This window comes from Pelobates fuscus, chromosome 2, assembly GCF_036172605.1.
Source record: "Pelobates fuscus isolate aPelFus1 chromosome 2, aPelFus1.pri, whole genome shotgun sequence".
NCBI lineage: Eukaryota > Metazoa > Chordata > Amphibia > Anura > Pelobatidae > Pelobates > Pelobates fuscus.
The window spans coordinates 29493178-29771638 of record NC_086318.1 but is presented as its reverse complement, the minus strand read 5'-3'; the positions used below and the strand labels follow the sequence as shown (position 1 = coordinate 29771638).

At 44.9% G+C, this 278461-nt stretch overlaps 1 protein-coding gene and 1 long non-coding RNA gene across 3 annotated transcripts; one reads left to right on the top strand and one right to left on the bottom strand.

Moving 5' to 3' along the window:
* Window positions 1-59209: 59209 nt before the first annotated feature.
* Window positions 59210-278184, bottom strand: LOC134586499 (hatching enzyme 1.2-like). 2 transcript variants are annotated; one of them, XM_063442043.1, is made up of 13 exons: window positions 278082-278184; window positions 277906-277927; window positions 277453-277494; window positions 262538-262678; window positions 262314-262431; window positions 245309-245487; window positions 120698-120779; window positions 120471-120598; window positions 104027-104142; window positions 102934-103159; window positions 100953-101071; window positions 61260-61491; window positions 59210-59333 (listed from the first exon to the last, which is right to left on the bottom strand). In XM_063442043.1, exons 1-13 carry the CDS (start codon window positions 278148-278150, stop codon window positions 59326-59328), a joined length of 1482 nt encoding a protein of 493 aa, XP_063298113.1. In that variant the 5' UTR covers window positions 278151-278184; the 3' UTR covers window positions 59210-59325. The 2 variants fall into 2 exon arrangements, with proteins under 2 accessions (XP_063298113.1, XP_063298115.1); XM_063442045.1 differs by lacking the exons at window positions 59210-59333; window positions 100953-101071 and having other exon boundaries at window positions 61392-61491.
* LOC134586500 (uncharacterized) lies at window positions 170536-171004 on the top strand. The gene is made up of 3 exons (XR_010086578.1): window positions 170536-170574; window positions 170720-170760; window positions 170968-171004. It is a non-coding gene; the product is annotated as an uncharacterized LOC134586500 (long non-coding RNA).
* Window positions 278185-278461: the final 277 nt, after the last annotated feature.

Here is a 278461-nt window from a genome sequence, read left to right as displayed (position 1 = left end):
TACACCGACGGCAGTAGTTATGTGAAAGAAGGGATCCGCTATGCAGGATATGCAGTAACAACAATAGACAAGGTGATCGAAGCTCGGCCACTGGCAAAAGGAACATCAGCACAAAAGGCAGAATTGATAGCACTGACACGAGCGTTACAATTGGCTGAAGGTTTAAGAGTGAACATCTACACGGACTCAAAGTATGCGTTTTTAACCACTCATGCCCACGGAGCTTTGTATAAAGAAAGAGGACTATTGAATTCAGAAGGCAAAGAAATCAAGTACGCAGCCGAAATCCTACAACTATTGGAAGCAGTGTGGGAGCCGAGAGAAGTCGGTATTATACATTGTCGAGCGCATCTGAGAGGAGATGGTGATGTAACCAAAGGAAATCGGATGGCAGATAGTGCAGCTAAGCGTGCCGCTGAATCGGGAAGACAGGAGTATGTGGGGCATATAGCTGCTCTTATACCAACTCCACTGTCTCAATGGACTCCAGTTTATACAGCTCAAGAAGAGGAGTGGTTAAAGACTGAACCTGGAAAGTATTTGGAGAACAAATGGTATCAGTTAGAAGATGGAAGAATAGTCATTCCAGCATCACTAGCGGTAGAAATTGTCCAAAACTATCACAACGGGACACATTCTGGGAGAGACAGCACAGAAGAATCTCTCAGAAAACATTTCTACATACCAAGATTGTCCAACTTGACTCAGGCCATTGTACGAAGATGTGTAACATGTGCTAAAAATAATGCAAGGCAAGGACCAGTAAAGCCACCAGGAGTTCAGTTTATGGGGGGACTCCCCGTGTCCGATTTACAAATTGACTATACAGTGATGCCTAAATCTGGTGGACATCGCTACCTGCTGGTGGTTGTGTGTACCTATTCAGGCTGGGTAGAAGCATGTCCTACTCGTACAGAGAAAGCAGGGGAAGTTGTGAGATTCCTGCTACGAGAAATAATACCCCGATATGGACTACCCTGCTCTATAGGATCGGACAATGGTCCAGCTTTTGTTCATCAGTGCCTACAACAACTGACTCATATGCTTGGTATAAAGTGGAGGCTTCATACGGCATATAGACCCCAGAGTTCTGGTAAGGTAGAGAGAATGAATAGAACTATTAAGAATCAGTTGGCTAAAATGTGTCAGGAAACCCAACTTAAGTGGAACGTTCTTTTGCCCATAGCTCTATTGCGAATCCGCAGTACACCTACCAGAAGGATGGGCCTCTCTCCTTTTGAAATCATGTATGGGCGACCACCTCCCGTACTTGGTGTCAGGGTACCTGAGGTCTCTACCTCTAAAAGAGGTAGAGACTTAGTAGTTTATCCGTCCAAACGAGCTGTTTCCTTCGTTCCTCGCGGTTCATCCAGTCACTTAAACACCGACCGCGAGGAATCCACGTCCTTTTCTAGCGGTACGCTCAATATGTGACGTCATGACGCTATCACGAGCGACCTGCCACTCAAGTGTCCGATATCCAATCGGTACTTGTCAGAGGCGTGTCTACCATCCGGAGCCAGGGTATTTAAGCTTACTTCTCACTTCAGCTCATTGCCCTGTTGTGGTTCTAGCTTGTCTAGTCACTCAGTGCTCTGGTATTCTAGTTTGCTCTATTGGTTTTGACTCGGCTTGTTGTACTACCCTGCTTATCTCTGTTATCCCTTGACCCGGCTTGTCTCTCGCTTATCTGTCTTCTCGTTCCCTCGACCTCGGCTTGTCTCTGACTATTCTCTATTACTCTCGGTACGTTAGTCCGGCCATTCTAAGGCCCGGTATACGTACCTTTCCACTCTTTGTACTCTGCGTGTTGGATCCCTGTCCCGATCCTGACATTACGACAGGGCCAATGGATCCTGCAGGTACAAACAGTCAGCTTGGTTCTTCTGATCCCAGGTTTGACGCCATGGAGCATAGGATGGATCAGATGGCTCTAGCACTACAGGCACTTTTGTCTCGTGCTAGTAACCCACCTGAGGAGACACGTACTCCTTCTATTTCTCCTGCAGTCTCAGGTCTAGAGGTAGCCACTGTAGGTGCTTCTTCCCGTATTACCCCACCAGTACGTTATGGCGGGTCACCGGAGAAGTGTCGTGGCTTTCTGAACCAGATTAGCATCCATTTCGAATTACAACCCCGCTCTTATCCTACAGATAGAGCGAAGGTGGGATTTGTTATTACTTTACTCATTGAGAAAGCTCTGAGATGGGCCAATCCTTTATGGGAGAATGATAATCCACTAGTCTATAATTATAATGCCTTTGTAGCTGCGTTTAGAAGAACTTTTGACCCTCCTGGTAGAAAGGTCAATGCAGCTAGATTACTGTTGCGCCTTAGACAGGACGATCGAACACTAGTGGATTATGCACTAGAGTTCAGGTCCTTGGCGGCAGAAGTTAAGTGGAACGAACAGGCTTATATAGATGTGTTTCTGAATGGGTTATCAGATGTAATTCTTGACGAGGTTGCTACTAGAGAACTCCCTGAGAATTTGGAGGATTTAATTTCCTTTATATCTCGTATTGATGAACGCCTAAGAGAGAGGCAGAACACTCGAGATAGGACCCGTAGACCCTCCTTTAAACTAGCGCCTACCTTTCAAAATTCTGAGTTCGAGGACTTACGTACTTCTGAACCTATGCAGATAGGCAGTACTCATCTCACAGAGAGGGAGAGACAGTACAGAAGAAGGGAGGGTTTATGTATGTATTGTGGAGTCAGAGGTCATTTACGCCTAAATTGTCCTAATCGTTCGGGAAACGCTCGCACCTAAGTTTCTCTAGAGGACAGGCCTTGGGTGTTTCTACTTTGTCCTCTATTCACAACTACAAAGAGTTCAGGCTTCTGTTACCCGTTTCTTTAAAATGGGAAAAGGGAGTAGTCAAGACTATGGCACTAATCGATTCTGGAGCTGCTGAGAGCTTTATAGATCAGGGTTTTGCTGCCAAGCATGCTATTCCATCCCAGTTAAAAGAGACACCACTGGCTGTTGAGGCCATCGATGGTAGACCGTTACTTGAGCCTGTCATTTTCCGTGAGACCATACCGATTAACTTAACTGCTGGCATCCTACATAGAGAGGACATATCCTTACTGCTCATTTCTTCTCCGTCTATTCCCATAGTCCTGGGGTACTCCTGGTTGAGGAGACATAACCCTATTATTAATTGGGAGTCAGGGGAGATAGTTTCATGGGGACAGAATTGTCAAGAGAAATGCTTGCGGAAGGTCTCACCTCTCTGCTTAACCAACACCTCGACTAACTCTGACAATCCTACAGAGACACAAATTCCGTCTCAGTATCTAGATTTAAAGGCAGTGTTTGACAAAAAGAAAGCCGATACCTTACCCCCACACAGGTCCTTTGATTGCAAAATTAACCTACTCCCTGGTACCATGCCGCCCAGAGGTCATGTATACCCGTTATCTACGAAAGAGAACTCAGTTCTAGAGGAGTATATTCACGAAAATTTAGACAAGGGATTCATTAGGAGGTCCTCCTCTCCTGCCGGGGCTGGATTTTTTTTTGTTAAAAAGAAGGATGGTTCTTTAAGACCTTGTATTGATTATCGAGGCCTAAATAAGATAACCATTAAAAATGCCTACCCGATTCCCTTGATCACCGAACTCTTCGATCGTTTGAAGGGCTCTACAATTTTCACCAAATTGGATCTCAGAGGGGCATATAACTTGGTGAGAATCCAGCAGGGACATGAGTGGATGACGGCATTCAATACTCGATATGGCCACTATGAATATACAGTCATGCCTTTTGGGTTATGCAATGCACCAGCTGTATTCCAGGATCTGATAAATGAGGTTCTTAGGGAATTTCAGCAAGATTGCGTCATTGTATACCTAGATGATATACTCATACATTCTAGTGAGATTGAGACTCATCACAAGCAAGTCAGGAGGGTTTTGCACAAGCTTCTTCAACATGGCTTGTACTGCAAGTTGGAGAAATGTAGCTTTGATCAAAACCAGGTAACCTTTCTCGGCTATGTGATCTCGGGGGAGGGATTTAAGATGGATCCGGATAAGCTCCAGTCCATTCTAGAGTGGCCTTTACCCAAAGGTCTTAAAGCCATACAGAGATTTATTGGTTTTTCTAATTATTATAGGCGCTTTATTAAGGGTTATTCTTCAATTATCGCACCTATCACCAATATGACCAAACAGGGGGCTGATACTAAGAATTGGACTACTGAAGCCCTTCTTGCGTTCAAAACTCTCAAGGAGCTTTTCGCTTCCGCTCCAATTTTAGTTCACCCCGACACTTCCCTGCCTTTTCTACTTGAGGTAGACGCATCAGAGACTGGTTTAGGTGCTGTCCTATCTCAAAGGTTGGGTGTTGATAAACCATTACATCCATGTGGATTTTTCTCTAAAAAATTGTCTGGTACAGAGAGCAGATATGACATTGGTGACAGAGAATTACTAGCGGTTATCAAGGCTTTGAAAGAGTGGAGACATTTATTGGAAGGTACATTACATCCTGTTACCATTCTAACGGACCACAAAAATTTGTCTTATATCGGAGAGGCCAAGCGTTTGTCCTCCAGGCAGGCTCGTTGGTCGTTATTTCTTACCCATTTCAATTACGTTCTGACTTACAGACCTGGGTCAAAAAATTCTAAAGCCGATGCGCTATCTCGCCAATTTGAGCCGTCTGCTTCAGTTGAACCACTTTTGTCCTCCATTGTACCCAAAGGCAATATTATTGCTAATACCAGTCTCAAGATCCATTCTCCGCTACTTGACCAGATCTTGAAGTCACAACATCTGGCACCCGCAAACACTCCTGAGGGAAGAAACTTTGTCCCTCCTGAACTCCAACTGGAACTCTTACAATGTTTTCACGAAAGTAAAGTAGTTGGACATCCTGGTATTCGCAAGACATACTCTCTGATATCCAAAGATTTCTGGTGGTCTTCACTACGAAAAGATATTGAGGAGTTCGTCGCAGCTTGTGAGACTTGTGCCAAGACTAAGCAACCTCATACATCCCCTTGTGGCCTGTTACACCCCTTGGACATTCCTGAGAAACCTTGGTCCTGTTTGTCCATAGACTTTATCGTAGATTTACCTGCTTCCAAGAGACAGACTGTTATTCTCACGGTGGTGGATAGATTTACAAAGATGGCCCATTTCGTGCCATTACCTAAACTTCCGACTTCTCCTGAATTGGCAGAGATTTTTGCGAGAGAAGTTTTTCGCCTACATGGGATTCCTTCGGAGATTGTTTCTGATAGAGGTTCTCAATTTATCTCACGTTTCTGGAGATCCTTTTGTTCTCAAATGGGAATCAAATTGAACTTCTCCTCTGCCTATCACCCTCAGTCTAACGGAGCTGCTGAACGCACCAATCAAAAGATCGAGCAGTATCTACGTTGCTTTGTTTCCGAACACCAGGACGATTGGGTCGGTTTGATCCCTTGGGCGGAGTTCGCACACAATAACCTTGTTTGTGATTCAACTCGCTCTAGCCCTTTCTTCATGAACTATGGCTTTCATCCTTCAATTTTTCCTTCGGTTTCCTCTTCTCAGGGGATACCGTCGGTTGATGATCATGTCGCCAACCTGAAGAAATTATGGGATCAGACTCGGCAAATTCTGTTACATAATTCCTCGTTGTTCAAGAGACACGCTGACAAGCATAGAAGAGCGGCTCCGGTCTTCGTTCCTGGGGATAGGGTGTGGCTGAGCACTAAGAATATTCGCCTAAAAGTTCCATCTATGAAATTTGCTCCTCGCTACATAGGTCCTTACAGGGTTCTCACTCGTATCAACCCGGTTGCGTATCGCCTTGCTCTGCCACCTGCCTTACGCATTCCTAACTCTTTTCATGTCTCCTTGTTGAAACCTCTTATTTGCAACAAATTCTCCTCTAAGGTTTCCTCACCTCGTCCTGTTCAGGTGGAGGGTCGGGAGGAGTACGAGGTCAGCTCCATCATTGATTCCAGAATTTCAAGGGGAAAATTGCAATATCTGGTCAACTGGAGGGGATATGGCCCTGAGGAGAGGAGTTGGGTACCTCAGGAGGACGTTCATGCTTCTCGCCTTCGCAGAGCATTTCACCTCCGCTTTCCATCTCGTCCCGGTTCCTTCCGCCCGGTGGGCGTATCTGAGAGGGGGGGGTACTGTCAGGGTACCTGAGGTCTCTACCTCTAAAAGAGGTAGAGACTTAGTAGTTTATCCGTCCAAACGAGCTGTTTCCTTCGTTCCTCGCGGTTCATCCAGTCACTTAAACACCGACCGCGAGGAATCCACGTCCTTTTCTAGCGGTACGCTCAATACGTGACGTCATGACGCTATCACGAGCGACCTGCCACTCAAGTGTCCGATATCCAATCGGTACTTGTCAGAGGCGTGTCTACCATCCGGAGCCAGGGTATTTAAGCTTACTTCTCACTTCAGCTCATTGCCCTGTCGTGGTTCTAGCTTGTCTAGTCACTCAGTGCTCTGGTATTCTAGTTTGCTCTATTGGTTTTGACTCGGCTTGTTGTACTACCCTGCTTATCTCTGTTATCCCTTGACCCGGCTTGTCTCTCGCTTATCTGTCTTCTCGTTCCCTCGACCTCGGCTTGTCTCTGACTATTCTCTATTACTCTCGGTACGTTAGTCCGGCCATTCTAAGGCCCGGTATACGTACCTTTCCACTCTTTGTACTCTGCGTGTTGGATCCCTGTCCCGATCCTGACACTTGGTAACTTAAGGGGGGACTTGAGTCAGTTGGGAGAAGGAATTACCCGGCAGCAGGTTGTAGAGTTGGGTAAGATTATGGAGGAGGTACAGAAATGGGTACAAGATAGATTACCTGTGAATATTTATCCCCCAGTTCATAGTTACCACCCAGGAGACCAAGTGTGGATTAAAGAGTGGAATAATGTACCGTTAGAGCCCAAGTGGAGAGGTCCTTATGTTGTTCTTTTGTCTACCCCTACAGCGATAAAAGTAGCCGAAGTGACTCCGTGGATACATCACTCCAGGGTTAAACCAGCAGCAGTCGATTCTTGGCAAGTTACAGCAGATCCAGAGAATCCCTGCAAGATCCGGTTAAAGCGCACGACTCAGTCGGAGTGACGAGGAACTTTGTGGATTACAAATTTTATTGTTTCAGAGATTTGGTAAGTGAGTGAGAAGGCCATAATAAAGCCTGTCCGCTCACCGACGTATAGTATATAAGCCAGGAAAAGTCCTGGAAGCTGAGGTGCCTTCGCACGGACGAAGACTGAGGATGACGATGAAAGATGTGTTTATGATAATGTTTTTATATGTGTATTTTTATATTCAGGAAGGTAGAGGTACCGACACTCCTAGCTGTGAGGTATGCAAGACTACAAGAACAGGTAACCATATTTCCCAAACCCTAATTTGGCATTAACAATACGAGTGTAAAGGAGATGTATCAAGATGTAGATACCTAAATATAGAATATAGTGTGTGCCATTTAGGAGTAGGAGAACCTAAGTGCTTCAGTCCAGAGTATCAACCCCGTACAATTTGGTTGACTCTCAGGAATGGAGATCCTCAGGGGACCCTAATTAATAAGACGGTATTAGAATCCGTACATTCTTCAGGTGTTCTGCTATTTGATGCGTGTAAGGCGATATCAAGTGGTAGAAAGCCGTGGAATGTATGTGGGGATCTTAGATGGGAGAGGACGTATGGGTCTAATGATAAATATATTTGTCCCAGTAGTAAAAATAAATATGTGAGTCCTAGATGCCCAAATAGAGATTATAACTTTTGCCAATATTGGTCTTGTGTGGGGTGGGCAACTTGGGGACAGACAGTAGACAAGGACATGATTGTGACTAAGTTGCCTACCAGCCCATATTGTAAGTCTATGGAATGCAATCCAGTCCATATACTTATAAATAACCCCGACAAGTTCTTAGATAAATATGGTAATTTATTTGGGTTTCAAATATATGGGACGGGTTTAGATCCTGGGACAGTATTGTTTATAGGGATAGAGACTGATACGGTATCCTCCCAAACTCATCAAGTATACCATTCCTTTTATGAAGAGATGAGCATAGATAAAAAGATCCCCCATAATGCTAAAAATCTGTTCATTGATTTAGCCGAAAGTATTGCCGGTAGTCTTAATGTTACCAACTGCTATGTGTGTGGAGGTACTAACATGGGAGACCAATGGCCTTGGGAAGCAAAGGAGGTAATGTCCGGTTCTGAGGCAGTTGACCAATTAATATCTACACAAGCCGATTATCATATGAGTGTTAGAGGTAAATCTGAGTGGAGATTAAAGACCTCCATCATAGGTTATGTTTGCATAGCAAGGAAAGGAATGATGTATAATACTTCTGTAGGAGAATTAACTTGTCTAGGGCAAAAAGCTTATGATGATGATACGAAGAATACAACTTGGTGGTCGGCTTCAAATGTCTCAGAACCATCTAACCCGTTTGCTAGATACGCCAATTTAAAGGATGTGTGGTTTGACCTATCCATCACATCTAACTGGAGAGCCCCAGCAAATTTGTACTGGATCTGTGGTAAGAAAGCCTATTCGGAGTTGCCACAGGACTGGGAAGGGGCATGTGTGTTGGGTATGCTCAAACCATCCTTCTTCTTGTTACCTATTGAAACAGGTGAGACTTTAGGTGTTAAAGTGTATGATGTGAATCATAGGAAGAAAAGGGGACCCATAGAGATAGGCGCCTGGGAAGATAATGAATGGCCTCCCCAGCGTATTATAGATTATTATGGGCCAGCCACGTGGGCAGAGGATGGTACCTTTGGTTATAGAACCCCAATTTATATGCTCAACTGTATTATAAGATTACAGGCAGTGGTTGAGATTATTACTAACGAGACATCACAAGCGCTCAATCTTCTAGCGAAGCATAATACCAGGATGAGGACAGCAGTATACCAAAATAGATTAGCCTTGGATTACCTTTTGGCAGTAGAGGGAGGTGTATGTGGGAAGTTTAACCTGAGCAATTGCTGTCTTCAAATAGATGACGAAGGGCAAGCAATAGCTGAGCTTACTAGCCATATGGTTAAACTAGCGCATGTGCCTACTCAGGTATGGAAAGGGTATAATCCAAGTAGTTGGTTTGGTAGCTGGTATGAGTGGTTTGGAGGGCTTAAGGCAGTGGTAGGTGGAGTCCTACTGATTTTATTGTTGTGTCTACTCCTGCCGTGTCTTATACTTATTAGTAGTTAGGTCTGTGCAAAGCCTGATAGAAAATATAGCAGAGAGGAAGGCTGCTGCACAGATAATGGCAATTTATAAATATAAGGCTCTAGATCAGGGAGAACCAATGCAGGAAGATGAGTGTTGAAGATTCACATCATAGATAAGTCTGGTCTGGTTCAAGGTAACTTGCGGTGTATGCAAACTAAGGTTAAGTGATGCCTCAAGTAATTGTGAAATATCAAGAGGCATCAAAGGGGGGAATGTGGTGGAATCTCGGTAAAAATAAATTTAGTAGGCCGAGATTACCACATGGCATGTGTACGTGCATATGCTGACGTATCGATCAGTTGGTTGCACGAGGCAAGATACGATCAGTAGTGTACGGAGCATGTGCAAGAATACAGGATGTAGTATTCCCCTCCTCCATTGTGCTGGACAAGCCATGCGGTCAAGCAGGAAGTTAATTCTTATTTGTATTGATTGGTCAAGAGAATGTGCGGGTGGAGCTTAATATGGGAGGAGTTATGTGCCTATATAAGGAGCCTGCACTATTGTCCGGGGCTCAGAACTTGCTGTATTTTGGTGACATTAGTCCCTCTGAGTCCTGATCGGTGATCCAATAAAGAATCTCTTCCTTCCTGAAGAAACCTGTGTCCATCTCTCTGTGCTTGGCTTCCGTCAGTTTCTCCGGTATCACTATATACTCATACCCTCAGTGCAACTAGCCATGATATACGCACGTTCAGCCTAGCATGCTCAAATACAACACACTTCTGTCTAAAAAAAGAAAGAAAAAAATAATGCAGCTTCTGAATGAATCTAAAATGGATGCTGTCCAGGAGGTGGGAGGGTCTGGGAGGGAGGGTCTGCTGCTGATTGGCTGGAATGTGTTTGCTGACTGTGAGGTACAGGGTCAAAGTTTACTCAATGATGACGAATAGGGGGCGGACCGAACATCGCATATGTTCGCCATCCGTGGCGACCGCGAACAAGCTATGTTCGCCAGGAACTATTCGCTGGCGAACTATTCGGGACATCTCTACTTGTTAACCATTTTCAAACATACTATATAATAAAATACTTTTATTCTATATTGAAGAACACTTAAGCACTGACGTCTATCTACAAAAATTATATATGTTTTAATAGGTATATGTATAGAAACAGTAAGGACTCCTTGCATAGGCAATCACGGGTGCAGTTCACAGGTGCTGAGCAAATATATTTTCCTGGTAAGATTAGGTGAAAGTAAAATTACTCGCTTGTAAGCAGATATCATTATATCTTTATTGAAATATTTTTATATAGCTATACCTATATCATATTGAAACTTAACACATACGGATAGATGTCATCAGGTTTTTGTAAAGCTATAAGTTGAAATTGAAGCGGTTCCACTGTCATTCTACACTATTACCTATCTTTTTGGCAAAGTTGACATAAATGTAAGTTGAGTACAAAAGGTCAGTAAAAGTTGGTCAGACCATCTGGGTCTGGAGATTTACCAGCCAGTAGTGAAAATGTTACCTGGACATTTTCTGTTTCTTAAACGGGAGCAATTGATAATTTTTTTTCTCCCAATATCTCATTTTTATTAGGTTTTTGTATTGCAGGGTGATAACAAAAACAGTAAATACTGTTAGCAAAGCATCCAAGTACAGAGCATTTACTACAGACATCTCATTAATAATACGCAAGGCAAGGTCCATTTGATTACATTGTAGTGCCATCTGAACAACAATTCGGGCGAACTGCATTTCACATGAGGCATCATCTCAATATGGTTAGGCTTTTTTGCGTTAAATACTTTAGCATCAGACATCACAGCAATGCATATGATATACAATTGGAAGAAATACCAACAAAAACAGAGGAACAGAAAACATTGATCATTAATGAATAACAAAGAAAAAAGTTACCTGCGCTCTCTCCTAAATCCCTATGTTTATTTAAACAAATGGAGGTAATTTAGTTACTCCAATGGCAGTTGGAGGCCAGCATTCCCTCCAATGGCCATTGGAGTAACTAAATAAACTCCATTAGTTGAAATATACATAGGGATTAAGGAGAGAGCACAGGTAACTTTCTTTGGTTTTTACTGTATTGGGGCTGATGTGTGCTGTGGTCGTTGCTACCGTCCAGGACTGATGGGAGTGAGTGCAGGACTTGTTTTTTTGTATTTATATTCACTTTTCTTATCACACAGCTATGTTACAATGCTGCGGCCCATCCCATGTGTTCTCTATTAAGGGTTAATAAATATATAGGAGTGCATATAAAAATATACCCCTCTGTCTCATTAGAGATATCTTTGCCAGAAGCTCAAGGAAGCAGGCTGAAGGGTCAGTGTAGAACCCACCTGAGGGGGTTTGCCTTGACGTGGCAGGTGGGCATTCTCTCCAATGGCCATTGGAGTAACTAAATAACCTCCATTTGTTTGAATATACATAGGGATTTAGGAGAGAGCACATGTAACTTTTTTTCTTTGGTTTTTACTGTATGTTTTGGGGCTGATGTTTGCTGTGGTCGTTGCTGCCACCCAGGAGTTATGGGAGTGAGTGCAGGACTTTTTTTTGTATTAATGAATAACAGTCAGAGACTATTAAGGACTGCCCGGAGGAAGGATGTAATACCAATTTGTTAGCCTTAATGATGTGGTGGTTTTGCCCTTTCTATTTTCTATTGTAGATGTGTGCGGGTTCACTGGGTGTGGAGTGGAGGTTTGAAGTTGCACTCAGCTTCTGGGAGTATGTGTGTCCTTAGGTAAGGTTATGTATGTATTGGTTGCGTTTGCTTTTTACCAGCATTCCCATATTCTGGAATAAGCTGCTTCTTTCCCTCTTACCTTACTCTGAAGGCTGTGACTTCCATTAGGGTAGCTGGGGCGGTCCCCCTCCAGTGACATGCAATGTTTATCTTAGCGGGCAACAAGAGGGGAATAAGCACTACCTTGTTATGCATGGAGTCTAAATTTGGGATGATGTGGAGCAGGTAGCATGCTGGTTGAAAGGGCATAGTTTTCTTAGTAGTGTTTTTAATGGTTTCCTCAACCTTTCACCAGTATGTTGATAGTTTGGGGCATTCCCAGAATATGTGAGTGAAAGATCCCGTTCCCTCACCGCACTTCAACACAGAGGGGATGCAGTACTGTAGATCTTGGCGAGCTTTTGGGGTACCATATACCATCGCATTAAGATCTTCAAGTAGGACTCCCAATGGTAAAGACTACTCGAAGACAATTTTTTTGACATCACATATTGTAGCCAATCAGACATAAGTATTTCTATACCCAGTTATTTTTCCATTGTGTCATGTAAGGCAACTTCTTGGGTGTGTTTATGGTATGGAATGCATTATAGCAATGTGAGGGTCTCTTCTTGAGGGTGCAAGAAGTTGTGCAACTGTGGCCTATTGGTCTTAGTTGCGATATCATCCCTGGTGTAATTTTATGTGTTTCAATGATATGTTTAATGTGGAGATACGTGAATATTTCTCCAGATGGAAGTTTGAGTTGCGTTTGCAGGGTTGGGAACAGTTTGATCTCTTCTGCACTGCAGAGTGAGCCCACTCTCAGCTGACTATCTTTTGACCAATTGTTCAGCCCAATATCCTGTGATAAGGTGCCTAAGGCACTGAGCGGAGCCAGGGAAGGAAGGCTGTCCATCCCCATTAGGGGTCGTGCCCACCTCTGCCAACCGGTGGTCAGAAATGTTGTGCTCGGTAAGCAGTTGGATTCCCTATTGCTGTGTGTGGAGAAGGACCACAATATTGAGCTACCACTGTGGCTTTGTAATATGTTGCAATGTGTGGAATTCCCAATCCACCCTCGTAATGTGGCAACTAGTGATGTACCGAACTGTTCGCTGGCAAATAGTTCCTGGCGAACATAGCGTGTTCGTGTTCGCCGCCGCGGGCGAACACATGCGCGGTTCGATCCGCCCCCTATTTGTCATCATTAAGCAAACTTTGACCCTGTGCCTCACGGTCAGCAGACACATTCCAGCAAATTAGCAGCAGACCCTCCCACCTCCTGGACAGCATCCATTTTAGATTCATTATGAAGCTGCATTCTTAGTGAGAGGAGGGAAAGTGTAGCTGCTGCTCATTAGATAGGGAAATTGATAGCTAGGCTAGGGTATTCAGTGTCCACTACAGTCCTGAAGGACTCATCTGATCTCTGTTGTAAGGACAGCACCCCAAAAAGCCCTTTTTAGGGCTAGAACATCTAGTCTGCTTTTTTTTTTTCTGTGTAATGTAATTGCAGTTGCCTGCCTGCCAGCTTCTGTGTCAGGCTCACAGTGGATACTGTGCCCACTTGCCCAGTGCCACCACTCATATCTGGTGTCACAATAGCTTAAGCTTGCATTTAAAAACAAAAAAATATTTTTCACTGTAATAGATTGAAGAGCAGTTAGTTGCCTGCCAGCTTCTGTTTCAGGCTCACAGTGGATACTGTGCCCACTTGCCCAGTGCCACCACTCATATCTGGTGTGACTATAGCGTGCCTTTAAAAAGAAAAAAAGTGTTTCACTGTAAGCTAATAGCAGTCAGTGTCCTTTAAAGCGGGTGTCAGGCCTTCAGCGTGTGCTTTGCCACTCATATCTGGGCCATTTGTAATAGTCTGATTTTTAAACATACCCAGCCCAGCATAGAACTCAGAGCTCCATCAGCTGTTCCATGGCCATTTGAAACAGTCTGATTTTTAAACATACCCAGCCCAGCATAGAACTCAGAGCTCCATCAGCTGTTCCATGGCCATTTGAAACAGTCTGATTTTTAAACATACCCAGCCCAGCATAGAACTCAGAGCTCCATCAGCTGTTCCATGGCCATTTGAAACAGGTAGCCTTCTGGAAGACTCACATTTCATTCTATTTCTACATAACCTGTTAATTTTGTTGTATGTGTAATGTTTTTATATTTAGTGACTATTATTTAGTTTTATTATTTTCCATGTATACATTGTCATGTCTTTGTAACTATAGCCTGTGCTAATCATGCAAAGTATTTTATCACCTTTGTCTTTGTCCATCATGTTAAAAGTTAGTTTAACCAGCTCAGGCCCATATATCTTTCTTGTCCCTTGTTTAATGGTTTTATTTCCCTACTTAAATACCTCTGTCTTATCTCTGTAATTCTCAATCTCCCACACAACTTTCAACCTCTTGAAATTGACAGGTGCAAACACTGATCATCACACCCTTCCAATCTTTTAACTCTATAGAACACATACCCTCTCTCCCTACAAATAGATATCTCACACACCAATACCATATACTTTTTGTTTAATTTTTGTTTTTCACAATTTCTGTTTGTTTCATTTTCAACTACACACCTCATACCACTAACATGAATCCAAATATAACCATACTGATATTCTTAATAACCCTTTTTTCAATTCAATTTAGTTCACACCATCTACCAACATAAGCACACACCTCAAACTGGAAAACAAATTATCATACACCATGGCATGCTTTGTTCCTGTAACTTATCTGCTGAGTGCTGGTGGAGAGTTCTAAAAAATAGCCCTCCTACCCCCACCTCACAAAATTATAAAGTATCCCATTCACTATGTGCCCAAACAAAAATGATGTCCAAATTCCTATTCCTTATGTTACTTGCCCTTGCAAATGATGTGGAGTCTAACCCAGGTCCCCCAGCTAATTATAGTCCTAATCTCCCCACTAAAAAAGGCCTCTCTTTTGTGCACTGCAACATCCGTAGTTTACTCCCTAAACTGGATGCACTGCAAGCCTGGTGTTCCCATTACAAACCAAAAATCATTGTGCTCTCAGAATCTTGGTTAACAACTAAAATACCAGACACCGCCATTGCCATACAGGGGTATTCATGTTTTAGAAATGACAGAGCAAAGAGAGGAGGAGGCATTGTTATTTATGTTGACAATTCCATAAAGTTTACCCCTTTACAAAACTTTAGTCCTCCTGCCACCTTTGATTTCCTCTCTGGCACAATTGAGATCCCGTGCAGTAATTCAATCATTGTTGCAGGAATCTACCGCCCACCTAGCTCCCCTGTGCATACTCTTTCTGACATAGCCCATCTCCTTAGTGAAACCATTGCTCAAAACCCTAAAAGTGAACTGTTGGTCTTTGGAGATTTTAATATTGATTGGCTGAATCCGAAAAATAATAGTTCTTGCACGCTTTTTAAGACTTTACAGCTAACGCAATTAATCTCCTCCCCAACTCGCATAAACATTAAAAGCCTTAACCATACCCTGCTAGATTGGATTCTCTCCACTTCTCCTGATAGAATCCAGGAGGCCGGTGTTCTCCCACTTTCAGTGATCACTGTTTAGTGTACTGTGTGCGCAAAATAAAGGCTATTAAATCCTCTCCCAAGGTTAAAATAACTAGGTCCTTCAAAAAATTTAATATTGAATCCTTTCTAAAGGACATCAAGAACCTCCCACGGCACAGATTAAACAATATCCCGGATCTAGACTGTGCTGTTGAATTCTTTCAGTCTGAACTCCTACAAATTTGGAATCTGCATGCCCCGCTGCGTAAGGTGAGGGTAAAAGGAGCACATATGAACTGGATCACAGCTGACCTCATCCAAATGTACCAGTTTCGTGATTCTTTGTGGTCAAAGTTTAAGCGTACTGGCTCTATGAATGATCACTGTGCGTATAGACAATGGCGAAATATATGCACAAAACAAACAAAATTGGCCAAGGCCCAATATTTCTATGACAATCTGAACAATAACATCTCAAACCCCAGAAACTTTTGGAAAGTCATAAATAAACTACAAACTCCCCCAATCCACTCCCAACCCTCCACTGTCAAAGTGGATAACCAAACCCTGCAACTTCCCTTAGATGTAGCAAATGCCTTTAACAATTATTTTGTCGGATACTCTACTGCCCTGATTGCCAAGCTAATAAATGGCACACATCCTGAAACTACAAATGTGGATCAGGTCTCACTAAATTTGCAAACGCCCAATATAGACAAGTTCACTTTTAGACCTGTACCTGTTAGTGTCATTGAAAAACATCTTAATAATCTAAAAATGAAAAACCAGTCCGGACCTGACCAAATCCCAGCAATGCTGTTGAAGCTCAGTGCACCGGCAATTGCTAAACCCGTCGCAACTCTAATTAATGAATCCTTGGTGTCTGGATACTTACCCAAACTTTGGAAGACTGCAAGAGTAGTGCCTATCCATAAAAGTGGATCTAACTATCGCCCTATATCATTGCTCCCGGTATTGTCAAAAATCTTAGAAAAATGTGTCCATACGCAACTATGTGAGTATTACCAACAATCAAACTATCTGACCCCTGATCAATCGGGCTTTCGCCAGAATCACTCCACTACAACTGCCCTCTTAAAAGTTTGCAATGACATCCAAACTGGCATGGAACAAGGAGACCTAACTGGAGCTATTTTCCTTGATTTTGCTAAGGCCTTTGACACAGTAGACCACGACATTCTACTGCACAAACTCAAAAACTCAGGTATTGGTGATCATTCGCTAAACTGGTTTCAATCGTATGTAACGGAACGCTCACAATATGTGTCCATTTCTGACAGCGACTCCCTCCCTCTCCCAGTCACGTGTGGTGTTCCCCAAGGTTCCATTCTCGGCCCCCTACTATTTTCATTATTTATAAATGATCTGCCTAATGTCTGCAAATCCTCAAATGTACACATGTACGCAGATGACACAGCAATCTATGAGAGCAGTTCCAATCTACCGCAGCTTGAGGCTGTGCTCCAAGACCAGTTTACAGAGGTAGAAAAGTGGATCGCAAAAAAACAAACTGTTCCTGAACACTGACAAAACTGTCACAATGATCTTTGGAACAGTACCTAAATTACACAAATTACACAATTCTCACCTATCCATCAAAACAATTTCAAATGGCACACTGACCGCAGTCCACTCTTTCAAATACTTGGGTATGATGTTAGACCCCAATCTATCTTTTGGCCTGCACATAGAAAACCTTGCATCTAAACTTTATCCAAAACTAGGTGCCCTGTACAGAAACAAATCCTGCCTAAGCCCTTCAGTAAAGGAAAAGATTGTACAGCAAATGCTGATGCCAATCATTGATTATGGGGATGTAGTATATGCATCTGCATCGCAATCCCACATTAATAAACTCAACACATTGTATAACTCGTTCTGACGATTTGTGCTACAATGTAATTACAGGACCCACCATTGTGACATGCTAAAAGAACTAAACTGGCTGTCGCTGGAATCCAGACGCACCCTTCATCTTTCCAGCCTTGTGTTTAAGAGCTTTTCTGGAAAACTCCCACCCTACCTGAACGCAATGCTTTCCCCAGCTGTTCCCACTTCCTACAACCTCCGATCCAGTACCAACACTTTACTTAGTCTACCTCAATATAAAAAGAAAGCAGCCCGATCCTCCTTCTCCTACAGAGCACCGCATTTGTGGAACGACCTCCCGCACAAATTAAAATCTTCCCTAAGCTTAAAGTCCTTTAAGAGATCCTTCTCTACATACCTCAAAACAGAATGTACCTGTCATGGTTGATTATATATTTCCTACCTGTTCTATGTTAAATGTTGTATATATTGTATATTTTGTATTTTATTGTACACTAACTGTAACAATGCAATGATTTGTGGACCCAGGACATACTTGAAAACGAGAGAAATCTCAATGTATCTTTCCTGGTAAAATATTTTATAAATAAAATAAAATAAAATAATATCTGGTGTCTCTATAGCGTGCTTTTACAAAGAAAAAAAGTGTTTCACTGTAAGCTAATAGCAGTTAGTTGTCTGCATGCGTCTGGATGTCAGGCCTTCAGCGTGTGCTCTGCCAACCTCAGCAAGTGAACTTTGCCACTCATATCTGGTGTCTCTATAGCGTGCTTTTACAAAGAAAATTTTTTTTTCAGTGTAAGCTAATAGCAGTCAGTGTCCTTAAAGCGGGTGTCAGGCCTTCAGCGTGTGCTCTGCCAACCTCAGCAAGTGTACTTTGCCACTCATATCTGGTGTCTCTATAGCGTGCTTTTACAAAGAAAAAAAGGTACCCGGCCAAAATTTCTTTGCACAAAAGGCAATCCCCATCCTGTACTCGACTGTGCAAAAGGAAGTAATGGCATGTCTGGCACACAGTGTTGGGGCAAGGGTCCATCTGACCACTGATACCTGGTCTGCAAAGCATGGTCAGGGCAGGTATATCACCTACACTGCACATTGGGTAAACCTGCTGACGGCTGCCAAGCATGGAATGCGTGGCTTTGCAGAGGAGTTGGTGACATCGCCACGACTTGCAGACAGGCCTGCTGCCACCTCCTCCTACTCCATCCTCTTCCATGACCTCCTCGGCTGAGTCCTCTTCTGCTGCTGCGTCTTGCTCCACATCAACGGCACCCCCCCAGTTTTCCAGGTACTATTCCACATCCCAGATACGGCAGTGTCACGCCGTCTTGGAGTTGACTTGCCTGAAAGCAGAGAGTCACACCGGACCAGCACTCCTGTCCGCCCTGAATGCACAGGTGGAAAAATGGCTGACTCCGCACCAACTGGAAATCGGCAAAGTGGTTTGTGACAACGGAATTAATTTGTTGGTGGCATTGAATTTGGGCAAGTTGACACATGTGCCGTGCATGGCACATGTGTGTAATCTGATCGTACAACGCTTTGTGCATAAGTACCCAGGCTTACAGGACATCCTGAAGCAGGCCAGGATCGGCTTGGGGATGTCCGTAGGAGTACTCACAGATCACTGTTCAAGGTCTGTTTGTCTGGATAACCCGTCAGCATTGCCATTTAGCTTCCCAGGGCGATAGTGAATTGTAAAGTCAAAAGGCTGTAGCGCCAAACTCCAGCGCAACAGCCTGGCATTGTCTCCTGACACCCTGTTCAGCCACACCAACGGGTTGTGATCTGTAAGGTAAACGGTTGTCCATACAAGTAAGGTTGCAGCTTTTTGAGGGCACACACCACCGCCAGGCACTCCTTTGCAATGGCAGTGTATCTACTTCCCTGGGTAAAAGTTTCTGGCTTAGATAAGCCCCGGGTTGCTCACCGCCATTTGCTCCGACTTGGCTCAGTACTGCTCCCAATCCAAACATAGAAGCGTCTGTATGGACGAGAAAGCGTTTAGTTGGATCAGGAGCAGAAAGTACAGGTGATTTAATGAGCGCCGTCTTGAGCTGTTGGAAGGTCTGTTCACACATTTGGGAGGTTTTTATGTGTTAGATCCGTGAGAGGTTTAGCTAGGGTGCTGTAATTAGCTACGAATTTCCTGTAGTAACCTGCGGTACCCAGGAATGCGAGGACCTGGGTTTTAGTGCGGGGGGTTGGCCACTTGGCGACTGCCTCTATTTTAGCGGGTTCTGGTTTCTGTAGCAGGTTCCCGACTCTGTGCCCTAAGTATTGAACTTCTGCCATTCCTATATGGCACTTACTGGGCTTTAGGGTCAGTCCGGCCTCCCTAATCCGGTCTAGTCCTATGTGGGTCAGGTGTTCGGTCCAGCAGCATCCAAGTAGGAGCAGGCATCCTCCTGAAACCCATCCAGTAGCCGATCTACCATCCTCTGAAAGTTAGCCGGGACATTCTTCATCCCGAATGGCATGACCTTAAACTGATACAGGCCAAACGGGGTGACAAATGCCGACTTGGGGATGGCGTCCTCGGCTAATGGAATTTGCCAGTACCCCTTGCACAGATCTATTGTGGTGAGGTACTGGCCTCTGGCCATTTTGTCTAGGATCTCGTCTATCCGGGGCATAGGGTAGGCGTCTGAGGTTGTTTTATCATTTAGCCTCCGGTAGTCCACACAGAAACGGGTCGTGCCATCCCGTTTCGGTACTAGTATTACCGGGGAGGCCCAGGGGCTGTCAGCATTTCCTCAATTTCTTTCCGCATATTTTCTTTAACTGCTTCGGGTAGGCGGTTTGGCGAAGGGGGGTCTGGTCTAGGGTTTCAACTTTGTGAGTGGTTAACGGAGTGTACCCAGGTAGGTTGGGAAACGTGGTCCCCTTGTCCTGGATTAGTCTTTGGACCTGGGTTCGCTCCTGGGGGTCTAACCGTTCTCCTAACTGTTATTCTCCCAGGTCTCCGCTCTGGCCCTCTTGGTCTAGGAGATCTGGGAGTGGCAAATTATCATAATCTTCAGTGGCAGGTGCACAGATCGCAGTTACCTCTTCACATGGAGCATGCGCTTGCTTCCCGTGCCTGTGACCGGACCGATCACAAAGGTGGTATCACAAACCTGCTCTACCACCTTGTATGGGCCCTGCCAGGAAGCCTGCAGCTTGTCCTTGTGGACGGGTCGCCAAATTAGCACCTTTTGCCCCACCTTAAAGCTGCGGTCCCTGGCTCCCTTATCGTACCATCTGCGCTTCCTGTGTTGGGCCGCCTGGAGGTTGTCGCGTACGTTCTGGGTCAGCATCTCCAGACGGTCCCTAAACTCTAGCACATAGGGTCTGATGGGGGTGCCGCTAACAGTCTCGTCTCCCTCCCAGTGTTCCCTAATTTAATCTAGGGGGCCCCTCACTCTCCTCCCAAATAATAGTTTGAAAGGAGAGAACCCAGTGTATTCCTGAGGTACTTCCCTATAGGCAAACATCAAGTGGGGTAGGAACCTTTCCAAGTCTGAGTGTCTATGAACGTACGGATCATCTGTTTAAGTGTTCCATTAAACCGTTCACAGAGCCCATTGGACTGGGGGTGATAAGCGGAGTTCAGTATTTGCTGAACCCCACATATCTTCCAGAGTTGTTGTGCTACTTCGGCGGTAAACTGGGTGCCCCTATCCAAAATAATTTCCTTGGGAAATCACACCCGGGAAAATATTCGCATCAGGGCATCCGCTACCGTCTCTGCGTGCACATTAGTCAAAGCTATTGCTTCTGGGTACCTGGATAGGGCTGGGCTTGGATAGGGGTCCTATAATATCTACCGCTACCCTACTGAACAGTTCCTCAATTATGGGAAGAGAACGGAGCCGGGCTTTGTATCAGTCTCCCCTCTTCCCTACCCTCTGGCAGGTATCACAGGTCTGGCAGTATCGTCTGACGTGCTGTGAGATACCTAGCCAGAAGAAGTTCTGGGTCAGCCTGTGCTTAGTACGGCTGATCCTTAAGTGCCCAGACAGGGGAATGTCATGGGCGATGCATAATAACTCCAGTCTATATTTTCTCGGCACTATCAATTGCTTTATGGGTAAGGGAATGGATCCGGACACTATTTTTTCTACAGCAGCCCCTTGTCCCAGGTGTACCTTTCCCCTTCTAATCCTGCCTGGTCTTTATTAATACGATCTTTGTAGATCTGCAGGGAGGGATCTAGGGCCACTTCAGAACCAAATTCTAGGGGGGATGTCCAGGGCGTGACATTGGGCATGGGGGGTACATTGCTTACCTGAGCCTCAGAGTGGTTAGGCGGAGCTGTGGTGCGGGCCTGCTGCCAGGTCACAACCGGATACGCCTCTTGTACTGCGGTTTGAGGAACAAAAGCTGAAGTCAGCTCCCCCAGGTCGTTGCCCAAAATAACGTCAGCGGGTAGGTCCTGCCTGCCCCACCTCCACGTTTACGTGCCCCGCTCCACAATTCAAATGTACCTTGGCAGTGGGTAATTATAAATGGCTCCAGTTAGGAGGACCGACCAAGCATCTTTTTCTATCTCACGGTTCCTAAAATCTCTGCCATATACACGTCCACTGATAGGGGACGCAACAGGGATTCAACTGATAAGAATAGTACTACTTAACACACCCTATAATAACGCAGAGAGAGGCAACGCAGAGAGAGGAGTCTGAAGAAGAGGAGTCAGAGGAGGAAGGTGGCTTTGAGGAGGTGGAAGACCAAACACAGCAGGCTTCCCAGGGGGCTTGTTGTCACCTTTCGGGGACCCTTGGTGTTGTATGTGGCTGGGTGGAGGAAGAGACCTTCAATGACATCAGTGAGGACAAGGAACGGGACATGGCTAGCTTGGTATCCAACCTTGTGCAAATGGGGAGTTTGCGGTTGTGGAAATGGACTGTTTGCGTTTTTTTGCGGTGCGTTAAACGGGGAGTTTGGTCTGTCACTGTGAAGCGGGCGCAACCCTTACACTACCTGATCGATACAACATCATACAGAAGGTCCCCCCCTCATTATTTTTATGGCCCCCACCCACCGTTTACGGGTGGGGGCGGGCGGGAGGACAGTAGGTTTCCCCCCCACCCCCCTTATCCTTATTTACTGAATATTCCCCTGTATAACAATGTTTCACATTTAGTGAATATTCCCTATTCTGCTCTGTGTCAGTGTGTATCAGGGATCCTTAGGATAGGTGTCAATCCATATTTGCCAAGTGACCCTATGTAGGAGGAACAGTCTCTATTCTGCTCTGTGTCAGTGTGTATCAGGGATCCTTAGGATAGGTGTCAATCCATATCTGCCAAGTGACCCTATGTAGGGTGAACAGTCCCTATTCTGCTCTGTGTCAGTGTGTATCAGGGATCCTTAGGACAGGTGTCAATCCATACCTGCCAAGTGACCCTATGTAGGGGGAACAGTCCCTATTCTGCTCTGTGTCAGTGTGTATCATGGATCCTTAGGATAGGTGTCAATCCATATCTGCCAAGTGACCCTATGTAGGGGGAACAGTCCCTATTCTGCTCTGTGTCAGTGTGTATCAGGAGTTTTGAGGACAGGTGTCAATCCATATCTGCCAAGTGACCCTATGTAGGGGGAACAGTCTCTATTCTGCTCTGTGTGAGGAGGAGGAACGGGAAATGAGTAGCTCGGCATCCAACCTTGTGCAAATGGGGTCTTTCATGCTGTCGTGCCTGTTGAGGGACCCTCGTATAAAAAGGCTGAAGGAGAACGACCTGTGCTGGGTGTCCGCGCTACTAGACCCCCGGTCTCTATTCTGCTCTGTGTCAGTGTGTATCATGGTCTCTGAGGACGGGGAACAGTCTCTATTCTGCTTTGTGTCAGTGTGTATCAGGGGTTTTGAGGACAGGTGTCAATCCATATCTGCCAAGTGACCCTATGTAGGGTGAACAGTCCCTATTCTGCTCTGTGTCAGTGTGTGTCAGGGATCCTTAGGATAGGTGTCAATCCATATCTGCCAAGTGACCCTACGTAGGGGGAACAGTCTCTATTCTGCTTTGTGTGAGTGTGTATCAGGGATCCTTAGGACAGGTGTCAATCCATATCTGCCAAGTGACCCTATGTAGGGGGAAAAGCCCCTATTCTGCTCTGTGTGAGGAGGAGGAACGGGAAATGAGTAGCTCAGCATACAACCTTTTGCAAATGGGGTCTTTCATGCTGTCATGCCCGTTGAGGGACCCTCGTATAAAAAGGCTGAAGGAGAACGACCTGTACTGGGTGTCCACGCTACTAGACCCCCGGTATAAGCAGACAGTGGCGGAAATGTTACAGAATTACAAGTCGAAAAGGATGCAGCATTTGCAAAATAAATTAAAAAGTATGCTTTACACAGCGTATAAGGGTGATGTCACAGCACAACGGGAATCTAACAGGGGAAGAAGTGAAAGTCATCCTCCTCCTCCAACGACCACGCCATATCTTCCAAGTTACCCTATGTAAAGGGAGCAGTCCCTATTCTGCTCTGTGTCAGTGTGTATCAGGGATCCTTAGGATAGGTGTCAATCCATATCTGCCAAGTGACCCTATGTAGGGGGAACAGTCTCTATTCTGCTCTGTGTCAGTGTGTTTCAGGGATCCTTAGGACAGGTGTCAATCCATATCTGCCAAGTGACCCTATGTAGGCGGAACAGTCCCTATTCTGCTCTGTGTGAGGAGGAGGAACGGGAAATGAGTAGCTCGGCATCCAACCTTGTGCAAATGGGGTCTTTCATGCTGTCGTGCCTGTTGAGGGACCCTCGTATAAAAAGGCTGAAGGAGAACGACCTGTACTGGGTGTCCACGCTACTAGACCCCGTTATAAGCAGACAGTGGCGGTGATACCGGAGAAACTGACGGAAGCCAAGCACAGAGAGATGGACACAGGTTTCTTCAGGAAGGAAGAGATTCTTTATTCGGATCACCGATCGGGACTCAGAGGGACTAATGTCACCAAAATACAACAAGTTCTGAGCCCCAGACAATAGTGCAGGCTCCTTATATAGGCACATAACTCCTCCCATATTAAGCTCCACCCGCACATTCTCTTAACCAATCAAAACAAATAAGAATTAACTTCCTGCTTGACCGCATGGCTTGTCCAGCACAATGGAGGAGGGGAATACTACATCCTGTATTCTCGCACATGCTCCGTACACTACTGATCGTATCTTGCCACGTGCAACCAACTGATCGATACGTCAGCATATGCACGTACACATGCCACGTGGTAATCTCGGCCTACTAAATTTATTTTTACCGAGATTCCACCACAAAAGCACACTACAGAGACACCAGATATGAGTGGCAACTGTCAAAGTACGCTGGCAGGTTTCTGTAGGGCACACGCTGAAGGCCTGAAACACCCGCTTTAAGGACACTGACTGCTATTAGCTTACACTGGAAACCTTTTTTTCTTTGTAAAAGCACACTACAGAGACACCAGATATGAGTGGCAACTGTCAAAGTACGCTGGCAGGGTTCTGCAGGGCAGATGCTGAAGGAAGGCCTGACAAACCCGCTTTAAGGACACTGACTGCTATTAGCTTACACTGGAAAACTGTTTTTCTTTGTAAAAGCACACTACAGAGACACCAGATATGAGTGGCAACTGTCAAAGTACGCTGGCAGGTTTCTGCAGGGCACACGCTGAAGGCCTGAAACACCCACTTTAAGGACACTGACTGCTATTAGCTTACACTGGAAACCTTTTTTTCTTTGTAAAAGCACACTACAGAGACACCAGATATGAGTGGCAACTGTCAAAGTACGCTGGCAGGGTTCTGCAGGGCACACGCTGAAGGAAGGCCTGACACACCCACTTTAAGGACACTGACTACTATTAGCTTACTCTGGAAAACTGATTTTCTTTGTAAAAGCACGCTACAGAGACACCAGATATGAGTGGTGGCACTGGGCAAATGGGAACAGTATCCACTGAGCCTGACACAGAAGCTGTCAGACAACTAACTGCTCTTCTTCAATCTATTACAGTGAAACACTTTTTTTGGTTTTAAATGCAAGCTTAAGCTATTGTGACACCAGCAGTGAGTGAGTGGTGGCACTGGGCAAATGGGCACAGTATCCACTGAGCCTGACACAGAAGCTGGCAGGCAACTAACTGCTCTTCAATCTATTACAGTGAAAAAAGTTTTTTTCTTTTTAAATGTCAAGCTTAAGCTATTGTGACACCAGATATGAGTGGTGGCACTGGGCAAATGGGCACAGTATCCACTGAGCCTGACACAGAAGCTGGCAGACAACTAACTGCTCTTCAATCTATTACAGTGAAAAAAAATGTTTTCTTTTTAAATGTCAAGCATAAGCTATTGTGAAGACAGATATGAGTGGTGGCACCGGGCAAATGGGCACAGTATCCACTGAGCCTGACACAGAAGCTGGTAGACAACTAACTGCTCTTCTTCAATCTATTACAGTGAAAAACTTTTTTTGGTTTTAAATGCAAGCTTAAGCTATTGTGACACCAGATATCAGTGGTGGCACTGGGCACATGGGCACAGTATCCACTGAGACTGACACAGAAGCTGGCAGGCAGGCAACTGCAATTACATTACACAGAAAAAAAAAAAAAGCAGACTGATGTTCTAGCCCTAAAAAGGGCTTTTTTGGGGTGCTGTTCTTACAGCAGAGATCCGATGAGTCCTTCAGGATTGTAGTGGACACTGAATACCCTAGCCTAGCTATCAATTTCCCTATCTAATGAACAGCAGCTACACTTTCCCTCCTCTCAGTAAGCATGCAGCTTCAGAATGAATCTAAAATGGATGCTGGGAGGGAGGTGGGAGGGTGTGGAAGGGAGGGTCTGCTGCTGATTTGCTGGAATGTGTCTGCTGACCGTGAGGCACTGGGTCAAAGTTTGCTCAATGATGACGAATAGGGGGCGGATCGAACCGCCCATGTGTTCGCCCACGGCGGCGAACGCGAACACGCTATGTTCGCCGGGAACTATTCGCCAGCGAACAGTTCGGTACATCACTACTGTTCAAGTGCTAGGTGGAAGTCTCAGTCTGTTGGTATGGTGCTGTGTGTTTTATATATGCCAGACACTGTTGTGTGGCAAAGTGGTTGTTTAGTTTCCAGCTATAGGGGGGCTATAGGTTAGGGAGCAGAAATATGGTTTTCTATAGCAAGTGATGTCTAGTAGGGTGTCAGGTGTGTCTGTGGTCATTGTGCTACAAGAGGGCTCCAATGCAAGCAGTGCCTCTGTACCCCGAAGCTGTGGGGGTGTTTGTGTTTGTCACTGGTGAGTGGGTTAGTGGTCAGGACCAGCTGGTTTTCAGCCTGTGAGTGCTCTAACATTGCATTTCAGTATGTGAAATAAACAGATAACAATTATAAACAGTTAACAATCGGTAGGCTTTAGAATAAACATAAACTTAAAAAGTGTGAAAGAGCAGTGTTGTGCTGTTTTAGGTTTCAGGATGTAGAGCGGCTTTAATCAACCTGAGCCCAGGTAGATGCTTCTCCAAGAGTCTCGGAGTGGATGCAAAGTAGTGATGTCGCGAACATAACATTTTCGGTTTGCGAACGGCGAACTTCCGCAAATGTTCGCGAACGGGCAAACCGGGCGAACAGCCATAGACTTCAAAGGGCAGGCAAATTTTAAAACCCACAGGGACTCTTTCTGGCCACAATAGTGATGGAAAAGTAGTTTCAAGGGGACTAACACCTGGACTGTGGCATGCCAGAGGGGGATCCATGGCAAAACTACAATGGAAAATTACATAGTTGATGCAGAGTCTGGTTTTAATCCATAAAGGGCATAAATCACCTAACATTCCTAAATTGTTTGGAATAACGTGCTTTAAAACATCAGGTATGATGTTGTATCGATCAGGTAGTGTAAGGGTTACGCCCGCTTCACAGTGACAGACCAAACTCCCCGTTTAACGCACTGCAAACAACCGCAAAAAGTACATTTGCACAACCGCAAACTCCCCATTTGCACAAGGTTGGATACCAAGCTAGCCATGTTCCTTGTCCTCACTGATGTCATTGAAGGTCTCTTCCTCCACCCAGCCACGTACAACAACAAGGGTCCCCGAAAGGTGACAACAAGCCCCGTGGGACTCCTGCTGTGTTTGGTCTTCCACCTCCTCAAAGCCACCTTCCTCCTCTGACTCCTCTTCTTCAGATCTAATGTGCCACCAGATAGGAGTGGTGTGTTAAGTAGTACTATTCCTATCAGTTTAATCCCTGTTATGTCCCCTATCAGGGGACATGTATATAAGGCATCAATTTTAGGAAGCGGGAGATGGAAAAACATGCTTGGTCGGTCCTCCTACTTTAAATTTGGGGCACTGCGCGTGCGATCTAATGTGCCACCAGATAGGAGTGGTGTGTTAAGTAGTACTATTCCTATCAGTTTAATCCCTGTTACGTCCCCTATCAGGGGACATGTATATAAGGCATCGATTTTAGGAAGCGGGAGATGGAAAAAGATGCTTGGCCGGTCCTCCTACTTCAATTTTGGGGCACTGCGCGTGCAATCTAATGTGCCACCAGATAGGAGTGGTGTGCTAAGTAGTACTATTCCTATCAGTTTAATCCCTGTTATGTCCCCTATCAGGGGACATGTATATAAGGCATTGATTTTAGGAAGAGGGAGGAGTGGTGTTTTAAGTAGTACTATTCCTATCAGTTTAAACCCTGTTATGTCCCCTATCAGGGGACGTGTATATAAGGCATTGATTTTAGGAAGCAGGAGATGGAAAAAGATGCTTGGTCGGTCCTCCTACTTCAAATTTGGGGCACTGCGCGTGCAATCTAATGTGCCACCAGATAGGAGTGGTGTGTTAAGTAGTACTATTCTTATCAGTTTAATCCCTGTTATGTCCCCTATCAGGGGACGTGTATATAAGTCATTGATTTTAGGAAGCGGGAGATGGAAAAACATGCTTGGTCGGTCCTCCTACTTCAAATTTGGGGCACTGCGCGTGCAATCTAATGTGCCACCAGATAGGAGTGGTGTGTTAAGTAGTACTATTCCTATCAGTTTAATCCCTGTTATGTCCCCTATCAGGGGACATGTATATAAGGCATCAATTTTAGCAAGCGGGAGATGGAAAAACATGCTTGTTCGGTCCTCCTACTTTAAATTTGGGGCACTGCGCATGCAATCTAATGTGCCACCAGATAGGAGTGGTGTGTTAAGTAGTACTATTCCTATTAGTTTAATCCCTTTTACGTCCCCTATCAGGGGACGTGTATATAGGGCATCAATTTTAGGAAGCGGGAGATAGAAAAACATGCTGGGTCGGTCCTCCTACTTCAAATTTGGGGCACTGCGCGTGCAATCTAATGTGCCACCAGATAGGAGTGGTGTGTTAAGTAGTACTATCCCTATCAACTTAATCCCTTTTACGTCCCCTATCAGGGGACATGTACATAAGGCATCGAATTTAGGAAGCGGGAGATGGAAAAACATGCTTGGTCGGTCCTCCTACTTTAAATTTGGGGCACTGCACGTGCAATCTAATGTGCCACCAGATAGGAGTGGTGTGTTAAGTGGTACTATTCCTATCAGTTTAATCCCTGTTATGTCCCCTATCAGGGGACATGTATATAAGGCATCAATTTTAGCAAGCGGGAGATGGAAAAACATGCTTGTTCGGTCCTCCTACTTTAAATTTGGGGCACTGCGCATGCAATCTAATGTGCCACCAGATAGGAGTGGTGTGTTAAGTAGTACTATTCCTATTAGTTTAATCCCTTTTACGTCCCCTATCAGGGGACGTGTATATAAGGCATCGATTTTAGGAAGCGGGAGATGGAAAAACATGCTGGGTCGGTCCTCCTACTTTAAATTTGGGGCACTGCGCGTGCAATCTAATGTGCCACCAGATAAGAGTGGTGTGTTAAGTAGTACTATTCTTATCAGTTTAATCCCTGTTACGTCCCCTATCAGGGGACGTGTATATAAGGTATTGATTTTAGGAAGAGGGAGGAGTGGTGTTTTAAGTAGTACTATTCCTATCAGTTTAATCCCTGTTATGTCCCCTATCAGTGGACATGTATATAAGGCATCAATTTTAGGAAGCGGGAGATGGAAAAACATGCTTGGTCGGTCCTCCTACTTTAAATTTGGGGCACTGCACGTGCAATCTAATGTGCCACCAGATAGGAGTGGTGTGTTAAGTAGTACTATTCCTATCAGTTTAATCCCTGTTATGTCCCCTATCAGGGGACATGTATATAAGGCATCAATTTTAGCAAGCGGGAGATGGAAAAACATGCTTGTTCGGTCCTCCTACTTTAAATTTGGGGCACTGCGCATGCAATCTAATGTGCCACCAGATAGGAGTGGTGTGTTAAGTAGTACTATTCCTATTAGTTTAATCCCTTTTACGTCCCCTATCAGGGGACGTGTATATAAGGCATCGATTTTAGGAAGCGGGAGATGGAAAAACATGCTGGGTCGGTCCTCCTACTTTAAATTTGGGGCACTGCGCGTGCAATCTAATGTGCCACCAGATAAGAGTGGTGTGTTAAGTAGTACTATTCTTATCAGTTTAATCCCTGTTACGTCCCCTATCAGGGGATGTGTATATAAGGCATTGACTTTAGGAAGCGGGAGATGGAAAAACATGCTTGGTCGGTCCTCCTACTTTAAATTTGGGGCACTGCACGTGCAATCTAATGTGCCACCAGATAGGAGTGGTGTGTTAAGTAGTACTATTCCTATCAGTTTAATCCCTGTTATGTCCCCTATCAGGGGACATGTATATAAGGCATCAATTTTAGCAAGCGGGAGATGGAAAAACATGCTTGTTCGGTCCTCCTACTTTAAATTTGGGGCACTGCGCATGCAATCTAATGTGCCACCAGATAGGAGTGGTGTGTTAAGTAGTACTATTCCTATTAGTTTAATCCCTTTTACGTCCCCTATCAGGGGACGTGTATATAAGGCATCGATTTTAGGAAGCGGGAGATGGAAAAACATGCTGGGTCGGTCCTCCTACTTTAAATTTGGGGCACTGCGCGTGCAATCTAATGTGCCACCAGATAAGAGTGGTGTGTTAAGTAGTACTATTCTTATCAGTTTAATCCCTGTTACGTCCCCTATCAGGGGATGTGTATATAAGGCATTGACTTTAGGAAGCGGGAGATGGAAAAACATGCTTGGTCGGTCCTCCTACTTCAAATTTGGGGCACTGCGCGTGCAATCTAATGTGCCACCAGATAGGAGTGGTGTGTTAAGTAGTACTATTCCTATCAGTTTAATCCCTGTTACGTCCCCTATCAGGGGACATGTATATAAGGCATCGATTTTAGGAAGCGGGAGATGGAAAAAGATGCTTGGTCGGTATTCCTACTTCAAATTTGGGGCACTGCGCGTGCAATCTAATGTGCCACCAGATAGAAGTGGTGTGTCAAGTAGTACTATTCCTATTAGTTTAATCCCTTTTACGTCCCCTATCAGGGGTCGTGTATATAAGGCATCGATTTTAGGAAGCGGGAGATGGAAAAACATGCTGGGTCGGTCCTCCTACTTTAAATTTGGGGCACTGCGCGTGCAATCTAATGTGCCACCAGATAGGAGTGGTGTGTTAAGTAGTACTATCCCTATCAACTTAATCCCTTTTACATCCCCTATCAGGGGACATGTACATAAGGCATCGAATTTAGGAAGCGGGAGATGGAAAAAGATGCTTGGTCGGTCCTCCTAATTCAAATTTGGGGCACTGCGCGTGCAATCTAATGTGCCACCAGATAGGAGTGGTGTGTTAAGTAGTACTATTCTTATCAGTTTAATCCCTGTTACGTCCCCTATCAGGGGACATGTATATAAGGCATCGATTTTAGGAAGCGGGAGATGGAAAAAGATGCTTGGTCGGTCCTCCTACTTCAATTTTGGGGCACTGCGCGTGCAATCTAATGTGCCACCAGATAGGAGTGGTGTGCTAAGTAGTACTATTCCTATCAGTTTAATCCCTGTTATGTCCCCTATCAGGGGACGTGTATATAAGGTATTGATTTTAGGAAGAGGGAGGAGTGGTGTTTTAAGTAGTACTATTCCTATCAGTTTAATCCCTGTTATGTCCCCTATCAGGGGACATGTATATAAGGCATCAATTTTAGGAAGCGGGAGATGGAAAAACATGCTTGGTCGGTCCTCCTACTTTAAATTTGGGGCACTGCACGTGCAATCTAATGTGCCACCAGATAGGAGTGGTGTGTTAAGTGGTACTATTCCTATCAGTTTAATCCCTGTTATGTCCCCTATCAGGGGACATGTATATAAGGCATCAATTTTAGCAAGCGGGAGATGGAAAAACATGCTTGTTCGGTCCTCCTACTTTAAATTTGGGGCACTGCGCATGCAATCTAATGTGCCACCAGATAGGAGTGGTGTGTTAAGTAGTACTATTCCTATTAGTTTAATCCCTTTTACGTCCCCTATCAGGGGACGTGTATATAAGGCATCGATTTTAGGAAGCGGGAGATGGAAAAACATGCTGGGTCGGTCCTCCTACTTTAAATTTGGGGCACTGCGCGTGCAATCTAATGTGCCACCAGATAAGAGTGGTGTGTTAAGTAGTACTATTCTTATCAGTTTAATCCCTGTTACGTCCCCTATCAGGGGATGTGTATATAAGGCATTGACTTTAGGAAGCGGGAGATGGAAAAACATGCTTGGTCGGTCCTCCTACTTCAAATTTGGGGCACTGCGCGTGCAATCTAATGTGCCACCAGATAGGAGTGGTGTGCTAAGTAGTACTATTCCTATCAGTTTAATCCCTGTTATGTCCCCTATCAGGGGACGTGTATATAAGGTATTGATTTTAGGAAGAGGGAGGAGTGGTGTTTTAAGTAGTACTATTCCTATCAGTTTAATCCCTGTTATGTCCCCTATCAGGGGACATGTATATAAGGCATCAATTTTAGGAAGCGGGAGATGGAAAAACATGCTTGGTCGGTATTCCTACTTCAAATTTGGGGCACTGCGCGTGCAATATAATGTGCCACCAGATAGGAGTGGTGTGTTAAGTAGTACTATTCCTATCAGTTTAATCCCTGTTATGTCCCCTATCAGGGGATATGTATATAAGGCATCAATTTTAGCAAGCGGGAGATGGAAAAACATGCTTGTTCGGTCCTCCTACTTTAAATTTGGGGCACTGCGCATGCAATCTAATGTGCCACCAGATAGAAGTGGTGTGTCAAGTAGTACTATTCCTATTAGTTTAATCCCTTTTACGTCCCCTATCAGGGGTCGTGTATATAAGGCATCGATTTTAGGAAGCGGGAGATGGAAAAACATGCTGGGTCGGTCCTCCTACTTTAAATTTGGGGCACTGCGCGTGCAATCTAATGTGCCACCAGATAGGAGTGGTGTGTTAAGTAGTACTATCCCTATCAACTTAATCCCTTTTACATCCCCTATCAGGGGACATGTACATAAGGCATCGAATTTAGGAAGCGGGAGATGGAAAAAGATGCTTGGTCGGTCCTCCTAATTCAAATTTGGGGCACTGCGCGTGCAATCTAATGTGCCACCAGATAGGAGTGGTGTGTTAAGTAGTACTATTCTTATCAGTTTAATCCCTGTTACGTCCCCTATCAGGGGATGTGTATATAAGGCATTGATTTTAGGAAGCGGGAGATGGAAAAACATGCTTGGTCGGTCCTCCTACTTCAAATTTGGGGCACTGCGCGTGCAATCTAATGTGCCACCAGATAGGTGTGGTGTGTTAAGTAGTACTATTCCTATCAGTTTAATCCCTGTTATGTCCCCTATCAGGGGACATGTATATAAGGCATCAATTTTAGGAAGCGGGAGATGGAAAAACATGCTTGGTCGGTCCTCCTACTTTAAATTTGGGGCACTGCGCGTGCAATCTAATGTGCCACCAGATAGGAGTGGTGTGTTAAGTAGTACTATTCCTATCAGTTTAATCCCTGTTACGTCCCCTATCAGGGGACATGTATATAAGGCATCAATTTTAGGAAGCGGGAGATGGAAAAAGATGCTTGGTCGGTCCTCCTACTTCAAATTTGGGGCACTACGCGTGCAATCTAATGTGCCACCAGATAGGAGTGGTGTGTTAAGTAGTACTATTCCTATCAGTTTAATCCCTGTTATGTCCCCTATCAGGGGACGTGTATATAAGGCATCGATTTTAGGAAGCGGGAGATGGAAAAACATGCTTGGTCGGTCCTCCTACTTTAAATTTGGGGCACTGCACGTGCAATCTAATGTGCCACCAGATAGGAGTGGTGTGTTAAGTAGTACTATTCCTATCAGTTTAATCCCTGTTATGTCCCCTATCAGGGGACGTGTATATAAGGCATTGATTTTAGGAAGAGGGAGGAGTGGTGTGTTAAGTAGTACTATTCCTATCAGTTTAATCCCTGTTATGTCCCCTATCAGGGGACGTGTATATAAGGCATTGATTTTAGGAAGCAGGAGATGGAAAAAGATGCTTGGTCGGTCCTCCTACTTCAAATTTGGTGCACTGCGCGTGCAATCTAATGTGCCACCAGATAGGAGTGGTGTGTTAAGTAGTACTATCCCTATCAACTTAATCCCTGTTACGTCCCCTATCAGGGGACATGTACATAAGGCATCGATTTTAGGAAGCGGGAGATGGAAAAAGATGCTTGGTCGGTCCTCCTACTTCAAATTTGGGGCACTGCGCGTGCAATCTAATGTGCCACCAGATAGGAGTGGTGTGTTAAGTAGTACTATTCCTATCAGTTTAATCCCTGTTATGTCCCCTATCAGGGGACGTGTATATAAGGCATCGATTTTAGGAAGCGGGAGATGGAAAAACATGCTTGGTCGATCCTCCTACTTTAAATTTGGGGCACTGCACGTGCAATCTAATGTGCCACCAGATAGGAGTGGTGTGTTAAGTAGTAATATATATATCAATTTAATCTCTGTTACGTACCCTATCAGGGGACATGTATATAAGGCATCGATTTTAGGAAGCGGGAGATGGAAAAAGATGCTTGGTCGGTCCTCCTACTTCAAATTTGGGGCACTGCGCGTGCAATCAAATGTGCCACCAGATAGGAGTGGTGTGTTAAGTAGTACTATTCCTATCAGTTTAATCCCTGTTATGTCCCCTATCAGGGGACGTGTATATATGGCATTGATTTTAGGAAGCGGGAGATGGTAAAACATGCTAGGTCGGTCCTCCTACTTCAAATTTGGGGCACTGCGCGTGCAATCTAATGTGCCACCAGATAGGAGTGGTGTGTTAAGTAGTACTATTCCTATCAGTTTAATCCCTGTTATGTCCCCTATCAGGGGACATGTATATAAGGCATCAATTTTAGGAAGCGGGAGATGGAAAAACATGCTTGGTCGGTCCTCCTACTTTAAATTTGGGGCACTGCGCGTGCAATCTAATGTGCCACCAGATAGGAGTGGTGTGTTAAGTAGTACTATTCCTATCAGTTTAATCCCTGTTACGTCCCCTATCAGGGGACATGTATATAAGGCATCAATTTTAGGAAGCGGGAGATGGAAAAAGATGCTTGGTCGGTCCTCCTACTTCAAATTTGGGGCACTGCGCGTGCAATCTAATGTGCCACCAGATAGGAGTGGTGTGTTAAGTAGTACTATTCCTATCAGTTTAATCCCTGTTATGTCCCCTATCAGGGGACGTGTATATAAGGCATCGATTTTAGGAAGCGGGAGATGGAAAAACATGCTTGGTAGGTCCTCCTACTTTAAATTTGGGGCACTGCACGTGCAATCTAATGTGCCACCAGATAGGAATGGTGTGTTAAGTAGTACTATTCCTATCAGTTTAATCCCTGTTATGTCCCCTATCAGGGGACGTGTATACAAGGCATTGATTTTAGGAAGAGGGAGGAGTGGTGTGTTAAGTAGCACTATTCCTATCAGTTTAATCCCTGTTATGTCCCCTATCAGGGGACGTGTATATAAGGCATTGATTTTAGGAAGCAGGAGATGGAAAAAGATGCTTGGTCGGTCCTCCTACTTCAAATTTGGGGCACTGCGCGTGCAATCTAATGTGCCACCAGATAGGAGTGGTGTGTTAAGTAGTACTATCCCTATCAACTTAATCCCTGTTACGTCCCCTATCAGGGGACATGTACATAAGGCATCGATTTTAGGAAGCGGGAGATGGAAAAAGATGCTTGGTCGGTCCTCCTACTTCAAATTTGGGGCACTGCGCGTGCAATCTAATGTGCCACCAGATAGGAGTGGTGTGTAAAGTAGTACTATTCCTATCAGTTTAATCCCTGTTATGTCCCCTATCAGGGGACTTGTATATAAGGCATCGATTTTAGGAAGCGGGAGATGGAAAAACATGCTTGGTCGATCCTCCTACTTTAAATTTGGGGCACTGCACGTGCAATCTAATGTGCCACCAGATAGGAGTGGTGTGTTAAGTAGTAATATATATATCAATTTAATCTCTGTTACGTACCCTATCAGGGGACATGTATATAAGGCATCGATTTTAGGAAGCGGGAGATGGAAAAAGATGCTTGGTCGGTCCTCCTACTTCAAATTTGGGGCACTGCGCGTGCAATCTAATGTGCCACCAGATAGGAGTGGTGTGTTAAGAAGTACTATTCCTATCAGTTTAATCCCTGTTATGTCCCCTATCAGGGGACGTGTATATATGGCATTGATTTTAGGAAGCGGGAGATGGAAAAACATGCTAGGTCGGTCCTCCTACTTCAAATTTGGGGCACTGCGCGTGCAATCTAATGTGCCACCAGATAGGAGTGGTGTGTTAAGTAGTACTATTCCTATCAGTTTAATCCCTGTTATGTCCCCTATCAGGGGACATGTATATAAGGCATCAATTTTAGCAAGCGGGAGATGGAAAAACATGCTTGTTCGGTCCTCCTACTTTAAATTTGGGGCACTGCGCATGCAATCTAATGTGCCACCAGATAGGAGTGGGGTGTTAAGTAGTACTATTCCTATTAGTTTAATCCCTTTTACGTCCCCTATCAGGGGACGTGTATATAAGGCATCGATTTTAGGAAGCGGGAGATGGAAAAAGATGCTTGGTCGGTCCTCCTACTTCAAATTTGGGGCACTGCGCGTGCAATCTAATGTGCCACCAGATAGGAGTGGTGTGTTAAGTAGTACTATTCCTATCAGTTTAATCCCTGTTATGTCCCCTATCAGGGGACGTGTATATAAGGCATCGATTTTAGGAAGCGGGAGATGGAAAAACATGCTTGGTCGGTCCTCCTACTTTAAATTTGGGGCACTGCACGTGCAATCTAATGTGCCACCAGATAGGAGTGGTGTGTTAAGTAGTAATATATATATATATCAATTTAATCTCTGATACGTCCCCTATCAGGGGACATGTATATAAGGCATCGATTTTAGGAAGCGGGAGATGGAAAAACATGCTGGGTCGGTCCTCCTACTTTAAATTTGGGGCACTGCGCGTGCAATCTAATGTGCCACCAGATATGAGTGGTGTGTTAAGTAGTACTATTCTTATCAGTTTAATCCCTGTTACGTCCCCTATCAGGGGATGTGTATATAAGGCATTGACTTTAGGAAGCGGGAGATGGAAAAACATGCTTGGTCGGTCCTCCTACTTCAAATTTGGGGCACTGCGCGTGCAATCTAATGTGCCACCAGATAGGAGTGGTGTGTTAAGTAGTACTATTCCTATCAGTTTAATCCCTGTTACGTCCCCTATCAGGGGACATGTAGATAAGGCATCGATTTTAGGAAGCGGGAGATGGAAAAAGATGCTTGGTCGGTCCTCCTACTTCAATTTTGGGGCACTGCGCGTGCAATCTAATGTGCCACCAGATAGGAGTGGTGTGCTAAGTAGTACTATTCCTATCAGTTTAATCCCTGTTATGTCCCCTATCAGGGGACGTGTATATAAGGTATTGATTTTAGGAAGAGGGAGGAGTGGTGTTTTAAGTAGTACTATTCCTATCAGTTTAATCCCTGTTATGTCCCCTATCAGGGGACATGTATATAAGGCATCAATTTTAGGAAGCGGGAGATGGAAAAACATGCTTGGTCGGTCCTCCTACTTCAAATTTGGGGCACTGCGCGTGCAATCTAATGTGCCACCAGATAGGAGTGGTGTGTTAAGTAGTACTATTCTTATCAGTTTAATCCCTGTTATGTCCCCTATCAGGGGAAGTGTATATAAGGCATTGATTTTAGGAAGCGGGAGATGGAAAAACATGCTTGGTCGGTATTCCTACTTCAAATTTGGGGCACTGCGCGTGCAATATAATGTGCCACCAGATAGGAGTGGTGTGTTAAGTAGTACTATTCCTATCAGTTTAATCCCTGTTATGTCCCCTATCAGGGGATATGTATATAAGGCATCAATTTTAGCAAGCGGGAGATGGAAAAACATGCTTGTTCGGTCCTCCTACTTTAAATTTGGGGCACTGCGCATGCAATCTAATGTGCCACCAGATAGGAGTGGTGTGTCAAGTAGTACTATTCCTATTAGTTTAATCCCTTTTACGTCCCCTATCAGGGGTCGTGTATATAAGGCATCGATTTTAGGAAGCGGGAGATGGAAAAACATGCTGGGTCGGTCCTCCTACTTTAAATTTGGGGCACTGCGCGTGCAATCTAATGTGCCACCAGATAGGAGTGGTGTGTTAAGTAGTACTATCCCTATCAACTTAATCCCTTTTACATCCCCTATCAGGGGACATGTACATAAGGCATCGAATTTAGGAAGCGGGAGATGGAAAAAGATGCTTGGTCGGTCCTCCTAATTCAAATTTGGGGCACTGCGCGTGCAATCTAATGTGCCACCAGATAGGAGTGGTGTGTTAAGTAGTACTATTCTTATCAGTTTAATCCCTGTTACGTCCCCTATCAGGGGATGTGTATATAAGGCATTGATTTTAGGAAGCGGGAGATGGAAAAACATGCTTGGTCGGTCCTCCTACTTCAAATTTGGGGCACTGCGCGTGCAATCTAATGTGCCACCAGATAGGAGTGGTGTGTTAAGTAGTACTATTCCTATCAGTTTAATCCCTGTTATGTCCCCTATCAGGGGACATGTATATAAGGCATCAATTTTAGGAAGCGGGAGATGGAAAACATGCTTGGTCGGTCCTCCTACTTTAAATTTGGGGCACTGCGCGTGCAATCTAATGTGCCACCAGATAGGAGTGGTGTGTTAAGTAGTACTATTCCTATCAGTTTAATCCCTGTTACGTCCCCTATCAGGGGACATGTATATAAGGCATCAATTTTAGGAAGCGGGAGATGGAAAAAGATGCTTGGTCGGTCCTCCTACTTCAAATTTGGGGCACTGCGCGTGCAATCTAATGTGCCACCAGATAGGAGTGGTGTGTTAAGTAGTACTATTCCTATCAGTTTAATCCCTGTTATGTCCCCTATCAGGGGACGTGTATATAAGGCATCGATTTTAGGAAGCGGGAGATGGAAAAACATGCTTGGTCGGTCCTCCTACTTTAAATTTGGGGCACTGCACGTGCAATCTAATGTGCCACCAGATAGGAGTGGTGTGTTAAGTAGTACTATTCCTATCAGTTTAATCCCTGTTATGTCCCCTATCAGGGGACGTGTATATAAGGCATTGATTTTAGGAAGAGGGAGGAGTGGTGTGTTAAGTAGTACTATTCCTATCAGTTTAATCCCTGTTATGTCCCCTATCAGGGGACGTGTATATAAGGCATTGATTTTAGGAAGCAGGAGATGGAAAAAGATGCTTGGTCGGTCCTCCTACTTCAAATTTGGGGCACTGCGCGTGCAATCTAATGTGCCACCAGATAGGAGTGGTGTGTTAAGTAGTACTATCCCTATCAACTTAATCCCTGTTACGTCCCCTATCAGGGGACATGTACATAAGGCATCGATTTTAGGAAGCGGGAGATGGAAAAAGATGCTTGGTCGGTCCTCCTACTTCAAATTTGGGGCACTGCGCGTGCAATCTAATGTGCCACCAGATAGGAGTGGTGTGTTAAGTAGTACTATTCCTATCAGTTTAATCCCTGTTATGTCCCCTATCAGGGGACGTGTATATAAGGCATCGATTTTAGGAAGCGGGAGATGGAAAAACATGCTTGGTCGATCCTCCTACTTTAAATTTGGGGCACTGCACGTGCAATCTAATGTGCCACCAGATAGGAGTGGTGTGTTAAGTAGTAATATATATATCAATTTAATCTCTGTTACGTACCCTATCAGGGGACATGTATATAAGGCATCGATTTTAGGAAGCGGGAGATGGAAAAAGATGCTTGGTCGGTCCTCCTACTTCAAATTTGGGGCACTGCGCGTGCAATCTAATGTGCCACCAGATAGGAGTGGTGTGTTAAGTAGTACTATTCCTATCAGTTTAATCCCTGTTATGTCCCCTATCAGGGGACGTGTATATATGGCATTGATTTTAGGAAGCGGGAGATGGTAAAACATGCTAGGTCGGTCCTCCTACTTCAAATTTGGGGCACTGCGCGTGCAATCTAATGTGCCACCAGATAGGAGTGGTGTGTTAAGTAGTACTATTCCTATCAGTTTAATCCCTGTTATGTCCCCTATCAGGGGACATGTATATAAGGCATCAATTTTAGGAAGCGGGAGATGGAAAAACATGCTTGGTCGGTCCTCCTACTTTAAATTTGGGGCACTGCGCGTGCAATCTAATGTGCCACCAGATAGGAGTGGTGTGTTAAGTAGTACTATTCCTATCAGTTTAATCCCTGTTACGTCCCCTATCAGGGGACATGTATATAAGGCATCAATTTTAGGAAGCGGGAGATGGAAAAAGATGCTTGGTCGGTCCTCCTACTTCAAATTTGGGGCACTGCGCGTGCAATCTAATGTGCCACCAGATAGGAGTGGTGTGTTAAGTAGTACTATTCCTATCAGTTTAATCCCTGTTATGTCCCCTATCAGGGGACGTGTATATAAGGCATCGATTTTAGGAAGCGGGAGATGGAAAAACATGCTTGGTCGGTCCTCCTACTTTAAATTTGGGGCACTGCACGTGCAATCTAATGTGCCACCAGATAGGAGTGGTGTGTTAAGTAGTACTATTCCTATCAGTTTAATCCCTGTTATGTCCCCTATCAGGGGACGTGTATACAAGGCGTTGATTTTAGGAAGAGGGAGGAGTGGTGTGTTAAGTAGTACTATTCCTATCAGTTTAATCCCTGTTATGTCCCCTATCAGGGGACGTGTATATAAGGCATTGATTTTAGGAAGCAGGAGATGGAAAAAGATGCTTGGTCGGTCCTCCTACTTCAAATTTGGGGCACTGCGCGTGCAATCTAATGTGCCACCAGATAGGAGTGGTGTGTTAAGTAGTACTATCCCTATCAACTTAATCCCTGTTACGTCCCCTATCAGGGGACATGTACATAAGGCATCGATTTTTGGAAGCGGGAGATGGAAAAAGATGCTTGGTCGGTCCTCCTACTTCAAATTTGGGGCACTGCGCGTGCAATCTAATGTGCCACCAGATAGGAGTGGTGTGTTAAGTAGTACTATTCCTATCAGTTTAATCCCTGTTATGTCCCCTATCAGGGGACGTGTATATAAGGCATCGATTTTAGGAAGCGGGAGATGGAAAAACATGCTTGGTCGATCCTCCTACTTTAAATTTGGGGCACTGCACGATCAATCTAATGTGCCACCAGATAGGAGTGGTGTGTTAAGTAGTAATATATATATCAATTTAATCTCTGTTACGTACCCTATCAGGGGACATGTATATAAGGCATCGATTTTAGGAAGCGGGAGATGGAAAAAGATGCTTGGTCGGTCCTCCTACTTCAAATTTGGGGCACTGCGCGTGCAATCTAATGTGCCACCAGATAGGAGTGGTGTGTTAAGTAGTACTATTCCTATCAGTTTAATCCCTGTTATGTCCCCTATCAGGGGACGTGTATATATGGCATTGATTTTAGGAAGCGGGAGATGGAAAAACATGCTAGGTCGGTCCTCCTACTTCAAATTTGGGGCACTGCGCGTGCAATCTAATGTGCCACCAGATAGGAGTGGTGTGTTAAGTAGTACTATTCCTATCAGTTTAATCCCTGTTATGTCCCCTATCAGGGGACATGTATATAAGGCATCAATTTTAGCAAGCGGGAGATGGAAAAACATGCTTGTTCGGTCCTCCTACTTTAAATTTGGGGCACTGCGCATGCAATCTAATGTGCCACCAGATAGGAGTGGGGTGTTAAGTCGTACTATTCCTATTAGTTTAATCCCTTTTACGTCCCCTATCAGGGGACGTGTATATAAGGCATCGATTTTAGGAAGCGGGAGATGGAAAAACATGCTGGGTCGGTCCTCCTACTTCAAATTTGGGGCACTGCGCGTGCAATCTAATGTGCCACCAGATAGGAGTGGTGTGTTAAGTAGTACTATCCCTATCAACGTAATCCCTGTTACGTCCCCTATCAGGGGACGTGTATATAAGGCATCGATTTTAGGAAGCGGGAGATGGAAAAACATGCTTGGTCGGTCCTCCTACTTTAAATTTGGGGCACTGCACGTGCAATCTAATGTGCCACCAGATAGGAGTGGTGTGTTAAGTAGTAATATATATATATATATCAATTTAATCTCTGATACGTCCCCTATCAGGGGACATGTATATAAGGCATCGATTTTAGGAAGCGGGAGATGGAAAACGATGCTTGGTCGGTCCTCCTACTTCAAATTTGGGGCACTGCGCGTGCAATCTAATGTGCGACCAGATATTAGTGGTGTGTTAAGTAGTACTATTCCTATCAGTTTAATCCCTGTTATGTCCCCTATCAGGGGACGTGTATATAAGGCATTGATTTTAGGAAGAGGGAGGAGTGGTGTTTTAAGTAGTACTATTCCTATCAGTTTAATCCCTGTTATGTCCCCTATCAGGGGACGTGTATATAAGGCATTGATTTTAGGAAGCATGAGATGGAAAAAGATGCTTGGTCGGTCCTCTTACTTCAAATTTGGGGCACTGCGCGTGCAATCTAATGTGCCACCAGATAGGAGTGGTGTGTTAAGTAGTACTATTCCTATCAGTTTAATCCCTGTTATGTCCCCTATCAGGGGACATGTATATAAGGCATCAATTTTAGCAAGCGGGAGATGGAAAAACATGCTTGTTCGGTCCTCCTACTTTAAATTTGGGGCACTGCGCATGCAATCTAATGTGCCACCAGATAGGAGTGGTGTGTTAAGTAGTACTATTCCTATTAGTTTAATCCCTTTTACGTCCCCTATTAGGGGACGTGTATATAAGGCATCGATTTTAGGAAGCGGGAGATGGAAAAACATGCTGGGTCGGTCCTCCTACTTCAAATTTGGGGCACTGCGCGTGCAATCTAATGTGCCACCAGATAGGAGTGGTGTGTTAAGTAGTACTATCCCTATCAACTTAATCCTTGTTACGTCCCCTATCAGGGGACATGTACATAAGGCATTGAATTTAGGAAGCGGGAGATGGAAAAAGATGCTTGGTCGGTCCTCCTACTTTAAATTTGGGGCACTGCGCATGCAATCTAATGTGCCACCAGATAGGAGTGGGGTGTTAAGTAGTACTATTCCTATTAGTTTAATCCCTTTTACGTCCCCTATCAGGGGACGTGTATATAAGGCATCGATTTTAGGAAGCGGGAGATGGAAAAACATGCTGGGTCGGTCCTCCTACTTCAAATTTGGGGCACTGCGCGTGCAATCTAATGTGCCACCAGATAGGAGTGGTGTGTTAAGTAGTACTATCCCTATCAACTTAATCCCTGTTACGTCCCCTATCAGGGGACGTGTATATAAGGCATCGATTTTAGGAAGCGGGAGACGGAAAAGCATGCTTGGTCGGTCCTCCTATTTTAAATTTGGGGCACTGCACGTGCAATCTAATGTGCCACCAGATAGGAGTGGTGTGTTAAGTAGTAATATATATATATCAATTTAATCTCTGATACGTCCCCTATCAGGGGACATGTATATAAGGCATCGATTTTAGGAAGCGGGAGATGGAAAAAGATGCTTGGTCGGTCCTCCTACTTCAAATTTGGGGCACTGCGCGTGCAATCTAATGTGCGACCAGATATTAGTGGTGTGTTAAGTAGTACTATTCCTATCAGTTTAATTCCTGTTACGTCCCCTATCAGGGGACGTGTATATAAGTAGCATAAATAGGTACAAATACACCTGTGCGTAGATACAACACACTCAGTGGGTAATAGGTGAAAAAAACACACAGAAATTACCCTTTGTAATTTAAGTATTGTAGAAGAAAGGACTTCTCATATCCTCATAACAGATATAGACAAAATACCGAAACGGCAATCTACAATACAATAATAGAGGCAGACATAGGGCAATATTGTTTGCAAAAAGATATGAATTTTAAAAATAAATGTTGATTGCACTCACAAACCAAATTTGATTGTAGGCATATCGTAATAGATAAGTATAGCAGCTTCAGGACTTTGGAACATCAGTGGTGTATGTAAGAAGAAAAGAGAGAATAATAGTGCAGAGTATCTCAGTAAAAATTAACACGTTTATTAATAGTAACACTTACAAGATCGAAGTGTAAAATAGGCACATCACACTCAGGTGGAGGTCTCTTGTTGCAAGGTCCACAGGAGCAGAAGAAACCAGATAAATAAATCGCGGAATAAAAAACCAAATAAAAAACAATTTAAAAATGAATACTCTGAACACTATAGCCCTACGCGTTTCGTTCAACGTTTGAACTTCCTCAGGGGCATCTGCTGGAGTGTAGTCCTCATGCAGGCATAAAGTACAGTCTCAGTTTTCTCCTTTTAAATCCGTCTTTGGCGCGATGCGATCAGCTGTGCGCCATACTTCCGGGTCCGGACTCCGGCGCACTTCCGGTTACGTCATAATTACGTTCCGGAATTGCTAACCAAGCCTCGTTTTAGTTTTCATTTCGCTAGATAGCGAAGGTATGCGTTCCACTTGCGTTCCAATGCTCGTAAACGAGCAAACAAAGTCCCAGAAATAAAATAAATGAGAAAAATAACAACAAATATATACATTAATAACTGGATTATCATATCCCAAACTAAAACTAAAGTTAATATATAAAAAAATGCAAAATCAGATAAAAATTGAAAAAGCCCAAGAAAGAGTCACAGAAAAGGTAGTAGAAATCACAAAAAACATATCAAATCAAACTCCACATTTAACCCATTTGGTTTCATAGTTTTCAATGTGTGGATCCAATAGCCCTCTCTCTTCCTTAGGGCCATCATAAGGTCACCACCTCTTTCATTAAGGGTTACTTGTTCTATACCTATACATTTCAAGGTGTTAAAATTGAATAGAGAACAGCTGTTGCAATGTACTGGCACCGAATGTGTTAACATACCCTTTCTTATGTTGTTGTTTCTATGTTCTTGTAATCTAATTTTCAATTTCCTCCCCGTCCTCCCCACATACTGCATCCCACATCCACATGTGAGCAAATACACCACGTGGGTAGAGGAACAGGACACTTTACTTTTAATTTTAAATTTAACTTGTGTCTGGGTGCTTACAAAATCCTTAGTGGTACTGGATTGATGACCACAACTCTTACAATTTCCACACGTATAGAAACCTCCCATGTGTTTAGTTTGGTCTTTCCCAGATCGAAAGGTGCTGGGGGCCAAAATCTGTTTTAAATTGGAACCTTTCCTAAAAATGACTTTAGGGACCTGCGGGATTTGTTGACTTAAAAATTCGTCCTCGACGAGCAAACCCCAATGTTTTTTGATTATTCTTTGGATGTCGAAAGCCTTTCCGTTATACTGAGTGTTGAAAGAAAAATCAAAGAGAGGGTTTCTAAGGGTAACATCTTTTTTCTTATTCCGGAGTAGGTCACTACGGTTAATTCTCCCAATCCGATCGATCTCTGAATTAATGAATTCGGGGGAGTAACCTTTCGCCATAAAAATTTTTTTTAGAATCTCTGATTGTATGAAAAAAGAATCCAGATCAGTACAATTTCTGCGTAGCCTAACAAATTGGCCTTTGGGAACCCCCTTAAGCCAATTCGGATGATGCTGGGTCGGTCCTCCTACTTCAAATTTGGGGCACTGCGCGTGCAATCTAATGTGCCACCAGATAGGAGTGGTGTGTTAAGTAGTACTATCCCTATCAACTTAATCCCTGTTACGTCCCCTATCAGGGGACGTGTATATAAGGCATCGATTTTAGGAAACGGGAGACGGAAAAACATGCTTGGTCGGTCCTCCTACTTTAAATTTGGGGCACTGCACGTGCAATCTAATGTGCCACCAGATAGGAGTGGTGTGTTAAGTAGTAATATATATATATCAATTTAATCTCTGATACGTCCCCTATCGGGGACATGTATATAAGGCATCGATTTTAGGAAGCGGGAGATGGAAAGAGATGCTTGGTCGGTCCTCCTACTTCAAATTTGGGGCACTGCGCGTGCAATTTAATGTGCCACCAGATAGGAGTAGTGTGTTAAGTATTACTATTCCTATCAGTTTAATCCCTGTTACGTCCCCTATCAGGGGACGTGTATATAAGTAGCATAAATAGGTACAAATACACCTGTGCGTAGATACAACACACTCAGTGGGTAATAGGTGAAAAAAACACACAGAAATTACCCTTTGTAATTTAAGTATTGTAGAAGAAAGGACTCCTCATATCCTCATAACAGATATAGACAAAATACCAAAACGGCAATCTACAATACAATAATAGAGGCAGACATAGGGCAATATTGTTTGCAAAAAGATATGAATTTTAAAAATAAATGTTGTTTGCACTCACAAACCAAATTTGATTGTAGGCATATCGTAATAGATAAGTATAGCAGCTTCAGGACTTTGGAACATCAGTGGTGTATGTAAGAAGAAAAGAGAGAATAATAGTGCAGAGTATCTCAGTAAAAATTAACACGTTTATTAATAGTAACACTTACAAGATCGAAGTGTAAAATAGGCACATCACACTCAGGTGGAGGTCTCTTGTTGCAAGGTCCACAGGAGCAGAAGAAACCAGATAAATAAATCGCGGAATAAAAAACCAAATAAAAAACAATTTAAAAATGAATACTCTGAACACTATAGCCCTACGCGTTTCGTTCAACGTTTGAACTTCCTCAGGGGCGTCTGCTGGAGTGTAGTCCTCATGCAGGCATAAAGTACAGTCTCGAATTGGCCTTTGGGAACCCCCTTAAGCCAATTCGGATGATGCCCACTTTGTGTGGGCATCATCCGAATTGGCTTAAGGGGGTTCCCAAAGGCCAATTCGTTAGGCTACGCAGAAATTGTACTGATCTGGATTCTTTTTTCATACAATCAGAGATTCTAAAAAAGCGTTTTCTGGAGAAAGGTTACTCCCCTGAATTCATTAATTCAGAGATCGATCGGGTTAGGAGAATTAACCGTAGTGACCTACTCCGGAATAAGAAAAAAGATGTTACCCTTAGAAACCCTATCTTTGATTTTTCTTTCAACACTCAGTATAACGGAAAGGCTTTCGACATCCAAAGAATAATCAAAAAACATTGGGGTTTGCTCGTCGAGGACGAATTTTTAAGTCAACAAATCCCGCAGGTCCCTAAAGTCATTTTTAGGAAAGGTACCAATTTAAAACAGATTTTGGCCCCCAGCACCTTTCGATCTGGGAAAGACCAAACTAAACACATGGGAGGTTTCTATACGTGTGGAAATTGTAAGAGTTGTGGTCATCAATCCAGTACCACTAAGGATTTTGTAAGCACCCAGACACAAGTTAAATTTAAAATTAAAAGTAAAGTGTCCTGTTCCTCTACCCACGTGGTGTATTTGCTCACATGTGGATGTGGGATGCAGTATGTGGGGAGGACGGGGAGGAAATTGAAAATTAGATTACAAGAACATAGAAACAACATAAGAAAGGGTATGTTAACACATTCGGTGCCAGTACATTGCAACAGCTGTTCTCTATTCAATTTTAACACCTTGAAATGTATAGGTATAGAACAAGTAACCCTTAATGAAAGAGGTGGTGACCTTATGATGGCCCTAAGGAAGAGAGAGGGCTATTGGATCCACACATTGAAAACTATGAAACCAAATGGGTTAAATGTGGAGTTTGATTTGATATGTTTTTTGTGATTTCTACTACCTTTTCTGTGACTCTTTCTTGGGCTTTTTCAATTTTTATCTGATTTTGCATTTTTTTATATATTAACTTTAGTTTTAGTTTGGGATATGATAATCCAGTTATTAATGTATATATTTGTTGTTATTTTTCTCATTTATTTTATTTCTGGGACTTTGTTTGCTCGTTTACGAGCATTGGAACGCAAGTGGAACGCATACCTTCGCTATCTAGCGAAATGAAAACTAAAACGAGGCTTGGTTAGCAATTCCGGAACGTAATTATGACGTAACCGGAAGTGCGCCGGAGTCCGGACCCGGAAGTATGGCGCACAGCTGATCGCTTCGCGCCAAAGACGGATTTAAAAGGAGAAAACTGAGACTGTACTTTATGCCTGCATGAGGACTACACTCCAGCAGATGCCCCTGAGGAAGTTCAAACGTTGAACGAAACGCGTAGGGCTATAGTGTTCAGAGTATTCATTTTTAAATTGTTTTTTATTTGGTTTTTTATTCCGTGATTTATTTATCTGGTTTCTTCTGCTCCTGTGGACCTTGCAACAAGAGACCTTTACCTGAGTGTGATGTGCCTATTTTACACTTCGATCTTGTAAGTGTTACTATTAATAAACGTGTTAATTTTTACTGAGATACTCTGCACTATTATTCTCTCTTTTCTTCTTACATACACCACTGATGTTCCAAAGTCCTGAAGCTGCTATACTTATCTATTACGATATGCCTACAATCAAATTTGGTTTGTGAGTGCAATCAACATTTATTTTTAAAATTCATATCTTTTTGCAAACAATATTGCCCTATGTCTGCCTCTATTATTGTATTGTAGATTGCCGTTTTGGTATTTTGTCTAGACGTGTATATAAGGCATCGATTTTAGGAAGCGGGAGATGGAAAAAGATGCTTGGTTGGTCCTCCTACTTCAAATTTGGGGCACTGCGCGTGAATCTAATGTGCCACCAGATAGGAGTGGTGTGTTAAGTAGTCCCCCTCATCAGGCCTTTTTTAGTCGAATGTATCGCCACTGTCAGTCCCTTTGGGATCCATCCCTCATTCATCTTAATAAGTGAGGTAATCTAGACTTTTTTTACCTAGGCGACTTCTCTTCTCAGTGACAATACTTCCTGCTGCACTGAAGGTCCTTTCTGACAGGACACTTGAAGCGGGGCAGGCCAGCAGTTCTATCGCAAATTGGGATAGCTCAGTCCACAGGTCAAGCCTGCACACCCAGTAGTCAAGGGGTTCATCGCTCCTGAGAGTGTCGATATCTGCAGTTAAGGCGAGGTAGTCTGCTACCTGTCGGTCGAGTCATTCTCTGAGGGTGGACCCCAAGGGGCTGTGGCGATGCGTAGGACTTAAAAAGCTCCTCATGTCCTCCATCAACAACACGTCTGTAAAGCGTCCTGTCCTTGCCGGCGTGGTCGTGGGAGGAGGAGGATTACTTTCACCTCTTCCCCTGTTAGATTCCGTTGTGCTGTGACGCCACCCTTATACACTGTGTAAAGCAAACTTTTTAATTGATTTTGGAACTGCTGCATCCTTTCCGACTTGCTGTAATTCGGTAACATTTCAGGCACTTTCTGCTTATACCGGGGTCTAGTAGCGTGGACACCCAGTACAGGTCGTTCTCCTTCAGCCTTTTTATGCGAGGGTCCCTCAACAGGCACGACAGCATGAAAGTGTCAGGATCGGGACAGGGATCCAACACGCAGAGTACAAACAGGTGGTAGGTACGTATACCGGACCTTAGAATGGCCGGACTTAACGTAAGGAGTAAGTAGAGAATGGTCTAGGGACAAGCCGAGGTCGAGGGAACGAGAGGACAGGTAAGCGAGAGACAAGCCGAGTCAAAGGGTAACAGAGATAAACAGGGTAGTACAAACAAGCCGGGTCAGAACCAAAGAGACAACTAGAATACAAGAGCACTGAGTGACTAGACAGGCTAGAACCACGACAGGGCAATGAGCAGATGCCGAAAGCCTTACTTTATACCTGATTCTAGAGGGTAATCACGCCCCCGACGAGTCCTGATTAGTGCTCGGGACTTGACTGACAGGTCGACCCGGGTTGGCGTCATGACGTCGACTACTGAGCGTCGCGTCATATAAGGAAGTGGATCCCTCGCGGTCGGCTTGTAAATGGCCGAGAGGACCGCGAGGAACGGAAGAAACAACCCCTCTGGGAGGAAAAAGTCTAAGTCTCTCACCTCCTCTGAGGTAGAGACTACAGGTACCCTGACAGTACCCCCCCTCTCAGAAACGCCCACCGGGCGGAAGGAACCGGGACGAGATGGAAAACGGGAGTGAAAAGCCCTGCGGAGGCGAGGAGCATGTACATCCTCCTGAGGTACCCAAGTCCTCTCCTCAGGGCCATATCCCTTCCAGTCAATAAGATATTGTAACTTCCCCCAGGAGATTCGAGAATCGATGATAGAGTTGATTTCATACTCCTCCTGACCCTCAACCTGAACAGAGCGAGGAGAGGATATAGTGGAGGAAAATCTGTTACAGACTAGCGGTTTCAGTAAGGAAACATGAAAGGAGTTAGGAATGCGTAAGGCAGCTGGAAGAGCTAGGCGATACGCAACTGGGTTAATTCGAGTCAGAACCCTGTAAGGGCCAATGTAACGAGGAGCGAATTTCATAGAAGGAACCTTTAAACAAATGTTTCTTGTACTCAACCATACCCTATTACCTGGAACAAAAACCGGGGCCGCCCTTCTGTGCTTATCAGCGTGTTTCTTGAACAACATGGAATTATGTAGGAGAATTTGTCGAGTCTGATCCCACAACTTCCTCAAATTGGCAACATGAACATCAACCGACGGTACCCCTTGGGAAGGAGAAACCGAGGGAAGAATGGAAGGATGAAAGCCATAATTCATGAAGAAGGGGCTGGAACGAGTAGAATCACAAACGAGATTATTGTGTGCAAACTCCGCCCAAGGAATCAAACCGACCCAATTCAGAAACAAAACAACGCAAATATTGTTCAATCTTTTGATTGGTACGTTCAGCAGCTCCGTTAGACTGAGGGTGATAGGCAGAAGAAAAATTCAATTTGATGCCTAGTTGAGAACAGAAGGATCTCCAAAAACGTGAAACAAATTGGGAACCTCTATCGGAAACAATTTCGGAAGGTATCCCATGTAAGCGAAAAATCTCTCTCGCGAATATCTCCGCCAATTCAGGAGAAGTCGGGAGTTTAGTTAAGGGCACGAAATGAGCCATCTTAGTAAACCTATCAACCACCGTGAGGATCACAGTCTGCTTTTTAGAAACAGGCAAATCTACAATGAAGTCCATAGCCAAACAGGACCATGGTCTCTCTGGAATGTTCAAGGGATGTAACAAACCACATGGAAGCGTATGAGGTTGCTTAGTCTTCATACAGACCTCACATGCTCCGATGAAATCCCTAATATCCTTCCGTAAAGAAGGCCACCAGAAATCTTTAGAGATCAAGGAACATGTCTTGCGAATACCCGGATGCCCAGCCGCCTTACTGTTGTGAAAACACTGTAAGAGTTCCAGTTGGAGTTCAGGAGGAACGAAATGCCTTGCCCCAGGAGTCTGTCTAGGCGCCAGATGCTGCAACTTCATGATCTGACCAAGCAACAGAGAGTGAATCTTGAGACTCATGTTGGCGATAATATTGCACCTGGGTACTATAGAAGACAAAACCGGCTCAGATATCGCAGAAGGTTCATATTGGCGAGACAAAGCATCGGCTTTAGAATTCTTAGAACCAGGTCTATAAGTGAGCACGTAATTGAAATGCGTGAGGAATAAAGACCAACGAGCTTGCCTGGAGGACAAGCGCTTGGCCTCCCCAATATAGGACAAGTTCTTGTGGTCTGTCAAAATAGTAACAGGGTGTAAGGTGCCCTCCAATAAATGTCTCCACTCCTTTAAAGCCATGATAACTGCTAGTAGTTCCCTGTCACCAATGTCATATCTGCTCTCAGGACCTGATAGTTTCTTGGAAAAAAAAAACACATGGATGTAAGGGCTTATCCACACCTAACCTTTGGGACAGGATAGCACCTATACCTGTCTCTGAGGCGTCTACCTCGAGTAGGAAAGGCAGAGTCGTATCAGGGTGAACTAAAATTGGTGCAGAAGCAAACAGTTCCTTGAGTGTTTTGAAGGCAAGAAGAGCTTCAGTAGACCAGTTCTTAGTGTCAGCCCCCTGTCTGGTCTTATTGGTAATAGGAGCTATAATTGAAGAGTGTCCCTTAATTAAGCGCCTATAATAGTTGGAGAATCCAATAAACCTCTGAATGGTCTTGAGGCCCCTGGGTAAAGGCCAATCTAAAATGGACTGGAGCTTATCCGGGTCCATCTTAAACCCTTCCCCAGAAATCACATAACCAAGAAAGTTTATCTGGGATTGGTCAAAGCTGCATTTCTCCAATTTGCAGTACAGGCCATGTTGAAGAAGCTTGCGCAATACCCTTCTGACTTGTCTGTGGTGAGTCTCAATCTCTCTAGAGTGTATAAGTATATCATCCAGATATACAATAACGCAGTCATGTTGAAATTCCCTAAGAACTTCATTGATCAGGTCCTGAAATACTGCCGGTGCATTACAGAGACCAAAAGGCATTACTGTGTATTCATAGTGCCCATAACGGGTATTGAACGCCGTCATCCACTCGTGTCCCTGCTGAATTCTCACCAAGTTATACGCCCCTCTGAGATCTAACTTGGTGAAAATCTTGGAGCCTTTTAGACGATCAAAGAGCTCGGTAATCAAAGGAATTGGGTAGGCATTTCTAATGGTTATTTTGTTCAAACCTCGATAATCAATGCAAGGTCTTAGTGTACCATCCTTCTTCTTAACAAAAAAAAACCCAGCCCCGGCAGGAGAGGAGGATCTCCTAATGAATCCTTTTTCAAGGTTCTCACGAATATACTCCTCTAAGACTAAGTTCTCTTTAGTGGACAAAGGATATACATTACCCCTGGGGGGCATAGGACCAGGTAGTAGATTAATCTTACAATCAAAAGACCTGTGTGGAGGTAAAGTATCAGCATTCTTTTTGTCAAATACTGCCTTTAAATCCAGGTACAGGGGCGGTATTTGTACCTCTGTAGAGTAGGTAGAATTAATCGGTGTGTTAACTGCGCAAAGCGGTGACACTGTCCGTAAGCACCTGTCCTGACAACCCTGACCCCATGAGACTATCTCCCCTAGTTCCCAATCAATAATAGGGTTATGTTTCTTTAACCAAGGATACCCCAGGACTATGGGAACAGAAGGAGACGAAATAAGCAATAAAGATATGTCTTCCTCGTGTAAGATACCAACAGTTAATTTAACGGGTATGGTTTCACGAAAAATAACAGGCTCAACTAAAGGTCTACCATCTATGGCCTCAACGGCCAAGGGTGTCTCCCTTAACTGGGATGGGATAGCGTGTTTGGTAACAAAAACTTGGTCGATAAAGCTCTCAGCAGCTCCGGAATCTATCAATGCCATAGTTTCTAGTACTCCCTTCTCCCAAGTTAAAGAAACGGGTAGCAGAAGCCTGTGATCTTTATAATTATGATTAGAGGACAAAATAGAAACACCCAAGGCCTGTCCTCTAGAGAAACTTAGGTGCGAGCGTTTCCCGAGCGATTAGGACAATTTAGGCGTAAATGACCTCTGACTCCACAGTACATACACAACCCCTCCCTTCTCCTGTACTGTCTCTCCTCTTCTGAGAGGCGAGTATTGCCTATCTGCATAGGTTCTGGAAAAAGTGAGGTTGTGGATTCAGAACTTTGAAATGAAGGAGCTAGTTTAAAGGAAGGTCTACGGTTTCTCTCTCGAGTGTTCTGCCTCTCTCTTAAACGTTCATCAATGCGAGAAATAAAAGAAATTAAATCCTCCAAATTTTCAGGAAGCTCTCTAGTAGCAACCTCGTCAAGGATTATGTCTGATAACCCGTTTAAAAATACATCTATATAAGCCTGTTCATTCCACTTAACTTCTGCCGCCAAGGACCTGAACTCTAGTGCATAATCCACAAGTGTTCGGTTATCTTGTCTAAGGCGCAACAGTAATCTAGCTGCATTGACCTTTCTACCTGGAGGGTCAAAAGTTCTTCTGAAAGCAGCTACAAAGGCATTATAATTATATACTAACGGATTATCATTTTCCCACAATGGATTGGCCCATCTCAAAGCTTTCTCAACAAGTAATGTCATAATAAATCCAACCTTCGCCCTATCTGTAGGATAGGAGCGGGGTTGTAATTCGAAATGGATACCTATTTGGTTTAAGAAACCACGACACTTCTCTGGAGAACCACCATAACGTACAGGTGGAGTAATACGGGAAGAAGCACCTACAGTGGCTACCTCTAGACCTGAACTCACAGGGGAGATAGAAGTATTACGCATCTCCTCTGGTTGATTACTAGAACGAGATAGTAACGCCTGTAGTGCTAGAGCCATCTGGTCCATTCTGTGATCCATGGCGTCGAACCTAGAGTCAGAAGGACCAACCTGAGTGTTTGTACCTGCAGGATCCATTGGCCCTGTCGTAATGTCAGGATCGGGACAGGGATCCAACACGCAGAGTACAAACAGGTGGTAGGTACGTATACCGGACCTTAGAATGGCCGGACTTAACGTAAGGAGTAAGTAGAGAATGGTCTAGGGACAAGCCGAGGTCGAGGGAACGAGAGGACAGGTAAGCGAGAGACAAGCCGAGTCAAAGGGTAACAGAGATAAACAGGGTAGTACAAACAAGCCGGGTCAGAACCAAAGAGACAACTAGAATACAAGAGCACTGAGTGACTAGACAGGCTAGAACCACGACAGGGCAATGAGCAGATGCCGAAAGCCTTACTTTATACCTGATTCTAGAGGGTAATCACGCCCCTGACGAGTCCTGATTAGTGCTCGGGACTTGACTGACAGGTTGACCCGGGTTGGCGTCATGACGTCGACTACTGAGCGTCGCGTCATATAAGGAAGTGGATCCCTCGCGGTCGGCTTGTAAATGGCCGAGAGGACCGAGAGGAACGGAAGAAACAACCCCTCTGGGAGGATAAACGTCTAAGTCTCTCACCTCCTCTGAGGTAGAGACTACAGGTACCCTGACAGAAAGACCGCATTTGCACAAGGTTGGATGCCGAGCTACTCAGTGATCTCTCTGAAGGTATGTTCTTCCCCCCAGCCACATACAACACCACGGGTACCAGATAGGTGACAACGAGCACCCTGGGATGCCTGTTGTGGTTGGTCTTCCTCCTCCTCCTCAAAGCCACATTCCTCCTCTGACTCCTCTTCCTCACAATCCTCTTCCAGCGTTGCCGCAGGTCCAGCAAGCGATGCTGATAAGGCTGTTTCTGGTGGTGATGGTGACCACAACTCTTCCTCTTCACGCTCATCTACGGCCTGATCCAGCACTCTTCGCAGGGCACACTCCAGGAAGAAAACAAATGGTATGATGTCGCTGATGGTGCCTTCGGTGCGACTGACTAGGTTTGTCACCTCCTCAAAAGGACGCATGAGCCTACAGGCATTGCGCATGAGCGTCCAGTAACGTGACAAAAAAATTCCCAGCTCTGCAGAGGCTGTCCTAGTACCCTGGTCATACAAACACTCGTTAACGTCTTTTTCTTGTTGGAGCAGGCGGTCAAACATTAGGAGTGTTGAATTCCAACGTGTCGGGCTGTCGCAAATCAAACGCCTCACTGGCATGTTGTTTCGCCACTGTATATCGGAAAAATGCACCATGGCCATGTAGGAACGCCTGAAATGGCCACACACCTTCCTGGCCTGCTTAAGGACATCCTGGAAGCCTGGGTACTTATGCACAAAGCGTTGTACGATCAGATTACACACATGTGCCATGCACGGCACATGTGTCAACTTGCCCAAATGCAATGCCGCCAACAAATTTCTTCCGTTGTCAAAAAACACTTTGCCGATCTCCAGTTGGTGCGGAGTCAGCCACTGATCCACCTGTGCATTCAGGGCAGACAGGAGTGCTGGTCCGGTGTGACTCTCTGCTTTCAGGCAAGTCAACCCCAAGACGGCGTGACACTGCTGTATCCGGGATGTGGAACAGTACCTGGGGAGCTGAGGGGGTGCTGTTGATGTGCAGCAAGACGCAGCAGCAAAAGAGGACTCAGCCGAGGAGGTTATGGAAGAGGATGGAGTAGGAGGAGTAGAGGAGATGGAAGCATGCCTGCCTGCAAGTCGTGGCGGTTTCACCAACTCCTCTGCAGAGCCACGCATTCCATGCTTGGCAGCCGTCAGCAGGTTTACCCAATGCGCAGTGTAGGTGATATACCTGCCCTGACCATGCTTTGCAGACCTGGTATCAGTGGTCAGATGGACCCTTGCCCCAACACTGTGTGCCAGACATGCCATTACTTCCTTTTGCACAATCGAGTACAGGTTGGGGATTGCCTTTTGTGCAAATAAATTTTGGCCGGGTACCTTCCACTGCGGTGTCCCAATAGCTACAAATTTTTTGAACACCTCAGACTCCACCAGCTTGTATTGTAAAAGCTGGCGGGCTAATAGTTCTGTCAAGCAAGCTGTCAGACGCCGGGCAAGGGGGTGACTTTGTGACATTGGCTTCTTACGCTCAAACATGTCCTTGACAGACACCTGACTGTGGGCAGATGAGCAGGAACTGCTCAAGGCGAGAGACGGAGGTGCGGATGGTTGAGGGGGCATGGAGGACAGCAGTGGATAACGTGGCTGAAGATGCTGGACCAGGAGGAGGATGGCGGCTTTGAGTTAGTGTGCTGCTTTTACTCATGTGTTGATCCCATTGGTGTTTGTGATGTGCGATCATGTGCCTTCGCAAAGCAGTTGTACCTAGGTGGGTGTTGGACTTCCCACGACTCAGTTTCTTTTGGCACAGGTTGCAAATGGCATCGCTGTTGTCAGAGGCAGACACACAAAAAAAATGCCACACTGCTGAGCTCTGCAATGACGGCATTCTGGTGGTGGCAACAGCATGCGTTGATTGGCGTGCTGTCTGGCTGACCCCGGGTGCCGATGCATGCTGTCTGACTGTGCCACTAGCTCCTTGCGACGACCTCCCCCTGCTTCCAACTCGTCTCCTCCTCCTCCTCTCTGTCTCCCCATCTGAACTTTCCCCCTGTTCTTCTTCTCTTCTAGCGGGCACCCACGTGACATCCACGGACGCATCGTCATCATCAACCACTTCACTTGTATCTGACAACTCAGCAAAGGAAGCAGCAGTGGGTAAAACATCATCATCATCACACCGTACGTGTGTAATGCTGCCTGACTGAGACATATCCCTGTTATCTACATCCTCTGGCAATAATGGTTGCGCATCACTCATTTCTTCCAACTGATGTGTAAATAACTCCTCTGACATACCAAGTGAAGCGGCTGTGGTGCTAGTGTTGGTGGTGGCGGCAGGCGGGCGAGTGGTAACTTGAGAGTTGCCCGAAGCTAAGCTGGAGGAGAATGGTGCGTCGAGGTTCCGAGCGGAAGCTGTAGAAGATTGGGTGTCCTGTGTTAGCCAGTCAACTATGTCCTCAGAACTTTTCAATTTCAGGGTACGTGGCCTCTGAAAACTGGGCATTATTCTAGGGCCAAAGGGAATCACAGGACCACGACCACGACCCTGCGGGGTGGCCTGCCTCTGCCTGTCATTTTTTTTCGATTAGTGGTACTATGCGTGCAAGCTACTGTGACAACAGATATGAGTGGCACTGGTGTGACACTGTGCCCTGGCAGGCCCTGAAACACACACTAGTGAAGGAAACTGACTGCTATTATATTACAGTCCAAAAAGTGTTTTTTTTTGTTAAATGCAAGCTATTGTGACACCAGATATGAGTGGTGGCACTGGGCAAGTGGGCACAGTATACGCTGTGAGCCTGACACACATGCTGGCAGACAACTAACTGCTATTCAATCTATTACAGTCAAAATTGTATTTTTATTTTAAAATGTACACTACTGTTACACCAGATATGAGTTGCACTGGTGTGACACTGTGCCCTGGCAGGCCCTGAAACGCACACTCGTGAAGGAAACTGACTGCTATTATATTACAGTCCAAAAAGATTTTTTTTGTTAAATGCAAGCTATTGTGACACCAGTGAGTGAGTGGTGGCACTGGGCAAGTGGGCACAGTATACGCTGTGAGCCTGACCCACACGCTGGCAGACAACTAACTGCTATTCAATCTATTACAGTCAAAAATTTTTTATTTTTTTTTAAATGTACACTACTGTTACACCAGATATGAGTTGCACTGGTGTGACACTGTGCTCTGGCAGACCCTGAAATGCACACTAGTGAAGGAAACTGACTGCTATTATATTACAGTCCAAAAAGTTTAGTTTTTTTTAAATGCAAGCTATTGTGACACCAGTGAGTGAGTGGTGGCACTGGGCAGGCCCTGAAACACACACTAGTGAAGGAAACTAACTGCTATTATACTACATTAAAAAACGGGTTTTTTTTGTTTAAATGCAAGCTATTAGTGAGTGAGTGGTGGCACTGGGCAAGTGGGCACAGTATATGCTGTGAGCCTGACACACAGGCTGGCTGGCATGCAGGCAACTGCAATTACATTACACAGAAAAAAAAAAGCAGACTGATGTTCTAGCCCTAGAAAGGGCTTTTTGGGGTGCTGTTCTTACAGCAGAGATCAGATGAGTCCTTCAGGACTGTAGTGGACACTGAATACACTAGCCAAGCTATCAATTTCCCTATCAAATCAGCAGCAGCTACACTGTCCCTACTCTCACTAAGAATGCAGCTTCACAATTAATGTAAAATGGATGCTGTCCAGGAGGTGGGAGGGTCTGGGAGGGAGGGTTTGCTGCTGAATGGCTGGAATGTGTCTGCTGACTGTGAGGTACAGGCCAGGGTCACAGTTTACTCAATGATGACGAATAGGGGGCGGACCGAACAGCACATGTGTTCGCCATCCGTGGCGAACGCGAACAAGCGATGTGCGCCAGGAACTATTCGCCAGCGAACAGTCCGGGACATCACTAGTGCAAAGCAGTCCCATTGCAATTGTGGTGTTTTTGTTTTATTTTTATGTCTTCTGTCATTTTCCTTTTATGTTCATATTTTACTACCAGTGGTATTACAACTGCTTCTAGCCTGCTGCACAATAACACTCTCAAATTAATATTTGCATGTGTAGCTAGTTTTCTAGATATAGAAGTTAAGCATCTTAAGTTATGACATGCATGCCTTGCTTTCCTGTGTTGTCTAGCGCAAAGCTAAGCTACTACAATTTTTATTTATTTTTATCCTCACAATGCCATTTACACTTTTATTATTTAGCTTAGTTCGATATTCCAAGTATACCAATTGTTTTATTTTACTACCAAAGTGGCTTGTTTAATCTTAAAGTCACCTCGTCTAAACATTAACATATATATATATTGTTTGTATATTGTATTTTTTTATATATAATATTGTATCCTATTCTAATAAGGCAAGACATGTCCTTGTTCTTGTGCTGTCACATTATTGCTTATATTTATCTTGCCAAGACTGTACTATTGAAATACATGTTAAACCTATGCTACAATAAAAACAAAGAAAGACAAAAAAAGTTCGAATATTTATCTGGGAATTTGTTGTCCACTTTCCTATGAAGGACACATTAAGGACTTGTCCTAGTTCATAACATGGACAGATCTAGACTGGTGCATTTGAAGGACACCTTACCATTTTTCAATCATTTATTTCATTATTTTGGATAAACATTTTAAATGATCACAAGACAAAAACAAGGTTCTACAAACTATGTATTTGTACATGATATAGTTCATGAATAGTTCAGTTCAAACTGCTTCTAACTTCCATAATATTTGCCATTGCTAGTTTTCAGAAATATTGCATTGATGGACCATTTATCTCCGTATTTCTAAAACAAAAGTTAGATGGGTATGTGCATTTTCACTTTTCCAGCTTGATCTCGAGAAATCTTCTAAATCAGCTCACTGCAAGAAAAAGGAGTAGGTAAGATGAGGAATTGTGTTACAAGAAAGAGCAGGGGTAGCCTTAAAGTAGAATGTAGCTGGCAAAGCATCATGGGAAATTCAGAAAATCAGTTCTAAAGGAGTTCTTATGGCGTCTACTAGTCTAGAAACATTCTGTAACACAATAGAGGCCTGAAATATATCTTGCTCCTACAATATCAACATCATGAGCTATAGTAGGCCCATTTTGAGGTCATTATGAGGCCAAATATTTTCAGAACTCTGAACTTGAGTTTTCCCTTACTATATGCTTCAACCATTATGTATCTTTTAAATTACATGATTATGCTAGGTTTACGATTAGAGTTTATTTAATCTTTGGGCTGCACTGGGACATACATATCCAGATTGGCTCAAGGCTGGTTATAGTTATAGTCCTAACTGCTCTTTCAAGCTACCACCATTTTAATTCAGCTATCTACCATTAATGGTATGTCGTAATGGAACTGGAGAGATACAATCACACTGTTTCCTTATTTTTAGCTCTATTCCTGCTGTATCAGGAGATGTACCTTTTCATCTCAAGCAGATCAATGACTAGAATACCAGTACTGCACAGTGACTGATAAAATATGCATTACGGAGGGTAATGGACTAATGACATCACCGTGCAGTACACGGCTGAACCACCCAATGAATTGAACAATTCCTATAAAAACTGTAGATATGTACAATGGGGGAAAAAAGTTGATTCCATTAGAGACTCGGAAAATACTTACTGGGGTGAACCAAAATTCAAAGGGGGAAGTCACGAAATTATAAATTTTGATCATTTGGCAGTTTAGCAGATACTTTCCTAAATTGGTACCTTTATGTAGGATTGCCATATTTAAGGATACTAAATTAGGATGCTGTTTAGCAGATAGGTCCTTTATTTGTTATATTTTAATATGGAAATCCTACTTAAAAATATAAAGGGAGTTATCTACTAAACTGCTGAAAGATCAAGTTTTAGTAGATAATTTACTACTTGAATCCCTAATTTAATATCCTTATCAAAATGTGTGGCAGAGATTAGGAAATCCAAATTGCTGAATTGCTGAATCAGTGGAATTAATGATGACATTTTATTCATTCCTAAATGAACTACTCAGGTCTTATACAGAGTTCATATTCCACCCTCCCTTTCTTCTATTATTTAGAGCCGTCTACCACCACCCATGGATGGAAGCTGGGGGGGACACTAGATCCTCCCATCTGAGTATTATTATTAGGGCCCCCATCTGCCACCAATCGGTAGGGTCTGGGGAAAATATTAGATCTAAAATATTATATCCTTGCTCTATAATGTGTGGGGGGCAGTATTGGACAATATTAACCCCTTTAATATTATAATTAGGGCTCGAACCCACAGCCAATTGGGGGCCCAACACACTTATCTGTCTTCCTCCAATTATTTATTTTAAAGTCCCCCACCCAATGCCCATGGGTGGGGAATGGTGGGAAGCTTTGTACCCCCCCTGTTATTTAACAAGCCCTATCCATCTTTAACCAGTCACTAGTCACATCCGGGCCTGGATTTAAAGTATTCAGATCTAAATTTCAGCTGTCTAGTGGTATTTGGTTTGGCTTAAATCCGGATCTACTACAGACCTGTAAGGGGATTAACTGCAAAATCCCCATATTGCTGAATAGCATAAATGGCTGATGGTTCTGCTAATGTGCCAATAACTCTTCTTTGGGATAATTGTATTCTCTGCATAGCTTAAAGTATAGAGTTCTTATTCACCAAACTGATCTTGATAAAATAGAAACAATATACTTTTAGATACATGTCAAAAGATAGATTGTAACATACCCATAGTATATAAGCTCCTATAAACGTGAAATAAATGTATTAATTTATTGTAATGAAGAATGTGTTGCTATTTCATATATTTTCCTTACCAAAATTATATCGCATGTAGAATCCAGCTGCACCTTTTAGGCTATCACTGTGAAAACGTAATATCACTACATTTTGCGTAGATTCTATAGGAGGAGGTAAAGCAAACCCACAGAATTTGCCCAGAACTCGGTCATTTATGGAGGGTCCATCAATTATCATGATGTAGTCACAGATGCACGAGCAGGTAAATTTACAATATACTAATTCAATCTCAATGAATTCCAGAGACACCTAGAAGATGAAGATAAACTCGAGGTTACAAGAGAATACTTCTCGAACTGTCTTTGAGTAAAATTCTACATGAATTGTTTACCTACCAACCTATATAAAGATGTACTGTGTGCTATAAATCTAATGCTATAAATGAAGATAGCATTGCAGGGATAGATTTTAGCAGTTATTTAAAAAACAGCTGTGCCAGCAAAAAAAAAAGTTTACCTTCGAAACTGCCTAACATTTAATCGAGAATATTCCTGCCTGGCTGGGGCAGATATCCTGATGTGGCACATCATCTTCTGCATAATAAGATCTCAGTCTCTCTCCCTGCCACTTTCTACTTTCCTATCTTTAGGCATTCACCCCTCCCTCATTTAATTTATATTCATGACATGATATGTAACAGAGCTCCAGTATTTCAGCCGAGTACCTCCGCTAAGTCTGCTTCCTCATAGCTATCAAGGACCCTGGAGCACTTCAGACCCAGTCGCCGAGGCATGACTGGGATCACTGAGGACCTTTTCCACCCTTAACCATGCTGCTGTGTTTACAGCCCTGGACATACTTTCCATCAGCAGGTTTCCCCAAACACCAGAAGACACAGGGTGAAGGTTAATACAACAACTCCCTATAACAGACATAGCACACATATTTAAGCCCCCAACAGCATCATTTATATACAATAGGGTAGATACAGTACTTTAGTAAAAGGAAGGTGGGATCAGACAATAGCAAGGGCTGATGGGAGATTGAGGAGGGACATGTAGCTAGTTTAACCCCTTAAGGACACATGACACGTGTAACATGTCATGGTTCCCTTTATTCCAGAAATTTGGTCCTTAAGGGTCTGGTCGTGTCCCTACCGGGGAAACAATTGGTCTGGCTGCGTCCCTGCTGGGGAAACAATAGGACAGGAAAAAGGGGGAGGGGAAGAGGCACAGACAAGCAATACATTCAACATACCCTGCACCAATAATGGGCACAGGGTGACCAAAACACAAAACGAATCTGGGGACCCACATATAGTGTCTGTTTTCCATCCCCAGTGATGGTGATTACCATCACATATCTTCCCGCCCAAAGGTAGACTAACCAGGTACCAGACCTCCACTCAGTCTATGCCTCAGTTAGTTGGGTAACAAGTCCCAAAAAGTCAATCCATTCTGGCAGCATCCACAACACTGTTCCACATACTTTGTAAGTTTGTCCCATTCGGGCGCACGGAGCTCTCATAGCCAATCAGTTCATGGAAGCCTGGATTGAGCAGGCCAGACTGTGCTTCCTGGTCACCCTGTGCCCCTAATAAGCACAGGGTGACTTAAACATAAGAGGAGACTTGGAAGTGGAGAAAGTGAATCTGCCATGGCCCCCCCTACCAAACTCAAACCTATCCCCATATGTCTTCACTCTCAGTGGGCCACCATGACACCCACAAACCGCAATAGCAAATCTGGAACACTTTGTCTCTAGCCCAGGATAGTTTCCAGTACATTTTTTTCACATTCAGAAGGAGACCAATACATGAGACCCCAGACGAGTTGACTTTGAAGTTAGTCAATACAGTCAGCCCACCAAGGCCATCATAAATTGGTACCGCAAACAAATTCCCCATGCAAGAGCAGCATTCACCCAGCTGACCTCTGCATCTCCTGAATAATATATGCCAACTGTCCCATCTCCCTGGATCTCTCTCAGACACTGGAGGGAAGGTAGGTTGGCTGGGCCCCTTCTAACATGGGGTTGGGGATTGGAGCTCACTGTCCTGCCTCACCGTGGACCACAGCTAGAGACCAAAGTCCCATCTACCTGTACTGGATAGAGATCCCCTAGTGCTTGTGGAGAAGGGATGAGGTGAGTGGTGCATCGCTCTTGGATCCGCTCTTCTGTGGGGCCAGCTGTATCTGATGCCTCAGGCTCATGGGTTACCAGTGGGTTTGGACAAAGGCCAGTAGTGCTCTACCTCAATGCCAACACTTCAGTTGGGCAAGTTGCACACTCCTCAAACTCCACCTTCACTAGAAGGTTGATCTCCTTGCTCCCCAGCTCTGGCCATCGGCACCAGGTGTACCTCCGCCAGCTCCACCATCACCAAAAGGCTGTCCTCTCTGCTCTCAAATTTCAGCGTTGCTGCATGTGGGGTGCAGAGACCAGCAGCGCTCTGTTCCAATGCCAGTGCCAGTATCCTGCAAGGAGAACATTGATCCTGCAGATGCCACCAAATGTAACGGAGCTCCAGTACTCCGACAAGCCCCTCCGCCAAGTCTGCTTCCTTGTAGCTATGAGGGACCCTGGAGCACTTCAGGCCAAGTTGCCAAGGCTTGACTGGGATCACTGAGGGCCATTTTCCCACTTGACCAGGTTACTGTTACACCCTGGACAGACTTTCCATCAGTAGACACTTGGTGAAGGTTAAAACAGCAACTCACTTTAATAGACATAGCACATATATTTAAGCCCCCAACAGCCTCATTTACATAAAATAGGAGGAATAGAGTACTATAAGGAAGGATTGGGTCAAACTATAGCAAGGGAGATTGAGGAGGGACAAGGCAGCTAGTTTAAACTGGTCTTGCAGTGTCCCTGGGACAATGCCCTGCTGGGGAAACAATAGGACAGGAAAAAGGGGGAGGAGCAGAGGCACAGACAAGCAATACATTCATCATACCCTGCACCAATAATGGGCACAGGGTTACCAAGCAATTCACAAAATGAATCTGAGGACCCACACAAAGTTTCTGTCTTCCATCCACAGTGATGATGACTACCGTCACAATATATTATTATTATTATTATTTATAAAGCACTAACAAAGTAATTGTAATCAGATGAGTTGGACACACTGGAACAGAGTGGTTGAGGGCATTGCTCAATGAATATTAGAGGGAGTGGGGTAAAGTGACACAAAGGTAAGGGTAGGAATAGGTTGGTAGAATAGTATTAAAATTAATTTAAGTGTTATTGTTGTAGCAGAAATGAGTCTGCCATGTGTTCTTGGAGAGGCCTGCTTGCCAGCCTCCTGCCCAAAGACTATGGGCCCTTTAAAAACTATGTGAACAGACTTGGTTCATGGGATTTTATATTTGGTTCGGGAACCGAACAGGCGCACAAACCACCACGACCACAAGGTGGCAGCCAACTTGTTCCTGTGAACCCAGGCAGTGGTGTTTGGTCGTCGAGTTCATGGAACTGTTTTTGGACACTGAAACTCCTTTACACCGCTAGACTTCCAAGATCACCTGTGTTCGGTTCTACACAACTTAGAAGGGCACTGTTCAGTGGAAATGTTCCCACAAACAAGGTGAACAAGCTTCAGGGTAAGAACATTGACTATGTTCGGTAGTTTGTTCAGTTTTTAAACTACCGAATTAGACTGACTGCAAACCCTGATTCTCTGGAACTGTTTTGGGCATGGGACCATGCATATGGTCCATATGCATATTATGACTTCCAGGAAATTCCCAAAACCCTGAACCTATCTGTGTGATTTTAGGATATGATGGTCCTCCAGATTGGTGCTATCAATGGATGTAACTTTTATAGGGGTTTGTGTGTTTAAAGGTAATTTTGGGGTTTTGCAAAAATGTATGTATTCTGTGCCTGGAAATAATTGAGTTTAATACAGTTCTTGACCCAATAATCTCCCAGGCACAGGGGAGGGATTATCCTGTTTTGTGTGGGAGTGTCCTGGACCTGAGAGCCAATGTAAATACAGTATGTACTTTGTCCTAGTCTAATCTCAGGTCCACTGGGGAATGCCCCTGGACTATGTTAAATTAAACCCCTTGCATGGGGACCTGCATATAAGGCCAATTGTGGCTACCAACAAAACCAGTCCCAGTTTACCCTCCACACAGAGCTTTGTCTCGTACTCGTAGAGGAAAACAATACCAGCTATAATCCCTGCTCTTGGGATTTGTCAGGGCATTTATATCGGCAGACATTTTGTGCTATGATAGAAATTAAAATGTATATTGTCAGAATCACTATGAACAGAGCAGACTCCATTTTGTTATTTTCAAGCTAACAAAAGACACAAGATTTCTATCCCTTCTGTAAACTAACCACTTTCCCAGAGCTAAGGAATGCTTAGTATATACAAACCTAGTGATAAGAAATGAGAACGGGGGATGGAGAGACTGTCTAAATGCTAATTGAATAGAATCAATTCTAAACCCAGACATTTGTGACAGAAGAGATTAAATAATTTAATTTTACTTTCGATATTGTATAAGGTCCAATTGTAATTTAAGGTGAAACTTAGTTTACGAACTGTCATATTAGAATTTACAGCAGGAATTGGAGACACAAAGACTGAGGCAAATGAACTGACAACTGACAAGTAAACTTAAGTTATGGCAACCATATAGATAAGCCTAAATGACGTCAAAATAGCCACCAGGAAAAGTTAACTCTTTCCTGGATAGGTATGTTTAGAGACTGCCCTCTATAGACCAAATACTTAAATTGCTATCTGGAAGGTAACCACACCTCCAGTTTTCTATTGGTCTATCACCTAGTGAATTTTCCCTTTAAAAAGTTAAGACAAAGGGAAGAGAGATGTATGCAAAGAAAGCAAAGGGCTGAGTCAAAGAGTCGGACTAAGAAAAAGTCGGAAGCAGGCTAAGTCAGGAGGCAGAGAAAGAGACCCATGACAAACAAGTTCCTGAGACTACCTACTAATCTGATGAAAATATCTACTCAACTGGTAATTATACTGGTTTTATTTAATTAATCTAAATTAATTAAAATTTTCTAATAGCATGATATATGACTGGATAAATCACGATCAGATTTCGACATTTAGAAATCTTAGTTACTAAAGAATATATAGTTATAACATCCCAATCTGCAGATGGGAAAATAATAATTATATATATTATCACATGTTAGCATATTGTGATTTTTATCCAGGTGTATTGATTTGCTCTAAAATAAGATAAAATATCTGTTTAGGCAAGTTAAAATTATGCTTATAGAACATGGCAGATTACTCTTATTGGATGGTTCCAGGAAATGACTAATGAGCTGGTTTAAATGTTATTTTATTTAAAATTACATGAGAATAGATCTTAATTACCTAGGAGGTCTAGCCAGCATTGAAAGGGTTATTCTAACTGTTAGCTACGTTTTATGGCCTTAAGCTGCAAGCTCCGTGAAAGAAAGTTTTTCTTTGTCTCTGTGAAAGACAGTCATAAATCTTGTTTGACAATTGCCATGTCAGCCATTGGAACGTATTGCCATTGTATTGCATACTATGTTATACTAAATATTCATTGATTATTGTCACGCATGTTACTTATTATTATTATTTAAATTGTCACAATATTTTTTTTTTTAACAAACAATAAATTGTTTTTATAACAAATTGTGATTTTATTTATATGGAATACGTTTCACTTACACGATAACGATCTTTGGGATCTGAGAATTGAAATAGTGGGCAATTCTCAACTGTTTACTATTATCATCCCATAAATATCCCCACAAATTGGAGGCACACTGCTGAGATCGTTTAAATTGAAATTATATTCCATATACAATAATATTGGTGTAATTCATGCAATTTAATCTTGATATAGAAAAGAGTTTTGTATTGAGATTAAATTCGTGTATAAAAATATGGCCAGCGACGCATTTGTAACAGATAATACTGAAATAATTAAAGACCTAAGAAAAAATGCTCTAGTCCATATTCATAAACATATGCAAAATGATTCAAGCTATGAGATTTGGTTGAAAAGCATAGAATGGGAAGCTAAACACACCATTCTAAGTGATGAACACATAATAACATATCTTAAAGAAATTGCTGGACAAAAGAACATAGAAAGGGAAATGGCGTTCATAATACACTCTTGGCCTTTCTTTATGACAGCACTTCTTAAGGCATTAGATGAAAACAAGTCACTGAATGCCAAATTGGACACGTACAGTGACCATCTGGGCATTCAAGATGGGAAATACCAAGATTTACTTGCTGAGCATAAAACTCGTCAGGCTGATCATGAAAAAAGAAATGAAAGCTTTGACGGATAAATGTGCACAGGAAATAAATCAGCTTAAAATGCAATTGGGTGAGTATGAAAAGGAGAGTCAGAAATCAGACAGTGAGGTTAGTAGTCATCATTGTGTGCCAAAAAGTTGCACAAAAATGCAAGAAAAGAATATCTGTAAATCCCCTCCTTGTTATGATTTTCCCACACCAGACCAGTTTTTCATAAAACAGTCTCAAAGTAAAGACGTGAGTAATTCAGAAATATCACCTGTGAAACAGAATTCTCCATCTCCTGTCATTGCCAAACAATCTTGGCAATCTTGGGCAGAACAGTTTGAAAAAATGGTCTTGGTCAAACTTGAGAGGGAGAGTCCAGTTCAAGGTGATAGGAATGAAAACAGACATGGTTCTGTACACTGGCAGGATTCTGATGCTGATCAGAATTGTGACAGTGAACGAGAAGCTCAGAGTGATGGGAGTGAAAGTGATTGCACTGTCCACTCTGAAGGCCATGTGACTGATATGCCATCTGCACTGTTGTACGGATCTAATTCCTCTCCAGCAGCCAGATCACATAGACGTTTACACAGGGAAAGAAACAGAGATCGTAAATTAACAATGCCTGTTTATGAAACGCCAAAGGTTATTAAATTCCTTAGAAAGACTGTCCCACAATTTTGTAGAGGTTCAGGAAACATATCTGAACATCTGGAAAATTATGATAGAGCAATGAATTCATTGGGCATGTATGATGACATTCATAAGAAATGGTTAATCACGCGGACCTTTGATTCAATGTGCCGTGTTTATCTAGAAAGTCCTCAAGCTATACAGTTAATGTCCTGGTCCAAGATGAAATATGAAATAATCATGGAATATGGTAAGTATAAAACCATTGCTTCTGCAAAGAAGGCGCTTTATAACTTAAAGTGCCGTCCAGATCAAAGCCCCAGAGAATTTTTAATGATTCTTAAAAATGCATACTCCGTGGCCCAAAGAAAACCCAGGTATGAAAGCACAGACTTCAAAGATCTGTATTTTCATGCCATGCCAGTAAACATACAAATTAATCTCGCAAGAGATTACGATTGTAAGTTACCATTAGAATGGCTAGTCAGTCAGTGCATGACATTGTATACTATACACCATGCACATGACGAAAATCAGCAAAAGGTTAAGAAACCTGGTGATAAAATGTCAGAGACTAAAATTCAGTTAGGTTTAGAAACCAAACAGAAAAAGAGGACCTATTCCAGAGTTTTGAAAACACCAAAACTTCAGAAACAGGAAAACGCCAGAAGCAATTCTGCAAATTCCTCTGACAACTCAGAAAAATCCAATGCCAATGGGAATAAACGCCCCTGGGTTAATAAGAACCAAAGCAATTCCCAATGGAGAAGGAATCCTCAGGGAAATAGGAGATATGGAAACAGGAACAACCAATCTGCTTCCAATAACTCCCAACAGTCTCAGCCATTCCAGCCAAATTCTTATGGGCAAAGACAAACCGGCAATGGGGGGAATAATTTGCGTCGTCAGGTTGGTCAATTGACAGACTAGATGGGCAAATTAATGGAGGAAATAGCAAAGATTAACCAAGTCTTTGCTATCAATCTTTTTTTAGGGACAGCTCCAATTGCAGAGCCACCTGTGCAACTGCAGCAGCAACAACAAGTGCCGCAGCAAATATAGCTACTGTAACGAAACAGGCTAGGTTATCAGTAGATGTAATGCCTAACCCTGTTTCATTTCCAGGTACTAACAGTCAAATAAACAATAGTTGTGTTAGGAAACCTATTGCCTACCCCGTCACTTCACTTCCGGGTGAAGGAGGCGCAACGTGTTCCTCTGTTTTTTCATTTCAGCCAAAGGCTAAAGTAGCCCCAGCAGCCACTAGTTTCCAGGATCCAGACCTGAAAGGGTTAACTGATGAGATGCCAACCACTAGTTCCCGCTTGACAGTTCAAGATTTCCAAAAAAGGATGGGCCTGTGGGTAAGACTGAGCATTCCTCAGTACAGGTAGAAACTACTGCTGTGACCGGTAATGTATGGAAATCGAGTAATAAGTTGACACATTCTAAATTCTTATGTGAATTAGAAGAACATGAAGGAAGGTACTACATGTCTGTAGAAATACAGGATTCGCTACCCCAGCCTTTCAAAGGGTTAATAGATACTGGTTCACAAGCCACTATCTTATCCAATACCTACTTCCAGCAGGTAATGGACTTAGCAACGGATAAGCCGAAGCTAAGAGATTTCCCCAATGCTCTGTTGAGTGCAGGGGGAAATGCCCTTCATGTTATTGGCAATACCTGGTTAAAGTTTAAAATAGGTAACAAAACCTTTAGACACCCGGTGATAGTGGTAGATCTCCCCCATAACCGACTGATTCTGGGTATAGACATACTCAGAAGACTTAACACAATTATTGACTGTGTGAGTGGAATTGTATGGTCACAAGCTAAGGTTCCTATAACCTATGAGAAATCACATGTACAATCTGATCGTAACTGCCATGTGATAGAAGAAAGACCTGACTCGATAGAGGTACATTTTAGGAATAGTCAGTCACCTGATGTGACTATCCTGCAGGTGAATGATGCAATCGCACCTGTAGATGAGCATTCCGTAAGAATTGCTCCAGAGAGGATCCAGAATGTCTCTCTGGAAGGTGATTTTTTTAACCATTTCTCTCCACAGGGACTATGTTGAATCTGTTGATCTGGCAGGTCATGCTCAATTCCTTGCCAGAATTGAAAGGGTTAATAACAACTTATTCTTTCCTATCGAAATAAATGACTTAGGAAGAAGTAGGAATGCAAAGCTGGACTTAAAGAGTGAGAACAGCTATATTAGCAGAAGTCTGTTAAAGCAGATCACTAATCCTAATTTGATCAGGTACGCTTCCCCACATGACAGGTGGATCCAGAACCTGGATGGCGAATCAGAGAGTCACAATGTGATAGCAAAATGTTTACTATCTATTTCCATCGTAAATAAGACAGTTAAACATTTATTCCTAGTGATAGACGAACCTCGCTATCAGGTTTACATCGTCAATGATGTCATACATCGCTTTGCCATACACCTTGACCTGATTAATGCCAACTTGTGGACAAGGTTAAAATGTAATCCTTGTGGTTACCTACATGAGGAAAATGCCCTGAAATCAGGACAAATACTACCATATGCGGTAAGTACCCAGGTACCTGATGACATAACCATTGCACAAGGGACTAGTAACTTTCTTTTACCCCTACAGGTCAAGGAGGATCAGAGATTAGAAAACTATGATGCCCTAATCTGTTTATCTAACAGGATACAACAATTAGGGATGGTGGTAACGCATACACCAATGGTAAGTATTGGTTAGACTCCCACCTATATAATGGTCAACAATGTTACACCCAATAGTGTTATTTTACCAAAAGGAACATTATTAGGTCTAACATTGGATGCTGAATACTATACATTTGGTTTCCAAAACCAAATTACAGGCCTCATCCCTGAAGAATACTTAACTGAGGACGAAATTGTCGATCAAATATTCCATTCCTCCCCAGAAGGATTATTCACTATCCTATCTGTGTATCCCTTCAACGTCAAAGAAGGCTCGTGTAAAATCGAAGAAGCATCACTCACCTTCGATCATCCGCTCAATGAGCAGGAATCACAAGTGTGTCGCGACCAAAGAGAAAAGGTAAGTCAACACTGAACTGGCCTAACTTCTAGGCTTGAAGAAGCTTATGAGATAGGCCAGCCTGAAATCTTTCCAGGATTTCAGGAAAGGCTAGAAGAGCAAATATCTTTAGCTGACGGTTGCTCCAACGATGCTGAGCGGCAACAGCTAAAGGAAATCCTAATGGAATTCAAAGATATTTTTGCTAAAGATTCCTACGACTGTGGGTTAACTAACCTCCACGTAGCCAGAATAAAAACTGATCCAAATTTACCACCTGTATTTATCAAACAATATAGACTCCCATTAGCATCATATGATGGTCTACAAGACATCATTCAGAATTTAAAGGAAAGGGGCATTATACGTCCGGTGCACAGTTCGTATAATAATCCGATCTTGGGGATTCTGAAACCTAATGGACAATGGCGTCTATGCGCTGACTTACGACAGCTAAATAAACGCGTCTATATGTCTGGTTGGCCAGTGCCATACATAGACCAATGTTTGGTACAAATGCAGGGATCCAAAATATTCACTGCCATTGACTGTGCACAGGGATATTGGACTGTACCAGTCCATTATGAAGACCAATACAAATTGGCCTTCAGATATGGAAAGCAGCAGTATACCTGGACCCGTATGCCCTTCGGTTATATAAACTCTGGTCATGAATTCGCTGTGTTCATGCATAAAGCTATGCCTGACGCACTCGAGAGAGGAACGTTATCATATGTCGACGATGTCTTGCTGAAAAGCACTTCCTTTGATAAGCATATAATAGAGATTAGACATATTCTCAAGCAGTTAAGAGAGGCAGGGATTAAACTATCTTTACAAAAGGCGCAATGGTGTCGCACCCATGTCAACTTCCTCGGACATGAGGTAACCTCTGAAGGATTAAATCCCCAGAGGAAAAAGGTTGAAGCTGTACTTAAGGCTAAAACACCTTCAAACATCAGGGAATTAAGATCGTTCCTTGGTATGACTAACTACTCCCGTAAGTTTATAGATAACTATGCAGAAATAATGAAACCACTCTTACACCTGCTTAAAAAGGAAACTACCTGGAACTGGGGGGTGCCTGAGGACCAAGCGGTAAGTGAACTGAGGAGGAAGCTCACTCAGGCACCCTGTTTAGCATACCCAGAGGGGGGTAAACCCTTCTATCTGGAGACAGGTTAAACCGATTTAAGCATCAGTGCTGTTCTGTATCAGAAGCAGGACAGTTTAAACAAAGTTATTGCATATGCTAGCAAGACTTTGTCACCTGTTGAAGTTAAATTCAACACGTGTGAGAAGGCGTTATTGTCGACTGTCTGGGCACTACAACATTTTCGTAGCTATATCCAAGGTGAGAAAATAATTGTAGAAACAGCTCACCAACCTCTACAGTATCTGCAGAGTGAAAGAATTAGAGACGGTAATCTCTCGAACAGTCGGATTACTGCATGGACTCTATCCTTACAGGGATGGCCGTTAGAAGTCCGTTATAAACACAATAAGAGAAGCCCAGTTGCCCGAGGTTTAGCAGAATTACATGACTGTAATGCTCCATCTCTGGATGATAATGACACCGGAGATGACTTCCTAGAAGAGCAATTGCTATCCCCTTATAAAGTTTATGACAAGGAATACTGTCGACCACTACCATGGGTATACATTGATGGTTGTTCATATCACCACGTCGCTGGTGCTGAATGGAAGTTAGTTGCAGGTATCGGAATCGCCTGGATAGGTGATTATCCCAATGTATCTATAGGATACAATATTGGTCCCAAAAGCAGTCAGATAGCCACACTCTGTGCAGTATATAAGACCATTCAAATGGCAATAGAATATGGTATCAAAGAATTTGTTATAACTGATTCCAACTATGTTCGCAACAGTTTCGTCGAATATCTGCCTAGCTGGAAACGTAACCAAATGCTGAAAAGCAATAACAAACCTGTTAAACATGGGAAATTGTTTTGTAAAATCGATGAAATGGTTAAGGAAAATGGTTTAACCACATATTGGAAGAAAACCAAAGGCCATTCTAAAAGAAGGTATTGACAATGATGGTAATGACTTAGCCGATTCACTGGAAAAACAAGCAGCCATCCATGGTGAAACCCTAAACATTGATGATCTTATGGGTTCAATTCATGTTGAAGCCATAACTAGACGACAGGCTAGAGATAATGCCGACTTAAATGTTGTGCAATAGAGTTGAGAAGCTCCTAGTGAGGACCTGATTACCAGTCAGAAGAACGATCCCGTCATAGGCATATTCTATAAACATATAGAAGACCCTACTGCCAATCCCATTACGGATGAGGATTGCAAAGATAATGAAGATTTACGAATCTTGATGAGATATAAAGTCCAATTTAGTATCATGGATGGGTTGCTGGTAAGACTTCTAAACATGGTATTCAACAATGGGTAGTCCCAACTGTATACCGAGGGTTAATGCTCCAACACGCACATGATGCAACTACATCGGGGCATCGTGGTGATAAGATCACATATGGGATATTGCGTGATTATGCATATTGGCCTCACATGTTGAGAGATGTTAAGACATACTGTCAGGGATGCTTGATTTGTCCGCAATATCAACCCCATGGTCCAACCCATCATGCACCACTTCAGAAGAGGGGGGTGTCATTACCCTGGTTTGATATTCAAATTGACTTTATAGGTCCTGTAACAAGATCTTCAAGAGGTAACAAATACATGTTAACCGTTACATGTATGTACATAAAGTGGATAGAATGTTTGCCTTGTAAAGAACACGAGTACCGTGTGCGCCACTTTGTTGATTAATCATGTCTTTTCCAGGTTCGGTCTGCCTCAAAGAATTGAGTCAGACAGAGGTAGTCATTTTACCAGAGAAGTAATGGCTTAGATGTGGCAAATTCTAGGTGTTAAACGAAAGCTACATATTGCATACCGCGCTGCGTCTAGCGGGGGGTAGAGCGAAATAACCAATATATCGTTAATATTCTAAAGAAGTATGTTAAGGAGTCTGGTAAAGACTGGGAAATTAAATTGCCCCTAGTTTTAATGGCGATTAGAGCTACATCTAGCACTGCTACCAAATTGTCACCTTTTGAATTGATGACAGGAAGAAAGATGGTTTTACCACAGCATTTACTATATCGTTATCGGATCATAACTTGATCAATGCTGCCACTACGCATCAGTATATCGAAGATTTGCGCAAGCATTTACAGCATGCGTTTGATTTTGCCCAAAATAATCTAGAAAAAGCAGCAACAGGGGTTAAGACCTATTACGATTTAAAAACCACGAAAATGGAATATGAGATCACAGATTAACTCTATCTGTATAACTTTGCGCGAAATCAAGTCCAGGAAAATAAATTCTTACCTTCTTGGAAAGGGCCATATGTCATCATTGACAAAATTTCCCCAGTAGCGTACAAGATAAAAATTCCTAAGGATGGTGATTTTATTGAAAAGTGGGTTCACATTAACCAGTTGCGTGCTTGTCATCCTAAATCTCAATTAAGGATTATAGGTGTGGATTCGGATGCAGAAGGGTGAACGACTAACCTGGATGAATGCTTGATTCACGTGGTATTGTATGATGTGAAATGTTGTGATGTGCCATGATCTCATGCACGTTCATGTCATTAACCATTTCCTTGCCATCCAATAACTACATTTCTAACAGGTTACTAGCTTGTTTAACTGCTATAGGCATATTGCTGAGGAGTCAGTAATAAATGTAGTGAGGGATGAAGTTATAAAAATAGAATTAGAGAGAATACATATGTTGATGAATCGTAATAATGTGTTGTCCTAGGCCAAGTGATGTCATACTGTTATAAGTTTGTATGCTTAACAAACCTTGAATCATTAGTAGATAAGTCTGAAACGAGTTCCTGATCCGTGACTGTCGAAAGATGTCCAAGAAGGATGTGGCGTGTTTCTGGATCGTACTGCTCCTGTGCCAAGAGCTACGGGCCGACCCGATCGCAGAGATGGGACCATCCTCCGGCATCCTGATTCAAGAGACACCAGGGTTCTTCTTGACAGAGAAAAGGATCCTGACCCAACGTGTGTTCGTCAGCTTGGACCCCAAGATTTCCATCGAGAAGGCATACAACATTACATCGATGCAGCTTCCTGAGTTACATACTTGGTACCAGATGCACCTCCAAAGAGCACAGGACCGTGTGCGAAACATCTTGGAGCAAGCCCGGAAACCATTTGTATCCAGTACTATTTCGATGAGCAACCGACCCAAAAGGTTCCTCACCGCCATAATTGTTGCATTAGTTTGTGCCACTGTCGGTGCAGTTGTCGCAACTGGAATGTCTGCAGCCAACTCTATTACTGTCCAAAAGCTGGATATGGAAATGTATGCGCTAAAGCAACACATTAACAATATTCATCAGGTGATAAAACAGCAAAGAACACTTCTCCAAGACGTGTTAACGATTGTGGAAGACACAGTTGTTACAACAAATTTGCATTCTGAGTTAATTGCCAAATCCACTGAGTTGCACCAAAGTCATGACTTATTTAAGCGTGAACTTCTATTTCTGCATGACCCAATATTGCTCCACACACTTGCTTTTCTTGATGAAGTGCAAACTGGAATGATCAAATTGGCAGGGGGACGCATACCTCTGTATTTTGTATCCAAGGATATTGTTCATGTGATGCTTGCCAATGTGGATGGAGAAACAATTGAGCCTATGCAATTAAAGCTGGCCTTTGAGATGGGGAGTGCAATACCTCTCTTAATTGACCCGGAACGTATGGAGATTTGCTTTTTATGGCCATACCATATGTAACTCCCAAAAACATTTTTCGAATGAAAACAATTTACAACGTCGGTACATGGAAGGAAAATATCCATGTAAAAGTCCAAACCCCAGATGTTTTGGCTTTTCACCCGTGGATACCAGATTGATATTCAATACCCATTTTGAATAACTGTGAAAAATTCAAAGACAATAATTTCCAATGTGATGGAAAACCTTTTGTGTATGATTCTACCAATGCTTTGTGTGGGTTCGAGTACCTTAAACATGGCTCTGAAACATGTCAAGTGACTATGTCAAAAACTGACAGTAATACGTTAGTACATGCTATCTTAGTAAAATATAAATGGTTGGTAAGCACGCATCTTAAAAACATGAGTGTTTTTTGCAGGGACCAGGTGACTAATAAAGTAATTGCCTTACCAGCACCTGTCTCACAAATCAAGGTACCCCACGACTCTCATATCACCATCGGTGACGTTAAACTATACCCAGTGTACACTGACGTCATTGAAAGTGCTATTGAGATGGTGGATCCCTTCCAGAATCTAGATATCCCTCTAGATCCTAATCTAAAGTTATTGCTGAACCATAAGCCCAACCACACTATCCAAATGTCAATCAGAAAAGATAACATTTCTGTGGACACATTTAAGTACTCTGAGCTAGATACTGACCTTATTGCTCGTGTTGACTGGTTCATCCATGTTAAGATTGTTATTGGGTGTGCTATGATAATAATGATATTATGGTTGATTGTACTAAGTGTAAAGTTCAAAACACTTACAGGTACAAAAATATATAAACATGTTTATTCCACGCACGGGCCTACGTTAGAAATGATGTGAATGCACAATATGCCTTGTAACTTCTATAGTGCCTATTCATAAGTTACATTATTTGTTGCTTTGATATGCACTAAAGGGGGGTTATGCCAGGGTATTTATATCGGCAGACATTTTGTGCTATGATAGAAATTAAAATGTATATTGTCAGAATCATTCTGAACAGAGCAGACTCCATTTTGCTATTTTCAAGCTAACAAAAGACACACGATTTCTATCCCTTGTGTAAAACTAACCACTTTCCCAGAGCTAAGGAATGCTTTGTATATACAAACCTAGTGATAAGAAATGAGAACGGGGATGGACAGACTGTCTAAATGCTAATTGAATAGAATCAATTCTAAACCCAGACATTTGTGACAGAAGAGATTAAATAATTTAATTTTACTTTCGATATTGTATAAGGTCCCATTGTAATTTAAGGTGAAACTTAGTTTACGAACTGTCATATTAGAAATTACAGCAGGAATTGGAGACACAAAGACTGAGGCAAATGCTTTGAACTGACAAGTAAACTTAAGTTATGGCAACCATATAGATAAGCCTAAATGACGTCCAAAATAGCCACCAGGAAAAGTTAACTCTTTCCTGGATAGGTATGTTTAGTGGGACGAGACTGCCCTCTATAGACCAAATACTTAAATTGCTATCTGGAAGGTAACCACACCTCCAGTTTTCTATTGGTCTATCACCTAGTGAATTTTCCCTTTAAATAGTTAAGACAAAGGGAAGAGAGAGGTATGCAAAGAAAGCAAAGGGCTGAGTCAAAGAGTCGGACTAAGAAAAAGTCGGAAGCAGGCTAAGTCAGGAGGCAGAGAAAGAGACCCATGACAAACAAGTTCCTGAGACTACCTACTAATCTGATGAAAATATATACTCAACTGGTAATTATACTGGTTGCATTTAATTAATCTAAATTAATTAAAATTTTCTAATAGCATGATATATGACTGGATAAATCACGATCAGATTTCGACATTTAGAAATCTTAAGGGACACTATAGTCACCTGAACAACTACAGCTTAATGTATTTGTTCAGGTGAGATCTATAGCTCCCTGCAGGCAATCTAATGTAAACACTGTATTTTCAGAGAAAATACAGTGTTTACATTTATTGATAGGAATACCTCCAGCGGCCGTCACTCAGACGGCCACCAGAGGGACTTCCTATCATGGAGGGCCCTAAAAAGGCCCTGTACACGTCAGACGTTTGAAAATACGTCTGATGTGTGCAGGAGAGAGAAGGCACTGTGTGCACGCCTTCTCTCTCCAGCCTGTCAGAGAGGAGAGGGGGCGGGCAAAGACCGCAAGCTGAGCTGTGAATGCCGCCCTCTGAAGAATGTGCGCATGTGTGGCGAAGCCGCGCATGCACACAAGGGAGCAATGACGCTTCCAAATGGAAGCGTCTGATTGCTCCCTGCTTGCGCCCGCCTATTTCGTCATTTTGACAAAATAGGGGGCGCGGCTTCACAAGGCTCCCGGCGCTGGAACCAAGTGAGTAAAACTGCTTGGCTGGAGAGTCCCTTTAGTTACTAAAGAATATATAGTTATAACATCCCAATCTGCAGATGGGAAAATAATAATTATATATGAATGTGACATATCACATGTTAGCTGTCAGGATCGGGACAGGGATCCAACACGCAGAGTACAAACAGAAGCTAGGTACGTATACCGGACCTTAGAATGGCCGGACTAACGTAAGGAGTAAGCAAAGAATGGTCTAGAGACAAGCCGAGGTCGAGGGAACGAGAGAGCAGGTAAGCGAGAGACAAGCCGGGTCAAAAGGGTAATAGAGGTAAGCAGGGTAGAACAATACAAGCCGGGTCAGAACCAAAGAGACAAATAGAAATAAGAGCACTGAGTGACTAGACTAGCTAGAACCACGACAGGGCAATGAACCAATACACAAAACCCTATTTTATACCCTGGTTCTAAATTGATGATCACGCCCCCGACGAGTCCTGATTCGTGCTCAGGACTTGATTGACAGGTCGGGACGGATTGTCGTCATGACGTTGGCTACTGGAGCCGCGCCATAAAAGGAGGCGGATCAATCGCGTCCGGCGTGTAAACGGCCGAGAGGACTGCGAGGAACGAGTGAGTCAGCCCCTCTGAGAGGGCGAACCTCTAAGTATCTCACCTCTTCTGAGGTAGAGACAACAGGTACCCTGACAGTACCCCCCCTCTCAGAAACGCCCACCGGGCGGAAGGAACCGGGACGAGACGGAAAACGAGAATGAAAAGCCCTGCGGAGGCGAGGAGCATGCACATCCTCCTGGGCCACCCAAGACCTCTCCTCAGGACCATATCCTTTCCAGTCCACAAGATATTGTAACCTCCCCCGGGAAATTCGAGAATCGAGGATGGAGTTGATCTCATACTCCTCCTGACCCTCAACCTGAACAGAACGAGGGGAGGATACAGCGGAGGAAAACCTGTTACAAACTAGAGGCTTCAACAAGGAAACATGAAAGGAGTTAGGAATGCGCAAGCCAGGTGGAAGGGCAAGGCGATACGCAACTGGGTTAATTCGAGTCAGAACCTTGTAAGGACCAATGTAACGAGGTGCAAATTTCATAGAAGGAACCTTCAAGCGAATGTTTCTGGTACTCAACCATACCCTATCCCCTGGAACAAAAACCGGAGCCGCCCTTCTACGCTTGTCTGCGTGTTGTTTGAACAACTTGGAGTTATGAAGGAGAATTTGTCGAGTCTGATCCCACAACTTCCTCAAATTGGCAACATGAACATCAACCGACGGTACCCCTTGGGAAGAGGAAACCGAGGGAAGAATGGGAGGATGAAAGCCATAATTCATGAAAAAGGGGCTAGAGCGAGTAGATTATTGTGTGCAAACTCCGCCCAAGGAATCAGACCGACCCAATCGTCCTGGTGTTCGGAAACAAAACAACGCAAATATTGTTCAATCTTTTGGTTGGTGCGTTCAGCAGCTCCGTTAGACTGGGGATGATAGGCAGAAGAGAAATTCAATTTGATGCCCAATTGAGAACAGAAGGATTTCCAAAAACGGGAAACAAATTGGGAACCTCTATCAGAAACAATTTCTGAGGGTATACCATGTAAACGAAAAATCTCTCTCGCGAATATCTTAGCCAATTCGGGAGAAGATGGAAGTTTAGGTAAGGGCACGAAATGAGCCATCTTAGTAAACCTCGAATTGATAGACTATAAATGGTATCCCTTCTTCACTGGTCCACAAATTGTTGAATCAGTGACTGGGATAATTGGTCAGGGTGGTGGTACCAGGTCCACCTAAATATGGGCTTGAACCCTGTGTTAACGTGAACTTTGTAGAGAAATGAGTAGATTGGGTAGCGTTTCCCCCCTAGAAACTGAAAAAAAGGGGGAAGAACGCTCCCAGTCAACCTGGTATAGGTTAAAAAAGGACCGTTTAAGGTGCTATACCTATAGATGTAACCAAATAAAAATAAAGGTATCAAAAATAAAGCATACTCATATGAGAAAAATAGTGCGAAATGTATCCTGGCAAACGCAGTGAAAACACTGTAACTTTATTAAATCAACCAAACAAAGGATACAAAATCTCAGTTCCCAGGAGATGCTTAGTTACTAACAGAATTTTTCTGTGGATATATCTTAAAGTCCGATTAAACCTTGAGGCATATTAAACACTGGAAACACCAGGTATGCCTTTTGGACAATCCACAGAGAAAAAGCAAAAAAGTCGTGGACGATACCTTTAAATCTTAAAGAGGTTCAGCAGGTGGGACAGAAACAGACTTTGCACAGTATAGAAAAGGACAAACAGGTGTCCATAGGTAAATGTCTGGAGGATAGGCTCTAAGCTTATCAGGGAGAGATAGGATAGAGTATATATAAGAGATATACATATAATATATAATGTGTATATATATATATATCTATCTATATCTGGAGGGTCAGCAGGATACTGATGATAGGAAAAGGGTTGATCAGTGGTAGGGTAAGGGGTAACAATCTCCACAAATAAACACTGTTTCAAATCTTTCCTATACACTCCCCCCAACACCTTCGTGGGTGTTCTATCCTTAAGCTGTTGCTAAGCTCTGTCCCATAAGCATATATATCTGGAGGGTCAGCAGGATACTGATAATAGGAAAAAGGTTGGATCAATGGTAGGAAAAAGGTTAAATCAATGGTAGGGTAAGGGGTAAAAAATCCCCACGAATAAACACTGTTTCTGATCTTTCCTATACACTCCCCCCAACACCTTCGTGGGTGTTCTGTCCTTATCCTGTTGCTAGACTCTGTCCCATAAGCACAGCCGTAACTGCACTAGTGCTGCATGTTGAACAGGTACATGAACAATCTAAGCAACGAAACGAAAAGAAAATAATAAAAAAGTAAGTGATAAATCAAAAACGGAATCCCTCGTGCATAGTGCCAGTGAGTGATCAGTGAGAGAGGGATCCAGTGAGGTAACCCCACTGGATCCCTCTCTCACTGATCACTCACTGGCACTATGCACGAGGGATTCCGTTTTTGATTTATCACTTACTTTTTTATTATTTTCTTTTCGTTTCGTTGCTTAGATTGTTCATGTACCTGTTCAACATGCAGCACTAGTGCAGTTACGGCTGTGCTTATGGGACAGAGTCTAGCAACAGGATAAGGACAGAACACCCACGAAGGTGTTGGGGGGAGTGTATAGGAAAGATCAGAAACAGTGTTTATTCGTGGGGATTTTTTACCCCTTACCCTACCATTGATTTAACCTTTTTCCTACCATTGATCCAACCTTTTTCCTATTATCAGTATCCTGCTGACCCTCCAGATATATATGCTTATGGGACAGAGCTTAGCAACAGCTTAAGGATAGAACACCCACGAAGGTGTTGGGGGGAGTGTATAGGAAAGATTTGAAACAGTGTTTATTTGTGGAGATTGTTACCCCTTACCCTACCACTGATCAACCCTTTTCCTATCATCAGTATCCTGCTGACCCTCCAGATATAGATAGATATATATATATATACACATTATATATTATATGTATATCTCTTATATATACTCTATCCTATCTCTCCCTGATAAGCTTAGAGCCTATCCTCCAGACATTTACCTATGGACACCTGTTTGTCCTTTTCTATACTGTGCAAAGTCTGTTTCTGTCCCACCTGCTGAACCTCTTTAAGATTTAAAGGTATCGTCCACGACTTTTTTGCTTTTTCTCTGTGGATTGTCCAAAAGGCATACCTGGTGTTTCCAGTGTTTAATATGCCTCAAGGTTTAATCGGACTTTAAGATATATCCACAGAAAAATTCTGTTAGTAACTAAGCATCTCCTGGGAACTGAGATTTTGTATCCTTTGTTTGGTTGATTTAATAAAGTTACAGTGTTTTCACTGCGTTTGCCAGGATACATTTCGCACTATTTTTCTCATATGAGTATGCTTTATTTTTGATACCTTTATTTTTATTTGGTTACATCTATAGGTATAGCACCTTAAACGGTCCTTTTTTAACCTATACCAGGTTGACTGGGAGCGTTCTTCCCCCTTTTTTTCAGTTTCTAGGGGGGAAACGCTACCCAATCTACTCATTTCTCTACAAAGTTCATCTTAGTAAACCTGTCAACCACCGTGAGAATAACAGTCTGTATTTTAGAAACAGGCAAATCGACAATGAAGTCCATAGCCAAACAGGCCCATGGTCTCTCGGGAATTTCCAAGGGATGCAAAAGCCCACATGGAAGTGTATGAGGTTGCTTAGTCTTCATACAGACCTCACATGCCCCGACGAAATCCCTAATATCCTTACGTAATGAAGACCACCAGAAATCTTTAGAAATCAAGGAACATGTCTTGCGTATGCCAGGGTGCCCAGCCACCTTACTGTTGTGAAAGCACTGCAACAGTTCCAGTTGGAGTTCAGGAGGGACGAAGTACCGTGCCCCAGGAACCTGTCTGGGAGCCAGATGCTGTACTTTCATGATCTCGGCAAGCAACGGGGAGTGTATCCTGAGACTCGTGTTGGCGATAATATTGCACTTGGGAACTACAGAGGACAAAACCGCATCAGATATAGTAGAGGGTTCATGTTGGCGAGACAAAGCATCGGCCTTAGAGTTCTTAGAACCAGGTCTATAAGTGAGCACGTAATTGAAATGAGTGAGGAACAAGAACCAACGAGCTTGCCTGGCGGACAAGCGCTTGGCCTCCCCAATATAGGACAAGTTCTTGTGATCTGTCAAAATAGTAACAGGGTGCAAGGTCCCTTCCAATAAATGTCTCCACTCCTTTAAAGCCATAATAACCGCTAATAGTTCCCTGTCACCTATGTCATATCTGCTTTCAGGCCCAGATAATTTCTTGGAAAAAAAACCACATGGATGTAACGGTTTATCCACACCTAACCTTTGAGACAAGATAGCACCTATACCTGTCTCCGAGGCGTCTACCTCGAGTAGAAAAGGCAAAGACGTATCAGGATGAACTAAAATCGGTGCTGAAGCAAAAAGATCCTTGAGTGTTTTGAAAGCAACGAGAGCTTCAGTAGACCAAGTCTTAGTGTCAGCCCCCTGTCTAGTCATATTGGTAATAGGCGCAATAATAGAAGAGTATCCTTTAATGAAGCGCCTATAATAATTGGAGAATCCAATAAACCTCTGAATGGCCTTGAGTCCCCTGGGTAATGGCCAATCTAAAATAGACTGGAGTTTAACCGGATCCATCTTAAACCCGTCTCCAGAAATAACGTACCCAAGGAAGTTTATCTGAGATTGGTCAAAACTACATTTCTCCAATTTGCAGTACAATCCATGTTGTAGAAGTTTGCGCAATACCCTTCTGACTTGTCTGTGGTGAGTCTCAATCTCTCTAGAGTGTATTAGTATATCATCCAGATATACAATAACGCAATCATGTTGAAATTCCCTAAGAACTTCATTAATCAGGTCCTGAAATACTGCCGGTGCATTACAGAGACCAAAAGGCATTACCGTGTACTCATAGTGCCCATAACGGGTATTGAAAGCTGTTTTCCATTCGTCTCCCTGTTGAATTCTCACCAAGTTATACGCCCCTCTGAGATCTAACTTGGTGAAAATCTTGGAGCCTTTTAAACGATCAAAGAGCTCAGTAATCAAAGGAATCGGGTAGGCATTTCTAATAGTTATTTTATTCAAGCCCCGATAATCAATGCAAGGCCTTAACGTACCATCTTTTTTATTCACAAAAAAGAACCCGGCCCCGGCAGGGGTGGAGGATCTCCTAATGAATCCCTTGTCCAGGTTCTCACGAATATACTCCTCTAAGACTAAGTTCTCCTTAGTAGATAAAGGATATACCGTACCCCTCGGAGGCATGGTACCAGGCAAGAGTCTGATCTTGCAGTCAAAGGACCTGTGTGAAGGTAAAGTGTCAGCATTCTTCTTGTCAAAGACTGCCTTTAAATCCAGATACAGAGGCGGTATTTGTAAGTCTGTAGTTTGGGTAGAATTAGCCGGTGCGTCAACTACGCAAACCGGTGAGACTTTCTGTAAGCACCTGCTCTGGCAACCCTGACCCCAAGAGACTATCTCACCCAGTTCCCAATCAATAATTGGGTTATGTTTCTTAAGCCAAGGATACCCCAAGACTATTGGAACAGAAGGAGATGAAATAAGCATGAAAGATATACCTTCCTCGTGTAAGATACCAACAGTTAAGTTAACAGGTATGGTCTCACGAAAAATAACAGGTTCAGATAATGGTCTACCATCTATGGCCTCAACGGCCAAGGGTGTATCCCTTAGCTGGGATGGGATAGAGTGCTTAGTGACAAAGACTTGGTCAATAAAGCTTTCAGCAGCTCCGGAATCAATCAACGCCATAGTATTTAATACTCCCTTCTCCCAAGCTAAAGAAACAGGTAGCAGAAGCCTATGATCTTTATAATCATGTATAGAGGACAAGATAGAAACACGCAAGGCCTGTCCTCTAGAGGAACTTAGGTGCGAGCGTTTCCCGGGCGGTTAGGACAGTTTAGGCGTAGGTGACCTCTTGTTCCACAATACATACACAACCCCTCCCTTCTCCTGTACTGTCTCTCCTCTTCTGAGAGACGAGTATTGCCTATCTGCATAGGTTCTGGAAGAGCTAAGGTTGTAGATTCAGGGCTTTGGAATGAGGGAGCTAGTCTAAAGGAAGGTCTACGGGTTCTATCTCGAGTGTTCTGTCTCTGTCTTAAACGTTCATCAATTCTAGAAATAAAAGAAATTAAATCCTCCAAATTTTCAGGAAGCTCTCTTGTGGCAACCTCATCTAGAATTTCGTCTGATAGTCCGTTTAGAAATACGTCCATATAAGCCTGTTCATTCCACTTGACTTCTGCTGCCAAGGATCTGAACTCTAAGGCATAATCCACAAGGGTTCGGTTATGTTGTCTAAGACGTAACAGTAATCTAGCTGCATTGACCTTTCTACCTGGAGGGTCAAAAGTCCTTCTAAAAGCAGCGATAAAGGCATTATAATTATAGACTAACGGGTTATCATTCTCCCACAAAGGATTGGCCCATCTCAGAGCTTTATCAATGAGTAGTGTGATTATGAATCCAACCTTCGCCCTATCTGTAGGGTAGGAGCGGGGTTGTAATTCGAAATGAATACCTATCTGGTTTAAAAAACCTCGACACGTATCCGGAGAGCCACCATAACGTACAGGGGGAGTAATACAGGAGGAAGCACCTACAGTGGCTACCTCTAGGCCTGAACTTACAGGAGAGATGGATGCAGTACGCATCTCTTCTGATTGATTACTAGAACGAGAAAGTAAAGCTTGCAACGCTAGAGCCATCTGGTCCATTCTATGATCCATGGCCTCAAATCTAGAGTCAGGAGAACCGACCTGAGTGTTTGTACCTGCAGGATCCATTGGCCCTGTCGTAATGTCAGGATCGGGACAGGGATCCAACACGCAGAGTACAAACAGAAGCTAGGTACGTATACCGGACCTTAGAATGGCCGGACTAACGTAAGGAGTAAGCAAAGAATGGTCTAGAGACAAGCCGAGGTCGAGGGAACGAGAGAGCAGGTGTCAGGGTACCTGCTGTCTCTACCTCTGTGGAGGTGAGACACTTGGACGTTCTTCCTCGCAAAAGGGTTGAATCACTCGTTCCTCGCGGTTCCCTCGGTCGTTTACACGCCGGCCGCGAGGGATCCACTTCCTTTTATGACGCGGCGTTCAGTAGCCGACGTCATGACGACAACCCAACCCGATCTGTCAATCAAGCCCCAAGCACTAATGAGGATTCGTCGGGGGCGTGATTACCTGTTTAGAATCAGGGTATAAAAGAGGGCTTGCTACGTTTGTTCATTGCCCTGTCGTGGTTCTAGCTTGTCTAGTCACTCAGTGCTCTTGTATTCTGTTAGTTTCTTTGGTTTTGACCCGGCTTGTCTGTTCTACCTCGTTTACCTCTATTACCCTTTGACTCGGCTTGTCTCTCGTTTACCTGCTCTCTCGTTCCCTCGACCTCGGCTTGTCTCTAGACCATTCTTTACTACTACTTACGTTAGTCCGGCCATTCTAAGGTCCGGTATACGTACCCTGTACCTGTTTGTACTCTGCGTGTTGGATCCCTGTCCCGATCCTGACATTACGACAGGGCCATGGATCCTGCAGGTACAAACACTCAGGTTGGTTCTTCCGATTCTAGATTTGATGCCATGGATTACAGAATAGACCAGATGGCTCTAGCGCGGCAAGCTTTATTATCTCAATCTAGTAATCCACCGGAGGAGATGCAAGCTACGTCCATCTCTCCTGTAAGTTCAGGTCTAGAAGTAGCCACTGTAGGGGCTTCTTCCCGTATTACACCTCCTGTACGTTATGGTGGTTCTCCGGAGAAGTGCCGTGGTTTCTTAAACCAAATTGGTATTCATTTTGAATTACAACCTCGCTCTTACCCTACAGAAAGGGCAAAGGTTGGATTCATTATCACACTCCTGTCAGGGTACCTGAAGCCTCTACCTCCGAAAGAGGTAGAGACTTAGTAGTTTACTCCTCCAGCAGGTCGGCTTCCTCCATCCCTCGCGGCTCCCCTAGACACTCTCACGCCGGCCGCGAGGGATCCGTCTCATTTTATGACGTCACGCACGCTGCCCGACGTCATGACGTCAGTCCGGACCGATCTGTCACTCAAGTGACTGGAAGCCACTCAGGACTCGTCGGAGGCGGGTATACTCACTGTAACCAGGGTATTTAAACCTGTTTCTCCCATTCACTCATTGCCCTGTCGTGGTTCTAGCCTGTCTAGTCACACAGTGCTCTGGCGATTTCAGTTATTCCTTTGGTTCCGACCCGGCTAGTTTGACTTACTCTGTTTCCCTCTGGTATCCTTGACCCGGCTTGTTCCTCGCTCACCTGTCCTCTCGTTCCCTCGACCTCGGCTTGTTTCTGACCATTCTCTTTACTCTCCGTACGTTAGTCCGGCCATTCTAAGGTCCGGTATACGTACCCTGTCCTGTTTGTACTTTGCGTGTTGGATCCCTGTCCCGATCCTGACATTACGACAGGGCCAATGGATCCTGCAGGTACAAACAGTCAGGTTGGTCCCTCTGATTCCAGGTTTGACGCCATGGAAAACAGAATGGACCAGATGGCACTAGCACTAAAGGCGCTATTATCTCATGCCAATAACCCACCTGAGGAGATCCGTACTACTTCCATCTCTCCTGTAAGTTCTGGTCTAGAGGTAGCCACTGTAGGTGCCTCTTCCCGTATTACCCCACCTGTACGTTATGGTGGTTCACCGGAGAAGTGTCGTGGTTTTTTGAACCAGATTAGTATCCACTTCGAACTACAACCTCGCTCCTATCCCACAGATAGGGCGAAAGTTGGATTTATTATTACCCTACTCATTGAGAAAGCTCTGAGATGGGCCAACCCACTATGGGAGAATGATAACCCATTGGTATATAATTATAATGCCTTTGTAGCTGCATTTAGAAGAACTTTTGACCCTCCTGGTAGGAAGGTTAATGCAGCCAGATTGCTGTTGCGCCTGAGACAGGAGAACCGAACACTTGTGGATTATGCACTAGAGTTCAGGTCTCTGGCGGCAGAAGTCAAGTGGAATGAGCAGGCTTATATAGATGTATTTTTGAACGGGCTATCAGATATTATCCTTGATGAGGTTGCTACTAGGGAGCTTCCTGAGAATTTAGAGGACTTAATTTCGTTCATTTCTCGTATTGATGAGCGTTTAAGAGAGAGACAGAACACTAGAGAGAGGAACTTCAGACCTGCCTTTAAATTAGCCCCTACATTTCAAAGTCCTGATTCCAATACCTCACTGTATCCTGAACCTATGCAGATAGGCAATACTCGCCTCTCTGAAGAGGAGAGGCAGTACAGGAGAAGGGAGGGTTTATGTATGTATTGTGGAGCCAGAGGTCATTTGCGTCTGAATTGTCCTACTCGCTCGGGAAACGCCCGCACCTAAGTTTCTCTAGAGGACAGGCCTTGGGTGTTTCTATTTTGTCCTCTACGCATAATTATAAAGATCACAGGCTTCTGCTACCAATTTCTTTAACGTGGGAGAAGGGAATGCTAAAGACCATGGCCTTGATAGATTCCGGAGCTGCTGAGAATTTTATCGACCAAGTCTTTGCTACTAAACACACTATCCCATCCCAGTTAAGGGATACACCCTTGGCCGTTGAGGCCATAGATGGTAGACCTTTACTTGAGCCTGTTATCTCTCGTGAGACTATACCCATTAACTTAACTATTGGTATCTTACACGAGGAGAACTTATCACTTATGCTCATTTCATCTCCTTCTGTTCCCATAGTCCTGGGCTACCCATGGTTAAAGAGACATAACCCTATTATCGATTGGGAATTAGGGGAGATAATCTCATGGGGCCAGGGTTGTCAGGAGAGGTGTTTACGCAGGGTGTCTCCATTGGCTATGATTAACACACCAGATAGTTCTACCCAGTCTACAGGGAGACAGATACCTCCTCTGTACATAGACTTAAAAGCAGTGTTCGATAAGAAGAACGCTGATACACTACCCCCACACAGGACCTTTGATTGTAAAATTAATCTTTTGCCCGGCACCATGCCCCCCAGGGGTAATGTATATCCTCTATCCATTAAAGAGAATTCTGTTTTAGAGGAGTATATTCAGGAGAATTTAGACAAGGGATTCATTAGGAGATCCTCTTCTCCCGCCGGGGCTGGATTTTTTTTTGTTAAAAAGAAGGATGGCTCACTCAGACCATGTATTGATTACCGAGGTTTGAATAAAATAACCATTAGGAATGCCTATCCGATCCCCTTGATTACCGAGCTCTTTGATCGGCTAAAAGGTTCTAAGATTTTCACCAAGTTGGACCTCAGAGGGGCATATAACTTGGTGAGAATTCAACAAGGTCACGAGTGGAAGACTGCGTTTAATACCCGCTACGGGCATTATGAGTACACGGTCATGCCTTTTGGCCTTTGTAACGCACCGGCAGTATTCCAGGATCTGATTAACAAAGTTCTTAGGGAATTTCAACAGGATTGTGTTATTGTATACCTGGATGACATTCTCATACACTCTAGAGAGATTGAGACCCACCATAGACAAGTCAGAAAGGTATTACACAAACTTCTACAACACGGCTTATACTGCAAATTGGAGAAATGCAGCTTTGACCAGACCCAGATAGATTTTCTTGGATACGTGATTTCTGGGGAAGGCTTTAAGATGGATCCTGACAAACTCCAGTCTATTCTAGATTGGCCATTGCCTAAGGGACTCAAGGCTATCCAGAGGTTTATTGGGTTCTCCAATTATTATAGGCGCTTCATTAAGGGTTACTCTTCTATTATTGCACCTATTACCAATATGACCAAACAAGGGGCTGATACTAAGACTTGGTCTACTGAAGCTCTCGTTGCTTTCAAAAATCTCAAATAACTTTTTGCTTCTGCTCCAATATTAGTCCATCCTGATACGTCCTTGCCGTTCCTACTTGAGGTCGATGCCTCTGAGACAGGAGTAGGTGCCGTTCTCTCACAAAGGTTGGGGGTGGATAAACCGTTACATCCTTGTGGTTATTTTTCCAAGAAACTTTCTTGGCCTGAAAGCAGGTATGACATCGGAGACAGGGAATTTTTAGCAGTCATTAAAGCCTTGAAAGAGTGGAGACATCTATTGGAGGGCACCTTACATCCGGTTACTATTTTGACGGACCACAAGAACTTGTCCTATATTGGGGAGGCTAAGCGTTTGTCCTCTAGGCAAGCCCGTTGGTCCTTATTCCTGACTCATTTCAATTATGTGCTTACTTACAGACCTGGCTCTAAGAACTCTAAGGCCGATGCTTTGTCTCGACAATATGAACCTTTCACTGTATCTGAACCGATTCTTTCTTCTATAGTTCCTAAATGCAAGATTGTTGCTAATACGAATCTCAGGATTCATTCCCCGTTACTGGCCGAGATCATTAAGCTGCAACATCTAGCACCTAAACAGACTCCTGAGGGTCGACATTTCGTTCCTCCTACTCTTCAACTGGAGCTGTTGCAATGTTTCCATAACAGCAAGATGGCGGGACATCCTGGTATCCGCAAGACGTATGCTTTGATTTCTAAAGACTTCTGGTGGCCTGCTTTACGTAAAGATACTAAAGATTTCATCGCTGCGTGTGAAGTGTGTACTAAGACCAAACAACCTCATACGCTCCCAAGTGGATTCCTGCATCCCTTAGAGGTACCAGAGAAACCATGGTCTTGTTTGGCCATGGACTTTATTGTCGATCTACCTATCTCTAAAAAACAGACTGTTATCCTCACCGTGGTTGACAGATTCACCAAGATGGCCCACTTCATTCCCTTGCCTAAACTTCCATCCTCCCCAGAGTTGGCAGAGATATTCGCGAGGGAGATTTTTCGCTTACATGGGATACCTTCCCAAATCGTATCTGACAGAGGGTCCCAATTTGTTTCCCGTTTTTGGAGATCCTTTTGTTCTCAACTAGGTATTAAATTAAATTTCTCTTCTGCCTATCATCCCCAGTCTAACGGAGCTGCTGAACGTACTAACCAAAAGATTGAGCAATATCTACGTTGTTTTGTTTCCGAACACCAGGACGATTGGGTCGGTTTGATTCCTTGGGCGGAGTTTGCGCACAACAATCTCATTTGTGACTCTACTCATTCAAGCCCCTTCTTCATGAACTATGGCTTTCATCCATCTATTCTTCCCTCGGTTTCTCCTTCCCAAGGTGTACCGTCGGTTGATGTACATGTTGCCAATTTGAGGAAGTTGTGGGATCAGACTCGACAAATTCTTCTACACAATTCTATGCTGGTTAAGAAACACGCCGATAAACGTAGAAGGGCGGCTCCGATTTTCGTTCCAGGCGATAGAGTATGGTTAAGCACTAGGAATATTCGGCTTAAAGTTCCTTCCATGAAATTCGCTCCTCGATATATTGGTCCTTACAGGATCTTGACTCGAATTAACCCAGTGGCGTATCGTCTAGCTCTCCCAGCTGCCTTACGCATCCCTAACTCCTTTCACGTTTCATTGTTGAAACCCCTAGTCTGTAACAGATTCTCCTCCACGATCGCCCCTCCTCGCTCTGTTCAGGTGGAGGGTCAGGAGGAGTATGAGGTTAACTCCATCATTGATTCTCGTATCTCTCGGGGGAGAGTACAATATTTGGTCGACTGGAAGGGATATGGTCCTGAGGAGAGAAGTTGGGTACCACAAGAGGATGTTCATGCTCCTCGCCTTCGCAGGGCGTTTCACTCACGCTTTCCGTCTCGTCCCGGTTCCTTCCGCCCGGTGGGCGTATCTGAGAGGGGGGGTACTGTCAGGGTACCTGAAGCCTCTACCTCCGAAAGAGGTAGAGACTTAGTAGTTTACTCCTCCAGCAGGTCGGCTTCCTCCATCCCTCGCGGCTCCCCTAGACACTCTCACGCCGGCCGCGAGGGATCCGTCTCATTTTATGACGTCACGCACGCTGCCCGACGTCATGACGTCAGTCCGGACCGATCTGTCACTCAAGTGACTGGAAGCCACTCAGGACTCGTCGGAGGCGGGTATACTCACTGTAACCAGGGTATTTAAACCTGTTTCTCCCATTCACTCATTGCCCTGTCGTGGTTCTAGCCTGTCTAGTCACACAGTGCTCTGGCGATTTCAGTTATTCCTTTGGTTCCGACCCGGCTAGTTTGACTTACTCTGTTTCCCTCTGGTATCCTTGACCCGGCTTGTTCCTCGCTCACCTGTCCTCTCGTTCCCTCGACCTCGGCTTGTTTCTGACCATTCTCTTTATTCTCCGTACGTTAGTCCGGCCATTCTAAGGTCCGGTATACGTACCCTGTCCTGTTTGTACTTTGCGTGTTGGATCCCTGTCCCGATCCTGACAACTCCTCATTGATAAGGCTCTGAGATGGGCCAATCCTCTGTGGGAGAATGAGAACCCGTTAGTCTATAATTATAATGCCTTTGTCGCTGCTTTTAGAAGAACTTTTGACCCTCCAGGTAGAAAGGTCAATGCAGCTAGATTACTATTGCGCCTTAGACAAGATGATCAAACCCTTGTGGATTATGCACTAGAGTTCAGGTCTTTGGCGGCAGAAGTTAAGTGGAATGAACAGGCCTATATAGACGTATTTGTAAACGGATTATCTGATGTAATCCTAGACGAGGTGGCTATTAGAGAGCTCCCTGAAAATTTGGAGGATTTAATTTCTTTTATTTCTCGTATTGACGAACGTTTAAGAGAGAGACAGAACACTCGTGATAATATTCGTAGACCTTCCTTTAAACTAGCGCCTTTATTTCAAAGTCCTCAAACCACTATCCCAGTTTTTTCTGAACCTATGCAAATAGGCAATACTCGCCTCTCAGAAGAGGAGAGACAGTACAGAAGAAAGGAGGGATTGTGTATGTATTGTGGAGTAAGAGGGCACCTTCGCCTAAATTGTCCTAATCGTCCGGGAAACGCTCGCACCTAAGTTTCTCTAGAGGACAGGCCTTGGGTGTTTCTATTTTGTCCTCTATACACAATTATAAAGATCACAGGCTTCTACTACCGGTTTCTTTAGCATGGGAGAAGGGAGTAATAAAGACTATGGCATTGATAGACTCCGGAGCTGCTGAGAGCTTTATCGACCAAGTTTTTGTTTCTAAACACTCTATCCCATCTCAGCTAAGAGATACTCCCTTGGCCGTTGAGGCCATAGATGGTAGACCATTATCTGAACCTATGATTTCTCATGAGACTATACCTGTTATTTTGACTGTTGGTATCTTACACGAGGAGGATATATCCCTTATGCTTATCTCTTCCCCTTCTGTTCCTATAGTTCTGGGGTATCCATGGTTAAAGAAACATAACCCTATTATTGATTGGGAGCTAGGGGAGATAACTTCATGGGGTCAGGGTTGCCAGGACAGGTGTTTACAGAAAGTCTCACCACTTTGCGTAGGTAATACACCGGTTAACTCCACCCAGTCTACAGACTTACAAATACCGTCTCGATACATAGATTTAAAGGCAGTCTTTGACAAGAAGAATGCTGATACTTTACCCCCACACAGGTCCTTTGATTGCAAGATTAATCTCCTACCTGGTACTATGCCTCCGAGGGGCAATGTATATCCTTTATCCACTAAGGAGAACTTAGTCTTAGAGGAGTATATCCGTGAGAATCTAGACAAGGGATTCATTAGGAGATCATCCTCGCCTGCCGGGGCCGTTTTTTTTTTTGTGAATAAAAAGGATGGCACGTTAAGGCCTTGCATTGATTACCGAGGTTTGAATAAAATAACTATCAGAAATGCTTACCCAATTCCCTTGATTACTGAGCTCTTTGATCGTTTAAAGGGTTCCAAGATTTTCACCAAGTTAGATCTCAGAGGGGCGTATAACTTGGTGAGAATTCAGCAGGGAGACGAGTGGAAAACAGCGTTCAATTCTCGATATGGGCACTATGAGTACACGGTAATGCCTTTTGGGCTCTGTAATGCACCGGCAGTATTTCAGGATCTGATCAATGAAGTTCTTAGGGAATTTCAACAGGATTGTGTTATTGTATATTTAGATGATATACTAATACACTCTAGAGAAATTGAGACCCACCACAGACAAGTCAGAAGGGTATTGCGCAAACTCCTACAACATGGGTTGTACTGCAAATTGGAGAAATGTAGTTTTGATCAATCTCACATAAACTTTCTTGGTTACGTGATTTCTGGGGAAGGCTTTAAAATGGATCCGGATAAACTCCAGTCTATTTTAGATTGGCCATTACCTAGGGGTCTCAAGGCCATTCAGAGGTTTATTGGATTCTCCAATTATTATAGGCGCTTCATTAAAGGATACTCTTCCATTATTGCTCCTATTACCAATAGGACCAGACAGGGGGCTGACACTAGGACTTGGTCTACTGAAGCTCTCGTTGCCTTCAAGACACTTAAGGAACTTTTTGCTTCTGCACCAATTTTAGTTCACCCCGATACAACTTTACCTTTCCTACTCGAGGTAGACGCCTCAGAGACAGGTATAGGTGCCATTTTGTCTCAAAGGTTAGGCGTGGATAAACCATTACATCCATGTGGTTTTTTTTTCCAAGAAACTATCTGGGACTGAAAGCAGATATGATATTGGTGACAGGGAACTACTAGCTGTTATCATGGCCTTAAAGGAGTGGAGACATTTATTGGAGGGGACCTTGCATCCTGTTACTATCCTGACGGATCACAAGAACTTGTCTTATATTGGGGAGGCCAAGCGCTTATCCGCCAGACAAGCTCGTTGGTCCTTGTTCCTCACCCATTTCAATTGCGTGCTCACTTATAGACCTGGTTCTAAGAACTCTAAGGCCGATGCTTTGTCTCACCAACATGAACCTTCTACTATATCTGAGACGGTTTTCTCTTCTATAGTTCCCAAGTGCAATATTATCGCCAAAACTAGCCTCAGGATTCATTCTCCGTTGCTTGCCGAGATTATGAAGCTACAACATCTGGCTCCTAGACGGAGTCACGGCATTTTGTTCCTGTTGAACTCCAACTAGAATTGCTACAGTGCTTTCACAATAGTAAGGTGGCTGGGCATCCTGGCATTCGTAAGACATGTTCCCTAATAGCCAAAGATTTCTGGTGGCCCACCTTACGTAAAGATGTTAGGGATTTCGTCGAAGCATGTGAGGTCTGTATGAAGACTAAACGACCTCAGACGCTTCCATGTGGGCTTTTGCATCCCTTGGAAATTCCCGAGAAACCATGGACCTGTTTGGCTATGGACTTCATTGTCGATTTACCTGTTTCTAAAAGACAGACTGTGATTCTCACGGTGCTTGACAGGTTTACTAAGATGGCTCATTTCGTGCCCTTACCTAAACTTCCATCTTCCCCTGAATTGGCTGAGATATTCGCTAAAGAGATATTTCGTTTACATGGGATACCTTCCGAAATTGTTTCTGATAGAGGTTCCCAATTTGTTTCCCGTTTTTGGAAGTCATTCTGCTCTCAAATGGGTATCAAATTGAATTTCTCTTCTGCCTATCATCCCCAGTCTAACGGAGCTGCTGAACGCACTAATCAAAAGATCGAACAATATTTGCGTTGTTTCGTTTCCGAACACCAGGACGATTGGGTTGGTCTGATTCCTTGGGCAGAGTTCGCACACAACAATCTCGTTTGTGATTCTACTCGTTCTAGCCCCTTTTTCATGAATTATGGCTTTCATCCCTCCATTCTTCCCTCGGTTTCTCCTTCCCAAGGAGTACCGTCGGTTGATGTTCATGTTGCCAATCTGAGGAAGTTGTGGGATCAGACTCGACAAATTCTTCTGCATAATTCCATGTTGTTCAAGAAACACGCTGATAAACATAGAAGGGCGGCTCCAGTCTTTGTTCCAGGGGACAGGGTATGGTTGAGTACCAAAAACATTCGCTTGAAGGTTCCTTCTATGAAATTCGCTCCTCGTTACATTGGACCTTACAGGGTCCTGACTCGAATTAACCCAGTTGCGTATCGTCTGGCTCTTCCATCTGCCTTACGCATTCCTAACTCCTTTCATGTTTCCTTGTTAAAACCCCTAATATGTAACAAGTTTTCCACCACTGCATCCTCTCCTCGCTCTGTTCAGGTTGAGGGACAAGAGGAGTATGAAATCAATTCCATCATCGATTCTCGTATCTCCCGGGGGAGGTTACAATATTTGGTTGATTGGAAGGGATATGGTCCTGAGGAGAGGTCTTGGATACCTCAGGAGGATGTGCATGCGCCTCGCCTCCGCAGGGCTTTTCACTCAAGTTTTCCATCTCGTCCCGGTTCCTTCCGCCCGGTGGGCGTTTCTGAGGGGGGGAGGTACTGTCAGGGTACCTGCTGTCTCTACCTCTGTGGAGGTGAGACACTTGGACGTTCTTCATCGCAAAAGGGTTGAATCACTCGTTCCTCGCGGTTCCCTCGGTCGTTTACACGCCGGCCGCGAGGGATCCACTTCCTTTTATGACGCGGCGTTCAGTAGCCGACGTCATGACGACAACCCAACCCGATCTGTCAATCAAGCCCCAAGCACTAATGAGGATTCGTCGGGGGTGTGATTACCTGTTTAGAATCAGGGTATAAAAGAGGGCTTGCTACGTTTGTTCATTGCCCTGTCGTGGTTCTAGCTTGTCTAGTCACTCAGTGCTCTTGTATTCTGTTAGTTTCTTTGGTTTTGACCCGGCTTGTCTGTTCTACCTTGTTTACCTCTATTACCCTTTGACTCGGCTTGTCTCTCGTTTACCTGCTCTCTCGTTCCCTCGACCTCGGCTTGTCTCTAGACCATTCTTTACTACTACTTACGTAAGTCCGGCCATTCTAAGGTCCGGTATACGTACCCTGTACCTGTTTGTACTCTGCGTGTTGGATCCCTGTCCCGATCCTGACAGCAGGTAAGCGAGAGACAAGCCGGGTCAAAAGGGTAATAGAGGTAAGCAGGGTAGAACAATACAAGCCGGGTCAGAACCAAAGAGACAAATAGAAATAAGAGCACTGAGTGACTAGACTAGCTAGAACCACGACAGGGCAATGAACCAATACACAAAACCCTATTTTATACCCTGGTTCTAAATTGATGATCACGCCCCCGACGAGTCCTGATTCGTGCTCAGGACTTGATTGACAGGTCGGGACGGATTGTCGTCATGACGTCGGCTACTGGAGCCGCGTCATAAAAGGAGGCGGATCAATCGCGTCCGGCGTGTAAACGGCCGAGAGGACTGCGAGGAACGAGTGAGTCAGCCCCTCTGAGAGGGTGAACGTCTAAGTATCTCACCTCCTCTGAGGTAGAGACAACAGGTACCCTGACATTAGCATATCGTGATATTTATCCAGGTGTATTGATTTGCTCTAAAATAAGATAAAATATCTGTTTAGGCAAGTTAAAATTATGCTTATAGAACATGCTAGATTACTCTTATTGGATGGTTCCAGGAAATGACTAATGAGCTGGTTTAAATGTTATTTTATTTAAAATTACATGAGAATAGATCTTAATTACCTAGAAGGTCTAGCCAGCATTGAAAGGGTTATTCTAACTGTTAGCTACGTTTTATGGCCTTAAGCTGCAAGCTCCGTGAAAGAAAGTTTTTCTTTGTCTCTGTGAAAGACGGTCATAAATCTTGTTTGACAATTGCCATGTCAGCCATTGGAACGTATTGCCATTGTATTGCATACTATGTTATACTAAATATTCATTGATTATTGTCACGCATGTTACTTATTATTATTATTTAAATTGTCACAATAAATTGTATCTATTTTTATAACAAATTGTGATTTTATTAATATGGAATACATTTCAGTTACACGATAACGATCTTTAGGATCTGAGAATTGAAATAGTGGGCAATTCTCAACTGTTTACTATTATCATCCCATAAATATCCCCACAGATTGTTCTTTGGATTGCTATATTCACTAGCTCTAATATGAGCTACATTGCTATACCTGCTATACTCTCTTGGAGGAAAGGTCTTCTCACTGGGAGCTGGATCCAGGAGTTTGGTCCAGGGTGAGAAGGGATGTTGAGATTCCAGCCAAGCTGCGGCGGCTAAGGGGCTACAGTGCTTGTGGTGTCCGGTGCGGTGCGGTTGGTACTCGGCGACAGCTAAGAAGCAGTTGGGGTGCCAGGTGGTCCATTACAATTGTATTTAAATTGAGCCCTATATCTTACAGGAAGCCATTGCAGGGATTGACAGAGGGGTGAGGAGTGGGAGGTGCAGGTGGACAGGAAGCTGAGCTTCGCTGCCGCATTCTTTATAAACTGTAATAGGTTGAGAGCACATAAGACCACTGAGTAGCAGATTGCAGTAGTCAAGGTGAGAGAGGACGATGGGATGGACCAGCACCAGGCAGATGTGCACTATGTTTTTAAAGTGTAGTAATGCATGTAGTAAGCTGATGGCCAAGAAAACATGGGGTGTGATGTAAACAAGCTATGATTCAGTTTGGTCATGTGGGCATCTTTATGGGGTTATCAGTCTGTATGCATGAATTTGTGCTTAAAGATATGAGTGTGCATGTTGGGGTTGGGGTATAATTGTATGTGGGTTTGTAAATGGACATAAGCTTTGCTTATTTATGTATGTATGGCTTGCTATCATTGGATATTTTTCTATGTATTTGTGAAAGAATATCAATGTGTGCAGTGTGACTTGGAGCAGTGCCCACTAGATAATAATTGTCATAATAAATATATATATATATATGCTGCCAGTGGTGAAAGAGGAAAATACTGAAATTGTTTCTCTTTGGGAAAGTGTTAGCATGCAAATTTCTTTAACAATGGTAAACATACATTTATACACATAATTCAGTACTATAATTGCAGTCATTTTTTTACACTAAAGCACAAACTGACTCACTGATAAGGTTTTCTGGAAAAGCAGCTGCTCATATACAAAATTTGGGTAATTTGTGAAATCTGTCCAAGAGCACCTCAGACATGCTTAGTAAACCCATAGAAGTGATTATTAAAGTTCTCCATTCAGGTATCTAAATTGGATGGTCATTCTGTGCACATCCCACTCAAATGGTTGTGATTTCAATCCTTGCAGCATGATGCTTTTTTCTGTGTAATGTAGTTATTCAATTTATATGTTATTTATAATATTCAGTAGTTTGTTCGGTAGTTTGTTTGTTTTTAAACTACCGAACTTTACCGAATTGTTGTCAAATTATGACTTCCATGGAAAACTCGAACCCCTGAACCGACCTGGGTGATTTTTGGATTTGTTTGTTACCCAGATCAGGGCTATCAGGGGTGTGTGTTTTTGGGGTACTTTTGGGGTGTCTGTAAAATGTGTGTTTTCTGTACCTGGAGATTATTGAGTTTGTACAGTTCCTGACTCAATTATCTCTCAGGTACAGGGGAGGGATTTTTTGTGTCTTTGTGAAGGAAACTCCATGTGTGGCCCTGAATACAACATATTACTTCCCAGCATTAAGCCTCAGCTCATGTGTTCGGGGGATTTCTATACTGCTCTTTGGATTACTATACCTGCTATACTCTCTTGAAGGAGAAGTCTTTCCACTGGGAGCTGGATCCAGGTGTGGGTCCAGGGTAAGAAGGGATGGCGAAACCCCAGCCAAGCTGCAGCGGCTAGGGGGACTATGGTGCTTATGGTGTCCCGTGCAGTGCTTATAGTACTCGATGATACTAGGAAACGCAATTGGCAGAGGTAACCAGTCAGGGGCAGGGGTCTGGCGTTCCGCCACACTACCCTTCTCTCTGGCAGCTATTTTAGCAACTGCCTCCATTTTCCCCAAAGTTGCTACACCTTGGGATTATATGTGACCTGGTTTGCTGTTGGGAGTCATGGAATAGTCTTATTTTTAAGTCACCCAATGCCCATTATAGTGCAGGGTGTGTATTATTTTAATTGTTAAATGTTTTGAATGCTCTCATGTCTTTCTAATGCTCTCAACAATTAAGGTGGATTTGGCTATAGAGCCTGCACAGTGTTCCTGTATGTTATCCCACACAGTGCCATCCTTAAAGGGCCACTATAGTGCCAGGAAAACATACTCATTTTCCTGGCACTATAGTGCCCTGAGGGTGCCCCCACCCTCAGAGACCCCCTCCCGCCGGGCTCTGGGGAGAGGAAAGGGGTTAAAATGTACCTTTCTCAAGCGCCAGGCGGGGAGCTCTTCTCCTCCGATCCGCCTCCTCTCCTCCCATTCGGCTGAATGCGCACGCGCGGCAAGAGCTGCGCGCGAATTCTGCCGGTCTCATAGGAAAGCATTATCAATGCTTTCCTATGGACGCTTGCGTGCTCTCACTGTGATTTTCACAGTGAGAATCACGCAAGCGCCTCTAGCGGCTGTCAATGAGACAGCCACTAGAGGCTTTGAGGGCTGGATTAACCCATTTATAAACATAGCAGTTTCTCTGAAACTGCTATGTTTATAAAAAAATGGGTTAACCCTAGCTGGACCTGGCACCCAGACCACTTCATTAAGCTGAAGTGGTCTGGGTGCCTATAGTGGTCCTTTAAGTTGTTAGGCCGCCCTGTGTAAAAAATCTTCACAGCCCCCCTCCAGCTGTCATACCAATTCACCTATGTATAGTTTTTAACCATGTGTGTAATAAAGGCCAATTTTACAGAAAACACCATGAACATTTGAGCATGTCTTTTATAGATCATAGCATGGTTACACATTAAAATCAAGACTTAAGAGCTTTTATAACCTATGAGCCTTGAACTTTATGACTATTTATTGTCATTTAATCAATACTGTATAATTTGTTTTACTTTGTCTTGCTTTTTTATGGAACATATTTTTGGGTGATATTTGATGATATATGATCTGTGATTTGTATTTAGGATTTGGGCTTAGACATGTCAAACTATATTATTGTAATTAATGTATATCAGTAAATGTATTTCAATAGAATTTTTTTACAGGTGTGTTGACAGGCATCTGAGAGGGACACTGTAGGCACCATAACTGCTTCATCTCATTGAATTGATTGTAGTGTCTAAAGTACCCTGGTGCTGTCCTTCCAATCAGCTTTAAACAGTTTTTAATGTTTCAATTCTAAACAAGAGTCTACAGCAACCCATCCCTTCTGTAGCATTCAATGAGATGAAATGTTTTAGTGTCTACAGTGTCCCATTAAAAAGTATAGGTGGGCTTAGTACCTGTAATATTATCTCACCTTTTTACCGGATGGTGCTATTATAACATAAATGGCATCTTCATTATCGGGATACTGGTTGGGGAATTTTGGTGATGTCACAAACCAAGAATCACGGCGGAAAATGTCTCCAAAACTAACTGCATATGAAAAACATACATTAACACTAAATTGATAATTTTATGTTGTGTAAATTGTAGTTGTGTAGATGGGTGTTTCACTGATAAAGGAACTATTGATGAATATACAAATTATCATCACCTAATTAATCAAGCCTGAACATGATTTATCCTCCAAGAGATATTCTATGGGCTTGTTTACAACTTTGGCCTCAAATTAATATTTTTGGATACATTTTCACATTATTTACTATTTTTGGATTAACTTTTAAAATGTTTTAATATTGTAAAAAATATTCTAATTGTTTTTATTATTTTGATATTTTGCTGTATATTGATATCATTTGTGTTATAACAGAAAACAAAGGTGCAGCACTTGGAATGTCCTTTAGGAAATGTATATATTGACAAAACGTGAAAAACAGAAAGGACTGATAGTGTAGTAGGTTAAAAACATCTCAATAGAGTATGAATAAATATAATCGTGCACTCACACGTTCAGGGAGCTTTAATACAGCTTGACTTGAACGCCTGGTTGGAATAATTCCCACTTGTAGATATAGGGTGGTGTGGTATCTCCAGGTAGTCCTTGTAGTAGTAGGTATCCTCATAGAAACATAAAAATATATAGTGTAGTATGCTGAGCTAATAGGGTAGGAATATCGGTAGGTGTACACTCACATATTATGAAGCCTAAATTGGGACTCCAGAAATTTTCCACTGTGAATATATATATTATAGCCCACCTCCTATAGAGCTTACAGTCTATAGGAGGTGGGCTATAAAGCACATTAGGATAGGAAATAGCAATCAAATAAGGTGGGAGTGAAGCAGAGCTGGAGGAGAGAGTAGAGTGCTGCCCTTTAGGAGAGAGCAAGAGACAGTGAGGTAGAGGTTAGTGTGGGAGGCCATCATTTTTGCTAAAGAGATGGGTTTTAAGGGAGAGTCTGATGGTGGTAGGCAGACTATTCCATAGGAAGGGAGCTTCCTGAAAATGTGAGAGCAACATTTTATTTATCCATACTCCATTTAGAAGTTTTTAACCTACCACACTATCAGTACTTTCTGTTTTCTCCTTTTTGTCATTATAAACATTACCTAAAGGACATTCCAGTAGCTACACCTTTGTTTTCTGTTTTATCCTACCCCTCATCAGACAAGAGACACTCTGCTTTTGGCGATTAAGCTGCTGTTTGATTATTTTAGTATTGCACTTGTGCTGACTTTTTTTCTGTTTTTCTTTTCTAATATTTTTCATATGTTAATATTTAGAAAAAAATCATTTTAAATGTTTATCCAAAAAGATTAACTCATTTGAAAAGCGATATCAACAATATTAAATTAAGGCCTTTGTCAATAAATATCTGCTGTAAGCTGCAGATTTTAACAACAGGAGGTAGCTTGTAGTGGCTTTAAATTAACTCTATGGAATTAGATGGTACTGTATATCCACTTGGCCAGTTTTATGTGTTTTTTAAAAATTAGAAACAAATTAAAAAGCATTATCTAGCAGCTACCATAGAAGAGAACATGAACTGATGGCCGCTACTTAGTAACTTGGTTTTAGTAATGTCAAAAGGAAAGTTCCTGTCTCTACCTGTGAAATTTTGCAGTGGAGAAACAACCACTACTTGCTACCAGTAGTGACAGGTTCAGTAAAGCTTTTAGGAAATGAGCTAAACATGCATTGCAGAGCTTAGCTCAGGAGAACTAATGCAATATCTTTAACAGGAACTTTAGGCTCTCCTGGCTGCAGCGAAGAGGTGGGGAATCGGATCTGGCAGACCACAAGTCCAACAATAGTTTATTTACTGCATGCTATTGAGGTTATGGTCTTGGTGTGTTCTTTTAACAGATTTTGCATTGCAGGAAAGAAGATGTACCTTCTTTAAAGATCACTTTAAATTTGCTTTGAGAAGGTTTCTGATTGCTCACAAACTCAATTAACAGGTCATTTTGAGTAGAAACTAGAGCGGGTATCATCGTAGAACCACAGGTCTTGTCCTGGAGAAGTAGTGAGTCACGGTTGTCACCATCATAAATTTTCAAGTAAGAGTTCATGCACCCAGCAGATTGTGGGATATTGAAGTTACTGATTTCCAGATAAACCTGAGTACAGAATATACAGCTCAGTTACATCAATGTGTATGGAACAATGAGCATCAAAATATATTAATATGAAATATGAAATAAGTAGACTCTTTTTAATGTAAAAGGATAATTTATATAGTTCTCCGTTGCATATTTATGGGCATTTGGTATTACATCTATTTGAAAGCTATCTATGGGAGTCAATACATAATTTAATTTAATTCACCATAATTATAGCAATATGTAGTGGTTATGGTGCTTGGAGTGATTTTGCATTTATTCTCCAGGGAAGTCTGTGCCTAACAAAGACATTTTGTTTGGTATAGGCCTCTTTTGGTCACTGACAGAGATGGAATTCTTGCCGTATTCAGACTATTTGAAAATACCAATGAACAAATTAGAATACAGATATGAATTAAATTGTTCCATTTAACCCCTTAAGGACACATGACATGTGTGACATGTCATGATTCCCTTTTATTCCAGAAGTTTGGTCCTTAAGGGGTTAAGAGGCTTTTCCTGTATCAATCATTGTCTTGTATCAATTGCTTTTCTCAAAGGCATGGCTTATTTTCTATAATTCTTATTATATGCAAAACAGAGATATCCTAGAATTTTAATATGCATTTCTAAATTTGTTTCAGAGAGGTATTTTCTGTTAAAGTGATTTTTCATAATTAATTAGCAACCCTTTTTATATACTAAACATCTTATAATGTTTAATGATTTTTGACATTTCAACTACAAAGCAATTTGGCATTCAAACCATAAGGTATCTTTCCCAAATTGCATCCAAATGCCTAATAATTTGAATGTCCACAATTGAGATCAAAACACTAATTGTGACGGGAAACAATGAATTTATCCAGTTTGTTTTGAATTAACCTTCTGGAACGGTTTAGCTTGAATAAACCAGACACAGGTGTTATCTGGTCCAAAGACAATGTCATCAGTTGAGAAAGAGCCGGAAGTAAAATGTGTAAATTTTGTCCGACATAGAGCTGAAAAACAGAAAATTTAGATTTTGTTTAAAAAATTTGCATAAATGTCACAATGTCAGAAATTCACAAACAAACAATGGCTATTTCCACTTCCCTTGGCACATGGCATTACCATGTTTTCAATATAACAATTCTGAATGCAGATTAGTTCTGTTGACAGCTTAGAAACAGTATACTCATTAACCCCTTCAGGTCCGGACTGTTTTGGCCATGTTGTACATTAAGGACCAGAGCTGTTTTAACATTTTTGTGGTGTTTGTGTTTAGCTGTAATTTTCTTCTCTCTCATTTACTGTTCCCATACAAGTTATATATAGTTTTTTTTCGGGACAAAGGGGGCTTTCTTTATATACCAATATTTCCATCATGTCATATAATTTAATTTTAAAAATAATAATAAAATATGGTGATAAATTGAAAAAATAAAAAAAAAATACTTTTACTTGAAAAATCGTTTACCCATCTACAAAAGCTAATGAAACAACTGCTAAATAGATTCAAGATTTTGTCCTGAGTTTAAAAACACCCAGTGTTTGTGCTTTTCTTTTGCAAGTTATAGAGCTATAAGCACAAGTAGGCTATTGCTGTTTCAAAACATACATTTTTAAAATGTATCAATAGTGACATTGTAACACTGTTATCTGTCATAAAGCCCTGAAAAACACCCTGTGGTGACATTCTGTCATCAAACTTATATGGTGACCAGGGGTCATGTGACCAAGTTCATGTAGATCTTTCTTACAGGGGGATAAGCTTTACCCTTTGATATGGTAATTGGGTAATTCAATACCTTTAGAAGTCAGGAAAGAGATAACCACTTCCCCCTATTCTCATTCCTCCTTGTTCCTTCTTGGCTGTGACACAGAGCAGACGCCATGTGCTAGCATGGGGAACCATGTTACACTCTGTTGCTTCCTTTTCATCCTTGGTGGATGTGATGTTGAACTTGCATCAGTGAACCATTACTAGATGTGAAGGCCTAACCGTGGGTGAGATCAAACATGTGGGGAAGGGGATTACTATATAGATAGATAGATTAAAAAGGGTTGTTGCTCCGTGGGTCTGGGCTATGTGTTTGTGATAAATTTATAGTATTGTGTTGTTGCCTTCTAATAAATACCTTTTAATGTAGACGAACCTTGTGTAATATATATATATATATATATATATATATTAATTTGGTGATACACCACACACCCCACATGTACATTTTTTTTTTTAAAGTAGACAATCCAGGGTATTCAATATGGGGTATGTCCAGTCTTTTTTAGTAGCCACTTAGTCACAAACACTGGCCAAAGTTAGCATTTATATTTGTTTGTGTGTTAAAAAAAACAAAACAAAAAACAATTATGCATGCTAACTTTGGCCAGTGCTTGTGACTAAATGGCTACTAAAAAGACTGAACATACCCCTTTTGCAATACCTTGGGTTGTCTTCTTTTGAAAATGGTATGCCATCATGGGGGTTGTTACAAACTGCTATTTGTAACTGGCTCTTTAAATGAGAAATTGCCCTGCTTCCCTGGATTGTGGAGAAGCCTATTTGCCAGCCTCCTCCCGCATGACTATGGCCCTGGGAGATTGGGCCCTTTAAAAACAGCATTCGGCCATACCAAAGTGTATGTCACTCATTCTGGCCCTTTAAATCCTGTGGGGAAGGATTGGTACTTTTTATATGGCACTTCGGATGCAGTCGAAGTGCCAAAGTTGTCGAAGTCGTCGAAGTGGCCGCCATTCGACAAAGGAATGCGGTCAGCGGTGTATGCTAAAATCTATGGAACTAAAATCGGCTACGCAAATACACAAACACCGCTGACCCTTACCATCGCCTCCACTTCGACGCTTCGGTTAAAGTCAAAGTATGTTCGACAAATCGAACACCCTGTTACAAGGTGCTATTTGCACGAACGGACCCGTTCATGCATTCGAAGGGGACTTAGCCGTTTTTCTGCAGGAAATTGACCGACTGCACAGCCCAAATCTATGGAACTGTTTTGGGCAGGAAAATGTGCTTCCGGTCGGTCATAAAGGACTTCCACCTAACTTTTTATCCACTGGAGGGATTTGTATGATTTTTGAGAGTGTTTATGTTTAAAGTATGCAGAGTTAATATATGTAATTTATGGAGATTGGATGTATGGTTTTAAAGTTACAGTGTATGAGTAAAAACTGTATTTTTAATGTCTGTGATAATTATGTTAATCCCTTGTGTAACATAATTATATCACAAGCAGAGGGGAAGATTTTGTGTGTAATTGCTGGGAGTGTTTTTGGATATGTACGTTTATGATTGGTTGTTTTGTAACACCCTGTGGGTGGTCCTATCTAAGGGGATCCTGCATAAAAGAAGGTTCTTTTGGTGCCAATAAACAGAATGACTTGACCCTCTAACTTGCAGCCTTGACTCCTGTTTGTAGGGAACAGCTATAATCACTTCAGGGATTTCTATGCTCTGCATGCTCCCTTTGCTACTGAGCTCTTGTAAGAGCTCGTGTTCCTGATCTGCAGAAGGAAGATAGATCACCCACTGGACCCTGGAGCCTGGTCATAGGTCCAGTGTGGATAGCAGACAGCAAGATCCCTCCCCAGCAGCGGTGATTCGTGGAGTCTGCAGTAGTTATGGTGTCTACGGTGCTGATGGTCCTTTGGTGAGCGCTAGGAGCATCCTTTCTACTGTCCAACTTCCAGCCAGCCTGGAGGCAACCGTAACAGGGGTAATTCTCATTCCTGGGCTACCATACGCTCTCAAAGGCAACATAACCAACCTGGCAATTTTCAATATAAAAATATTTGACACTTAGATTTGACCCTGTAACTTTCAAAAACACTTTAAAACCTGTACATGGGGGGTACTGCTCGGGAGACTTCACTGAACACAAATATTAGTGTTTGAAAACAATAAAACGTATCACAACCATGATATCATCAGTGAAAGTGCCATTTGTGTGTAAAAAATGCAAAAAAGGCACTTTCACTGACACTATCATCACTGTGATATGTTTTACTGTTTTGAAACACTAATATGTGTTCAGCAAAGTCTCCCGAGTAAAACAGTACCCCCCATGTGCAGGTTTTAGGGTGTCACAGAAAGTTACAGGGTTAAATACAGTGCTAGCAATTTGAATCTCTGGACTTTCGTCATGGGTTGTCAGGCGGGTCCTTCAAATTGCAAGCAATAAATTTACTTGATTATGTAAAAATATTACATAAATACACACTTAGAATTGCACTATATATATGCATATTTATATATTTGAAGTCTACGTGTATGTATATGGATATATATATTTTGTATTATTTTGATTTATTTATACACACATAGATGTATATATAATTTCATTCTAAGTGTGTTTTGATATAAATATTATTTGTGCTCGGAATTTCAATAGGTTATGGATTGTAGAAGATGCAAAGTTGGTTGAGGTGTGCCGAAACCAACTTATGAGTAGGCCTATAATAAAAAGAGGGCCCACCAAGGTGAAATGTAATATATAGATGGGTGTAGGTGGGTGGGGTCAATCAGCTTGAACGGCAAAGGTGAGTAGGGGCTAGGAGTTTAAGTAGGGGCCTTAACTCCTCCCACAAATTCAGGCCTAATGGCCTTTTAACTTGTGCTCGGAATTTCAATAGGTTATCAATTGTAGAAGATGCAAAGTTGGTTGAGGTGTGCCGAAACCAACGTACGAGTATGCCTGTAATAAAAAGAGGGCAAAATGAGGATACAAGTAAACACACTTTATTGCAAGTTACCAAGCTAGACTTCTGAAAGCTTGGCAAAGCTCTTTCTCCGGTTGTGGTATGTAAGTATTGTAAATGGATGATTTCTAGCGGCCCAGTCTCTTGATGACGTGGACTGGTGTGTTTGAGCTTGATGCGGAAGAAGCTGCTCCTATACGAAAGGAGTGACCAGAGAAGGAAGCCGGGTTGTAGCCCAACCTTGAGAGTAGCATCCTAACGTGAGAAGTGAATTTAGCTTTAGTGAGTGGGTGCCTTTGGAGTAGCAATAGAGTAGTGTCCGGTGAAGGTGTGTATTGAGATACGAGAAATAAGTCAAGAACTTTGACTGGACACCAGGCATTCTCAGTAGAAAAGAGAGGAATGATAGTGGGGTGATTGGTATGGTTAGTCTTTGTGGAAGGTAAAGAAATTACATAGTGGTCATCGACCTTTCTAAGATGAGATAGCTTAAGGCTTGATAGAGTATTTACCTGTCTTATGACTGAACTCCCTAGGTCTAAGGAAGCCGTAGAAAGAAATAAAGATAGCTGCCTTCATCACCAGATTAGTATGATAGTCAAATGGTGATTTGTCCAGTAGGTCGCTAAGTAATCTGAAAATAGGAACATCTATTGGCAATCTGGTAGTGACAGGATGAACTGTAACCTTGTGAATACCTTTGAGGATGTTCTTAATAGGGTATGATGCTAAGAAAGGTGATTAGGATAGTTGGTGAGGACGTGGTGTTGTACCCCTGTGAGGTAAAGCTTAATATCATTGTGGGATAATTTAAGGTGTAGGTGACAGAAGGAGGCAAAAGCCACTGTGGTTTTAATGGAGAAGTCTCCTTGCAAGGGAAACTCCGCAGTAAACTTATTGAAAATAGTCAGTGCCCTAGCATAAGTGGAAGTGGTGTTGGGTGAGAGTGCATGGTGCGTAAGTGCCTGAGTGTGACGTAGTAGCTCAGTTAGTCCATGATTATCTCGTGAAAAGGTGGTATCCTGGATGGTAGGTGGTGGGCCGTGGGGAGTGCCTGGAAGAATACCTGAAATTGAGAATGGGAGAGAGCATCAGCCGCTGTGCTATGGATACCAGGAATGTGAATGCACACAAGGTGAAATTGAGCGGTTGCTGCCAGCCAAGTCAGCTTGCATACCAGCCTCATAATGGTAAGAGAGGAGGACCGCCCTTTGTTGATAATCTCGCAGGCTGCTGAGTTATCTGAGTAGCATTTTACTGCCTTGCCGGTCCAGAGATTACCCCATGTATGGGCGGTCGTCACTATGAGGTAATTCTCGAATGATGAAGATGTTTCTCTAAAGGCCAGCAAGGCATCCATCTCAGTGGGCCAATTATCCCTAAACCAGTGGTTGCCGAAAATTGCAGCAAACCCGGTGTGTGCTGCTGCGTCAGTGTAAATGCTAGGTGAAAGCTTAGATATTGGAGGTATGAACAGAGATACTCAATTCCAATCAGCCAAAAAGTTATACCACATGAGCAAATCAGCTCTGGCTGGATCGTCCAAAGTAATTGGGCAGGGTTCGGGTGCCCCATGGAGTAGACACAGTAGCCTAGGGACAAATGATCTGCCCTGTGGAATGATCCGCATCGCAAAGTTAAGGGACCCCAATAAGGACTGGAGTCCCTTCCTAGTGCTTGTAGCACTCCCCAGGAACAGATCGATTTTGTACCTAATGCGGGTCAATTTCTTGGGGGGTAGGCTGGCTTGGAAGGATACTGTGTCCAGAACAATGCCCAAGAAAACCAGATTGGTAGAGGGTCCAAGCATTTTACTTGGTGACAGGGGTACCCCTAGTGTGGTGAAGAGGACTGTGGTGTTGAGAATGCTACTTGGTGTGTTCTACCAAGAAAAAATCATCCAAATAGTGGATAATGGAGGGACACCTAACTATGTTTAGGAGCAGCCAACATAGCGTTTCAGCGAAAATGTCAATTTTGTGACGGATCTAAAATTAACCGTGGTTGTTAAATTAGGTTATAGACGTGAAAAGTTGCATGGGCCTAGTACTGAAGTGAAAAACGTATGATCTTGTAGTAGTCGAATCGCCAATTTAGATGAAAGGTTAATTTATGCAGTCAAAAGAAAGTTCAATTAAAAAATTAGGAACTCAATTTGTGTCAATTTAAAATAATCAGAAGCAGAGGAATGAATATTTATAATGTAGTGCTTTGCTCGTTCGTATGAATGAACGGCATCATAGGAACAAAGTAATACAAAATAAGGGGTTTTGTAATCAGTATAACAGGCTGGCGTTTGGCGAAATTTTTTTAATATGACATGTAGAAACTGCATAAATACATTGAAACTGCGTTCGGCTGTTTATCTAGACTTAGAAAAATTAACGAACGTGCGTATAATAGAAATAGTGATTGGTTTGTTCGTATGAACGAACGGTATGACAGGTTAAGGAAGTGCTGGTTGCAAAGGTGAGTCAATCAGCTTGAACGGCAAGGGTGAGTAGAGGCTTTAACTCCTCCCACAAATTCAGGCCTAATGGCCTTTTAACATATTAATAGCAAAGTTAGAATAACATTATATATATATATATATATATATATATATATATATAATTTTTTTTATTATTTTTACGTTTAATTTACTTATTTTATAATATTAATATATATATATATATATATATATATATATATATATATATACACACAAAAAATAAAAAAATCTCTTGCACTCACGCTGTAAATGTCCCTTGTTTGCCGGGTGCCAAGCCAGGGCTTGGTTATCCAAATATCCAAAGAGGTAGCAGCACTCATAGAGTTTAAAAGTTCCAATCTTGATTTGTTCATATTAAAAATCACGATCAACGTTTCAGTCCTCTCTATGGGACTTTCTTCAGGATCAGTACAATTAAACATTCAACAAAACAAACATTAATAGGCAGATACATTAACAAAATTAGCTTACCCCCAGGTGAAGTTCATGTCAGATCGGCGTTCTAATGTGACCAGTGCGCATGCGTGGTGAAGCTCCGCCCCATGTGACGTTGTGGCGTGCCGTCATCGTGTCCGTTGCTATGGCGACGCGGCACACACAGCGTCACTATGGAGATAGGGTAGCAACAACGTTAGTTAACTATAGATATATGTGCAGTATCACAGCTAAAGATGTTTATTTTAAATTGTCTAAATTACATAGGAGACGTATTGATTTGGATCTACACAGTCTTTTTCTCTCCGATTTATTATAAGTCAAAAAGAATCCCCAGAGGTTTTAGGATATTGAATATCCCCACTATTGGGAGAGCTAAAGCCAAGGTATGCAAAGATTGAACTATGGTGTTAAACAGAGCATCACTGGATATGATGCTAATCATCCTTAAAGATGTGAAGGAAGATTTAATAGAAGTCAACCAAAAAATCTTAGGAGGTAGAAACAGAGCAAGCTATGTTACTCGCTTCGGCCGAGGGGTTAAAACTACAGCAAAAATTAAAAGAAGACCTTCTTAGGTACAAATATGAGCTGATAAAATTTAAAAAACAGAAATTTGAAAGAGTACAGCAAGACTATTTGGGCCACAGAGTCTATAGATAGTTATCTGGCAGCAACATGAGTAGACATGAGTAGACCAAGAACGAAGAAGGATTGTAAAACCTCGGATAGTCACCCTTGACAACACATCAGGTGAATCAGCCTTTGAGAATGATTATAATTAAACCATTACCACACCATATCCTTCACCTTTTTTTAGGAGTCCCAGAAACGGGTGTGTAGCGGAACCCCTTTTTGGCTGTCCCATCTCTTGTTTTACTGTTGGCACTGCAGAGGTTTTTCATGCCTGGATTACACAGATTTACATTGCACCATCTATGGCCATACTTTGTTCGGTATACGAACAAAGTACCGAACAATCGGACCACCCTGATGTACATTATTCATGTAATTTGCCTCCCTGATCGCTTCTCCTATTCCCTTTGTTCTTACGAACACGCTGTTATATTCCCTGGGTGGCCGCCATTTCGTCAGCCGAACACGTGGCGGCGGCCATCAAACCCACGAACAGCGGTGTTTGGTCGTCGAGTGTCTGGAACTCAAAACGGACACTCGACTAGCCGAACACCGCTAAGACCTCCAGGACGGCAGAAACTACCGAAAGAAACCCATGAACGGCCCGTCGTTCGGTAGGATGAATCCCACGAACTAGGGGATTCATCCGGTTAACGACTCCATTATGTGTGGTATAGCCTTTCGGGAGTTTTGGGGCACGAATAGAGACCGACCGCAGGGCCAGATCTCATGGAACTATTTTCGGCATCTTTACCCATGTGGTCGGTCAAAACGTTACCTTCCTATAACTCCCGAACCCCTGGTCTGATCTGGGTGATGTTTGGATATGTTTCTCACCCAGATCAAGGTATAACACAAATATTTAGGGTACATCTAGAAAGTGGGGAAAAGTATGTGCTGTATAATTGTATTATCTGTTAAGCTAAGGGGAGGAGATGTGTGGGAGGTAACGTCGATATGATTGGTGTAATGTGTAATTGATGTGAATCCCCCCCTTTCATGGGAGAATCTCATAAAAGCAGGAATGTTGCTATTAAACTTCAGTTCTACTCCTGATACTGTGTGTCGTCCAGTGATTGGGGAAAGGTGATGGGATACTATTGGATTTTATTGCTGACTGTGCTGGATACTCTCTGGGATTTATTACTTGTTCCTGCATCCTCTGGATATATTGGTGGAGTTAAGCTGTGATAAATCAGCTCTCCGCTACAGGGTGCCTCTACCAGGAGCCGAGCAAAAGAAAACGCAGAACTAGAAGAAGCCGTAAGACCAAAGAGCATGGGCAAGCCACCTCACAGGAAGTAATTCCTATATTTAACTTGTCCCACAGACCATTAATCCAAGAAGAAATACATTTACTGAGCTGGGGACCATCTTTTGTCCCTACGGCCAACTCTAAAAGATTTCAATAGAATGTTGAATGGTATAAATTTGACAGGAACATGCGTCTTAAGGAATATTTTAATCAACCAGAAAGAGCTCTAACACCTTCAAACAGTGAAGCAAAAAAGAAATTCCATCCTCGATCCACTTTCGATCCTGTAACCAACAAATATTCAATTAAAACTTTAACTATGATGAACAGGGATGTTGGATTTAGCTGCGATTAGGTCGTTAGTGACTTTGATAAGGGCAGTCTCTGTAGAGTGGAGAGGGCGGAAGCCAGATTGAAGGGGGTCAAGGAGAGAGTTGGAATTGAGGAAATGAGACACACGGGTAAAGACAAGCCTTTCCAGAAGCTTTGAGGAAAAAGGGAGCAGGGATATGGGACGGTAATTAGAGAGGGTGGATGAGTCGAGGGATGGTTTTTTTAGTATAGGTACTACAGTGGCATGTTTAAGGTCAGCAGGGACGATGCCAGAAGAGAGTGAGCAGTTGAAGATGTGTGTTAGAGAAGGCACGAGACAAGTGGAGAGAGATCTGATAAGGTGAGATGGGACAGGATCGAGCGGGCAAGTGGTGGGGCGAGAGGAGCAAAGAAGAGCAGCCACCTCTTGGTCAGTAGCTGGGGAGAATGTCTGAAGGGTAGAAAATGCATGATCTATGTGTGATTGAGAAACAGAAAGGCAAGGAGGGGAGAATTCTTTCCTTAGCTGTTCAATCTTGTCAGTGAAGTAACATGCAAAGTTATCAGAAGTAAGGTTAGTTTTGGGGGTGGCCACAGCAGGGCGAAGAAGAGAATTAAAGGTGTCAAAGAGACGCCTGGGGTTGCGGGAACATGAACTAATGAGAGAGGAAAAATAGGACTGTTTGGCAAGGGCAAGGGCTGCACTGTATGAACACAATATGAATCTATAATGGAGAAAGTCTGATTGGGTACGAGACTTCCTCCAGGAGCGTTCAGCACAACGGGAGCATCTTTGCAGGTAGCGCGTTGATTTAGTATGCCATGGTTGGGGGCGGGTCCTCCTTGAGGTGCTTGTTTGGAGTGGCGCTGCAGTGTTCAAGGCAGATGTAAGAGTAGAGTTATATATGGAGATGGCCAGTGAAGGACAGGAGAGGGAAGGGATGGACAGCAGTTGTGAATCAATGTCAGCTGACAACTGTTGGAGATCCAGAGAATTAAGGTCCCTGAAGAAAGTCCCATAGAGAGGACTGAAACGTTGATCGTAATTTTTAATATGAACAAATAAAGATTGAAACTTTTAAACTCCATGAGTGCTGCTACCTCTTTGGATATTTGGATAATTGGATATATATTAAATTACACGTGTGTAATTTAATTTTATGGCAAGACAGGAGGCTTCATATTTGCTTTACCCTCTTTACTGAAACCTCCAGCAGCAAAGAAATAGTTAACAGAACTTTTCAAAACAACCAATCAGAACAAAACAACAGCAGTATAAAACCACTTAGGCAGACCCTCCCATTTCCTCTTTCTTTGCTGCTGCCTCTAGGCTAGCACTCACCAACTCAGAGTTGTCTCTGCTCTGGGTTGTTTTTCTCCTACATGGTACTTATTTGCGGTGTTACTTCATGCAGTTTATTTGCTGTGTCACTTTATGCTTTTTATTGCTGTATTACTTTATACTGCTTACTGCTGGGTTACTTTATACTGTTTTGCGGTGTTATTTTGCTGGGCTGGAATGGGTGCCCTGCTCCCTGTTATGTTTTTTTTTTGGTTTTTTTTTTATACCCTGTTCCACCATTCTGGGTTTTCCCTACTGGGCTCTGTCGCCCACACTCTTCCCCCTCACTCCCCAGCTGCTCCCCGCGGCCCTTGGCCACTTACCGAGCTGTTTTTCACTTGTGGCAGTGCCGCGCTCGATTTTTGCAGCCGTGGCGGCCATTTTGTTGGAGCCGCCCCATCCATTTTTTCGGAGCCATGTGGGCTCTGTGCATCCCAGCAGCCCGGTCTTACTCACCGCGTTTCGACGTCCTGGACTCCGACTGTATGAACTGGGGCGTTACTTGCGATGGCGTGACGACGAGAGGACTCTGGACTCCTTAGGAGTGAGCTCTTCACACCAACTGTATGGAACTACCTGCATGTTCGTTCGCCATTCGCAGCTTCCCCAGGGAAAGAATTACTGCTCGCTGCCTCCCGGCATGGACTACTTCCTGGTTGTCTACTCCGGACTGCAGTCGGATCTCACGATATCAATACTGTCTGGACAAGTATTCGTCACTTGTGGCAAAATGTCTGCGGGACAAGACACTCATGTAGCGGACCGGTTATCCTGACAATGGAGAGACTCCAACGATCTCTGGGATCTCGAGTACTGGACTGATTGCATTCAGTGCGAACCGTCAAACAGAGTGGTTCTTCAGTTGGTTTCCAGACCCTCAGCAAGGCGATGGACGTGTTCTCCAAGATTGGCCTCCTTTGAGGGTGTATGCGTCCCACTTTTTCTACAGGACACTTCAGGCACTGCGTCAGACCGAACTCCTGGGAGTGTTGTTTCGCCTTATCACACCACTTCGGAGGAGTCAACTGTGATTCCCTCTCTTGCTGGAGTTGTCGTGGGAAGGCCGTTTACTACTCCCTGTCTCTAGGAGTACCGTGTGGGATCCACAAGGGAATCCTGGCATGACTGGTGTCTGGAGAGATGTCTGGTATGGTCTCTATCATGGCTGTCCTCAACTGCCTGACTGAATTGTCCTCTCAGGGTAAGTCGTATAAGGCCATTTACGTCTTAGGTCAGCTAGTTCGACGGCTCATGTGCCTTCTCAAGATTCTGGCATTGGTAAGGATCCCTTGGTCTGAAGTCTACCAAGAGGGGTATGTCTTACGGGAGCCCTATCTCTTGCTATTCCTCAGTTTAAGTTGTATCTCTTGTTCTGCGTTTCCTTGAGGAGTGACCTGATGACAAGGATTTGTCTTTGCGCCAGCTTTTCCACTTAACGGCTCTCCCACATCGCGTTCTGATGTTCGTGGTGTTGACGTAGTAATCTTTTTCCTTCTCACCGTCCGGTGTGTCTGCTTCTATTCCGCACAAATCCAATTTCTATTCGTCTTCTGTGCCGTAACCCTATTCTCCAGATAGGCCACGGCTCTGTATGGCATGTTGCCCATGATCATGTAGATCCAGGACCTCGTTCTTTTGTCCTTCTGCTCATGGACAACTGTTTCTGCGGACGACCGTTTAGGACTGTTTCTGCATCTTCGCTCACTCGTTGGATTTGGTGGATTCACTCATCGACTGACTTTGCGAGTTCCTTTGGGGCACATTTGGTTTGGGGTGCTGCCACTTCAGCAACTTTGAAACCGTTGGGTCCCCCCTGGATTTTCTCTGCAACACTGTTTGGTCTAGGGAATCGGTTTGCCGTTTTCCTTTTATTTACATCCTCTATCTCATATTGTTTCTGGTTTTAATATTTGGGCGTTAAAATGGCAAATATGAAGCCTCCTGTCTTGCCATAAAATTAGGGATTATTCTAGCCTCGGTGAGGGAGACAGGAGGCGAATATTTCCCCCTTTACTTTCCCTCCCTGGAATTGGGTCTTATTCTCTTATGATTAATTGGGGATATTGTTATGTTTTGTGAATGCAGGTTTTTTTGTATAATAAAGGTTATTTCTATTATACAGTGATGATTGTCCGTGTGTGTTTTATTCATCATGTACTATGATGTGTAAGTGATATTGTATGGATATGACATCTTGCTTTGACAGTTTACTTTCACAATGTTTTCTTTTTTCTTGCTGTGTAATCTGTTTTCCCTCTGGGTTTGACGATTGTTTCTCTGGATGTGCCTGCTACAAGGTGGATTTGTTGGTTTCCTTGCTCTCCTGCTCGACCTCATCAAAGAAAGAGGAAGTGGGAGGGTCTGCCTAAGTGGTTTATACTGCTGTTGTTTTGGTTGGCTGTTTGAAAAGTTCTGTTAACTATTTCTTTGCTGCTGGAGGTTTTAGTAAAGAAGGTAAAGCAAATATTTTCCTCCTGTCTTTAATAAAATTTAGATTATTCCCTTAGGCTAAAATAATCCCTAATTATAAGTGTATTTTTATATTACTATATGTATATAATAATATAAAAATACACTTAGTATGACATTATCTCTCACTCTCTCTCTCTCTCTCTCTCTATATATATATATATATATATATATATACAGGGCCGGCGCGTCCATAAGGCGGCACAGGCGGCTGCCTTAGGGCGCACCGGCTCCGGGGGCGCAAGATTTCAGTGACCGGCAGGAGGGAAGCGCTCCCTCCTGCCGGCCACCATCTCCGCCCCCAGTGCGGCAGGGCTGCGATCTGGCGCTGCGAGGGAGCTCTAACCTCTCTGCTCTGCTCCCTCGCGCGCTGTCTAGTGATGCTGCGGGAGCCGGAATATGACGTCATATTCCGGCTCCCGCGGCATCAGCAGACAGCCCGCGAGGGAGCAGAGCAGAGAGGTTAGAGCTCCCTCGCAGCGCCTGATCGCAGCACTGCCGTACGCTGCCCAGCAGCCCCACTGGACCCCAGGGAATGATCCACACCAGCTCTCCAGGTAGGGAGGCTGGGTGGAAATTATTTATGTATTAAAATAGTTTGTGAATGTATGTGATGTGTCTGTGTGTGAGAGTGTCTGTGTGTGAGAGTGTCTGTGTGTGAGAGTGTCTGTGTTAGAGTGTGTGTGTGTGAGAGTGTCTGTGTGTCTGTGAGTGAGTGTGTGTGTGTCTGTGTGTGTGTCTGTGTGAGTGTCTGTGTGAGTGAGTGTCTTTGTGTATGTGTCTGTGAGTGAGTATGTGTCTCTGTGTGAGAGTGTCTGTGAGTGTGTGTCTGTGAGTGAGTGTGTGTGTGTGTCTGTGTGTGAGTCTGTGTGTGTGAGTGTCTGTGTGTGAGTGTGTGTGAGTGAGTGTCTGTGAGTGTGTATGTGTCTGTGTGTGAGTGAGTGTCTGTGTGTCTGAGTGTGTATGTGTCTCTGTGTGAGTGAGTGTCTGTGAGTGTGTGTCTGTGTGTGAGTGTCTGTATGTGAGTGTCAGTGTGTGTGTGTGAGTGAGTGTCGGTGAGTATGTGTCTCTGTGTGTGTGTGCGTGAGTGAGTGTATGTGTTACTGTGAGTGACTGTGTGTCTGTGAGTGACTGTGTGTGTGAGTGTCTGTGTGTCTGTGAGTGTGTATGTGTCTCTGTGTGAGTGAGTGTGTGTGTGTGAGTGAGTGTCTGTGTGTCTGAGTGTGTATGTGTCTCTGTGTGAGTGAGTGTCTGTGAGTGTGTGTCTGTGTGTGAGTGTCTGTGTGAGTGTCTGTGTGTGAGTGTCAGTGTGTGTGTGTGAGTGAGTGTCTGTGAGTATGTGTCTCTGTGTGTGTGCGTGAGTGAGTGTATGTGTTACTGTGAGTGACTGTGTGTCTGTGAGTGACTGTGTGTGAGTGTATGTGTGTCTGTGAGTGTGTGCGTGAGTGAATGTGTGTGCGTGAGTGAGTGTATGTGTGTCTGTGAGTGTGTGCGTGAGTGCGTGAGTGTATGTGTGTCTGTGAGTGACTGTGAGTGTGTGCGTGAGTGAGTGTATGTGTGTCTGTGAGTGTGTGCGTGAGTGTTGCATGTGAGTGTGTCAGTGTATGTGTGTGTCTGTCAGTGTGTGTTTGTGAGTGTCTGTCAAATCAGTGAGAGTATCTTTGTCATTGAGTCTGTGTGTGACTATCAGTGTGTCTGTCAATGAGTGTCAATCAGTGTGTGTGTGTCAGATCAGTGAGTCTCTGTGTTTGTCATTGAGTGTGTGTGACTGTCAGAAGAACACTAAGGGACAGGGAGAGGGTCTGGTTAAGAGGCACATAGGTGAAGATGTTATTTTTGAATGGGGGGGGGGGGGCGGAAAAATACATCTTCGCCTATGTACCCAAAAATCCTTGCACCGGCCCTGTATATATATATATATATATATATATATATATATATATATATATATATATATATATATATATATATATATGAAAACAAGGTTGGCTGCACTCACCTGAACATGCCTAAATGGGGTGCTGCTGGGGGCCAATAAGTACAGTAAAAATGAAAACTCCCTTATCTACTATTTTGGTGCTGACCAATTTTGTTAGTTTTATTAAAAACACCTAATCTAGGCAATAAATAATAGGGGCCCCCAGCAGCACCCATTTAGGCATGCTCAGGTGAGTGCAGCCAACCCCTTGTTTTCTTTTATATGTATATATTTAGGAGTCTAGCCAGCTCCTTGGTTTTGCACCCCTCCCTGTCACAGGTGCCTCATCTCAGGACCCTATTTAGCCTTGTACTGCAGAGAACTCGAGATGGAAGGATTTCCCCAAGTGAGTAGCTCATTCAGCAGACAGAGTAGGACCTGCCCAAGATGGGGTACATTGATGTTGTGGCAGGCTTATGCAATGTATGATCATATAATGTAACTAAACCCCCATTATTTTGTGCCTAGATTAGGTGTTTTTAATAAAACTATCAAAATTGGTCAGCAGCAAAATAGATGTTTAGTAGATAAGGGAGTGCACTTCATTTTTACTATCTCTATATATACATATTCACACACACACACACACACTCATAATATATATATATATATATATATATATATATATATATATATATATATATACATGCATACACATTTATATATATATATATATATATATATATTTTTATATATATATATACATATATATATATACACACATACACAAAATAAATATATATATAATATATATATATATATATATATATATATATATTTATGTGTATATATATATATACAAAATAAATAAATATATATATATATATATATATATATATATATTATATATATATTTATTTTGTATATATATATATATATACACATAAACAATGTCATTGCACTCACGCTTGTAAAATGTCATTGCACTCACGCTTGTAAAACCCCTTCACTGATATTCAGTAAGTGTAAATGCCGGGTGCCAGTCCCTTTAGAGATTAGGAAGTGTATTCAATAATGGAAAAGTAGAGGCTGCGACATATGGAATAAAACACATTTTTCTACTTTGCATCTAAGACCGTGAGTGCAGCCTCTACTTTTCCATTATATATATATATATATATATATATATATATATATATATATATATATATATATATATATATATATATGGAACATGGGGGGGTGGCTGCACTCACCTGAACATGCTTAAATGGGGTGCTGCTGGGGGCCATATTATACAATAAACAATACATAAGATCCAGCGCACTCTCCTATCTACTAAACAGCAACTTCAATGTTGACAGATTTATTAGTTTTTAAAAGGTTTTGTTTAAAAACACCTGATCTAGGCAAAAAATAATGGGGATTTAGTTACATTATATGATCATACATTGCATAAGCCTGCCACAACTTCATATACATATACACATACACACACACACGCAGATATAATTATTATTATTATTTTTTTTATTTTACACAGGAAAATACGTGGCACCTATTGTGACCATGTGACCGCTCTGTTGAGCGATCACGTGGCCGCGTGATCCTAATTTGCCGCGGGGAGACTACCTGGGCTGTCAGGCAGTCTCCCCACACCGGAAGCAACACCGATCGCTGTCGGGGGAACGACGGCGATCGGGTAAGTACATATTACCGTTATGATGGTCCTGAACCATCACCGGTCGGGAAGGGGGTTAAACAAAAACTTACTGCATTTATATGCTGTGTTTAATTTCTTTAAATCCAGATGACTCATCCCATATGTCTGTCCAATATTTACATTCGGGTCAGGTTTTGGGATTATAGTATTTCCACCAGCACTGATGCTGAAAGCATTTCTGTAAAGAATGAGATGAGATTTATGTGTTTGTGAAGATCCAACAGAGAAATGGAATACATTATAACAAAGCTGCTCACATACTCTAATTTCAACCTACCGTGGATAATGCATAACTGAGCCATAATCATATGGAAAGCCCAAATTATTTGTCCTTTGCCAATTAAAGTTGCCTTTCTTATCTGCACAAAAATATAGGTATAAGCAATATATACAGTTAGAACACTCATTGCAAGGAACTTACAAGATTAGAGATTTTGTTTCAAACTGCAATTAATTCGAATTTGGGCCGATCTGGTGTCTGGTTGAATTTCTGAATTCTAAACTGAAATACAGTTGTGATCAAAAGTTTGCATACCCTGGCAGAAATCGTGAAATTTTGGCATTGATTTTTAAATATGACTGATCATTAAAAAATAAATAAATATTGAAGTATAATGATCATATGAAGCTATTTATTGTCACATAATTGTTTGGCTCCTTTTTAAATCATAATAACAGAAATCACCCAAATGGCACTGATCAAACGTTTACATACCCTTGAAGGTTTGGCCTTGTTACAGGCACACAAGGTGAGACCCACAGGTTAAAATGGCAATTAAAGATTCATTTTCCACTATTTACATTGTAATTAGTGGCTGTGACGGACCGCCTGGCACCCTGACAGGGTGCCTCCACCAATCACCGCTTCCTAGCTGTCACCGAGTACCAACCGCACCGCACCATGCGTACCGTAGCCCCTCAGCCACCGCAGCTTGACTGGCGTCTCGCCATCCCTTCTTACCCTGGACCAAACTCATGGACCCAGCTCCCAGTGAGAAGACCTCTCCTCCAAGAGAGTATAGCAGTGTAGCTCTTACAAGAGCTAATGATTATAGCAATCCAAAGAACAATCCCAGAAGTCGGGATTATAGCTAGTGTAGCTTTCCCCTACAAGCACGAGATTAGACTCTGTGTTGAGAGTAAACTGGAACTAATTTATTGGCAGCCACAACTGGTCTTATATGCAGGTCCCCATGCAAGGGGCCCTCCCCCACTGCAGGGTAGACTACAGTAAAAACATACACACAATTACATTGCCTCTCAGGTCCAGGACACTCCCACATAAAACAAGATAATCCCTCCTCTGTGCCTGGGAGATAATTGATGTTAATACGGTGCTTGACTCAATTATCTCCAGGCACAGAAAACACACATTTTTATAAAACACACAAAATGTACATCCTCTGATAGCCCCGATCCAGGTAACCAACAAATCCAAAAATCACCCAGATCAGTTCAGGGGTTAAGGAATTTCCTGGAAGTCATAATTTTTACCGATAACCACACGGTCCCCTAGACGAAAAAAGTTCCATAGAATTGCAATTAAGTGCCGCTGGGGACCAACATCTTCATGACGAAAATAGTTCCAAGGCGGTCGCGGCTAAGTCCCCCTGAAGTCTATTTGTGGTGTTGGTCCATGTGAACAGCCACCAGGGAGCAAGCGTTCTGGTTCTATGTGCACTAATGGAAAGTGCCGAACCAGGGAAACCAGGGGAAATAAAATAGGAGTCTTTACAGTTGCTGACCTGGCCCATCGTCTTTTGGCAGGAGGCTGGCAAGCAGGCCCCTCCAAGAACACATGGCAGAGGCAGTTCTGCCACAGTGTCTGTGTATAAATAGTGAATGAGTTTGTTAGCTCTCACGTGCATGCACTGAGTAGGCTAGATCCTGAGCAATGGGGAGCAGGAAAGAACTGTCAAAAGACCTGCGTAACAAGGTAATGAAACTTTATAAAGATGGAAAAGTATATAAAAAGATATTCAAAGCCTTGAAATAGGAATTAGGAAGTGTAAAATGCAGGGATCTCTTGATACCAAGCCAAGGCCAGGTAGACCAAGACATATTTTAGCCACAGCTGCCAAAAGAATTGTTCGGGATACAAAGAAAAACCCACAGGTAACCTCAGGAATACAGGCTGCTCTGGAGAAAGACGGCGTGGTTGTTTCAAGGAGCACAATATGGCGATACTTGAACACAAATGAGCTGCATGGTCGAGTTGCCAGAAAAAAAGCCTTTACTGCACTAATGCCACAGAAATGCCTGGTTACAATATGCCCAACAACACCTTGACACACCTCACAGCTTCTGGCACACTTTAATTTGGAGTGACGAGACCAAAATAAAGCTTTATGGTCACAGCCATAAGCGCTATGTTTGGAGAGGCGTCAACAAGGCCTATAGTGAAAAAGAATACCATCCCCACTGTGAAGCATGGTGGTGTTTATTGATGTTTTGGAGGAGATATGAGCTCTAAAAGGCACAGGGAATATTGTGAAAATTGATGGCAAGATGAATGCAGTATGTTATCAGAAAATACTGGCAGACAATTTTCATTCTTCTGCACGAAGGCTGTGCATGGGATGCTCTTGGACTTTTCAGCATGACAATGACCCTAAGCACAAGACCCAGTTGACCCTCCAGTGGTTACAGCAGAAAAAGGTGAAGGTTCTGGAGTGGCCATCACAGTCTCCTGACCTTAATATCATTGAGCCACTCTGGGGAGATCTCAAATGTGCGGTTCATGCAAAACGACCAAAGACTTTGCATGACCTGGTGGCCTTTTGCTGAGACCAATGGGCAGTTATGCCAACTGCTAGAATTAGGAGCCTCGTAGACAACTATTACAAAATACTGCACGCTGTCATTGATGTTACAGGGGGCAATACACATTATTAAGAACTAAGGTTATGCAGACTTTTGAACAGGGGTCAATTCCTTTTTTTCTTTGTTGCCATGTTTTGTTTTAAGATTATAACCATTCTATTATAACTTTCGGTTCAATATGAATCCCATAAGAAATAAAAGAAATGAGTTTTGCCTGCTCACTCATGCTCTCTTTAAAATGGTACATATATTACCAATTCTCCAAAGATACGCAATCTTTTGAGCACAACTGTAATCCCCAAATCACGAATTAACCAAACAGTGCAATGGTAAGCCAATTCCGTTGATTTGGAATTCCGAACATTAAATTTAAACCACTGATTTACAGTTTAAGTTAATTTTCTCATTAAATGGAACAATAGGCACCATGTGTGTCATATCCAGGCTTCCCAATATTTTGCACTCAAAACAATAGTTTTTTGTTTTTTTTTCAAATCTGAAACTTTTTAAAATGTTTGACCTAATCATTATAGTCACAGTGTAGAAAGGAATATACTAAAATCTGAGTGTGAGGTGCTTGAATGAATACAAAGCACAAAGTTCAATTGTACAGCTACAGACACCAGACACACGGAGTACAAATGATCTAATGTAAACCAAAAATTACAGTACTGCGCACTTCAAAAAACCTACACAATGCCATTTTATACAATGTGCACACAACTTATTAACAAAAAGTATACCAATGTGAAATGTTAAAACTTTTAAAGTGACAATGTGCAAAAAAAATCTTTAATATGCCAGTTCTTCATAACACACTCAAACATCAAATATTCTTTCAATCCACAAAATGGTTCTCATTGCAAAAACAACATATGCACATAGTGTAACAAAACCCCTCTTTTATTTGCAGTAGTTATGGTGGTTTTGTCCCTTACTACAGTGATTATGGTGTGGGTCTCCTTCCTAATGCTTATTGCACCGAAGTACACGTGCCTGGACTTTGTCTTCCCTGCTCTGGCTGGATTTGATATGCTTCCTGGGGTGTTCGTTAGTGGATTCGGCAAATAAAGATTTCACCACAAACCAGATTATAGTTTTCCAGTAACCGAACTAAGTGACGAACGACCGACCGCCCTGCATGTAACGTGTGCGGCTAGTGAGCCACCCAGAAGCTGTGGTTAACAGCAGCTTAATTGACGAAAGGCTTGGTGGTCTGCCGAACGCGGTCAGCTGTGTTTTGTCGTAGAACGCCTGGAACTAAAATCGGACACTCAAAGGCACGAACACTGTGACTTCCACCTTCGATGCGTTCGGCACACGAACAGAACGCTATTTCTGGAGAACAAACTACCGAACGAGACGCTTTCAATGAAGTTATGCACAAACTGATCCGTTCATGCAATTTGTACCTTATTTGAAGGAGATAATAGACCAGCCGCATAGCCTAAATCTGTGGAACTATTTTGGGCATGAAAGCCATGCTAGCGATTGGTCAAATGTGACTTCCATTAAATATTTGAAACCCTGCTCTGATCTGGGTGATTTTTGGATATGTTGTTCACCCAGATCAGAGCTATCCAGGGATGTAGGATTTATGGTGATAGGTTTGTGTTTTGGGGTGTTTCTGAACTTTGGGTAAAAATTGATATTTTCTGCCTGTGGATAATTAGGTTATTCCATTAGCTAGCTTAATTATATCACAGGCAGATGAGAGGGATTGCTGACTGTCTGTGGGTGTGTGTAAGAACTGGTTTGGAATCGTCACAGTTAAATCTTCTTAATTTCTTCTTGTCTTCAGTTGATTGATATATATACGTCTTTTGTCTTGGGCCAAATGCTCGCCCTAATAATATATGTCTATATTATTGAAAAGTACTAATACGCAATCTGACTTACGGTTTCTTCAGGTTTATTCTTAGTTACGGATACATAATAAAACAACAAATGATGTTACAGGATAATAGACATTCAACAGCAGATGGTAATTGCTGGACTTCTTTACATCCTTACATCTTTACATCCAGAGAGAGCCAAGAGCCAAGAGAGAAGAGACAATAGCCAAGAAAGAAGAGAGAGAGACCTTGTGTCCCTTTGTTACTATATAGAAGTGCCCATACTGACGTCAGAGCATAACTCTTGCCATATAAGGACAAGACTCTCAAATCCACATTCCAGAGCTCTCAGACAAAGAAACCCTTGTGACTTATACCATCTGTTACTTTTGTCAATCCACACATCCATATATAATCAATAGAAACATAGAATATGCAATATTCTACAGTGTGTTACTGTGTTAATTACTGTTCCTATTGGTTTGTGTCCCTTTTGTCCCATCAAGTCCAGGGGGTGTGCCTCTGGCCTTAAAATGTGTATAAAAGAAATGCCCTTGCACTCAATAAACCAGACCTTCTAACCCTCAACTCACAACCTTGTCTTGTGTTGTAGGGAACAGCTATACCTACTATATCACTGCTAGCTCTCGCTCTTCAGCTATACAGCTATACTAGCTCCTCAGGATATCGGGTTGGAGCTCTGCAGCGCTCTCCAGCTATGGGAAGAAGGATCTCCAGATCTATAGGGGTAACCGTCACACATAGTGAAAATAAAAGAAATAAAAAATCCCCTGAAAGAAACAACTCACATGTTCCAGAACCCCTTCCACATGATGCTGGCTTTAAATAGAAGTGCCCTCCTCTTCCTCCCACACCCAGTATCTTTCTCTTCTTATATTGTATGTGATGGCGCAAGTGGAGAACATAAGTGGTACATATGCATTTAGGGGACTTTGAAGCAGATTTACATTTATTTTGCACTTTAAACATACCGTATTTTTCGCTCCATAAGACGCACTTTTTTTCCCCTCAAAAGTGAGGGGAAATGTCTGTGCGTCTTATGGAGCGAATATGAAGCTTTACTTACCTGTCTTGTAGCGTTGGCCGGCAGCACAGGGCGCACCGCGGTAGTGGAACTTGAATTTCCTGTTCCGGTTTCCGGCGGGACTGAAAGGAAGTGTGCACAAGCTGAGTGCGCACTTCCTTTCAGTCCCGCCGGAAACCGGAACATGAAATTCAAGTTCCACTACCGCGGTGCGCCCTGTGCTGCCGGCCAAGGCTACAAGACAGGCAAGTAATTATGGGAAAAGGGGAGGGGGACAGTATGGGAGAGAAGAATATGGGGAGGGGGTTGAAGTCTATGGGGAGGGGGGGGGATGAAGTCTATGGGGAGGGGGGGGATGAAGTCTATGGGGAGGGGGGGGGATGAAGTCTATGGGGAGGGGGGGGGATGAAGTCTGTGGGGAGGGGGGGGATGAAGTCTGTGGGGAGGGGGGAGATGAAGTCTGTGGGGAGGGGGGGAGATGAAGTCTGTGGGGAGGGGGGGAGATGAAGTCTGTGGGGAGGGGGGGAGATGAAGTCTGTGGGGAGGGGGGGAGATGAAGTCTGTGGGGAGGGGGGGAGATGAAGTCTGTGGGGAGGGGGGGAGATGAAGTCTGTGGGGAGGGGGGGAGATGAAGTCTGTGGGGAGGGGGGGAGATGAAGTCTGTGGGGAGGGGGGGAGATGAAGTCTGTGGGGAGGGGGGGAGATGAAGTCTGTGGGGGGGGGGGAGATGAAGTCTGTGGGGAGGGGGGGAGATGAAGTCTGTGGGGAGGGGGGGAGATGAAGTCTGTGGGGGGGGGGAGATGAAGTCTGTGGGGAGGGGGGGAGATGAAGTCTGTGGGGAGGGGGGGAGATGAAGTCTGTGGGGAGGGGGGGAGATGAAGTCTGTGGGGAGGGGGGGGGAGATTAAGTCTGTGGGGAGGGGGGGGATGAAGTCTATGGGGAGGGGGTGGGTGAAGACTATGGGGAGGGGGTGAGTGAAGACTATGGGAGGGGGGGACACTATGGGACAGGGGAGAAAAAAAATGTTCTGTACAAACTGTCCCATCGTAAGAAACACTATGGGTCAGTTTATTCAGAATATTTTTTTTCTGGGTTTCTTCCTCTAAAAACTAGGTGCGTCTTATGGTGAGGTGCGTCTTATGGAGCGAAAAATACGGTATGTTGTTTTTCAGCGAGAATAGTTTTCTGGATTGAAAGGTAATATTTTCAGCATAAATGAGTCTGATGTGGAGCACTGGCACTTTAAAAGCTTTTTATACATTGTCTCTTTAAAGGAACACTCCACCCAGGGGTGGACTGACTACTTGGGAAAATAAGTCATGGACCATAGGCCCAAATCAGTTGTCAAGGGACCATAATTGGCTTGGGCCATAATTATGGCTTGGGCCATAATTATTTTCATATTACAGAGATAGATTGCCCCTGCAGCAGAGACCTGACAGCAGTCCTGCAGTTTTTTTTTCCATGTCTCTTCTTTTTGTGTGTGTGTGGAGCTCTGTGAAGAAAATATGTAGGAGATGGAAAGATGGGAGTTGGGAAGTGAAATCCCTTCCTGCCTGCTCTCTCCTCTGCAAAGGACTCAAAGGGTCTGTGAGCACTGAATAGAGAAGCAACCTGGCAGAGAGAGCACTGAGCAGGTATGTGTGCATGCTTGTAAATATTTAATTCAGCCAGCCATTAACGCTTCCTACACTCACTACAGCCCCCATCCCTCCCTGCACCCAACTCGGCTTCTAACCCTACTGGTACCCAACTCAGCTACTCCAGCTCCAATTGCCTTTCTGCAGACACCACAGCCCCTATTCCTCCCTGTGCCCACTACAGCCCCAATGGCTTCCTGCACCCACCTCACACACTACAGTCCCTATGCCCCTCCTGCAACTACGACATCTATCCCTCTCTATACACACACACACACATCAACCCCTCCCGCTCCTATGTCTTTCTGCACATACTACAGTCACTATCCCTCTCTGCACACACTACAGCCCCTTTCCACCCATGCACACACTGCAGCTCCAATCCCCACACGCACACACTGCAGCCACTATTCTCCACGCACACACTTTAGTCTATATCCCCCCACACAGTAGAACCTATATTATCTATACAAGTCCCACTATCCAGCCTTTAATCCACACACATGCAACAGCCCCTATCCACGCACACTCTGCAACACAATCAGTCATCTCCTCTCACATACTACACTGCAAACAGCCCCATCCATACACACAGACCCACAAAGACACACATAGTATACAGGTGATACTCGAAAAATTAGAATATCGTGCAAAAGTTCATTTATTTCAGTAATGCAACGTAAAAGGGGAAACTATTATATAAGATAGACGCATTACATGCAAAGCAAGATAGTTCAAGCCGTGATTTGTCATAAGTGCGATGAGGAGAACACAGGGAGGGTGGGAGGGGGGTGAGGAGAACACAGGGGGGTGGGGGGGTGAGGAGAACACAGGGGGGAGGAGTGAAGAGAACACAGGGAGGGGGGAGGAGTGAAGAGAACACAGGGAGGGGAGGGAGTGAAGAGAACACGGGGGAGTGAGGAGAACACAGGAAGGAGGGGGGAGGAGTGAGGAGAACACAGGGAGGAGGGGGGAAGGAGTGAGGAGAACACAGGGGGGGGAGTGAGGAGAACACGGGGGGGAGGAGTGAGGAGAACACAGGGAGGGGGGAGTGAGAAGAACACAGGGAGGGGGGAGTGAGAAGATCACAGGGAGGGGGGGAGTGAGAAGAACACAGGGAGGGGGGAGTGAGAAGAACACAGGGAGGGGGGAGTGAGAATAACACAGGGAGGGGGGAGTGAGAATAACACAGGGAGGGTGGGGGGTGAGGAGAACACAGGGAGGGTGGGGGGTGAGGAGAACACAGGGGGGACGAGTAAGGAGAACACATGGAGGGGTGGGAGTGAGAAGAACACAGGGAGGGAGGTGGGGGGGTGATAAGAACACCAAAGGGTTAGGGGTGGGGGGTGAGAAGAGACCACTGGGGGAGGGTGGGGGATAGGAGAGACCACTAAGGGGCAGGGGAGAGCTCTAAGGGACAGAAGGGAGAGCTCTATAGGACAGGAGGCAGGACAGGAAGCTCTTTCACACTACGCGGACACACACACACACACACACACAATACATCCCTATACATACACAGAAACACACAATACATCCCTTATACACAAATACACACTGCTTCCACTACACACAAACACACTGTATCACCTACACAAACTGGTATCCCTATACACCACATACCATAAGCATACATATTAGATCCTCTATAATAACACATAACACATCCTCTACACACTCCACTCCCTGTGAGTGAACTCATGTGTGGGTGGAACATATAAGTAGACTTATGAGTGGGCCTTATGGGCATACTCACCGTTAGGCCCTGGGCTCCAGACCTTGAGCTGTGTAAGGAGCCCCAAAAAAAGGGAGCTGCTTCCCATTCTCCCAGAACATTGAATTTTGTGACCACAGTTGCAAACAGCCTCCAGAGATCCTGTTCTACACCAGACCAGTGGAGCCCATCATCATCCTCATCTGGTTGTAAGTAGGCAATCTAGTATATTATTAGTGACACTAATCTATAATTTATCTCACATTAAAGGACACTATAGTCCCCAGAACCACTGCAGCTTAATGAAGTGGTTCTAGTGTCAGCCAGTCCCTGCAGGTTTTTTAATGTAAACACACACTGTGTGCAGCACTGGCGTTAGTTCATATGGCAGATCATATGGGTGGGGCATTGTGGTGTCACAACGGGGGCGGCAAATCTTTATTTTGCCTAGTGCGGCAAAAATCCTTGCACTGACTCTGATTCTGGGCAAGTGCATCAGTCTACTGGTGACCCACAGGAGGGGAGTGCACTGATTGCACAGTACTCTCCTCCTGCCCAGACCCGTCTTTACCTCAGTGAAAGAGCCCTCTGCCCCTAATTTACAGTTGCTCACACTCACAGCAAGCTGTGCCTGGAGCCCTTTGCAGAGACGAGAACAAAGAGGTTCTGCGTCAGCTGGCCGTCCTGCAAGCATTACATTAACCAGCTGTTCCCCATGCAGCCACAGGTGGCGCTGTGCTGGTAGAATGTGATTACTCTTCACTTCCTCCCAGCCTACAGAGCAGCGCATTGGAGAGAGAGAGGAGGAGGCATGATTTAATCTTACAACAAATCCAGTAAGCAAATCTTTATAATTTTGGGGGATCAGCTCTGCTTCCACAGTTTATTGGGGTTTACTCTGATGTCTGTATTAATATTGCGGGATGTCTAAGTAGTAACATAAGTGTGTGTCAGCAGGGCCAGCCGTTGGGGTGTGCAAGCTGTGCGGTCACACAGGGTGCCATGACAACAGAAGCGCCCGGCGGCCAACACAGCTCACAAGTTGGGGACACCAGCATATTCAATGTAAACGATTGACTGATGGTCCACTGGTGCGTACCAGCAGTAGGTGCAGTCAGAATATATCTGCTCCCTCATGGTTCCGGCGCTCAGTTAGTGAGTTAGAGCACAGGCTCAGAGATTCTCAGCCTGCGCTCTGACAACATTGAAATTCAGAGCCGTGAAGGAGCGGGTATGGCAAAGAGCTACTTTAATATCCGTTATAAAACCAGGAAAAGGAAGCATTGGATGGTGAACTGATTTGGTGGTGCAATGAGCCATGTAAAGGATTTCCATATACTTACCTGTGGGCCTTCGGTTATATCCTCTCCCTGCTGTTTAAATGCTTTTAACCGGTTCGTTTTTACTATGTATTTGAGAATGTATTCATTCTACCGAACGGAGACCACCCTGGGTAGCAATCAGACTTTGGAACGTTGAGAAACCGCAACTTAATTGAGTGTTCCTAGGTGGCCGCCATTCGGCATACGGACACGTAGCGAGAACAAAGGATGGTGGCCATCTTAAATCTCCCGAATGCGGTCAACGGGACTTACGCATGAATTGCCTGGAACTGTTTTCGGCATGGCAACCACGTGAACGTCAGGTCATTATGGAAGTCCCGGCTGACTACTTTCCATTCAACAAATCAAACCGGCATTCGGGAGGTGGAATCTACCGAACAAGCTTTTCATATAACAAGCTGCAACATTCGTATGGTAGTTTTCATGTAATTAGGCACGAATGGAGACTGGCTCTTGCTGCTGATTTCATGGAACTCTAAAATCGGATACCATCACACCATCACAACTGGTTGGCAGCGGCAGGATTTTCCGTTTTTTTCTGCAGCAAGATTCCAAGCAGACACTGGGGACAGTGAATGGAAGGCTGGTACACCCTGCTGAAATGAAACACGTTAAAAGAACTGTTGGAAGTTCGTGCAAAGATTGCTAGCAACAAAACCAAGCGGGTCATTATTGCTGAAATAATGGAGCTAGACCGGGAGAACTTGGTTGCAGCAACACCAACCATTCAAGAGATGGAGACACCGGCGATTCTGGAGAATGAATCACCAGCCAACAGGGAGATTCGGGAGAGATTAGCATGGTTCGGTCCGAACCCAACGGCTGACATTGTTCTACAGGTAATGAACATTGTAGCGGAAGAGGCGAAACAGAAGAGGGAAATAGAGCTGCAAATGAAGCTGGCTGAAACCCAGCGGGCAGCAGCAAACTCCCCAAGCAGCGAGCACAGCACCACAGACACAAGGAAAATTCCTTTCAGTGCCTTTGAAGCCTTTAATGAGAAGGACTGCGAGATTGATAGTGATCTAGCGGATTTCGAGCGACAGTGTAACCTGCACAGAGTAGCTACGGACAAATGGGTTTCAATATTGGCTGGAAAGTTGTCAGGCAAAGCCGCCGATGCTTTCTGGGCCGTACCAGAACAGGAGATCAACAGCTACACAAGAGTTAAAGAGGCGCTCCTGGCTCATTATGCGGTGACCCCGGAGTCATACCGTCAAAAGTTCAGAGACTCACGCAAAACGGACAAGGATTCCGATGCAGAATGGGCCTGCCAGTTACACCTGTCTGCATCTAATTGGGTCAACAGTAGCCAAGCTACCACCACGGATGACATCCTACAATTAATACTCCTGGAACAGTTCTACGACCACATCCAGGCAGATATTAAAGACTGGGTGAGAGACCGCAGACTCCTTTCCTTACCTGAGGCTGCCAAGTTAGCGGATGAGTATGCGGATACTCGCAAGACCGCACGGGTCACACCACGGGTCCAACCTCTTCGACCAGCGGTACCGTTAAACCCACCAATGACCAGGTACCAACCCCCCAGCATACCGGTAGCTTCCAACCCTCGCTACCCACGACAGACTGACAACGAACTACGTTGCTTTAGATGTAAACAACTGGGTCACATCCGGAACAATTGCCCAATGGACGCCCCAGGTCCAATTGCCCTCGGCCTGGTTTTTTATCAATCCCCGGCAGCAGCCCATTGTGTGGATTATCCGGTACCATCTGCCTGGGACACCAAGGAGCTGAGTCGGGAAGAACCCTTGGGCACCCTATATGAAGCACTCCTAGTCCAATCCACCATAACTGACAATCGAAAACACCATTGTCAACGGAAAGACAGCACGGGGCCTAAGAGACAGTGGCGCTACCATCACCCTAGTGCAACGACATCTCATAGATAATTCGGAAAGACCGGGGAAATCTATTGCTGTGAGAGTGGCAGGGGGGGCAGTGTATCGGATTCCTAGCGCGCAAGTGCATCTGGACTGGGGTGCTGGAGCTGGCAATGTTCAAGTGGGTGTGATGAAAGAGTTACCCTCCAAAGTCGTGTTGGGCAATGATATTGGTCCTCTAACTTCTGCTTTTGCATTAACACCCCCTCACGATGCTCAAGCAGTAACCACCAGAGCACAAAGTCAAGCTGCCAAGAGCCATCCACCTCCTACAGAGACCCAGGTAAGCCAACCTGACCTACCCCTGACTGTAACACCCCTTCCCTGGGACACCCCGGAGGACTTAGGGAGGGAAGTAGCCGGAGACCCCTCCCTCAGAAAGTACAGGGAAAAAGCTAGGAGGGGACAGGGGGGTGTTAGAGAAGGAGCAGTTCATCTAGGAAAAGCGCCGTTTTTACAGCCTCACCGAGACACGGGTCAACACACCCAGGCCCCGGCAAAAACGCCAGCTGGTAGTTCCACGGAAATACTGGCAGGAGTTATTGAGGATTGGGCACGATGACCCTTTAGCAGGACACATGGGAATATGCAGGACATTATATCGGGTAACCCAGAACTTCTTCTGGCCTGGGGTATCCGACGATGTCTGGGCATATTGCCAGATGTGCGAGGTGTGTCAAAGGATAGGTAAAAAGGGAGACCACCCGAAAGCTAAACTGGTTTCTATGCCAATAATAGAAGAGCCTTTCACGAGAGTAGCTGTAGACCTCATAGGATCCCTGGCCCAGCCTAGCCGCTCCAGTAAGCGCTATATCCTTACTGTGGTGGATTACGCCACTCGTTACCCCGAATCTGTAGCCCTTTCTAATATCCAGGCTGAGACGGTGGCTGATGCCCTGGTCAAGATATTCTCTCGAGTGGGATTTCCCAAAGAGGTCTTATTCGACCAGGGTACGCAGTTCACGGCCGAGGTGACTCAGCAGATATGGAAAGTCTGCAGAGTTAAATCCCTGACAAGTTCCCCATACCACCCTCAGACCAATGGCCTGTGTGAACGCTTCAACGGGACACTGAAGCAAATGCTGAAGTCATTCACGGAAGCCTATAAAGATTGGGAGCGATTCCTGCCACACCTCCTCTTTGCATACCAGGAGGTGCCTCAGGAATCAACCGGGTTCTCACCCTTCGAACTGCTATATGGGAGGCGGGTGAGAGGGCCACTAGATCTATCAAGGACCACTGGGAAGGGCAGACCGAGATAGAGGGGACCCCGATTGTGCCATATGTGCTGGAGCTGCGGGACCGCATGGAAGAATTGGCACAGACTGTGCAGGAAAATCTCCAGGCGGCCCAGCAGCACCAGAAAGTGTGGTACGACCGACGGGCTAGGTACCGGAGCTTTCAAATCGGACAAAAACTCATGGTGCTAAGACCAGTCCGAACTGACAAGCTCCAGGCAGCCTGGCAGGGCCCCTATAAGGTTACCACCTACACCATAGCCAGCTACGAGGATGAAGATGTGAAACGAACATTTCACATCAACATGCTTAAAGCATATAATGAGAGGGCTGAGGAGGTGACCGCCATCTGTGCTCCAGCTGGAGAAGACACAGAGGCTCTGCCCCTACACGACTTATTAGGAAATAACAGAGAGACAAGGCAGATATAAAAAAAGTTCAGTTAGGAGAACAGCTGGAGCCCCAAGAGAGGGCACAGGCTATACGCTTGCTAGAAGCCAAACAGGCCATATTCTCTCAGGAGCCCGGGTGCACCCTACTAGCCATCCACAAAGTAGAGACCCCAGGGCAGGCGTCCCTAAGGCAACACTCCTACCGTATTCCCGAAGCTATCCGGGACAGGATGCGGAAAGAAATTGACTAAATGCTTCAGCTAGGGGTAATAGAACATTCAGACAGTCCTTGGGCCTCACTGGTAGTCTTAGTGCCAAAAAAGGAAGGGACGACGCGCTTTTGTGTAGATTACCGGCGGCTCAATGACAAGACAGTCACAGACGCCTATCCGATGCCACGGATGGACAAACTGCTTGACCGCATCTCTGCAGGGAAGTATCTGACCACAATAGACCTATGTAAGGGGTATTGGCAGATCCCCCTAGCAGAAGATGCAGTACCCAAGTCAGCTTTCATCACCCCGTTTGGCCTATACCAATTTCGGGTTATGCCGTTCGGGATTAAGAACGCCCCGGCCACCTTCCAACGGATGGTAGACCACTTGTTGGAAGGTCTCCAGGATTACGCGTGTGCCTACCTAGACAATATCGCCATCTATAGCGATACCTGGGAGGCACACCTGGAACACGTAGGGGCAGTATTAGACAGGATCAGGGGGGCCGGTTTAACCTTGAAGTGTCACATTGGTATGGCAGAGGGTCAATATTTGGGCCACCGAGTTGGGTGTGGTAAGCAACGGCCTGAGCCAGCTAAGATCGAGGCCGTTGCTGATTGGCCCACTCCCCGTACCAGGACGCAAGTCATGGCCTTCTTGGGAACAGCCGGCTATTACAGACACTTTGTACCAGAATATAGCGCCCTGGCCAAACCCCTTACTGACTTGACCAAAAAGAAGTTTCCCCGACAAGTCCTGTGGTCCTTGGAGTGTGAGGTGGCTTTCCAAGCGTTAGCTTCCCCAGATCCTAACAAAAGATTTATTGTCCACACATACGCTTCAATGTTTGGACTGGGGGCAGTATTAAGCCAGATCGGAGAGGATGGAGGAGAGCACCCAGTAGCATACCTGAGTCGGAACCTGCTGCCAAGGGAGGTCAGTTATGCGACCATTGAGAAAGAGTGCCTGGCGTTGGTCTGGGCTCTCAAAAAACTCACTCCATATCTCTATGGCCGTGCCTTCACCCTTATCACCGATCACAATCATTTGGTCTGGCTCAACCAGGTCTCAGGGGACAATGCCCATTTTCTGCGCTGGAGCTTTGCCCTACAACCCTATGATTTCACTAAAACGGGAACGCAGATGGACTGTCACGCCAAACTGACCTGGCATCAGAATAAACTTTGAATTTCCCGCCAACCCTACTGGACCAGGAAAGGTCCAACCGGGTCTGCCGGAGCAGAGAGAAAAAGGGGGGCCATTGTAAAGGATTTCCATATACTTACCTGTTTGCCTTCGGTTATATCCTCTACCTGCTGTTTTTACTACGTATTTGAGAATGTATTCGTTCGGAGACCACCCTGGGTAGCAATCAGACTTTGGAACGTTGAGAAACCGCAACTTAATTGAATGTTCCTAGGTGGCCGCCATTCGGCATATGAACACGTGGGGAGAACAAAGGATGGCGGCCATCTTAAATCTCCCGAATGCGGTCAGCGGGACTTACGCATGAATTGTCTGGAACTGTTTTCGGCATGGCAACCACGCGAACGTCTGGTCATTATGGAAGTCCCGGCTGACTACTTTCCATTCAGCGAATCAAACCGGCATTCGGGAGGTGCAAATCTACCGAACAAGGGGAGCATTTTCATATAACAAGCTGCAACATTCGTATGGTAATTTTCATGTAATTAGGCACGAACGGAGACTGGCTCTTGCTGCTGATTTCATGGAACTCTAAATCATATACCACCACATGGTGCGACATGGAAACTACCGAACGGATTTTCGTGAGATTTGGATATGTGACTCCCAATATCCTCAGCTACCCAGGGATGTAAATGTTATATTTGTATGTTATGCAGAAAGTACTTTTCTAAAAATTTTACAAATTGTAATGTTTCTGGCCAGCAGATAATTGAGTTTAGTATGTTGCTGAAACTCAATTCTCTAGCCTGGCCCAGAGGAGGAGTCTGCTATTGTATAAATGGAATGCCTGTTGCTTCCAATAAATCAGTCTTGTTCCAGCATTAATCTTTGGCTCATGTGTGGATTATTTGGTGATACCAGCAATATTTATTCCTGTGGATTATTGGGAATATTCTACTATTGGGAAAAAGGGAATATTGGACGGTGATACAGATTACTACCGTCACAGGGCACTTGACTGGTCTTGCCCCCTAGGCCTAAGGCTGCCAGCCCTCCCCTGTGGGGAAGACTGCTGATCTGACAGTTGTGCAGAAAACCATCATTGACACCCTCCATAAGGAGGGTAAGCCTCAAAAGGTAATTGCAAAGGAAGTTGGAGGTTCCTAAAGTTACATAGTTACATAGTTAGATAGCTGAAAAGAGACTTGCGTCCATCAAGTTCAGCCTTCCTCACACCTGTTTTTTGCTGTTGATCCAAAAGGCAAAAACAAAAACAAAAAAAAACCCAGTTTGAAGCACAATTTTGCAACAAGCTAGGACAAAAAATTCATTCTTGACCACAGAATGGCAGTCCGATCTATCCTTGAATCAAGCAGTTATTACCCTACATTGAAAGATTATATCCTTGAATATTCTGTCTTTGCAAGTATGCATCTAGTAGCTGTTTGAACATCTGTATGGACTCTGATAAAACCACTTCTTCAGGCAGAGAATTCCACATCCTGATTGTTCTTACAGTAAAAAAACCTTTCCTTTGCCTGTATCAAAGCACATTAATAGAAAGTTATGTGGAAGGGAAAAGTGTGAAATAAAAAGGTGCACAAGCAGCAGGGATGACCGCAGCCTGGAGAGGATTGTCAGGAAAAGGTCATTCAAATGTGTTGGGGACTTTCACAAGGAGTGGACTGAGGCTGGAGTCAGTGTGTGACAGATCCAATATGTATAGACTTATATTGCTGGTTCGTCTGGTTGCCTTCATTTCGCTGGATTTCCTGTCCATATGCCCCTGTTCGTGTGTTTCCCCAAGTACCGATTGAAACTACCGAACGGACGGCCACCCAGGAGAGGAGTGTGCTGCTGGTTAACCTATTGGCCTCAATTAGAACGTTGCGGTTAACCGCAGACACCTCTCCAATTCCATTCGTACGAGTGGTCATCGTTCGTATGCCGACCACGAGGCGGCGGACATTTTGGGACACGAGGAGAATCAGCGGTGTTCGGTGCAAATCCTATGGAACTAAAAACGGATACTTTATCTGCGGAACACCGCTGGAGGTCGCCGCCCGCCTTCTATTTCGTCGAGGCGTACGAACACTGGTCAGTTCGGGAGTTTATATCATTCATATGGACTTTACCCAGGTAGCCGTCCCATGGAGTCATTCGTATACCGAAGGACTTGTGAAAGACTTTGACTCCATGGCGATTGAACTAGGTACATCGTATCTGAGCGCTATTCGGTAGAAATATGCACTCAGATCCAGGCTACCTGGGGATACGTTACACGAACCATATGCATTCGGTATTTCCTAAGTTATGTATTTTATTGTATTTTTCCTACTGTATTTTAAAATGGCGATTGTCTCTATCCTGGGAGATAATTAGGTTTCTTCCTAATTATCTCCGGGATAGAAAAGAAGGATTTATGGGTAAGATGGGAAGGGCTTATGTTGAATCCACTGTCCCATCTTGAAGCTACTGTCCAATATATTGTACAGTTGAAGCTACTGTCCAATATATTGTACAGTCTTCCACAATGTCCCCTAGGGGAGTGTCTACCTTGTGGAGACCCGCATAAATACCGGGCAGGTAGCCCCCATTAAACACATTCCTGTTTGACCTTCAAGACAGAGCTTGGTCTCATTTGTGGAGGGATTTATTATTGGGACAGTACTTTTGATTATTTCTAGCTGTGGAAGGAGTTCGACTGAATTACTGATCGGGAGTTGCCGCGTTCGTATGCTACGTTCAGGAGTTTGACGATCGGCTGAATTAAAACTGCATTTCTGGAGAAAAGGGGATTATCTACTAAATGGCGGCTTCATCTACCTGGCGGTGAGTGTCGTAACAATTGGTGGCAAGCGACGGGATGAATCCCACCGCCCAGAAGGCCAACTACAAATCCCAGGGTGGAAATGCAGTATGAGGAATTAAGGCGGGCTACCCTTAAAGATTTATTGGAACACAGAGGACGATCAGCGAGTAATCTCAAGAAAAGAGAGACTATTGCTATATTATTGGAGATGGATGCAGCACAGGGAATGGAGAGAGCTAATGTGCCTGGCATACTGGATTTAACACCGGAGGAGATACAATTTAACCGGCCAGTCCAGATAAGGCTGGCACACTTTGGCCCCAACACTGCAGCAGATATTGTGGTTCAAGTGCAAGCAGCAGTGGCAGCACAACAGGCGCTCCAGGGAAGAGGAGCTGCATAAGCAGAGGTACCTTATAATAATAATGGAAGGAGAATGGTACCATTTTCTGCTTTTAGAAATTTTATTGAAGCAGAGGGAGAGATAGACGGGTTCCTGGCTGATTTTAAGAGGCAGTGTGCCTTACACCAGGTACCCGCAGAAGAATGGGTCACCATCCTCTCTGGGAAATTATCCGGCCGGGCCAGTGAGGCATTTCGGGCCAGCCCAGAGGAGGAAATTACCAGTTACCGGGCAGTGAAGGATGCCCTTTTGGCCAGATAAGCTGTCACCCCTGAGGCGTACCGGCGACGATTCCAGGACACTAACAAGCAGGCTGGCGATTCTTATGTGGAGTGGGCATGCAGGGTACACCGCACAGCAGCCCACTGGATGGCAGGGTGCCAAGCGGTAACAGGGGAAGAGGTGCTGCAAGTGTTTTTGTTGGAACACTGTTTTGACCGGTTACCTGCAGGAGTCAGAGAGTGGGTTAGGGACCGCAAACCCGCTACCTTACCTGAAGCTGCTCGTCTGGCTGATGAGTACACAGATGCATGGAAGCTAGACCAGACAGCAGCCAAGGTCTCTACCCGAGTGGAGTACAAACCGGCAGCACCTCCAACCACTACTGTGTGTCACCCCCCAGCGCAACGCACCTCCACAATACCACCAGCGAACAATTATGTTCAGCCAGCCCGGTTCAACGCCCGGGATTACTCTCAGCCTATCCGGTGCTATGGGTGCAAACAGTTGGGGCACAAGAGACCGGAGTGCCCATTAAACAATGCCAATCAAGCTCAGTCGTGGAGAAGACCAGCCGGCGGAAATCAGCAGCCACCCCAGCCTTCCGCTTACTGTTTTGAGCAGGAGGAATTTTGGGGTATACTACACGAGGCAGACCCAGTGCAAGCAGCCCAGCAGGATAACAGGCAACAGCACAGGCAGACCGTTAAACTGAATGGCAAAGTGGTCACTGGTCTGAGAGACACCAGAGCCACTATGACCCTGCTCCAAAAGAACCTTGTTTCCGAACACCAGCATACTGGAAATACTGTGGCAATGAGGGTAGCAGGAGGCGCCGTGTTCCGTCTACCTGTTGCCCGGGTTCATTTGGATTGGGGAGTGGGCTCTGGACATGTGAATGTGGGGGTTATGAAAGACTTGCCTGCTGATGTTTTGCTCGGGAATGACCTGGCCCCTTTGGTTTCTGCTTAAGCTCCAATGGCACCTGCTGATGTCAACCCAGTGACTACCCGGGCTCAGACCTGCGCTGCTGGAACCAGCCCACCCAGGTAAGACCCGATTCCCCGACTGATACCCTAGGGCAGACTTTTGTTAGCTGGGATTCCCCAGAGGAGTTTGGGAGGGAAACCCAGGCAGACCCGACTCTCCAGAAGTATAGAGACATAGCAGATACTGGAGAGGAAGGAGTAGATGGGGAGCGGTATGAGTGGGTGGGGGACAGGCTGTATAGGATCCCTAAACCGTCCCAGAAAAGTGTTGCCCATCCGCCGAATCGACAGCTGGTGGTGCCCGCAAAATACCGGCAGGAGATTCTGCGGATAGGGCATGATGTTCCATTAGCTGGACATCTAGGGTCCCGCCGCACAGCCTATAGGATCATGCAGAACTTCTTTTGGCAAAATTTTAATCAGGCTGTGCGGATATATTGCAGTACGTGTGACACTTGTCAACGGGTAGGAAAGCGGGGGGGGCACCCAAGAGCTAGGCTTATGTCTATGCCTATCATTGGGGAGCCCTTTGCCCGCATAGCTGTTGACATTGTGGGGCCACTGGCCAGGGCTAGTCCATCCGGTAAGAAATATATTCTCACCGTGGTGGACTATGCCACTCGTTATCCAGAGGCAGTAGCGCTGTCTAACATAGAGGCAGAGACAGTTGCTGATGCCCTGGTTAGGATTTTTACCAGGGTCGGGTTCCCTAAGCAGATTCTCTCTAACCAGGGAACCCAATTTACCGCTGTGCTCACCCAGCAACTGTGGATGGTATGCGGCATTAAAACGATACTTAGCTCCCCGTACCATCCACAGACTAACGGTCTCTGCGAGCGATTTAATGGCACCCTCAAGCAGATGTTGAGGACCTTTTCTGACACTTGCAGAGACTGGGAGCGATTCCTGCCTCATCTGTTGTTTTCCTACAGAGAGGTGCCCCAGGAATCTACTGGGTTCTCCCCCTTTGAGTTGCTTTATGGGAGAAGGGTCCGCGGACCCCTAGATCTCATCAGAGGACACTGGGAGGGGGAGACAGAGCAAGGAAGTATGTCCTGGAATTCCGGGACCGCATGGAGAAACTGTCTCTGATGGTAAGAGAGAACCTCCAGGTGGCCCAGGGGAGACAGAGGAGATGGTACGATCGGGGTGCCCGGCAGCGGTCTTCCAGGTTGGGCAGAAAGTGTTAGTGCTCAAACCTGTGAAGGCGAACGAGATGCAAGCATCTTGGCAGGGCCCGTATAAGGTGTTAGCTCAGGTGTGTGATACTACCTATCTTATAGCCAGCTGTTCAGATGAAAGGATCCAGCGATCCTTTCATGTGAACATGCTAAAGGAGTATCAGGAGAGACCAGAGAATGTAGCTGCAGTGTGTGCCCCGGCTGCAGACGATACAGAGAGTTTACCCTTACCCGATTTGTTAGAGAGGGACTCCCAGACTGACCTTACTAGCCTTGTACAGCTAGGGGATAGATTGAGCCCCACAGAGAAGGGACAGGCAAGACAGCTTCTGTGGGAGAAGCAGGTTCTCCCAAGAGCCCGGCTACACTACCTTAGCTGTACATAAGGTAGAGACCCCTGGACAGAACCCCCTGCGACAACCCCCTTACCGTATCCCTGAAGCAGTCCGAGAAGGAATGCGGAAGGAGATACAGGAGATGACCCAGCTTGGGGTCATCGAACACTCCGATAGCCCTTGGGCTTCGCCTGTAGTCCTGGTGCCTAAGAAAGATGGGACCACCCGGTTCTGTGTGGACTACAGGCGGCTCAACGAGCGTACCACCACTGACGCCTACCCGATGCCCCGGGTAGACGAAATTACTAGACCGTATCGCCAGGGGATGCTATCTGACCACCATAGACCTGTGTAAGGGCTACTGGCAGATTCCCCTGGCCGAGGATGTTATCCCCAAGTCGGCTTTCGTCACCCCATTTGGCTTGTACCAATTTAAGGTCATGCCATTTGGGATGAAGAATGCCCCGGCTACATTTCAGCGTATGGTGGATAGACTTCTCGATGGATTCCAGGAATTTGCTTGTGCATACCTGGACGACATTGCAATCTACAGTGAGTCCTGGGAGGAACACCTGGTACATGTAGGGGTAGTTTGGGATAAAATTTGTGCTGCTGGCCTGACATTGAAGCCAGAGAAGTGCATGGCTGAAGTGCAATACCTGGGTCACAGAGTGGGGTGTGGAAGCCAGAGACCGGAGCCAGCTAAGATAGAGGCAGTAGCTAACTGGCCCACACCTATCACTAAGACCCAAGTGTTAGCCTTCCTAGGGACAGCAGGGTATTACAGACACTTTGTCCCAGACTACAGCACTATTGCTAAACCCCTGACTGACCTGACAAAGAAAAATCTCCCTAAGCAGGTCCTGTGGTCTCCAGCTTGTGAAGCTGCGTTTCAAGCCCTTAAACAGGCTCTTGTGAATGCCCCTGTCCTGGCTGCCCCAGTCCCTAACAAACGTTTTCTCGTACACACAGATGCTTCCATGTATGGACTGGGGGCTGTGCTGAGCCAGGTCTGGGAAGATGGAGGAGAGCACCCTGTCGCATATCTCAGTAGAAAGCTGTTACCCCGAAAAGTGAGTTATGCGGCAGTGGAGAAGGAATGCTTGGCCCTGGTCAAGAATGGGAATGCAGATGGACTGTCTCGGCAAACCGACGTTCTTACTACCTCCTAGTCCGGTCATCCCCAAGTTGACCCGCTAAAGGGTCAAGCCGGGTCTGCCGGAGTGTCCCACAAGGGGGAGCCGTGTGACAGATCCATCTGTATAGACTTATATTGCTGGTTCGTCTGGTTGCCTTCATTTCGCTGGATTTCCTGTCCGTATGCCTCTGTTTGTGTGTTTCCCGAAGTACCGATTGAAACTACCGAACAGACGGCCCCCAGGAGAGGAGTGTGCTGCTAGTTAACCTATTGGCCTCAATTAGAACGTTGCGGTTAACCGCAGACACCTCTCCAATTCCATTCGTACGAGTGGTTGTCGTTCGTATGCCGACCACGAGGCGGTGGCCATTTTGGGACACGAGGAGAATCAGCGGTGTTCGGTGCAAATCCTATGGAACTAAAAACGGATACTTTATCTGCCGAACACCGCTGGATGTCGCCGCCCGCCTTCTATTTCGTCAAGGCGTACGAACACTGGTCAGTTCGGGAGTTTATATCATCCGTATGGACTTTACCCAGGTAGCCGTCCCATGGAGTCATTCGTATACGATGGACTTGTGAAAGACTTTGACTCCATGGCGATTGAACTATGTACATCGGATCTGAGCGCTATTCGGTAGAAATATGCACTCAGATCCAGGCTACCTGGGGATACGTTACACGAACCATATGCATTCGGTATTTCCTAAGTTATGTATTTTATTGTATTTATCCTACTGTATTTTAAAATGGTGATTGTCTCTATCCTGGGAGATAATTAGGTTTCTTCCTAATTATCTCCGGGATAGAAAAGAAGGATTTATGGGTAAGATGGGAAGGGCTTACTGTCCAATATATTGTACAGTCTTCCACAAGGTCCCCTAGGGGAGTGTCCACCTTGTGGAGACCCGCATAAATACCGGGCAGGTAGCCCCCATTAATCTCATTCCTGTTTGACCTTCAAGACAGAGCTTGGTCTCGTTTGTGGAGGGATTTATTATTGGGACAGTACTTTTCATTATTTCTATCTGTGGAAGGAGTTCGACTGAATTACTGATCGGGAGTTGCCGCGTTCGTATGCTCCGTTCGGGAGTTTGACGATCGGCTGAATTAAAACTGCATTTCTGGAGAAAGGGGATTATCTACTAAACGGCGGTGAGTGTCGCAACACAGGCGGTGAGTGTCGGTGAGTGTCGTAACACAGTGCATCAAGAGCCACCACACACAGACGGATCCTGTACATGGGCTTCAGATGTCGTATTCCTCTTGTCAAGCCGCTCTTGAACAACAAACGTCAGAAGCGTCTTACCTGGGCTAAAGAAAAAAACAGACCTGGTCTGTTGCTCAGTAGTCCAAAGTCCTCTTTTCTGATGAGAGCAACTTTTGCATCCCATTTGGAAACCAAGGACCCAGAGTCTGGAGGAAGAATGGAGAGGCACACACTGCAAGATGCTTGAAGTCCAGTGTGAAGTTTCCACAGTCTGTGTTGATTTGGGGAGCCATGTCATCTGCTGGTGTTGGTCTACTGTGCTTCATTTATGTCCAGGGTCAACACCTCCATCTACCAGGAGATTTTGGAGCACTTCATGCTTCCTTCCGCAGACGAGCTTTATGGGGATGCTGACTTCATTTTCCTGCAGTATTTGGCACCTGCCCACTCTGCAAAAAGCACCAAAGCTTGGTTCAATGACCATGGGATTACTGTGCTTGATTGGCCAGCAAACTCGCCTGACCTGAAGCCCATAGAGAATCTATGGGGCATTGCCAAGAGAAAGATGAGAGACATGAGACCGAACAATGCAGAAGAGCTGAAGGCTGCTTTTGACGCATCCTGGTCTTCCACAACACCTCAGCAGTGTGATAAAATTTATCTTGATTCCAAGGCTCAAGCTTATAGGTGTCATATAATGATTTCCTATATTAAAATTGGCTAACTTGGACTCAGGAAATGCTTGATGCTTAAACAACACTTAAGACCACCTAAGATGTCTCTACTCTAATCTTTTTGTTCTCTCTTACCTTGAAACTTATTTGTTATGTGTACATGACGCTCATCCCTATGTCTTATCTGTACTCTCTTCCTATTACTGTTCTAAGAGTATTTGACCCAGCTGATGAATAAAACGTCAGAGGCTTGTTTTGAATACCAACACGTGTCTGATGTCTAATTCTCGCTTCTCCAAGTGCACTTGTAACAACAATTTGGGCTTCCTCTGAATATAACAAAGATCAACATTCTGATCCACAACAGCAGTGCCACAGGCTGATAGCTTCCATGCCACGCCACATTGAGGCAGTAATTGCCACAAAAGGGGCCCAAACCAAGTACTGAGTCTATATGCATGCTTATACTTTTCAGAGGTCCAATATTGTTCTATGTACACTCCTTGTTTTATTGATTGCATGTAATATTCTAATTTACTGAGATTGTGGATTTGGGGTTTTCATGAGCTGTAAGCCATAATCATAGCACTTATGACAAATCACGTCTTGAACTATCTTGCTTTGCATGTTATGCGTCTATCTTATATATTAGTTTCCCCTTTTACGTTGCATTACTGAAATAAATGAACTTTTGCACGATATTCTAATTTTTCGAGTATCACCTGTATGCAAACAATCCCACAAGCAGCACCCCCACCCATACAAAACCACATGCAGCCTTCCTAAACATACATCATGAACAGAAAAAAGGGGGTATACCGGCACTAAATATAGTGTATACAAATGTGATGTACAGTATAAGTGCTTCGACTAAATCTATTTATAATACAGCTGTTATAACACCAACAGATCTACAAATAACCATAATGTTGTAGCGCTAAATATTAATACAAACAAAGGTTTAAAATACCTTAAAAAGTATAGTACAGTGATGAGGGTAGATGTAATAAAAATGCTTAAAATATAAAAAAAGAGAGTCCAATAGTGTAAAACTACAAAACTAGTGTGGAATAAAAACAATATATGGAACTGCTCACATTCTTCTGAGCTAGGCGACCTTCCCCTTCTTTTGGTGTAATCTTTTCCGTAGTCATAAAAGTAGTCTCAAACAGAGGACATATATGGTTCAATATTGTATACTCAATTTAGGTAGGTGAATAATCAAATAAAATTATGCTCACAAAGACGGAGCAGTTGATAGGCTCAATCACAGTATAATGTGTAGTTAAGGACTACACTCCTATGCAGTAAGCAGGAACCAGAAGCCCAGAAGTGTGTATTAAAAATTACTATTTATTAAAGGGACACTATAGTCACCTGAACAACTTCAGCTTAATGAGGTTGTTCAGGTGAGTGCTACAGCTCCCTGCAGCCTTTTTCTTGTAAGCACTTGTTTACATTGTAAGCTTGGAACACCTCCAAGTGCAGTCAATCAGACGGCCACCAGAGGGACTTCCGAGTTCAGAAGCCCTAAAAAGGCCTCACGTCTGACGTATTCACGCATGGGTGAATAATTCAGACTGTGCACGAGCTTTGTATCCTGTGTCAGCACTGCGTGGGAGTGGCTTGAGCTGACAGGTCTGAAAAGGCTGAAGACCGAGGAGGGGAGCATTCAAACAGTAAGTAAATGTATTTAGTGAGTGTGGGTGCGTGACTGAGGGTGAGTGGGTAAGGATGGATGATGGGAGTGGATGGATTTGGATTATGGGAGTGGATGGATAATGGGAGTGGATGGATTTGGATGATGGGAGTGGATGATGGGAGTGGATGGATGATGGGAGTGGATGGATTTGGATGATGGGAGTGGATGATGGGAGTGAATTTGATACCGGAGAAAATGACGGAAGCCAAGCACAGAGAGATGGACACAGGTTTCTTCAGGAAGGAAGAGATTCTTTATTCGATTCACCGACCGGGGCTCAGAGGGACTAATGTCACCAAAAAACAGCAAAGTCTGAGCCCTGATCATACAGTGTAGGTCCCTTATATAGGCATGTAGCTCCTCCCATAATCAGTTCAACCTACACATACTCTTATTCAATCAACCGAATAGAGACTAAATTCCTGTTTGACCACATGGCTTGCCCAGCACAATGGAGGAGGGGAAATACTCGGATATCCTGTATTCCTACACATGCTCCTTACACTACTGATTGTATCGTTGCCACGTGCAACCAACCGACCGATACATCAACATATGCAAGTGCACATACCACGTGGCAATCTTGTCCTAGTAAATTTATTTTTACTGAGATTCCACCACATTCCGCCCTTTGATGCTTCTGATATTTCACAATTCCAGATGCATTACTTAACCATAGTTTGCTTACACCTCAAGTTGCCATGAACCAGACCAGACTTTGCGACTCCCTAAAGATACGAATCCCTCAACATTCCTCTTCCTGTACTAATTCTCCCTGATTTAGAGCCTCATACCTATATATAGCCATTATCTGTGCAGCAGCCTTTCTCTCTGCTATATTCTCTATAATGCTCTGCACAGACCTAACTACCAAAGGAATCAGACATGGTAGGAGAAGGCACAGCATAAAAATTAGCATGACTCCACCTACCAATGCCTTAAGTCCTCCAAACTGCTCATACCAATTACCAAACCAACTACCTGGATTATACCCTTTCCATACCTGGATAGGCACATGCGCTAGTTTAACCATATGGCTAGTAAGCTCAGCTATTGCTTGCCCTTCATCATCTATTTGAAGACAACAATTGCTTAGGTTAAACTTCCCACATACACCTCCCTCTACTGCCAATAGGTAATCCAAGGCTAAACTATTTTGGTAAACGGCTGTCCTCATCCTAGTGTTATGTTTCGCTAGGAGATTGAGCGCTTGCGATGTTTCATTGGTAATTATCTCAACCACTGCCTGTAACCTTATAATGCGGTTGAGCATATATATTGGGGTTCTATATCCAAAAGTACCATCCTCTGCCCACGTAGCTGGCCCATAATAATCTATAATACGCTGGGGAGGCCACTCATTATCTTCCCAGGTACCTATCTCTAGGGGTCCCCTTTTCTTTCTATGATTCACATCATATACCTTAACTCCCAAAGTCTCTCCTGTTTCAATAGGCAACAAGAAGAAGGATGGTTTGAGCATACCTAACACACATGCCCCTTCCCAGTCCTGTGGTAACTCCGAATAGGCTTTCTTACCACAGATCCAGTACAAATTTGCTGGGGCTTTCCAACTCGATGTAGCAGATGGATCAAACCACACATCCTTTAAATTGGTATAACTTGCAAACGGGTTAGGTGGTTCTGAGACATTTGAAGCTGACCACCAAGTTGTATTCTTTGTATCATCATCATAAGCTTTTTGCCCTAGACAAGTCAATTCTCCTACAGATGTATTAAACATTATTCCTTTCCTTGCTATGCAAACATAACCTATAATGGAGGTCTTTAATCGCCACTCAGATTTACCTCTAACACTCATTTGATAATCAGCTTGAGAAGATGTTATCTGTTCAATTGTCTCAGAACCTCCTTTGCTTCCCAGGGCCATTGGTCTCCCATATTAGTACCTCCACACACATAGCAGTTGGTTACATTAAGACTACCAGCAATACTCTCGGCTAGATCAATAAACAAGTTCTTAGCATTATGGGGGATCTTATTCTCTACACTCATCTCCTCGTAGAAAGAATGGAAAACCTGATGAGTCTGGGCTGCCACAGTATTGGTCTCTATACCTATAAATAATATTTTCCCAGGATCCAAACCTGTCCCATATATCTGGAACCCAAATAAGTTTCCGAACCTAAACTGGTCAGGATTATTAATAAGTATATGGACTGGGTTACACTCCATAGACTTACAATATGGTTTGGTAGGCAACTTAGTAACAATCATATCCTTATCTACTGTCTGTCCCCAAGTTGCCCACCCTACACAAGACTAATATGGACAATAATTATAATTCTTATTTGGGCATTTTGGATCTATATACTTGTTCTTACTACTGGGGCAAATATACTTATCATTAGACCCATACGTTCTTTCCAATTTAAGATCCCCACATACACGGTTTTCTACCACTTGATGTCGCCTTACATGCATCAAATAGCAGAACACCCGAAGAATGTACGGTTTTTAGAATTGTCTTATTTATTAGGGTCCCCTGTGAATCTCCATTCCGAAGGGTCAACCAAATTGTACGGGGTTGATACTCTGGACTAAAACACTTAGTTCCTCCTACTCCTAAATGGCATACACTATAATCTATACCTAAGTATCTACACTTAGATACATATCCTTTACACTCATATTGTGAATGCCAAATAAGGGTCTGGGAAATATGATTACCTGTTTTTGTAGTCTTAATGCAAACCTCACAGCCTGGTGTGTCGGCACCTCTACCTTCCTGAATAATTAAAAACACACATATATACATTATAAAACACATCACTCCTGACATCTTTGTTCTCATTCTTCGACCGTGCGATGGCACCTCAGCTTCCAGGTGTAAGGGCTGCAAGGAATGGAGTCCTTCAAGTCCTCTCTTCCCTTCACAGAGGTCCCTTCAAGACACTCTGGCTATGTAACGTGGGTAGGTGGTCAGGCTTTATTATGGCCGTCAAAACACCTACTTGCTGATCTCTTTGATTACTCTAGAAGTCCCAATATCTCCTCGTCAGTCCGACTGAGTTACACGCTTTAACCGGATCTTGCAGGGATTCTCTGGATCTGGTGTAGCTTGCCAAGAATCTACTGCTGCTGGTTTAACCCTGGAGTAATGAATCCACAGAGTCACTTCAGCCACCTTTATAGCTGTAGGGGTAGACAAAAGAACAACATAAGGACCCCTCCACTTTGGCCCCAACGGTACACTGTTCCACTCCTTTATCCAAACTTGATCTCCTGGATGATAACAATGGACAGGTGGATAAATATTCACAGGTAATCTATCTTGTACCCATTTCTGTACCTCCTCCATAGTTTTACCCAACTCTACAACCTGCTGCCGGGTAATTCCTTCTCCCAACTGACTTAAATCCCCCCTTAAGTTACCAAGTACAGGAGGTGGACGCCCATACATAAGTTCAAAAGGTGAGAGACCCATCCTTCTGGTAGGTGTACTACGAATGCGTAACAGAGCTATTGGCAAAAGAACATTCCATTTAAGTTGAGTTTCTTGACACATCTTTGCCAATTGGTTCTTAATAGTTCTGTTCATTCTTTCCACTTTTCCAGAACTCTGAGGCCTATATGCCGTATGAAGTTTCCACTTAATACTAAGCATATGAGTCAGTTGTTGTAGGCACTGGTGAACAAAGGCTGGACCATTATCCGATCCTATAGAACATGGTAGTCCATATCGGGGTATTATTTCTCGCAACAGGAATCGCACAACTTCTCCTGCTTTCTCTGTACGAGTAGGACATGCTTCTACCCAACCTGAGTAGGTACACACAACTACTAGTAGGTAGCGATGTCCGCCGGATTTAGGCATTACCGTATAGTCTATTTAGAGATCGGACATAGGGAGTCCTCCCATATACTGGACTCCCGGTGGTTTCACTGGACCTTGCCTTGCCTTGTTCTTGGCACATATCACACATCTTCATACAATGGCTTGAGTCAAGTTGGACAATCTTGGTATGTAGAAATGCTTCCTAAGAGATTCTTCCATACTATCTCTTCTGGAATGTGTCCCGTTATGATAATTCTGGACAATTTCTACAGCTAGCGATGCTGGAATAACTATTCTTCCATCTTCTAACTGATACCAATTGTTCTCCAGGTACTTCCCAGTTTCAGTCTTTAACCACTCTCCTTCTTGAGCTGTATAAATTGGAGTCCATTGAGACAGAGGGGTTGGTATGAGAGCAGCTATACGTTCCACATACTCCTGTTTTCCTGATTCAGCGGCACGCTTATCTGCCATCCGATTTCCTTTTGTTACATCACCATCACCTTTCAGATGCGCTCGACAATGTATGATACCAACTTCTTTTGCTTCCCACACGGCTTCCAGTAGTTGTAATATCTCAGCTGCGTACTTGATTTCTTTACCCTCTGAGTTCAGTAGTCCTCTTTCTTTATACAAAGCTCCATGGTCATGAGTGGTTAAAAACGCATACTTCGAGTCCGTGTAGATGTTCACCCTCAAACCTTCAGCCAATTGTAACGCTCGTGTGAGTGCGATTAGTTCTGCCTTCGGTGCCGATGTTCCTTTTGACAATGGCCGAGCTTCTATCACCTTGTCTATGGTTGTCACTGCATATCCTGCATAGCGAATCCCTTCTTTCACATAACTACTGCCGTCCGTATAGTACTGGACATCAGGGTTCTGGATGGGAAAATCACAAAGGTCCGGTCTACTTGAAAACACTTCATCCATCACCTCCAGGCAATCATGTTGACTCTCAGTAGGTTGTGGCAAAAGGGTAGCTGGATTCAAGGTATTAACAGTCTCTAGATGCACTCTCGGGTTTTCACATAACATAGCTTGATACTTAGTCATGCGGCTATTACTAAACCAATGATTGCCTTTATAGTCTAGCAACGTCTGTACTGCGTGCGGGACTCGCACGTAGAGTTCCTGACCCAGAGTGAGCTTATCAGCTTCAGCTACCAGCAGGGCGGCTGCAGCTACGGCTCTTAGACAAGGTGGAAGACCACTGGCCACTGCATCCAGTTGTTTGGACATATATGCAACAGGTCGTTGCCATGATCCCAAGTACTGTGTCAATACTCCCACAGCCATTCTTCTTTGCTCATGTACATATAAGTAGAATGGGCGTGTATGATCAGGTAGACCTAGTGCTGGGACGCTCATCAATGCCTTCTTCACATCTTCAAATGCCTTTTGCTGTTTGGGGGTCCACAGGAAGGGATCGTGTTCTTTACCTTTTATAGCCACATAAAGAGGTTTCGCCAATATCGCATAACTGGGAATCCATATCCTACAGAAGCCTGCTGCCCCCAAGAACTCTCGCACTTGTCTTCTATTCTTGGGTATTGGTATTTGGCATACAGCTTCTTTTCTCTCTGGCCCCATTATCCTTTGACCTTCAGAGATATGGAATCCCAGATACTTGACAGTTGGCTGACACAACTGGGCTTTCTTCCTGAACACCTTCTATCCTGCCTTCCAAAGAATGTGCAGTAGATCATGTGTTGCTTGCTGACATATCTCTCTTGTAACTGCCGCTATTAACAAATCATCTACGTATTGTAATAGTACACATTCTCCTGGGATGGACTTGAAATCTAGTCCTGACTTAATGCTGAACCAAATAGGGTAGGTGAATTCTTAAACCCTTGGGGCAATCTTGTCCACGTCATCTGGCGTTTTGAGCCAGTTACAGCATTTTCCCATTGGAATGCAAAGATACACTGGCTTTCCGCAGCAATTCGTAGGCCAAAGAAGGCATCTTTGAGATCCAAAACTGTGAAGTAGGTAGCCCCGCCCGGAATTAAAGCAAGCAGGTTATATGGATTGGGCACAACTGGATGTACACTTACTACCGCATCATTGACTGCTCTCAAGTCCTGCACAGGGCGATACTCATCTGTACCGGGCTTTTGCACAGGCAACAATGGGGTGTTCCAGGGGGAAGTACAGAATTTTAGGATACCATACCTTATGAACTTAACCAAATACGATTGTATGTTCTTCTTGGCCTTCTGTGGAATGTGATATTGTCTCAGGCTTACTGGATAAACCCCAAGCTTTAGTTCAATATGAATTGGTGGGATATTACGAGCAAGTCCTGGTGGGTTATTCTCTGCCCACACTCCTAGTATATTGAACAAGGATTCATCACTCTTAGGGTTTTGGCTAGTCAACACTGTATAAAGTCGCCACTCTTCTTCCTTTGGTACAGATATTGTCATTATACCTGAGGGTCCATTGAACTTCAAAGATGTTGTTCCGTTAGGTAGAAATTTTATCTGTGCTTGTATTTTCGACAACAAATCACGTCCTAGCAGTTGGACTGGACATTCAGGCATATAAAGGAACTGGTGTTTCACTATGTGGCCTCCCAATGTACAGAGTCGACTCTTAAGAACCGGTTTAGCGGCACTCCTTCCAGTTGCTCCTATTACGGTGATAGTTCTTCCTGAAGGAGGAGCGACTAGGTCAGTCACCACCGAATGTTCAGCACCAGTGTCAATCATGAAAGAACTCCTTTTTCCCCCTATTGCTACATCGACCATAGGCTCCGCTCGGCCAAGGGGGATGGAGCCCGGTCGGTATCAATTGTCTTCCACGACTGTGTCAGCCAAACCCACAAAGTCCCTATCCTCGCTCTCTCGGGGTCTCTGCGCTGCTGGGTAATATCTATCTCCACTAACACTTCCTCTATTATTCCCACTTTTTCCTCCAGGGCCTCCTCTTCCTCTCGCTCTGACTCTATAATTATTACTATACCCTGCCCTAGGTCTGTCTCTCTCATATTGTTCCCTCCGTGGACACTCACTTCTCCAATGCCCTTCTTCCCTACAGTGCGCGCATTGGTTCCTACTCAAAGGCTCCCCATTCCACTTATTCTCGCCTTTATCCGTTCCCCTATACGCTTCCTTTTCCCTTCTATCTACGCCTGCGATAGCTACCGCTAGCATATCCGCTTTCCTTTGCATCTTTCGCTCTTCCTCCTTCTTTGTCTCTGTCTCCCTATTCATATAGACCTTATTTGCTATTTCCATTAGTTGGGTTATGGACATCCCTACAAACCCTTCTAACTTCTGTAGCTTGCGCTTTATATCTCCGTAGGCTTGGCTGACAAAGGCAGAGTTAACCATTCGGGAATTCTCAGCAGCCTCTGGATTAAAGGGGGTATACAACCGGTATGCCTCCAATAATCGGTCATAAAAAGCACTGGGCGATTCATCACATTTCTGCAATACCTCAGCCGTCTTAGACATATTAATCGCCTTTTTTTCCGCCGGCTTTCATGCCAACAATAATAGCGTCCCTGTATGCTTTTAAATGGGCCATATCTGCGCCATTGACATTCCACTCCGGATCAGTATTTGGATAATGTACTGCGGCCCATGCTGCTGGGTTGGCCTGATTTTGTGTACCGGCCACTTCTTCCAGCGCTTTAATTGCCGCTTGGTTTATCCGTGTCCTTTCCTCGTTGCTAAACAATGTCATAAGCAGTTGCTGGCAATCAGCCCAAGTGGGATTATGTGTCTGGACTATGGAGGTAAACAAATCCGTCATGGCTTGAGGTTTATCGGTGTATGAGGAGTTATGGGTCTTCCAATTAAATAGATCAGTAGTAGTGAAGGGAACATAGACGAATACAGGATCAGCGTAACTGGCCGTCACCGTTAATGTGTGTCGGGCCAGGTGTCAGTCGAAGAGGCATTTGATAATGTCGGGGTTGGAGGGTACCGGTCAGTTGTCGGGTTAGTATGGGGCTTCGTTTAGAAACATCAGTTAGGGGTTCCGGTCGAGGGGTAGTAAGACGAGGGGAAGGGGACGCTTTACTGAGGGGGATATCAGTGAGTAAAATATTCCGGGCCGGGCTAGGAGGAGCCTGACCAGGAACTAGATATGACGTCAAATCTGGATAGGTGGGGTTAACGGAGGTAGGTCCCGGAAGGGGAGGGTTTAAAACAAGAGGGCTGGGCTCTAAGTTAGAGGAGGAAGAAGAGGGGACAACGGGGCAAGGAGAGTAGCGTTACCAACAGCACCTCCTCTTCCTGTGTAGGAGGAGTAAGGGGGCGGCATGGGGATCTCGGATTCAGGAGGCGTGTCCAAAATGGGCATAATTACGGCCTTAGTGGACAAGCGAGTTCTGGCCACCATGAGGCGACATTGTTCCTCGTGGCATACCCGGATCCATTTTGGCAAGTCATTTACGGCCTGCTTCCAACAGTCAATATACGGAAACTGGCCGTAAAGTTCAGGCCTACCTGATACAGCCACGTGTACACGCTGTACCAGATTAGGAACCAAACTGCCACGTGGTGGCCATGCAGCCACCAAAGTAGGCCATTCCCTACTACATAAAGTAGTCAGGCGTGTTGGAGACATTTTTACCCCAAAATCGTACACAGTGTATCCCTTTTTAAAGTTTTTCAACATACATCCTAAGGGATCCATAATCATTGAATCTGACGCACCCATACTAGCAGCCTCTGTTTCCAACAGAAACCAAACAAACACACTTCCAACGGTCACACCCGTTCCCTCGGCAACAGCACCACGTGGTACAGTTACTAAGCGAAACGCACACAACAAAACACTCAGAAAATTCCCGTACACACACAGCTGTTATACCAGTCACTAAATAACTATTACTGCGCCTCTTGGCGAAACTATACAGTCACCCACGCTATAATTCCCTATATCTGAATTACCCGTCTATAACATACCCCAGTAACATCATCTTTACAAACAGTAGTTATAGTACGGTTAGCATTGGTTAGAGTACAATTTAAAGTCACAGTTTAATTAGTAGTGGTTATGGTGTTAAACATACAACATAGACGACAGTTATTAGTAGTTATTTACAGTATCAGTAATTATACATGGTTATGGTACCGTGCGCTATATTACAGTTACACACTATTCACACTCTCGCTAGACGGCAGAGCTCACGCTATCTAGCAAGATATACATGCTACTACAACAATCTTTAACACATTTACAATTCCCAACGAATCTATTGGCCAGTACCTCGATGGACTACCTAAAACTATTTACATCTGTTTTGGTTAGCCACGCTGCCCAAGCACCACATATAGTGAACTAGAAGGCGGAATTTACAACAGCACCCTCTTAGTCTATATACTCTATCAAAAATCTAGTGGGTTCCAAATTTACACGACTTCCCACTTAGCCAAGATAGGTTGAGATCTAGCGGACCGAATTTACACAGACGCCGCTTAGTCTCCCGGTCCCTCCGACCTAGCGAACGTAATATACACCCTAGAACGCTAGTCTAGACAAGACACCGGTGCCCGGCTTGGGCTATTTACACAGAACCCAGCCTGACTCCAAACCAAAATTAAACGGGCTGACTACAGGGCGTTTAATTACGAGCGTTGCGCCTTCGCTCCTTCCCTCACTGGAGGGGGCAGATTCCATGCACAATTAACCCCTTATGGGCCTACCGCACAATCGGTATCCAATACCCCTAGTGGGTCCACCGTCTAAAACAGTGGTCGTCTTACCTCCTCGTTCCTGAACCTGAGTTCACACTCATCGTCGGGGACACCCCAGCACTTACTACGTAGAGGCCGATGATCTCCTGGACAACAGACCAGTGGCGCCGAGACGAAGGGAGGTCCACGCAGAAGTTCAGGGGTGCAGCCGTAGAGAGCGTGGGCAAAGATAGCCGTCTCACGCCTCTGCTTCTCAGCTACCGTTGAATGATGAGCTTCACGGCCAATTGCACCAAATGATCCCGGAGAAACTCACGGAAGCCAAGCACAGAGAGATGGACACAGGTTTCTTCAGGAAGGAAGAGATTCTTTATTCGATTCACCGACCGGGGCTCAGAGGGACTAATGTCACCAAAAAACAGCAAAGTCTGAGCCCTGATCATACATTGTAGGTCCCTTATATAGGCATGTAGCTCCTCCCATAATCAGTTCAACCTACACATACTCTTATTCAATCAACCGAATAGAGACTAAATTCCTGTTTGACCACATGGCTTGCCCAGCACAATGGAGGAGGGGAAATACTCGTATATCCTGTATTACTACACATGCTCCTTACACTACTGATTGTATCATTGCCACGTGCAACCAACCGACCGATACATCAACATATGCAAGTGCACATACCACGTGGCAATCTTGTCCTAGTATTTTTACTGAGATTCCACCACAGATTGATGATATGGATGATGGGAGTGGATGGATTTGGATGATGGGAGTGGATGATGGGAGTGGATGATGGGAGTGGATGGATGATATGGATGATGGGAGTGGATGGATGATGGGAGTGGATGGATTTGGATGATGGGAGTGGATGGATTTGGGGATGGATGGATGATATGGATGATGGAAGTGTATGGATTTGGGGATAGATTTGGATGATGGGAGTGGATGGATTTGGATGATGGGAGTGGATGGATGATATGGATGATGGGATTGGATGGATTTGGGGATGGATTTGGATAAACTTCATATACTGTTTTTAAACATGTGTGCAATATTTTATATATATATATTTATATATATATATATATATATATATATAGTGTATACACAGTAAATACACTTCATGTGCATTATATATATATATATTTATATAATGCACATAAAGTGTATTTACTGAGTACCCACACAAACTTCATATACTGTTTTTTAAACATGTGTGCAATATATATATATATATATATATATATATGTTAAAAGGCCTGAACTTGTGGAGGCCTGAATTTGTGGGAGGAGTAAGTCCCCTACTTAAACTCCCAGCCCCTACTCACCTCTGCCGTTCAGCTGATTGTTTTGTCCCCATAGCAACCAGCACTTCCGGACCAGCTTCCCGCCAGAATTTTTTCCTGTTCCAGCAGTCAGACGTCCTGTGCAGTACTCCGTCCGTTTGAGGCCTTCCACACGGTTTCCGGTCGAGGTACCCGACTTCCGGTCTCGAGACCGGCACGTCCGCGTAAGTAAGGCGAAGGAAATAGCGTCCCGCTATTCCCCGCCGTTCCGGGCCTAAAAACGTAGGGGTAGGCTCCCTCTATCATATGCGTACTACTACACGCTCGCTTAAACAATTTCTACGTTCGCGGCAAACGGACGAGCGCACGGCACTTGTTTCACATCATTTACTCATTCGTACGGAAACTGCCGATTTCAAATAGGAAACATAATATACACTAATATTATTACTGGCATCCCCTTTTTTCCTGGTCGGTCACCTAGGACCAAACAATTTCGGACGGTTAAACCACGAACTCCATGCTCTAACCCATATTCGGTTAGATCTTATTCAATAGGCTATAGGTAATACTAAAGAAAAGAAAATGTTACTTGCGCTTTCTCCTTAATCCCTATGTATATTTAGACAAATGGAGGTCATTTAGTTGCTCCAATGGCCATTGGAGGGAATGCCCGCCTGCCAACGTCAAGGCAGACCCCCCTAAGCGGGTCCTAACACTGACCCTTCAGCCTGCTTCCTTGAGCTTCTGGCAAAGATATCTCTAATGAGACAGAAAGGGGTATTTTTTATATACACCCCTATACTTATTAACCCTTAATAGGGAACACATGGGATGGGCAGCAGCATTGTAACCAGGCTGTGTGATACAAAGTAAATACAAATACAAAAAGAGAAGTCCTGCGCTTAGTCCCATTACTGCTGGGCCAGCAGCAACGACTACAATACACATCAGCCCCAATATATAGTAAAAACCAAAGAAAAGAAAATGTTACTTGCACTTTCTCCTTAATCCCTATGTATATTTAGACAAATGGAGGTCATTTAGTTGCTCCAATGGCCATTGGAGGGAATGCCCGCCTGCCAACGTCAAGGCAGACCCCCCTAAGCGGGTCCTAACACTGACCCTTCAGCCTGCTTCCTTGAGCTTCTGGCAAAGATATCTCTAATGAGACAGAAAGGGGTATTTTTTATATACACCCCTATACTTATTAACCCTTAATAGGGAACACATGGGATGGGCAGCAGCATTGTAACCAGGCTGTGTGATACAAAGTAAATACAAATACAAAAAGAGAAGTCCTGCGCTTAGTCCCATTACTGCTGGGCCAGCAGCAACGACTACAATACACATCAGCCCCAATATATAGTAAAAACCAAAGAAAAGAAAATGTTACTTGCGCTTTCTCCTTAATCCCTATGTATATTTAGACAAATGGAGGTCATTTAGTTGCTCCAATGGCCATTGGAGGGAATGCCCGCCTGCCAACGTCAAGGCAGACCCCCCTAAGCGGGTCCTAACACTGACCCTTCAGCCTGCTTCCTTGAGCTTCTGGCAAAGATATCTCTAATGAGACAGAACACCTGTCCCAGCCCCTATCACGGTAGTCCCAGCCCCTATCACGGTAGTCCAAGTCCCTATCACGGCTGTACCCGACATACCAACATGCCCTCCCATACCCCCCCCCCAGCACCAGGCACAGCCATTACACCATTTGAGTCACCAGCACACTCCGTCCCTGACTCTATCAAGAAAGATATCCTAGACGGGAAGGATGTGTGTCTGGTGTCTCTGCTCATAGCCTCTCAGGATGTTCTTGAGAACAAGGCTTTCAACTATGGTGACATTTCTGTGGTGCTCAAGACAAGGGATCCCAGGCTTAATAAAAAATTGTCAATACCCCAGTTTGTGATAGCCTTCGGGATATATAGAGATGTTATTTGCACGGTGTACCCCCACAGGAGAGAAGAATTAGACCTTTATCTGCACAAGGTGGTGGATCTAGGCATCAAGTACGGGGGCTCCTCTTTCTATGACTACCACAAGTCAGTGTCAGCGAAGGCGGCGACCCATCTGAAGTAGTTCAATATTAAAACACAGAACTGTTCTGTCGCCACTTCGCTGGACTCAGGCCCCCGGCTTGTGCCATATGCAACTCGACATCCCACATGGCGGACTTATGTCCAGTCGAAGCAGATCCCACCACCTCCACCCCCACCTCTCACTCTACTTTCACACCTCACTCCACTTTCACCCCCTACAACAAGTCATCGGGTGGTCTTCGGGATAAGCTAGGTAGGCCCATCTCCTTTCTAGGGAAGGCGCAGGTGTGCAATAACTTCAACGCAGGCTCCTGCAGTTTCAGCGCCTGTAGATTATTGCACATCTGCTCCATATGTTTCAGGGCACATACAAAGACCATGTGCCCAGCCAGGTTGTCACCAAACAAATGACTAACCGACATAAACATCGACAACCTGTTTTTTTATCTAAGGTCTCACCCTAGCAGGCATCTGGTGGATTATCTCACTACAGGGTTCACTAAAGGTTTTCTCACGGGTATAGTAGCCATTCCCCCAGGTACACTAGAATGCCCTAATCTACAGTCAGCACGTTTAGACCCAGTCTCCACAGACACCCTCATTGCCTCGGAGATCACCAACGGGTTCATGATAGGCCCCTTCACCTCTTCACCATTCTCCACCTGGCGCACTAACCCCATTGGTATTGCTATTCACAAATATTCTAATAAAAAACGTCTAATTATTGATTTATCGGCACCGCACTCCTCTTTTGTTCCTAGCATAAACGCACTCATTCCAGCAGACAAATTTTCACTTCAATACGTAACCATCGACGACACCATACAGTCCATCATATCATCTGGTAACCGACCCTGGCTTAACAAAACGGACATTACAAACGCTTTTAAATTACTACCCATGCACCCCTCACTCTGGCACTTACACGGTATTAAATGGCGTGGGAAATACTACTTCTCTACACGACTCACTTTCGGTTCTCGTAGCAGCCCCAAACTGTTCGACATTTTCGCAGAGTCATTATGCTGGCTGCTTCTGAACATCACCAGGTGTCACTCCGTTATCCACTACCTCGACGACTTTTTACTTATAGATCCAGGGTCACCATCACCCACAGCAATCAAAAGCACTACTGCACTATTTGCTATACTTGGAGTCCCTTTGTCCCCAGCCAAAACTATAGGCCCCACAACTAAATTGACCTTTCTGGGGATAGAACTGGACTCGGTTAACCTCAGAGCTAGCCTCCCTCACGACAAACTGGCACGTTTGAGAGGGGAGATAGACTTGTTCCTGCGGAATGATGTTTGCACTAGGAAGGAACTTCAGTCCCTTCTCGGATCCCTGAACTTCGCCATGCGCATCATTCCGCAGGGAAGATCTTTCATATCCAGACTTCTTTGCCTGATGCACGGAGTTCCGGACTCTGGCACAGTTTCTTTGGACCCCAACGCCAAGGCTGACTTAGCTATGTGGGGGAAGTTCTTGAAGGACTGGAATGGAATCTCCATGTTTATCCCCTCTCTCTCCACCTCTTCACCCATCATCCACACAGACGCAGCAGCCAATACTGGTTTTGCAGCCATTTTCGGGAACCACTGGTTCAGGGGCCATTGGCCCACTGATACGGATTCCTTGCCAGGATTCAGAGAGACCTCAGCACTTTTTGAAATTTATCCCATTGTGGCGGCCGCACAAACCTGGGGTCATCTCTGGTCTGGCAAGGCAGTCAAATGCTACTCAGAAAACTCGGCAGCTTGCAAAATTGTTAACAAAGGGCGATCATCTTCCCTGACCATCATGCGGCTGATTCGCAAGCTGACCTGGTTGGCAGCATCCGGCCAGTTTCACTTCGTTTGTTTTCAAATCCCGGGTATTCACAACACGGCCGCTGACGCTCTCTCGTTCTCAATTTCAGGCATTCTCTCAGGCACTCCCAACGGCTCACCTACAACCATCCAGGACACCACGGTTCCACGAACTAATCCTGGATTAAGCACACTCTTGAACCACGCTAGAGGACTCACTCACCAAGCATTATCACCAAACACGGCTATCACTTACAATAGGGCACTTAATATATTTAATAAATTCACTGCAGAGTTCGGTTTACAAGGTGACTTCTCTATTCAAACCATGGTGGCTTTTGCCTCTTTTTGACACCTACACCTTAAACTATCTCACAACACCATTAAACTTTATCTCACGGGGATCCAGCACCACAGCCTCACCTATTTTCCTAACAACACTCCTTTCCTGTCTTCATACCCCATCAAAAAGGTTTTGAAAGGCATATCAAAGGTTTCACCTCCACTCACTTCCATTAGATTACCTATAGATGGGCCTATCTTCAGGTCACTTAGCAATCTCCTTGACACAGCCCCATTCGACATCGGCACAAATACGGTGATCAAATCTGCTATATATCTCGCTTTCTACGGTTTTCTCAGACCTAGAGAGTTCACCGTAATTTGTCAAGGAGATATTAAGCTAAGCCTTAAAATATCACATCTCACTAAAATAGAGGATCACTACCTACTTTCGATCCCTACAACTAAAACCAACCGGTCACTACACCCTACTATAATTCCTCTCTTCCCTACTGATAATGCCTGGTGTCCGGTAAAAGTACTAGACCACCTACGGTCAACTCTGCACGGTCACCTACCGGACTCTCCGCTCTTAACACTACAAGGGCACCCGTTAACCACAGCAAAATTGATGGGTCATATCAGAACTCTGTTATCTAAGCTCGGACACAACCCGACTGCATTCTCCGGGCACTCCTTCCGTATAGGAGCCGCCTCTGCAGCATCTAGCACTAACACACCGGTCCATATCATCAAGAGACTGGGGCGGTGGAAATCCTCCATATATACTGCATATATTCCACAGCCGGAGAAAGAGCTTCGCCAAGCTTTCAGGAACTTGGTCTTATAAAAAAATGCAATAAAGTGTGTATTTCTCAAATTTATCTTTTGCCCTCTTTTATTTACAGGCCCACTCATGAATCCTGAAAGTACAGAAAGTACAGTGCTTATTCGTATTGGTGTACTAATTTCCAGTATATCTAAAAATGTTTTACATATTTTCTGATTTTAATTGCCATGTGTACCTTTCGTATGCCCATGTGAAACGTTTTACCATTCAGGGCCCGAGTGGGGTCATTTAAACAGATCATACCTCGAGTGCAGAGTGCATTTAATCCGACTCGTTAATGTTAGTTATTCACTAAGCTTAGTGAAAACATAGTTGGCTTAAAGATGTTTTCGATTCAAGTTCTTGTGCCCCACAGTTCAAATTAACATTCAAATGACAATTCATGAAGGATCACACAAGTGAATAGCCCTGCCAATGTCGTCTCAGAATTGTTTTGTTATCTAAGAAGAAATAAAAATGCATATCAACGAAAAATGCTGGCGGGCTAATAGTTCGGACAAGCCAACTGTCAGACGCTGGGCAAGGGGGTGACTTTCTGACATTGGCTTCTTACGCTCAAACATGTCCTTGACAGACATCTGACTGTGGGCAGATGAGCGGGAACTGCTCAAGGCGAGAGACGGAGTGGCGGATGGTTGAGAGGGGGCAAGGAGGACAGCAGTGGTTGACGTGGCTGAAGATGCTGGACCAGGAGGAGGATGGCGGCTTTGAGTTTGTGTGCTGCTTGTACTCATGTGCTGATCCCATAGGCGTTTGTGATGTGCGATCATGTGCCTACACAAAGCAGTTGTACCTAAGTGGGTGTTGGACTTCCCACGACTCAGTTTCTTTTGGCACAGGTTGCAAATGGCATCGCTGTTGTCACAGGCAGACACACCAAAAAAATGCCACACTGCTGAGCTCTGCAATGACAGCATTCTGATGGTGGACACAGCATGCATTGATTGGTGTGCTGTCGGGCTGACCCCGGGTGCCGATGCATGCTGTCTGACTATGCCACTAGCTCCTTGCGATGACCTCCCCCTGCTTCCAACTCGTCTCCTCCTCCTCTTTGTCTCCCCATCTGAACTTTCCCCCTGTTCTTCTTCTCTTCTAGTGGGCACCCACATGACATCCATGGACACATCATCATCATCAACCGCTTCACTTGTATCTGACAACTCAGCAAAGGAAGCAGCAGCGGGTACAACATCATCATCATCACACCGTACGTCCATGTGTGTAATGCTGCCTGCCTGAGACATAGACCAGATATGAGTGGCACTGTGCAGTGGCAGAGGTCTGCAGAGTACACGCTGTAGGCCTGACACACCCGCTTGAAGACAACTAACTGCTATTCAATCTATAACAGTGAAAAAAGTTTTTTCTTTGTAAAGGCACGCTACAGAGACACCAGATATGAGTGGCAACTGTCAAAGTACACTAGCAGGGTTCTGCAGGGCACTCGCTGAAGGAAGGCCTGACACACCCGCTTTAAGGACACTGACTGCTATTAGCTTACACTGGAAAACTTTTTTTCTTTGTAAAAGCACGCTACAGAGACACCAGATATGAGTGGCAACTGTCAAAGTACACTGGCAGGGTTCTGTAGGGCACACGCTGAAGGCCTGAAACACCCGCTTTAAGGACACTGACTGCTATTAGCTTACACTGGAAAACTTTTTTTTCTTTGTAAAAGCACGCTACAGAGACACCAGATATGAGTGGCAAATGTCAAAGTACGCTGGCAGGGTTCTGCAGGGCACACGCTGATGGAAGGCCTGACACACCCGCTTTAAGGACACTGAGTGCTATTAGCTTACACTGGAAAACTTTTTTCTTTGTAAAAGCACGCTACAGAGACACCAGATATGAGTGGCAACTGTCAAAGTACGCTGGCAGGGTTCTGCACGGCACACGCTGAAGGAAGGCCTGACACACAAGCTTTAAGGACACTGACTGCTATTAGCTTACACTGGAAAACTTTTTTTCTTTGTAAAAGCACTCTACAGAGACACCAGATATGAGTGGTGGCACTGGGCAAATGGGCACAGTATCCACTGAGCCTGACACAGTTCTGTGATCTGGCAGAGGTTGGCAGAGTACACGCTGTAGGCCTGAGACACCTACTTGAAGACAACTAACTGCTATTCAATCTATAACAGTGAAAAAAGTTTTTTTGTTTTTATATGCAAGCTATTGTGACACCAGATATGAGTGGCACTGTGAACTGGCAGAGGTTGGCAGAGTAGACGCTGTAGGCCTGACACCCGCTTGAAGACAACTAACTGCTATTCAATCTATAACAGTGAAAAAAGTTTTTTGTTTTTAAATGCAAGCTATTGTGACACCAGATATGAGTGGCACTGTGAACTGGCAGAGGTTGGCAGAGTACATGCTGTAGGCCTGACACACCCGCTTGGAGACAACTAACTGCTATTCAATCTATAACAGTGAAAAAAGTTTTTTCTTTTTAAATGCAAGCTATTGTGACACCAGATATGAGTGGCACTGTGAACTGGCAGAGGTTGGCAGAGTACACGCTGTAGGCCTGACACACCCGCTTGGAGACAACTAACTGCTATTAAATCTATAACAGTGAAAAATGTTTTTTTTTTTGTTTTTAAATGCAAGCAAATGTGACACCAGATATGAGTGGCACTGTGAACTGGCAGAGGTTGGCAGAGTATACGCTGTAGGCCTGACACACTCGCTTGAAGACAACTAACTGCTATTCAATCTATAACAGTAAAAAAAGTTTTTTTGTTTTTAAATGCAAGCTATTGTGACACCAGATATGAGTGGCACTGTGAACTGGCAGAGGTTGGCAGAGTACACGCTGTAGGCCTGACACACCCGCTTGGAGACAACTAACTGCTATTAAATCTATAACAGTGAAAAACGTTTTTTTTGTTTTTAAATGCAAGCTATTGTGACACCAGATTTGAGTGGCACTGTGAACTGGCAGAGGTTGGCAGAGTATACGCTGTAGGCCTGACACACCCGCTTGAAGACAACTAACTGCTATTCAAACTATTACAGTGAAAAAAAATGTTTTTAAATGCAAGCTATTGTGACACCAGATATGAGTGGTGGCACTGGGCATGTGGGCACAGTATATGCTGTGAGCCTGACACACAGGCTGGCTGTCAGGCAGGCAACTGCAATTACATTACACAGAAAAAAAAAACAGACTGATGTTCAAGCCCTAAAAAGGGCTTTTTGGGGTTCTGTCCTTACAGCAGAGATCAGATGAGTGCTTCAGGACTGTAGTGGACACTGAATACACTAGCCTAGCTATCAATTTCCCTATCAAATCAACAGCAGCTACACTTTCCCTCCTCTCACTAAGAATGCAGCTTCAGAATGAATCAAAAATGGATTGTTACGACACTCACCGCCAGGTAGATAAAGCCGCCGTTTAGTGAATAATCCCCTTCTCCAGAAATGCAGTTTTAATCCAGCCGATTGTCAAACTCCCGAACGGAGCATACGAACGCGGCAACTCCCGATCAGCAATTCAGTCGAACTCCTTCCACAGCTAGAAATAACAAAAGTACTGTCCCAATAATAAATCCCTCCACAAACGAGACCAAGCTCCGTCTTGAAGGACAAACAGGAATGTGTTTAATGGGGGCTACCTGCCCGGTATTTATGCGGGTCTCCACAAGGTGGACACTCCCCTAGGGGACCTTGTGGAAGACTGTACAACATATTGGACAGTAGCCAATCGCAGTGGCTTCAATATAAGCCCTTCCCATCTTACCCACAAATCCTTCTTCTTTATCCCGGAGATAATTAGGAAGAAACCTAATTATCTCCCAGGATAGAGACAATCGCCATTTTAAAATACAATAGGAAAAATACAATAAAATACATAATTTCAGAAATACCGAATGCATATGGTTCGTGTAACGTATCCCCAGATAGCCTGGATCTGAGTGCATATTTCTACCGAATAGCGCTCAGATCCGATGTACATAGTTCAATCGCCATGGAGTCAAAGTCTTTCACAAGTCCTTCGGTATACGAATGACTCCATGGGACGGCTATCTGGGTAAAGTCCATACGAATGTTAGAAACTCACGAACTGACCGGTGTTCGTACGCCTCGACGAAATCGAAGGCGGGCGGCGACTTCCAGCGGTGTTCGGCAGATAAAGTATCCATTTTTATTTCCATAGGATTTGCACCGAACACCGCTGATTCTCCTCGTGGCCCAAAATGGCCGCCACCTCGTGGTCGGCATACGAACGACGACCACCCGTACGAATGGAATGGAGAGGTGTCTGCGGTTAACCGCTAATTGAGGCCAATAGGTTAACTAGCAGCACACTCCTCTCCTGGGTGGCCATCCGTTCGGTAGTTTTAATCGGTATTTGGGGAAACATACGAACAGGGGAATACGGACAGGAAATCCAGCGAAATGAAGGCAAACAGACGAACCAGCAATATAAGTCTATACAGATGGATCTGTCACATGGATGCTGTCCAGTAGGTGGGAGGGTCTGCTAGGGAGGGTGTGCTGCTGATTGGCTGGAATGTGTCTGCTGACTGTGAGGCACAGGGTCAAAGTTTACTCAATGATGACAAATGGGGGGCGGATCGAACCGCACATATGTTCGCCCGCTGTGGCGAACGCGAACATACTATGTACGCCAGGAACTATTCGCCAGCGAACCGTTCGGTACATCACCAGTGATTATAGCTGTCCCCTACAAACATGAGTCAAGGCTGCAAGTTAGAGGGACAAGTCATTCTGTTTATTGGCACCAAAAGAACATTCTTTTATGCAGGATCCCCTTAGATAGGACAACCCACAGGGCTTTACAAAACAACCAATCACACATGTACATTACAGAAAACACTCCCAGCAATTACACACAAAATCCTCCCCTCTGCCTGTGACATAATTATGTTACACAAGGGATTAACATAATTATCACAGACAGTAAAAATACAGTTTTTACACCATATTCATAACTTCTAAAATATACATCCCATTCACATAAAAATTATATATTCACAATCAATCCATTCAGGGGAACAACATATCAAAAAATGGCATGAATCAGACCAGGGGTTCAGAAGCTAGTAAAGTATCTTTTGGGACCTGGCTGGCAGCATGGCTATCTGGCCCAAACCAGTTTTACAGAGCCCTCTATCCTGGAGACAATGGGGAAAATAATCCAATTATATCCAGGGATAGAGGCAGACTCCATTAACCACATGGTTACAGTAAAACACAAAAATACAATAAAATACATAATATTACATTTGTCACATAACATATATACATGTAACCCATCCCCAGATAACTTGGATATGAGCGCTCAATATATCCAAACAGCGCTCAGATCCGACAAATACAGTCAAATCGCCATACACACTAGGTCCATAGTCATGGGGCAGAAGACTGGCAATTAGGCTTCTCCATAACACAGGGAAGCAGGGCAATTTGTCAAATAAAATAACAGTTACAAATAGCAGTTTGTAACATGAACGATACAAGCACTAAAGGGAATTGAACCAGAAACCACGATAGGGCAAGGAGCTAAGGGAAAGGCGAGTATAAATACCTATTAGATTGATTTGATTGGTCCTTGTCATAACCACGCCCACAAAACGTGAGAGTATGGGAAATGTGGAATGACATGGGCCAATGGGAGACCTTTTTATTTTTTGCTCCCACTGTCCCTTTAACCCCTTAAGGACACATGACATGTGTGACATGTCATGATTCCCTTTTATTCCAGAAGTTTGGTCCTTAAGGGGTTAAATGCTTGCCCGCTATGCACGGCGCGCTCCCAGTACCAGGAGCGTCACGTGGCCGCTTCTCGCGGTCCGTGCACGCCTCCCTTTCAGATGCAGGACGGCATGCGGCGGAGAAGGAGGACTTCGTCCGGCCCTTGGAGAGGGTAAATACCACTACAGTACCCCCCCTGAAGACACGCCCACCGGGCGGGGAGGACCCGGCCTGCCAGGAAAACGAGAATGAAAGGAGCGCAAAAGGCGAGGAGCGTGAACAGAGTCAGTGGAGATCCAACTGCGTTCCTCCGGCCCATATCCCTTCCAATGCACCAGGTACTGGAGGCGACCCCGGAGAAAACGAGAGTCAAGTACGGCAGCCACTTCAAATTCCTTATGACCCTCCACAAAAACAGGAGGAGGAGGAGGAACATATCAGGTATAACGGTTACACAGGAAAGGCTTCAACAAGGAGGTGTGAAAGACGTTAGGATACGCAGGTTACTGGAAAGATCCAAGGCATAAGAGACAGGATTAACTTTATGCAAGACATGAAAAAGACCGATAAAATGGGGAGCCAGCTTCATAGAAGGCACACAAAGGCGGATGTTACGAGTAGAAAGCCAAACCTTATCCCCCACAACATAGGAAGGAGCAGCTCTGCGATGTTTGTCAGTCTTGAACCTTCTGACGAGCAGCAGAATCCACCAAAGAACGGGGAACCTGCTCCCAGGTAGTACGCAAACCGGCCAAATGCTCATCCAAAACTGGCATGCCCCACAAGGTGAATGCAGATGGAAGAACCACAGGATGCCGACCATAAACAACGTAGAAAGGGCTAATACCGGAAGATTCATGAGTAGCGTTATTACGAGCAAACTCAGCCCAAGGAAGCAGGTCAACCCAATTGTTCTGATGGTGGGATACGAAACAGCGAAGGTACTGCTCTAGCAATTGGTTGGCACATTCAGCAGCTCCATTGGACTGGGGGTGGCAAGCTAAGGAAAACGAGAGAGTAATACCCATCTCTGAAAAAAGGTCTTCCAGAATCTAGAAATAAACTAGCTACCCCTATCGGATACAAAAGACTCAGTTATACCGTGTAACTTAAACACCTCCCTGGCAAAGATAGAGCGGAGTTCCTTAGATGAGGGTAATTTTACAAGAGAGACAAAATGAGCCATCTTAGAAAATCTATCCACGATCATCAGGATGACTGTTTTACCATTCGAAGGGGGCAACTCAACAATAATAAAAATCCATGGACAGATTAGACCAAGGCTTCTCGGGTATGGGTAACGGATGCAACAACCCACAAGGAACACTATGTGAAGACTTCATACTGGCACAAGTAACACATGCCCGGACGTAATCGGTGATGTCCATGCACAAGGAGGCCCACCAGAAATATCTAGACACCGCTGTAAAGGTTTTAGCGATACCAGGGTGACCAACGGTTCTGGTGTCATGATAGAGTGACAAGATTTCCTGCCTTTCAGGAACATCGACAAACAATTTATCAGCAGGTTTCTTTCTAGGTGCAATATTTTGTTTAGCTTGTATGACTTGCAAGATGGACGAAGAAATAGAAAGAAGAGTAGTAGCGATGATCCTGTCAGGGGAACGGACAGGGGTATCATCAAGCTCTTGTTTGTCGGTAGTTTCGAACTGTCTGGACAGAGCGTCAGCTTTAGTGTTACAATCACCCGGTCTGTAGGTGATGATATAATTGAAACGAGACAAAAACAGAGACCACCTGGCCTGTCTAGAAGACAATCTCTTGGCTTCACTAAGGTAGGAAAGGTTTTTATGATCTGTAAGTATGAGGATAGGATCCTTAGTGCCTTCCAAAAGATGCCTCCATTCCTTAAGTGCTAAAATAATGGCAAGGAGTTCCCGATTGCCTACTGTTGTGGAAATGGAATATTATCCTGATTTCTTAAACTTGTAAAATGTCTATTTACTTTATATATAGTTCTCAATCAGCATTTATCGGTTTATATGATTTACTTAAAATGGCCGCTAGGGCCAGGGAGTTTCCCTTAGTCATCGAATAACACCCTTACTAACAAGACGGCGCTGGAATCTGGGGGAGACCCGCATGATGCCAGTGACATCACACCCGGTAGGATGAGCAATAAATCAACCACTTAACCCCTAACCAATTATTGACGCATAAATCAATGTTATCTCTGACAATGCTTATGATGTAATTGTGCTTTATAAGGGGTCGCCTGCCCCTCTGAATAAACATTCCTCAAGTTCTTCATTAACCTGAAACTTGTGTCTGGTGTGAATTACTTCAGGGAGCGTGCACACATTATTTCTTAATTTGGCCAGGGGCAGATACACAAAATAATCAATTTATTGATTGATTGCCACTTCATTTGGCGCCCAACGTGGGGCTCCGGATTGGCCGGTTTGGACGGCCGGAAACCAACGGACCGGAGCGGACCTCCGGAAAGTGGGACAACCGGAGCCTGATCACCTCCAAATACAGCCGTTGTCTGTATCTCCTGTTTTGTGCCGGTCTGTCTCCGTGTCCACTTCCGGCTTACAGAAGGCTACAAGACAGGTCAATTCTTATCCGGAGCCTCTTTTAAACGAACCTGTCGATTGTCTATCTGCCTCCTGAGTGTTTGCATGTATGTGTATGACGGCCGGTGTGTGGGTTTGTCCTTTTTAAAGAAACTTAGCTTGACTGCCTAGCGGGCAGGGAACGCATTTTATGTGGTTTGTCCTTTTTAAAGAAACTTAGCTTGACTGCCTAGCGGGCAGGGAACGCATTTTATGTGGTTTGTCCTTTTTAAAGAAACTTAGCTTGACTGCCTAGCGGGCAGGGAACGCATTTTATGTGGTTTGTCCTTTTTAAAGAAACTTAGCTTGACTGCCTAGCGGGCAGGGAACGCATTTTATGTGGTTTGTCCTTTTTAAAGAAACTTAGCTTGACTGCCTAGCGGGCAGGGAACACATTTTATGTGGTTTGTCCTTTTTAAAGAAACTTAGCTTGACTGCCTAGCGGGCAGGGAACACATTTTATGTGGTTTGTCCTTTTTAAAGAAATTTTGCTTGACTGCCTAGCGGGCAGAGAACGCATTTTATGTGGTTTGTCCTTTTTAAAGAAACTTAGCTTGACTGCCTAGCGGGCAGGGAACGCATTTTATGTGGTTTGTCCTTTTTAAAGAAATTTAGCTTGATCGCCTAGCGGGCAGGGAATGCAACAGCCATTAGAGGCTGGGGACCACCCTAGTAGAGGGTTGGGGTTTTTATATTGTGACAGCCATTAGAGGTTGGGGACCACCCTAGTAGAGGGTTGGGGTTTTTATATTGTGACAGCCATTAGAGGCTGGGGACCACCCTAGTGGAGGGTTGGGGTTTTTACATTGTGACAGCCGGTAGAGGCTGGGGACCACCCTAGTAGAGGGTTGGGGTTTTTATACTGTGATTATTACTATGTTATTGTTGGCAACCCAGTGAAGGGTTGGGTGGCAGCCTAGAGAAAGGGTTTATTGCTGTATTCCACAGTTTTATGCGCATTGGTTTAATATGTACATGGCTATATTACTTTCTGTTATTCTGTGGATATTGTTCAACTGTTGTTACAGTGTGGGTACCCTGGGTGTGTGTGTATGCGTTGTGTGGTTCGCTCTAGATTCTGGGGTTTACACACACCTCTATGTATGTGGTTTCTGTAAGTGTCTCTTGCTCAGCCTTGCCACGTTCATCTTCTCTTTCTTCCTATATCTTTCCTGTGTTTGCTGCCCAGAGCTGTGTTAGTCACCCATGCTCACCCACACCTGTCCGTGATCACCATCTCGGGTGAGCGGAATCCCTGTGACTAGTCTATGTTTAGGGAAGATGCACGGGACTTCGATCCTCGTGGCAGTCGAGCACTGTAGACTCTCTTCCTTCTTTTTCTCCCTCCCTCTGTCTTTGTCACGTGGCGCCCTTTGTCTGGTTAAAATGGGGCAGGAACACGCTAGACCTGCTAAGGGACTCTTGGCTTGTGATATTGTAAAAGAGAGGGCGGGAGAGGAAGCAGTGTTGAAGATGAAGAAGATAGCCAAGATTTGCAGTTTCCAAATGTCCCCCAGCGGTAGACTGCAGCCAGAGTTTTGGAGAAAATTACTCATTGAAAAGAGGGTGTATTGTTAGACAATGGGTTGACTAAAGTCATAGAAGCTTGGTATCGAGTCGCTAGATTACTCAAACGGGAGGGTTGGACAGAGGAAGAATTAGAGTTCGGGGGACAAACAATTTATGTGTATCATCGAAATTATTGTAATAATGATGTGCCTCCGGCCGCCCCGCGGCCACCGCCCTATGATGGCGCCCAGAACGTATCGAATGACTCATGCCCCGCCTCCCCCATCGATGCCCAGCCACCACCCCTTCCAAGCATGGGACCCGCCCCTACTCCCCTGTGTCCAGTACTCGGAGCCGATGGAGCCTACTATTACCCCGTCCTGTTACATTCCCCCATCCAGTTGCCTCACCAGTCCCCTCCAGTACTCTACCCGACTCCGCCAGCGCCCCATTCCCCATTCCCCATTCCGCTCTGATATCCCCTTCTCTCCACCGCCATCTCCCTTCCCTCTCTCCCCCCTGCAGACTCCACCTGTTCCCACTGCTCCCCCGTCTAACGCTACTGGTTCCGTCCTCCCCCACCCTATCATGCCTGATAATACCCCTCCTGTTCCTCCTCCTCCTGACCCTCCTTCTCCTCCTTCTCCTTACGCTGATCTATCATCTCTCCTCTCTTCCTTCCTTTCTGCTTCGTCCCAACCTATTATTACTCCTCCTCCTCCTCCTCCACTTCCTCCTCCTCCTGACCCTTCTTCTTCTCCTACTGATCTGTCATCTCTCCTCTCCTCCTTCCTTTCTGCTTTGTCCCAACCTACTACTCCAGCTCCTCCTCCTCCTCCTTATTCTACTGATCTGTCATCTCTCCTCTCCTCCTTCCTTTCTGCTTCGTCCCAACTTACTACTCCATGTGACAGAGCCATCTGTATAGACTTGTATTGCTGGTTCGTCTGTTTGCCTTCATTTCACTGGATTTCCTGTCCGTATGCCCCTGTTCGTGTGTTTCCCCAAATACCGATTGAAGCTACCGAACGGACGGCCACCCAGGAGAGGAGTGTGCTGCTAGTTAACCTATTGGCCTCAATTAGAACGTTGCGGTTAACCACAGACACCTCTCCATTCTATTTGTATGGGTGGTCGTCGTTCATATGCCGACCACGAGGTGGCGGCCATTTTGGGACATGAGGAGAATCAGCAGTGTTCGGTGCAAATCCTATGGAACTAAAAACGGATACTTTATCTGCCGAATACCACTGGAAGTCGCCGCCCGCCTTCCATTTCGTCGAGGCGTACGAACACCGGTCAGTTCGGGAGTTTCTAACATTCGTATGGACTTTACCTAGATAGCTGTCCCATGGAGTCATTCGTATACCGAAGGACTTGTGAAAGACTTTGACTCCATGGCGATTGAACTATGTACATCGGATCTGAGCGCTATTCTGTAGAAATATGCACTCAGATCAAGGCTATCTGGAGATACGTTACACGAACCATATGCATTCGGTATTTCTGAAATTATGTATTTTATTGCATTTTTCCTATTGTATTTTAAAATGGCGATTGTCTCTATCCTGGGAGATAATTAGGTTTCTTCCTAATTATCTCCGGGATAAAGAAGAAGGATTTATGGGTAAGATGGGAAGGGCTTATATTGAAGCCACTGCGATTGGCTACTGTCCAATATGTTGTACAGTCTTCCACATAAATACCAGGCAGGTAGCCCCCATTAAACACATTCCTGTTTGACCTTCAAGACGGAGCTTGGTCTCGTTTGTGGAGGGATTTATTATTGGGACAGTGTGGCAAACCTAGCCACTTCTGAACTATATTCATTGCAGGTTGTCCGTAGGCTGAATGTATAACGTGTCCCGTTGACTGTATGTGTATTGTACTGTGACCGTTCGCATGCTGGCAGCCGTATGCCGCCAGCATACAAAGCATTCGTACGACGAAACACGGCTATCCTGGCCATTCGCCGTACGAATGTGGAATCCCCAGGTAGACCACACATTCACAGGTCGTGTGGCACCAATTAACCGATTGCAACATTGTTGCAATCGGTAATTAAGGGCTCTCCTAGGTGGCCGTCGATCCACTACCGACCATGCGGCGGTCGGCCATCTTGGATCCTTTGTCTCTGCAGCGGTGTTCGGTAGTCGAGAGCCTGGAACTGAAAACGGCTACTCAGTGATCCGAACACCGCTGGACTTCCAGAGCGTTCGGGAGTACCGCGTTCGGTACATTATGTGTCCCGTACTTATTCGGTACTTTTAAACTCACCTTGATGTTTAAATGTATTATGTGCGGCGTTCGGTCAATTCAGCTGGGATCGGAGCGGTATTCTCACAAAGTGTGCGCCCCGACCCCAGCTATCTACCGAACGTTCGGTTATTCTAAAGTACCGAATATTACGGGAATTATGTATTTTAATGTCAATTGTCGGTTTTGCTGCACGAGGGGATAATCCACTTAATCGTCCATTTTAGTGGGAGTATCCTTCTCGTGCAGCGATGCCTGTTGGGAAAGTCACAATGCATGTTGGGAGAAATCCCCTGGAATATCTGTATGGAAACCCCTTGCATGGGGAACTGCATAAATACGCTGCTTGTGAATAAACCGAGTTAGTTGACTCCCAAACTGTGTTTCGTCCGGTTATTGGGAGGATTGGGGATATTGCCTTGCTTTCTACTCGGACTGTGGATTTCCTGAAGATACCAACGGATATCGTGGACTAATATACTGCATTCCGTTACAATTGGTGGCAGCGGTGGGATCCGAACCTTACAGCCGAAAAGCAGCGTTCGTGTAAACTGGAACTACCGAACAAGGAAAGCAAGGGCAATTCGTATGGAGATTGATTATACCATACTGAAACGACAGACTTTAAAAGAACTATTGGAAGCCAGGGGTAAGATAGCCAGCAACAAATCTAAGGCTGTGCTGATCGCAGAACTGATGGAGGGAGACCAAGCCCGCAGCGCTACACCCCCACCAGCCATGGAAGAGACCCCATTCCAAAAAGAGCTACGGACCAGGTTGGCGTTCCTACCACAACCACTACCGCTGGAAATAATGACCGTGATGATATCGGATGTACAGGATTATCTGATGGCAACCAGCACACCAGCAACACCGCCTAGGGCAGAGTCTGTTACTGCCTCCACCTACGGACAGGTAAAGCCCAAAGTCCCACATCACGCATTTAAAGCGTTTTGTGAAGAAAAGGACGAAATCGATGGGTATTTGCAGGACTTTGAGCGGCTGTGCGATTTGCACGATTTGGAACCCGCCACATGGGTGCCGCTGCTGGCAGGCAAATTATCGGGTAGGGCAGCTGAAGCCTACCGTGCTGTACCCCGAGAGGACAGCAAAGATTACCCTAAGGTAAAGAGGGCGATCTTAGAGAGGTATGCTATTACCCCAGAGGCGTACCGGCGGAAATTCCGGGGCTTGCGCAAGCCTGAGAAAGATTCACATGCAGAATGGGCGCACAAGCTGGACCAAGCCTCACTAGGCTGGATACAGGCCAGCAACGCTACAAACATGGAGGAGTTGAGGCAGTTAATGCTGCTGGAACAGTTTTTTAATGGTTTGTCCCCGGAAGCACAAGAATGGGTGAGGGACCGTAAACCACTCACCCTACCCGAAGCCGCTAAATTGGCGGATCAGCATTTTGATGCCAGGAGGCATCACGGTGCCCAAAATAAGACTCTCCCTCGGATTACAGGTTATGACACCCAATAATTTTACCCCTACCAGCCCCACCGTACCCCTGCACCGGCCAGCACTGAATACTCCACCACCCCCCTCCCGATACAACGGCCGGGCTAACATTCAGTGTCACACCTGCAAACAGTGGGGGCACATTTCTCGAGAGTGCACCCAAAACAGGAGCCGGCAAGCTTGGAATCAGGTGCGACAAAATTTGGCACCCAGGGCTGCTGCGCACCATTACCAGGTAGCCCCCGCCACCCAAGAATTGCTGAGTGCTCAAATTGAGGAGCCTCTAGGGGTGCTGCATGAGGTAATGTCGGTCCGGGCCACCGACAACCGACAACATCACCGTCAGCTAGTAACCCTGGAGGGGAAGGAGGTACAAGGGCTCCGGGATTCAGGAGCCACTCTAACTTTGGTTGCACCACATTTGGTACCAGGCGCAACCCACACTGGCGGCTCAGTGGCAGTACGGGTGGCAGGGGGAGCAGTATACCGGCTACCCACTGCCAAGGTTCATTTGGATTGGGGTGTGGGAGAGGGAACTGTGGAAGTGGGGCTGATGCAGAATTTACCTGCAGATGTTGTGCTGGGGAATGACTTGGGCCAAATGACTTCCGCTTTTATTCCCCAGGCTCCGTACCAGGAGGCACACCCCGTAACCACCCGACAACAGGCTCGCACCACGGCTACACCGATACACTCTGAGGCTCAGGTAAGAGACCCTGTTCCCCAACTGACCCCCATGTCCTGGGATACCCCGATGACTTTTGCGACCGAAGTCCAGACCGATCCCACCCTCCAAGTATATAGGGACCGGGCACAAACAGACCAAGCAGGGCTAGAGGGGGAGCGGTTCATCTGGGAGAAAGAGTTGCTATACCGTGTCACGGCAAAAGATGTGGGGGGGTCTGTCACCTTAACTAATAAACAGCTAGTGGTACCCCAGAAATATAGACAGGAGCTGCTGAGAATTGCGCATGACATTCCCTTGTCAGGACACCTAGGGATGACCCGTACCCGATACCGTTTGACCCATGCCTTCTTCTGGCCCGGGATCTCTCAGGATGTGCGCCAGTATTGCACCTCCTGCGACGTCTGCCAGCGTGTAGGTAAACGAGGGGATCGCCACAAGGCCAGGCTATGTCCCCTACCCATCATTGCAGAACCCTTCAGCCGAGTAGCGGTGGATATCGTAGGGCCCTTGCCAAAACCCAGTCCCTCTGGCAAAAGATATATCCTAACTATAGTGGACTACGCCACCAGGTACCCCGAAGCGGTAGCTCTCTCTAATATCCACGCTGAGACCGTAGCGGAAGCCTTAATGAAGGTATTTTCCCGAGTAGGGTTTCCCCAAGAGATCATCTCAGACCGAGGTACCCAATTTACGGCCGAAGTTACCCAACATCTGTGGAAGGTGTGTGGCATTAAGCCAATAGTTAATTCCGCCTACCACCCCCAGTCCAATGGGCTATGTGAGCGGTTCAACGGGACGCTGAAGCAGATGCTTCGGACGTTCGGGGAGACCCACAAAGACTGGGAGAGGTTTCTGCCTCACTTACTCTTTGCTTATAGAGAGGTTCCCCAGGAGTCAACAGGATTCTCCCCGTTTGAGCTACTATTTGGGAGGAGGGTGCGGGGACCCTTGAATTTGATTAGGGAACACTGGGAGGGGGAGAGTCCCACTAACGAAACCCCTATCATATCATACGTCCTGGAGTTCAGGGACCGTCTGGAGGCGCTAACTCAGGCTGTACACACCAACCTCCAGGCGGCCCAGCAACGCCAGCGACGCTGGTACGATAGAGGAGCCAGGGACCGCAGCTTTCAGGTGGGACAGAAGGTCTTGATCTTAAAGCCCGTCCGCACCGATAAGCTGCAGGCCATCTGGCAAGGCCCATACCAGGTAGTGGAGCAGCGATGCGACACTACCTATGTGATCGGCCCCTGCTCAGGGGTAGGGAAGAGACGCATGCTCCACGTGAACATGCTCAAACCCTACCATGAGAGGATCGAGGATGTGACGGCAATCTGTGCCTCCTCCTTAGAGGATCAGGAGAACCTACCCTTACCTGACCTACTAGAACCCGAGGAACAGATAGAGCCTTCCCGGGGAGTCCAGCTGGGGGAGCGGCTAAGCCCCCAGGAGCGTGCCCAGGTACAGGCGCTGATTGTAGCCAAAGGGACTACCTTCTCCAATTTACCTGGGTACACTCCGTTAGCCACCCACCGAGTAGAGACCCCGGGACAGCTACCTATGCGCCAGGCTCCATATAGGGTTCCGGAATCAGTCCGTACCCATATGAAAGCCGAACTAGACGAAATGCTGCAGCTAGGGGTTATCGAACCCTCCGATAGCCCCTGGGCATCGCCGGTAGTCCTGGTACCTAAAAAGGATGGCACCACCCGATTCTGTGTCGACTACCGGAGGCTAAATGACAAAACGGTGTCTGATGCCTACCCGATGCCCCGGATAGACGAGCTGTTAGATAAGATGGCACGGGGCCAGTACCTCACTACCATTGATTTGTGTAAGGGGTACTGGCAGATTCCTCTAGCCGATGACGCCATCCCCAAGTCGGCGTTTGTCACCCCGTTTGGCCTGTACCAATTCAAGGTCATGCCTTTCGGGATGAAAAACGCTCCGGCTACCTTTCAGCGGATGGTAGATCGGCTACTGGACGGTTTTCAGGAGTATGCCTGTGCCTATCTAGATGACATAGCCATCTTTAGCCAGACCTGGGAAGACCACCTACACCACATCGGGGCGATCCTAGATCGCATTGGGGAGGCTGGGTTAACCCTAAAACCTAGCAAGTGCCACATAGGTATGGCCGAGGTACAGTATCTGGGCCACCGTGTAGGATGTGGGCAGCAGAGGCCTGAGCCAGCCAAGATTGAGGCCGTAGCAAAGTGGCCTACCCCCAGGACTAAGACCCAGGTGCTGGCGTTCTTAGGGATGGCAGGCTATTACAGGAAGTTTGTCCCCGACTATAGCACCCTGGCCAAACCCCTAACGGACCTGACCAAAAAGAACCTTCCCCGACTGGTTGTCTGGGCCCCAGAGTGTGAGCAGGCCTTCCAACAACTCAAGACTGCTCTCACTAATGCTCCTGTGTTAACGGCTCCTGATCCAACTAAAAGATTTCTTGTTCACACAGACGCTTCCATGTTTGGATTGGGGGCAGTACTGAGCCAAGTGGGAGCCGATGGCGGAGAACACCCCGTAGCCTATCTAAGCCGCAAGCTACTACCCCGGGAAGTGAGCTACGCCGCCATCGAGAAAGAATGCCTGGCCGTGGTGTGGGCCCTTAAAAAGTTGCAGCCATATCTGTACGGACAACCTTTTTCCTTACTCACAGATCACAACCCGTTAGTGTGGCTAAACCGTGTGTCTGGAGACAATGCCAGGCTGCTGCGCTGGAGCTTGGCGCTGCAGCCCTTTGACTTTACTATCCATTACCGGCCAGGAAAACAAAACGGTAACGCTGACGGGTTATCCAGACAGACTGAACTCGAGAAGTGATCTGTGAGTACTCTCCCGGACATCCCCAAGCCGATCCGTTGGGATCAGACTGTGTATGCCGGCTTGGTTCTGGGGGAGCATTGTGGCAAACCTAGCCACTTCTGAACTATATTCATTGCAGGTTGTCCGTAGGCTGAATGTATAACGTGTCCCGTTGACTGTATGTGTATTGTACTGTGACCGTTCGCATGCTGGCAGCCGTATGCCGCCAGCATACAAAGCATTCGTACGACGAAACACGGCTATCCTGGCCATTCGCCGTACGAATGTGGACTCCCCAGGTAGACCACACATTCACAGGTCGTGTGGCACCAATTAACCGATTGCAACATTGTTGCAATCGGTAATTAAGGGCTCTCCTAGGTGGCCGTCGATCCACTACCGACCATGCGGCGGTCGGCCATCTTGGATCCTTTGTCTCTGCAGCGGTGTTCGGTAGTCGAGAGCCTGGAACTGAAAACGGCTACTCAGTGATCCGAACACCGCTGGACTTCCAGAGCGTTCGGGAGTACCGCGTTCGGTACATTATGTGTCCCGTACTTATTCGGTACTTTTAAACTCACCTTGATGTTTAAATGTATTATGTGCGGCGTTCGGTCAATTCAGCTGGGATCGGAGCGGTATTCTCACAAAGTGTGCGCCCCGACCCCAGCTATCTACCGAACGTTCGGTTATTCTAAAGTACCGAATATTACGGGAATTATGTATTTTAATGTCAATTGTCGGTTTTGCTGCACGAGGGGATAATCCACTTAATCGTCCATTTTAGTGGGAGTATCCTTCTCGTGCAGCGATGCCTGTTGGGAAAGTCACAATGCATGTTGGGAGAAATCCCCTGGAATATCTGTATGGAAACCCCTTGCATGGGGAACTGCATAAATACGCTGCTTGTGAATAAACTGAGTTAGTTGACTCCCAAACTGTGTTTCGTCCGGTTATTGGGAGGATTGGGGATATTGCCTTGCTTTCTTCTCGGACTGTGGATTTCCTGAAGATACCAACGGATATCGTGGACTAATATACTGCATTCCGTTACAGACAGTACTTTAATTACTTCTAGCTGTGGAAGGAGTTCGACTGAATTGCTGATCGGGAGTTGCCGCGTTCGTATGCTCCGTTTGGGAGTTTGACGATCGGCTGGATTAAAACTGCATTTCTGGAGAAGGGGATTATTCACTAAACGGCGGCTTTATCTACCTGGCGGTGAGTGTCATAACACTCCAGCTCCAGCTCCTCCTCTTCCTCCTCGTCCTTCTCCTGATCCTCCTTCTCCTTACGCATCTCTCCTCTACTCCTTCCTTTCTGCTTCGTCCCAACCTATTATTCCTCCTCCTCCTTATCCTCCTCCTCCTCCTCCTCCTTCTCCTACTGATCTGTCATCTCTCCTCTCCTCCTTCCTTTCTGCTTCGTCCCAACCTACTACTCCAGCTCCAGCTCCTCCTCCTCCTCTTCCTCCTCCTTCTCCTCCTCCTCCTCCTGATCCTCCTTCTCCTCCTGACCCTCCTCCTCCTCCTCCTGACCCTCCTCCTCCTCCTTTTCCTTACGCTGATCTGTCATCTCTCCTCTCCTCCTTCCTTTCTGCTTCGTCCCAACCTATTACTCCAGCTCCTCCTCCACTTCCTCCTCCTCCTCCTGACCCTCCTTCTCCTACTGATCTGTCATCTCTCCTCTCCTCCCTCCTCTCTGCTTCGCCCCAACCTACTACTCCAGCTCCTCCTCCACCTCCTCCTTCTCCTCCTGACCCTCCTTCTCCTACTGATCTGTCATCTCTTCTCTCCTCCCTCCTTTCTGCTTCATCCCAATCCACTACTCCAGCTCCTCCTCCTCCTCCTCTTGACCCTCCTACTCCCCCTTTTCCTCCCACTGATCTGTCGTCTCTTCTATCATTCTTCCTCTCTGCCTCGTCACATCCTACTACTCCTTCAGCCCCACCACCTCCGATTTCCCCCAGACCTCCTCCCGTGGACATGACCTCACTCCTCTCTGTCCTCTCTAACCTAGTCCATCCCGTGACTCCTACTCCCCCTTCTCCCTCCCTTCCTCCTGAATCTCTCCCCGTCCCCTCTGACCCTTTGTCCATATTGACCTCCGCCCTGACTGCCTGTCTTACACGCTCAACCCAACCAACAGCGACCTCCACCTCCTCCATGGCCCTTGTCCCGTACTCCCCAGCCACAGATCCGAGTTTCCCGCTCATGGTGGTCGACTCAGCCTGCCACATCAGATCACGCCTACGCTGTTGGCAATTCCCCGGCAGCCTCCGGCTTCCATCCTACCACGTCACAGATGATCACTCCCTGCGTCCCCGGGCCCTCGGCTATGCACGCTCCCGGCTCCATTGATGTAGCATCCTATCATGGTCTCCCAAACCCTCGCTATGCACGCTCCCGGCTCCATTGATGTAGCATCCTATCATGGTCTCCCAAACCCAGTTCCCCTTGTGGATGCGAATAGACCCTCTCTGAGACAAGCCCCTTCTGGTTTGGTCTCGTTTGTGGAGGGATTTATTATTGGGACAGTACTTTAATTACTTCTAGCTGTGGAAGGAGTTCGACTGAATTGCTGATCGGGAGTTGCCGCGTTCGTATGCTCCGTTTGGGAGTTTGACGATCGGCTGGATTAAAACTGCATTTCTGGAGAAGGGGATTATTCACTAAACGGCGGCTTTATCTACCTGGCGGTGAGTGTCATAACACTCCAGCTCCAGCTCCTCCTCCTCCTCTTCCTCCTCGTCCTTCTCCTGATCCTCCTTCTCCTCCTTCTCCTTACGCATCTCTCCTCTACTCCTTCCTTTCTGCTTCGTCCCAACCTATTATTCCTCCTCCTCCTTATCCTCCTCCTCCTCCTCCTCCTTCTCCTACTGATCTGTCATCTCTCCTCTCCTCCTTCCTTTCTGCTTCGTCCCAACCTACTACTCCAGCTCCAGCTCCTCCTCCTCCTCTTCCTCCTCCTTCTCCTCCTCCTCCTCCTGATCCTCCTTCTCCTCCTGACCCTCCTCCTCCTCCTCCTGACCCTCCTCCTCCTCCTTTTCCTTACGCTGATCTGTCATCTCTCCTCTCCTCCTTCCTTTCTGCTTCGTCCCAACCTATTACTCCAGCTCCTCCTCCACTTCCTCCTCCTCTTCCTGACCCTCCTTCTCCTACTGATCTGTCATCTCTCCTCTCCTCCCTCCTCTCTGCTTCGCCCCAACCTACTACTCCAGCTCCTCCTCCACCTCCTCCTTCTCCTCCTGACCCTCCTTCTCCTACTGATCTGTCATCTCTTCTCTCCTCCCTCCTTTCTGCTTCATCCCAATCCACTACTCCAGCTCCTCCTCCTCCTCCTCTTGACCCTCCTACTCCCCCTTTTCCTCCCACTGATCTGTCGTCTCTTCTATCATTCTTCCTCTCTGCCTCGTCACATCCTACTACTCCTTCAGCCCCACCACCTCCGATTTCCCCCAGACCTCCTCCCGTGGACATGACCTCACTCCTCTCTGTCCTCTCTAACCTAGTCCATCCAGTGACTCCTACTCCCCCTTCTCCCTCCCTTCCTCCTGAATCTCTCCCCGTCCCCTCTGACCCTTTGTCCATATTGACCTCCGCCCTGACTGCCTGTCTTACACGCTCAACCCAACCAACAGCGACCTCCACCTCCTCCATGGCCCTTGTCCCGTACTCCCCGGCCACAGATCCGAGTTTCCCGCTCATGGTGGTCGACTCAGCCTGCCACATCAGATCACGCCTACGCTGTTGGCAATTCCCCGGCAGCCTCCGGCTTCCATCCTACCACGTCACAGATGATCACTCCCTGCGTCCCCGGGCCCTCGGCTATGCACGCTCCCGGCTCCATTGATGTAGCATCCTATCATGGTCTCCCAAACCCTCGCTATGCACGCTCCCGGCTCCATTGATGTAGCATCCTATCATGGTCTCCCAAACCCAGTTCCCCTTGTGGATGCGAATAGACCCTCTCTGAGACAAGCCCCTTCCGGTTTGCATCTACAGGTGCCCCCTGCCACCGAAGGCGCCCCACCGATGTTTGTTACATCACAGGCCGCCACTCTGGTTACTTCCCTCCCAGACCCTGAAAAACAGCCCATGCCATTCTTTCGTAGAATGGCTCAGATACGTAAGACATATTCCGCTGCTTGGCGGGATTTATACAGTTTGTGTGAAATTAAAGCTGGAGATGCATATTGGCCAATCATGGCAAGGAGTTTCAATGATGCTCCTCTCACTACTGATATGGACTTCCAGTCCGGAATTACTTTCTGTGAACAACTCCGTGCCTGGGTCCAAGATAAGCTGGCTGACCAGGCCACTTGCATAAATGATATTGTCCAGGACAAGATTGAGTCTGTAGAAAAGTATCACTCACGTCTGACCCAAACCTTTTCTGACCTAGGCTTTAGTGTTTATAATAAAGCACATACACAGATGTTATCCGCTGCCTTTGTGGCCGGTCTAAAAGAGAACATTCGTAAGGGTTTGGTACTTGCACGACCCGAGTATAGAATAAATGCTCTGGACACTCCCTTGTTGGTTGCTAAAGGGTTGGAGTCCGTGTTACAACCTACACAGAGAAGGAATATCCCCCTGATGCTCACAGCCCCTGCCCCAACTCCTACACCCACCACTGCTCACCAGGGGTATCCCGTACAACCAACGCAACCGCAGGCTATAGGTTTCACGCAAGGTAGAACCCTAACCGTGCCCAGAACTTATTTTAACTGCCAACAGATCGGCCATTTTCAAAGGGATTGCCCCCCATCCTAGAATTTTTAGGCCGCAGCAACCCTGGCACCCTAATTCAGCTGTCGCTGCCTATGGATACTTTCCCCCTGGATACCCACCACCACCACCACCGCCAGTCCTGTATGTTCCTCCTCTTCCTGAGTATTCCCAAGCCCCACCGCCACCCCCACCAGCTCCTGCTGATGGGTTTGGTAATAATGACTCTCAGGATGCCCGTTCTGTGCCTAGGCAGCTCGCCCTGTTTCCCAGATTGGTCTTCCTTCAACCTCTACACGTCACTACACTGGCCCTGACCAGGCCCATTTAGACTTATTGCAAAAGGTATCTGGCAAGCCTGTGTCTAGTACCCCTGCCATGGCAGTGTCTACAGGGGAAAGGGGGGGGGCACTTGCCACAGTAGTCCTCCCCATTGAGGGACACCCTACCACCTTTTTAGTTGACACAGGTGCAGCCTGCAGTGTTCTTAGAGAACAAGACCTGCCAGCTCCATCCTGTTTATCAGATCTCGATGTTGCCTGTGTTGGTGTAGATGGTACTCCCCGCAGCAATCCTTTAACTAAGCTCCTACGTGTAGGCTCTGATATCCTCTCACGATTTGTTGTTTCCTCTACCTGTCCCATTAACCTCTTAGGTGCTCACATGTTGTCCCACTTACAAGCCTCTATTACCTTCACTGCAGATGGTCAGGTGCAATTACTCATGCCCGTGTCACGTAAAGACACGTCTGTTCTATGTTCCCTACCCCTGCTAATACACCTCATGGCCCCCAAAGATGAAACAAGGGTCACAGAATTGCTCTGGACAGAATTCCCACTAAACTTTGGTCTACAGGCCCTGATGACATAGGCCGCCTGCGAGACCCACCGGTGATCGTCACCCTCTTACCAGGAGCCGCCCCTCCACGAAGACCACAGTACCCTCTGAAACATGCGCAAGCACTTGCCATCTCCAAACAGGTTGATAGTCTTCTAGCAAAAGGTGCCTTCATAAAGTGTGTGTCCCAGTGCAATACTCCCCTGTTCCCTGTTAAAAAGAAGACAGGGAAGGGCCAACCTGGTACCGCATGGTCCAAGATCTTTGGGCTGTCAATGAAGTCACCGTCCGAGACACAGCTGTCGTCCCTAATCCACATACCTTACTGTCACAAGTTCCGGCTACAGCAAGATTCTTCACAGTGGTTGATCTTGCTAATGCTTTTTTCAGTGTACCACTGGATCCGTCCTGTCAACATCTATTTGCCTTCACTCACGACCGTCAGTAATACACATGGACAGTTATGCCACAAGGGGCACAGAACTTCCCCACTCAGTTTGGCCATGTGTCTTCTGCCACTGTTTTGGAACCATGGCAGAAGACACATACTGACGTGGTTTTGCTTCAATATGTTGATGACCTGCTCCTTTATGCGGATGACCTTTCTACCGCCGAAAGAGAGTCTGAAGATCTTCTGTGTTTCCTGGCTGACGAAGGTTGCAAGGCTTCTAAGTCAAAACTACAGTGGTGCCGGCCCTCAGTGGTCTTCTTGGGACATTGTCTTTCCCATGGCACCCGTCATCTTACCAGAAACAGAATCCTTGCTGTTTTGAATTTGCCACTACCATCTATTCACCAATCTCTACATGCCTTCCTGGGCCTGATCACATACTGCCGGTCCTGGATACCTGAGGCTTCTCAACTCATGCAACCTTTATATGATGCCTTGAAGAATGAACCATACTCTCTCTCCCCACAGGCGGTTGCTTGTTTTTCTACCCTCCAGAAGGCCATCTCATCCTCTCCTGCCCTGGGACTCCCCAACTACCAGTTGCCCTTCAAACTGTTTGTCTCCGAGAAGATGGGCCATGCCTCGGGAGTCCTTACTCAGACTCACGGGACTCGTCAGAGACCGATTGGATATTTCTCGTGCATGCTTGACCCTGTTGCCAGGGGTAGCCCCTCCTGTCTGCGTGCCGTGTTTGCTGCCAGCGCCCTACTGGACAAGACCAATGACTTCGTTCTTGGACATCCTCTGACTGTCCTTGCCCCACATGACATTTCAGCCATCTTACAACAAGTACAGCCCAGACATCTTTCCTCACAACGCCATCTCTGTTTACAGACTTCTCTCCTGCTGCCTGACAACGTTACTCTCCAACGATGCTATACCCTGAATCCAGCCACTCTTCTTCCACTTCCCAAGGGGGGGAGTGCCACACTACTGGTACAGCTTGGACATCAACCCTGACGTCCGGACAGAATTCCAAGTACCTACATTCGCAATTCCACATGATGAACAACCTGAGAACCTATTGCACTGCACATTGTGGTTCAAAGATACCCCAGGATCTGACCTGCACTACGAGGAAGAATTATTCCACTTAGTGGAAATACGTATTACACTGACAGACTTATTATGGGACTCCAAAGGCAACATGCCAATTCACTTGCCAATGGAGACAGCACACCTCTACCACCACTGGGATGTGGCTGTTCCTCACATTCCATTCACCAAATCTCCAGAACTTATATGGGAAGATTTGGGGCCACTGGCCAAATCTTGGAGCACTGTAACCCAAGACCAACTCACATTGACTGGAGTTAATAAAAGGATAATTAATTGTAATACAGTCAGTTATCCGCGGTATCATACTGAAATATGTGAAGATTCCCCTCCCACAGGACAGGACCCAGAGGCCCCTCATGATTGCTTCGAACAGATGAAGATGGAAACCACTCATTTACCAACTGTGCATGAAACCACCTTACCAAATCCAGACTGTACACTATTTGCTGATGAACTTGGGCAATACCATACTGGGTATGCAGTCACTACAGAAAGCCAAATACTGCTGGACTCCCACTGTCAAAATCAGCTCAAGAGGCCGAACTAATAGCACTCACAGCGGCATGTAAACTGTCAGAGGGTACACGTGTCAATATATATACCGACTCAAGATATGCCCTGGGCGTGGCGCATGACTTTGGTCTGATTTGGAAAACTAGGCGCTTTCTCACAGCCACTGGCACCCCGGTGAAGCATGGGGAAGCTATTGCACAACTAATGGATGCCCTATTACTGCCTTAGGAAGTGGCCATATTGAAAGTGAAAGCACATGGCCGGTTGAACTCAACAGAAGCCCAGGGCAATCATCTGGCAGATCAAACTGCCAAAGAAGCAGCACGACAAGGATGGGAAGTGGACAGAAGAGTGGCCTCTACTGAAACCCCCATTTACAGTATGCAGACTTTACCCACAGATCTTAGACTTCTCAGAGAACAACAAGCCGCAGCAACTCCCCAAGAAAAGCAGAGCTGGAAAGACAAGGGGGCGATCCTCCAGAATGATGTCTATACTATTAACCTCAAGTCTACCCAAAAATATGTATCCAGACGTTGTCCAATGGGTTCATGGACCAGCCCATCTGTCCAAGCATCTGATGAACTCTTTAATTGATAAATACTTTGAAGCACCTGGTATTACTACCCTGACACAGAACTATTGCAGATCTTGCACAATTTGCGCAAAATGTAACCCCGGGAAAGTTATCAAGGCTGCTCCTAATCACCTGGCTAAACCACTGTACCCCTTCCAATGGATTCAAATTGACCATATCCAAATGCCAAAGAGCGGGCGGTATGAATATGCACTGGTCATAGTGGATATGTTCTCGGGTTGGCCAGAAGCCTTTCCAGTTGCAAACCTTACAGCAAAAACTACAGCTAAGCATCTTCTCATGGAATTAGTTTGCCGGTATGGAGTACCAGAAGTAATTGAAAGTGACCAAGGAACATCCTTTACTGCACTATTAACCAGGGAGGTCTGGACAGCACTGGGGGTGACCCTTGCCTTTCATACTCCATATCACCCACAGAGTAGCGGTAAGGTAGAACGCATGAATGGCACAAAATGTCCCAAGAAACTAACATGCCCTGGCCTGAGAGTCTTCCTTTAGCACTGTTCAGTGTACGATATACCCCAAGGGGGAAGCACAGTCTGTCCCCCTACGAGATTCTATTTGGTACAGCACCTAGGTTAGGTTGTTATTTCCCACAACAACTTTAAATCCAGTCAGACGCTATGGTAGATTATGTTACTGCTCTCTCTAATGCCTTGACCAAAATCCATGCCCAAGTGTTTTCTTCTATTCCAGATCCAGACTCAAATACAGGCACACACAAATTACTCCCTGGTGACTGGGTTATGGTCAAGAAATTCCTAAGGAAACACACTCTCGAGCCAAGATTCGATGGCCCGTACCAAGTACTGCTGACAACCGCTACCTCAGTAAAACTGGCCGGGAAGAGTTCCTGGATACACGCTTCACATTGCAAGAAAGTACCCGATCCAGAGGAAGCCACCTCCGCTGAACCATGAGCTTCCTGTGCATATTTTTGCTGCTAGGCCTGATAAAGGCCCAACAAGTTGCTATCACTAAAGACAATCATGTTTACACATTTTGGTACAATTCATCAAACACACACATGGCTACTTTTACCTTTGATTATTGTGATATTGTTTCTTGTACTTTCCCACAGACACAATATTCTACTATATATAAAGACATACCTAACAAGAAAGACCCATATATCTGTGTAACAGGAGGCCGCTGGGGGCATCACTGTAGCTCCTGGAAGGCGGCTGCATGGAACACTGGTAGGCCATGGGGCTATAAGCCTCAATGTGCTCTTGACAGGGTTGACAGAAATGGGAAACCATTGTTACATAGAATGACACTGTGTAAACCCGCAGGATCGACCCCTATGAAACTTACTTTAAACATAGAGCACTCCAGCCCAGGGGATGCCGGGGAGTATGTAATGGGTATGTATTGGAAGGGAGGTGGCTCACATAATCAGTTGGGAACCTTTTACTTACAAGACATGCTCACGTCACCTGACTGGGTAGGTACTACTCACATGACTGTTAATCCACTGAAACTTCACATCAAGACTTTAAAAGACATGGTTGCTATCGCCATTCCCACCTTTGAAGACACAATGGCAGTAGAAACTGGGTTTTCAGACACAAACTTGTGGCTGGAATGGATAAGATATAACGCTAATTCACATAACAAGACTAACTGTTATGTATGTGGTGGGGCTAGGCCTCACTTAGGGACTGTGCCCCTTAACCTACCTCCTGAGGTTGAGTTATGTTTTCTGAGCCTTTACGTACAGACACCCACTAATTCATCTACCTGTGAATCATGGAAAAGGGTGTATCCCATTACCCAAGGGAATGTTAGACCACCCGATGGAGTTACAATATACCCAGGTAATTACACTTGTTATGTAGTGCATAAAAACACTAGTTCATGGGCAAATTCCCACCCGGTTATTGTGCTATCTTTCATGACCTACCTATGAAATTACTGATAAATCATATAAAATCAGTTGGGGATATTTACTGGCTATGTGGAGATATGCCCTGACTAAGGCTATAATGCCCATTCATATTATTTCAGACGAACACCAAGGGCCACTAGACTCCCCACATGCATATTTACGAGTCAAACGAGAAATACCTCTCCGAGGAAGTTTCGACCCACATATTTATATTGATGCCATAGGGGTGCCAAGGTGGGTGCCTAATGAGTTCAAAGCAAGAGATGAGGTAGCGGCAGGATTTGAATCCCTTGTGCCACTAATCACCGCTAACAAAAACGTCAACTGGATAAACTACATTTATTATAATCAACAGTGGTTTGTTAATTATACCAGAGATGCCTTACAGGGCTTAGCGGAACAACTACAAGCTACATCCCAAATGACATTTCAAAATAGAATGGCCTTAGATATGATTTTAGCTGAAAAAGGTGGAGTATGTAAAATACTCCCCGACACTATGACCTGTTGTACCTTTATCCCTGACAATACTGGGCCTAATGGTGTGGTGGAATCTCAGTAAAAATAAATTTACTAGGACAAGATTGCCACGTGGTATGTGCACTTGCATATGTTGATGTATCGGTCGGTTGGTTGCACGTGGCAATGATACAATCAGAAGTGTAAGGAGCATGTGTAGGAATACAGGATATACGAGTATTTCCCCTCCTCCATTGTGCTGGGCAAGCCATGTGGTCAAACAGGAATTTAGTCTCTATTCAGTTGATTAGATAAGAGTATGTGTAGGTTGAACTTATTATGGGAGGAGCTACATGCCGATATAAGGGACCTACACTGTATAATCAGGACTCAGACTTTGCTGTTTTTTGGTGACATTAGTCCCTCTGAGTCCCGGTCGGTGAATCGAATAAATAATCTCTTCCTACCTGAAGAAACCTGTGTCCATCTCTCTGTGCTTGTCTTCCGTCAGTTCTCCGGTATCATTTGGTGCATTGGCAGGGAAGCTCATCGTTCAACGGTATCTGAGAAGCAGAGGACGACGCTCTCTACGGCTGCACCTCTGAACTTCTGCGTGGACCTCCCTTCGTCTCTGCGCCACTGGTCTGTTGTCCAGGAGATCATCGGCCTCTACGTAGTAAGTGCTGGGGTGTCCCCGTCGATGAGTGTGAACCCAGGTTCAGGAACGAGGAGGTAAGACGACCACTGTTTTAGACGGTGGACCCACTAGGGGTATTGGATACCGATTGTGCGGTAGGCCCATAAGGGGTTATTTGTGTATGGAATCTGCCCCCTCCAGTGGAGGGAAGGAGCAAAGGCGCATCGCTCGTAATTAAACGCCCTGTAGTCAGCCCGTTTAATTTTGGTTTGGAGTCAGGCTGGGTTCTGTGTAAATAGCCCAAGCCGGACACCGGTGTCTTGTCTAGACTAGCGTTCTAGGGTGTATATTACGTTCGCTAGGTCGGAGGGACCGGGAGACTAAGCGGCGTCTGTGTAAATTCGGTCCGCTAGATCTCAACCTATCTTGGCTAAGTGGGAAGGCGTGTAAATTTGGAACCCACTAGATTTTTGATAGAGTATATAGACTAAGAGGGTGCTGTTGTAAATTCCACCCTCTAGTTCGCTATATGTGGTGCTTGGGCAGCCTGGCTAACCAAAACGGATGTAAATAGTTTTAGGTAGTCCATCGAGGTACTGGCCAATAGATTAGTTGGGAATTGTAAATGTGTTAAAGATTGTTGTAGTAGCGTGTATATCTTGCTAGATAGCGTGAGCTCTGCCGTCTAGCGAGAGTGTAAATAGTGTGTAACTGTATTATAGCGCACGGTACCATAACCATGTATAATAACTACTGATATTGTAAATAACTACTAATAACTGTCGTCTATGTTGTATGTTTAACACCATAACCACTACTAATTGAACAGTGACTTTAAATTGTACTCTAACCAATGCTAACCGTACTATAACTACTGTTTGTATAGACGATGTTACTGGGGTTTGTTATAGACGGGTAATTCAGATATAGGGAATTATAGCGTGGGTGACTGTATAGTTTCACCAAAAGGCACAGTAATAGTTATTTAGTGACTGATGTAACAGCTGTGTGTGTAAGGGAATTCCCTGAGTGTTTTGTTGTGTGCATTTCACCTAGTAACTGTACCACGTGGTGCTGTTGCCAAGGGAACGGGTGTGACCGTTGGAAGTGTGTTTGTTTAGTTTCTGTTGGAGACAACGCTTCATTGTTAATATGGGTGCGTCAGATTCAACGGTTATGGATCCCTTAGGATGTATGTTGAAAAACTTTAAAAAGGGATACACTGTGTATGATTTTGGGGTAAAGATGTCTCCAACACGCCTGACTACTTTACGTAGTAGGGAATGGCCTACTTTGGTGGCTGCATGGCCACCACGTGGCAGTTTGGATCCTAATCTGGTACAGCGTGTACACGTGGCTGTATCAGGTAGGCCTGAACTTTACGGCCAGTTTTCGTATATTGATTGTTGGAAGCAGGCCGTAAATGACTTGCCAAAATGGATCCGGGTATGCCACGAGGAACAATGTCGCCTCATGGTGGCCAGAACTCGCTTGTCCACTAAGGCCATAATTACGCACATTTTGGACACGCCTCCTGAATCCGAGATCCCCATGCTGCCCCCTTACTCCTCCTCCACAGGAAGAGGAAGAGGAGGTGCTGTTGGTAACGCTACTCCCCTTGCCCCGTTGTCCCCACCTACCCCCTCCTCTAGCTCAGAGCCCAGCTCTCCCCTTCCTGTACCTACCTCCGTTAACCCACACCTATCCAGATTTGACGTCATATCTAGTTCCTGGTCAGGCTCCTCCTAGCCCGGCCCGGAATATTTTACTCACTGATCTCCCCCTCAGTAAAGCGTCCCCTTCCCCTCGTCTTACTACCCCTCGACCGGAAACCCTAACTGACGTTTCTAAACGAAGCCCCATACTAACCCGACAACTGACCGGTACCCTCCAACCCCGACATTATCAAATGCCTCTCCGACTGACACCAGGCCCGACACACATTAACGGTGACGGCCAGTTACAACACGCTGATCCTGTATTCGTCTATGTTCCCTTCACTACTACTTCACTCCACTACTATTTAACTGGAAGACCCATAACTCCTCATACAGCGATAAACCTCAAGCCATGACGGATTTGTTTACCTCCATAGTCCAGACACATAATCCCACTTGGGCTGATTGCCAAGGACAAGGATAAACCAAGCGGCAATTAAAGCGCTTGAAGAAGTGGCCCGTACACAAAATCAGGCCAACCCAGCAGCATGGGCCGCAGCACATTATCCAAATACTGATCCGGAGTGGAATGTCAATGGCGCAGATATGGCCGATTTAAAAGCATACAGGGATGCTATTATTGTTGGCATTAAGGCCGGAGGAAAAAAGGCGATTAATATGTCTAAGACGGCTGAGGTATTGCAGAAATGTGATGAATCGCCCAGTGCCTTTTATGACCGATTATTGGAGGCATACCGTTTGTATACCCCCTTTAATCCAGAGGCTCCTGAGAATTCCCGAATGGATAACTCTGCCTTTGTCAGCCAAGCCTACGGAGATATAAAGCGCAAGCTACAGAAGTTAGAAGGGTTTGTAGGGATGTCCATAACCCAACTAATGGAAATAGCAAATAAGGTCTATATGAATAGGGAGACAGAGACAAAGAAGGAGGAAGAGCGAAAGATGCAAAGGAAAGCGGATATGCTAGCGGTAGCCATCGCAGGCGTAGATAGAAGGGAAAAGGAAGTATATAGGGGAACGGATAAAGGTGAGAATAAGTGGAATGGGGAACCTTTGAGTAGGAACCAATGCGCGTACTGTAGGGAAGAAGGGCATTGGAGAAGTGAGTGTCCACGAAGGGAACAGTATGAGAGAGACAGACCTAGGGCAGGATATAGCAGTAATTATAGAGGTAGAGCGAGAGGTAGAGGAGGTCCTGGAGGAAATAGTGGGAATAATAGAGGAAGTGTTAGTGGAGATAGATATTACCCAGCAGCGCAGAGACCCCGCAAGAGAGAGGATAGGGACTTTGTGGGTTTGGCTGACACAGTCATGGAGGACTATTGATACCGACCGGGCTCCATCCCCCTTGGCCGAGCGGAGCCTATGGTCGATGTAGCAATAGGGGGAAAAAGGAGTTCTTTCATGATTGACACTGGTGCTGAACATTCGGTGGTGACTGACCTAGTCGCTCCTCCTTCAGGAAGAACTATCACTGTAATAGGAGCAACTGGAAGGAGTGCCGCTAAACCGGTTCTTAAAAGTCAACTCTGAACATTGGGAGGTCACATAGTGAAACACCAGTTCCTTTATATGCCTGAAGGTCCAGTCCAACTACTAGGACGTGATTTGTTGTCGAGATTACAAGCACAGATAACATTTCTACCTAACGGAACAACGTCTTTGAAGTTCAATGGACCCTCAGGTATAATGACAAAATCTGTACCAAAGGAAGAAGAGTGGCGGCTTTATACAGTGTTGACTAGCCAAAACCCTAAGAGTGATGAATCCTTGTTCAATATACCAGGAGTGTGGGTAGAGAATAACCCACCAGGACTTGCTCGTAATATCCCACCAATTCGTATCGAACTAAAGCTTGGGGTTTATCCAGTAAGCCTGAGACAATATCACATTCCACAAAAGGCCAAGAAGAACATACAATCGTATTTGGATAAGTTCATAAGGTATGGTATCCTAAAATTCTGTACTTCCCCCTGGAACACCCCATTGTTGCCTGTTCAAAAGCCCGGTACAGATGAGTATCGCCCTGTGCAGGACTTGAGAGCAGTCAATGATGCGGTAGTAAGTATACATCCAGTTGTGCCCAATCCATATAACCTGCTTGCTTTAATTCCGGGCGGGGCTACCTATTTCACTGTTTTGGATCTCAAAGATGCCTTCTTTTGCCTACGAATTGCTGCGGAAAGCCAGTGTATCTTTGCATTCCAATGGGAAAATGCTGTAACGGGCTCAAAACGCCAAATGACTTGGACAAGATTGCCCCAAGGGTTTAAGAATTCACCTACCCTATTTGGATCAGCTTTAAGTCAAGACTTACTGGATTTCAAGTCCATCCCAGGAGAATGTGTACTATTACAATACGTAGATGATTTGTTGATAGCGGCAGTTACAAGTCAGCAAGCAACACATGATCTACTGCACATTCTTTGGAAGGCAGGATACAAGGTGTCCAGGAAGAAAGCCCAGTTGTGTCAGCCAACTGTCAAGTATCTGGGATTCCATATCGCTGAAGGTCAAAGGATAATGGGGCCAGAGAGAAAAGAAGCTGTATGCCAAATACCAATACCCAAGAATAGAAGACAAGTGCGAGAGTTCTTGGGGGCAGCAGGCTTCTGTAGGATATGGATTCCCAGTTATGCGATTTTGGCGAAACCTCTTTATGTGGCTATAAAAGGTACAGAACACGATCCCTTTCTGTGGACCCCCGAACAGCAAAAGGCATTTGAAGATGTGAAGAAGGCATGACGAGCGCCCCAGCATTAGGTCTACCTGATCATACACGCCAATTCTACTTATATGTACACGAGCAAAGAAGAATGGCTGTGGGAGTATTGACACAGTACTTGGGATCATGGCAACGACCTGTTGCATATATGTCCAAACAATTGGATGCAGTGGCCAGTGGTCTTCCACCTTGTCTAAAAGCCATTGCTGCCGCCGCCCTGCTGGTAGCCGAAGCTGATAAGCTCACTCTCGGTCAGGAACTCTACGTGCGAGTCCCACATGCAGTACAGATGTAGCTAGACTATAAAGGCAATCATTGGTCTCGGGTTATGTGAAAACCCGAGAGTGCATCTAGAGACTGTTAATACCTTGAATCCAGCTACCCTTTTGCCACAACCTACTGAGAGTCAACATGATTGCCTGGAGGTGATGGATGAAGTGTTTTCAAGTAGGCCGGACCTTCGTGATTTTCCCATCCAGAACCCTGATGTCCAGTACTATACGGACGGCAGTAGTTATGTGAAAGAAGGGATTCACTATGCAGGATATGCAGTGACAACCATAGACAAGGTGATAGAAGCTCGGCCATTGTCAAAAGGAACATCGGCACAGAAGGCAGAACTAATCGCACTCACACAAGCGTTACAATTGTCTGAAGGTTTGAGGGTGAACATCTACACAGACTCCAAGTATGCGTTTTTAACCACTCATGCCCATGGAGCTTTGTATAAAGAAAGAGGACTACTAAACTCAGAGTGTAAAGAAATCAAGTACGCAGCTGAGATATTACAACTACTGGAAGCCGTGTGGGAACCGAAAGAAGTTGGTATCATACATTGTAGAGCGCATCTGAAAGGTGATGGTGATGTAACAAAAGGAAATCGGATGGCAGATAATGCAGCCAAGCGTGCTGCTGAATCAGGAAAACAGGAGTATGTGGAACGTATATCTGCTCTCATACCGACCCCTCTGTCTCAATGGACTCCAGTTTATACAGCTCAAGAAGAAGAGTGGTTAAAGACTGAAGCTGGGAAGTACCTGGAGAACAATTGGTATCAGTTAGAAGATGGAAGAATATTTGGTAGAAATTGTCCAGAATTATCATAACGGGACACATTTCGGAAGAGATAGCATGGAAGAATCTCTTAGGAAGCATTTCTACATACCAAGATTGTCCAACTTGACTCAAGCCATTGTACGAAGATGTGTGATATGTGCCAAGAACAATGCAAGGCAAGGTCCAGTGAAACCACCGGGAGTCCAGTATATGGGAGGACTCCCTATGTCCGATCTCCAAATAGACTATATGGTAATGCCTAAATCCAGCGGACATCGCTACCTACTAGTAGTTGTGTGTACCTACTCAGGTTGGGTAGAAGCATGTCCTACTCGTACAGAGAAAGCAGGAGAAGTTGTGCGATTCCTGTTGCGAGAAATAATACCCCGATATGGACTACCATGTTATATAGGATCGGATAATGGTGCAGCCTTTTTTCACCAGTGCCTACAACAACTGACTCATATGCTTAGTATTAAGTGGAAACTTCATACGGCATATAGGCCTCAGAGTTCTGGAAAAGTGGAAAGAATGAACAGAACTATTAAGAACCAATTGGCAAAGATGTGTCAAGAAACTCAACTTAAATGGAATGTTCTTTTGCCAATAGCTCTGTTGCGCATTCGGAGTACACCTACCAGAAGAATGGGTCTCTCACCTTTTGAAATTATGTATGGGCGTCCACCTCCTGTACTTGGTAACTTAAGGGGGGATTTAAGTCAGTTGGGAGAAGGAATTACCCGGCAGCAGGTTGTAGAGTTGGGTAAAACTATGGAGGAGGTACAGAAATGGGTACAAGATAGATTACCTGTGAATATTTATCCACCTGTCCATTGTTATCATCCAGGACATCAAGTTTGCATAAAGAAGTGGAACAGTGTACCGTTGGGGCCAAAGTGGAGGGGTCCTTATGTTGTTCTTTTGTCTATCCCTACAGCTATAAAGGTGGCTGAAGTGACTCCGTGGATTCCTCACTCCAGGGTTAAACCAGCAGCAGTAGATTCTTGGCAAGCTACACCAGATCCAGAGAATCCCTGCAAGATCCGGTTAAAGCGTGTAACTCAATTGGAGTGACTAGGAGATATTGGGACTTCAAGAGTAAACAAAGAGATCAGCAAGTAGGTGTTTTGACGGCCATAATAAAGCCTGACCACCTACCCATGATACATAGCCAGAGTGTCTTGAAGGGACCTCTGTGAAGGGAAGAGAGGACTTGAAGGACTCCATTCCTTGCAGCCCTTACATCCTGGAAGCTGAGGTGCCATCGCACGGTCGAAGAATGAGGACAAAGATGTCAGGAGTGATGTGTTTTATAATGTATATATGTGTGTTTTTAATTATTCAGGAAGGTAGAGGTACCGACACACCTGGCTGTGAGGTTTGCATTAAGACTACAAAAACAGGTAATCATATTTCCCAGACCCTTATTTGGCATTCACAATATGAGTGTAAAAGATATGTATCTAAGTGTAGATACTTAGGTATAGATTATAGTGTATGCCATTTAGGAGTAGGAGAACCTAAGTGTTTTAGTCCAGAGTATCAACCCCGTACAATTTGGTTAACCCTTCAGAATGGAGACTCACAGGAGACCCTAATAAATAAGACAATACTAGAAATCGTACATTCTTCGGGTGTTCTGCTATTTGATGCATGTAAGGCGATATCAAGTGGTAGAAAACTGTGGAATGTATGTGGGGATCTTAAATGGGAAAGAACGTATGGGTCTAATGATAAGTATATTTGCCCCAGTAGTAAGAACAAGTATATAGATCCAAAATGCCCAAATAAGAATTATAATTATTGTCCATATTGGTCTTGTGTAGGGTGGGCAACTTGGGGACAGACAGTAGATAAGGATATGATTGTTACTACGTTGCCTACCAAACCATATTGTAAGTCTATGGAGTGTAACCCAGTCCATATACTTATTAATAATCCTGAACAGTTTATAGATAGGTTCGGAAACTTATTTGGGTTCCAGATATATGGGACAGGTTTGGATCCTGGGACAATATTATTTATAGGGATAGAGACTGATACTGTGGCAGCCCAGACTCATCAGGTTTTCCATTCTTTCTACGAGGAGATGAGTGTAGAGAATAAGATCCCCCATAATGCTAAGAACTTGTTTATTGATCTAGCCGAGAGTATTGCCGGTAGTCTTAATGTAACCAACTGCTATGTGTGTGGAGGTACTAATATGGGAGACCAATGGCCCTGGGAAGCAAAGGAGGTAATGTATTCCGGTTCTGAGACAATTGAACAGATAACATCTTCTCAAGCTGATTATCAAATGAGTGTTAGAGGTAAATCTGAGTGGCGATTAAAGACCTCCATTATAGGTTATGTTTGCATAGCAAGTAAAGGAATAATGTTTAATACATCTGTAGGAGAATTGACTTGTCTAGGGCAAAAAGCTTATGATGATGATACAAAGAATACAACTTGGTGGTCAGCTTCAAATGTCTCAGAACCACCTAGCCCGTTTGCAAGTTATACCAATTTAAAGGATGTGTGGTTTGACCTATCTGCTACATCTAGTTGGAAAGCCCCAGCAAATTTGTACTGGATCTGTGGTAAGAAAGCCTATTCGGAGTTACCACAGGACTGGGAAGGGGCATGTGTGTTAGGTATGCTCAAACCATCCTTCTTCTTGTTGCCTATTGAAACAGGAGAGACTTTGGAAGTTAAGGTATATGATGTGAATCATAGAAAGAAAAGGGGACCCCTAGAGATAGGTACCTTGGAACATAATGAGTGGCCTCCCCAGCGTATTATAGATTATTATGGGCCAGCTACGTGGGCAGAGGATGGTACTTTTGGATATAGAACCCCAATATATATGCTCAACCGTATTATAAGGTTACAGGCAGTGGTTGAGATAATTACCAATAAAACATCGCAAGCGCTCAATCTCCGAGCGAAACATAATACTAGGACGAGGACAGCCGTTTACCAAAATAGATTAGCCTTGGAATACCTATTGGCAGTAGAGGGAGGTGTATGTGGGAAGTTTAACCTAAGCAATTGTTGTCTTCAAATAGATGATGAAGGGCAAGCAATAGCTGAGCTTACTAGCCATATGGTTAAACTAGCGCATGTGCCTACCCATGTATGGAAAGGGTATAATCCAAGTAGTTGGTTTGGTAACTGGTATGAGCAGTTTGGAGGACTTAAGGCATTGGTAGGTGGAGTCATGCTAATCTTGATGCTGTGCCTTCTCCTACCATGTCTGATTCCTTTGGTAGTTAGGTCTGTGCAGAGCATTATAGAGAATATAACAGAGAGAAAGGCTGCTGCACAGATAATGGCTATATATAGGTATGAGGCTCTAAATCAGGGAGAATTAGTACAAGAAGAGGAATGTTGAGGGATTCGTATCTTTAGGGGGTCGCAAGGTCTGTTCTGATTCATGGCAACTTGAGGTGTAAGTAAGCGATGATTAGGTGATGCATCTGGAATTATTATATATATCAGAAGCATCAAAGGGGGGAATGTGGTGGAATCTCAGTGAAAATAAATTTACTAGGACAAGATTGCCACGTGGTATGTGCACTTGCATATGTTGATGTATCGGTCGGTTGGTTGCACGTGGCAACGATACAATCAGTAGTGTGAGGAGCATGTGTAGGAATACAGGATATACGAGTATTTCCCCTCCTCCATTGTGCTGGGCAAGCCATGTGGTCAAACAGGAATTTAGTCTCTATTCAGTTGATTAGATAAGAGTATGTGGAGGAGCTACATGCCTATATAAGGGACCTACACTGTATGATCAGGGCTCAGACTTTGCTGTTTTTTGGTGACATTAGTCCCTCTGAGTCCCGGTTGGTGAATCGAATAAATAATCTCTTCCTTTCAGAAGAAACCTGTGTCCATCTCTCTGTGTAGGGCTTCCGTCAGTTTCCCCGGTATCAATGGGAAGGTGACTATGGCAATAGAAAAATTTGACAACCTTTCCGACGAATTGCAAAAGAATTCTGGGGTCCCTAATACATGGGATAGATGGTTTGGATGGATGAATGGGTAGCAGAAGACCCTACTCCAGGTAGGAATAGCCGTCCTGACGGTAACAGTCATCTTCCTCTTCCTGATATGCTGTATACTACCCTGTATACAGAGATACCTACAGAAGACGGTAGGACAGACCATTGATAACGTAACTCCCACATTTCTACACCAGGACATTGACGATACAGAATGTGACACACCACACACACCCCTACAGTCTCACCAATTTAAACAAACAACTGCTTTCCTATAGGGATAGAGTAGGGATAGCGTCTGTCTCTATGGGCAAAAGACTCTCGTGGGAGAAGTAGTGGGTTAGCCACTGCGGGATACCCGCGGAGTGAAGTGTTCGAGGCCTGTTAAGACGGATGTGCTGCAGCCATTTAGGGACATATTAGGGACAGTAGTAGTCTGTTTAGTAAATAGCCATTTTAAGGGGGGACTGTTGTGGAAATGGAATATTATCCTGATTTCTTAAACTTGTAAAATGTCTATTTACTTTATATATAGTTCTCAATCAGCATTTATCGGTTTATATGATTTACTTAAAATGGCCGCTAGGGCCAGGGAGTTTCCCTTAGTCATCAAATAACACCCTTACTAACAAGATGGCGCTGGAATCTGGGGGAGACCCGCATGATGCCAGTGACATCACACCCGGTAGGACGATCAATAAATCAACCACTTAACCCCTAACCAATTATTGACGCATAAATCAATGTTATCTCTGACAATGCTTATGATGTAATTGTGCTTTATAAGGGGTCGCCTGCCCCTCTGAATAAACATTCCTCAAGTTCTTCATTAACCTGAAACTTGTGTCTGGTGTGAATTACTTCAGGGAGCGTGCACGCATTATTTCTTAATTTGGCCAGGGGCAGATACACAAAATAATCAATTTATTGATTGATTGCCACTTCACCTATGTCATAATTCTTTTCGGCTTTAGACATCTGCTTGGAAAAGAAACCACACGGATGTAAAGGCCTCTCTGAAGATTCTTTTTGAGACAATATAGCACCCACCCCAATATCAGAAGCATGAACTTCAAGAATAAAAGGCAAAGAAGGGACAGGATGCTGTAAAATAGGGGCAGAAGCGAAAGTAGCTTTAAGAAATTCAAAGGCCTCAAGCGCTTACAATATAGACCGTTAACAAGAAGAGTCTTCAAAACTAATTTAACATGCATGTGATGAGTATGTAAATCAGGTGAATATATTAATATGTCGTCCAAGTACATGATTATGAATGTGTGTATGTACTCACGTAGGACATCATTAATAAATTCTTGAAATACTGCTGGGGCGTTACAAAGACCAAAGGGCATCACAGTATATTCGTAATGACCACTCCTGGTATTGAATGCGCTCTTCCATTTATGATCCTTTTTGATACTTATGAGATTGTAAGCACCCCTAAGGTCCAGTTTAGTAAACACAGTGGCTTGTTTAAGTCTGTCAAATAATTCCGTTATTAAGGGTATAGGGTACGCATTTTTGATGGTGATTTTATTGAGGCCCCTATAGTCGATACAAGGTCTTAAATCGCCATCCTTCTTAGATACAAAGAAGAAACCAGCCCCTGCCGGAGAAGAGGATCTTTTGTAACGATTCTTTAATATATTCCTCCATAACAAGATTTTCTTGAGGAGACAAAGGATACAGTCTCCCTTTGGGAGGTATAGCACCAGGTAGCAGATTAATAGTACAGCCGTAGGGTCTGTGAGGTGGCAACTTTTCAGCCTCCCTTTTATTGAAAACAGACTTAAAGGGAAACTCCAATGCCAGGAAAATGATCCGTTTTCCTAGCACTGGAGGGTCCTTCTCCCTCCCACCCACCCATCAATCCCCAGTTACTGAAGGGGTGAAAACCCCTTCAGTCACTTACCTGAGGCAGCGGCGATGTCCCTCGCCGCTGTCTCCTCCTCCGTGACGCTCCTCCTCTCTATTGCGTTGGCCGGTGGGCGAGACTGATTCCGCCCACCGGCCGAGGAGACCTAATGAGCATGCGCGGCAATGCCGCGCATGAGCATTATGTCTCCCCATAGGAAAGCAATTAAAACGAATTTCAATGCTTTCCTGTGGGGATTTGAGTGACGCTGGAGGTCCTCACACAGCGTGAGGACGTCCAGCAACGCTCTAGCACAGGTTTCCTGTGCTATAGAGCAGGAAGTGCCCTCTAGTGGCTGTCTAAGACAGCCACTAGGTGTGGAGTTAACCCTGCAAGGTAATTATTGCAGTTTATAAAAAACTGCAATAATTACACTTGCAGGATTAGGAGTAGTGGGAGTTGGCACCCAGACCACTCCAATGAGCAGAAGTGGTCTGGGTGCCTGGAGTGTCCCTTTAAGAGACATGTACTGAGGAGGTATAACAGTAGACACAGGAGGAATATTAGTAGAATTCAAAGGGGTGATTTTAACAATACAAGACTCTTGGCAAGCATCACTCCAAGATACTATTTGTCCTGACTCCCAGTCAATAGTGTGATTATGAGAACGCAACCAAGGATACCCTAACACGAGGTGAGAGGAAAGAGAAGTAATGATCTGAAACCGAATGGTTTCAGAGTGTAACAACCCTGTAGACATATGCAATGGTTCAGTTTCATGTGTGATAACTGGGGAGTATAATGGTCTACCATCTATGGCCTCAACGGCCAAGGGTGTCTTCTTCTCTCTAGTGGGTATGTTATTCTCCCTAACAAAGCCGGGTTTCGGACGCACCGGAATCAACCAGGGCTAGTATATTCCCTGCTATGCAGTTTTTTTCAAGATGCAGGGAAACAGGGAGAAGCTATTTATTAAGAGGCAAATGTGAGGACTCTGATGTCACACCCAAGGCCTGTCCCCTATACGGTCTTAGGTGCTATAGTTTTCCGGACGCACGGGACATTCTTGTCTCATATGGCCCTTCCTACCACAATAAAGGCAAAGTCCCTCCTTTCTCCTATATAGTTTTTCAGCATCAGTAAGTTTAGCAACCCCTAACCGCATGGGCTCTTCCTCTGATCCTTTAGATCGCTCAGGAGTTTCAGCTCTAGGTGTATTAAATGAAACAAAGCGTCTATTCCTAGACTTGGTATATAGCCTATCACGAATGAGATAGTCGATAAGGTCCTCTAAGGGTACAGGAAGATCCCTAGCTGCTACCTCATCCAATATAGTTTCAGATAGACCTTCCATGAACGCAGTAGTAAGCCCATTGTTAGTCCAATCTACCTGTGAAGCAAGGGTACGGAACTGAATAGCATAATGAGCGACAGACTTAGATCCTTGCTTAATTCTCATTAACGCCCTGGCGGCATTCTTTGACCTTTTAGTTGTGTCAAAAGTTCTACGAAAAGCCATAAGGAAGCTATTGAAATCATGTACCATAGGTCCATTAGCCTCCCAAATAGGATTTGCCCACTCAAGTGCATTATCAGTAAGCTGGTACATAAGAAAACCCACCATAGATCTATCAGTGGGAAATGAACGTGGATACATCTCAAAGTGGAATTCCACTTGATTAAGGAATCCCCTGCAGGTCTTAGCATCCCCTCCATACCTAGGTGGAGGGGTTAGATGTGCTGAAGCATTAGGCATATTAGCTGTGTCTGGTACAGTGGTTACAGGAGGAGCTGGTACAGGTACCGGAGCTATTCTGGATAAAAGTGTCTGGATGGCTTGAGCCATCTGATCCATACGGTGATCCTGTTATGCAAATCTAGCCTCATGAGTGGCCATCTGTTGTCCTAAACCTGCAGGGTCCATGGCCCTATCGTAATGTCATGGTAATATACACCAACATGCAAGAATAGTCCAGATAGTCAAGAGGCAAGAACACAAGATACGTCTTACCGGGCCTTAGAATTTCCGGACTTGACGAGGACAGAAAAAGACAGAGTCCAGAACGAGCCGAGGTCAAGGGGACAGAGAGACAGCGTAAACTAGAACTAGCCAAGGACTGGTACACAAAAGAGGAAACCAGCGAACAAGACAAAGCAGGGATAAAAAGAAAACGGAGTTAGGAACAAAGCCAAGGTCAAGCACCAAAAACCACAACTGAACGATACAAGCACTAAAGGCAACTGAACCAGAAACCACGATAGGGCAAGGAGCTAAGGGAAAGGTGAGTATAAATACCTATTAGATTGATTTGATTGGCCCTTGTCATATCCACGCCCCCAAAACGTGAGAGTATGGGGAATGTGGAATGACATGGGCCAATGGGAGACCTTTTTTTATTTTTTGCTCCCACTGTCCCTTTAAATGCGCACCCGCTATGCGCGGCGCGCTCCCAGTTCCAGGCGCATCACGTGGCCGCTTCTCGCGGTCCGTGCACGCCTCCCTTTCAGATGCAGGACGGCGTGCAGTGGAGAAGGAGGACCTCGCCTGGCCCCTAGAGAGGGTAAGTACCGCTACATTCACACAGCACAGCGAAAAGTCGTAAAACCTTGGATAACAGTTAGATCAACTTTCAATGCTGGCTAGATCCTACTAGGCATATAATATCCTATTCTCATGCAATTTGCAATTAAAATAACATTCAAACCAGCTCATTAATCATTTCCTGGAACATGTCAGGATCGGGACAGGGATCCAACACGCAGAGTACAAACAGGTGGTAGATACGTATACCGGACCTTAGAATTGCCGGACTTAACGTAAGGAGTAAGTAGAGAATGGTCTAGGAACAAGCCGAGGTCGAGGGAACGAGAGGACAGGTAAGCGAGAGACAAGCCGAGTCAAAGGGTAACAGAGATAAACAGGGTAGTACAAACAAGCCGGGTCAGAACCAAAGAGACAACTAGAATACAAGAGCACTGAGTGACTAGACAGGCTAGAACCACGACAGGGCAATGAGCAGATGCCGAAAGCCTATTTTATACCTTGATTCTAGAGGGTAATCACGCCCCCGACGAGTCCTGATTAGTGCTCGGGACTTGACTGACAGGTCGTCCCGGGTTGGCGTCATGACGTCGACTACTGAGCGTCGCGTCATATAAGGAAGTGGATCCCTGCGGGCGGCTTGTAAATGGCCGAAGGGACCGCGAGGAACGGAAGTAACAACCCCTCTGGGAGGATAAACGTCTAAGTCTCTCACCTCCTCTGAGGTAGAGACTACAGGTACCCTGACAGAACCATCCAATAAGAATAATCTACCAGAATCTATAAGCCGAATTTAATTTGCCTAAAAAGATATCTTATCTTATTTTAGAGCAAATCAATACACCTGGATAAAAACAGCAATATGCTAACACATGATCATATCACATTAATATATAATTATTCTGAATTCCACCTGCAGAATGGAATGTTTATAACTATATATTTTTTACTTAACTAAGATTTCTAAATATTGAAATCTGACCGTGATTTATCCAGTCATATATCATGCTATTAGATTTTAATTAATTTAGATTAATTAAATAAAACCAGCATAATTACCAGTTATGTAGATGTTCTCATCAGATGAGTAGGTAGTTCCAGGAACTTGAACACGAGTATGATTGGTTGTATGGAGGTGTGTAAGTAATAGAGAAAAGTGATGTTGGTTAGAAAGTAAGAGTAAAATTCGAATTTTATAACACGACAGGAGGCTTCATATTTGCTTAAGTCTCTCTTTACTAGAATTCCACAGCAGCAAAAAAAAAACACAGAGAGTTAAACAACCAATCAGAAAATAGTAAGGAGACCATATAACTCCCAACATTCCATTTCCTCTTTCTTTGCTGCTCCGCATCAGTAACAGGTCAGGGTACCACTGCCTCCTGCTATTATTAGTTGGTGGCTTTGGGATTTATATGTTTTAATGTATATGGTATTTTGTGCATTTTACTTAAATTATTTTGTTTATTTTGGGGGACTTTTATTCCTCTTCATGTTTGGCTTCTACCTTCTGGGGATCTAACTTCCTGTAATGATATTGATGTTACAAAGTTTTGGAGTCCAGTAGCCAGATCAGCAATGTTTTCTGCCAGAGGTAGCCACTCGTTACCCAGGTGGTTGAGCCCCTGAGCCTTGAGTGGCCTTCTGGTCTTAAGCAGAGATGGGAGACTGGAACAGAGAGATGATAATCATCGTGAGGCAAGCCAAGGTCAGTGGGAAGGAGAAGCAGCAAAGTCAAAACGGTCCAAAATCAACAGGTAGGAGAAACAGGAACAAGCTTGATTAGAGAGTACAGGAACCACAATAATCTGGCAAAGGTACAGAGACAGGAAGTGGCTTTTATAGGCCAAGAACCAGACACATGACCAGACACAGCTGAAGAGACTTGTCACTGATACCAATGCTTATAGAGTCAAGGTTACCAGATCTCAAGTACATTTGCGAAAGGCAGGCTGGTGTACGGGTAAGGGAGAGGTTTAGCAGCATGTAAACCAGGGTTCGAACCCCAGCAGAGTCAGTTCCTCACATTACTCCCACCTCTACAGGCGCAGCCTCTGGATGCCCTATTTCCTGGATTAGCAGGGTACTGTGCATGGAAAGACTGAAGAAGATCAGGAGCATGAATATTGTCCACTGGTTCCCATGATCTATCCTCTTCACCATAGCCTTTCCAAATAACCAAATATTGAAGCTTGTTGTGGAATATCCTGGAGTCAAGAATTTTTTCCACCTCGTATTCATCTTTTATAGCTTCTGAGAGACCCCTTCTGAAGTGGAACCTCTGGGCTGATTGGTTCCAAGTAGTATCAGCAACCCACTGTCTGAATTCAGCAGCATATTCAGCCACAGAGCGCCTCCCTTGATGTAAATGAAGGAGAGTGGCTTCTGCTGTAGCACAGCGATTGGGGTCATCAAAAACTAGGTACATGGCCTCAAGAAAGTCTTTTAAATTTCCCAAGACTGGACTGTCCTGTTCCAGAAAAGGGGAGCCCCAAGCCAGGGCTTCATCTTTGAATAGGGAGAAAATAAATCCCACCTTCTCTCTTTCTGATGGAAAACGGTTAGGTAACATCATGGAATGCAAACGGCATTGATTTAGGAAACCCCTAAATTTTTTGCGGTCTCCTCCAAATTTTTCTGGTAGAGGCAAGCGGGCATCTTGTGCAGGTGTAACAGTAGTAGCAGCAGCAGCCGCAACATCATGTGCCCTGTAGCTGGTAAGCTCACTATGCATTGATCGAACTTCATTTTTCAGTTCAGCTACCTGATCTTGCAGCACTTGAATGGTCTGTGCCTGGGTCTGCATAGTTCTTGCATTAAAAGCAACCTGCTGGGCCAATGCAGAATCTGATCCGACGGTCTCCATGAATGGGCCAGATTATTCTGTAATGATATTGATGTTACAAAGTTTTGGAGTCCAGTAGCCAGATCAGCAATGTTTTCTGCCAGAGGTAGCCACTCGTTACCCAGGTGGTTGAGCCCCTGAGCCTTGAGTGGCCTTCTGGTCTTAAGCAGAGATGGGAGACTGGAACAGAGAGATGATAATCGTAGTGAGGCAAGCCGAGGTCAGTGGGAAGGAGAAGCAGCAAAGTCAAAACGGTCCAAAATCAGCAACAGGTAGGAGAAACAGGAACAAGCTTGATTAGAGAGTACAGGAACCACAATAATCTGGAAAAGTTACAGAGACAGGAAGTGGCTTTTATAGGCCAAGAACCAGACACATGACCAGACACAGCTGAAGAGACTTGTCACTGATACCAATGCTTATAGAGTCAAGGTTACCAGATCTCAAGTACATTTGCAAAAGGAAGAGTTTTAGGAAGAGGTTTAGCAGCATGTAAACCAGGGTTCGAAACCCAGCAGAGTCAGTTCCTCACACTTCCCCTTTTTTACTGTCCCCTTGCTTGCTCCTTGTTTACCTCTGCTTCCCTGCTTGGGGGTTTCTGGAGGCTGGTCTGTTCTGCCTCCTCCGATCCCCCCGAGCCCCGGGACCGCGGAGTACATCTCCAGCGGTCCCGTGAGTGCTTTCTGCTCCGGTCGCGGGGCGCTCGCTTTTGAGTGCTCTGCCCACCGACCGGAACTTCAACACGTGGCCGCAGCTCGCGGCCACCTCAATCGCGGACCTCGTGTGTCCGCCGGGCGGAGAAGGTAGCTCCTGCGCTCTCGCCCCCCTTCCACCTCCTGTCTCGTTGTCTCGGCACCGGGCTCTCTGCGTGTTGCCAGCAAGGGGGTTTCCCACGCCGATAGACTGCGGCAGCAGGCCTGTGGGTGGTCTGGGAACCCCCTTTTCAATACAGCGTTATTTTGTTGAATTATATATCCAAACAAGACAAGTAACTTATATTATTTTCATTCTGAACAGTGACAAGTAGAATAGCAATATTGAAACAAATGGACTAATAGGTAGCAGATGTAAAAACAAAACTGCCTACCCGAAAAGACCAAGTATCTAGATATAAAAAGCTCCTCTGTTAATGTCTAATATAGAGCTAATGCAGAGAGAGCTTAAAAACAAAAAAACTCTTTAATAAACCCTCATAAGGGATAAACTCAAAACAAAACGAACATAAATAGATAAAATAGGATTTAAACAATGGTTGTAACAAATCTAAGATAGTAAGTCACAGTAGTGGGTACAAAGTACCATGCAGAAGTTGCTAAATATTGTTACACTGCTAGTGATCAAATAAATTAGATACTGTAATGCTAGGGTACTAAATAGTCCTTAGATACACAATCTCTAAGTAAAAGGACAAAAAAAAAACCCAAACGCAGAGAGAGTAGAAAAAAAGCCTAGAGAACTATACAATAAACCAGAAGTTGCAAAGTGAAAGAATAAGTGCACCTAATCAAATCTATAAAGCTATAGGAGATTTGGGGGAAAGGAGTCCCTAGTATAGTAATAATAATAGGCTAGTAATTAAACCTCTGACTAGTAAAACGCCAAAAAAAATCCTAAATAGAATTCTCCACGGAAGGTAAACGCTCAACGCGCGTTTCGGCGAGGCAGGTCGCCTTTCTCAAGAGCAGTTTGCACCGTGGATAGGCGCCTCTTTTTAAATGTGCCGTGTGCCACCCCTAGCCGTGACATAGATGAGTCTCGGCGAATCAGCAGGCTCCATGGAATAAGTGGGCGGGGGAGCCAAAACACCTCCGTGGATGTTGAGGGGATTTAACCCTCTCGCACCCGGGATTTAACGGAGTAATTCCACTCGCATGTAAAGTAAATGAGGCTGTAACCAAAAAGGGGGGTTACCAGGTATCGGCTGAAAATCCAGCGAGAGAATTATTTCGCACAGATAAAATGGGTATATTGGAACTGTGACCAGAAGGAGATCGGTCATATATATATTGATATCAGTACCAAAGTGCCCCAATACAAAATAAATGGTGAATACACAGTAAATGTTGGTACAACTTGGTCGGTAACATATATAGTAAGACACATAAAGTTAACAGCATCGTTATTTATCGAGTTACAGCCGGACAGGGGTAAAGTTAACCCTAGACATGCCAGTCAAAAAATCTGGATAGTGTATTAAGCACATTTGAGGAGGCAATATATAATGGAGAACAGTAAAATTGAGTGTAAACGAATGGATGGAACATACATAAGAGTATGCCCCATCCTACTACTCCAGACAAGGAGGGAAATTAATTATTAATTCTAGGAGAGTTTTTTTGGATAGAGAATTGTGATGACAGAGCCAGGAAATGGAGGAGTACTCCATTAAATGTAACAAGGCATAAAAGTAAAAATGAGGTGGCAGTGGGCAAGAAATATTGCCATATTATGAGGACTATAAAGGTAAATGTAGGCATTAGAATTAGACATTGCTATATAGTCGTAAACGGGCAACAGGCTGCTAGTGCTAGTTTGCTGATAAGTAAGAGGAAAAAATCAATTAAGTAGATAAACCAAACTAGATAAAGGGGGTAAAGGAAAAGCCTTCATTAAGACCCTTAGGTTGCAACGTTTTTAATTGATAGATCCATGAGCATTCCCTTTGTCTCAGGAATTTATCGTAGTTGCCCCTACGTTTGTCCCTTCTCACTAGTTCCAGTCCACAGAATCGGAGACCCTGTGGATTACCCGCATGATATTCTTTTAGATGGCGGCCAATGGGAGTGTCAATAGGCAGTTTAGGAGATCTTACATGCTCCTTGATGCGTTCCTTAAAGGGTCTAAAGGTTTTCCCCACATACAATAGTTTGCAGGAGCATGCAAGAAGGTAAACAATGCCAGCGGTGTTGCAGTTAAAGAAGGATTTTATCCTGAAGGTCTTTTTTCCTTCACTATCCGAAATGGTCTTGGAATCCCGTCTGATGAATTTACATGCAACACAGCGGCCACATTGGTACGAACCCACCGTGGGAGTATGAAGCCAGGTACGTGTGGGTGGGATTTGAAAGTGGCTGGGAACTAATAAATTCCTAAGGTTTTTGCCTCTGCGTGCGGTCATATCCACCCGTGGACCTAGAACCTTTTTAAGATGAATGTCCTCCAGTAGGAACGGCCAAAATTTCTGAATCTCTAACTTAACGGCCTCCCAACCTGAGTCGTATGTGGCAATCATACGTGGAGTCTGAGTTTTGGTGGGGGTATCAAGTTGTTTTGGGGATAAAAGAGTGCCCCTATCTACCTCCAGGGATCTCCTGTAGGCTTTTTTCAAGCATTTATTGGGATAACCCTTTGATTTAAACTGTTGTCGGAGTATATTGGCTTGAAATTTAAAGTCTTCTATACCACTGCAATTCCTCCACGGAGGTGTTTTGGCTCCCCCGCCCACTTATTCCATGGAGCCTGCTGATTCGCCGAGACTCATCTATGTCACGGCTAGGGGTGGAGCTTCAGCACATTTAAAAAGAGGCGCCTATCCACGGTGCAAACTGCTCTTGAGAAAGGCGACCTGTCTTGCCGAAACGCGCGTTGAGCATTTACCTTCCGTGGAGAATTCTATTTAGGATTTTTTTGGGCGTTTTACTAGTCAGAGGTTTAATTACTAGCCTATTATTATTACTATACTAGGGACTCCTTTCCCCCAAATCTCCTATAGCTTTATAGATTTGATTAGGTGCACTTATTCTTTCACTTTGCAACTTCTGGTTTATTGTATAGTTCTCTAGGCTTTTTTTCTACTCTCTCTGCGTTTGGGTTTTTTTTTGTCCTTTTACTTAGAGATTGTGTATCTAAGGACTATTTAGTACCCTAGCATTACAGTATCTAATTTATTTGATCACTAGCAGTGTAACAATATTTAGCAACTTCTGCATGGTACTTTGTACCCACTACTGTGACTTACTATCTTAGATTTGTTACAACCATTGTTTAAATCCTATTTTATCTATTTATGTTCGTTTTGTTTTGAGTTTATCCCTTATGAGGGTTTATTAAAGAGTTTTTTTGTTTTTAAGCTCTCTCTGCATTAGCTCTATATTAGACATTAACAGAGGAGCTTTTTATATCTAGATACTTGGTCTTTTCGGGTAGGCAGTTTGGTTTTTACATCTGCTACCTATTAGTCCATTTGTTTCTTTATTCGCTTAGGGGTTAAGCCCCACAGTATCTATCAACCACTACATCGCTGTTGGATGGACTTGTTCCATTTTCAGCTAGCGTTGTCCTTTTCTAGAATAGCAATATTGATTGTCCGCTAGGCTGTATATGTTTGTACAGTCAATTCACTGAGTCAAGATAGGAATATGTCCGAGGCTCAGCGCACGCTGATTGAGTCCGACCCCGACTCTCCAGACAGGAGCAAGTCACACGCATATCATCGCTATTGGAAGGGTGCAGGCCCTGAGCCTACTACCCGGAAGGGTTAGGCTCCTGCAAAGCGACCTAAGCGGGCGTCCGCTTCACCTCCGGCACGCCCAAGATACTTCCCTGAAGAGGAGGAAGATTTCACCCTCCCCGCGCCTCTGTCCGTCCTAGATAAATGGCGGGCAGATCAGTCCCCCTCAGAGGACGAAGGCGGGTGGGGTGGGGAAGATTCGGAGGAATGGGTATACCGACAGGTCGCCGGTGAGACCACCTCAGAAAACCTTCACGCCCCCCTCGGGGAGAACGTGTTCTTGGACGCCACGGGCGAACCCCTCTTCGACCCACGCAACATCCGGCACCCCCGGTCTCCCGAGTGGTCTCTGCCCGAACATCTGGCCCAGTTCGTTCATTATTGGGTTCGCAGACCCCTCGATTGGGCAGTTCGAAAGAGGCTGAGGGCGGAATGCCCAAGACCCACCTGCCAGACAAGGTCGCTGTGACACCCGAATTCGATCCGATGGTCTGCACCTACTTGACCCGGACTGGTCGCGATCCCAAGAGAGGGGTCGAACGCAACCTCCGCCTCGCACAAGATAAGGTGCTGGACATTCTGGGGCCACTGTCGCGGATCCTTACCATGGAGGACGAGGCTGTCACACAGGGCTCTTCCCTGGACGCTACTGCCGTCAGAGACTGGGCATTACGCTCCGTTTGCCTGCTGGTCAACTCCAACGCGGCCTTATGCACGGAACGGAGAAGAGCGGTCCTCATGCGCATGGACGCTAAGTTGTCGGAGCTGGGTTCAAAGGAGTTGGGCCAGTTGGCCAAAGGCCTGTTATTCGGGGAACCCTTCATCAAGGAGCTCCAGAGGCACGTTAACCTCTATGCTACCCTGAATAAGGCGCAGTCTTCGATGAGAAGGGTACTTCGTTCTCAGTCTTCACGTGTTTTTGCCAGGGCTGGTAGGCAGAGGGGTCGTGCCTCCAGCCGCTTCTGGCCTTCGGGTCAACGAGGATCCCGAACACCATCTTTCTTCCCCAGCTACCGCTCAAGGTCCTTCACATCATGGAGATTGGACCGTGGCAGTGGAAACCGTGCACGTGGTCGAGGCAGATTGCCCTCAGGTGAGACACATGACACCACATGTTTATCAAAGGCATTTTAAATTTTTGTCTCGACAGGTGGAGAGAAATCTCTTTGGATGCATGGATCCTCCAAACGGTCCGAGGTTATGTTATAGATTTCCATTCACCACCTGTTCAGGAGTTCCACCCCCGAACTCCAGTATCATTGAGGGAATCAAAGGCCCTGGTGAATGACGAGATACAGGTCCTGTTCGACAAATTACACTTATTACATCAAGGAGATTGGTTCACTCCACTAGATCTAAAGGACCTGTCCGTTCTGGTAGCACCCGACTATCGTAAATTTCTACGATTCGTTTGGAAAGGGAGGCCATGTCAATTCACCTGCCTTCCCTTCGGCCTCAGCTTGGCTCCGTGGTGTTTTACCAAGCTATTGAAACCGGTGACCGCATGCATGCGCTCCAGAGGCATTCGATGCCTGATATACCTGGACGATTTGCTTATTTTCTGCGAGGACGCCTCCAGGCTGAAATCTCAGACGGCATTCCCTGTTCTCCTTGTTCGAATCCCTGGTGTTTGTGGTCAACTGGGAGAAGTCGGCCCTGATAGCCGGCGCTATTTGTAACTGGCCCTTTAAATGGAAAATTGCCCTGCTTCCCTGGATTGTGGAGAAGCCTATTTTCCAGCCTCCTTCCTCATGACTATGGCCCCTGGAAGATTGTGCCCCTGAAAACTTATTAACTTTTATTGGGTGTGTATGGCCCTTTAAGAACCATCTGGGGACATATTGTGACTTTGCTGAACAATACCCCTTTAAGACTATGTCCCCAGACCTGTAAAATAACTTGCCCCTGGCTCTCTCCCACTTGGTTCAGTAAATAGTGCTTACTGAACCAAGTACCACACAGGCGGACCACCCAGAAGTTAAAGTGTGCAGGCAATTTACCTCCCAGGCTGTGAGGTTACTGCAGGTTAATTGCACGTGGCGGCGGCCATCTTTGTTCATTCGAATGCGGTCAGCGGTGTATGCTAAAGATTCTGTGGAACTGAAATCGGCTACACATTTTACCGAACACCGCTGACCCTTACCTTCTCCTACACTTCGTTTTTCAGCTCCAGAGACTAAGTCCCATTCGAAATGAAATTGCCTGAAATTGGCATGAAATTGACCGGCCGCACAGCCAAAATCTATGGAACTGTTTTGGGCAGGAAATTGTGCTTTCGGTCGGTCATAAAGGGACCTCCAGCTAACTTTTGATCCACTGGAGGGATTTGGATGATTTTTGGAATGTATAGTTTTAAAGCTACAGTGTATGTGTGAAAACTGTACTTTTACTGTATGCTATAATTATGTTATATGTTTATCTGAGGGGAGGAGACGTGGGGGTGGTACCATGTATGTGATTGGTTAATTTCAACCTCTCCCTGGGAGTGTCCTGTGTGTACCTTTTTGTAATAAAAAGCAGGCTGGGTGTACCAGTCCTCAGTTCTTCTTGACCCTTCAAAACGTAGCCTTGTCTCGTTATTGGAGGGAATTGCTGTATCACACTGGGGATTGCTATGCTCTGCATATTCCCCTGAGCTTAATCACTTAGCTCTTTTAAGAGCTTGTTCCGGATACGCTCTCCTGGAGGAGAGGTCTTCCCCACACGGTCCTGGAGGACAGAATCCGATCCAGGGTGGAAGGAAGACGGCGAGGCTCCAGTTAAGCTACGGCGGTTGTGGAGCCTGCGGTGGTTGTGGTGTCGTCTGCAGTGCTTGGAGTCCTCTGTAAGCGCTAGGAGCATCCATCAATGGAGGGTACTCGGTCGGAGTACACGGAGCTCCGTAACAGTTACATTTTTGGGTTTTGAGATAGATGCGATTCAGTGCATCCTACGACTCCCCCAGACGAAGATCACGGCCATTCGGAAAGAGATTTGATGGATTCTACGCCAGGATATGATTCCCCTCAGGGTCTTGGCACGGGTAGTGGGCCACTTCTATCCAAGCCATCTATCCAGGTCCCCTTCACTACAGGGCCATGCAGTGCCTGAAAGCAGAATTGGATGCAAGCCTGTGGGGCTGGGGTGCGACTTGCACGACCGCCTCCACGGGAGGCCCCTGGTCGAACATGGAGGCAGGATATCACATCAACTGCCTGGAAATGATTGCGGGGTCGTTCGCTATACGCAGCCTTGCAGGTCACCTGTCGGATTGCTGCATCCTGCTAAGGATGGACAATATCTCGGCGGTGCAGTATATCAACCGCCTGGGGGGGGGGGCCCGTTCTCGAGCACTGACGGAAGTCACGAAGGAGATTTACAACTTTTGCCTTCAACGCAATATCACTCTCCAGGCGGAGTATCTCCCAGGAGTATCGAACCTGACGGCAGACTGGTTCTCCAGACACTGGAGGGATTCCAGCGATTGGCGACTACATCGGCAAGTCTTCCTCGAAGTGGCACGACAAAGGGGCCCATTCACAGTGGACCTGTTCGCGTCCAGAACGAACTTCCAGATCCCGAATTATTTCAGATGTGCACAGCAGTGGACATTACCAGACGTGCACAGCAGTGGACGCTTTCCTTCAGGACTGGCCATCACAGGGAGCCTATGCTTTTCCACCGTTCACTATGATATCCAGGGTCCTACTCCAGTTACGGCGTCAACAAGTATCGTTGGTGTTGCTGGCGCCTCTTCGGCAGGGCCAGGCCTGGCCTCCGGAATTATTGGAACTGTCTTGTCGGGATCCGCTCCTTCTCCCGTCCCTACTGACGCTCCTATCGGACACTCGAGCCAATCATCACCCCCTCGTACTAGAGGGCCATCTCCACTTGGTGGCTTGGACTCTTTCCAGGGTACCTGGAAGGTCGATGAACTATCAGAATCGGCTTGAGACCTCCTATGGGACTCGTGGGCACCAGGCACGAGAAGATGTTATCTATCCGCCTGGAATGTTTGGTGTCGTTGGTGCTTGGAACGGAGTGTCGATCCCTTTACAGTACCTGTATCCAACGTACTGAATTTCCTTTCGCATCTATTTGACCAAGGTAAATCGTATCGTTCAGTGACCATGGCCAGGTCGGCCATTTCCGTGGCTCATGTCCCTCTTCAAGGGACGCCGATTGGACAGGATCCCTTGGTTTGTCGATTGTTGAGAGGGATCAGACTGTCGCGTCCTCTGGCTCTTAAATATACATCGCTCTGGGACATACACCGGGTTTTGGATTTCGTTCAGTCTTGGCCGGAGAATCAAGATCTCTCTCTACGACAACCGTCGGCCAAATTTGCACTTCTTTTGTGCCTGGTGTCGTTTCGTCGGGTCTCCGACATTAGGGCTTTTGACGTTAACGCCTTCTCTTTTTCCCCAGACGGGGTGACTTTTTCGGTATCGAGACGTACCAAATCCGACTCTTCTGCAGTCTTCTACCCTTTTTTTTGAGAGGCCCCTAGACTCTGTGTAGTCTCATTATGTGGCTATTACCAAACCGCTTCGACACTCTCAATCGGGACAACTGTTGATTTCCTACGTACGCCCACACAAACCGGTTTCGACCGTTACCCTGGCTCGCTGGATCCGATGGCTACTATCGTTGGCCGGCGTGGAGTCCTAATTCGGTGCTCACTCGGTTAGGGGTGCGGAAGCATCAGGTACACTGATAGCGGGTGCTTCCCTATCTGATATTCTACGTTCAGCAGACTGGTCTCAAGAGGACACCTTCCGGACATTCTTTTTCAGACCGACGAAACATTCATCATTGGCTCTTCTGAATGAGCGTTGAAACAGCAAATATGAAGCCTCCTGTCATGTTATAAAATTGTAGATTATGCTAGCTTTAGTGTACCTATAATCTTAATTTTATTAATGACAGGAGGCGAATATTTCCCACTAGTGATGTACCGAACTGTCCGCCGGCGGACAGTTCCCGGCGAAATTAGCTTGGCCTCCAACCTCCCTCCCAGCATCCATTTTCGATTCATTCGGAAGATGCATGCTTAGTGAGAGGAGGGAAAGTTTAGCTGCTGCTGATTACATAGGGAAATTGATAGCTAGGCTAGGGTATTCAGTGTCCACTACAATCCTGAAGGACTCATCTGATCTCTGCTGTAAGGACAGCACCCCAAAAAGCCCTTTTTAGGGCTAGAGCATCAGGCTGCTTTTTTTTTTTTTTTTTTCCTGTGTAATGTAATTGCAGGTGCCTGCCTGCCAGCCTGTGTGTCAGGCTCACAGCATATACTGTGCCCACTTGCCCAGTGCCACCACTCATATCTGTTTTAACAATCGGTTAAGCTTTACATTTAAAATAAATATTTTTTTTTCACTGTAATAGAAAAGCAGTTGCCTGCCTGCCAGCTTCTGTGTGAGGTTGGATGCCTTGCCCATTTGCACAGTCAGTGCCACCACTCATATCTGTTTTAACAATCGGTTAAGCTTTCGATTTAAAATAAATAATTTTTTTTCACTGTAATAGAAGAGCAGTTGCCTGCCTGCCAGCTTCTGTGTGAGGTTGGATGCCTTGCCCATTTGCACAGTCAGTGCCACCACTCATATCTGTTTTAACAATTGGTTAAGCTTTCGATTTAAAATAAATATTTTTTTTTCACTGTAATAGAAGAGCAGTTGCCTGCCTGCCAGCTTCTGTGTGAGGTTGGATGCCTTGCCCATTTGCACAGTCAGTGCCACCACTCATATCTGTTTTAACAATTGGTTAAGCTTTAGATTTAAAATAAATATTTTTTTTTCACTGTAATAGAAGAGCAGTTGCCTGCCTGCCAGCTTCTGTGTGAGGTTGGATGCCTTGCCCATTTGCACAGTCAGTGCCACCACTCATATCTGTTTTAACAATTGGTTAAGCTTTAGATTTAAAATAAATAATTTTTTTTCACTGTAATAGAAGAGCAGTTGCCTGCCTGCCAGCTTCTGTGTGAGGTTGGATGCCTTGCCCATTTGCACAGTCAGTGCCACCACTCATATCTGTTTTAACAATTGGTTAAGCTTTCGATTTAAAATAAATATTTTTTTTTCACTGTAATAGAAGAGCAGTTGCCTGCCTGCCAGCTTCTGTGTGAGGTTGGATGCCTTGCCCATTTGCACAGTCAGTGCCACCACTCATATCTGTTTTAACAATTGGTTAAGCTTTAGATTTAAAATAAATATTTTTTTTTCACTGTAATAGAAGAGCAGTTGCCTGCCTGCCAGCTTCTGTGTGAGGTTGGATGCCTTGCCCATTTGTACAGTCAGTGCCACCACTCATATCTGTTTTAACAATTGGTTAAGCTTTAGATTTAAAATAAATAATTTTTTTTCACTGTAATAGAAGAGCAGTTGCCTGCCTGCCAGCTTCTGTGTGAGGTTGGATGCCTTGCCCATTTGCACAGTCAGTGCCACCACTCATATCTGTTTTAACAATCGGTTAAGCTTTAGATTTAAAATAAATAATTTTTTTTCACTGTAATAGAAGAGCAGTTGCCTGCCTGCCAGCTTCTGTGTGAGGTTGGATGCCTTGCCCATTTGCACAGTCAGTGCCACCACTCATATCTGTTTTAACAATCGGTTAAGCTTTCGATTTAAAATAAATAATTTTTTTTCACTGTAATAGAAGAGCAGTTGGCTGCCTGCCAGCTTCTGTGTGAGGTTGGATGCCTTGCCCATTTGCACAGTCAGTGCCACCACTCATATCTGTTTTAACAATTGGTTAAGCTTTCGATTTAAAATAAATAAAACATTTTCACTGTAATAGAAGAGCAGTTGCCTGCCTGCCAGCTTCTGTGTGAGGTTGGATGCCTTGCCCATTTGCACAGTCAGTGCCACCACTCATATCTGTTTTAACAATTGGTTAAGCTTTCGATTTAAAAGAAATAATTTTTTTTCACTGTAATAGAAGAGCAGTTAGTTGTCTGCAAGCGTCTGTGTTTCAGGCCTACTTCAGCGTGTGCTCTGCAGACCTGTGCCAGCGTGCTTTGACAGTTGCCAATCATATCTGGTGTCTCTTTAGCGTGCTTTTACAACCAAAATTTTGTTTCCACTGTAATAGAAGACCAGTTGCCTGCCTGCCAGCTTCTGTGTGAGGTTCACATTGGATACTGTGCCTATTAGCCCAGGGCCACCACTCATATCTGTTTTAACAATTGGTTAAGCTTTCGATTTAAAAGAAATAATTTTTTTTCACTGTAATAGAAGAGCAGTTAGTTGTCTGCAAGCGTCTGTGTTTCAGGCCTACTTCAGCGTGTGCTCTGCAGACCTGTGCCAGCGTGATTTGACAGTTGCCAATCATATCTGGTGTCTCTTTAGCGTGCTTTTACAACCAAAATTTTGTTTCCACTGTAATAGAAGAGCAGTTGCCTGCCTGCCAGCTTCTGTGTGAGGTTGGATGCCTTACCCATTTGCACAGTCAGTGCCACCACTCATATCTGTTTTAACAATTGGTTAAGCTTTCGATTTAAAATAAATAATTTTTTTTTCACTTTAATAGAAGAGCAGTTGCCTGCCTGCCAGCTTCTGTGTGAGGTTGGATGCCTTGCCCATTTGCACAGTCAGTGCCACCACTCATATCTGTTTTAACAATTGGTTAAGCTTTCGATTTAAAATAAATATTTTTTTTTCACTGTAATAGAAGAGCAGTTGCCTGCCTGCCAGCTTCTGTGTGAGGTTCACATTGGATACTGTGCCTATTAGCCCAGTGCCACCACTCATATCTGTTTTAACAATTGGTTAAGCTTTCGATTTAAAAGAAATAATTTTTTTTCACTGTAATAGAAGAGCAGTTGCCTGCCTGCCAGCTTCTGTGTGAGGTTCACATTGGATACTGTGCCTATTAGCCCAGTGCCACCACTCATATCTGTTTTAACAATTGGTTAAGCTTTCGATTTAAAAGAAATAATTTTTTTTCACTGTAATAGAAGAGCAGTTAGTTGTCTGCAAGCGTCTGTGTTTCAGGCCTACTTCAGCGTGTGCTCAGCAGACCTGTGCCAGCGTGCTTTGACAGTTGCCAATCATATCTGGTGTCTCTTTAGCGTGCTTTTACAACCAAAATTTTGTTTCCACTGTAATAGAAGAGCAGTTGCCTGCCTGCCAGCTTCTGTGTGAGGTTCACATTGGATACTGTGCCTATTAGCCCAGTGCCACCACTCATATCTGTTTTAACAATTGGTTAAGCTTTCGATTTAAAAGAAATATTTTTTTTCACTGTAATAGAAGAGCAGTTAGTTGTCTGCAAGCGTCTGTGTTTCAGGCCTACTTCAGCGTGTGCTCTGCAGACCTGTGCCAGCGTGCTTTGACAGTTGCCAATCATATCTGGTGTCTCTTTAGTGTGTTTTTACAACCAAAATTTTGTTTCCACTGTAATAGAAGAGCAGTTGCCTGCCTGCCAGCTTCTGTGTGAGGTTCACATTAGATACTGTGCCTATTAGCCCAGTGCCACCACTCATATCTGTTTTAACAATTGGTTAAGCTTTCGATTTAAAAGAAATACTTCAGCGTGTGCTCTGCAGCACTGTTCCAGTGCACATTGCCAATCATATCTGGTGTCTCTATAGCGTGCTTTTAAAAACAAAATTTGTTTTTCACTGTTATAGATTGAATAGCAGTTACTTGTCTTCAAGCGGGTGTCTCAGGCCTACTTCAGCGTGTGCTCTGCAGACCTGTGCCAGTGTGCTTTGACAGTTGCCACTCATATCTTGTGTCTCTATAGCGTGCTTTTACAACCAAAATTTGTTTTTCACTGTTATAGATTGAATAGCAGTTACTTGTCTTCAAGCGGGTGTCTCAGGCCTACTTCAGCGTGTGCTCTGCAGACCTGTGCCAGTGTGCTTTGACAGTTGCCACTCATATCTTGTGTCTCTATAGCGTGCTTTTACAACCAAAATTTGTTTTTCACTGTTATAGATTGAATAGCAGTTACTTGTCTTCAAGCGGGTGTCTCAGGCCTACTTCAGCGTGTGCTCTGCAGCACTGTTCCAGTGCACATTGCCAATAATATCTGGTGTCTCTATAGCGTGCTTTTAAAAACAAAATTTGTTTTCACTGTTATAGATTGAATAGCAGTTACTTGTCTTCAAGCGGGTGTCTCAGGCCTACAGTGTGTTTGTCTGTTCCAGTGCACATTGCCAATCATATCTGGTCTCACAGTAGCTTGCACGCATAGTACCACAAATCCCCCAAAAAATGACAGGCAGAGGCAGGCCACCCCGCAGGGGCCGTCGTGGTCGTGGTGCTGTGATTCCCTTTTGCCCTAGAATAACTTGAAAAGTTCTGAGGACTTAGTTGACTGGCTAACACAGGACACCCAATCTTGTACAGCCTCCGCTCGGAACCTTGACGCACCATCCTCCTCCAGCTTAGCTTCAGGCACCTCTCAAGATAGCACTAACCCGCTTGCCGCCACCACCAAAACTAGCACCACAGCCGCTTTACTTGGTATGTCAGAGGAGTTATTCACACACCTGTTTGAAGAAATGAGTGATGCGCAACCATTATTGCTAGAGGATGTAGATAACAGGGATATGTCTCAGGCAGGCAGCATTAAACACATGGGGGTACGGTGTGATGATGATGATGTTGTACCCGCTGCTGCTTCCTTTTCTGAGTTGTCAGATACAAGCGAAGCGGTTGATGATGACGATGCGTCCATGGATGTCACGTGGGTGCCCGCTAGAAGAGAAGAAGAACAGGGCGAAAGTTCAGATGGGGAGACAGAGAGGAGGAGGAGGAGACCAGTTGGAAGCAGGGGGGGGTCGTCGCAAGGAGCTAGTGGCACAGTCAGACAGCATGCATCGGCACCCGGGGTCAGCCCGACAGCACGCCAATCAACGCATGCTGTGTCCACCACCAGAATGCCGTCATTGCAGAGCTCAGCAGTGTGGCATTTTTTTTTGTGTGTCTGCCTCTGACAACAGCGATGCCATTTGCAACCTGTGCCAAAGGAAACTGAGTCGTGGGAGGTCCAACACCCACCTAGGTACAACTGCTTTGCGTAGGCACATGATCTCACATCACAAACGCCTATGGGATCAACACATGAGTACAAGCAGCACGCCTACTCTAAGCCGCCATCCTCCTCCTGGTCCAGCATCTTCAGCCACGTCAACCACTGCTGTCCTTCTTGCCCCCTCTCAACCATCCGCCACTCCGTCTCCCGCCTTGAGCAGTTCCCGCTCATCTGCCCACAGTCATGTGTCTGTCAAGGACATGTTTTAGCGTAAGAAGCCAATGTCACCAAGTCACCCCCTTGCCCAGCGTCTGACAGCTGGCTTGTCTGAACTATTAGCCCGCCAGCTTTTACCATACAATCTGGTTGAGTCTGAGGCGTTCAAAAAATTTGAAGCTATTGGGACACCGCAGTGGAAGGTACCCGGCCGGAATTTCTTTTCACAAAAGGCAATCCCCAACTTGTACTCGATTGTGCAAAAGGAAGTCATGGCATGTATGGCACACAGTGTTGGGGCAAGGGTCCATCTGACCACTGATACCTGGTCTGCAAAGCATGGTCAGGGCAGGTATATACCTTACACTGCGCATTGGGTAAACCTGCTGACGTCTGACAAGCAAGGAATGCGTGGCATTGAAGAGGAGTTGGTGACACCGCCACGAATTGCAGGCAGTCCTGCTGCCACCTCCTCTACTCCTCCTACTCCATCCTCTTCCATAACCTCCTCGGCTGAGTCCTCTTGTGCCGCTGCTTCTTGCTCCACATCAATGGCACCCCCCCAGCTCCCCAGGTACTATTCCACATCCCGGATACGGCAGTGTCACGCCGTCTTGGGTTTGACTTGCTTGAAAGCAGAGAGTCACACCGGACAAGCACTCCTGTCCGCCCTGAACGCACAGGTGGAAAAGTGGCTGACTCCGCAGCAACTGGATATCGGCAAAGTGGTGTGTGACAACGGAAAAAATTTGATAGCGGCATTGAAGTTGGGCAAGATGACACATGTGCCGTGCATGGCACATGTGTGTAATCTGATCGTACAACGCTTTGTGCATAAGAACACAGGCTTACAGGACGTCCTGAAGCAGGCCAGCAAGGTATGTGGCCATTTCAGGCGTTCCTACACGGCCATGGCTCACTTTGCCGATATCCAGCGGCGAAACAACATGCCAGTGAGGCGCTTGATTTGCGACAGCCCTACACGTTGGAATTCAACACTCCTAATGTTCGACCGCCTGCTCCAACATGAAAAAGCTGTTAATGAATATTTGTATGACCGGGGTGCTAGGACAGCCTCTGGGGAGCTGGGAATTTTTTTGCCACGTTACTGGACGCTCATGCGCAATGCCTGTAGGCTCATGCGTCCTTTTGAGGAGGTGACAAACCTAGTCAGTCGCAACGAAGGCACCATCAGCGACATCATACCATTTGTTTTCTTCATGGAGCGTGCCCTGCGAAGAGTGCTGGATCAGGCTGTAGATGAGCGTGAAGAGGAAGAGGAAGAGTTGTGGTCACCATCACCACCAGAAACAGCCTTATCAGCATCGCTTGCTGGACCTGCGGCAACGCTGGAAGAGGATTGTGAGGAAGAGGAGTCAGAGGAGGATTGTAGCTTTGAGGAGGAGGAGGAGGAGGAGCAAGACCAAACACAACAGGCATCCCAGGGTGCACGTTGTCACCTATCTGGTACCCGTGGTGTTGTACGTGGCTGGGGGGGAAGAACATACCTTCAATGACATCAGTGAGGAGGAGGAACGGGAAATGAGTAGCTCGGCATCCAACCTTGTGCAAATGGGGTCTTTCATGCTGTCCTGCCTGTTGAGGGACCCTCGTATAAAAAGGCTGAAGGAGAACGACCTGTACTGGGTGTCCACGCTACTAGAACCCCGGTATAAACAGAAAGTGGCGGAAATGTTACCCAATTACAACAAGTCGGAAAGGATGCAGCATTTGCAAAATAAATTAAAAAGTATGCTTTACACAGCGTATAAGGGTGATGTCACAGCACAACGGGAATCTAACAGGGGGAGAGGTGGAAGTCATCCTCCTCCTCCCACGACCACGCCGGCAAGGACAGGACGCTTTAAAGACGTGTTGTTGATGGAGGACATGCGGACCTTTTTAAGTCCTATGCATCGCCACAGCCCTTCGGGATCCACCCTCAGAGAGCGACTCGACCGACAGGTAGCAGACTACCTCGCCTTAACTGCAGATATCGACACTCTGAGGAGCGATGAACCCCTTGACTACTGGGTGTGCAGGCTTGACCTGTGGCCTGAGCTATCCCAATTTGCGATAGAACTTCTGGCCTGCCCCGCTTCAAGTGTCCTGTCAGAAAGGACCTTCAGTGCAGCAGGAGGTATTGTCACTGAGAAGAGAAGTCGCCTAGGTCAAAAAAGTCTAGATTACCTCACCTTTATTAAGATGAATGAGGGATGGATCCCGAAGGGACTGACACTGGGCGATACATTCGATTAAAAAAGGCCTGATGAGATGAGCTGCCTTGGGCTAAAAATGGTCCACACGCTGCTGTATTTTAGCTCTGAATGACGTTTGACTTGCGTGACTTATCCGCCACCAACTAGGGTTCAAGCCGCCATGTTTTAGGGCACTTTCTGCCTGTGAAACAAACATCAATTTTTCTGGACGCTGCTACAGCAGCGGCTGCAACAATACCAAATTTTTCAGGCATGTGTACATGCCTAATTTTTAGGCCCACTGGTGCAAGTGGACTGATTACAATTACAGGGCCTCTAAAGAGTCCTGTATTGTTATTTGTCGTCACTACCTTCCCGCGTCGGGAGTGGGTCATTTGCGCCCCTGCTGCCTTCCTTGCATGTGGTAGCTGTTTGTCAGGGATTTGTCAATCCATATCTGCCAAGTGACCCTATGTAGGGGTAACAGTCCCTATTCTGCTCTGTGTCAGTGTGTATCATGGTCTCTGTGACCTGTATTGTTATTTGTCGTCACTACCTTCCCGCGTCGGGAAGATTTCTTGCACAGGGCGCCCAAAGGCCTAAGGCTGGCCCTGCGCATGGGTCAGTGGCTCTGCACCAGACTTCCCTCCAATTGATCAAAGTTAAAGGATTTCAAGTGGACTGATTACAATCACAGGGCCTCTAAAGAGTCCTGTATTGTTATTTGTCGTCACTACCTTCCCGGGTCGGGAGTGGGTCATTTGCGCCCCTGCTGCCTTCCTTGCATGTGGTAGCTGTTTGTCAGGGATTTGTCAATCCATATCTGCCAAGTGACCCTATGTAGGGGGAACAGTCTCTATTCTGCTCTGTGTCAGTGTGTATCAGGGATCATTAGGATAGGTGTCAATCCATATCTGCCAAGTGACCCTATGTAGGAGGAACAGTCCCTATTCTGCTCTGTGTCAGTGTGTATCAGGGATCATTAGGACAGGTGTCAATCCATATCTGCCAAGTGACCCTATGTAGGGGGAACAGTCTCTATTATGCTCTGTGTGAGGAGGAGGAACGGGAAATGAGTAGCTCGGCATCCAACCTTGTGCAAATGGGGTCTTTCATGCTGTCCTGCCTGTTGAGGGACCCTCGTATAAAAAGGCTGAAGGAGAACGACCTGTACTGGGTGTCCACGCTACTAGACCCCCGGTATAAGCAGAAAGTGGCGGAAATGTTACCCAATTACAACAAGTCGGAAAGGATGCAGCATTTGCAAAATAAATTAAAAAGTATGCTTTACACAGCGTATAAGGGTGATGTCACAGCACAATGGGAATCTAACAGGGGGAGAGGTGGAAGTCATCCTCCTCCTCCCACGACCACGCCGGCAAGGACAGGACGCTTTAAAGACGTGTTGTTGATGGAGGACATGCGGACCTTTTTAAGTCCTATGCATCGCCACAGCCCTTCGGGATCCACCCTCAGAGAGCGACTCGACCGACAGGTAGCAGACTACCTCGCCTTAACTGCAGATATCGACACTCTGAGGAGCGATGAACCCCTTGACTACTGGGTGTGCAGGCTTGACCTGTGGCCTGAGCTATCCCAATTTGCGATAGAACTTCTGGCCTGCCCCGCTTCAAGTGTCCTGTCAGAAAGGACCTTCAGTGCAGCAGGAGGTATTGTCACTGAGAAGAGAAGTCGCCTAGGTCAAAAAAGTCTAGATTACCTCACCTTTATTAAGATGAATGAGGGATGGATCCCGAAGGGACTGACACTGGGCGATACATTCGATTAAAAAAGGCCTGATGAGATGAGCTGCCTTGGGCTAAAAATGGTCCACACGCTGCTGTATTTTAGCTCTGAATGACGTTTGACTTGCGTGACTTATCCGCCACCAACTAGGGTTCAAGCCACCATGTTTTAGGGCACTTTCTGCCTGTGAAACAAACATCAATTTTTCTGGACGCTGCTACAGCAGCGGCTGCAACAATACCAAATTTTTCAGGCATGTGTACATGCCTAATTTTTAGGCCCACTGGTGCAAGTGGACTGATTACAATTACAGGGCCTCTAAAGAGTCCTGTATTGTTATTTGTCGTCACTACCTTCCCGCGTCGGGAGTGGGTCATTTGCGCCCCTGCTGCCTTCCTTGCATGTGGTAGCTGTTTGTCAGGGATTTGTCAATCCATATCTGCCAAGTGACCCTATGTAGGGGTAACAGTCCCTATTCTGCTCTGTGTCAGTGTGTATCATGGTCTCTGTGGACAAGGAACAGTCTCTATTCTGCTCTGTGTCAGTGTGTATTAGGGGTTTTGAGGACAGGTGTCAATCCATATCTGCCAAGTGACCCTATGTATATCTGCTGTCAGTACACAGGAAAAGTTTAAATATTTCTTGTTCTACGTTCTCTGCAACTCCACGCACCGACTCATCCAATACGTGAAGATCTGGGGTTTCTCTGACTCTCCTCAGTAGTGTATCAAACAGAGTCTGCACTGTGGTAACACGGACATCTTCAGGACATGACTCAACTATTTGCAGATAGGCAGTCTGCAGCTTCTCTTTTTCACCTGTTCTCTTCTTTCTCTTATGCGTATTCTTGTCTATATGCAGGTGGTCTCTTGCCTTTCTTTTAACCAATTCGTTACTTCCATATGGTTTCAAAAGATCTCTGGCATCATTACTTTCAACGCAAATAACGTCATCATAGTTAGTCTCCTCATTATTCACCGGGAAGAGAGTGTTTGCACTGACTACCCACAGCATGCTCTTGCCATTGCCTACTCCACCTTCAACGACAGGGTGCAAGTCCAAAGGAGAAGGATCATTCACTTTATTATCTGTCTTTATTTCACAAGTAGTGCCTGGAACATCCTCATGGGTCACAAGATGTAAATCTGGACTAATGTCAACCCCAGGGTCTGGAAAATCTAAAGAGTCCTGTATTGTTATTTGTCGTCACTACCTTCCCGCGTCGGGAAGATTTCTTGCACAGGGCGCCCAAAGGCCTAAGGCTGGCCCTGCGCATGGGTCAGTGGCTCTGCACCAGACTTCCCTCCAATTGATCAAAGTTAAAGGATTTCAAGTGGACTGATTACAATCACAGGGCCTCTAAAGAGTCCTGTATTGTTATTTGTCGTCACTACCTTCCCGCGTCGGGAAGATTTCTTGCACAGGGCGCCCAAAGGCCTAAGGCTGGCCCTGCGCATGGGTCAGTGGCTCTGCACCAGACTTCCCTCCAATTGATCAAAGTTAAAGGATTTCAAGTGGACTGATTACAATCACAGGACCTCTAAAGAGTCCTGTATTGTTATTTGTCGTCACTACCTTCCCGCGTCGGGAGTGGGTCATTTGCGCCCCTGCTGCCTTCCTTGCGTGTGGTAGCTGTTTGTCAGGGATTTGTCAATTCATATCTGCCAAGTGACCCTATGTAGGGGGAACAGTCCCTATTCTGCTCTGTGTCAGTGTGTATCAGGGATCATTAGGATAGGTGTCAATCCATATCTGCCAAGTGACCCTATGTAGGAGGAACAGTCCCTATTCTGCTCTGTGTCAGTGTGTATCAGGGATCATTAGGATAGGTGTCAATCCATATCTGCCAAGTGACCCTATGTAGGGGGAACAGTCTCTATTCTGCTCTGTGTCAGTGTGTATCAGGGATCATTAGGACAGGTGTCAATCCATATCTGCCAAGTGACCCTATGTAGGGGGAACAGTCTCTATTCTGCTCTGTGTCAGTGTGTATCAGGGATCATTAGGACAGGTGTCAATCCATATCTGCCAAGTGACCCTATGTAGGAGGAACAGTCTCTATTCTGCTCTGTGTCAGTGTGTATCAGGGATCATTAGGATAGGTGTCAATCCATATCTGCCAAGTGACCCTATGTAGGAGGAACAGTCCCTATTCTGCTCTGTGTCAGTGTGTATCAGGGGTTTTGAGGACAGGTGTCAATCCATATCTGCCAAGTGACCCTATGTAGGGGGAACAGTCTCTATTCTGCTCTGTGTCAGTGTGTATCAGGGGTTTTGAGGACAGGTGTCAATCCATATCTGCCAAGTGACCCTATGTAGGGGGAACAGTCTCTATTCTGCTCTGTGTCAGTGTGTATCAGGGATCATTAGGATAGGTGTCAATCCATATCTGCCAAGTGACCCTATGTAGCGGGAACAGTCTCTATTCTGCTCTGTGTCAGTGTGTATCAGGGATCATTAAGATAGGTGTCAATCCATATCTGCCAAGTGACCCTATGTAGGAGGAACAGTCCCTATTCTGCTCTGTGTCAGTGTGTATCAGGGATCATTAGGACAGGTGTCAATCCATATCTGCCAAGTGACCCTATGTAGGGGGAACAGTCTCTATTCTGCTCTGTGTCAGTGTGTATCAGGGAACATTAGGATAGGTGTCAATCCATATCTGCCAAGTGACCCTATGTAGGGGGAACAGTCTCTATTCTGCTCTGTGTCAGTGTGTATCAGGGATCATTAGGATAGGTGTCAATCCATATCTGCCAAGTGACCCTATGTAGGAGGAACAGTCCCTATTCTGCTCTGTGTCAGTGTGTATCAGGGATCATTAGGATAGGTGTCAATCCATATCTGCCAAGTGACCCTATGTAGGGGGAACAGTCTCTATTCTGCTCTGTGTCAGTGTGTATCAGGGATCATTAGGACAGGTGTCAATCCATATCTGCCAAGTGACCCTATGTAGGGGGAACAGTCTCTATTCTGCTCTGTGTCAGTGTGTATCAGGGATCATTAGGACAGGTGTCAATCCATATCTGCCAAGTGACCCTATGTAGGAGGAACAGTCTCTATTCTGCTCTGTGTCAGTGTGTATCAGGGATCATTAGGATAGGTGTCAATCCATATCTGCCAAGTGACCCTATGTAGGAGGAACAGTCCCTATTCTGCTCTGTGTCAGTGTGTATCAGGGGTTTTGAGGACAGGTGTCAATCCATATCTGCCAAGTGACCCTATGTAGGGGGAACAGTCTCTATTCTGCTCTGTGTCAGTGTGTATCAGGGGTTTTGAGGACAGGTGTCAATCCATATCTGCCAAGTGACCCTATGTAGGGGGAACAGTCTCTATTCTGCTCTGTGTCAGTGTGTATCAGGGATCATTAGGATAGGTGTCAATCCATATCTGCCAAGTGACCCTATGTAGCGGGAACAGTCTCTATTCTGCTCTGTGTCAGTGTGTATCAGGGATCATTAAGATAGGTGTCAATCCATATCTGCCAAGTGACCCTATGTAGGAGGAACAGTCCCTATTCTGCTCTGTGTCAGTGTGTATCAGGGATCATTAGGACAGGTGTCAATCCATATCTGCCAAGTGACCCTATGTAGGGGGAACAGTCTCTATTCTGCTCTGTGTCAGTGTGTATCAGGGAACATTAGGATAGGTGTCAATCCATATCTGCCAAGTGACCCTATGTAGGGGGAACAGTCTCTATTCTGCTCTGTGTCAGTGTGTATCAGGGATCATTAGGATAGGTGTCAATCCATATCTGCCAAGTGACCCTATGTAGGGGGAACAGTCTCTATTCTGCTCTGTGTCAGTGTGTATCAGGGCTGGGCTTTGAGGACAGGTGTCAATGTTAGGTGATTTCTGCCCTTTATGGATTAAAAGCAGACTCTGCATCAACTGTGCAATTTTCCATGGGAGTTTGGCCATGGATCCCCCTCCGGCATGCCACAGTCTAGGTGTTAGTCCCCTTGAAACAACTTTTCCATCACTTTTGTGGCCAGAAAGAGTCCCTGTTGCTTTTAAAATTCGCCTGCCCATTGAAGTCAATGGCGGTTCGCGCGGTTCGCCGGTTCGCGAACATTTGCGGAAGTTCGCGTTCGCCGTTCGCGAACCGAAAATTCCGGGTTCGCGACAACACTATTTCCCACCCTTTTGTTTCCCGACCCTTGTTTTTCTATTTGTTCTTGTATGTTGAATTTGAATAAAAAAATATACAACTGGTCAGTTTCTCTAGTGACTATTTATTTAGGTATTTTCAATTCCTGGGGCAGGGCCGATAGACTTGGTGTTTTTTTTCCTACAAAATTATGTTGGGTGTCTACATGACTTTATGCGTACATTTCATTGGCTAATCACATTTTTCGACTCTGTTTCTCTCGTTTCAGTGTAAAGTTCTCAAGATGAGGTCAAGTTCTCAAGATGAAGTCGCAGCTCGAAAGAGGAAATGGAATGTTGGGAAGGGAGTTATATAGTCTCCTTACTATTTTCTGGTTGTTTAACTCTCTGTTTTTTTTTGCTGCTGTGGAGTTCTAGTAAAGAGAGACTTAAGCAAATATTCGCCTCCTGTCATTAATAAAATTAAGATTATAGGTACACTAAAGCTAGCTTAATCTACAAGTGTCAAGGAGTGTTTCTTGAGTTGTGTCCAAGAGAGTTTGAGAGTTGAGGTGTTAGTGTGTCCAGAATATCTTTCCTGGATTTCTCTGAATGTCTGAATCTGAAAGCCCAAAATAACCCTCTCTTCCCTTTGTCCTAACTTTTTAAAGTGCCAGACTCTCTGTACGTCATTAGTTGATAAGGCCAATAGGATACTGAAGGTGTGGTCAACCTGCAGATTGCAATTTAGATTATTCGTCCATAGAGGGCAGTCTCGCCTCAGTAAACCTTCCTATCCAGGAAAGAGTTAACTTTTTCTGATGACGATTTTGATGTCATTTGGCTTATCTAAAATGACTACCATAACTTAAATTTGCTGTCAGTTCAAAGCATTTGCCTCAGTCTTTGTGGCAACGACTTTGATCTTAATTTCTGGGATTGACATGTCTAAACTCAATTTCACCCCTTACTTACAATGGGACCTTGTAAAATGTTAGAAAGTAAAATTAATTACTTAGTCTTCTCTGTCACTAGTGTCTGTGTTTAAAATTATTTCTATTACATTAACATTTAAACAGAGCATTCCATCCCCCTGCTTCATTGCTTATCACTTGGCTTATTTACATAATGCATTCCTAAGCTCAGGCTAGTGGCTAGTTGCAGAAAGGAAAGAAATGTTGTGTCTGTCTTGCCTGAAATCCAAAATGGAGTCCGCTCTGTTCTGAGTAACTCTGGCAATATACACTTTTAATTTCTATCTTAGCACAAAATGTCTGCCGATATAAATACCCTGAAAGATTTAACCTACCTGACCATGGCACTATGATCCATAAACATATAAAAGATTTACATGACTTATACCAAACAGGATAATGGCTTCTTTGGGGATTGGGATTGGACATTTGGGCTAGGAACATGGTTGACTTTACTAATTAAGACAATTTTGTACTTTTTGATATTAGCTGTATTTGTCATTATGTAAATTTTTCTAACCTTTAGATTTTTCTCATGTCTACTAACCTCTCTATGTAAAAACAAACATACTGTTGGTCATACCTTAACTTACATTCCAGCTCCGACTTCGGAAGGGTTTTTTTTTTTTTTTAATTCCAGTTTTATTGGTATATCAAAGATGTAAAATGGGTACAGAGAGGAAAAAGGGGGGAAGTTCCAAACAGGGGGTACCAGTTTCAGTTGCACAGCGTTTACATTCGGTAGGGTGGTATAGTATTTGTTATTTCAACAGGTATATCACAATAAAACAAAGGATCACATACATTTCCTATTTTTGCGTTAATAAAGTCAATAAAGTTAATGAAGTTAATAGCGTTTCCCGTTTTCTCTTACGCAGTCTCCCGTGTCAGTGCGTATCTCATGTATGACTCATGCAAGGTTGGTCGGGTTGGTTATTCTTTGGCCTGTATGTAGGGTCCAGAGTGTCTGAAATCAGGGGGTAAACGGTTTGTATATATGGGGGTTCAGGGATGGATCTGGGGAACGAGTGAACAGGTAATGTGAGGGGAGAGGAGTGTGGGAGTATAGAGTACAATACGTAGTTAGCTTATATACATTGTTATTTTATATACTGTTATTTGATATACATTGTTATTAGGTTGGCTATGATTACTTCAGTGTCTGCTCCCAATATTGGAGCCAGGGTTCCCAGATGTTCAGGTACCTATTGTGTTTGCCCAGTGTGGACCAGTGGAGGCTCTCCATTTCTCTTGCATTCTCTACCCTCGCTATCCACTGTGACACTGTGGGGATTGTGGTTGATTTCCAGTATACTGGTATGAGATTGTTTACTTCTCCTAATAATAGCCATAGCAAGAGTTGTTTTCCCTTGTTTTGAAATGTTTGAAACAAGACTTGGGAGGTGGTTAGAGAGTGCGGTAGCTCTAAGACGGTGTTGACTTTTGCGATTACCTAATCCCAGTACCCTTTGATCTGCTGGCATTGCCACCAAATGTGTTCCATTGTGCCCACCCCTCCCCCGCCCTTCCAACATTCATCACCGATTGTTGGCCAGAACATATGTAGTATATCTGGTGTTCTGTACCAATGCATGGTGCGTTTGTAGAAGGACTCTCATCTGGACAGGCTAATGGAGGCTAACATGGGTTTGGAGAAAATGTATTCCCTTTATTTGTGTGTCATATGGATGTGGAGTCCCTTCATCCATTTCCTCTGGTAGATAAGTGTTTTTTGTTCCTCATGTGGTGTTTGGACTATTTTATACATTTGAGAGAGTGTACGTTTGCAGTAGAATAATTTGTAGCAGTGCATAATTTTTTCAAAGGGAGTCAGTTCCCTTCTCAATCTACGCCCCCACCCTCCCCGATACCGTCTTCTGGAACCTCCAGGCACACCTCCGCCTCTTCTCCTCACACCACATGATAATAGGAGGAGACTACAATGCCCCCATGTCACCTGAGGTCAACAGAAGATTGCCAGCGACTCCACACACATGACCCCAACCCTCTGCTCGGACCGACAAAATGCTACAAGCCTTTGTGGCCTGCACCCAACTACTAGACACATGGAGAATACTCCACCCTACCACCACAGACTTCACCATTTACTCACACTCACACTCCTCTTACTCATGCATAGACATGTTCCTCATATCCCCCTCATTATTCCCACACGTCACAAACGCAGCGATAGGCTCGATTATGTGGTCAGACCACACCGACATTCTTCTCTCCATCACCATCCCACACACAGCCAGAAACTGGTCCTGGAGACTCAATCCTAAACACACCTCCACAACACGACCATCAGGGAAACAAAAGACATCACAGATTATTTCGACACGAACAAAGAATCAGTCTCCTTCGCAAGCACCATATGGGGGGCCCATAAGGCGGTCAAATGGGGCAAGCTGATCGCTGGAGGCACTGCACACAAAAAACAGCAACTAACGCTACTGGAAACACAACTGACTGCCCTCAGAGTAACTGAACTCCAGCATAAGGCGAATTCCACCCCCGCCCTGACGACCCAACTCTAAGCACATAGACAGGAAATACAAAAATTTATTGCACAAGACTCAAAAAAGGCGAAGGGGCGTGGCTAGCAGCCGAACCGAATGGCAGCACACTAAGACAGCTCCACGGAAAACAACTGACAGAAACAGAGGCAAAATCCATCATGGGGAACCACAAAAAGACCCAGCCTAACACCCAGCCCACCGGGAAAACTCCAGCAAGTAAAACGGGCACCATAACCCGTCTATTTGAAGACTATGCCGACCGCGTGTCGGACCCCGGCGATCCCAATATGGTGCCTGCGGCGGCAAATACAGACTCAAACCCGCCGAGCCCCACAACATCAGAAACATCTCATACTTCCACGGATGTGGATATAAGAGAAATATTTCGAAGCCTCCCATCAAAAACGGACCTAGCACAAATGCTGAGCAGACTGGAAACAACCTTCCAGCATAAAATGGACGGCCTCAGTTCAGAAATAAAACAGGTAGCCACAGGGTGCAGGACCTGGAGGATGACAGGGGATCCCATCAAACCCAAATGCCTACCCTATCAGCCAAACTCCAAGCCCACGAAAGACAGCTTTCCATGTTGCAGCACTCCCTGGATGACATTGACAACAGGGGCAGGAGTAACAACCTGCGCATAAGGGGCTTACCCGAAGCTGAGGGGGAAAACCTCTCCACCACCCTCTCTACGCTATTCAACCTTATCCTAGACCGGAAAACCGACACCCCGGTCGTCCTAGACAGGGCGCACTGCTCACTGAAACCTAGAATGGGGACGGGAGAGACACCAAGGGATGTCATATGCCGCATTCATTACTATACACTCAAAGAAGAGATAATAAGAAAATTAAGAGACACCTCATCTCCAATGCTATTTCACGGCCACAAAATACAAATGTATCAGGATCTCTCATGGCACACTCTGCAAGCAAGGAGAGCACTAAAGCCTATAACTGATCAACTCCGCACACGCAACCTGAGATACAGATGGGGCTTTCCATTCGCTCTAATAGTAAACTCCCGTGGATCCACTTACACGATTACAACGCACCAAGATATCATCCTGTTCACCAAAGCACTAAACCTAGCAGACACGCCTATAATGGACTGGGACGCACCGGACCCGGCTCTAGCAACCTCGTCAGCACAGCAAGGAGCAAGATGGAGATCCCCAGCGAAGAGGCACAGAACGAATCCTACAGGAACTCCCCCGAGGGAATAGAGAAGACCAGGCAACACTTAGGAGGACTAAAACGGACTTTCACGGACGTTCTCAGATGTTTCATTGCACCCTCCTTTTTCCATGCGAACTCACTTACCGCATAAACTGTTCCAGACAACCTACACAAGATGGACCCTATACTAACCTGGACATTTGATGATCACGTTGAACCAGTCGGGGCCAGAATTTGACTCCCCCTGGTAAGGAAAACCTGACAAGACCCATCATCCAAGGTCGTTCATAGTAACCTGTATTTAGCCAACTAAGAAAACAAAATGTGATTTATTGTTGATGTACCAATGACGAATTTCCACAGCACACAACCCAGACCTGGGGTAGATCACAGGGTGACCCACACTTTGGACATAGGTGACCAAACTGACAGGGACGGGGACTGAATGCTAACAGGGACGGGGACCATCTTAGACTGGTTCAGACTAAAAGCATAATACGGAACACAACTAAACTAAAACAAGCTAAACAATATACTTTGTATTATTGTAGGAGAGAGGACTTCATTATTTATAAAAAACAAACAAAAAAAAACATATTTCATAACACCTACATCTGGAAATAGTCCTAACATAGTTATACCTCTCATTACACCCCCCCACTCAATCCCCATATGCTACTGTAGCACACAAACCTCCAAGATGCAAGTGCAAACTACCAAACTACCACGGTTATACTCCGTGAGCCCACCCAAAGCTCACAAAACTTAAGACATCAAATTAACCCAGAGACAATAAGCAGCCGACAGCAATAAATCAAACGTGGTATATTTCCCTAACTATGAAAACTGCCTAATAGTCCTCTCACACACACACTACCACGCACGCACCCCTACCTAATTATTAACGGGGTCATTTAAAGCCAGCCCACTGTAGACTACGGGAATTCTCAGGGGCAGACCCCAGGTATTTAACAATTGCTGAGGAACAACAATCCAGCACTCACGCTACCGTAAAACCTAACCGCACAACCGATCCAATGTATTGTATATAGTTTTGTTTTAGTTATATTGTAATATCTAAATTACTTGTTAAGGTGGTATCTTGCCCTTACTATTCAAGGAACTCGGTATCGTATCTGGTTATTTATTGCAAACATTGTATACTGTGTATGATTGTCTGAGGTGGGGACAGGTTTCAATTACTACCTAATCCCTCCATTTCCCCTCTCTTGATACTCTAAAATGGCCACTATAACGGTTCTATCCCACAACGCCAGGGGACTAAGTGTACCAGAGAAACGACACTTAGCCCTCACAGATTACCACAAACATAAGGCTAACATGGTGTTTATACAAGAGACACACTTCCGCAAAGATTCAGCCCCGTCTCTCAGATCCAGACACTACACAAAGGTTTTTTTTTGGTAATTACACTGAATCAAAATCCAGAGGGGTAGCAATCCTCCTCTGCCCCCAATTGCCATTCACATACAAAGAACACATGTCAGACGACAACGGTAGATATATATTTCTGAAAGGCCAAGTAGGGTCAACATCAACAATGTTTGCAAATATTTACCTCCCTAACAAAAAACATACTTTAACCCTCTCTAGGGAGATCAGGGAACTTGAAGACACACACAAAAAAGATCTAAAATTGGCTACATACAAGTCACTGGTTGAGAGGAGAACTGAACTAAACACTATTCTCAATGCCAGCACCAAACACGCACTGGCTAAAACTAGAAGCAGCTATTACACCCATGGTGGCAAATGTGGGCGCCTTTTAGCACATGCACTCAAAAAACAGAGGGAACACACGTTTATAGCAGCCATCCGCAACCTAGAGGGACGACTATCTCACTCAATGACCGACATTCTCACAGCTATTACTCCTCTCTTTACAACTTAAGACAAATACCGCCCTCTGCAAAAGATATCCATAACTTCCTCTCGCAAAGGATACACTCCACTATTCCACAAAATGTCCGTGCATCACTAGACCAACCTATCTCAATAGATGAATGCATAGACGCGATCAAACACCTCCCAGTGGGGAAAAGCCCAGGCCCAGACGGACTTACTGCCAAATACTACAAGATGTATGCCACCATACTTGCACTACACTTCCAAAACTCATTTAACTCATTGCTCAAAACTGACACTCTCCCCTCCCAAGCCCTAAACACAACGGTCACACTACTACCCAAGCCGGGGAAAGACTTGACTCAGTGCAGGAGTTACAGACCGATCTCGCTGATAAACATAGATATGAAACTCTTCACAAAAATATTAGCCAATAGGCTACACCTCCTACTACCAGGACTTATCCATGCAGACCAATCAGGCTTTATCCCGGGCATAGAAGCCAAGCACAATACCCAAAAATTACTAAACCTCATACACCAAGCCACAAGAGCGGGGCGCCCAAGTTTACATCTGTCAATCGATGCCCTACAACATATGGGCTTCGGTCCACATTGGCAAAAGTGGTTTGATGCAATTTACTCTAACCCCACAGCGAATATCCGCATCAACGGGCAACTGTCTGAACCAGTAAAAATAACTAATGGCACCAGACAAGGATGTTCCCTATCCCCTCTCTTGTTTTTTCTGGTCCTTGAGCCCTTCATTCAAGGAATCAGGGACAATGGGCAAATCAGAGGGATTACAACAGGCACAGACGAAAACAAAATAGCAGCATTCGCAGATGACATGCTCTTTACAATCTCTGACCCCACAACATCGATACACCACCTGATGGCCGAGATGAATGAGTACAGCTCTATCTCCAATTCCAAGGCAAATCTAATTAAATTTGAGATCCTGACACTGCATATCAACCCCCAAGAAAAATTCTACATTAAAAAACCCACCAATTTGTACGGGCCACCCATAGCATAAAATATCTAGGAATACACCTAACTACAGACACGACCCATTTATTTTTGAGCAATTTCCCCAATCTAATGAAAAACATAACCACAGACCTCCACGCATGGAATAAGCCACAATTTGGATGGTTCTGTAGATTAAATACATTGAAAATGAACATCTTACCCAGGATATTATATCTCCTACAAGTCCTTCCAATTAGTTGCCCAAGGCATGGTTTACACTTGTCTGAGAAACACTCACAGCATACATATGGTCATACAAAAACCCACGATTAGCGTACTCATTACTCACAAGACCCAAAGAGGGAGGTTTGGGGCTTCCAGACATAGAAAGATACCACCAAGCAATCCTCCTAACCAGAATTTATGATTGGACACTCCCACACACCTCTACGCAATGGGTGGCAATAGAAGATACGTTCTTCAGAGCACCCATGTACACGATACCGTGGCACAAGTCAGGACAGGCATTCCTACGAAACAATCCCCACCCGACTATCACACTGACACTTTGGCTGTGTGCCACACTAAGAACACAGCCCTTGATTTCCCCATACCCATCTCCACTATACCCTATCACACACAACCCCATATTCAAACCTGGGGAAGATGGTAAGATGTTCAAACACTACCGACAGTCAGATTATTTACAACTGGGGGACCTCATGGATGACACAGGAGAACAGATAAAACCAATGCCGTGCACTACGGACAATCAAACCACAATGCAAACATTCCAACACGGACAACTCACGCATTTTATCCGCACAGGTCCTTTAGCACATAAGCCTTTCAGAGCCCAAACTCTCTTTGAACAACAATGCAAGGATCACAAGATAAATAAAAAAATAATCTCAGTGATGTACAAAACCATAGTACAAACGCAACCACACCAACTACCAGCCTTCACTACATCATGGGAGAAAGAACTTAATACTACCATACCACCTGACACCTGACGCCTCATATTCAAATGAATACATGGCTCCTCCCGAAACACAACAACTCAAGAGGGAAATTACAAAAGGTTAACGAGGTGGCATTACACACCATCAAAATTAAAATCACTCTTCCCTACACTCACTAGCCACTGCTGGAGGTGCCATGCCCCCGAAGGCCACACCACACACATTTGGTGGACATGCCCGGTAATCAGCAAATACTGGAAGCGTATACATAGCCTAATACAGACCATTCTTAACATGTACATACCATTCACGCTAGAATCTTTCCTGTTCCTGATTCACCCCCAAACTACAACCAAAATTAAAGCAGTCCTACTCACACATTTAATATCGGCTGCAAACCAACTCATCCCTACCCTATGGAAACAACCCAACTCACCTTCGATCCGGGAATGGATCCAAAGGGTCGAAATGATACGAGGCCTAAAAGAAACATGCTACTCCTTAACAGATAAGTACCAGATGTATACAGACATCTGGCAACCATGGGGTGATTACCTCAAAGATCAATCGACCTAGATAACACGTCCCGGGCAACAACATGCTCATCAAGGTGATCTCAAACCCCTCCCCCCTTTACCCCCTTTCACTCCACCCTGTCCACACCTCGAACATCTAGTACCCGAACCCAACTGTGTTGCGGTGCTTTGTCCCATCAGCCCATACCATATACTTGAATCAATGTTAGAATCAAGCAGGGTACATAACCCTAAAACTGAAACGAATGGCGAGTTCTAAGAGCTCGAATCTTACATGACTGTTGTAACAATTTATATGTGTGAAATTTTCTGTTAAATTTCATTCAACTTCTGTAAACTCTACTGAAAAAATGTTGTTGTATGATTGTAAACTCTCAATAAAAACTTTAAAAAAAGACTCAAAAAGGCACTTCAATGGACAAGACAGATGTTTTATGAAAAGTCAAATAAAGCGGACACACTCCTAGACTGCAGGACAAACATGACCCCACCTCCATGCAGACAAAGATAGAGGCCTTCCTGGACCACATCCCCTTGCCCACACTAACAGAAGAAGCTGTCCCTAAGCACACCCATCACACTCGAAGAAATTACACAGGCCATGAAAATCCTAAAACCCAACAAATGTCCAGGCTCGGACGGATTCTCCAGACTCCTGCCACACCGCCTCTCCCTATTTACCTCCCTTAGGGGAGGAGAACCCCCACCCCCGGATATGCTCCGGGCCAACATATATTTACTCCCGAAGCCCCACAAAAGCTACCAAGACCCAGGCCACTATCGACTGATATCACTGTTAAACACCAACATTAAACTATTCACAAAAATACTTGCCAACCAACTATACCCCTTCCTCCCAAAATTGATCCACCCAGACCAGGTGGGATTCATCCCACATCCCCAAACGAGTGATAACACCAGGAGAACGTATGACCTAATATGGACAGCCAACCATCAGTGACGGCCGGTGTTAATGACCAGCGGGAAGCTTTGGTGTCCAGCAGGCGCTTCCAGGGGATGGACAGGGGGGGTTGCTCAGGAACTGTACACCCTGCCCAGGAATTCTCCTTATCATTACAGGTCTAGGAGTTGTTCTTCTTCTGGTCCAGTTTGGCATTGTGCGGACTCCCCGGTTGGACTACGGGCTATGGATGCAGGGCATCCTGGACTGATAGGAGTGGGCGTAGCAGCCCCTGGGCTATCCGCGACGAGTGGGGGCTTGGTCGTTGAGTCTTCACTTCAGTCACTGCTTCTTTCTTTGCAAACTGGGGATGATAAGGGGGCTAGCGTGGGACAGGTATGGACTCATGGGATGGGAGTCACGGCAAGCTCGGAGTTGGGCGCTGGGGGTGGCTTGGGCGGGACCGGGGCCGCAACCGAGAGTTGACGGGGAGTGTGTCTGACGCAGCGCGGCAGCATGCAGATTTGTTGTTCGCAGGGCCTTTGGGTGTGCACCTAAAACAGGACGTGAAGGAGAAGTTATGGAAGGGTGAGTTTTGCAAAATTTTCTCCCTTCTCCCTTTGGAGGAGTTTCTTGACCTCAAGGATGAGGACAAGCAGGACGAAAAGAAAGAGGAAGAAGAAAAGAGGAAGAGGTAATGGAAGATACCGAAGTCCTTTGGTAACTGGTTGAGGGCATTTTGCATCCTGGCTAGTGTCCTGGGCGAGAAATCGCCAGGGTTGTGCTCATCATTGTTTTGCTACCTGGATGGCATCTGGGAAGCATACCGCACTCAATGCGGGCTCACGTGGTGGAGGTATGACAAGCAGTTTAGGCAGCGGTTGGCAGCTAATCCAGGTAAGAGTTGGGACCAAATGGACCTTCCTCTCTGGATGAAGCTAATGATGGCGCAGAAGGCGCAACCCTTTCAACAGACGGCCGGCGCAAGGGGACAGTCCACCTCGTCGGCCGCCTTGCAAAAGGGCTTATGTTGGCTGTTCAACGAGGACCAGTGCAAGTGGGGGTCCGCGTGTCCGGTCAAGCACGAGTGTTTGGGTTGCAGTGGCGCCCACGGGCTCAAGATGGTGCAGAAGAAGCTAGCGAAGGAGGTGCAGTTGGGTCCTTTCGGGGTGCGGCCCCTGGCAAATTTACGGGTGTTGCCTCTCAGGGTGGTTCCGAAGAAATTCCGGCTTATTCACCACCTCTTGTACCCAAAAGAGGAGTTGGTGAATGACGACATTGACGAGGAACTCTGCTCGGTCTCCTACGCATCATTCGACTAGGTAGTCGAGCTGGTTAGGGAGGCTGGGCGGGGGACTTGGATGGCCAAGGTGGATGTGGAGGCAACTTTCCACTTGCTCCCCGTTCACCCCAACTGTCACCACCTGCTGGGTTGTTACTTTGACGAGGGGGGGGGGATATTTCATTGACTTTGAGACATTCAGTTCCTTCCTGGAGTGGGTGGATAGGGAGGAGGCATGGAGTAAGTCGGTGGTGCACTACTTGGATGATTTCTTTTGTGTGGGCCCGGCGAACTCGGTGGATTGTCTTCGCCTTCTGCGTACTATTGAATGGGTGGCAGGGCAGTTCGGGGTGCCACTTACTGCGGGTAAGATGGAGGGCCCTACGGAGTGTCTTAGTTTCTTGGGTCTCGAAATTGATTTGGTGTGGGGGAAGTGTCGGCTGCCCAAGGATAAGCTAGTGGGGCTGTGGGGAGTCGTTGAGGAGGTACTGCGGGCGTGCAAGGTGACTCTGAGGCAATTACAATCACTCCTGGGCAAACTTTACTTTGCCTGCGTTTTTTCGTTACTTTAATGGAACGGTGTTCTTTCAGAAGGCGGGGTTATCGGTAGAAGGATTAGCGCTCTTCACGGATGCTTCGGGCAGTGCTGTATTTGGGGTTACTTCGGTGGCCGCTGGTGCACGGAACGGTGGCCGGCTGAGTGGGGTGAGAGCTCCCTCATATGGTACCTGGTATTCCTGGTATTGTTCCCCTTGGTCGTGGCACTGGCGCTATGGAGCGATACGCTGTGGAACTGTAAGGTAGTTTTCTTTTCAGACAATATGGCTGTAACGGATCACCTGGCACCCCGACTGGGTACCTCCGTTGAAGGATGCTCCTAGCACTTACAGAGGGCTCCAAGTGCTCCACTGACAAAACAACCACCGCAGACCCCACAAACCGCCGCAGTTTGGTTGGGGTCTCACCGTCTCTGACCCACCCTGGACCTACAACAAGGCTCCAGGTTCCAAGAGAGTGAAGCAGGAACAAGCTCTTAAAAGAGCTTAGTAGTGATTAGCTAAGTGAGTATGCAGAGCATAGCAATCCCTTGTAGTGATATAGCAATTCCCCCAATAAGAGACAGGACTCTAGATTGAGGGTGAAGAAGAACTCTCTGTACTTGCACATACAGCCTCTTTTATTCACATTCTACAAACATAGTACTGCCCACAGGGTTTTGAAGAACAACCAATCAACACATTACAACACAGCTAACACTCCCATTCATTACATCAGAAATCCTCCCCTCTGCCTGTTATTCAATAATCTCAACACAATAGACTAACCTAGTTATCACAGGCAGGAAAATACAGTATTATAAAACATATCACAGGGACACCAAAACATACAACAACCCCATATATCCTCGGAACTGGGGGGGGGGGGGGGATCTGGGTGAACCACATATCCAAAATTAACCCAGATCCGTTCAGTAGTTTGGAAGATACGGTTTAATGCAGATACAGAACATATACAGGCTATATGAAAAATAATTACTGTTAAATGTGTCCCCTGTTTAAAACTACTGAACAATGTCATTATGCACCAAATATCGGAGAGATGGCACCGTGTAGAAAAGTCAAAACAGTGTCTGTGAGTTAAAATGGCCGCCATCCATTGTTCTCACCATGTGCTTCATCCATTGTTCTCACCATGTGCCTCTGATACAAAAAATGATGGCCACCCAGTAACTCCACAGTATGTCCCCAGATGGTTCTTAAAGGGCCAGCAGCACAATAAAATACAGCATGCCCAAATCAGTTCGTTAAAGGGCAATACATCCAGGGCCATAGTCGCAGAGCAGGAGGCTGGCAATAATGCCCCTCCAAAAAACAGTGGCGAGGTCACTTTCGCCACAATGGCGGTGGTGCACACAGTTAATCTGTTGGTGGCTTCAAAGGCGTTGGTACAGTTGTTGTGGCACTTTGTTTCGCTTTGCATGTCACTCAATGTGGTTTTTCATGCAAGACATGTGTCAGGGTATCTGAACATCATAGCTGACGCCTTGTCTCGTTTACAGTGGTCCCGGTTTTGGATGGTGGCGCCTGGAGCACTAGAAGTAGGACAGGCATGCCCGGAAGAGATGTGGCAGCTCAGAGCATCCTGCTTGGGGGATATGTGAGAGCCTCGGTGGCACCTGGCACGTGGTTTACGTTCCGATTGCTTGCAGGGAACCCATCACCGGCAGTGGTAGATAGGAATATGGCGGCCCTAGCATTTTGGTTCAAGTTACATGGGTGGGACAACCTCACAAACAATTTTGTGATATGCCAGGCACTTAAGGGGTATCGTAAGGGTCACCGGGTAGCCGATGCTCGGCAAGAAGGGCTGCAGAAAGCACTTGTAATGATATTGATGTTACTTTCGCCACAGTCTTGTATTAGGATTTCCCCACAGGAAAGCATTAATCAAGGTCCTCATGCAGGTGGTAGACAGCCAGTTTCTCTGGAACTGCAATATTTTACATTGCAGAACTAAGTGCAAAAGGACACAGCACCCAGACCACTTCAATGAGTTGAAGTGGTCTAAGTGCCTACAGTGTCCCTTTAATATAAATCTCATAGAAATCTGCACTTTTATAAACTGAGGTTAAACTAGGATAATCCTCACTCATAGAACAAGTTGAAGTGCTTTTGAGGTGTGGAATGGTCCATGGAATTGCACTGTGTAGAATAATAAAGCAGAGCACTGTATTTCTTGGTTTATATTAAAAGTCTAGAACCTACTGGTTAGAGCAGCGTTTCCCAGTTAGTGTTCCTCGGAACCCTAGGGTTCTGCGAGAACAATATTGGGTTTCTGTTCAATGGGTATTGGTAAACAGGGGTCCGGTCAGGTGCCGTGGCCGTCTTAGACCACGACCGAACCCCTGTTGTATGGAATGTGTGTATGTGTGTCAAGGTGTCAAGGTGTGTGTATATGTGTGTTAAGGCATGTGCATATGCGTGTCAGTGTATCTGTGTCTGTGTGTGTATATGCTAGTGTGTATCTGTATGTCAGTGAAGCTCTCAGTGTGTGCATGTGTGTGTATTTATGTGTCAGTGTATCTGTCAGTGTGTGTGTGTGTGTGTGCGTGTGTGTGCGTGTGTATGTGCCAATGTGTTTACCATTGTTCTAGTGTGTGTATCTGTGTGCCAATGTGTGTGAACCTGTCAGTATGTGTATCTGTGTGTTAGTGTTTTTTTCAGTGTGTGTATCTGTGTATGCGATGTGTTTATCTGTATGTCAGTGTATCTGTGTAGTCTGACGCACAGATATACACACTGGCACATAGTGGCACACAGATACACACACTGACAAAAACACTAACACCCATATACACATACTGACATATACACACACCTTGGCACTCAGATATACACACTGGCACAATGATACGCAACTTGACACACAGATACACACTGGCAGATACACTCAGGCACACAAATACACACACTTTGACAGACAAATACACACTGTGTGTCAAGGTGTGTGTATATCTTTGTACCAGTGTGTGTATCTGTGTGCCTGTGTGTGTATGGGTCAGTGTGTATCTGTCAGGGTGTGTATCTGTGTGCTAGTGTGTATGTCTGTGTGTCAAGTTGTGTATGTGCCGGTGTGTATCTGTGTTTGTATGTGCCGATTTGTGTCTGTGTCAAGGTATGTGTATCTGTGTTTGTATGTGCCTGTGTGTATATATGTGTGTCAATGTGTGTGTATCTGTGTAGTGTGTGTATCTGTGTGTCAGTGTGTGTGTCTATGTTTGTGTGTATATGACTGTGTATGTGTCAGTGTGTTTCTGTTTGGTAATGTGTAAGTATGTGGCAGTACATTTTCAGACATCTCAGCAATCAAACACTAACACAATACACACTCCTGCAAACACAAACATGACATAAAAAGACACCCTTAAACTCTAACTCCAAAAGTATATACAAAATTATATACAAAAACACCTATACTACACACAAATGTACATCCACATTAACACTACACACACTACATCCAAATACACCTCTGCATGCAAATGCTATATTAATACGATAACATTAGAACACTAACTCTACACACAAAAACACACCTGATCCTGAGTACTGCAATCTGATTATTATCTGTAGAAATTAGTATGTATATATAGAAAAAAAAAAAAAAAAAGGTTGTAAAAATAAGACATTATGCTCTGCTAATTGGAAGGCTTACGCAATGTAGAGAAATAGTTTTTTTGGGGGGGAAGGGGTTCCACAATGTTGATGCACTGTCAAAGGGTTCCATGGGAAAAATTAATTGGGAACCCCTGGGTTAGAGCAAAGGTAGTCCATTGTGCACAGAGTGTGAAGATAAAAGCTAAATAGGGCTCCTGACATCCTCTCAACGCCCATTTGAACTTGTATTCTCTTGTATTTTGCTTTGTTAATTGCTTACCTGGATCAATGTTTTTCCATATGATATCTACATAAATATCCCTGTCACTCCTACTCTGCTCATGATAAAATCCCAGCGCATGCATCATTTCATGCTGGATTGCTCCGCTGGCTAAGCAGCCATCTTTATTCAGGCTGACAGTCTGTTTGCCACCAATTCTTCCATAATTTGACCAGCACCTAAATAAACAATACACAAATATTTATTTAATATTAGTTTATTAGATCAAGGACAATTCATAGTTTAAATAATTAAATATTCATTGCAATCTTTGTGGTCATTATTTTGGTCCATAAATACTACATCAGGCACTGTGACAGATTTAAAGAGGTTTATTGGACACCACAACTTTTTTTATCAAGCTTGATAAAGACATGGGTACAGGTCAAAACGTTGCAGGGTCCAATAAACCTGCTTAAATCTGTCACAGTGAGTGCCTGAGATTTTTTTATTTTATACTTGTTCTTATTTGATATGCTGACCCATGCTCAGTACCCTTTTAAAGAACACATGGACCTTCAGCATGGAATGTTCTTCTCATTTAACGTTGATTGCATGACACACCCCTTTATTGTTAGTTGTTTTTCCATTTGAAAATGAATTTAAAAATATTTTAAAAAATTATGTCTTGTCTTGTTATTACAGTAACACTGTCATTGTTCCTAGGGTTTGAAATATCAGATAAATTATTCCATGTCCAAAGCTATGCTGAAGAAACATTTTTTTTGTTTAATTGAAACATTGTACAAGAAATATATCTTTATTAATATGGCTCTGTCATATGAAGATTTCTGTATACCCTTAAACAGCTAAATAAAAAGGGTCTATTGCATGACCAAATAATTTTAAACCCATTCAGCTCTGGAAACTGAACAAGATATATATTGTTCTAGATGTTTCTTCTTCTTCTTTGGGGACACAATGGGATAACAATATCATTATTCAAACAATATTCGATTGACGTGACACAATGAAAATCTGGAGCAACTCAAAAAAGTATTAATTCTGATACAAGCTACTGACACTGGATACTGGCAGCAAATCACTATTTTTAGCACTTTTTTTTTACTAGAATTAACTGCAACTAAAATAAAATAAAAAAATGTGACAATTCCAAAATGACCCGCTCAGTGTGGAGCTGCAGAAGACAAATGCTGATGCTGACAATTTAGCTTCATATGCAAGACCAGCTACTTGCAACCCCCAAAACAAAAATTAACAACTTTGTGTGTTCATTCTCCACTCAGCCCCTTTGTGTCTCTCTCTCCCCCCAACTCATTTGTGTGTCTCTTTTTCCCCCCTCCTCAGCCCCCTTGTGTGTCTCTCCCCCTCTGCTCTTTTGTGTGTCAAGACTTTCTGTGAGCTCCCCTGGTCCTCTCTCCAGTCCTTTGTGGGCCTCTCCACACCTCCTCAGCACTCAGTATACCTCCCCAACTCAGCACTTTGTGTACTTCTTCTCCCCCTCAGTACTCTGTGTGCCCCCTTAGTACTCTGTGTGCCTCCCCCCTCTCAGCACTCTGTGTGCCTCGTTCCCTGGCCCAGCACTCTGTGGGCCTCTCTCCCCAGCCCAGCACTCTGTGGGCCCCCTCCCCCCTTTCAGCCCACAGCTTGCCTGGCCTTTATTCTTTTCTTCAGTCCCAAAAAAGGCCAAATAAAAATCCATAATTCCCTCGCTACTGTAGCGGACTGGACCCTGCACCAGAGTCTGCCCCAGTTTACTGGAGGGGACTGCTTGCTCGCCTCCTGCCCAGTGATTATGATCCTGGTAAGATGGGACCCTTTAAAGAACTACATTTGGGCATAATGCATTTTAATGCTGTCCCTGGCCCTTTAAATACCCTGGAGCAGTGTTTGTGCTTTTAAATTGGCACTTCGAATGCAGGCGAAGTGCCGAAGTCGTCGAAGTGCCGAAGTCGTCTAAGTAGCTGCCATTTCGGGACTTCGACACGTGTTCGCGGCCATCTTAATTCCCGAACAGCGGTGTTTTGCCGTCGAGTGTCTGGAACTAAAATCGGACACTCGAGTAGGCAAACACCACTGAGACCTCCATAACAACAGGAATTTGTGCCAAAACTACCGAACGGCCTGCCGTTCGGTAGAAAGACTAAGTTAACTATGGGGATTCATACGAACTTCAGTATATCCATGGATGGCAAGCCGGTCGGGACTTTTACTACACGAACAGAGACCGACCGCAAGGCCAAAACTTATGGAACTGTTTTCGGCTATTTTGCCTGTGCGACCGGTCAAAACTTCAAAGTCCCATAACTCCCGAACCCTTTATCCGAATGGGCTGATTTTTATATATGGGGATACTGAATTTATGGATGTACCCCAAGTATTTTGGGTACATCCAAAACTCGTGTAAAAATGTGTGTATATTAATTGTGTTAACTGTTTATCTGAGGGGAGGGAATGTGTGGATTGTACTGTTATGTGATTGGTTACTTTGTAACTCCCTGTGGGTGTGCTCTGTATGTGCAATACCATAATAAAAACCAGGCTGGGTGTGCCAGCAGTAGTGATGTCGCGAACACGAAATTTTCGGTTTGCGAACGGCGAATGGGAACTTCCGCAAACGTTCGCGAACCGCGCGAACCGCCATTGACTTCAATGGGCAGGCGAATTTTAAAACCCACAGGGACTGTTTCTGGCCACAAAAGTGATGGAAAAGTTGTTTCAAGGGGACTAACACCTTGACTGTGGCATGCCGGAGGGGGATCCATGTCAAAACTCCCATGGAAAATTACACAGTTGATGCAGAGTCTGGTTTTAATCCAAAAAGGGCAGAAATCACCTAACATTCTTAAATCGCAATGAATATGGATTGACACCTGACATATGACATATTGATACCTTGACATATGGATTGACACCTGTCCTCAGAGCCCCTGATGCACACGGACACAGAGCAGAATAGGGACTTTTCCCCTTACATAGGGTCACTTGGCAGGTATGGATTGACACCTGTCCTCAAAGCCCCTGATACACACTGACACAGAGCAGCATAGAGACTGTTCCCCGTCCTCAGAGACCATGATACACACTGACACAGAGCAGAATAGAGACTGTTCCCCCTACATAGGGTCACTTGGCAGATATGGATTGACACCTATCCTAAGGATCCCTGAAACACACTGACACAGAGCTGAATAGAGACTGTTCCCCCCTACATAGGGTCACTTGGCAGGTATGGATTGACACCTTTCCTCAGAGACCATGATACACACTGACACAGAGCAGAATAGAGACTGTTCCCCCTACATAGGGTCACTTGGCAGATATGGATTGACACCTATCCTAAGGATCCCAGAAACACACTGACACAGAGCAAAATAAAGACTGTTCCCCCTACATAGGGTCAATTGGCAGGTATGTATTGACACCTGTGCTCAAAGCCCCTGATACACACTGACACAGAGCAGAATAGAGACTGTTCCCCGTCCTCAGAGACCATGATACACACTGACACAGAGCAGAATAGAGACTGTTCCCCCTACATAGGGTCACTTGGCAGGTATGTATTGACACCTGTGCTCAAAGCCCCTGATACACACTGACACAGAGCAGAATAGAGACTGTTCCCCATCCTCAGAGACCATGATACACACTGACACAGAGCAGAATAGAGACTGTTCCCCCTACATAGGGTCACTTGGCAGATATGGATTGACACCTATCCTAAGGATCCCTGAAACACACTGACACAGAGCAGAATAGAGACTGTTCCCCGTCCTCAAAGCCCCTGATACACACTGACAAAGAGCAGAATAGAGACTGTTCCCCCTACATAGGGTCACTTGGTAGGTATGGATTGACACCTTTCCTCAGAGACCATGATACACACTGTTACGGTACCACCTTCCGAGCTCCATGTACAGTCTTTAGTCACTTGTAATCCCGGTTCCCCCAATAACGAGACCAAGCTCCATTATGAGGGTAAAACATGAACTGAGGACTGGATCAGCCAGCCTGCCTTTTATTTGCATTTCACACACACAGGCCACACCCAAGGGGAGGCATAAAATAACCACTGGCATCGATGGTACATCCCACACATTCCCTCCCCTTGGTGTGACACATAATCCTATTATACATACAGTTTGAAATATACTTTTATACAACTTTCATAACTTCAAATCCATCCATCATATTCACATAAGAGGCACATATTCAGATTCAGCATACTTAAATCATAAACATTCTCAAAAATCACACCAATCCCTTCAGTGAATAAAAAGTTACTCGAAAGTCCGTTTATGACCGACCGCAGGTACCTTTTCGTGCCCAAAATAGTTCCCTGGATTCGGGCTGTGCGGTCGGTCACTTGCTGGCCTAAAAATGGCTAAGTCCCGTTCGAAGTGGGTCGGTACTTCGACTTTCGTTGAACTGTCGAAGTATCGTCGATAGTACGGGTCGGCGGGTTCGAAGTTAAGATGGCCGCCGCCACGTGGTCCTTTGTCCGATGTCGGCCACCTCGAGGACTTTGGTAGCTTCGGCGCTTCGTTAGTTTCCGCTGTATTTGAAATGTCATTTGTACAAAGTCACAACCCTCCGCATGATCTCTCAGGGACCATACGTACTGGGCAAATCAGACGGACCCAACAGTCTTTAGTCCAGATGGATGGGTCTGTCACATGGCTCCCTCCTTGTGGAACACTCCGGCAGACCCGGCTTGACCCTGTGGCGGGTCAACTTGGGGATGACCGGACTTAGGGAGGATAGGGACGTCTATTTGCCGGGATAACCCATCCGCATTCCCATTCTGCTTACCGGGCCGGTAGCTGATAGTGAAATTATAAGGCTGCAATGCCAAACTCCACCTCAGCAGTCTGCCATTGTCCCCAGAGACCCGGTTAAGCCAGACAAGGGGGTTGTGGTCGGTTACGAGGGAAAATTCTTGTCCGTATAGGTAAGGGCTCAGTTTCTTCAGTGCCCAGACCAGGGCTAAACACTCTTTCTCTACTGCCGCATAACTCACTTCTCGAGGTAGTAACTTTCTGCTGAGATATGCGACAGGGTGCTCTCCTCCATCCTCCCCGACCTGGCTCAGCACAGCCCCCAGTCCATACATGGAAGCGTCTGTGTGGACAAGAAAACGTTTGTTAGGGACTGGGGCAGCCAGGACAGGGGCATTCACAAGAGCCTGCTTCAGGGCTTGAAACGCGGCTTCACAAGCTGGAGACCACAGGACCTGCCTAGGTAAGTTCTTTTTAGTCAGATCAGTCAGGGGCTTGGCAATCGTGCTGTAGTCGGGGACAAAACGTCGATAATACCCCGCGGTCCCTAGGAAGGCAAGCACTTGGGTCTTGGTGATAGGTGTGGGCCAGTTAGCGACCGCTTCCACCTTAGCAGGTTCGGGTCTCTGGCTCCCACAACCCACCCGGTGACCCAAGTACTGCACTTCTGCCATGCCCAAATGGCACTTGTCAGGTTTCAGAGTCAGGCCGGCGGCCCGAATCTTGTCCAGCACTACCCCTACGTGTACTAGGTGGTCTTCCCAAGACTCACTGTAGACCGCGATGTCGTCCAGGTATGCACAGGCAAATCCCTGGAAGCCATCTAGGAGTCTATCCACCATACGCTGGAAGGTAGCCGGAGCATTCTTCATCCCGAATGGCATAACCCTAAACTGGTATAGGCCAAACGGGGTGACGAATGCCGACTTGGGGATAGCATCCTCGGCCAGGGGGATCTGCCAGTACCCTTTACATAGGTCAATGGTGGTCAGATAGCGCCCCCTGGCAATGCGGTCTAATAACTCATCTATCCGGGGCATCGGGTAGGCGTCAGTGGTAGTCCGCTCGTTGAGCCGCCTGTAATCCACACAGAACCGGGTGGTCCCATCTTTCTTGGGTACTAGGACTACGGGCGACGCCCACGGACTATCTGAGTGCTCAATAACCCCCAGCCGGGTCATCTCCTGTATCTCCTTCCGCATTCCTTCTCGGACTGCTTCCGGGATACGGTATGGGGGTTGTCGTAGGGGGTTCTGTCCGGGTGTCTCGACCTTGTGTATAGCTAGGTTGGTGTACCCGGGTTCTTGGGAGAACGTCGCCTGCTTCTCCCACAGAAGCTGTCTTGCCTGGGTTTTCTCGGCCGGGCTTAGTCGGTCACCTAGCTGTACGAGGCTAGTAAGGTCGGTCTGGGGACCCCTTTCTAACAGGTCAGGTAAAGGTAAGTTCTCTGGGTCGTCGGTAGCTGGGGCACAAACTGCTGCAACATCCTCGGGTCGTTCCTGATACTCCTTGAGCATGTTCACATGAAAGGATCGTTGTACCCTTTCATCTGAACAGCTGGCTATAAGATAGGTAGTATCACATACCTGAGCTAACACCTTGTACGGGCCCTGCCAAGATGCTTGCATCTTGTTTGCCTTCACAGGTTTGAGCACTAGAACCTTCTGCCCAACCTGGAAGACCCGCTGTCGAGCACCCCGATCGTACCATCGCTTCTGTCTCCCCTGGGCCGCCCGGAGATTTTCCCTTACCATCAGGGATAGTTTCTCCATGCGGTCCCGGAGTTCCAGAACATATGGCACTATGGGGGTCCCTTCTTGCTCCGTCTCCCCCTCCCAGTGTCCTCTAATGAGATCTAGGGGTCCACGAACCCTTCTCCCATAGAGTAACTCAAAGGGGGAGAACCCAGTCGATTCCTGGGGCACCTCTCTGTATGCAAATAGCAGATGAGGCAGGAATCGCTCCCAGTCTCTGCAAGTGTCCGTAAAGGTCCTCAGCATCTGTTTGAGGGTGCCATTAAATCGCTCGCAGAGACCATTAGTCTGTGGGTGATATGGTGAACTAAGTAGCGGGTTGATGCCGCACACCTTCCACAGCTGCTGGGTGAGCACAGCGGTAAACTGGGTTCCCTGATCAGAGAGGATCTCCTGAGGGAACCCGACCCTAGTAAAGACTTTAACCAGGGCATCAGCAACCGTCTCTGCCTCTATATTAGACAGCGCTACTGCCTCTGGGTAACGGGTGGCGTAGTCTACCACAGTAAGAATATATTTCTTACCGGATGGACTAGCCCTGGCCAGTGGACCCACAATGTCAACGGCTATGCGGAAAAAGGGCTCTCCAATGATAGGCATCGGCTGTAGCCTAGCTTTTGGATGATCTCCTCGCTTACCTACCCGTTGACAAGTGTCGCACGTGCTACAATACATCCGCACATCTCGGTTAAAATTGGGCCAGAAAAAGTTTTGGGTGATTCTATGAGCTGTGCGGTGGGAACCTAGATGACCTGCCAACGGCACGTCATGCCCAATCCGCAGAATCTCCTGCCGATACTTTGCAGGTACTACTAGTTGTCGTTTCTGCGGAGGGGCATTCGGTTTCGGGGAAGGTTTCGGGATCCTGTACAGCCTATCCCCCACCCACTCGTAGTGTTCCCCACCTACTCCTTCTTCCCCAGCGTCGGCCCTGGCTCTGTACTTGGCTAACGTCGGGTCCTCCCTAGTTTCCTTCCCGTACATCTCTGGGGTATCCCAGCCTAACGGGGCCTGGTCTAAGGTACAAGTCGGGATAGAGAGTCTTACCTGGGTCTCAGCAGCAGGTGGGCCGGCCTCAGCGGCACGGGTCTGGGCACGGGTCGTGACAGCGTCCACTGCAGCGGGGCCCATGGGAGCAAAAGCTGAAACAAGGGGAGCCAAGTCGTTGCCAAGGAGAACATCAGCGGGTAAATCCTTAATGACCCCCACATTCACGTGTCTAGCGCCCACTCCCCAATCCAAATGTACCCGGGCCACGGGTAGGCGAAATACTGCACCCCCGGCTACTCGTACTGCCACGGTATCCCCGGTATGTTGAGCTTCGGACACTAGGTGCTTTTGGAGCAAAGTCAGGGTTGCACCAGTGTCTCGTAGCCCACTGACTTCCCTTCCATTGACCTTTACACTCTGTCGGTGGTGTTGTCGATTGTCCTGGTGGGCAGCCTGAACAGGGTCCGCCTCATGTAAGATGCCCCAGCATTCCTCTTCCTCTACACAGTGGGCTGCTGGAAGAGGTGCTCGGGGAGGGGCCCCCGTGGGTTTCCTCCAGGACGGGTTCCTGTTGGCACGGTTCATCGGGCACTCCTGTCGCCTGTGCCCTAGCTGATTGCACAGGTAGCACCGAAGGGGTTCAGAGTACTCTCGGGCGTTAAACCGGGGTGGACGTTGGTACTGGGCAGACGGAGGGGGTGCGGATGGTCTGTTCATGGGAGGCTGATAAGTGGCAGCGGCTGGTTGGTATTCCGCTCTGGCGGTGGCCTTGGTGATGGAATTGTCCAGTCTGCGAGCGTCGGTGTACTCATCGGCCAAGCGAGCCGCCTCGTGTAGAGTGGAAGGCTTACGGTCTCTTACCCACTCTCTGACCCCTGTTGGCAATTTGTCGAAGCAATGTTCCAATAAAAACATCTGCAGCACCTCTTCTCCTGACACCGCCTGGCACCCTGCCATCCAGTGGGCGGCTGTGCGATGTACCTTGCAGGCCCATTCAACGTATGAGTCCCCAGTTGTTTTTGCAGTGTCTCGGAACCTCCTCCGGTATGCCTCGGGTGTAACGGCATACCGGGCAAGTAAAGCTTCCCTGACGGTCACATAATCCCTGATCTCCTCATCCGGAATGGCCCGAAAAGCGTCGTTGGCCCGGCCGGATAACTTGCCGGACAGTATAGCAACCCAGTCTTCCGGGGGTACCTTGTGCAGGGCACATTGCCGCTCAAAATCCGCAAGGTACCCGTCAATCTCTCCTTCTGTCTCACTGAAGGCTTTGAAGGCCGCAAATGGCACTTTCTGTTTGTCCCCCGGGTTTGCTGTGACTGGGGCTGCTGCAGCACCGTTTTGGCGTAGCAGGCTGGCCTCCACAGCGGCTTGAACCTGGGTGATGATCTCCGCGGAGGGGTTGGGGCCATAATGGGCCAGCCTAATTCTTACCGCCCGGTCAAATCTTGCTTCCTCGGGGGTTCTGTCGTCTGGGCTGGGTCCATTGGTTCCCTCTGCCGCTGGTACTCCATCCATTTCCAGCAATAAAGCAATAATGTCCCTCTTCTTGAGGTTACTGGCCTGTCCGCCCCTTTGTTCCAATAAGTCTTTTAGGGTGGCTCTTCTCAGGTTTTGGTATTGTAGTTCCATTTATTCCTGGTCGTAGTGGTCTCTTTGGGCGTTGAGGATCATCCTGTCGCTTGCCACCAGTTGTTACGGTACCACCTTCCGAGCTCCATGTACAGTCTTTAGTCACTTGTAATCCCGGTTCCCCCAATAACAAGACCAAGCTCCATTATGAGGGTAAAACATGAACTGAGGACTGGATCAGCCAGCCTGCCTTTTATTTGCATTTCACACACACAGGCCACACCCAAGGGGAGGCATAAAATAACCACTGGCATCAATGGTACATCCCACACATTCCCTCCCCTTGGTGTGACACATAATCCTATTATACATACAGTTTGAAATATACTTTTATACAACTTTCATAACTTCAAATCCATCCATCATATTCACATAAGAGGCACATATTCAGATTCAGCATACTTAAATCATAAACATTCTCAAAAATCACACCAATCCCTTCAGTGAATAAAAAGTTACTCGAAAGTCCGTTTATGACCGACCGCAGGTACCTTTTCGTGCCCAAAATAGTTCCCTGGATTCGGGCTGTGCGGTCGGTCACTTGCTGGCCTAAAAATGGCTAAGTCCCGTTCGAAGTGGGTCGGTACTTCGACTTTCGTTGAACTGTCGAAGTATCGTCGATAGTACGGGTCGGCGGGTTCGAAGTTAAGATGGCCGCCGCCACGTGGTCCTTTGTCCGATGTCAGCCACCTCGAGGACTTTGGTAGCTTCGGCGCTTCGTTAGTTTCCGCTGTATTTGAAATGTCATTTGTACAAAGTCACAACCCTCCGCATGATCTCTCAGGGACCATACGTACTGGGCAAATCAGACGGACCCAACAGTCTTTAGTCCAGATGGATGGGTCTGTCACACACACTGACAAAGAGCAGAATAAAGACTGTTCCCCGTCTTCAAAACCCCTGATACACACTGACACAGAGCAGAATAGAGACTGTTCCCCCTACATAGGGTCACTTGGCAGGTATGGATTGACACCTGTGCTCAAAGCCCCTGATACACACTGACACAGAGCAGAATAGAGACTGTTCCCCGTCCTCAGAGACCATGATACACACTGACACAGAGCAGAATAGAGACTGTTACCCCTACATAGGGTCACTTGGCAGATATGGCGTGGTCGTGGGAGGAGGAGGATGACTTTCACCTCTTACCCTGTTATATTCCCGTTGTGCTGTGACATCACCCTTATACGCTGTGTAAAGCATACTTTTTAATTTGATCAGCATGGCCACTTGAGTTTTTATAGTTTTCACGCTGCTTGTGTGGTAGAATCTCGGTAAAAATAAATTTAGTAGGCCAAGATTACCACGTGGCATGTGTACGTGCATATACTGGTGTATCGGTCGGTTGGTTGCACGTGGCAAAGATACGATCAGTAGTGTACGGAGCATGTGCGAGAATTCCGGATGTAGTATTCCCCTCCTCCATTGTGCTGGGCAGGCCATGTGGTCAAACAGGAAGTTAGTTCTTGTTCGATTGATTGGGTAAGAGTATGTGTGGGTGGAGCTTATTATGGGAGGAGTTAAATGCCTATATAAGGAGCCTACACTATTGTCCGGGGCTCAGATTTTGTTGTATTTTGGTGACATTAGTCCCTCTGAGTCCCGTTCGGTGAATCGAATAAAGAATCTCTTCCTTCCTGAAGAAACCTGTGTCCATCTCTCTGTGCTTGGCTTCCGTCAGTTTCTCCAGTATCACTTGTAGTTTATATATGGTTCACAAAAATCAAACAAACGATAAAGTAAACATGTAAGGATACAGAATTTTCTTTCAAACCCTTACACATCGTGTGTACGTATTTTTTGTCTTAAGTTTGTGGCTTTAAAGAGTTTCACGTTGTTTCTATGATGTGAATAACATGTTCTTGTAAATGTTTGTTAATTTTTTCCTGGAATTGTAATTTTTGAATCTGAATAAAGATAGTCAAATCCCTGATATACACTGACACAGAGCAGAATAGAGACTGTTCCCCCTACATAGGGTCACTTGGCAGATATGGATTGACACCTATCATAATGATCCCTGATACACACTGACACAGAGCAGAATAGAGACTGTTCCCCCTACATAGGGTCACTTGGCAGATATGGATTGACACCTATCATAATGATCCCTGATACACACTGACACAGAGCAGAATAGGGACTGTTCCCCCTACATAGGGTCACTATGTGCCTTTTTTTTGGTTTGGTTTTTGAAGCCACAGTGCAGCACCAAAGGGCCTAAAAATTAGGCATGTACACGTGCCTGAAAAATTTGGTATTGTTGCAGCTGCTGCTGTAGCAGCGGCCAGAAAAATTGATGTTTGTTTCACAGGCAGAAAGTGCCCTAAAACACGGCGGCCTGCAACCCTAGTTGGTGGAGAATAAGTCACGCAACTCAACCAGCATTCAGAGCTAAAATACAGCAGCGTGTGGACCATTTTTAGCCCAAGGCAGCTCATCTCATCAGGCCTTTTTAAATCGAACGTATCGCCCAGTGTCAGTCCCTTCGGGATCCATCCCTCATTCATCTTAATAAAGGTGAGGTAATCCAGACTTTTATGACCTAGGCGACTTCTCTTCTCATTGACAATACCTCCTGCTGCACTGAAGGTCCTTCCTGACAGGACACTTGAAGCGGGGCAGGCCAGAAGTTCTATCGCAAATTGGGATAGCTCAGGCACAAGGTCAAGCCTGCACACCCAGTAGTCAAGGGTTCATCGCTCCTCAGAGTGTTGATATCTGCAGTTATGGCGAGGTAGTCTGCTACCTGTCGGTCGAGTCGTTCTCTGAGGGTGGATCCCGAAGGGCTGTGGCGATGCGTAGGACTTAAAAAGGTCCACATGTCCTCCATCAACAGCACGTCTTTAAAGCGTCCTGTCCTTGCCGGCGTGGTCGTGGGAGGGGGAGGATGACTTCCACCTCTCCCCCTGTTAGATTCCCGTTGTGCTGTGACATCACCCTTATACGCTGTGTAAAGCATACTTTTTAATTTATTTTGCAAATGCTGCATCCTTTCCGACTTGTTGTAATTCGGTAACATTTCCGCCACTTTCTGCTTATACCGGGGGTCTAGTAGCGTGGACACCCAGTACAGGTCGTTCTCCTTCAGCCATTTTATACGAGGGTCCCTCAACAGGCACGACAGCATGAAAGACCCCATTTGCACAAGGTTGAATGCCGAGCTACTCATTTCCCGTTCCGCCTCCTCACTGATGTCAATGAAGGTATGTTCTTCAGCCACGTACAACACCAGGGGTACCAGATAGGGTGCCAGATAGGTGACAACGAGCACCCTGGGATGCCTGTTGTGGTTGGTCTTCCTCCTCCTCCTCCTCAATGCCACATTCCTCCTCTGACTCCTCTTCCTCACAATCCTCTTCCAGCGTTGCCGCAGGTCCAGCAAGCGATGCTGATAAGGCTGTTTCTGGTGGTGATGGTGACCACAACTCTTCCTCTTCCTCTTCACGCTCATCTACGGCCTGATCCAGCACTCTTCGCAGGGCACACTCCAGGAAGAAAACAAATGGTATGATGTCGCTGCTGGTGCCTTCGGTGCGACTGACTAGGTTTTTTACCTCCTCAAAAGGACGCATGAGCCTACAGGCATTGCGCATGAGTGTCCAGTAACGTGGCAAAAAAATTCCCAGCTCCCCAGAGGCTGTCCTAGCACCCCGGTCATACAAATATTCATTACCAGCTTTTTCTTGTTGGAGCAGGCGGTCGAACATTAGGAGTGTTGAATTCCAACGTGTCGTGCTGTCGCAAATCAAGCGCCTCACTGGCATGTTGTTTCGCCGCTGGATATCGACAAAGTGAGCCATGGCCGTGTAGGAACACCTGAATGGCCACACACCTTCCTGGCCTGCTTCAGGACGTCCTGTAAGCCTGTGTACTTATGCACAAAGCATTGTACGATCAGATTACACACGTGCCATGCACGGCACATGTGTCAACTTGCCCAACTTCAATGCCGCTAACAAATTTTTTCCATTGTCACAAACCACTTTGACAATATCCAGTTGCTGCGGAGTCAGCCACTTTTCCACCTGTGCATTCAGGGCGGACAGGAGTGCTTGTCCGGTGTGACTCTCTGCTTTCAAGCAAGTCAAACCCAAGACGGCGTGACACTGCCGTATCCGGGATGTGGAATAGTACCTGGGGAGCTGGGGGGGTGCCGTTGATGTGGAGCAAGATGCAGCAGCAGAAGAGGACTCAGCCGAGGAGGTTATGGAAGAGGATGGAGTAGGAGGAGTAGAGGAGGTGGCAGCAGGACTGCCTGCAAGTCGTGGCGGTGTCACCAACTCCTCTGCAGAGCCATGCATTCTATGCTTGGCAGCAGTCAGCAGGTTTACCCAATGCGCAGTGTAGGTGATATACCTGCCCTGACCATCCTTTGCAGACCAGGTATTAGTGGTCAGATGGACCCTTGCTCCAACACTGTGTGCCAGACATGCCATTACTTCCTTTTGCACAATCGAGTACAGGTTAGGGATTGCCTTTTGTGAAAAAAATTTTCGGCCGGGTACCTTCCACTGCGGTGTCCCAATAGCTACAAATTTTTTGAACGCCTCAGACTCCACCATCTTGTATGGTAAAAGCTGGCGGGCTAATAGTTCGGACAAGCCAGCTGTCAGACGCTGGGCAAGGGGGTGACTTTCTGACATTGGCTTCTTACGCTCAAACATGTCCTTGACAGACACATGACTGTGGGCAGATGAGCGGGAACTGCTCAAGACGGGAGACGGAGTGGCGGATGGTTGAGAGGGGGCAAGGAGGACAGCAGTGGTTGACGTGGCTGAAGATGCTGGACCAGGAGGAGGATGGCGGCTTAGAGGAGGCGTGCTGGTTGTACTCATGTGTTGATCCCATAGGCGTTTGTGATGTGAGATCATGTGCCTACGCAAAGCAGTTGTACCTAGGTGGGTGTTGGACTTCCCATGACTCAGTTTCTTTTGGCACAGGTTGCAAATGGCATCGCTGTTGTCAGAGGCAGACACACAAAAAAATTCCACACTGCTGAGCTCTGCAATGACGGCATTCTGGTGGTGGACACAGCATGCGTTGATTGGCGTGCTGTCGGGCTGACCCTGGGTGCCGATGCATGCTGTCTGACTGTGCCACAAGCTCCTTGTGTGGACCTCCCCCTGCTTCCAACTTGTCTCCTCCTCCTCCTCTCTGTCTCCCCATCTGAACTTTCACCCTGTTCTTCTTCTTGCCGAGCGGGCACCCACGTGACATCCATGGACGCATCGTCATCATCAACCGTTTCACTTGTATCTGACAACTCAGCAAAGGAAGCAGCAGCGGGTACAACATCATCATCATCATCACACCGTACGTCCATGTGTGTAATGCTGCCTGCCTGAGACATATCCCTGTTATCTACATCCTCTGGCATCAATGGTTGTGCATCACTCATTTCTTCAAACGGATGTGTGAATAACTCCTCTGACATACCAAGTAAAGTGGCTGTGGTGCTAGTTTTGGTGGTGGCGGTAGGCGGGTGAGTGGTATCTTGAGAGGTGCCCGAAGCTAAGCTGGAGGAGGATGGTGCGTCAAGGTTCCAAGCGGAGGATGTAGAAGATTGGGTGTCCTGTGTTAGCCAGTCAACTATGTCCTCAGAACTTTTCAAGTTCAGGGTACGTGGCCTCTGAAAACTGGGCATTGTTCTAGGGCCAAAGGGAATCACAGCACCACGACCACGACGGCCCCCGCGGGGTGGCCTGCCTCTGCCTGTCATTTTTTGGGGGATTAGTGGTACTATGCGTGCAAGCTACTGTGAGACCAGATATGAGTGGCAATGTGCAATGGCAGAGGTCTGCAGAGTACACGCTGTAGGCCTGACACACCCGCTTGAAGACAACTAACTGCTATTCAATCTATAACAGTGAAAAAAAAATTATGTTTTTAAATGCACGCTATTGTGACACCAGAAATAAGTGGCAATGTGCACTGGCAGAGGTTGGCAGAGTACACGCTGTAGACCTGACACCCGCTTGAAGACAACTAACTGCTATAAGCTTACACTGAAAAAGGTTTTTTTCTTTGTAAAAGCACGCTATACAGACACCAGATATGAGTGGCAAATTACACTTGCTGAGGTTGGCAGAGCACACGCTGAAGGCCTGATACCCAGACGCTTGCAGACAACTAACTGCTATTAGCTTACAGTGAAACACTTTTTTTGTTTTTAAAGGCACGCTATAGTCACACCAGATATGAGTGGTGGCACTGGGCAAATGGGCACAGTATCCACTGAGCCTGACACAGAAGCTGGCAGACAACTAACTGCTCTTCAATCTATTACAGTGAAAAAAGTTTTTTGTTTTTTAAATGTCAAGCTTAAGCTATTGTGACACCAGATATGAGTGGTGGCACTGGGCAAATGGGCACAGTATCCACTGAGCCTGACACAGAAGCTGGCAGGCAGGCAACTGCAATTACATTACACAGAAAAAAAAAAAAAGCAGACTGATGTTCTAGTCCTAAAAAGGGCTTTTTGGGGTGCTGTTCTTACAGCAGAGATCAGATGAGTCCTTCAGGGCTGTAGTGGACACTGAATACCCTAGCCTAGCTATCAATTTCCCTATCTAATGAACAGCAGCTACACTTTCCCTCCTCTCACTAAGCATGCAGCTTCAGAATGAATCTAAAATGGATGCTGGGAGGGATTTGGGAGGGTGTGGAAGGGAGGGTCTGCTGCTAATTTGCTGGAATGTGTCTGCTGACCGTGAGGCACAGGGTCAAAGTTTGCTCAATGATGACGAATAGGGGGCGGATCGAACCGCCCATGTGTTCGCCCGCGGCGGCGAACATGCTATGTTCGCCGGGAACTATTCACTGGCGAACAGTTGGGTACATCACTAGCCAGCAGAGTCAGTTCCTGCTTAACCCTCAAAGTGAAGTGTCGTCTCATTATTGGGGAAGGATTTATTGTATGCTGTTCCAGTTTGACTGCTAGGAGTCTAAACCTATTTGTATGGTTTTGCCTATTCAGCTGTTTATAGCATTCATATGCTTGAGAGGATTTATATGTTTCTCCGGTTCGGTGGTTGTGGTGTCTGCTGCAGTGCTTGGAGTCCTCAGGAAGCGCTAGTAGCATCCTTCAATGGAGGTACCCAGTCGGGGTGCCCGTCGATCCGTTACAGCTACTAAATAAAAATAAATAAAATACCCAATCATAAAACATCACCTAAATGAACCGAACTACAGCAAAAAAAAAAATATGTCTTCACTCATGAAGGGCTCACCACAGAATAAGCGCTCCTAGCAGGGAAAGCCCTTCCATAGGCTACCCCACAATAAAAATGCACGCTTTGCAATATGACCAAGAGTGCTTTGATTGGTTGGTTAGTAAACCTACCAATCAGATCAAGTCCTCAGAAAAGTGATACTTGGCTGTCAGAGCTGCCACATAATTAACCCTCGTGCTTCTGAGGGTTTTTAACTATTTGCCCGCCGACTGATAGCGCTGCCAATAGCAAATAGTAAATGATCTATTCATTTGCAAATCGAAAGTGAAGGATACGGCTGGATACATTCAGTGTGTCATCAGCCCCCATGTACGGTAGTCATTGATTGCAATTCCGGTGCTGTAGATTGGTTCAGATGTGGAAATCACTTATTTTCCTATCTATTCTGAACTAATGTTACGAAATCGGTCAAACCGACTGAACCCTGACTGCATTTGGCTTTAAGTGAAGCTAGAAATTGTCAAAGTTGGAATTTGTCCATTTTCACTGGATTCTGTCCATTGAGAAAAAACAAAACACTTTAGGGTAGCATACTTTTAGGATTCATCTGTTAAACTGTGAATATTATTTAGCATTATAGGTCATGTGACTTTAACCCAAATCTAGTTATCTTAGCAAAATGGGACTTCTTTACCCTTCAATTTGTACGTACCCAATTCCAGACTCTATGCTGAGATAATCAGTTTCTGTAGTTCTTTCAACAAACTTCACACAGGTGAGGAGTTCAAACTGACTGATGGCTTTTTTCATTACGGTCTTTATTAGCTCCGCTGAGAACAGAAGGGAAAAATTAGTTCATGTTTTTAATGTAAATAAAAAAAAAAAATAAAGTACATCAACAAAACTCGCAGTCAATAACTAATGACAATAGCTCACTGTATATATTGGCAAACACATAAGGCACAAGAACTGTCCCATTTTCCAATGGCTTCCAAAAGCAATTTGTACAGATCATGACGCCACGAGAAGGGGCAGGGCGAGGGGCGATGTCACCTTCAAGTAGTTGGTCAACGATACCTGAAATTAAAAATGTTTATTAGTTATATAACTTAGACCAACTACAGTCTACTGTAAAACTTGAACCCAACTAATATAAATGTAATACTGAAGAAGGTACATCCTCTTTGAATTCTATGGTTTTGCATATCAGGACATAACAATGCTCCAGTCTAGCAAACTGCCAAAACTTTAGCTTTGATAGAGGTGGTCACACTTGCTGACAATCAATTAATTAGGGCATTTGATTAGCAGCATCAAATGTCTTAATTTCTATTTAAGCAGTAACGGTGTTCTTAGTTTTTCACACATAGCTTCTCCATTTTGTTTTTCTTTTTAAAATTATGTAGGGGATAGGATGTGGCCAAACCCATATAAATATCTTCGTTTCAGGAGAAACTCTATATTCTTGACATTGGGATATCCTTTTTTATTATATAGCTATATACGTATCAGACATGTGAGGTATTCTACAGAAGGTGTTCTTATCACTCTTCCACTACCTCTTACATTATGTGTTTTTAGTGATTCATTGAAAGATTTTAGGAAGGTTGCTCTATACATCTCATTTTACTCCTTTCTTTATTTAGATTTCAAGGGTACCCATTTTATATTACACATTTTGCATCATTCAGGATTTTACGGAGGGTATACAAGATTTTTACACTACTCTTAATATAGAAATTATTGTATGCTATTATTTATTATGTAGGAGAGAATATGTGGTTAAACCCTTATCAGAATCCTAAAGTTTGGGATACAAGGAAGTGTTCGGAGATATTTTATATTTCTTTTAAAATAGGGCTAAAAATATAAGCAAACTTTTATTTAGCAAGATACATATTAGATATGTGTTAGAGATTCTTAAGTTATTGCCCTGAACCTCAACAGAACCTTGATATAAACTGATATAGTTATTAGTAAATATTACATAACTACACAAGAATTGCATATTTCTCTTAAATGTAACTTTTAGAACTTGGATACAATCCCTCTTCGTACGCACTATTTTGTGTAAGACTTATCTAAAAATGATAAAGAAAAGCAAGAAGTTAACCGTTAATACTATATAGCACACAGTACCCTAGGTTTATAAGTGTACCCTTATAAACACTCAAAATACAACTGTGACAAGAAAAAAGAAGAAAAACCAAAGGTACAAAGTAATGTAAATCACCAAAGTGATAATATGTAAATAAATACAATACAAACTGGAAATATGTAGAAATATAAGAACTCAGAGTGGTATCTGCAAAAAATATGAACAATACATAGGGTAATATTGTAAAGACCACTGAGAAATATGGGTGGTAGAGAACTCACAAAAGTAAGATGAATTCAGGCATATCTCCCTCTGTAATTTAGGGAACTGGACAGTATGAGAAACCTCCAGCGATGAATCTCAGTATAAGTTGATGACAAATCTTCTAATGCACTCCAAACAGAGAAAAGAAAATGGATGGTGCAGATTGTATTAAAAAATAACAATTTTATTGCATATATTGCACTTACAGTGTATCAGAGTAAAAACAGCATGTCTCCACACTGGGTGGTATTCATAAGCAGCAACTGGACCAATCAGGATCCAAGATCAGGAACAGTAGTAGCAGCACCAAACAATATACAAATAAAAGTTCGGTTAAAAAACTAAATAAAATAAAATAAAATAAATAAAATAAAATAAAATAAAATAAAATGAAATAAATAAAATAAAATAAAATAAAATAAATTAAATACATTTTATTTTATTTTGTTTTTTAACCGAACTTTTATTTGTATATTGTTTGGTGCTGCTACTACTGTTCCTGATCTTGTATCCTGATTGGTCCAGTTGCTGCTTATAAATACCACCCAGTGTGGAGACATGCTGTTTTTACTCTGATACACTGTAAGTGCAATATATGCAATAAAATTGTTATTTTTTAATACAATCTGCACCATCCATTTTCTTTTCTCTGTTTGGAGTGCATTAGAAGATTTGTCATCAACTTTTACTGAGATTCATCGCTGGAGGTTTCTCATACTGTCCAGTTCCCTAAATTACAGAGGGAGATATGCCTGAATTCATCTTACTTTTGTGAGTTCTCTACCACCCATATTTCTCAGTGGTCTTTACAATATTACCCTATGTATTGTTCATATTTTTTGCAGATACCACTCTGAGTTCTTATATTTCTACATATTTCCAGTTTGTATTATATTTATTTACATATTATCACTTTGGTGATTTACATTACTTTGTACCTTTGGTTTTTCTTCTTTTTTCTTATCTAAAAATGATCCCTCATGAAAATTAGCATTGGATTAATGCTTTATATACTAAATATAAGAAAGACCTACGCCACGAAAATTTTGATGTTAAAAATCCTTATTGTGTATGAATGATTAAGATCCTTGCCTTTTGTATATGTATGTAGAAATAATCGATTTCCGAAATCTGGGGAAAGCATTAAGTTATGATAATATGCCTAAAATAATGTTTTAACACTCAATATATAGGTTCAACAGCAATTATGTATGTAATGATCGATATGTATTTAAGAAAAAAAATAGACATGTAGGTATAGAAGAATTTATTACTAGGCAACATGAAAATATATTATCGATAATTGTTGAAATATATCTGTAGCGGAGAGCTGGTCTCTCACAGACTATCTCCGCTGGTAATCCAAATAAGGCTCAGGAACAAGTAATAAAACCCAAGAGAATAATATCCATGATTAGTAAAGTAATCCAAAAGTATCCCACACGTTTTCCCAATGACTGGACGACACACAGCATTAGCAACAGAACTGAACTGAGGATTAATTTCACATGCCTGCTTTTAAGCAATTCTCCCATGCAAGGGAGACACCCAGAGTAATTAATACAGTAACCAATAAAATACATATTACCTCTCACACATCTCCTCCCTTCAGCATGACACATAATCCACTTAATCCGTGTACAATATTTCCCCAGTTTCTGGATGTACCCCAAATACATGGGGTACACTCCTAAATAGGGGACCCCCTGATAGCCCTGATCTGTGTGAGTAACATACTCAAAAATCACCCAGATCGGACCAGGGGTTCGGGAGTTATGGAAGAGTAAAGTTTTGACCGACCGCACAGGTAACAGTAGCCGAAAATAGTTACATAAGTTTTGGCCTTGCGGTCGGTCTTGGTTCGTGAGTATAAACGGATGAAAATACCAAATGAAATGGCTGTTGCTTGCCTTCATGTGAATCCCCTTGTTTGGATGGGTGTTTCTACTGAACGGCAGCTCGTTCAGGTGTTTCCGCACAAAGCTATGGAAGTCTGGAGGTCTCAGCAGTGTTTGCTTAGTCGAGTGTCCGATTTGGGCTCCAGACACTCGACGACCAAACACCGCTATTCGGGAGTTAAGATGGCCGCCGCCACGTGTTCGTATCCTGAATGGCGGCCACCCATAGAACAAAGTACCGATTGCATATTAGGGGTTTGCAACATTGTTGCAAACGGTAATGAGAGGCACACTTATCCCTGGGGTGGTCTGATTGTTGGGTAGTTTCACTTGTATAGTAAACGGAGTGATTTTACCGAACAATCAGACGAATGCTGCATACAATGTGAATACATGGAATAGCAATACACAAAAGCATTTTAAAATACACAAATTTTGAGGACAGCCTTAATGCAATCCGCTACAATATCTGTATGTGACACGAATATAAAGGAAAAGGAAAGAATGCCAGATATTACTGATATAAAATCTTTCTTTGTCCCATCCATAATTACGCCGGTCCGGAGAGAGAAAGGAAGAGAAAGACAACGATTGAGCCGCCTGCTGGAACGCACAAACAGGAAATGATGCAACCAGCAGACGAACCTGGAAATACTTAGAGGCTTGGAACACAGGGCGTCACCGTTACCATGGTGACAGCCTGCGAAAATTTGATGCCGAAAATCAAACATTCACCCCTAAGAAGGAGGACTTATGAAGATTTTTTGGAAACCAGCTGAGGAAGCCTACTGGCAAAACACATTCTGGAGGACTGTGAGATAAAGACTTTGTATATTGGACTTATCTTGCCATTATAGTGTTGTTTTACTATACAATTATATTTTTTATACTATTATATTTTTTTTATGTTATATTAATAAAGTTTATTTAATACATTTTAAACACACTATTGGCATTTTTGTTCCTGCTATAGAAAGAAGGAGTGTGGACCTTATCCACATACGCTATTACATATGAGCCTAAGTTGAAAGACTCTGGGTCTGTAAGTACCCCCTTTTCTCATTTCTTACATAGGATAAGATCTATGTTATTGCACCATATGCACTTTCTATTTGTTATATAGGATAAGAAGAAAGGAGGATACCATCTAAAGAAGGGAGAGGGTCGCCTTTACGGACCCTAAGGGCGCAATAAATAGCTCTTTAAATTGTGAGTGAGATACTTTTAATTTACCACTTGGATAATTGTGTGTTACTGTTTACACTATGTTTTGGTACCCATTGGTAAAATCCAAAAAAGGATAAACCTTAAGGTATATATATTTCCATATCTTTCTTAGCACTAAGTAATCACCTGAATATACTATTAGCGCTTCACCATTACACTGGTTGTTAAAGTTTAGCCTAAGGGCCCAGTGCTCTCAGCATATCACTGCAACTATTTCTTGTTCTATAACCACTTCAAAGGCTGCACTGATTCTTCTTCTTACTGTATCCCTTTAAGTTTTATTTTTTTTTAAATATAAATAGGAGTACCTTTGCAACATACTGCTTTAAAATGCACATAAATAAGATTAGAGGGTTAACGGCCCTGCTTTATACACAGATTACAAATGCAGCATTGGAGCCTTCACTCTTTTTTCATGAAATTAACTGAAACTTTGTAACTTGTAGTGTCATAATTTGCACAAATAAATATAGGCACATTTACTTAAACTACTGTAGGGAAAAATTAATATAGCATTTTATGTAATTTTATTTAACAATTCTTTAATAAAGCTTGATTCCTCAGCCACAGTTTCATAACCAGAAATATCCAACAGGTGGGGGGCTACAGGTAGGGGAATAACAAGAGAGGGGAACTGAAGGAGAGGTGTGCAAAGGTGCTTGCGGTGGGAGGTGGGGGGGTGGAGTCGTTTTTGATACCAAAATTGATATAGAATTGTTTAAAGGGACAATACAGGCACCCAGACCCCTTCAGCTCATTGAAGTGGTCTGGGTGCAGTGTCCCTTCAGCCTTAACCCTGAGCATTTATTCTTTGCAGTTTTTAATTACTAGAGCGACTTCTGGGCTCGTAGGCAACTTTTGGTCGCCTAAATGATGCTGGACGTCCTCATGCTATGCATTGACCGAGAGGGCAGCTATAGTGCTAGGAAAACAAGTTTGTTTTCCTGGCACTATAGTTTCCCTTTAAGCATAAGTCTTTGCTATTCTATTCACACAGTAACTGGAAGTGCAAGACAGTAGGCAGGCCCGAAATGGCAATCGGGCAGACTGGGGGCCATGTGCTCTGTTCCCCTAAGCTTTAGTTACTGAGAGCATTGCTGTTGGATTTTGCTAATATAATTTTTAAATATAATATTATATATATATATATATATATATATATATATATATATATATATATAAATTACATTTGCAAAATTAATCCAACAGCAATATATTTAATACCCCATCAACACCCTGAAGCCCCAATCCCCTTAAACAATACTACCTCTACACACACACACGACAGCCCCTGTACATACACATTAAAGCCCCCTATACACACACAAAACAGCTCCAGAACTCTAATGCTCCATTTACACACACACACAAAATACACACTGAAGCCCCTATATAAAAACAAAACAGCCCCAGTATATACACTCTAAATCCACCTATACATACAGAAAACAGCACCTGTTAATACATACTAAAGCACCCAATACACACACTAAACAGACCCTAAACATACACATTAAAGCCCTCCATACACACATACACACACGCACACAAAACTGCCCCTGTACTTAGAAACTGAAGCCACCTATAGACACACATAAAACCAGCCCCTGTATATACACACACTAAAGCCCCAGATTTCTACACACCCACAACATCCCCTGTACATACACACTAAATCCCCTTACACAAACACACTCAACACAGCCCCTGTACATACATTCATACTAAAGCCCCCTATACACACACAAACAGCCCATAACCAAACACACTGTAACACCTATAGTGTACACACACAGTACAACCTATATTAATATACACACATGCTAAAAACCAAATATATGCACATATATACACACACATGTATATGCACACTACAGCCACTAGATGCACACACACACACACACACTGCACTCCATAGACAAATACATACACTACATCCTTCAGACACACACACTCTTTATAGCCCCAATAAGCATACATATACTGAAGCCCCAATACACACAAACAGTTCATATAAAAACACACACTACCCTATACACACAAACTACATCCACTATACATATACACATACTACATACCCTTACAAACACACTACCTTGCACACACAAACTATAGCAAACTACATAGTATTTAGCAACATGTACACTACTTCCCCCGGTACACACACTAGAACACAACAGCCCCTACACACACAGTACACCCTCTAGATACACTACCCCACATAGACAAATGCACACACATGCTCTCTTTTCACAATTCGAAGACAGACAGATACACAATCTTTACAGTCTCTATACACAACATTTACAACCTCTGGAAACACACACACTGCAATCCCTAACCACATATGGTAAACCACAAACAAAAGCTTTACACACACTACACCACAAACAATCATCCGTAAACCATTCATTTTTCAGACGAAATTTGTTAATAAATAATTAGTTTTTGTCCATTAGGACGAAAATAGCACTGTGCATGCCCAAAAGAAAAAAAAAAACCAAGGAGGGAGCCAGCACTGCTACCAGCTCCCTCCTTGTAATAAATATTAATTCCACCCCCCCCCCCTGCATTAAAACCTATGGGGGTCACTATGACCCACATATTAATAAAAGGGAAGTTAAATCCTCCCGCATGCCCCTACTCGCGGCATGCTCTGTTTGGTTGGAATCAACCAGAGTGCTGTAAGTCAAATTGCAGGGCTGAGTATGCTAAAACCAGTCATTTGAAAAGGAATAGCACTATTTACTATGTATTATGTAGTGAATAATGGAATGTTGTGGAAGGCCAAGTAAAACGGTAATAGCCACAAATGTTTCTAATATTTAAATGAACACTATAGGGCCAGGAACAGAAACATGTATTCCAGACCCTATAGTGTTTAAACCACCATATAGCCCCCCTGCTCTCCCCTTGCCTCTCTAAATATATTAAAATATTACTTTTGCTCAAGTATGCTGCTGCAGGCTCTGCCCCTGATCTGCCTGCTTGGCTGACACCATCAGAAGTGGTGGTCTGAGCCAGTCACAATGCTTTCCCATAGGATTGGCTTACACTGTCATATAGGCAGATCAGGGTCAGAGCCAGCACAAGCCAAACACAGCCATGGCCAATCAGCATCTCCTATAGAGGTGCATTGAATCAATGCATCTCTATACGGAAAGTTTAGTGTCTCCATGCGTAGGGTAGAGACATTGAATGTCAGAACTGCATAATCTGCAGCACTGCCTCAGGAAGCACCTCTAGTAGCCATCTGAGGAGTGGCCACTGGATTCTCCCTGGGTGCCACTAAGTAGGGGGATGCCAGTTTGTCTTTAGCATCACTGGGGGGGGGGGGCAGAGGGGGTCATGCCTCCCCACAACATGCCGCCACCCCCTTTAAAATCCTGACAGGTGGCGAGGGAGCCCTTTACTTACTATGCTCTTCCTGCACACCTCTTGCGTGCCCTGCATTGAGCGGGCAGCCGGCCTGTGATATAATGTCATACCTGCATCATTACAGGGCATGTGAGGAACCTGTATAGGAAGAGCTTAGAGATCCCAGGAGCAACCACTGACCACCAGGGACTGATGATAAACTCCAGCCCTCCCAGAGCAAGGTGGGGAGGCTGGGTGGAGCTCTTAATTACTAAATGTATGTATGTGTGCATGCAATGTTTGTCTGTGTATGTTTAATTATGTGTGTATTTGATTGTGATCGTGTATGTCTGTAATTATGGTTGTGGTTGTGTGTATCTCTGTGGTTAACTATCTGTGTGTTGTAATAATGTGTGTGTATTTATGTAATTGTGTGTAGGTCTGTGATTATATGTGTGTGTGGGTCTGGGATTGTGTGTGTGGCTGTGGTTATATGGGTGTATGTCAGTTTGTATATGTCTGTGATTATGTATGTGATTGTGTGTGTTGGTCTGTGATTGTATGTATGCATCTGTGTGTATGTCTGTGATTGTGTGAGTTTGTGATTGTGTATGTCAGTTTGTGTATGTCTGTGATTATGTGTGTGGTTGTGTGTGCATCTCTATGGTTATGTATGTGTGTGTATAGGTCTGTGAGTGTGTGTGGTTCTGGGATTGTGTGTGTGTCTGGGGTATGTCTCTAATTATGTGTGTATTTATATAAAAATACACAACCCCAGATATACACACACATGCGTGTGTGTGTCTATCTGTGATTGTGTATATAAATGTGTATGTGTTTAGTAGATAGCTCCCTTATTTAATGTACTTAACTATGTCAATCCCACGTAAGGATAACAAATAAGGGCTTTTTAATTTTGATCTTTTAGCTGTTTAGTAGATAATTGCCTGAATCTATGTGAGATTTCCATATTTCAAGATACCAAATTAGGGTGCTGTTTAGCAAATAGCTCTCTTATTTGATGTCCTTTGTAACGGATCACCTGGCACCCTGACTGGGTACCTCCGTTGAAGGATGCTCCTAGCGCTTACAGAGGGCTCCAAGTGCTCCACAGACACCACAATCACCGCAGACCCCATGAACCGCTGCAGCTTGGTTGGGGTCTCGCCGTCTCCTACCCACCCTGGACCTACGACAAGGCTCCAGGTTCCAGTGGGTGAACCTCTCCTCCAAGAGAATGAAGCAGGAACAAGCTATTAAAAGAGCTTAGAAATGATTATCCAAGGGAGCATGCAGATCATAGCAATCCCTTGTAGTGATATAGCAATTTCCCCAATAAGAGACAGGACTCTAGATTGAGGGTGAAGAAGAACTGATGTTTAATGGCAGGTACTCTGCTTTTATGGAGTGCTCCCCTGCAAGGGAGACGCCCACAAGCAATTAGACATTAGCCAATCAAACAATGGTTACATCCCACAGATTCCCTCCCCTCTGCTTGGGAGATAATTGAGTTTCTTACTGTATCTACTCAATTATCTCCAAGCTAAAACTTATACTTTTTTTAATGCATTTTTTTAACTTTAAAACTTTACATTCAATCTTCATAAAAATTACGTATTCAAACTCAGCACACTTTACTTACAAACATATCCAAAATTCAACCAATTCCATCCAGGGGTTAAAGAGTTAGCTGGAAGTCCTTTATGACCGACCGCAAGCACATTTTCCTGCCCAAAACAGTTCCATTGATTTGGGCTGTGCAGTCAGTCAATTTCACACTGAAAAAAAGACTAAGTCCTATTCGAACGTGCTTTCAAATCTTCAAACGGGACTTAGTCTCTGTGGCTGAAACCTCAGTGCAGGAGAAGGTAAGGGTCAGCGGTGTTCGTTAAAATGTGTAGCCGATTTCAGTTCCATGGATTTGGCTACACATACCGCTGACCTTGTTCGAATGAACAAAGATGGCCGCCGTGTGTTCGTTTGTCGAATGGCGGCCACTTCGACTACTTCGGTACTTCGGCTGTATCCGAAGTGCCAATTTAAAGTTGCAACACTGCTCCAAAGTAATTAAAGGGCCAGAAACAGCATTATAAACATCTCTTATGCCCAAATACAGTTCTTAAAGGGTCAGTAATAGTATAATATAAGTCCATAAGCCCCAACTCAGTTACTTAAAGGGCAATACATCCCAGTGCCATAGTCGCAGGGCGGGAGGCTGGCAAACAGGCCCCTCCAAAAACCAGTGGCGAGGTTACTTTTGCCACATCCTTAAATATAACAAGCCCTCATTAGGATAGCAAATAGGACAGTTATCTGCTAAACAAAGATCGGAATTAAGACGTGTCAGCCAGCCCAGAACAATAAATCTGGGTGGCTAATGTGAATTATATGCCAATGGCAGCACATTTTACACCATCCCCTAGTGAAAATTATTAGTGCCCTCCCAGTTTTAAATGTGGTATCTATATATTGTTCCTAGAGTCACCAGTGTGTCTGCATGTGTCTGTGTATCTGTGTGTGACTGTATGTCTATGTATCTGCATCTGCATGTGTGTCAGTTTGCATATTTGTATGTGTACACAGTGAGGGAAAAATTATTTGATCCCCTGCTGATTTTAAATGTTTGCCCACTGACAAAGAAATTATCAGTCTATAATTTTAATGGTAGGTGTATTTTAACAGTGAGAGATAGAATAACAAAAAAAAATCCTGAAAAATGCATGTTAAAACAGTTATAAATTGATTTGCATGTCAATGAGTGAAATGCGTATTTGACCCCTTCGACTTAGTACAAAACCCTTGTTTGCAATCACAGAGGTCAGACTTTTCTTGTAGTTGGCCACCAGGTTTGCACACATCTCAGGAGGGATTTTGTCCCCCACCTCTTTGCAGATCCTCTCCAAGTCATTAAAGTCACAAACCGTTTTCCTGGCACTGCAGGTCCCCTCTCCCTCCCACCCCCCATCCCAAGTTACTTAAGGGGTTAAAACCCCTTCAGCGACTTACCTTTATCCAGCGCCGATGTCCCCCGGACATCATCCGGCGGGGGAGACCTATTGTGCATGTGTGGCCGCCGGCGGCGCACACGCATTAGACCTCCCCATAGGAAAGCATTGAAAAATGCTTGTAATGCTTTCCTATTGGGATTTCAGCAACACTAGAGCGTGAGGACATCCAGCGATGCTATAGCACCTGTTTCGTGTACTATAGACCAGGAAGTGCCCTCTAGTGGCTGTCTAGTAGACAGCCACTAGAGGAGGAGTTAACCCTGCAAGGTAAATATTGCAGTTTATGAAAACTGCAATAATTACACTTGCAGGGTTAAGGGTAGTGGGAGTTGGCACCCAGACCACTCCAATGGGCAGAAGTGGTCTGGGTGCCTGGAGTGTCTCTTTAAGGTTTCGAGGCTGACGTTTTGGCAACTTGAACCTTCAGCTCTCCCGAGAGATTTTCTTTGTGATTAAGGTATGGAGACTGGCTAAGCCACTCCAGAACCTTAATGTGCTTCTGCTTGAGCCACTCCTTTGTTGCCTTGGCTGTGTGTTTTGGGTCATTGTCATGCTGGAATACCCATCCACGACCTATTTTCAATGCCCTGGCTAAGGGACGATTTGAAGGTACATGGCCCCGTCCATCATCCCTTTGATGCGGTGCAGTTGTCCTGTCCTCTTACCAGAAAAACACCCCCAAAGCATGATGTCTTGTGTTCCAGTCTTGTGTTGGTCTTCAATCTTGACCCTGAAATCATTGGACAGCTCTTTTGTCTTGGCCATAGTGGAAAGTTTGGAATCTGATTGATTGCTTCTGTGGGCTTTTACTGTATACAGGTAACAAGCTAAGATTAGGAGCACTCCTTTTAAGAGAGTGCTCCTAATCTCAGCTCGTTACATGTATAAAAAACAACCTAGGAGACAGAAATCTTGCTGATTGATAGGGGATCAAATAATTATTTCACTCATTGACATAAAAGAAATGTATAACTTTTTTGACATGCGTTTTGGGATTTTTGTTTTGTTATTCTGTCTCTCACTGTTAAAATTATAGACTGATCATTTCTTTGCCAGTGGACAAACATTCAAAATCAGCAGGGGATCAAATACTTGTTTCCCCTCACTGTATGTACCTACATCTTAGAATCTCACCAACACTACACACAAATACATCCCTGCATTCCAACATCAAAACTACATACAAACACCACCATTATATATAACCACACCACATTCAAAAACCACACTACACACAAATGCATGCCTGCATTCAAACACCAACACTACAAACAAACTCACCCCTACATTCACTCACACATACTCTATACAAAAACATACTTACCGTATATACTCGAGTATAAGCCGACCCGAATATAAGCCGAGGCCCCTAATTTTTCCCCAAAAAACTGGGAAAACTTATTGACTCGAGTATAAGACTAGGGTGGGAAATGCAGCAGCTACTGGTAAATTTCTAAATAAAATTAGATCCTAAAAAAAATATATTAATTGAATATTTATTTACAGTGTGTGTATAATGAATGCAGTGTGTGCGTATGAGTGCAGCGTGTGTGCGTATGAGTGCAGCGTGTGTGTGTATGAGTGCAGCGTGTGTGTATGAGTGCAGTGTCTGTATGAGTGCAGCGTGTGTGTGTATGAGCGCAGCGTGTGTGTGTATGAGTGCAGTGTGTGTGTGTATGAATGCAGTGTGTGTGTGTATGAATGCAGTGTGTGTGTGTATGAATGCAGTGTGTGTATGAATGCAGTGTATGAATGCAGTGTGTGCAGGGCCGGTGCAAGGATATTTGCCCCCCCATATGTCCTGACCTCCCCTCCTCCTCCCTCAGTGGTCCTTACCTCCCCACCCCCGTGTTCCTTCACCCCCCTCCCCCAGTGGTCCTGACTCACCCCTCCCCTAGTGGTCCTTACTTCCCCCTCCCCTCCCCTAGTGGTCCTTACTTCCCCCTCCCCTCCCCTAGTGGTCCTTATCCCCCCCTCCCTCCCCTAGTGGTCCTTACCCCCCCCCTCCCTCCCATAGTGGTCCTTATCCCCCTCCCTCCCATAGTGGTCCTTATCCCCCCCCTCCCTTCCTCCCATAGTGGTCCTTATCCCCCCTCCCTCCCATAGTGTTCCTTTTCTCCCCCCCTCCCTCCCATAGTGGTCCTTATCCCACCCCCCTGCCTCCGATAGTGGTCCTTATCCCCCCCCTCCCTTCCATAGTGGTATAGTGGTCCTTATCCCACCCCCTCCCTCCAATAGTGGTCCTTATCCCCCCCCTCCCTCCCATAGCGGTCCTTATACCCCCCCTCCCTCCCATAGTGGTCCTTATCCCACCCCCTCCCTCCAATAGTGGTCCTTATCCCCCCCCTCCCTCCCATAGCGGTCCTTATACCCCCCCCCCCTCCCACAGTGGTCCTTATACCCCCCCCCTCCCACAGTGGTCCTTATACCCCCTTTTTTTAAATTATTTTTTTTATTATTATTATTATTTTTTTATTATTATTATTATTATTTTTTATTATTATTTCTTATTTTATTTTTTTTTCGTCCCCCCTCCCTGCTTGATACATGGCAGGGAGGGGGGCTCCTTCCCTGGTGGTCCAGTGGCAGTTCAGTGGGGGGGAGAGGGGGGCTGGCAGAGCTGTACTTACCTGTTCTGCAGCTCCTGTCAGCTCTCTCCTCCTCTGCGCCGTCCGTGCAGCTCCTTCTATCAGCTCACACTGTAAGTCTCGCGAGAGCCACTTACACTGGGAGCTGACCGAGGTGCTGATCGGATGGCGCGCAGGAGGAGAGAGCTGACAGGAGCTGCAGAACAGGTAAGTACAGCTCTGCCAGCCCCCCTCTCCCCCGGTCTGTATTATGGCAATGCAAATTGTCATAATACAGACTATGACTCGAGTATAAGCCGAGTTGGGGGTTTTCAGCCCAAAAAATGGGCTGAAAAACTCGGCTTATACTCGAGTATATACGGTACATTCAAACACAAACACTCCTCAGTGCTAAATAAATTAAAAACATTTGCAGGTGTTTTTTAAATGTTAAAGTGGGGGGAGGGGTGTGTGCCAAAAATAGAAGTCGGGTGCCAAATGTTCTAGGTACGCCCCTGACTGGAGGTGTCCCTAGACTGTAATGTAAACACTGCCTTTTCTCTTAAAAAAATGTGTTGACTGCAAGAAACATGAAGTGACTAATTCTATTCACCAGAACAAATACAATAAGCTGTAGTTGTTCTGGTGACTATCGTTTCCTTCTAAAGAGGGTATAACTGCAAACAAGAATGAACACATCTAAAATTGGAGAGAATATAGAATCATGAAATCTATTCATCAAAGGGACCTAGAGATATCATAAACTATGAGCACAAATGTTGAATTACATTAATCCATTGAGAAAGATATTTTTATGCTGAAACGTTGGGGATAGGGTCATTGACACTGTATACAGCTCTCTGTTTAGACTTTTGTTAATCAAGTGAGATGTGTTATTCACGGCGTAGTCGTGTATAGCCTATGTCACTGTATATTATTCTTATTTTATTTCCTATCCCATGATTCAGTGTTATAAATGTTTTGTATTTAATATTTTCATAAATTGACCTAAAATTTAAGTATCCTGTGCTCCATAGTGTCACACAGTGTAATATGGTTTGTATTACATGTGGTAAAAAATATATGTAACCTATTGTCTACCAAGTGCTTATACTTAATATTCTCATTACATTGTATTGATAATTTATTAATTTGACATAGATGTAAATCAGCTTCACGCTAGTATACTTCACCCAAGACAAATGTGATGCACACAGATATATTTTTTGGTAAAATACATTGTTTGTCAATAAAATTAAATGCAGAACTTAGAATACTCTCTCTCTCTCTCTCTCTCTCTCTCTCTCTCTCTCTCTCTCTCTCTCTATATATATATATATATATATATATATATATATATATATATATATATATATATATATATTTTAAAATCACATTAGTTACATGACAATTTCATTTCTTCAAATCTCACCTTTGTTCATTGTTAATATTCTTTCAAATGCTGTTTCGTTCTCTGAGGAAACAAATTACAGAGGCAGGATGAAATCACATGGAAAGTAACATTTTTATGATTTGTCTCCCACTCTATGGCTTTTACTCACTGAAGAATATTAAAGGCCTCAATTTAAGATTTTTGGGTCAGCTTTTCAAATGATTTAATACTGTCGGAAATATTTTTAAATATTTTTTTTTCAAAAGGTTTAAATATCAAAAAAATATAATATTTCAAAAATATTTAGATATATCAAAATATTGAAATATTTTTTCAAAATATTAAAGTATTTTAAAAATGTATTTAAAAATATAAAATCATTGCAAAAGCTTATCCAACAAAGATTAAATCAAGGATTTAATCCAAGCAAATCATGTGAAATTCTAACAAACAAGAAATGCTATCCATATAAGTTAATAACATAATGCTTACCATTAATTGTATTATTAACGACCTGTAAGAAACAAATAGAATTTATTTATATATATTCAGACAACATAATATTCCGTAATGTCTAGTCCCACCAAAGTCATTCTGCCTCTTCATACAGATGGGTAGCAGTTTCTTATAGGCATAAAGAGTTCAGTTTCTGACAAGTATAAATGTACCTGTACAGGTAAAGCCAGGGAAATGGTCCAACCTGCTGCAAACAGCACTAGTACCTTGGTTAGCTCCATAGTAACTACATAAAAAAAAAGTATATCTCTCTGTTATTTCTAGTTTAAACATTAGCTATTAAGGACAGACCTACAGATAGCCAAGGAGGAGAGGCTTAGCACCAAAACTCGCTGATAGAGTGACTCCCACTCCCGTACACACATTGTGATAAGAAATTACAACTCTAGCAATGCTATAGATGTTACATTTTACACAAAATAGAAATAGCGAAAAGGGTATTATAAAAGTAGGTCATTGTACTCCTGCCAATCTAATATAATAAATTCCAAATGTTTTTTTGTGACATTTTTATTTTAGTGGTATATTGTAG

Excerpts from the sequence above, each read along its gene's own strand:
- LOC134586499 (XM_063442043.1), bottom strand. The coding sequence starts at position 278,150 with ATGGAGCTAACCAAGGTACTAGTGCTGTTTGCAGCAGGTTGGACCATT. Across the intron at positions 104,143-120,470 it reads AAACACAGCATATAAATGCA|CTCTATGTCGGACAAAATTT; the intron begins GTAAGTTTTTGT and ends TCTGTTTTTCAG. Across the intron at positions 101,072-102,933 it reads TAAAGTGATCTTTAAAGAAG|TTAGTTTTGGAGACATTTTC; the intron begins GTACATCTTCTT and ends TTTCATATGCAG.